Genomic DNA, 241,582 nt, shown 5'->3' with positions numbered 1-241,582 from the left:
GTTTGATTCTTAGCACCCACCAAGCAGCTAGCAACTGTAACTTCAGTTCCAGGGGCTCTAATGCTCTCTTCTGGTATTTCAGGCACTGCATGCACTTGGAGCACAGACTTACATGCAGGCAAACACCAGTACACAAAAATAATCTTAAAAAAATAATCAAACCCCCCCAAAGACATGTCCTACTAGTGCTGGGCCCGGTACCGCAACACGGAGGCTTTCCCTGTTTGTGACCACTGCAATCAATGCCTCCCCACAGCAAACCCTAGCATATATTTAACTCTCCTACAAACACCTCCTGAGCAGAAGGCTCAGAGCAAACTACTCATACTGAAACGGGCCTTTGACCCTAGTCACACAAGGACAGCTGCCAGAGTCGTTCTCAATAGCTTCCAGGTTACTTCTACGCTCGTGTGCAGAAGTCTCTATGTTATTACTAAATGATTTGGGGTACCAAGGATCAAATATGCAATCTTTAACACACTAACCAGGCTCCTGACCACGGATCTACACCTCCAGGGCTATACCTAATGACTATTCTGGACAATCTGTCCTGAAGCCTAAACTTAATACTTTTATTTGTTTTCTTTTGGTACTTTGAGAAAGGGCCTCATTTAGCCCAAATTGGCTGTCAAACGTGCTTGTAGCCAATGCTGACCTTGGACTCCTAATCCAATGTGTTTGCATAAACTTCTGGCTAAACTTAAATGACTTTCTAGCTAGATGTGCTGGCACAGGCCTCAAGGCAGAGAGAGGGAAATTTCTGAGTTCAAGGCTAGCCTGGTCTACCGAGGGAGTTCTAGGGCAGCCAGGGCCACACAGAAAAATCCTGTACCAGAAATAATTACAACAATCTGAGCACATAACATAGCATACTTTATTTGTTTTTGAGACAGGGTCTCACTACGCATCCCTCGACAGACCAGCCTGGCCTTGAACCTTCAGCCTCTGGAGTGCTGGATTAAAGGTGGCTCCCCACACCCAGCACATTATTTCACTTGGAAACAAATCAGCATTGGAGTCGTTTGTCACACGTCTTTGAAGAAATCATCCTCAATTCAGCCATTCTTTCTTCTTCTTTTCCACGTGGGGTCTTGCGATGTAACCCAGGCTAGCCTCGGCCTCAGCCTTGAAGTGTTGGGTATGCTCCCCAGCCAGGTTCACTATGCACTCTGCATACTATCCTCAGCCGGGAGTTTCAGCGTCAATGTTCAGGGAATCTGGCGGGAGGGCACTCCAATGCCACGGCTCTGCTTCTACTATAACGCTCCTCTCTAAAATACACACAGCCGTGCATAAAATATTCTGTTTTTCGAGGATAGGGTTTCTGTTTAACCCTGGCTATCCTGGAACTTGCTCTGTAGACCAGGCAGGCCCCACACTCAAGAGTTCCACATGGCTCTGCCTCCCAAGTGCTGGGATTAAATGCGTTTGCCACAACCGCACCACCGCCTGGCTTTTCTTTTTTTCTTTTTCTTTTTTTTAACAGATCATCTGTTCCACATCCAAAGCATTCTCATGGTCACGTGGTGTGTTTGGAATTCTGGTCACTCAAATTCCTTAAATTCTGCTCAAATACTGGGGACTTGTCTTTCTTCACTAGATTAGTGAGGTTGGGCTATTTTACCTGGAACACTGAAATCTAATTTCTGAATTAGAATCCTGTCAGTACATCTGAATTACTACACAGTGGATTATTCGATTATTCTCTTTCCTGTTATACTAAACTATGTACATCTTATCTTTTTTTTTTTTTTTTTTTTTTTGAGACAGGGTTTCTCTGTAGCCCTGGCCTGGCTGTCCTGGAACTCGCTCTGTAGACCAGGATGGTAGACCAGGATGGCTCGAACTCACAGATATTCACCTGCCTCTGCTTCCTGAGTGCTGGGACTAAAGGCGTGCACCACCACCACCACCCAGCATGTCTTGCTTTTGAATGAGGCTTTTCCTATGTAGTCCAGGCTAGCCTTCAGCTTGCAGTTCTATTGCCTCGGCCTCCCTAGAGCTAAGGGCACAGGCACATGTCACCATGCCTGGCTCCATAAGCCTCAGCTGCTGCCATTCTGACTCAGGAGCACTTCTGTAGAAAGGACAAAGGGACAGTATTTCTGTCTTTGTTCTTTTTGTTGTTGTGTTTGTTTTTTATTTTGTTTTGTTTTTCAAGACAGGGTTTCCTCTGTAGTTTTGGAGCCTGTCCTGGAACTCACAATACAGACCAGGCTGGCCTCGAACTCACAGAGATCCGCCTGCCTCTCCCTCCCGAGTGCTGGGATTAAAGGCGTGTGCCACCACTGCGCGGCCCTATCCTTGTTCTTTTAAAATGAACTCTTTAAGCCGGGCAGTGGTGGAGCACACCTTTAATCCCAGCACTTGGGAGGCAGAGGCAAGCGGACCTCTGTGAGTTTGAGGCCAGCCTGGTCTACAAGAGCCAGGACAGGCTCCATAGCTACAGAGAAACCCTGTCTCAAACAAACAAACAAACAAACAGGTGGACTCTTTATTACCCAGGCTGCTTAATTCTTGGGCAAAAACAGTCTTCCTACCTTTCAAGTAACTGTAGCTACAGGGGCTTATGACTTCTCAATGCCGTGTGTGTGTGTGTGTGTGTGTGTGTGTGTGTGTGTGTGTGTGTGCGCGCGCGCGTGCGTATCTTTCATTGTTTAGATGCAAGAGTTGGATCCCAGGGCCTTGTGCATAGTAGACAATCACTAACCACTGTACTACATCAACAAAACAAGCTTTTAAAAATCAAGTTCTATCCAACGGTTATGGTGGCAAAGGCTCTAATCCTGGCAAGTGTGAAGTAGAGGCAGGAGGATTCGTACAAGTCTGGGGTCAGCTTGTTCTACATAGCATGTCCCAGGCCAGTGTGTGTGTGAGAGAGAGATGCTGTTTCAATAATAATAATAATAAAAAAATTAGACAAAATATATTATCAAGTAACTCTGCTGAAGAACAAAAGGGCTCGGAGCACTGGCTAGGCCAGACCTAAGAAGCAATAAGGGATGGAGGTGGGGAAGGAACAGGACACTGTAGGCTATAGACAGCCTGGTCATAAACCACCAACAAGGGGCAGCATTAGTGCGCACAGCTAATGCCAGCACTGGGGAGGCAGAGGCAGAGGCAGGCGGATCTCTGTGAGTCTAGGCCAGCCGGGACTACAGAGCGAGTTCCACAGCTAGGGCTACATGGAGAAACTTTGTCTTGAAAAAAGAAGGAAAAAATTCAAAAACGGTCCCAGGGAAGAATACTGGGAGGAATGCTGTAGGGGCGTGGGGGGCAAGGGAACAAGTCATGGCTTATGTGCCCGCCTGGGTGTCTGAGAAAGAATGACCCACAAGGAAGGTCCCAGGCTCCTAGGAGAACTGGCTCCTCCAAGCCGATGCAGCAGGAGCAGAGACAGCGGCAGTCAACTGATGAAGCTAGACGCTGCCTATAAACTCAAGAGAACAAAAGCTTCTTGAGTTTGTAAACTTGCACTTGTAAATACAGTCCTCGGAACAGAGCTCAGGGCGCCCTTCCGTGAGTCCTTCAGCGACACGCGATAGTCTTCCCCTGGAACCAGTGCCGTTAAACAGGAGTGTACCACATGCCATTCTCCACAGCAGGGCACTGCGACAGCGGGCTTCTGAGGACATGAGGGGGTGCTGCAGCAGCCGTGCACCTCAGGGGCGGAGAAGGAGCTTACTGAGGATTGTGTCATAGTAAGGACAGAACACCATCTTGTTATAGTTGACCAGGCGCACAAATTTCACTGCAATTTCTTCCAGCTCTTTCTGAATGGGACCCAAGCCCCCTGGCACCGTAGGCAGTAGCTTCTGATGACTAGAGGCAAGGTATGTCTCCAAGAAGGTCAAAATTCGGGACTCTGTGGTGGAAAGAAGAGTCATCAGGGGTGTCTCCTTCAGGGTGACATTAGACAAGTCTGACTAGGTTTCAGTTAATTGAATTATCACCTCCTAGGGGAGGTCTTTCCAGTCACCCCTAGAGCAGATCTGCAGAACTTTGTATTTCAGTGGAAAGAACACATAGGCACACAGGGAGTCTGCAGCATGGCAGGCTCTGCTCTTAAGAGAAGCAGGCCACTAAGGCCAACAACTGGCCATGGCCACAGGGCACACACACAGAAAGAAAAGTAAAGCAGGAACAAGTTCAAATCTGGGGCTGGAGAGATAGCTCAGCCCTAAGAGCACTGGCCTTTGAACACACACACACACATGCACACACACGCACACACGTGTGCACACACACACACACACACACACACAAATCTAAGCTAGGCATGGCAGCACAACCTTTAAACCCAGCAGAGGTAGACGGATCTCTGCGAGTTAAAGACCAGCTAGGCCTACAGAGACCTTGCTTCAATAAACAAACAAAATCTTAATATGCAGCCCAATGGTAGAGTGCATGACCCTGGGTTCAATTTCCATAGCCGAGAAGGTCAGAAGGAAAGAGGAAGAGGAGAGAGGAGGATGAGTCCTGCCCCACTAACTCCCGCTGTCTTACGCTTGCTCAGCACTGCTTCCTTCTGTGAGACTCACAGTGGAAGACCACACAAGTGATCTAGCCGATACTTTTTAGCCATTCTAGACATCAACAGATTTCTCAAAATGCCTGTCTTCTGAACTGGGCTATGCTCTCAGCAGGAACCCACACCAACACTGGCAGCTGGGTATGACTCCTATCTACTCCTAAAGGGATCTAGGTGTCCGAGGCTCCAGAGCTGGAAAGCCCATCTGGAAGTGGAGGTCTGCTGTGGAGTAGTAATTACTTCAGCTAGGCAAAGAGAAGATGTGTTTCTCTTGTTTATGCTGCATTTGTTTTGCCTGCCTAAGGCACCTGATTGGTTTACTAAAGAGCTGAATGGCAGTAGAGGGATAGGTGGGGCTGGGGGGGCAGAGAGTATGAGGAGGAATCTAGGATGGAGAGAATGGGAAGAAAATGAAGGCGAATGAGAGGGAGACTCTGGGGGCCAGTCAGGCAGCCACCAGACAGACACACAGAGGAAAGAAAGGTAAAAAGCCCCAAGGCAAAAGGTAAATAAAAACAAAACAGGTTAAATTTAGCTATAAGGGCTAGTGGGACAAGCACAAGATAAGGCCGAGCATTTCACAGCTGATAACAAGTCTCCGTGTCATGATTTAGGAGCTGGTTGGTGGCCCAAAATAAGCCTGCTGCAGAGGCAGGTGTCATTGCTGCCAGGACCGTGTCTGTAGCTGGTGCTGCTGTCAGGAAACATGGAAGACGGGAGACAAGGGCAGCATGGCGGCTTCAGGTTGGGCCTTCCCTGCCTGAGTACAAAGCTCCATGATTTGCAGAAGTCTTCTCCTCAGCAACCCACAGATTAAACTTAATGAAAACTGCCTTCATTTTTAAAAAATTCACATTATTTATTTTGTATGAAATATTACTTAGTAACAAGGATCTAAGTCAAGGCCTGTGACATTAAAGTCAGAATCATGTGATTCTGGCTCTTGCCTGTCCTTCTAGATAGACTATCACACTGGAGATGAACCCGACCTCTCCTAAGTCAGCAGCACTCAATAGCATAATCCACCAAACCCTCTCCAAGGTTGTTGCTGTAGCTGTTATTTGGTTGGTTTTGTTTTTTTTTTTATTTGTTTTGTTTTTTGTTTTTTTTGTGTGTGTGTGTGTGTTTTTGAGACAGGGATCCTGACTGTCCTGGAACTCGCTCTGTAGACCAGGCTGGTCTCGAACTCACAGAGATCCACCTGCTTCTGCCTCCCTAGTGCTGGAATGAAAGGCATGTGCTACCACCGCCCGTCCCTTGTTGGCTGTTTTGAGGCAGGGTCTCATTATGGGGTTGGCCTACAACTTACTGTGTAGAGCAGGCTGGCCTTGAACTCCTGAGCCTGCACCACATAGCTAGCCCTCTCAGTTTTCTTCTGAGGGCCTGTCTTCCAGCTCATCTCCTGATGTTTTTGTTATTGTCATCTTTTTTAAAAATTTTATTTTGTTTTTAATTGAGCTATACATTTCCTCCCACTCCCCTTCTTTCCTCCCTTCTCCCCTTCCACCCTCCCCCATGGCGGGGGTCAACATAAGCTAAGATCTTCTTGGAAGAGGAACCTGAACTGAGAAAATGCCTCTATCAGATTGCCTGCAGGCAGGTCTGTGCGGCATTTGTTTCTCTGTGTGTGTGTGTGTGTGTGTGTGTGTGTCTGTCTCTCTGTCTCTTTGTCTCTCTCTGTTTCCTCGAGACAGGGTTTCTCAGTGCAGTCCTGGCTGTCCTGGGGCTCTCTGTATGAAGCTAGCCTCAAACTCAGAGACCACATGCCTCTGCTCCCCAGTGCTAGGATTAAAGGTGCACCATCAACCCTGGCCATTTCTCGGTTAATGATTAACGTGGGATACCCCAGCAAACTGTGATTGGTGCCTCCCTGAGAGGTAGTCTTTGGCTGGTAAGAAAGCAGGCTGAGCAAGCCATGCAGTGCAAGCCAGTGAACAGCATTCCTCCATGGCTCTTGCTTTAGTTCCTGCTTCAAAGTCCCTGCCCCAAGTTTCTGTCCTGACTTCCCTCAGAAATGGACTGGGACCTGACAATTCTAAGATGAACTAAATCCTCTTCTTCCCTAAGAGGCTTTTGGTCATGGTATTCATCACATCAATAGAAAGGAACTAAGACACCCTCTGAGTGACTGTCCCCCAAACGTACCCACAATCCTGCGAATGGGGTCGTCAGGACTGGCCAGGGCCTGAACCTGGCCCTTGAGCACAGTCTCCTTGTTGGAGGAGAATGGCGAGGATCCACATAGGCAGCTTCTCACCTCCAGGCACACTTTCTCCCCAATGGATGTCAGAGCATCCTCCAGATGGAAAGAACTAGAACAGAGAAGGGAAAGGGAGCCAGGAAAACAAAGGCCTCATGATACAAAGTGCTTGTCACTTGCCCTGTCCTGGCAAGACGGACAGCACTGAGTTTTGTGGGGTCTTGTGGCTTTCTTCCCTGCTCCTTCACCTCCTAGACTGCATCCGTCTAATCATACCACAGTGGGTTTTGTTTGTCCGTCTGTTGACAGGGTTTCATGTAGCTCAGTTCGTCTACAACTTACTATATAGCTGAGGATAACCTTGAACTTTGGATGCTCCTGCCTCTACTTCCCAAGTGCTGGGATTACACCTGTGAGCTACCACACCAGGGTTTATAGCACTGGGGAATGAGGGCTACGCGCATGTTACACACACGTTAGACATGCACTCACCAACAGAGCTACATCCCCAGGCCTCAGAGCATAAGGTCTTGCTCATGCCAATGTGACAAAGTAAGCTTGGGACTGACTTATCTTCCAACACCTCAGAGGAACACACAGAAACCAGAAATTCGGTAGCTACGGAACAAGAGTAGGGACAAAACCCTTTCATTGAGTCCTCCTTTGCATCTTGGTTTCTTTTTCCCATGTGGAGATCAAGCCCAAAACCTCATTCATGGTAAGCACTTTGTCAACTGTATATCTCCAACCCTCTGCACCTGCTTTGTTTTGGTTTTTGAGACAGGTAGCCAAGGCTAGCCATGAATTCCTGGTCCTCTTGTTTTACCTTTTAGGTGCCAGGATCACAGGTATTAGCCACCATGACCAGCTTATATTAGCTATTTTTAGAAGAAACAATCCAGAAGAGAAAAACAAATATCCTTGCTTCCTTGGGAAGAGCTGTGAGACAGGACAGGTGCCTGCTGGTGCCCTTGTGGGTGCTCTCTTCCCAGCTGCGGACTCTCAGCTGTCCGCAGCTGAGTTGCAAGGCAGCAGCCTCTGGGTCAAGTCCTGCAGGACTTCTGGAAGCAGAGGGCAAGGCCCAGGACTCGCTGCTGCTGCTCCGTACAGCCCGAGCAGCCAGTGCTCCCAAGGAAGTCTGCTCTGGCAGGAAACGGAGGGGACGGCACCAGCTTAGGCCTCAGGTCAGCAGTGTCCTTGGCTGAGTCAACCGCCTGTTACAGTGTCTGAATATGGCCCACGTGGCACTGACCACACCTACACACTGTACAAACTCAGTAGTACAATCTGTTCCTTTTGTAAGGATGAGCCAGTGGTGGCTCATAACTTGAATCCAGCAGCACTCAGGAGGCAGAGCAGGTGGATCTCAGTGAGTGTGAGGCCAGCCTCGTCTACAAAGTGAGTTCCAGGATAGCCAGAGCAACATACAAAAAAACAAAACAAAAAACCAAAAGAACCCTGTCTCAAAAAACAAAAACAGCCGGGTGGTGGTGTTGCACGCCTTTAATCCCAGCACTCAGAAGGTAGAGGCAGGCGGATCTCTGTGAGTTCGAGGCCAACATGGGTTACAAGAGCTAGTTCCAGGACAGGCTCCAAAGCTACAGAGAAACTCTGCCTCAAAAACCAAAACCAACCAACCAAAAACAAAACAAAACAAAAAAGAACAAAAACAAAACCAGTAAACTCCCTCTCTTCCTGCTGCCTGTGGATGTAAAACTCCTGGCTCTTTCTCCAGCACCACGTCTGCTTGCATGCTACCCTGCTCCCCCACACCTCCCACGATGACAGGGGACAGAACCTCTGAACTGTAAGCCAGCCCCAATTAAATGTTTTTCTTTGTAAGAGTCGTGTCTCTTCATAGCAGTAGAACCCTGACTCAGAGAGCCAAGGAGGTCAGGGTTGGGGTGCCTCTTAGAATCTCTTCATGAGGCCTTGTCAAACCCAGGGCTTTCTGGAACTATTCAAAGCTACCCTCTGTGCTGTGAATCATGGGAGTCACGTTTGGCTGTGTTCAGGGAGCACCTGCTAGAGACTTTACAATGTGAAGTTTGAGACATGATCAAATGACACATTCTCGTGGTAGGCACAAGACTCCTAGGAGGCGTGCAAAGGGCAGGGAGGTCAGGTTATGGGTGTGCCCTGGAGGGTAAAGTTTGTTTCTTCTGTGATCTTTCTCTCCCAAGAGCCACACTGGACCAACTGGCTGTCCTGGGGCCGAGGCATAGGTTACGCCGGTTTTGTAAGGCTGTGGTTTTCACTGCAAGTTGGTAGTAAAAGCAATTCAGTGGGTGGAAGTCGGTGGGGTGTTTTGTTTATTGGTTGGCAAATAAGACTAGGTTAGAAAGAAAGAGGTTAAAACAGGGTAAGCTCCACCTTGGGAGACAGCTACTCAATTCCGTGTGTGAGAGTGTACGGGATTCGGAAACTGAATTGCTCATTGTGGGTCCTGAGCACAGACATCTGGAACCACAATCCTAAGAGTCTTGTTAAATCTACCACTCCCTGAAACTTGGGGCATGACAGCCATGACTGAACTGCAGGTAGGCAGAATCTTTTCTAAGCTCCTCAAGGCCTTGCACTGGGAAACTCCCATGGCGCACTACAATTCCATCCACTGCAGGGCCCCAGCCACTTACGGCAGATGCATGTCCATTAGCAGAATCTTCACCGTCATCTTGAGTTTCTCAGCAAAGCCAGCCTGGCCAGAGATTCCAGGTGCAGCGGTGCTGAATGTGACGAGCAGCACGGCTCCCAGGACCGCCAGCTGCTCCAGCTGCAGTTGGAGCTCTTGGAAACGAGCCTGGTCCATCAAAAGGGTCTGCAATGAGCACAGGCATCACTGCCGAGCAGAGACTCACGCTGGCCAGCCGACGGCAGTGGCGCCACACCTCAGTCTGCTCTGTGGTGCCCTTTCACCCCGCATTCCTTTCGGGGATGGCAGAGCTCTAAGCATCAGCTGAGGCAGGCCTGGATATAAATCCTGACTATGCCTTCACAGCAGTGTGACCTCAGGCAAGCTTCCTTTACTCTCTGAGGCCATGCAAAAATGGGATTCTCTTTGTACAGCTCCTTGGAAGAAGAAACCTGACCAGCAGGGGCGTGGCTGAGAGCCAGAATTTCAGTAGAAGGTACAGTGGTAGGAAGGGTAAGATGGAGCTACAGTGGCCAATGCCATCCCACGTGTCCAGGACCGATGGTCCCAGATTTGAAAGGGAAACATCCAGATCCTGTGACCCTATCTTTGTCTCCACAAACCAGGAAGTCCCCTGTGCCGATGAAGGGGAGGAGTTCCTCGAAGCAGAGCCTAGGATTATTCATCTTAGTACACACAGCACAAAGGAGACTCGCACTGGGCAAACTGGGCACGGTGGCTCCGCCTCTGAACTCCACCCTCTGCCCCCTGTCCACAAACACACTCAGAAGGCTGACCCTGGACGCACAGAGAGAGATCCACCTGCCTCTACCTCCAAAGCGCTGAGATTAAAAATGTGCACCACCCACACCTGCCTTAGATCTGAGTTTTACAGGCTAAGCAAAGAAGCTTTAGAAACCTGCTTTGCTGTAAGAAGCTAATCCAAAATATTAGCAATTTAGGGTCAAAACAGATGGAGTGGGCTATGCTTGTAACCCTGGCATTGGGAAGGCTGAGTCAGGAGGACCAGCTAACTAGAGTCTGGGGCTAGCTTAGGCTGCAGTGTTGAAAACAAAACCAAAACAAATGGAGTCAGAGCCCAAACTTCTTAGAAGATAAACTGTCTCTGAAGACTGCAGGCCTCCGTCACAAACGGCTTTGCTATATAACAGACTTTCCAGCGGCCTCTTTCTGTCTTGCTGCTAATGTGATGGTGACTGTGATAACACTTGACTTTGGCAGGACCTGACTTAAGGATGCAAAAGCTCTCCATGACCAAATGCCAAGAACAGAAGCGCAGTCCCAGGGAAAACCACCTGAAGCTTTCTTGCCGCTCCCCAGAGCCATCCTTTCCAACAAGCAAGCAGCACCTTGAGGGCCTCTCACGTAGCGCAGGGCAACCCAAGGCAAGAGAAAAGCTTACAGCTCCTGAAAGGAAAAGACAAGGAACACGAGACAGATTTATAGAAGCTGCAGAGCTAAAGCTAGAAATAGGAACAGGGCCTCAAAGAAGACCGAGGAAGCCACACACCAGATTAGTTATGCCAGAAAAACGGGGACCCTCACCACTCATCCCCTGGAATGACTACTGCAGCTACAAGTACTCAGAAAAGCCCTGGGTCCGGCCCAGAGAGCCGAAGCACAGTGTGCGCAAGATGCAGTGCGGAAAGAAGCAGAATGCACAACAGCCAGAGTGGCGACAGTCACAGCGTTTGGCTAAGAAGGAAACACAGTGTGCGCACAGCGGGATACTGACATGACGGCGTGGATGAGCCTTGAAGGAAGACATCATAAAGGCAAAGTCAGACACAAAAAGGTAAATGTGGCATGATTCTATGTAAAGCAATTGGACAGGCTGGACCTGTTATCATAGCACTTGGAAGGCTGAGATTGGGAGTTCAAGGGCAATGTGGGCTACATGAGCCCCTGTCAGAAAAAGTCAAAACAAATAAGAAAAAAATAAAGTCTCAGAGTGATGAAATGCACAGATTTGCAGTAAAATGGTAGTTGTCAGAGACATGAGGGATTAGGAATTTCTGTTTGCATTACTGTTTATTGCCATGAAGAGGCACCGTGGCCAAGGCACTCATATAAGCAAGCATTCAATGGTGGCTTACTTATAATTTCAGAGGGTTAGTTCATTATCATCATGGTGGGAAGCAGGCAGGCATGGTGCTGAAGCAGGAGCTGAAGACACTGGGCCCGGCATGGGCTTCTGAAATCAAGCTCGATGGCTCGGTTGTTATGGAATAATCTTTTTGCACACTGTGAAGATGTCACTCTAACTGGTTTAATAAAATGCCGACCGGTCAATAGCTAGGCAGAATTTCCAGGCACAGGAGACACTGGGAAGAAGGGCAGAGATGCCAGGAGATGCAGAGCACGTAGGACAGGGAATGTAGAGACGAGGTAATAAAGCCATGAGGCAGAAAGTAAATTAATAGAAGTGGATTAATTTAAGTTATAAGAGCTAGTTAAAAACAAGCCCAAGCTATCAGTCAAACTTTCTTTCTTCCTTCCTTCCTCCCTTCCTTCCTTTCTTTCTTTCTTTCTTTCTTTCTTTCTTTCTTTCTTCCTTCCTTCCTTCCTTTCTGGGGGGGGGGTTGTTTTGTTTTGTGAGACAGGGTTTCTCTGCAGCTTTGGAGCCTGTCCTGGAACTAGCTCTTGTAGACCAGGCTGGCCTCAAACTCACAGAGATCCGCCTGCTTCTGCCTCCCGAGTGCAAGGGTTAAAGCTGTGTACCATCATCCAGCTCAGTCAAACTTTCTTACTTAATAAGTTTCCATGTCATGCAACTACAAATGGTGTCCAACGTGGGAGCTTAAATATCCAAACATAGGGCCTGAAGGAGTAAAAAAGAGTTTGGGACGAAGAGTTAGATGTAGTTTCCTAGTCCTATAGTCTCTCAGGTGGACTGGTGCTCAGTGGCATACATAGGTGAGGCTACTGGCTGCTGCCTGAAGGTTGGAGCCATCTGCCAGGACTATACGCCAGCACCATTCACTAAGTTTAACTGTGCAGTGGCAGACAGAGTACTCTGCAGACGCTCAGTAAAGACAGATGCAGATGGAAACAAACCTCTAAACAGGTTACAGTGTGTTTTTAAAAATGTGCATAGGCTTAAAAAAGAAAAGACAATGGATATAGACAGCCATAGGAAAAAAAAAAGTAGTTTATAAATAATACGATAAAGTCTTTAAAGAACACAATAATATAAAAAGGATAAGCCACATAGTGGAAAACACACAGGAAGTCTGGATACGTGTGGTGTTATATTGACTTTACATTTTTTGACTGCTAATGAGCAAACAATAGCTGCTGAGAGACACTGGATTATAAAAAATACTAAATAAAACCAACCAATATATTTTGAGAGACATTGGATTATAAAAATACTAAATAAAGCCGGGCGGTGGTGGCGCACGCCTTTAATCCTAGCACTCGGGAGGCAGAGGCAGGCGGATCTCTGTGAGTTTGAGACCAGCCTGGTCTACAAGAGCTAGTTCCAGGACAGGCTCCAAAACCACAGAGAAACCCTGTCTCGAAAAATCAAAAAAAAAAAATACTAAATAAAACCAACCAATATATATTTTTAAAGATTTATTTATTGTATATACAGTGTTCTGTCTGCATGTGCACCTGCAGGCCAGAAGAAGGTGCCAGACCTTTCTATAGATGATTGTGAGCCACCATGCGGTTGCTGGGAATTGAACTCAGGACCTCTGGAAGAGCAGTCAGTGCTCTTAACCGCTGAGCAATCTCTCCAGCCCCAACCAACATATTTTAAAAATGTCTTCAAAATGGAAGTCAAAAAATGTTATGTTGGGGAAGCGGTTACGCTTTTGTTTCTACAGAAGATGAAAAGCGGTGGATCCACTTAAGGTTGAAGAAGATCAGATTTGATCAGGGCCAACCCTCTGAAAATCCTGGCTATAGACATAAAGAAATAAACCTATAAAAATCTACAAGACAGGTGATGTATATTTTATCTGCTCAAACATAAAACAAAAAATCATCTTTGGCTGGCTTGTGTACACGCGCAGTCCATACTCGTGTTAATGCAGCTGTGTGCTACCTGTGAAGATTTGTGTGTTTTCAGAACAAAGGGTGAGACACCAGTGAAAATGCTGGCCCAGCTGATCCAGCCTCTCAGATGCCTCAGTTGCAGTTTCCTCAGAGTTCTGCATCCAGAACAGTATCCAGGCTGCTGGCTGAGACGGTCCAGCCTCACAGACTGTTCTAGCCAGGACTTGACCATTACCCTGTAGGGTCTGAGAATTGAGGGCCCATTCCTACACTGTCTGGTGGTCAAAACATTCTGAGCGACCTACAAGATGCAATTGCACCTTCCACACAGGAGATGGTTGCCTGGCTCTTTGATAGTAAAACAAGCTGATGCCATCCTAACAGGTGGTCAGAATATGCTAATGTCATTCTGCTCCTTCTGTTGTCAACTAGGAGGTCGCCTGGGAAAGACATGTTTTCAGTCTACATGACAATAGGCATAGTCATGACAAAATAGGTACAGACGTGACCTAAGTCATTCCCCTGCTACCTAGAAAACAATGCTAATAAAGTTTGTGTTACCTGCCCCCCTCAGTTTACCTTGATATAAAAGCTGCTTGGAAAATAAATGCGGGTGATTTCAAAATTTAAATGATCACTAAAACTCCCTCCCGATACTGTTGTGTAAATTGTGTCTTCATTTATTTCCACACCTCTACTCTGGTATGAGAGATAATTTATGTCTGGGCTGGTCCCTGACATAATGGCGCCCAACATGGGGCTGATAGGTGACCAATGAAAAACATGGAAGAGTGACCAGACGTACGGAGGAGAACGCGAGGAAACTGCAAGAAAACTATACCCCAGGTGGATCGGTGACTAATGAGTGTTCAAAAATACGTAGTAAATTTAAAAAGAGAGAGAAGAAATAAAAATCTGGAGTAAAATTTTGTAAATAATAAATATAACTATGGGGCAAGGAAGAAGAATCAAATGGTTATACAACTGATTGGAAATATATTAAAGGACAGGGGAGCCCGAGTACAGCAGCATCAGATACAAAAATTATTGAAATTTACAGAGCAGCTATGCCTCAGTTTTCCGAGCACAGGACTTTAGATGCTGCGACATGGAAAGAAGTGGGGATCAAGATTCAACAATGTTATTACAATTATGAATCAGAAAGCGTCTCTGCAGATATGCTTCGTTTCTGGATGCTAATACAGAAAAGGTTGGACTTAAATCCAAACAGCAGGAGATACTTCCCCCTGAGCCAGATAGAAGGGAGACAATACCCTCCACGCCACTGGAGGAGTTGCTAGATGAATTTATGAAACTGAGTGGTTACAATCAATCAGAGCCTAATGACTGAGAGAACTGTAAAGAGGAGTCTTCACCTCCCTTGTTAATAAGCAGCAATGCTGAGAGACAGGGACGTGGTGATAAAATCCAAAAGGAGCTTAAAGGCTTAAAAGAGGTGGTAACCTCAGTCGTGGAGACTAGAAACTCTGTGGATCCACAACTCTTACCAGAAGAGTAATTCTCTTCCTATCATCATAGCTGGTTTAGATCCGCCTATGGTACAAAGAGCTCCAAAGCTGAGGCAGGTGCCCAGCATTAGAAAAGAAGTCTCCTTTACAAGCTCGTATCAGAGAAGCTGCTAATGGGGGGAGAAATGCAAGGATTTCAATTATTTCCTGTAATAGAGCAAAGAGAAGCACAAAAAAAATCTGCTTAGGATACATACTCCCATATCATTTAAGTTACTCAAAAAATTAAAAACTGCTTGTGCTCAGTGCAGTCCAATGGCTCCATTTACTAAGATGCTATTTTAAAAATATAGCAATAAAAGCTCTGCCCCCAGGGGATTAAAAGCAGAGAGCCAAAGCTTGCCTGTCAGAAAAACCCTATCTATTGTAAAAAACCAAATTTGCAAAACAATGTCAGGCCACAGCTGAGAGAAACAGGGCTCAACAAGTTTCTATTTCATATGAGGTGAGGGACCTCATACATGGGCAAATCAACATATATCCAAATTAATACAACTGCTAAAAAGGCCTAAAATAGGCTTCCATCCTCTAAAATCCAGGCTGAGAAATTGTCTAATATAAGACAAGGAGCAAATATATTATTTCAAAACTTTGTCTCCAGACTAACAGAGACACCTAATAGGTTAATTGGAGACACAAAAGCAGGACAGTTACTAGTTAAACAGCTAGCCTTTAAAAACACTAAGGCTGTATATAAAGCAGCTCTAAGATCTTTTAAAAAGCAGGGTAACAGTGTAGATTATATTCAAATGTGCATGGGTATCGGCCAATTGTATATACTCAGAGTCCCCCAAAGATTCCAGAACCTCTAGACAGTAGGCAGCAGTCTAAAAACTATGATGCCCACATTCCCAAGAGATGGGTTGGGGTTTTTGGCCATTCCGTTGGTTATAGATGTTCATCATCATTTAAAGTTGTTATTTGGTACAAGTTGTTATTGGTCATGATCAGGAAAAAACTGAAGAAAAGAGATTAGATTCAGGGATTTCATTCTGAAAAGAAAAAGGGGAAATACAGAACTGACAGGATAAAAGGGTGGATTATTGAATCTACTTTTAAACTACAAAAGTAACTACTAGTCTTAAATATTTTACTGTAGTATGAAATTTTGTACATTAATACAAATCTAAGGTTATTTTTGTTATATGTTTTGTATTTATGTTTCTACTCTTGTTTAAGATATTTTGGTATACTGATACAAATTTAAGGTCATTTTTGTTAGAACATACTGAACAAACATTTCTACCCCTTTTCTTTGGTTTGTTTGTTTGTTTGTCTTTCAAGACAGGATTTCTCTATGGCTTTGGAGCCTGTCCTGGTATAGCTCCTGTAGACTGGGCTGGCCTTAAACTCACAGAGATCCGCCTGCCTCTGTCTCCTGAGTGCTGGGATTAAAAGCATGTGATACCACCACCCAGCTACATTTCTACTCTTGTCTAAGGTATTATACCTAAGGAGCTCATTTAACAATGTAATGTAAATTCCTAGACACTGAAAGTTATTACTACAAATTATTTAACAATTTCTGAAAGCTGTTCTTTGACCACACACCCCACACACCTCCCACGACAGCATAAACAAATGTAAAAACACGTAATTCTTCATACAATGAAAAATAAAATGATTAAGTACTGGTCCTTGCCATCAAGTGTCCTCATTATGTTCCCCAGAGAAGCCAGACACAAAAGGCCCAAGATGAACACTGCATTTATAGGAACTATCAGAGCAGTCAAGTACAGAGACCAAAGCAGAACTGGAAGGAGGGGAAGTATGCTGACTGCCGACGCCTGTGAAGGTAGCACTGCCTGCGTCTGAAATACACCAGAGGCGCTGAGCTCCACAAGCTAAGGATCAGATCCACGGTCGCTGCGGCGTCACTCACAACCCCACCAGCAGCGGGGGGAGGAAGAAATGTGTTTCATATACATAAGGACATTTCATTCAGCCATAAAGAAGAATAAAATCAGCCTGGCATGTGACTCATACCTGTAATCTCAGCATTCAGAAAGCATTGGCAGGTGAATCCCTGTGAGTCCAAAGCCACTGGACTATGCAGTGAATTCCAGGTGTGTGGAGAGAGACTCAGAAGTAACCACACTTCTCTCTCACAGGCACAATCTACACTGAGGTGTGTGTGTTTTGAAGGAAGAAGGGGCTTAAAAGGAGAGAGAAAGCGGGGCGTGGTACGTACATCTTTGATCTCAGCAGTAGGAGGCAGAGAGGCGGATCTCTGAGAGTTGGAGGCTAGCCTGGTTTACAGAGCAAGTTCCAGGACAGCTAAGGGTACACAGAGAGAAGTGGGGGGTAGTGAGGGGAACAAGAGAGAATAAAGGGGGAAGGGAAAGAGACCATACTGCAAGTTTTCTCCTGTGCAGAATGGACACAGACACAAATACAGCAGGGGGTACAGGGAAAGAAAGGGACGAGCAGGAGAGAGAGAAAGAAGGATGGTAACAGAGATGAATATGAGCAAAGTGCAGTAATATATAGGAAAACGTCACAATGAAATCCATTATCTCGTACACGGAAACATTCATAAGGACGTAATTACAATTCCAAATGAAAAGAAGACATTTTGGTCTGTGGTTTATATCAGAATACCGTAAGTCTTTCAGAAAAGCTGCGCTGTGTGAGACAAAGTCTGAACGGTTAAGTGCCAGCAGCACCTACCTCGGGGAAAGGTCTCCGGAAGTGGTCCCATTTCAGAAGCTTCAGGTAGGCATAATTCTGGACAGAAAGAGGGGTCAGCACTGGAGCATCCCCTGAGCCAGCAGCCCCTCCCCCAGCCGGCAGGGCATGTTTGTACTTCTGAGTCAAAAGGTCATTTGAGGCCTCCTCCAGCCACTGGGTGACAAAGTCCAGGGAGTCTGTGGAAAACAGGGCTGTGTTCATCACTCTGACACTTGCAAGGGCACTTCTTGGAATTCCCTTAAGGAAGAGCAGTCCGACAGTGAAATTCAGGATGGAGAATGAACTTTGGAATCCACAGAACTCAATCCAGATCACAGCATTGCTCAGCGCTAGCTTCATGACCTCAGACAAGTCTATCTTTAACCCCAGCACTCAGGAGGCAGCGGCAGGCAGGCAGGCAGGCAGATCTCTGTGACTATGAGGCCAGCCTGGTCTATAAAGCAAGTTCCAGGGTAGCACAGCCAGGACTGTTACACAGAGAAACAACACGACAAGCATGACACCAGCTTCACAGGCTGGTGGAGCTCAAGAGCCAGTCGGCCCCTTCCTCCTTCCTGTCTTCTCAGTTCTGACGGCAGCATCAGATGACTGCAGCGCTGAGGGATGGTCCCCAGACAAACAGGACAAGACACCAGCTGGAGCCCCTGTGTACCCTTGCACTGAGGGCTTGTATCAGTCAGGACTGCTCACAGCCTGGTGGTGTCTGCTGTGTAACTCACTGCATGGGGAGGGAGCACTGCCAGTGGGGTCCTCAGTGGTCCCCGGGGCTTTCTTTAGCCGAGTGACACAGCAGGTCCCCCATAAGAACAGTCTGGAGTAAAAAGGTGCCTCTTGGGAGAGCTGCACTGGTGGAGGCCTCCTTCAGAGCACACAGGCAGCTGGGGCTACAGAGGCTGTGAGTTCTTCCCAGGTACACGATGCTCTGCACAAAGGACTCGCTTTGGTCCTGACTGCTGAGCCACGGAGCCTCACCCTGCCTTCTAGAGACAGCCTTTCTCTGTGGCTCCAGGCTTTGGAAACCTTGGTGGACAAGTACCAGACTCTGATGACCAGGAGTGTCTACGCAGGCTCCTGTTCAGCAGTTCACTGCAGCTGAGCTCCTGGGGCAGGACTCCAGCATGCTCCAGCCTATGAGGCCGCGTCCCCAGGTGCCTCCAGAGAGACGGAATGGTGTGTCAGTCAATCTCCTTCTACTTCTAGTCTCTCTTTCCACCCCTGGCCCCAAGCATCCACACGAGGATGCAGGAACTAACTTTTGGGGCCACTGAATTAAGAAACCTGGTCAGGCAAGAAGTTCTATTCAGAGACAGCCATTTCCATCTCATCAGCAAAGCTGTGCTACGTGACATTCAAGCACCTGAGAACACAGCCGGGCTAGACTCCTCAGTCAGGTGTTCGCCTGCAGTCATCCTGGACTTCACGGAGAGCACCAGGCTGGCCTGGACTGCAGAGCAGGACAAAACAAAACAGAAACAAAGCCGGGTGTAGTGGTGCGGCCTTTAAACCCTGCACTAGAAAAGCAGCAAAGCAGCGCTGCAGGCTGCCAGGGCCACATCTGGAGAACCCTGTCTCAAAAACAAACAAACCGAAACAAATAACAACAAAGTAAAGACTGACATTTCCTGGTTGTGAGAAACGAAGTTCCCTGCTGCTGCCATGAGTAGGGGAAAAGTTAACTGAAAGAGATTTGTCAAGATTTCAAGATCAAGACCCAAAATACAAGAAGAGCAAGAGAAACTGGAATTTTCCTTGGGGAAACATTTAATCTAGTAATCTCCATTCTTTTCATTTTTACTCTTATGTTCTACCCACATAGCTCTTGTCAGTTGAATTTATTATTATTTTGTTTTCGAGGCTTTAGCAGCATTCCATGCTTTTCCTTCAAGTTACACCACCCTCATATATTCTAGACTTGAATGAGAAACGGTTGGTGGATTTTGTTTTTTTAAATTTTGGTTTGTTTTCTGCTTTTTTTTTTTTCCAAGACAGAGTTTCTCTGTGTAGCGCTGGCTGTCCTGGAACTCACTCTGTACATAAGGCTGACATCGAACTCTGAGATTGAAGGCTGTTTGCAAAGAAGCGTCACCCCAGCTCCTGGCATCCTTTTTTTTTTTTTTTGGTTTTCCCTGTAGTTTCTAGAGCCTGTCCTGGAACTAGCTCTTGTAGACCAGGCTGGCCTCGATCCGCCTGCCTCTGCCTCCCGAGTGCTGGGATTAAAGGCGTGCGCCACCACTGCCCGGCCCCTGGCATCCTTAAATCCCAAGACTCTGGAATGTTTGGGTGGAAGCTCCATCCCAAGTCCACACCCCTGAGAAAGCCCGCCAAACGATGACCCCTTCCCAGCGGTGCTCAAGACCACTCCCACAGGGTATTTAAACTGCCCCCTCTAGTCTTCCTTTTCAGCCTCCTCTCTGGGGACTGGAAAGCTTTTCTAGCGATTCAACCTGGGTTTTTTTCTAAATTTGGTTTGATTTGGTCTGATTTGGATTACTGCGTAGGCAGAGAGGCTTATGGGGTCAGAAACTTTCAAAGGCATATGTAAGCCACTGCCCAGCTCAGTCATGAGAAGCCACAGCAGCTAAAGCGCGACACAAAGCCAACAATGGAAGGCACCACCAGCATTACACTTACTTGGCTGCTTCTCCAAGACCTCCTGAAACTTCTTCCGCTCATACTCCACAGACTGCTGCATGAGGTGCGGCCTAATGCTAGTGATAGCAAAGTTGGCCATGTCTACTTTCATTAGGTCCAACACTGAAAAGATTGCCCTGAAAACAAAGTTAGAAGATTTAGAAGCAGGCAGTAGTGACATAAGCACAGTTTAAAGGAAAAGAGATGCATGTTTCATCTCAGAAAGGGCAGCAAAAGAACCATGTGATACTCTAATCCAAGCACTTGAGAGGCAGAGGCAGGCGGATCTCTGTGAGTTGGAGGCCAGCCTCGTCTACAAAGCGAGTTCCAGGACAGTCAGGACTGTTACACAGAGGAACCACTGTCTTGAAAAAACAAAACAAAACAAAATTAAGCAAATGAATTTGGGGGATTGGGAGATGGTTTGGGGGTTAAGAGCACTTCCTGCTCTTCCAGAGGACCTGTGCTGACTAATTTTATGTCAACTTGACACAAGCTAGAGTCATCAGAGAAGAGGGAGCCTTGGTAGAAAAAATGCCTTCATTAAGATGTGTAGACAAATTTCTCTTTGAGCTGCCAGCTCACAAAAAATTGACACAGAGATTACTATTAATTATGAAATCTCAGCCTTAGCTTATGCTGTTTCTAATTAGCTCTTATGACTTAAATTAGCCCGTATTTTTAAATCTATGTTCTGCCACGTGCTTGCTACCTCATCTCCATTTTGCTCATCCTGTATCTTCTTCCCAGAGCTCTCTGTCCAGAAGTCCTGCCTCTACCTCCTGCCTAGCTATTGACTCTTTAGTAAACCAATTGCAGTGACACATCTTCACACAGTGTAAAGGAATATTCCACAACAAAGATGGAGCTTTAGGGAAGCCTGTAGGGCATTTTCTTAATTAGTGTTTGGGAGGGCTCTGCCTGTGTGGGTGGGGCCAGCCCTGGGACGGTAGTCCTGGGTCTATAAGAAGGCAGGCTAAACAAGCCAGGGGAAGCAAGCAGCATTCCTCTGTGGCCTCCAGGGTCCTGCCCTGCTTGAGTTTCTGTCTTCATTGTTTTTGGTGGGATGGTGAGTGAAATAAACCCTTTCCTCCCCAAGCTGCTTTTGGTCATGGTGTTACATCACAGCAATAGTAGCCCTAAGACAAACTGTTGCCAGCATCAAGGGGTACTGCTGTAACAGGCCTGACCATGTTGTTTTTGGGGGGTTGTGGAAGAACTTTGGAACTGTGGGTACAAAGGTCCTGGAGTGCTCAGAGCCCAGTGGCCTTTCCTCTAGGGCCCGGAATGAGCGCGCTGAGAGCAGCTCAGAAGACGGGCCTGGCTCGGCAGCTCCAGAGGGAAGTCCGGGAGCCACTTAAAAGACGCCATCAGGGCTGGTGGCTATTCTGAGTTTACAATCTGTGGTTCTGGTTAGCTGGGGCAGACGAATCAGCGGTGACTCACAAGAGACCAGAACCACTGACGGGAAACCTTTGCTTCGCTGGGACAACTTATGCTGGACAATTTGTGGTGATTAAGAAGAGACCAGCATCACTGAGGTGAAGTCCTCTGGGAAGTGATTTCTCAGTCAGTACACAGAAGCTGTGGTCCAGAGTGGCCAAAGGGGGTCCCTTCACTGGCAGCTAAACTTGGTAGCATAAGAGTCACCCAGGTGGTACTGGTTTTGAAGGCAGGAAGGAGTCAGGGAGAGCAGGAGAAGCTTAGCACCGTGAAAGGCCAGGAGAAGCCACTGGCGAAGATGGAGTCAGAACTGCAGTGGAAGCCCCAGGAGTAAAGCAGTCATGCGGAGAAGCTGAGGCTTTGCACCTTGAAGAGAGTCCAGGAAAGGCTACTGATGGCAAGGGCAGCCCAGCTGCAGCAGAAGACCCCAGCGTTTTGGAGATGCCTATACCATGGGGCAACTGCCAAGAACAGCAGTGTCATGGTGGAGTGCAGCCAGCCTGAGCCTAGAAGACAAGCTGTGAGTGCAGCAGGGGGCAGAGCTGGGAATGTCCCAGGCCCTCTGCGGGAGCCCAAGACATCAAGGAGTGAGTCCCAGATACTGGGCACTGAATGATTAACACAGTGGGAGTTTGGTTTTACTTCCATCTGTTGGTGACTGTGTTTTTGGCTCTTCCCTCTTGAAGTGAAAGCATTTAACTTTATCTGACTTTTATAAGAGTGCACAGTTGACAGACTTTGAGTTTTTGAAAGATTTTGGATTTTTAGAGGCTGGATTTTTTATTTTTTATTTTTTTATTTTTTTTTTATCAAGCAGCCAACAGTGGGAGCTAATTGCTGTCAGCAACCCTGGGAGTGACCCCAGAGACTCATTCTCCCTCCTTGATCCTTGGTAGACCTCAGCTTCAGGAGACTAACGTTTGCCAGAGACACGCCTCAAGATGCCTGGCTCACAGAAACGAAGAAATGGCTATCCATGTAAATGGCTAGGAGGCTGGATATTTTAAAGAGACTGAACTTTTTTTGTTTGCTTGCTTTGTTTTTATGAAACAGGGTTTCTCTGGGTAGCCCTGGCTGTCCTAGAACTCACTCTGTAGACCAGGCTGGCCTTGAACTCACAGAGATCCACGTGGCTCTGCCTCCCGAGTGCTGGGATCAAAGGTGAGCGTCACCCGTCACTCTTAGCTGAGGAAACTGAACTCTGAAAGTGTTTGAATTTGTAAAGACCATGGGACTTCTAAAGTTATTTACATTTTACATTGTAATGTTAATATTATTATGCCATATTGAGGATAAATAAGAAAGAAAGTTTTAAATTGGAAAATAATGTTTGTGTGTCAAGCTGACCACGGATCAGCTGTGCTGGCTAGTTTTATATCAACTTGACACAAGCTAGAGTCACTAGAGAGGGACCTTAGCTCATACTCCAGCACGTATGTTGGGGAGCTCTCTGGACTCCTCAGCTATCTGCACTCACGTACATATTCCCTCGGAGAGGCACACGTATAATTTTAAAAAGATAACAATCGCCGGGCGGTGGTGGAGCACGCCTTTAATCCCAGCACTTGGGAGGCAGAGGCAGGCTCTAAAGCTGCAGAGAAACCCTGTCTCGAAAAACCAAAAAAAAAAAAAAAAAAAAAAAAAAAGATAACAATCTTTTCTAAAAAGTAAAACAAATTTTGAAAACACACATAACTAATCACTTGAAAGAGTGTAAAATTTGCCTGGCAGTGGTGGCACCCACCTTTAATCCCAGCGCTCCAGAGGGAGAGGCAAACGATCTCTGTGAGTTCGAGCCAGCCTGCTCTACACAGCAAGTTCCAGGACAGCTAGGAATACAGAGAGAAATCCTATCTCAAAAACAAAAACAAAAGTTGCAAAAATTTAAGGTGCTTTTAACTCCCTTTCCCTCCCCCTCTGCTCCTCACATTTGACGTTGCCTTTCCAGTCCAGAGCAAGTTCCTTAGCTCTGGGCCAGCTCCTGGAGGCCTGAGGAAAGACAGGGATCTTAACCTGAGCAACCACATGGTGGCTCACCATCATCTATATTGAGATCTGATGTATGTATGTATAATAAGTAAATCTTTAAAAAAAAAAAGCCAGGTGGTGGTGGTACACATCTTTAATCCCAGCACTCAGAAGGCAGAGGCAGACAGAGCTCTGTGAGTTCAAGACCAACCTGGTCTACACAGCTAGTTTCAGATGGCCAGAGCTACACAGAGAAAGCCTTTCTTGAAAAAAATAAAATAAAATAAACAGCCAGGCGGTGGTGGTGCACACCTTTAATCCTAGCACTCAGGATGCAGAGGCAGGTGGATCTCTGTGAGGCCAGCCTGCTCTACAAGAGCTAGTTCCAGGAAAGGCACCAAAGCTACACAGAGAAACCCTGTCTCAAACAAAACAACCAACCAACCAAACAGATCTCCCGACTTTAGTCCCTTCGTACTAGAAAAGCAGAGGCTGTGAGTGGCAGGATTTCTACATTTCTGGGTTTTAGATGTTTGTTTTAGAAACATTTTTGAAATGACCAAGTCCCTAGACTTCAAGTGTAAATCTGCAAATAGGTTTTCAACAAGGTGTGCTGTGATGGACATTTCCGTACCTGAAAAGAGGCACTATTTCCTTAATGTCCTTTAGTTTCTTAACTTCCTCATCTCGAGCAGGTGCACACAATGTCCCCATCATGCCAATAATAAATTCTGCCAGCTTGGAAATGTCTAGGGCCCCATTCTCTGCTTCCTGTTTTATCAGTTCCAGATCCAAGACCTCGGTTATCTGGTTTCTTAGTCTAGTGTGACCAGGCAGCAGGAAAGACAGCAGAGTCTACAAGAGAGCACAGCTAAGCTCAGACAGCGTTTCTTAGGCATCAGCTTTCTTATGCACAAAAGGATTTATAATTGTTCAAAAGTAAAGGATCACCAACTGCTATTATGATGCTACACATATTTTTAGCCTCTTACTTAACAAATCTATAGACAAACATGCACATGAATCATTTAGAATAGCTATTTAAGCCTTGTTTATATTCTAGCAATCGCCTGGATACAAGAAAAAGCTGGAAGTTAGTTGGTTGGTTTGTGCTTGTTCTTTGAGGAAGGTCTTGCTGTGAGTGCAGTACAATCTGGCTACAAGCTGGAGACCGTCTGCCTAAGCGAGCCAAGTGCTAGGATCATGGGTATGTATGGCGTGTGTGGCCAAGAATGACTAGTGAGAAGCAAAGAAAAGTGTGGTTGCTAAGGAAGCCTGTGGGCCAACTACTGACTCCCATTTTTCCAGATAACAGTTCTTCAGTGTGAATGGCAACGCCACTGCAGAAAAAGCAATTACTTTTTGGTCCACATAAACTGAATGTGTTCATATTTAGAAAAATTTATAAATACTCTATATTTCATAATGTAAGTTTTGTTGTCTCTAAGCAATATGAACATTTCCTTTGTTCAAAAGTAGTGTCTTCGGGTTATCACAGTTTGGCTGAAAATATTTTTAAAGGGGCAGCGGTGCTAAGTCAAATGTACTCAATCCAAATTCCTTCAAATGACTTTGTGACCCCAATCTCTTTAGTCTTCTGGAATAGCAGCACAGGCTAGATGAACACCCCCTAGACACGATTCCCTCTTTGCCTCACCTCTTTGATCTCTCCTACAAGTTTGATGGCATGGTCATATGTTGGGGGGTCTTCACTTAGCTGCACACTCAGGCAATCCCAGAAAGCTTTATGTACAATCTCTTTTACTCTCTTCTCCAAGCTGAAGACAAGGAAAAATAAAAAGAGAAATGCAAAAAAAAAAAAAAGAGAAATGCAATATATATATATATATATATGTGTGTGTGTGTGTGTGTGTGTGTGTGTGTGTGTGTGTATGTATATATATGAATCTAAATCACTTTCAAAGTCATACATTCTATGGCTATAGAGTAACAAACCTTCAAAACCATAGGAATCAAGGAAAGACGTCCCAGACATAAGCTGACGACACTCTAGCTACTTTGCCTCTAAGAGTGGATTTCATATCTCTTAGTAGGGCAACATGAATCCAGTGAATAGCGTATAACAGTGCCATAAGGGGAGACGATCAGAGGCTGGAGAGACGGCTCAGCAGCCAAGGGCATTTGTGTTCTTGCAGGCAGAGGATGCGGATTTACTTCTCAGCGCCCCCTCCACCATGATGGCTCATAACCATCTATACATAACTCCAGTTCCAGGATCCAACACTCTTCTGACCCAGTGGGTACCAGGCATGCACGTGGTGCACATATACACATGTAGGGAAAATCACAAAATTTAAAAATTTAAAATTTCTTAAAAACTGGAAATTTTAGAGTTGCTAATTTTATTTTCTCTGACCTTGGCAAGTTCCTGCGATACATACATGTGAATACAGTTGCCCACAGAGAGCAGTACGTATACTTAACTACTGAGCCTTCTCTCCAGCCTTTTTATTATTACTATTATTATCTTGTTTGGTTTTTGCTTTTTGAGATAGGGACTCATATAGCCCTGGCTGGCTTCTGAATTGCTACATAGTTGAGGATGACCTGTAACTGATCCTCCTGCCTCCACTTCCCAGCTCTGGGATTACAGGTGTGTGCCACCTCCCCTGGCTTCCTCGTCTTCACACAGTTAATCTGTCAAGGGATGCGAGTTAGAGCTGCAATGAGCAACATAGCCACAAGGAAACGGATGAGACACCGGGCGCTGCCAACAAAGGAATGGCTGAGCCCTTGCGTGCGCGGGGGTGGGCTGGGAGGACGGGGGGGGGGGGGGGGGGGGGGGGAAAGACGACACGGGACGGACAGGCACAAGAGGCTTCCACAGACTCCAGACCCTTTTCTTGTATCCTGAAGCATCTGTGACGGTGAGCCCCATGTTCACAAGTCATTCCTAACCTAGGAATGTTTTTAGCACTGCTGTACAAAGGAAGAATGTCTTGAACACACTGGCACCTAATGGGAACTGGGAATACGCTAGTGAACAAGCCCATGCACGCACCTGCCTTCTGCTAGTTCAACAGTGTTAATCCGGAAGTCTCCGTTTACCACTATTTCATGGGCTAGAGCCATGTTGGTGACTCCTTTCGCTGTTTCTAGAAGTTCCTCTACCGTGACAAGCCGAGGAGGACTAGCTGTAACAGAAACCCAGTTTAAGAAGTTTGTTAGGCTGAGGCCTGCGGCAGCAGCTACAATACCTGGACCCCAACATTTCATACCATAGGTTTAGCTTTTTCTTTTTATGTAGAATGCTAAAAGTAACGAGTACTAATATAATACACAAAACATATGTATGTATGTTCCCACTAAGACTGCTCAATAAAAAATAGCACAATAAACTGGGGTTGAAAACTTAGATTCCAGGTTTTCACTGTCTCAGTAAACTAAAGGTTTATGTTCTGCCTCTGTGAATTCCTGCCTTTCAAAAAGAAAAAAATACACAGATTTACAATCTTTTCTGGTGTTAGTGAGATGACTCAATGGGTAAAGGGGTCTGCTGCCTGTAGTGGGATATTATATGTATTTTGATAATCTTGCCTGAAGACCAGAAGCAAAGCTAAAGCCACTAGAGGTCAGGCAATGGTGACACACACCTTTAATCCCAGGATTTGGAAGACAGGTGGATCTCTGTGAGTTCAAGGCCACCCTGGGCTACACAAGATCAACACAGAAACAGATCCAGGTGGCAATGGCTCACACTTTTAATCCCAGTCCAAGGAAGTCATACGTCTTTAATCCCTGCACTAGAGTGAATATAAAATGGGAGGAGAGAGGCTTGGCTGCTTAGTTTGTGGTCGCCCAAACTTGGTAGAGGAAAGACTTCTCTAGTGAGTTTGCTGCTTTGTTTTTCTGGTTTTCAGGTTAACTCCAATTTCTGTCTCTGGGTTTTTATTATTTGTGCTACAGATGCCAAATCTGTTGATTTGAGTTCCATCCCTGAAACCAACTTGGTAGACAGAACTGAATCCTGCATGCTGTCCCTCTGACCTCCACGCGTGTAATGTGGCATGTGTAGCCATAAACACTCACATGCAAACACAAATAAACATATTTTAAAAAGATTTCTTTCTGCTTCCATAAACATTTTGCTGATATTTCTCAAAATGACGATTGCATTAAGTCTTAAACAAGCTTAAAATCCACACCCTGGGATTCATGAGATGATTCAGCAAGTAAACGTCCCGGATCACAAACCTGACAACCTGAGTGAAATCCCTGGGACCCACATGATGAGAGCCAAACCCACAGCTGTCTTCTAACCCACACACAGACACTATACACATACACACAGACACTATACACATACACACAGACACTACACACATACACACAGACACTATACACACACACAGACACTATACACATACACACAGACGCTACACACATACATACAAAGATACTACACACAGACACAGATACACACACATACTACATGTTAAAATTTTTAAAAAGAAAAAGTTAACCAGGACATGGTGGTGCACATCCTGCAATTCCAGAACTTAAGTAGAGGCAGGAGAATCAGGAGTTCAAGGCCAGCCTCAGCTATGTAACAAGTTCAAGCCAGTCTGAGTTACACAGGATAATGTCTCAATATCAAAACCTAGTACAGGATAGACAGACTATAAGATCTCTATTGCTTGCCAACGAAGAGGTCAGAGGTAGGGGATATTAGAATTCTATAGTACACAGACCTGCTAAATCAAAACCTGAAGAAGTCACCAGGATTTCCCCCTCCCCCACGGCTCTCTCACGCAAGTCCTGTAGCTTTTGTTCCTGTGAGGACTGCAAAGCCTCGGAACTGCTCTCAGTTCTCTCAATACAGCCTGGGAGTTATCTTCCACATCCACAGTTCTGGGAAGACCCTCCCCTAGTGTTCTAAACCAAGGGATAAGGGGTAAGTTTACTCCTGGGGAGCCGGAGGCCATGCTTCTCCAGATTTAAACTACAGCAAGTGAGGGAGGCTGGCTGCTGGCTTTAGTGTCTGGCAGGACAAGAATTTTTCTTGCACAGGATCTCAAGCTGATGCTGGCAGTTGGGAACTCTGAGCTAGAGACTCCGTAGTCTCCTGAGATGGGGATAAGATAATGACAAGCAATGACGCTGGTTTGCCCAGGGTTCAACAGATAAAACCTCTTAGGTTAGAGAAAAATACATTTTCTTCCAACTTTATTCTTTCCTTTTGCTCTCCATTGCCTCCTGAAAAATGAAGCAAATCTAAGAGCTGGCCATAGCCTATTTGGTTAAAAAAACAACAAATCTTTATTAAATTGCACATGGGGAAGTTGTGGAACTATTGAGAATTCTTCCCTCTCAAAATGCTTAGCATTTTCAGAAAATATTAATAAAAATATAAAATAAAAGTAAAACTAATGTCATGCATATTAGTAAAATATAAAAATGTCCCAAATAAAGCCTAGATAATATTTTTCAATTCTTGATATTATGAAGATGTTAATTTTCTCTAAGTAAATCTATTGACTAAATATATTCTAACCAAAACCCCAGCAAGCCTTTTTGAAATTTCACAATTGATTTTTAGATTTATATGAAAATGCAAAAGATCCAGAGTACCAAGACTATTCTGGAAAGAAGTCTAGAAGATGATGGAAGATTCTCATTGGCTAATAAACAAACTGCCTTGGCTTTTTGATAGGGCAAGATTTAGATAGGTGGAGTAGACAGAACAGGAAAAAGGAAGTGAGGTAGATGGCTCAGTCAGATGCCACACCTCTCCTAAGTTAGGCAGACTGCCATGCCTCTCCTCAGGGATCCAGACACCATGAAGCTCCAGCCCAAGATGGACGTAAGCTAGAAACTTCCCGATAAGGCACCACTTCGTGATGCTACACAGATTATACAAAAGAATGACAGCCAGGCAATGATGGTGCATGCCTTTACCCAGCACTCAAGAGGCAAAAGCAGACAGATCTCCGAGTTAAAGGAAGGCCAGCCTAGTCTATAGAATGAGTTTCAGGACAGCCAGGAATACATAGAAAAACCTTGTCTTCAAAAACAAAAAAAAAAAAAAAAAAAAAAAAAGAAAAGAAAAGAAAAGAAAAACAAACCAACACTTTGCTAGGTGCTGTGGTACAAATCTTCAATCCCGGGAGTAGGGAGACAGAGGCTGGCAAATAAATGTAGGTTCAAAGCTAGCCTGGTGTACTCAGTGAGTTCCAGGACAGCCTGGGTTGTACAGAGAACCTTTCTCAAAACAAAAACAAGAACAACAATGATATAATTAAAAAAAAGACCCAATTCTTTCTTCCATGACAAAGAACTAATTCAATGTGAGTTAAAAACATAGATGGAACAGCTAACATGGTAAGACTTTTATAAGATGACAGAAAATCTTTGTGATTTTATATTAAGCGATTTTTTTATGATACAAAAAAACTCAAACTATAAGAGGAAAGGATAAATTAGACTTCTTTCTAAAACTTGAACTCTGTGAAAGATGCTATTAGGAACATGGAAAGTGCACCAGGCATGGTATCTGATGCCTTTAATCTTAGCACTAAGGAGTAAGAGGCAGATGGATCATTATGAATCCATGGCCACCCTGGTCTACAAAGCAAGTTCCAGGACTGCGGTGGAACAATCTTTGTACACTGTAAATATGTATTACTCTCACTGGTTAATAAAGAGCTGACTGGCCAATAGCTGGACAGGTAGAAGTTAGGCAGGACTTGCAGACAAAAAGAGAATACAAAGAAGAAGGGAGGAGTTTCAGGAGTATTGAGGTGCAGAGAGAAGCACTGTCAGAAGTTAGGTAAATATGGGTTAGTTAAAGTTGTAAGAGCTAGTTAGTAATAAGCCTAAGCTATCGGTCAAGCATTTATAATTAATATTAAATGTCTGTGTGGTTATTTGGGAGTTGGCCAGCAGTGCTTACAAATGGCATTCTCATGTGGGATACCTACATCCACAAAAGATCTGAGAAAGCTTTAAAAAGGTTCTAAACAAACAATAATTGAGCCAAATCTAGCTTCCTAGTCTCATGTCTCTCATGCTGACCACAGTACAGAGACTTGTCTCCTGGCAGCTGCCTGCAGGATGGAGCCAGCTGCCAACCACCATGTGCTAGCACCACAAACTAAACTGAACAGAGCCAGCAACTAACACAGCAATTTAAGATTTGTCTCATGCAATCAAAAAACAATACAGGCCGGGCGGTGGTGGCGCACGCCTTTAATCCCAGCACTCGGGAGGCAGAGGCAGGCGGATCTCTGTGAGTTCGAGACCAGCCTGGTCTACAAGAGCTAGTTCCAGGACAGGCTCTAAAGCTGCAGAGAAACCCTGTCTCGAAAAACCAAAAAAAAAAAAAAAAAAAAAAAAAAAAAAAAAAAAAAAAAAAAAAAAAAAAAAAAAACAACAATACAGATCCTCAGAGAAGACAGATCCAGATGGAAAAGGAGGAACTGTTGTGGGACAGTCTTTGTACACTTAAATATGTATCACTCTCATGGGTTACATAGGCCAGAGCTAACTGGCCTGTAGCTAGGCAGGAAGAGACTGGGTGGGAGAGCCAGACTAGGAGAAGGGTGGGAAGAAGAAGTGCAAAGTCTGAGGTCCCAAGCAAGATGCAGAGGAAGGAGGAGATAAACATGCCATACTGAGATTAGGTACTAAGCCACATGGTAGAACATATATAAAAATATGGATTAATTAAAGTTGTAAGAGCTAGTTAGTAATAAGCCTAAGCTATTAGCTGAGCATTGATAATTAATATTATGTCTCTGTATGGTTATTTGGGAGCTGGCTGGTGGTGCTGACAAAAATTCCACCTACACAGGACAGCAAGGAATCTTACACAGAGAACCCATCTAGAAAAAAACAAACAACAACAACAAAATAACATGGAAGGTGTATCACAAGAGAAAACACAGGTAAAGCACTCGACAGAGCACATAGTCAGCTCTGTAAGATCCCACAACTCAGTAATAAACAATTAACAACAATAAGAGTGGGCAAAAGAGTCAAACACACTTCTTCAAAGAAGACGTACAAATGCCTACAAAGTACATGGAAACATGCTCATTGCCATTGGAGGAATGCAATGAACCCAGTGTGAGCTATAATTACACATCTATTAGCTCTGGCCAGAAGCAGGAAGACTGACCATACAAAATATGCTGAACACTGGCACAAAGGTAGAGTGTCTGGACTTATATATGTAGAGTGTGATATAAAGCAACAGCCAATGTGGTTTCTCTCTCTCTCTCTCTCTCTCTCTCTCTCTCTCTCTCTCTCTCTCTCTCTCTCTCTGTGTGTGTGTGTGTGTGTGTGTGTGTGACTTGGGGCCAGCGGTCAATCCTGGATGTCATTTCCCAGCGGCCATCCATCTTGTTTTTTGAGCAAGGTTCTGGAACTTGAAAATTACCAAGCATAACAGGTGGCCAGCAAACTCTGCAGCTCTGGCTGTCTCTAGTGGAATTATAGACATGTGCCACCATACCTAGCTATTTTATGTGGCTTATGGGATTCAAGCTCAGGTCCTTGACCTTGGGCAAACACTACCAATTATCTATCTCCTCAGGCCTCCTTGTAGTTTCTTATAAAGCAAAACATACGATTACTATGTCCCAGTAACCCCACTCCTAATCCACTACCCAAGAAAACAGACAGTAGCATCATGTAAAGACTTGTACTCATATATAAATAACTTATTCATAAAACCTTGATAAATCCCAATTGTTATTCTTTTGGCCCATTAAAGTGCAAGCCAGGCCCACTCCCAGCGAACCCCCTGCCCCGCCATCTTGAATCTCTCTCTTCCTGCCCTTTCTTGGTGCGTGCGCCTATCTCTCTCTGTGTCCCTCTCTCTCTCCTTTCTCTTCCCTCCCTCCCTCCCTTCCTCCCCCCCCCGCCCCCTTCTCCCTTTCCCCTCCATAACCCCCTGAATAAATAGTCAACATGTTGTGTCTGTCCATGTCTCTGTCTCCTGTCCGCCTGCCCCCACCACAAGCCACTCTGGGATTCGGCACGGGGGACCCGCTAGCGGCTCCAGACCCGCGGGCTCCCACTGCTCTGTGAGCTTATGAGCTCGCCACCTGCTCACATGGCCCGTGGGGATCTTGCAGGGACCCACAGTTGTCTCTGCCTTGGGACTGGCTGCTCCCAGAGTCCACTGCCTGCCTACAGCTGCCACCTGGGACTTTATAGCATTTTTTTTAAAAAAGAACAACACCAATGTCTCTCAATTACAGAAAAATAAAGAAGTTGTATAGCACCACAAATGGGATGCTGCTTGGCAATAAAAAGGAACTACTGTTAAATGCAAAACCACAAATTTCAGAACTCTCTCTATTGACAACGTCGGGTATAAGTAACCATAGTCACTAGAATTCCATTTTTAAAAATATTTTAAAATTAATACAAGTGCATTGTATGTGTTTACATGTGTATGCCACCACACATGTGTGGAGGCTAGAGGACAAGTTGTGGAAATGGTTCTCTTTTTATGTGAAACCCGAAGACTGAACTTAAGTCATGAGGCTTGGCAGGGAGCAATCTTTCCCCACTGTCCCACCGCATCAGCCCTAAACTCCATCCATATAAAGTTATACAAACAGCAAGATTATACAGAAAGCAGATCAATAATTACCAAGGGCTATGATGGACAGAGAGTTTTGCTACCGAGTGTACCAGAAGATTATGGGAGTGATGACAATATCCTAGCAGCCCAAGGTTGTGAGCACTTATAAAGGCTTCCAACCATGCTCTGAGTGTTGCACACTCCATTGTAAAGTTCTAAGGCACTCAAAGATTTGAGCTACATTTGTGTGTTTGTGTGTGTGTGTAAATATATACACACATCTTTTTTGCTTGTTTGTTTTTATAGACAAGGTTTCTCTGTGTAACAGCTCTGGCTGTTCTTGAACTCGCTTTGTAGACTACGATGGCCTCACACTCAGAGGTCCTCCTGACCCTGCCTCCTGAATACTAGGATTAAAGGTGTGAGCCATCACCACCCCACTAATTTTTTAAATCTTAAGAAAAACACACACACACACACACAATAATACTTTGGTAGACATATAATTTTATCAATTTATTAAACAGCAATGAAAATTTGCATACTAATAGATATGCTTATAAAATATTTTATATAATTAGTTAAATCTTGGCTGAATAGTTGATACTGAAGTATAGCATCTTTAATGCTTTTCAAAGTTAATCAACATCCTGACTTTGTAATTATTTATACTAAAAACATTGCTTTATATATGTGTTAAAAATGGCAGAACCACATTTAGTTAGGGTCCTTTAAGAAATTGTTAGAAATTTTGTCCTAACCCAAATTTTAATTATTTTTTAATGAGCATAATTTTTAACATCAATTTTGTTTGTTTGTTTTATTGTTTTGGTTTTTCAAGACAGGGTTTCTCTGTATACTCCTGGCTGTCCTGGAACACATTCTATAGATCAGTCTGGCCTTGAACTGAGAGATCTGCCTGCCTTTGACTCCCAAGTGCTTGGATTAAAGTATGTGGCACCACTGCCCCACACAAACATAGATTTTAAAAATGATTTTTAAAAGAACTGCATGTATCTATATGAATGTGAGTGCTGGTACCCAAAGAAGGGTTAAAAAAAAAATTGGATTCCCTGGAGCTGGAGTTACAAGCAGCTGTGAATCATCCAACCTGGGTCTTTTTTTTTTTTTTTTTAACAGCTTCTGGCTCCCTAAATACTCTTGCCTTAGACATAACCACCTGTATTTTCAAATAATGTAGCCTAATACTAACTTCACATTAATTTAGAGCCATACTATCATTGACAGAATGCTAAGAAGCAAGTCTGTCCTTCACAGAATAACTGGAAAAATAAACCAAAAACTTTTCTTTATTAGAAACCACAGCTAATAAAACCATGTGTGCAGTTTATGTCTCGTTAGTCAATTTTTTGCTGCTGTAGGGAGTACTGGATAAACCAACTCATTAAGAGCGAGCTGTTGAGTGTGGTAGCTTATACTTGCAATCCCAGCACTCAGAGGCTGAGGCAGTTAGGCCACATGAGTCTGAGGCCAACTCCAAAGTGAGTTCCAGGGAAGCCTAGTCAGCAGAGTGAGACCTTAATTCACATACATACATACATACGTACGTGCATACATACATACATACGTACGTGCATGCATGCATACATACATCACACATAAAAGCTGAGAGCCGAGCACAGTAGTACAAGTCTGTAACCCAGCACTTTGGAAATGGAGACAGGAGGATCAAGGTTATCCTTAGCTACAGAGAGAATCTGAGTCCAGCCTGGGCTACGTGAGTCTGGATCTCAAACATTTGGGTTGGGGGTTGGCGTGCAGTTTGGTAGTTCCAGCCCCGATCTAGTAGATCCATCCTTTTGTGCCTGCGGTGATCTGCACTTGAAGCCAGCAAAAGGAGAATGAAGAAGTGGTTGGGTCCTAAAAGTCCCTCGCAGGGCAGATCCCAGAGGCCCTCCCTCCTAAAGTTTCTCCTCACAGTGTCACAGCTGGACCCCAGCTGTTAACACAGGGGCTATGGAGGACATTTCAGACTCACTACATAGCATCCACACTACGGTACTCAGCCCCGCCATTAGAAATGCAGATGACAGCCGGGCGGTGGTGGTGCACGCCTTTAATCCCAGCACTCAGGAGGCAGAGGCAGGCGGATCTCTGAGTTCGAGGCCAGCCTGGTCTACAAGAGCTAGCTCCAGGACAGGCTCTAGAAACTACAGGGAAACCCTGTCTCGAAGAAAAAAAAAAAAAAACAAAACAGAAATGCAGATGACATAATACTGGTAGGAGTGACAACCACCGATGCTTATTGAGCATTTATTGCTTCTTAGCACTATCTGTAATGCTTTACATGAACTCGGCTAATGTTCACAAGTACCCTAGGAGACAGAGTGCCTCAAGATGAACATGGAACCACCTTCCTGCCTTCCTAAGAACACGCATTACTGACAGTAACTCATGCACGCACACCAATTCGGGCTACTTTCATCAGACTATGTGACCATAAACTAAGAAAACAGGCCCACTTGTAGGTATAAGAACACTGTGTTGCCTGGCGGTGGTGGCGCACGCCTTTAATCCCTGCAGAGGCAGGCGGATCTCTGAGTTCGAGGCCAGCCTGGTCTACAAGAGCTAGTTCCAGGACAGGCTCTAGAAACTACAGGGAAACCCTGTCTCGAAAAACAAACAAACAAACAAAAAAAGAACACTGTGTTGACTGATAAATTATTCAGGAATGGCTTTAATTATTTTGGAAATATACCTCAAAACCCCCAAATCTGTGTCCTTCCTCCCAGTCTGCAGAACAACTGTTGGTTTACACTTGGATAACATCAGCACCGACATTCTTAGACTATGACACTCCTTCTTAAAATCTGCATTTCTGGATTTGCTTCAAAAGGTTTACCGGTTCTAAAGAAAAGACCTGAGCCGGGCAAATACTGGCTACTCCTTTCAACTAGGAGGCTGACTCCCTGCTGGGTCCTAAAAAAAAACCACAGTCCTTCACTCAGCAAACTGCACCCTCCCCCCCCTCCCCCCCTCCCCCCCCCCACCCCCATGGCGACCAAGCCCTGGGGAATGAATTTAGGGTGTAGCCAAGCACTAGTTTCTCTCTTTCAAGCACAGTTCTGGCTAGGAGGAGCCTCAGACTTTGCATTCCTTTAACTATAGCTGCAGCTTCTCTCTATCCCCGTTTTTTCAGACTACAGTCAGAGAAAGCAGAATGCCACTGAGGCTGGAGAGAGACAGGAACATTCTGCTACTATTCTAAAGCTTTAACTTCTCATGCAATTGCAAACCCACAAGGAGCTAGGCTGCTACTGACGATAGCTAATTATTGGCAGTCTTGTCACACTAGGAGAACTTAGTTCGGAGCCACAGGCACAAGGAAGCCATTTGAAAACAGCACACAGAGCTTTCGGTCCAAGTCAAGTCTGCTTACAGTGAGGTCTTCCCACTCTCTGGGGACTAGGTGCGTCCGACTTTACTTCTTTCTGCAAGGCTTCATCAGAACGTTCCAGAGTACCTCCCAGGCCTTGCTCAGAGTCACTCGGCTTCGACTCTCCTGCTTTGTTTCTGTGGGACTTGTCGAGGTTTTCAGACATCCTCAGTGAGGTTTATTCGCTGCCCTAGGAAAGAAAGACAATGAGCCAAATGGGTTCAGACCGTGTCACTAGCCGACTGAGCAAACCCTTTCATTTATACTCTACCTCGGTGATAAAGACACTTAACCAACGACACCTGCAAGGCTTCGAGAAGAGCTGGAATATTTGTACCCCACTCCTGAATACCATGTCACAAGGAGGAAGGGGCTTACACCGACAGAAGACTTACACTGCCTGCTTCGGGTCCATCAAAGGGAGTGGTGATTCCATCTTAAGTCTGTATTTAGAGACAGTGTTTCCCTACATAGTCTCTACTGACCTTTAGTTCTCTACCTCACCCAGTCTGGCCTTGAACTCATGACCTTCCTGCCTTCAATTCACAGATGCTGGAACTACAGACTGTACCACCACACCCACCTGAAACTAACACTCTCTACCTTCATGGCTGGGAGCTAACAAGAAAAGCTCTTGGAAAGCTGGGCCTGGTTATACACTCTTGTAATCCCAGCACTTGGGAGGTGGAGGACAGAGCAACTTCAGGACCAGGGTCACTTAAGTAAAAACAAACAGCACCAATATCAACTCATTGGAAACAACGCTTCTGGCCAGCTTTCAGTACTGTGCTAAGGAGATGGATGGCTTCTAGTCTGATTGTGTGGAAAAAAAGACCTAGGAATGGGGGTGGGGGAGATGGCTCAGTAGGTAAGGTGCTCCTTATAAAAGCTTGAGGACCTGAATTCAGATCCTTAGAACCCATTGAAGCCAGGCACACAATCACACCTGTAAGATACTCAGAGTTGATCTCTCTGGCTTCCATGCACAGGAGAGTACTCACACACAACCGCTCCCCTAGATTCTGAAAGAATAACTGGGAGAGACAGGCAGATCTCTGAGTTTGAGATCGGTCTCATCTTTATAGTGAGAGTTCTAGAACAACCCAAGCTACATAATGAGACCCTGTCTCAAAAAACAAACAAATCAAATAATAAATAAATAAAAGGGAGTGACAAGTAGTACTTTCTAGACTCTATAAAGTATAAGAGAAATGCGTGGGACGCATATATGCATATATATATATACACACATACATATATATGGGGTGTGTGTGTGTGTGTGTGTGTGTATTTCCAGAGAGGGTTTCTCTGTGTAACAGTTCTGATTGTCCTGGAACTAACTCTGTAGATCAGGCTGACCTCAAACTCAGAGATCTGTCTGGCTCTGCCTCCCAAGTGCTGGGATTAAAGCCGTGCGCCACCACTGCCTGGCATGTATTTTTAAACAGTTGCTAATCAACAGGAAGAGCATATGAGTAGAGCAGGAAAGAGCAGCAATCACAGCGAATGTGACTGGGTTTCCATTGAATCAGCTGCTGAGAAGAACAGGAATATCACCTGACACTCCAGTCTGGACCAGTCAATAAAAGCATTCTTCAAAGGAGTTATTTTATGTGTGAGTGGTTTTGCCTGCATGTGTGCCTGTGCATTGCATGTGTAGCTGATGTCTGAGTTGGTCAGAAGGTAACAGACCCCTAAAACTAGAGTTACAGATGGTTGTAAGACAACAGGTGGGGGTCGGGTGGTGGTGGCACACACCTTTGATCCCAGCACTTGGGAGCCAGATGCAGGCGGATCTCTGTGAGTTCGAGACCAGCCTGGTCTACAAGAGCTAGTTCCAGGACAGCTAGAACTGTTACACTGAGAAACTCTGCCTTGAAAAACCAAAACAAAAACAACAACAACAACAAAAAAAAAAACCCCAACTAACCAACCAATCAAACCAAACCAAAAAAAAAAAAAAAAATAGACAACAGGTGGGTGCTGAGAATCAAACCTTCAACATGTGGAAGAGCAGTCAGGGCTCATAACTGCTGGGCCAGTTCTCCAGCCCAAGATTTGTTTATTTTTGTTTTATGTGTATGAGGGTTTGCCTGCACATATGTGGACTATGTGTGTGTAGCGCTCACAGGAACCAGAAGAGGGCACTCCCTTGGAATAGGAGTTAACGTGGTTGTGAGCTACCTAATATGTGTGTTGGGAACTGATCGTGCGTCATCTGTGAAAGCAGCCAGTGTTCTTGACAGCTGAACCATCTCTCCAGCTCCATAAAGGAACCTTTTAATTACATTAAATTTTCTTAAGTCCTCCCTACCCTTCTCTATTCTTAGGACATTTCTAGTTAAGAAAGACAATGCTTCTACATTTACAACACTGAAAATAATTATATCCAGAAAATGACAAACTATTGTCATAAAAACTAATTCAGTCAAATAACACAATTGGAAGGTAATCGAGAATCTAAAGAAATGTCGGCTGTTTTAAGGAGATTTTGGCCTATTTTTCTTCTGCAATTAGAGAAGAATCACTTGGTTTAATTATCTAAAATCTCAAGAGATTTCTATTACATAGAATAAAGTTATTGGAATTGAAATTTTCGGGCCTGTTGTGATGGCCAGTCTCAATTGTCAACATGGTGATGTGTAGCTTCTTCACCTTGGAAAGGACTGTGGTGGTATTTTGTTTATGATCTAACAAATAAAGCTTGCCTGAAGATCAGAGTGCAAAGCTAGCCACACTAGCTAGCCACAGAGGCCAAGCAGTAGTGGCATACACCTTAAATCCCAGGACTCAAGAGACAGAAGCAGATGGATCTCTGTTAGTTCAAGTCCATCCTGGGCTACAAGAAATTGATCCAGTCTAAAAAGAAACAGAGCTCACACAAGGGTGATCCCAGCACTTGGGATTCCACACTTTTTTTTTAAAGATTTATTTATTATGTATATAGTATTCTGCCTACATATATCCTCTAGGCCAGTAGAGGGCACCAGATCTCATTACAGATGGTTGTGAGCCACCATGTGGTTGCTGGGAATTGAACTCAGGACCTCTGGAAGAACAGTCAGTGCTCTTAACCTCTGAGTCACCTCTCTAGCCCCCTGGATTTCACACTTTTTAATTCCAGCATTAAGGAGGTGGAGACAGGAGTGATATGGCTGGGTGGAGAGAGGACTATAAGGTGGGAGAGACAGGAGCTCAGTGCAGTCAGTCTGAATCAGTCTGAGGAAGCAGTCAATTTGAGGTTGCAGTCTGAGGAGATAGTTTGAGAACAGGACTGCCCCTTGGGTCTGAGCATTGGTAGTGGTAAAAACTCTCCAGTGACTGGCTGCTCTGCTTCTCTGATCCTTCAGTTTTCACCCCGATAGCTGACTCTGAGTTTTTATTATTAACACCAGAGAGAATTCCTGCTACAAAGGACGCTGTTGGGAATGATGTTTTACTTTTTGTTTTTGTGTTTTTTCGAGGCAGGGTTTCTCTATGGCTTTGTAGCCTCTCCTGGAACTAGCTCTTGTAGACCAGACTGGCCTCGAACTCACAGAGACAGAGATCCACCTGTCTCTGCCTCCCGAGTGCTTGGATTAAAGGTGTGCTCCTCCACTGCCTGGCTAATGTTTTACTCTTTTGGCTTTTTAGGGGGCCCGCCACCTGGTTCCAAATAAAACACACATGGAGGTTTATTCTTAGGAATGCCCAGCCTCAGTTTAACTTGTTTCTGGCCAGCTTGTTTTAGATTATCACACTACCTTTTGCCTCTTTCTCTATCTCTGTATTCCTTACTTTACTTCTTTCTCTGTGGCTTGCTGTGTAGCTGGGTGGCTGACCCCTGGTGTCCTCTCCTTGGCCTCCCATAGCTCCTATTTATACTCTCTGCCTGCTAACCCTGACTATCCTTGCTCCTGCCTCACTATTGGCCATTCAGCTCTTTATTAGGACCAGCAGGTGTTTTAGAAAGGCAAAGAATCACAGCTTCACAGAGTTAAACAAATGCAGTATAAACAAAAGACGCACACTTTAAATAATTTTCCCAACAGGACCCTCTGTGAGAACTGTCTAGATCAGGCTGGCTCACAGGAATGCTGTGAGAGATCAATTATGCTAACTGAGATGGGGAGATCTCTGCGTGATTTTCTTTGGAGCTTGCCAGCTGTGGGGTATCGGGTGGGACAGAAACCCCAAAAAGCCAGCCCTCAGTGTTACAACAGAGAATGTAATGTGACTCACACTTCAGCTGCAAGGACTTCCGCTAAATGGCAGACGATAGCCCTGGGCTGTGAGCCAAAAGTGCCGAAGTAGCTTTTGTTATCTTTTTGTTGATTCATTTATGGATTTTTGGAGGCAGGGTCTCACAAGCCTGGCTGGCCTGCAACTCTATAGAGAGAACAGGCTGTCACCTCACAGAGATCTGCCTGCCTTTGCCTCTCAATGGCTGGGATTAAGGGCTGCCACCATGTCTAGTGGCATTTCACCTTCTAATCCATGGCCCCCTCACCTTTGGAGAAAGGGTCTTAGCCACATAGAAAGTTACTAAGTTAACTAGGTTGGTCCTGAACTCAGATAGCTCCACCTGCCCTTATTCCTAAATTCTGGGATAAAGGCGTGTGCCACCACATCTGGCCTTACTCCTGAGTTCTGGGATAAAGGCGTGTGCCACCACATCTGGCCTTACTCCTGAGTTCTGGGATAAAGGCATGTGCCACCACATCTGGCCTTACTCCTGAGTTCTGGGACAAAGGCATGTACCACCACATCTGCCTGATCTTTCCTTCCAAAACTCATCTCTTCACGGTCCTAAATCCTACTAGAGTTTGGAAGTGCAACAGACCCAATGTACAACATCACCTACAGATTTCATAAGAAACAAAAACACACCTAACTTACCCTCTTCACATGCGGAGGAGCTGCCCAGACGATGAAGAGTGGGTGCAGAAAGGAGAAAAGCAAGACTCGTTTGAACTCAGCAGGCTACCCCCCAAGACCGCGCAGGTTCTGTCTCCTCCCAAGGCACGCCCTTCAGCCCTGTGTTTACACTTTTCTCCCACGTCCCGCAGGGCTGATGGCTAGACCGCTGGCATCCATCCCTGCCTTAAATTCAAGCCAAAATACGGTTATTTAAAGAGGAATAGAAAGATGAAAACAATCTAGCCAGAGAGAGACAGACATGTTTGCAGGGAGCTACAAGAAAACACAGTAGCATGACTTTGCTATTCTGAATAGCAGGAGGGAGCTGAGAAAGCCTTCCCAGAAAAGATGACACGTGACCTGTCTTTGAAAGGAGTAGAATTTCACCCCGTTATAAAGTTGGGGGGTGGGGGGGATAGAAAGTGGGGTATTTCATTCCTCTGGCAGAAGCCATGGCAACTGAAATGGAAACGGGACAGGTAGGGAAGATGGAAAAGAGAGGTTGGGAGTCAGATGGGGAAAGTGCTAATTGGTACTTAAAAAACAAAACGAAACCCTTCGCCTAGATCAAGAGCCAAGACCAACCATATTCTCCACAAAGACTGTTCCTATATCTGCACCACCCCCAACCCCGGCAGATACCCATCTGTTGATAGACACAAATCCCCGTGTCATTGTTGTGATGTCGCTGTATTTGGGAGAGGTTGCCCAAGGTGTTTAGGGTAACACTGGACCTGTGGTTTGCAACTTACAATATCTTTAGTAAAAGTGATCAATTTTTCATAAAATATCCTATTCTCCGTCACTTCTGAGATCCGATTCTGGCTCTTTAGAGTGCGACTTCAGCTTTCTACGGAGTTGCGTACCTCCTCATTTAACGCTAAAACTACATACACAGCGACCACAGGCTGGCACACAACCACCCTTTCAGGACAGGCAACTCTAGCTAAAGAGCTGTAGCATCCCGGGGCTACTTAACTGCTCCCATTCATTCGCTCAACCATCGTAAAATCCTCCCGGTACCTAACCAGGAAACTGAGGAGAGGAGGATCCTGGCACGGGGACACGCATCTGTCGGAGGTGCACGCGGGCCCAAGCTGAACACAAAAGAATCCTTCAGAAAGGATCTCTCAGGGAAAGAAAGATCTCTGGCCACAGGCGCGGAAACCGCGTCCACATTCCGTTGTAAACAGCTGTTTAGGCGGGCGAGGGAGCAGCAGAGGCGCGGCGGGAGGACGGCCCGGAGGGTGGGCCTCCACCCGCCCCTGTCTCCTCCTCGTCTCCATCCGGCATCCCCGGGACCCGACCGGCCGGGAGAGGCCAAGAAACGCCGGTGCTTCCGCCCCGCGCCACCCGGGCTGGCCCGCTGGCCCCCGTGGCCGCCTCGCTCACCTGCCGCGGCGTCGGCGATCTCCCTGCGGTCGCTCCCGCTGCGAATCCCGCGGGCCGGCGCCGCGAAGGGGCGGGAGCGACGCGCGGCGGGCTGGGCGCCTGGGCCGCGACCCCTCCGGTCCGGACTGCCTGGCTCGTCGGGGCTGCCGGCCGTCCTCTCAGCCCCGCTGTGGGGGGCAGCCGCCGCGGTGACCGGTCCTCAGAGCCGGGCTGAGCACGGGAGGCGGGTGTGAGCCGGGATGCGCCTGCCCAGCGTAGGGCGCCGCCATGTTCCTGTACGGCAGCTCTGCCTCTGTCACGAAGGGACTCTCGGCGGCTCGGAGCTGAGCCGCACCGTGTTTTTGTGTGGTAATGAACCAGCGCGGGGTGTGAAGCGGGGCCTGGCGCGGGCTGAGGGTCGCGAGGACGGGCGGCTCGAAGTCGCTCACGCTGCACAGGGAGGCGCCATGTTGCCGTACTGAAAAGCTGAGGCACGCCGCCTGAGGAGCGGGTGAAAAGTGGAGCGGGGGGCGCGCAGTTAGTCGAGGGAAGCGAAAGGTAAAGGCGCCAGAGAAGCCACCTTCCTTGCCAGGACTTTGAAAGTTGAGTTTTTTTTATCATCTACTCCAACTTCACTCATTGCCCTCTTGTTGGCATCACCACCCTCGCCCGCATACTTAATTGCGTGTCAATGACACAGACGCAGTTTGGATTCCGAGCCGAGTGGACCCTTCCGTGTGTGTAGGTGACCGAGGCTTCAGCTAAAGCGATGAAAGTGGGGGTGGGATGAGGAGGTAGGCACCGCGGTTCCCTAGCTCCGCTGGGTCTGTTCATAAACTAGATGAGCGCTCAGAGAGCAGTTGTGTTCCTAAAAGGAAGATCATTTCCTCTAAACAGCACGTCAGGACAAGCCCGCTTGGAGTTCATCTCCTTAGGTCTATGAAGTGGGGGCCCCGTCCTGATCATTGCTGCACCAAGAAAACTACCTCCCACACACCTTCAACCCTGCGGCGCTAAAATACCAGACTAACTACACTAACAAATACTTTATTATCGGCCTCGATCTTAAATAATAAAAGACATGTGACTTAACTGTTTTTAATGCTTTATAACAGCTCATACATTATGCATTTCTTAAAGCAGAGCTGTAAGTCCTCTACCTGTAGCCTATAAAATGTGGGTTTATTTAAATAAAACTAGGACAAATGGGATTAATGCTTTCAAACTCCATTAAAGCCCATGTAATTATTACTAAAATATTTAAGCCTGGTATAGTGCAGTATAGCGCTCTCAAACTGTTTACCAGGAGGCACATTGTTTTTCTGTTATAACAGATGGGCTCGCTGCTCTTCCAGAGGGCCAGAGCTCGGTGTACATGATGTGTGGCTCACAGCTGCATGTAATGTAACTCCAGCTCCAGGAGATCCCATGCGTTTTCATCTCAGCGTAGGAGCATGCATGCGCTTGCGCACACACAAAAGCACACATAAATAAAAATCTTTAAAAACAGCGCTGGTGAGATGGCTCAGTGGGTAAAGTGGCCTGACACCAAGCCTGTTGCTTTTTTTTTCCATCATGATTTCTGGGACCCACATGGAAGGACACAGCAGAGGTCTGGACGTTGTCCCCTGAAATCCATTTATGGGCTTCGACCCTTGAGAATGGGCTCACACGCACACTAACTATAAATACATAAATAAGCAGTCCTGCGATGCTGAGGGAGAGATGGCTCAGCAAGCATTTGACAAGCAAGCCTGGCGGTCAGAGTTGACTCCCAGAACCCACATCAAGGTGGAAAGAGAATTGACTCCACAGCGTTGTCACCTGACCTCCACGTGAGCCGGGCTGGTGTGCTCACACACAGTGTGCCCACACCGATTAAAAATACCATAGTTCTGTCTCCTGACCTCCATGTGAGCCATAGCTGGTGTGCTCACACACAGTGTGCCCATACCTATTAAAAATACCACAGTTCTCAGATGATTCGCTTTAGGAGAATACAGCTAAAGAAAGATAGTTAACTAATTGAACATTCAGTTCTTGTAATAGGTCTTTCTTGATAGGACTTTCTTTTGGGACCTCCAGCCCTCCCCACATAAGGACATGGAGACTTGTTAATTATGAAAACTTAGCCTTTAACTTAGGCTTGTTTCCAACTAGCTCTTGTAACTTAACCTGTTTCTATTAATCAACATTCTGCCATGTGACTTTTTACCTTTCCTCTGTTCTGTATGTCTGACTCCCTTCTTGTCTCGCTGGCATCTCTCTCGAGCACCTAGAATAATCCCGAGTTCCTCTCTCTGTTTGGAAGACCTGCCTAACCTCTCCTGTCTAGCTATTGGCCATTCATCTCTTTATTAAACCAATCAGGTGCCTTAGGTAGGCAAGGTAAAACAGCGACACATCTTTACAGTTTGCTCAAACATCCTGCAACAAGCTCTCCTATCTGAATTTAGACTAATGTGCCCATACCTAGTTGATGAGATTTGTTTTTTTAAATGTATTTTTTTAATTTAATTTTACATTCCAACCAAAGTTCTCTCTCCTACCCCACCTCCCGCCCCTTACCCATCCCATCCCCTAGCAACTCCTCCTGACAGGTAAGGGCTCCTATGGGGAGTCAACATTAAGATGGAATAGGACCATGCCCCTCCCCTCTGCATCAAGTCTGAGCATGGCATCCCCTCATAGGGAATGGGTTCTAACAAGCTAGCTCTTGCGTTTCCATGAGCTTGGTTCAGCTGTCTCTGGAGATCGTGATCCTGATCTCCCTCGTTCATGTATTCCCTCCTCCCTCTCTTTGACAGGATTTCTAGAGCTTGGCCTGGTGCTTGGTTGTGGATCTCTGCATCTGCTCCATCAGTTACTGGAAGAAGGCTCTAGCTTCTCTGGAGCTGTGGATTATAGTCTGGTTGTCCGTTGCTTTATATCTACTATCCACGTATGACTGAGTATATACTGTGTCTTTCTGGGTCTGGGTTACCTCACTCAGGATGGTTTTTAGTTCCATCCAAATTCCATCCAGCCTGAAAATTTCATGATGTCATTGCTTTTGTTTGTTTGTTTGTTTGTTTGTTTGTTTTTGAGAGACTCGCTATGTAGCTGTTGGCTGGCCTGGGACCCCCTATGTAGACCAGGCTAGTCTTAAATTCACAGAGATCCACTTGCCTCTGCCTCCCAAGAGCTGAGATTAAAAGCATGTCGACCAACAGGAGCAGAAATTCTAAAACTGTGTCATCTGAAAACCATACGGGTGATACCAGCAAGAAGAATGAAACATTTCCCAGGTGATTCCACCGTGCAGCCAGGGGAACGCAGACATACCCTGAGAGACATCTGCCTTCCTTTTTTCTCTTTTTATTTATTTTTATTTTTTATGGTTTATTTAACTTTATTTTTATGTGCATTGGTGTGAAGGTGTCAGATCCCCTGCAACTGGATCTTCAGACTGTTGTGAGCTGCCATGTGGGTGCTGGGAATTGAACCCGGGTCCTCTGGAAGAGCAGTCAGTGCTCTTAACCACTGAGCCATCTCTCCAGCCCGAGACATCTGCCTTCCTTGAAGAAAGTTTCTCCAACAAAGTGTCCCTTGGAAAGGATAAGACAATACCCAAACCATTCCATTCTAATTTGGGATGATTCATCTGTTAACCTCTTAATACTGAAAAATGTTCCTTTAAGTATTATAAATATTCACACATGTGCCAGTCTGATCTTTGGCAGTAAGAACTGGAAACTCAAACTAACCTTGAGATAAAGGGAGTTCCATGCCAGGCTGCGGTCTGGAAGGAGAAAGGGACCAGCTGTCCTGCGGGTTAGTTGCTGCAGTGAGCTCCCTGCAACATACAGGATCTCTCTACCTACTCCTTGTTTCTGGCTTGGTGCTGCTCCCTGTGACTTAGATTAGCCTGGGTAGAATTTGGCCAGTCAGGATGACTTTTGCATAAAGCCTGTCTCCTGTCTCTACAGGAGGCTGCCTTTGGATGAGGCACTTGGCCTCGGTCTCTGCCAGGTAGAGGCCAAGCTCACAGTCACCTAAGCATTGAGCACACACATGGGGATAGGCCCTGTAGAAGGCTTCATGGCTGAATGAATTGAGAGATCACTGAGCTGACAGTAAGGATGGTCAAAGCCAGCAAAGTTCCCCAAGAGTAGCACTGGACCTAGGGCTTAAAGTTTATGATGTCTTTAGAAAATGATGATTTACTGATGCTTTTCTGTAGGTTTAGTGGCTGCACATGAATCTACTGATATTTTAATTATCATCTGTGGCCCCTTGAGCCCGCAGTCAACACCCTGCCAGCCACCCAGGCCACGGCCTGCAGGGCCTTTCAGTCCTGCCGTCCGGCTCTTCCTCAGTCTTGATGTGTAGGTTAAAACCAAGTCGCTGTCGTTCAATTACCAACAAAGACTTGGAAATCAAGTGTGGGGGTGAAAACCTGCTAGATCAGAGAGACTTGACTTTATTTAATTAACACAAACACAAACTCGGGGTTCAGTGTGACTATCCCTTAAAATATCCTTTCCTTATTAAAGATTTATTTTATGTATATTAGTGCTACATCTGCATGTACGACTTTATGCCAGAATTTGGCGCCAGATCCCACTTGAGATGGTTGTGAACCACCAGCTGGTTGCTGGGAATTGAACTCAAGACCTCTGGAAGCACAGTCGGTGCTCTTAACTACTAAGACATCTCACCAGCCCCCAAATAGCCTATTCTTGGACCAGCTGGTTCAACGGTAAAGGTGAAATGCTGCAGAATCTGATCCCAGGCTCACATGGTGGAAGAAAACTCCTCTTCCAAGTTGTACTGATCTTGACATGAACACTTGAGTGCATGCACACACACACATGCATAAGGAAATGCAATATTTTTTAAATTCTTATTAAGTTTGAGGTACGTGGCCTTACTGCAGCCAGGGTCTATGTTGATGTCCGTGGCTCCTGTTGCCATGAAGGCTATATGGCTTCCTGGGGTCTGGGCTGCCACCTGGGGCCATGTTGGTGCCATGCTGATCTGGGTGGCCTGCACTACCACCTGGTGACATCCAGACTCAGGCTTCAGCCAGGTGATGGAGGAGAGTTATCTGTCTATGTTTCTTTCATTGGTTAATTAATAAAGAAAACTGCCTTGGCCCTTTAAGAGACAGAAAATTAGGTAGGTGGAGTAGACAGAACAGAATTGTGGAAACAAGGAAGTAGAGTTGGGGAGACGCTTCAGGCAGTCACCATAGTGAGTCTCCATGCTTCTCCTCTCCAAGATGGACGCAGGTTAAGATCTCTCCTGGTAAGCGATCCACCTCGTGGTGCTACCCAGATTACTAAATATGGGTTAAAGGAAGATGTGAGAATTAACCAATAAGAGGCTGAAACTATGGGCCCGGCAGTATTTTAAAAGAATACAGTTTCCGTGTAATTATTTCGGGTGTAAAGTTAGCCGGCGGCCGGGTGGCGGGACGCAGCCCGCCACTTCGCACTACAGATTGGCGCTCCAACGTGGTGACTAAATCCACTTAAAAACCTGAGAGGGCTTTAAATAAAGGAGAGAGAGAGTTTAACACAGCTTTTTGCTGTTTGCCTGGATGTGCCGTAGAGAGATTTCCTGTTTTGGCAATAGCGGCAGAGAAAAAGCTGAGTCATTTTAAAACGCGGCTTCCTGGTGCTCTGCCGCCATGACTGAGGCAGTAGCAGCTCTGGCTCTGCTCCGCCATGCTAAACTGTGCTGACCTCAGACAGGTCTATCGTAATTACCATAATAACAGCGCAGTTAAGGTTTAGACTTGGCTGTAAACAGGCAGTACCGTATTACCTCTACCTGGCGCAACTTAAGTTTTAAGAAGTGCTTAACCTTTTAAGAAGTGCTCCTGGATAGTAAAAAAAATTACAGATTCACAATAGGAAAGATTCAGACATAGAAGGCCTTTAAATGGGTCACAATGTTGGATAAATGTACGAAGGCTTGAGAGCAAAGAGAAGAAAAAATATAGAAAATAAAGTTAATGCCTTAAAAAAAAAAGTAAAGCCTTTAAAGAGACAGAATAAAGTAAGTGATAGAGTAAAAATAAGCCACGTAAAAATGGAAAATTCACAGAGAGTCTGGATGATGTATTTTATTGTGTTTTCTTTGAAATTTTTGACTGTAAAGGAGCTAAATACAGAGAGACATTTCATTATATGGGCTGCCAGTCTAGACCAGAATGGACATCTTAACGGTATGACTTCAGGATTTGGATCTAAGAACATGATGCTTTGGAAAAGAGTTTCTTCTTTTGTTTTCACAGAGGACGAGACTCTGTGGATTGCTTCTATCCCAATATGGTATGATAGACCACGCCCTCCTGAAAGGTTGCTATGAACATCTTCAAAAAATTACTTCACTCATCTGCCAACTGAGAGGAACCTAGCAGACAGGTCACACCATGAAAGACCTAAATAACAGCGCCCCCATTCAGCAGGAAGCAGTTTGGAGAGAAAACACTGCGCCCATTTTCCCAAATATTGCTTATAAATGTTCTTTTACATTTAAAGGGGGAGATGATATAGATATGAATTTGCATTGGTATAGATTTTAAGGTCAATTTTGTTATATGTATATGTATTTCTGATCTTGATTAAGCTATTGTGATTGTAGTTCATTTTAAAAACTGTAATGTATAATTAGGAAATATAGGTTGTTAATGGATAATCATTGATAATAGTTAAGCTTGTAGTCATGTTATTAGATTTTCTAGATATGTAGAGATATATTTCAGTTAGATAGACATTCTTCATATCTTTCAAAGACTGCAGAATATGGCATTTAATGTTTTAATAACTTAGGGTTTTTCATGACAATGAGACACGTCTGCTCCTGGCAGCACCAATCTACTTCGAGAGGAAGATGGGCATCGAAGAGGCTACTTATGGAGTTTGTTAGCCATTTGGGCAAGAAACTGCTCTTGGCTGGACTGTTGCATAAACTGGACACAAGGAACCCACAGAAAGAGGACTGCTGAACTTGCCTAAAGGTAAGATGGTCTTTTGGGGTTCCTGATTCATTAAAGAGTCTGCGAGACGTTCTGCAGGACACAGCAGAAAGTGACTGAACTGTCTTTGGAATTTCCTGCTTCATAGAATGTCTCTGGATACTATGGGCCTGTAGGCTGAAGATGGATACCCCACCGGTACAGAGGAACTTTGGGTGACTGTCCAGGCAGCGAGTTGTCTCTGTCATTTCTAGAGTTTGAAAGTTACTTACTTCTTGTTTACTTAGGTAGTCTTATATCCTTCTGGAGTCTTTGATGGAGTTGAAGAATGGTTTTCCTTAGTTATGATAAAAGATAAAATAGATCTAAATATTGTAACTGTAATTCTTGCTTGATAACTGTTTTGTTACATGTAATTTTGCTATGTTAAAGTTGAAGCCTTTCTTTTTTGTTTAAACAGAAAAAGGGGAAATGATGGAGGAGAGTTATCTGTCTATGTTTCTTTCATTGGTTAATTAATAAAGAAAACTGCCTTGGCCCTTTAAGAGACAGAAAATTAGGTAGGTGGAGTAGACAGAACAGAATTGTGGAAACAAGGAAGTAGAGTTGGGGAGACGCTTCAGGCAGTCACCATAGTGAGTCTCCATGCTTCTCCTCTCCAAGATGGACGCAGGTTAAGATCTCTCCTGGTAAGCGATCCACCTCGTGGTGCTACCCAGATTACTAAATATGGGTTAAAGGAAGATGTGAGAATTAACCAATAAGAGGCTGAAACTATGGGCCCGGCAGTGTTTTAAAAGAATACAGTTTCCGTGTAATTATTTCGGGTGTAAAGTTAGCCGGCGGCCGGGTGGCGGGACGCAGCCTGCCACTTCGCACTACAGCCAGGGTGTGCTGACATACATGGCTCCGGTTGCCACAAGTGCCATGCAGATTCCTAGGTCTGGGTCACCACCTGGGACCAGGTTGGAGTCCAGGGGCCACACTGCCATCCAGTCTAGATGGCCTATGCTGTCACCTGGGGCCATGGTGATATCCAGACCTGGGCTGTCGAGGACCATGTCTGGGTTCATGGTTCTACCACAGTCAGGGTCTGTGTTGAAGTCCAAGGCTCATGTTGCCACTAAAGGTTACATGGAAGTCCGGGGTCAGGGCTGCAATCGGTGGCCTTGTTGGTATCTAGGGGCTGTGCTGCCACTCAAGAGTCAGAATGTCATTGGAGCCTAAGCTGCTGCCTAGGACCAAGTCTGGATCTGTGGCTCTCCATCAGCTGGGGTCTGTGTTGATGTCTGTGACCCTTCTCACCTCAGGGGAACACAGGAACCATGCGAGATGAAATCAGAGGGCCATGCTGAGCCAACCTGCCCTTCACTGGTCCTGGGATAGCTGCCCCTGTCCCTCACCATAGGTGAGGGAGAACTGACCCTATGGCATGGGTGTAGGGGAGCTAGTTGGCTCTGCCCCTTGCTGAGGGGGTGTTCCAGTGGCCTGGACTAACCAGCCTGACTATCACACAGGCCCACAGCCAGGCTTGGGGTTGGCCTACTCTGACATCTACCCCATCTAGGACCTGCTGGAGCTCATGAAGGGACTGCTCCTTTGGAAAGATCTCCATGCAGGATCTCCATGACTTGGGATATCCGAGAGGAGTTTCAGTGAGGATCCAGTGATGATGGTGAACCAGAAACGAGGGGCCTTGAACCAGACTTAATTGCAATAAACTTTCACAAGTAAAGCTGACTGGACAAAAGTGTGCTACACCGAGGCTCCCAGTGCCTCCAGGATGTGAAGAGGTGTTGGAGGGGCAGAAAGATGCAGGAGTGAAGTAGTTTTGCTTTTTGCTTGCTTGTTTTGTCTTTGTTCTGTATTTTCTTTTCAGGGGCACTGAAGGGATAAGGGGAGAATATAGAAGGCCTGGGAGGTGAGCAGAATTAGGGGACACATGATGTGAAATTCCCAAAGATTCAATAAAGAAATTGTGTAGAAGAAGAAGAAAAGAAGAAGAAGAAGAAGAAGAAGAAGAAGAGGAAGAGGAAGAGGAAGAAGAAGTAGTAGTAGTAGTAGTAGTAGTAGTAGTAGTAGTAGTAGTAGTACTTTGTGGCAAGCTGCCTCATCCCCACCCCAGACAAGATCGTGCAGTGTAGTTCGGGCTAACCTGCAACTCAATCTTCCTGCTTTAGCCTCTGATGTATTGGGATTACAGTGGCCATCACAGCTGTCTTTAAGCTGTGATTTTATTTGAATGTTTTCCATGAAATTAACATTCTGTTAGAATGTTGATTCTACCAGGTGCTGGAGCCATGGATCAGCAGTTAAGAGCACTGGTTGTTCTTCTAGAAGACATGGGTTCGATGTCTAGCTACCACATGGAAGTTCACAACTGCATATAACTGCAGTTCCGGGGAATCTGAGTCCCTCTTATGACCTTGGTAGGTACCACACACACATTATACATAGATATACACACAGAATAAGCAAGCAAACAAACAAAAAACCAGAAGAACAAGCCAGACATGGTGGTGAAAGTCTTTAATACCAGCACTTGGGAGGCAGAAGCAGATGGGATCTCTGAGTTCGAGGCCAGCCTGGTCTACAGAGTGAGTTCCCGGATAGCCAGGGCTATATACCCTATCTTAAAAGAACAACAACAAAAGGCATGAGCAATGGTAGCAGTTAGAAACTGAATGTTCCTGTCTTCTCCTGAACGGTTAGTTCTGGTAGCCAGGGTCGTGCTTTAGTTATGTGCAGAACAAAGATTGCAGCTCAGGTTACAGCTGCTCTGATGACTATGTGGACCTCACCAGGTAGGCTCCTTCCGCAAACCTCCTCTCCCACTTAAGCCATGACCTCTTTTCTTTCACCTCTTTTAAAGCTGCCTTTTTATTAAATGTGCCAAAGACTTGGCTTTCCTAAGATAACTGGTACCATATATATTATAGCTCTCAGCCCTCTGAAGAGTAGCTATTATGTCAAAAAATAAGAAACCACTCATGGTATGCCAGAGGATTGGGGCACTCTTAAAGTCTTCCCTACCACTTTAAAAAAAGTTCCTATTACACTGACTTTGTATGTGTGGGTATGTGTTATGTGTGTGGGCACCTGTGCCACAGCACATATGTGGTCAGAGGGAAATTTATGGAAATTGATTCTCTCCTTCTACCATGTGTGTCCCAAGGATCAAACTCTGTTGGGAATATTATTTTCTGGTGTGTGACTATTGTTTATGCTGCATTTGTTTAACTCTGTGAAGCTGTGTTCCTGTGCCTGTCTAAAACACCTGATGGTCCTAATAAAGAGTTGAGTGGCCAATAGTGGGGCAGGAGCAAGGATAGGCAGAATTATCAGGCAAGGGTATAAATAGGAGCTTCAGGAGACCAAGGAGAGGAGGACACCAGGGGCCTGCCACACAGCAAATCATGAAAAAGAAGTACAGAAAGGTATACCGAAATAGAGAAAGATAAAAGCCCAGAGGCAAAAGGTAGTCGGGTTAATTATTTAAGAAAAGCTGTCTAGAAACAAGTCAAACAAAGACCAGGTATAACTAAGAATAAGCCTCTGTGTGTGATTTATTTGGGAGCTGGGTGGTGGGCCCCTCAAAAAGCCAAAAGAATAAAACATCATACAATAGAACTCAGTTCCTTAGGCTTGGTGGCAGGTGTCTTTACCCACTGAGCCACAGCAACTCTTATAAAGAACACATTTAATTGGGATGGCTCGCTGACAGTTCAGAGGTTCAGCCCATATCATCATGGTGGGACATGGTGTGCAGGGAGACGTGCTGGAGAGTCCTACAACTTGCAGGCAACAGGAAGTGGACCGAGTATCACACGGAACAAAGCTTGAGCATATATGAGACGTCCAAGCCCGCCTCCACAGTGACACACCTCCTCCAACAAGGGCACACCTTCTTCATAAAGCCACACTTCTGAATAGTGCCACTCCCTCTGGGGGCCAATTTCTACCACCATATTCTGTCTCAAAAAAATGAAAACAAAGCTAACAAAAACCAAAAACATATCCTTACTAAATATGTAGACTTCCTGTTAAGTACTGTTATTAGGTGTATTTATTTTATATGAATGAGTATATACATGTGTACGTTGAGTACACTGCCCACAGAGTTCAGAAGAGGGCATTGGGTCCCCTGAGACTGGAGTTACATATGGTTGTGAGCCATGATGTAGTTGCAGGGACCTAACCCAGGTCTGCAAGAGCAGCAAGTGCTCCTAACTGCTGAGTCATTTCTCCAGTCCCAGTACTTTCTTACATAAATATATTACTCCTATATCCTCTAAATTCCTTTGATTTTTCTATATAAATTGTACATAATTATAAATCAACTCCCCTAGTCCTTAGCATTAATACACCAGCTGAGCAATGGTTTTTGACATAATTGGGTATAAAACTTTTATTAAGTACAACTTCATATATAGACATCCAAACTTTTTGCTCTTAAAATAAACAGTGAACATATATACAGACATTAGAAACTCAGTCTCCAAAATACTCAATGAAGATATCTGGATGACACTTGCGGAACTGGCCTAGCAGCTTCTTTCTCTCTTTGGCAGAGAGCTGTGAGTCCTCATTAATAGTCTTTAGTAAGTTCAGCAGTTCGTCTTTGGTTTTCTTCTGCGTACTGCTAGCATAGTCACTTTCATCAATTCTCTGGCAATAAATATAGCCTTAAGGTTTAAAAGCAAAAGGTTCCAGTTAATGACTCTATTCCCCACATTTAACTAGGAAAAAAAAAATCATGCAGTAGTTTTTTTCTCCCCACTTTGACATTCTATAAAATGCAGTATGAAGATGATAAGGACACCCCTGATCAAGTTTTTTGTTGTTGTTATTTTGTTTTTGTTTTTTTTTCTCATTTTTTTATTCAAGATTTCCATCTCCTCCCCTTCTCCTCCCCCTTCCCTCCCCTCCCTTCCACCCATACCCCCACTCCACCCCTCTCCAAAGACAAAGAGCCATCAGGGTTCCCTTCACTATGTTTAGTCCAAGGTCCTCCCAGCTCCCCCTAAGTCCAGGAAGGTGAGCAACCAAACTGACAAGGCTCACAGTGAGCCCTTGTTTTTGTTTTTAAGACAGGGTTTGTAGCCCTGGCTGTCCTGGAACTATCTCTTGTAGACCGGGTTGGCTTTGAACTCACTGAGATCCACCTGCGGCTACCTCCCAAGTGCTGGGATTAAAGGTGGCACCACCACTGGCTGTCAGTCAAGACTTTTTTTTGTTTGTTTTTTTATTTAAAAATTTCCATCTCCTCCCCTCCTCCCCTCCCCTCCCCTCCCCTCCCCTCCACCCATACCCCCCTCCCTCCCTTTCAAGACGTTTTAACCTAGCCTCTGAGACACTCACGGGAAAGGCACTTCCCTCTGAGCCTGAGTTCAATCCTTGTTTGTGATCCTTCTGCTGGAAGCAGAGAATCAACTCCTGAAAGTTGTCCCCTGACCTACACACACACACACACACACACACACACACACACACACAGAGACAGAGAGAAAGAGAGAGACAGACAGACAGAGGCAGAGACAGAGACAGGGAGATTAAACAAATGTGACTTTTAAAAGTTTTAAACACACAAGAAGAGAGAATCTGAAGTTGTTTTAACCCAGGAAGAACTCTGCTAAGCCTAAAAAAACTGAGGGGAATGTTTCAAATTATTTAGTTCAAACTAATCATAGCAAAAATACTTTCAAACCAGCACTATGGACATGTCTTTCAAAGATATGAAACATTAAGCTAGGAGTGGCCTCAAACACCTGTGATCCCAGTACTTGGAAGGTGGAGACAAGAGGACCAGGATGTCAAGGTCATCTTTGATTACACAGCCAGGGACAGCCTAGAATACAATGAGTTTGTGCCTTTAAAAAAAAAAGACCATACAGCTAATTCTCTTAAATTACCTGTGTCTTTATTAGGATCGCTTCCTTTTTGTATGGCCAGAAGTTTAACACTAACAATTTTATGTAGAGTCCCGGGAATCTTAGAAAGAAGGAACACAGGACATTATTCAAAGTGCATTTAAATCTGTTACAAATAAACAAGACTGATTATTGTTAGAGTCTTACCTTGAAAACATCTTTTTGGTGATCCATTAAGAAGAGTACAAGAAGATCGGTTTTACCTTTGGATAAGTTTTTATTGTTGACGACAGCTTTTGAGAATACCCTTTTCACAACCATCCGGTTGTCACTCTGCAAGAATAAAACATGCCCCATGGTACATATTTAAAAGGCTACGGTCAGTGCTAAGCAGTTATCAGATATGAACAGCTGCCATCCACCACAGCACTGGATGCTGCAGACACTGAGTATGATTAACACTTAGCAACAGACTTACTTCTTCCTGTAATTTAAATTCAGAAGGATGTGCCGCAACAGCCATGAAGTAAAGCAGTCTTCTAAATTCTTCTCTATTTTGGGAATCCAGAAGCTTCAGAAACAGCTGAGTAGCTTCTAATGCTATTTCTGTCTTCCCATTTACTTTAGCCAAAAGAAAAAAAATGCTTAATTGACCAAATAAAACTATATTAAAATGAACAAAACTTGTTAACACTTTATGCTAAGTAGTACACCTCTTCAAAGTTATTTCCAAAAGCAAAAACAAAGCAGGAATAAAAACAGGAGAGGACTAACTTCAGCAAGTTGTCCTCTAACCTCCACATATGTGCGATAGCAATAGCATGCATGCACACTCACAAATAAATAAAAATAAAATGGATGACCAACATCATAAAGACAGCCTGCTCTCCAATCAGCAACTGATATTGTAGGCCCTTGCCATATACTGTCTTGGGGTGTTAAAACTCTGGGCTTCATAAAGTCTTACTGTTCCCCACTAACACACTATGAAAGTGTACTGTGTATATAATGCCGATAACTGTACCTGAGAGAAAGAGAAGAGGTTCTCTGAATTTATTTTCAAAATCCACGTGAAACGGTGTGATCACGTAGATCAGGGGAGCAGAGTGCTGCCCTTCTGAGGGGCTGCAGGGTCACGCTGCCTGGCGACTGCTCTAAAGCAGGGAACCGCTGCTCCTGCCTAAGCCTGCAACACTGGCAGCAATGCTCCTACTTAACTCCAGAGCTGCTTAGGTCTCAAGGGACCCACAGACGTGCTAAAATAAATATACTTCCTACTGACTTGACCAGATCCCCTCCCAGCTTTACAGAGCGTTATTATGGTTCACTTTGAGGACAATTAATTTTTTTCCCTCCAAAGATGAACTCTGTCTGGTACCAGTGTGGAAGAGCTCACTTACCTAGGAGTTCCGCTATTCCATTGTGAACATCACCCAGGTGGTTTAACAGGGGCTCCCTGGTACTATAAAATTTGCTGAGAGCGTTGAACAAAAGTTCCTTCACCAAGTCTGTTCTGTCTGGTTGCTCAGGAAAATTTCTGCTTATGTCCACAACCATCTGGTCGGGAAGATACTCCAAGCAGTCGATGGCTGCAGAGACCCACTCGTCTGCCCTAGAGCAAGGGAGAAGGGCTATGTGAAAACACAAAACATCTAGTTCCCAAGTCATTTCATGCCACCAGGATAAGATTTTCACCCTAAATACAGTAAAATCATTATTATATATCTAAATTGTGTATGACAGGTCAAAGAAATTAGTTAAATTGCATTTTCCTTGTGTGTAAAAATATCATCTACTGCCATATGTGAAGGTCATCAAAATTAAAGCTTGACCTGGAACTCCCAACTGTTGTGGGATATTTGTTTACACTGCATGAAGACATGTCTGTATTTTACCTTGCCCGCCTAAGGCACCTGATTGGTTTAACATAGAGCTGAATGGACAAAAATTAGGCAGGAGAGAAAAGGCGGGACTTCCAGGCAGAGAGAGAGACTCAGAATATAGCATGGTAGAAAACACCAGCGAGATACGGAGGGAGGCGGACACACAGAATGGAGGAGAGGTACAAGGCCACGTGGCAGAATGCTGATTAATAGAAGCAGGCTAAAGTTGGGAGAAAGCCTAAGCTAAAGGTCAAGCTTTCATAATTAATAAATCTGTGTCATTATTGGGGACTGACCGTCCCCAAAGAAAATCTGACAGTACCCAATCCTGATTCTCCCTAGTGCTCAGATTACAGATGCGTGATGTCACCCACATCTGTTTTCAGACCGACTCTTAAAACAGTAGGTAATTCTAGTGGGGCAGTGGTGGTGCACGCCTTTAATCTCAGCACTTGGGAGGCGGAGGCAGAGGCCAGCCTGGTCTACAAAGCGAGTTCCAGGACAGCTAGGACTGTTACATAGAGAAACTCAGTTTCAAAAAAATAAAATAAATAAATAAATAAACAAATAAAGAAAGCTGTAATTCTACCAGACAATGTTGCTAATTTCAGGTAACCTGTATGATATGTTATTTCTAGCTTTAGCTAGGACAAAATACAGTAAGATAAACGATGACATTTCAAAATACTGAGTCACTGAGTAAACTGTTCTTGTTGAGATTAGGTCTCTGTGGCCCAGACTGGTCTTCAGTTCCCTGTGCAGGGGAGGATGACTGTGAACTTTCAATCCTGATACCTGGACTACAGGGCCATTTGTGATGTTAGAGATTAAACCCAGGGCTTCATATATGGGAGGCAAACACTCTACCAAGTGATCTACATCAGAAAATGTGTTTCAATAAATTTGTTATATATCTTCTACTGCCACAGACTTGAGACAGCTAGGGTTCATAAAACGGTGAATCAAGGGCTGGAGAGATGGCTCAGAGGTTAAGAGCACTGACTACTCTTCCAGAGGTCCTGAGTTCAATTCCCAGCAACCACATGGTGGCTCACAACCATCTGTAATGAGAGCTGGTGCCCTCTTCTGACATGCAAGCATACAGGGAAGGAATGTTGTATACATAATAAATAAATAAATCTTTAAAAAAAAGGTGAATCTAGATTATCATTAAGGTTATTTCTTGCAGAAATTCTGACTATTTAGGTAATTACAAAAATATTTCTTGGGTGGCGGTGGTGCATGCCTTTAATCCCAGCACTTGGGAGGCAGAGGAGGTGAATCTCTCCAAGTTTGATGCCAGCCTGGGCTACAGAGCTACTTCCAGGACAGACAGGGCTACACACAGAAACCCTGTCTCAAAAAAACAAAACCAACCAAACAACAACAAAAAAAAAAACCAACCAACCAAACAAACAAACAAACAAAAAATCCACCAAGCGGTGGTGGTGCATTCCTTTAATTCCAACACTCAGGAGGCACACAGGCAGATCTCTGAGATCAAGGCCAGTCTAGTCAACAAGCTAGTTCTAGGACAGCCAAGGCTACACAAAGAAATCCTGTCTTGAAAAACAAGACAATAAAGTTATACATATTTTTCCACATTGCGATTATAGAAATGTAAACTTGCAGAATTTAACAGTTAAGATCAACACTTTCATATAAGGCTTTAAGCCTTAAATTTTAATTTCTTGTTTTTTTAGACAGGGTCTCTCTATGTAGCCCTGGTTGTCATGGAACTCACTCTGCGGCTGGTTTTAGACACAGAAATCTGGCTGCCTCTGCCTCCTGAGTGCTGGGATTGGCCACCACACCCGGCTCTTTAATACCCCTTAACTGGATTGGACACTATCTGCTGAGGCAAAATAATTAAACATTAAATCAACTAAAATCACAGAAGCTATTTTAACCTTTTTAAATTTTACTTATTTTAAGCTATGAGGAACATGGAACTCGTAAACTGAAACCGTCTGCTCTTCACACCAACACTTCAGATCTAGATCTTAAAATTTATACACACCTTTCTTTTTTTTTTTTTTTGGTTCTTTGAGACAGGGTTTCTCTGTAGCTTTGGAGCCTGTCCTGGAACTCGCTCTGTAGACCAGGCTGGTCTCGAACTCACAGAGATTCACCTGCCTCTGCCTCCCAAGTGCTGGGATTAAAAGTGTGCACCACCACCTCCCAGTTTACACACACTGTTTCTTTGAGACATAGTCTCAGTATGTATGAGGCCCTGACTGGCTGGCCTCAAACTGACAGAGCTGCTTGGTGTTGGGAGGTATCGTGCAACCCAAGCTGATCTCAAACTAGTTATGTAGCTGAAGGTAACCTTAAAGTGCTGATCCTTCTCCCTCTACCGCCTAAGCGTTAGGATAACAGGTGTTCACTACTACACCTAATTGTAATCAGTGTTAGGCTGGAACCCAGCCTGAGCTCTGTGCACACTGGGCAAACACTACCCACAGCATATCGAAATAATTACGTTATTTACACATACTGAGAGTCACCATAGGCCCTGAGAATCCCTCGGTCCAGATAGTTACTGGTGTTGACCATGTCAGGTTGTCTCTTAGGCTGAGGGACTTTAGGTACATCCTCTTGCTGCTTGAGTAAGGAGTCCAGAAAGGGAAGGTCGACAAGTTGTAGAAGACGTCCAATTGTCTCCTCTTTCCATACCTCGTTAATAACTACACGGAGAACAAAGTGGGAAGAAACGATCGAGTTACTCCGTGCTCACCGCGGTATGTGGCAGAAGGGGGGACCAGGCCATCCTTATCATAGAGTGCTTTCTTAGATCAATACAATCCAAGATTTGTTTAAAGTGTAGGAGAACAGGCTGTGGACAACAGGAATTCTTGTCATTCTTTGTACTATATAAAGCAATATGTCAGAGATAAGAGATCAAGCCATAAAACAATGTTAATAAGGGCTTTAGAAGAAAGAATGGTTCATTCAATCTCAAGACTCATTTAAATCTCCTGGCTGCAGAATATTCATTCCACTTGGGTTTTCCACACAACCAGGATGGGGGAGAAGGGGTGGAAATCAAAATCATCAGGCTGCATTCCATGGCCACAAGGAAGAACATAAGAATTCTGTTGATACTTTAAATAATGATTTTTAATTTTTCGTGTAACCTAATAAAATCATAGGAAAAGCACCATCTGAGAGAATATATTAAGAATCTGCATGCAAAACATTTCAGCGCTGAACCTCTGCCAGCTGACGGACAAAAGTCAGTGTTCAAGAGCTGGAACACTGATGCGTTGTTCAAGATAATAGACTTCTGTTGACGCCGCGCACAACCAGCTTTAGCACAGCGTACGCCTTCTCTGCTCCAATATTAAAATTCAAATAAAGGCTGGGGGAAAACACAGTCAACAACTGTGTCTCTCTCTGCATCATTGGTTTACCTTGAGGAGACAGCCTGGTAGAGGTATTTATACGAGGGGAGTTGGCAGGCTTTAAACTCAGATTTTCCCACAGGTCCTCCAAACTGTCCGACTTGATATCAGGTGACTTAAACAATGTATCTGAGTACCTAAAATAAGGTTAGTATGTCACAAAATGATTAGAGAGCTGCAGGTGTCTAGAGAGCTCACGTTTCAAAACCAGAACAGGACAAGTGCAAATTCTTCTCAAGGTCTTACTCAACCCAAACCTACTCACACTCAGTCTCTCTGCTTGTTTGGGGTCAGGGTCTCTTGCAGTCCAAGTGATATCAAACTCACCATGAGCTGGAGCTGGCCCTAAACTCCTGTCCTCTGGCGTCCACACCCCAGATTCAGGGAATACAGGCAGGTACCACTACACTCTGCTCTACTGCAAATATTCTAAATAGACTCTCCTGTGAACCTTCTTTAGATGTAACTCAGTGACCGCAATATTATCACCAATTTTAAAACCTAATAAAAATGAGCCAGACCCAATGGTAAAACTTTCAATTCTAGCCCTCCAGAGGCATAAGCAAGAGAATTTTGAGTTTATTGTGAGCCTGGCTTGCTGGCTATAGAAAGCTATGTGTCAGCTTGGGCTCCACAGGGAGACCCTGTCTCAACAAACACCAAAGAAAAACAAAACCAAAAACAAAAATCCTGAAATTGTTTCATCGTTGGTATGAATATTCCTTTGTCACAGAAACATTAATATGCTTCATTACCAGTGCTGAAGACTGTGGCAGTGCTGTACGATATTTATGCACTAAATGTTCTTTCTGAAATCGCCATAGTTGCAAATTACTAGACATTTTGGGTCTCGGCGGTTTCAAACGAAGCATGGAGATGCACTTGAGAGTGTGGACCAAATTCTACTCTGCCCTCTTATTTCCTCTGCTTGTGTCTATGGATGTAAATTCTGTTGAGAGTCAATACCCTAAGACCCTGACCCAGGTCAGAGCTGAACCAGAGCACCGGATGACTGTCTCCTCTACAGTTTAGCTCCACAAACTCATTAGGCGCTCCTCACCTATGCTCATTTCCGGCACTGGTCTCGCTGGCCCCGCTCTCCCCTCCCCCACGGTTCCTTAGCCCTGTCTTCCCTAGCCTTCAACACTGCTTACCTAGTTCTCACCAGCTACCCAGCACCATTTCGGCACCTACTGACCTTTCTAAAACACAGTCCGATCCTGCTGAACGTCTTTTGTGCCTTCCCAACACCTATATGACCAAGTCCCAAGTTCCTTACCATTCCAGGTCAGTGGCACACACCTGTAGGGTAGACGGATGGCTTGAGCCCAGGAATCCATTAATGCCTGAGACATTTAGGGAGACCCTGTCTCAAGAATTAAAAACAAACCCCGCCAGACCAAAATCACACAAATCCTGTAATATGTCACACCAGGCTGTGGGTATTGTGGCTCTCGTTCAGCATTCACATGCCATACCAGCCACTTTCGGATCCCGGGGATGCCCTAAGAGCTGGGTGTCTCTCTGCCTACCTTTCCTTTCTCTCTGTTCTAGCCCCACTTTGTAGGTGAATTTCCATTTTTTACACTGTTATTATAACTTAAGACAGGAAAACAAAGTCTGTTGTCTGTTTCTGCAAAATACAGGTATGAACAAATGAAGTCTAGGATGCGCCTGCTTCATCAACATTTTGCTATATTTTATTAAATTTACCAGGATTTAGATTTTAGCCAAAATTATCACTTATGATCTTTAAAAAAAAAAGTAGGAAAAACTCCACTAATATGCCCATGCTAACCTAACCCCGGGGCTCACCTGGAAGGAGAGTATACGTTGTTCTCGTTGCTCTGGTTAGGGACTGTTGTGAATCTGTAAAGGCTGCAACTGCTGTCTTCAAAGGCAGGCTTTCTGTCCTTTCCGAAGACCCTGGCTGGAACTGCTTCGAATACTTTGTAGTCCATAAGAGCCTGGCACAGTCTCACCACTTTGCCGCGAGGAATATCAACGTCACCGAAGAACTTAGTTTGAGTTAAGTGAGAGTAAATGACGTCCACAGCTTCTGAGCCGACGAAGCAGTCATTGTGCCGTTTTAAGTGGTGCCGCCGCTTCTTCACTTCCACCTGGGTTTGCAGGGTATTTATAATGCTACTCCACACATACGTGGCTCCAAATGGCTTTTGGGCCACACTGAAACCTAAAAGGAGAAATAATCCGAGAAGCGGTGCATTAGCACTTGTTTATTTATGATGAGGTCTAAGCAGCTCCTAGGAAGAAGGCAGCAATTTCCAAAAGCCATAATAAGGTGAATTAGAAGGGCAGGTTATTGAAATGTTGTCACCAGTGGCAATTTATTTAAAATTGAGTGTCTGCTATATACTGAATGCTGTCCTATGCGGTAGACACGATAGTTAGAAAAGTAAAGTCTGTCCTCATATTTAAAGACACTATGGGCGGATCCAAACATTCTGTATGTGCTCAATCAGTGTTGGGCAAGGCAGCTTACCTGTGACACCGACACTCAGGAAGCCGTAGCAGAAGGATCAAAAGCTTGGGACCAACCTGGGCTCTATAGTGAGACCAGGCCAAGAAAGAAAGAGACAGACACACACAGATGTGGGTGCAGAGCAGTAATAGCCGAGTAAGAGAATGCTATTTTGTTACATGTATTTATTGTGTGTGCGCACACACGTGTTTGTGGGGGGCTGCAAGTGGGCACATGTGTGCCACGGCATTCATGAGGTCAGAGGACAATGTACAGGATCACGTTCTTTCCTTCTACCATGTGGGCCCTGGAGATCGAACTCATGCCATCTGACTTGGCAGCAGTGCCTCTACATGCTGAGCTGGCGTAATGGCCTGAGGCTACTATTTCTGTTTTATTTTGTGCATGAGTGCTCTGCTAGTGTCTGAGTAGGCTAGATGAGGGTGCTGATCCTCTGGAACTGGAGTTACAGGTGACTGGCAGCTGCATGTGGTTGCTGGGACTGAATCTGAGTCCTCTGGAAAAGTCCTTAACCACTGAGCCATTTCTTTCCCTGAGAATCTTTTGTTTATCAAGATGGTCTCACTGTACAGTGCTGGCTGTCCTGGAACTCGCTCTGTAGGCCAGGGTGACCATGCATGCAGAGATCAGCCTGCCTCAGCCTCCCAAGTCTAGGAATAAAGGTATTTAATTTTAATTTTCACCACCAGCTAGCTGAAAACACTATTTTAAATAGAGTGTCAGGAAGACTCTTCTAGGGTTGGGGATTTAGCTCAGTAGTAGAGTTTGCCTAGCATGTGAAAGACCCTGGGTTCAGTTCCCAACTCTGGAGACACAAAAATCACAAAGACCAAGACTGAAGAACCAGGGGTCACTTTTCCAACTGTTATGTCTAATAGGGACTGGAGGAAAACCAGGAAGTGAGCTGTACAGACACCAGGGGAAAGAACAGAGAACAGAAAATCCAAGGCCCAGGGGCATACACTCTGCTAGTAGGAAGTGAGATCAAAGAGGGTAGAGCTACCACCAGCACATGCAAGATGATCCAATTATCCAGTCTTCAACAGCAAACCTATTAAGCAGATAGCATCTCGAATTTGGGATGCAAAATTTATTCACAGGTTATGTTCCACTTCTAAGCATACTGAATCATTCTGAAATTGACTCATGGTCATGTGCACGCGCGCACACACACACTCACACTACAGGCTGCAAGAACAAACTAATATTTCTAAAGCTTCCTGTTTAGCAGGCTTCTAACTTAAATACTTAGTAAGCAGAATAAAGTAACAATAGGAGCTTATTAACTACTGCAAAAGGGGGAGGGGGAGGAACTGGGAAGAGGGAAGAGGGGAACTTTGGTTAGGATGTAAAAACAAAAAAAAAATACGCGGGAGAAAAAAAAGATAAGGGTGAACACAGAAACAAAGCAAGATTTTTGCCCGACACAAAATGGAAAACTTAGCTTTGAAAGTTTCCTGTTGGGCTGGTGAGACGACTGAGAGGGGGAAGGCAGTGGCTGCTGAAGCAGCAGCCAGGGCTGAAACCTGGAACCAGCTCGGTGGAACAAGAAAGCTGACCCTGGAAGGCTGTCCTCTGCTCTCCACACGCACAAACTTATGTTTTTAAAGTTTTGTTTTTATTATAAAAGAAAAAAATTTCCAAGCCAGCAAGATGACTCAGCAGGTAAAGGTTGTTTCCCCAAGCCCGAGTACTGAGTCCCCAGAACCCACACGGTAGAAGAACAGAATGCCACAAACCGTCCTCTGACCACACACATACACACACACACACACACACACACACCCACACACCCACAGTAAACTAAATTTTGAGAAAGTTTCCCATGATATTTTTCCTTAAATAAAACAATATTTGGCAGAGGCACACAGAAAAGGAAAATTGAAGGGAAAGAAATGGCCTTGGGTTTTAGTAAGCTGACAGACCTGATCCTAGTCACTCGGTTATCAGCACTGTCCCGCCCCTGACGCCCTTCTCTACAAAGTCAGTGTGTGCTCTCTTAGAGGATTCCACAGTCCTAATTAAAAATACTGCTTCGTTTATGTCAGGTTCTCTTGGCAGAGAAGCAGCAGAGTTACTGCTACTTCCTTTCAGAATTTAAAAGGAATGAGAAGACTGACCATTAAAGGAACCACTGCCTGGAGAGGAAGGAAACTGTGTGTGTGTGTGTGTGTGTGTGTGTGTGTGTGTGTGTGCGTGCATGCATGCAGAGGCACAGAGGCAGGTACAGGATGCCCAGCTTGCCGTGTGCCTGCTGGGATCCAAAGTACAGTCCTCCCGACTGGGCAGTCATTGCTCCAGCCCCTCTTCCTACGTTTTTAACACGGATGAAAAGAGAGGGCAAGCTCCTGAAGAACGTTAAAGCTCGGTAAAAGCTTTGTTTTGTTTTGTTTTAAACATTTTGTGTGTGGGTATGTGCATGCCAAGGCTTGTATATGGAGGGAGGAAGACAACTTCAAAACTCTTGGTTCTCTTCCCAAAGTGTGGTTCCTGGGCTAGAACTCAGGCCATCGGCTTGGCGGCATAGTAGGATCATAGGATTCAAGTTTTACCTTCATGGAGGATTTTACTCTTGTACTTTGAGGAACCTCAATCTTGATTTTTCAATGGTTGTATTAACACTAATTTTTTTTTTCGATTTTTCGAGACAGGGTTTCTCTGTAGCTTTAGAACTAGCTCTTGTAGACCAGGCTGGCCTCAAACTCAGAGACCCGCCTGCCTCTGCCTCTGGGATTAAAGGCGTGCGCCGCCGCCGCCCTTTTAAGTAATTCGTGGAGGGCGCTGGAGCTTTGTTGTTTTTCTATCAGTTTAGGGACTGCACCTGAATCCACTGGTATTTTTAACTACCGTCTCTGTCAAAAAGTCAGCCTTGGCCTTGAACGTCAGCACCCCGGGCTCAGACCTTGGCCGGTGGGAGTGGCTAGGCTGCAGCTAGCAAAGGTAGGTCTTAACTAAGACTCTACCATTCTATTTACCAACACAGACTCAGGACTCATTTAGACTGGCGTTGGCAGTGCACTCCTTTAATCAAAGTCTTATTGTAGCCCAGGCTGGCCTGGCTCTAGTAATAGAGTTGATGGCCTTGAACTGACCGTCCTCCTGCCTCTGCCTCTCAAGGTCTGAGACTGCAGGCGGGTTTCAATCTTCACTGAATCATTATCAATAATGACAAACTGTCTTCTCTAATTTAACCCAGACCCACGTCTCCGTGAAAGCTACTAATCATCCTATTATCAGAAAACTCAGGTTTGGTGTACTAAACTCATCCCAGCTTTTCCTAATACTTATTACTTACTCTAAGTTTTAGGTTGTAGGACCACGGCTCAGTGGGCGGGGTGCTGGCTGCCCAGCAGCCTGTTGGTGCAGACCTACGCCCAGAGCCCCTCAGTTCTAGTGCTTCTCACCTTCCTAGCCTCACGTTGTCCTGACTCCAGTTATTTTTGCTGCTGCATTACAAGTGTAATTTTGCTCCAGTTATGAATTGTAATGTGAATTTTTTGGAGGCAGGTTTGCCAAAGGGGCTGAAACTTACAGGTTGAGAACGGCTGTTGCAAAGGGAAGGAAGCTCCTTAAAACTGAGGAAGTAGCTGGGCAGTGCAGCTATAATCCTAGCACTGATTACAGTAATCTCTGAGTCTGAAGCCAGTCTGGTCTTCAGAACGAGTTCCAGGACAGCCAAGGCTACACAGAGAAACCCTGTCTCAAAAAGCAAAACAAACAAACAAAAAAAAAAGGACTGAGGAAGTGCGTAACTCAGGAGCTTCGGGAAGTCCCGGATGGCCAGACCCACCAGGTTCTTCTTCCGTCCCTGCAGTTATATAAGCACTAAGGACTTCTGAGGAGGCAGAGACCATCAAAGCTGGGTCAAGTATACCGTGAGCTCCAGACTTCAGCTTTTGTGAGCTGCGGCGGACTTCTGGGAGCTGCAGCTGCTTCCATCCTAGCTCCTTTACGTGATCCACCCACACCCCTGGAAGTAACCCTAATGAATTGGTGTCACACAGCGGCCTGCCAGTCCACAGGACGGTAAAGGCAAGAGGATCAAAACAAAGGTCAACCTTGGATGTGCAGAGAGTTTATAACAACCTGGGCTCTTGACCATGTCAAGAGAAACCAGTTACTAGACAGGAATAGAATTCATCTTTCGCTGGGCAGTGGTGGTGTACGACTTTAATCTGCAGAGGCAGAGGCAAGCAGATCTCTGAGTTCAAGGCCAGCCTGGTCCACAAAAACTAGTTCCAGGACAGGCTCCAAAGCAACACAGAAAAACCCTGTCTTAAAAAAACAAACCAAACCAAACCAAAAAAAAAAAAAAATCTTTCTTTGGAGATTCCAAATAAAGAAAACAATGAGAGAACCAAGAGATTGGAAGAAACAAATCCAATGGTTTTAAGAAGTATTTACAAACACTTGGTAACCAGTACTCCTAAAATAAAGAGTATAGTGAATTCTATAATATATACTATACACAGGTGTAAGACAGGAAAGCAAGTTAAGCAAACCTAGAGAGATCAGATTGTCTTTCGTGTTAAGTGAAACAGACTTTAAGGCCAGTAATTTTCTTTTCTTTTTTAAAGACAAACTCTCAATATATTTCCCAGGTTGGTCCAGTACTCCAGTGTTCAAGAGATCCCTGTGACCTAAGTAATTGGTGTAGAAGTACTGTTCTCTCACCCAGCTGGGCTAGTGATAACGTTCAGAACACAAAAGTTAAAACATTTGAGCCACAAAGTAGGCTAGTACCCAAATCCTAAAAAGTAAGTTGGAGGCACTGATTTTAAATTAATAAAAAACAACTGAAGGATGTCGACAGAGAGGGTATGCAGCCAGACAGCATGGAGAGAGCTAATGCTTGCCCAGGAGTTAAGTAAGAAGCAAGGAATAAGCTTCCCCATATTAGCCTGCTACTAACGTGTGGGAAATCAGGAAGTTTTACAGGTTGGATAAGACTGTAAGGAAAGATTAAAGAACAGGTTAGATCAGGGCAGTTGGCACCTGTGTGCCACATAATGTTTCCAGAGTCCTCCAAGCATGATGAGAGTAGTCCTCTCAAGTCCCTCTGTTCTCACTGACCATTAATTCCCAAACGCCGTGTTCCGGGATATTTCCCCTCAAGCATCGCCACCCACAGACCCCAGGCTCGAGTTCACATAGATAAAGCAATACATAATGTACCTTGGACTTGACAAGCCAATGTGCCACAACTTATACCAGGATGACCAGTTTGCTTAAGTGGTGACTTCCCCCGTGGACTACAGATCCCCCAGTGCCAGGTAGGAAAGGGCTTATCGCCCACCCAAACCTGACATGAATGTCGGCAGAGTAACACTGACTCGCTGTAATGTCTAGCAGAATCAAGAGATGGAAACGCACACAGTGATTGCTTTGTAAGTTGAACAGTTTTAATGAAGCTTCAATCTGTCCTCAAGCCTTGCTACCATAGGAATTGGGCAACTCAAAAAATTCTACACACTTTTTTGAGACAGGATTTCTCTATGTAGCCCTGGCTATCCTGGAACTCTTCTTTGTAGACCACACGAGGCTGGCCTCAAACTCACAGAGCTCCACCTGCCTCTGCCTCCCAATGTTTTTGTTTGGTTTTTCAAGACACGAAAATTTTACATCTTGAATTAGGTAGGCACTGTGAACACTTTTGATCCTAGTTCTCAGTAGGCTGAGGCAGGCCGATCTCTAAGCTCCAGGACAGCCAGAGCTACAGTGAGACCCTGTCTCAAACAAAATGAAAATAAATAAAATTCTACTTTTATTGAAGCTTTCTTCAGTAAAAATCTTGAAGCTTTCTAATATTTGGCCAGTTGTGTTCTAAAACATCATGACTGGGGCTGGAGAGATGGCTCAGTGGTTAAATGCACTGGTTGCTCCTTCAGAGGACCTGGGTTCAAGGGGCAGCACCTCCAAGGCAGCTCACAACCATCTACAACTCCAGTTCCAGGGGACCTGACATCCTTTATGGACTCATACACACATGACACAGACTTACATGCAGGTAAAAGACCCATACATACAAAATAAAAATTAATTTAAAAATTTTAAAACATCATGACCAAAAGAATCTAAGAATCTAAAAATAGGTTTCAGTAGCTCTGGTCAAGAGATTTAAGCTCTGTAGGTGAGACCCTTCACCAAATAACTCAATAGCTGAATAATGCATTTAAGCTTGGTTTCAGGTCTACACTGCTAATTATAAGAATTTAAAGACAGCAGGGAGACGGTGGTGCACACCTTTAATCCCAGCACTTGGGAGACAGAGGCAGGTGGATCTCTGTGAGTTCAAGGCCAGCCTGGTCTACGAAGCAAATTCCAGGACAGGTTCCAAAGCCACACAGAGAAACGCTGTCTCAAAAAAACAAAAACAAACAAAACAAAAAAAGAAAAAATGAATTTAAAAGATAGAAGTTGCATTTCCTGGGCTGGAGAGATGGCTCAGAGGTTAAGAGCATTGCCTGCTCTTCCAAAGGTCCCGAGTTCAATTCCCAGCAACCACATGGTGGCTCACAACCATCTGTAATGGGGTCTGGTGCCCTCTTCTGGCCTGCAGACATACACACAGACAGAATATTGTATACATAATAAATAAATAAATATATAAAAAGAAGTTGCATTTCCTTAATTTAGATTCAAACGCTGAATATCAACAGAATGGCAGGTCCATAGGAATAAAACATGGGAACACACTGAACCGTGGGTACAAACCTCAGATGTGGCCCAACCAGAGGCTCAGAAACCACTTTAAACTATGTCCCCAGCATTTTAGTCTCCTTTTCTTGTTTTGTTGAGATGCTGGTTTATGAAACCCAGGTTGGCCTCAACCTTTCTATATAGCTGGGACAAGCTCGAATTCCTGACCTTCCTGGTTCCCCCTCCAGAGTGAAGTGCAGGCATGAACTACCACGCCCGGGTTGCAATCGTAAGTGCTAGATTAAATCTAGGCAAGTGCACATTTTTTTATTTGCTGAAAAACAAGAATAGCTCTTTGCAAGACTTGTCTTTCATGTTTATGTGAACTCTTGTCTTGCCTCAAAAGTTTACTAACAATGAGTTACATTATCAAGGTAATTCTGACCTTTATTTGAAATACTGATTATCACCATTTTTAGTAATACATAGTAATTAATACAGTTATTAGTCAATAATTCCTTTAAAGCCAACTCATACATCAGCGATGGTGGGACAGAACATCTACTCAAAGGTTACAAGGGACACTCAGGACCAACCATGAAAACATCAGGTCACCTTACTGGGAAAGCTTGGTTAAGGGAAAGCAACTCCAATCATGCAGACACCTACAGCAGATCAACACACACATTCTTATACAGACTGTGACCGAAAGGTAACGTGCACACAGAACTGCGGAAAACATGCTGTTTGTTTAGTTTGCTGCTGAGATGGTCTCACTGTGCAGCTCTGCTGCCCTGGAACTCGCAGAAATCGCCTGCCTTGGCCTCCTACGTGCTGGGATGATGTTGGGTGGGGTCTCTGTCACCACCGTGCCAGTGTCACCATCATGCCGGTGTCACCATCGTGCCCTTCGAAAATGAATTACTTCTAAATACATGTGCGACTACATTTTCATTTCAAAGCTTTGGACTCAATTTTTAAAGTCGTTGAAATGACTCTTTTTTTTCCTCTTAAGCTTTAAGAAATAGAGCTAGTGCATATGTTTCAAGTTTCCTTATGGAGGTTAAATTACTTTGCAGTTTTTTTTTTTGGGCTGTCTCACTCAATATTGCTTCCACACTGGTTGATGAACATTTGTTAGTAGTTGATGATTGCTAACTACTAAAAGCCATTTGTAAAGGTTAACCCAATGGGTTCTCTCCGTGGATTATTTTACACCCTCATCGGACCTGTTCTTTTTTTTTTTTTTTTTTTTGTTTTGTTTTGTTTTTTGTTTTTTCGAGACAGGGTTTCCCTGTAGTTTCTAGAGCCTGTCCTGGAACTAGCTCTTGTAGACCAGGCTGGCCTCGAACTCAGAGATCCGCCTGCCTCTGCCTCCCGAGTGCTGGGATTAAAGGCGTGCGCCACCGGCCGGCTCTCTCATCGGACCTGTTAGGAGGCATTTTTAATTTATCACAATGGGATGGAAGGTGCTACTGACATCTAGAAATGTTGCTAAAAGTCCTACAATCCACAGGATGTCTCCCACAAAACAGATGAGGTCAGTAGAGCCTGGGCTGATGACACACTGTTCAGGTGTGGGAACTTGTGTTAGGGCATGGCACAGTCACATGCTACAGATGCAGAGTAAGGCAGCGTGGATTGGGGAGTCCCAGTGACCTGTGTGTCACTCTGTGGTCCACCCTTTACTAAAATATGACCCTGGGCAAACTACCTAACTCTTCTGTTGCAATCATATATGTTAATGTGGCTGTGTACAACAATAACCAGATGGGCAGTTCAAGCCAGGGATGTTGGCAGACACTGGGAAACTATCAGTGTCTAGAGGAGCCCAAGGAGACATAACAACTTAATGCAAAATGATAATAATATCCTGCATAGGCTCATTGAAGAAAAAAGGGACAAAGAACACACTAAAGAAATCTGGGTAAATTAGGAGCTTTTTAGTTACCAATCATCTTCTATTATTTATTTGCTTGTTCAGAAGGACCATACTCATGGAAGATATTCCACGTGGAGAGTGATGTCAAAGACCATTCAAAAGATGACACAACCAGGGCTGAGATTAAACATACGCACCATCATAACATTATTTAGGAGTTAAGGGAATTTTATTTAAGAAATACCATCCACCATACGTGGCGGCACACGCCTGTAATCTCCGCAAGCTCGGAAGGCTGGGGGAAGAGGAAGTCCAGCTGGAGGCAAGTTAGAGCTACAACAGAAAACCCTGTCTCCATAAAGAAAGAAAAAGCTGGAAGACTGGAGAGATGGATCAGACGTTTCGGGACCTGAATCCAGCTGCCAATGCCCACAGCTGGCAGCTCACAACCACCTATAAATTCAGATCCAGAAGATCTGAGGCCCTCCTCCGGTCTCTGTGCTCATCAGTGCTCATGTGGCACACATGAACTTAGACACACACATAAATAGTTCTTTCAACAACAACAAAACCATTGAAAATTTGGGTGCCATTCAGTAACATTTGTCTAGCATGGATAAAGGCCTGAGTTTGATCCCCAGCACAGAAAAATTATTTCCCATAGTAGTTTTCTGTTTTCAATTTTGTTTCATTATTTTATGTGCATAACTATTTGCCTTAATATATATCTGAGCACCACATGCATGCCTGGTGCCAGCAGAGGTCAGAAGAGGAGGTCGGAGTCTGTGGAGCTGGAGCTCCAGACAGCTGTAAGGCTTTATGAGGGCGCTGAGTCAAGCTAAGTCCTGTGGAAGTCAGTGCTCTTCACGGCTGAGTCACCTCTCCAACCCCTTGATAGCAGTTCTAAAAACATTACTCAGGCTAGAGAGATGCCCGGTGGTTAAGGACACTTGCTGCTCTTGCAGAGAACCCAGTTTCAGTTCCTGGCACCCACATGGTGGCTACAACCATCTGTAACTCCAGTTCCTGAGGATCCTGGGCACCAGGCACACATATAGAATACATACATACAGGCAGGCAAAACACGTATGTACTTAAAAAGTGAAATAAATTAATCCAAAAAAATTACTCAGGGCTGGAAAGATGGCTCAGGGGTTAAGAGCACTGAATGCTCTCCCAGAGGATCCTGGTTCAATTCCTAGCACCCACATGGCAGCTCACAGCTGTCTGTAACACCTGTTCCAGGTGATCCAATGCCCTCTTTCGATCTCCGAAGGCACCAGTCACATCTGTGGTACACAAACATACATGCAAGAGAAACACGGATAACACATAAAATAAATATATCTAAAAAGTATGTTTAAAATTACTCAGAGAAATGCTTAGTGGACAATAACTGAAACTTCATGAAAATAAAGAGTATAGAGGTTTCTAGTACACCCGGGGAGCTGAGGCCAACCAAGTGGGAAACTTTCCTATACTGCAGAAACGGATACTGCAACACCTTTACTGGCTTTTGCCTTTGACAGTCCCCAGTCTGTTCACATCAGAGAGAGGCTGACTCTGAGCTGCCTTGGGAAAGGCTGGCTGCTGGTACAAAGCAAGTCTGCTGACAAGAATGCTTTTAACATGGACTAAGACAAGCATCAACAAAAGCAGGGACCGGCCCCTACTAATTCAGAGATTAATGAGAAAGCATATGGGGAATGTTCTGAGCTCCCTGGAAAAGTGACACCAGGCAAACTCGAAGACTTGGGTTACAGTATAAAGGGATAACAAGATAGCATACCGCTTTCTTCTGGGTCTGTATTAAGACAGGTGTCTTAAATTCTGGCCAAAGATTAGCATAAAACTCTTTTTTCTTCCTCATCAGTCAGGTTCCTGCTTGCTTATAGCCCGTTGAAGGTATGAAAGAGTTACTAAGCCCTGGAGAGGAAAAAGTACAAAGCTGCCTGCCAGAGCACACAGCACGGGAATGGCAAGGAACCAAAACCCTGGGCTCCCATTACCTTGCTCATGAGGACTGCGACAAAGCAACCCAAGGTGAAGAGGAATAAACATTAACAAATAGGAGTTGCGGCTGAAAGGCCAATGAGAGCAGGCCGCAGACCCTCAGCCCACTGTACCTTGTGCAGAGGACAAGAAGCAGCCTTTTCCTTTAATAAAATGTGCTGGCCCACAGGTCAACTCTCCCCTCTGAGAGTCTTCTCCACAGTTTTAACTTTTATTCCCTCTCACCATCTGAAAAGGTGTTCACAAGTGTCCAAAGTCCAGAACTGACACAGCCGCTAAGAGAAAAGACTGTCGCGTTTAAGGAGGTAAATTTGGAAATGTCATTTACCAGAGGACCTACAGATATCATTTCAAGTGACAGGATGACGGTCTAAGCCTACAGATATCATTTCAAGTGACAGGATGATCGAAGCCTTTTCGAGGAAAGCAGAATATGGTCAGTTTTTCGTTTGCTTTGATTTTTGAGACAGTCTCATCTTGTAACTTGCTGTGTAGACCAGGCTGACTTGGAATTCTGAGAACTGCCTGCCTCTGCCTCTGCAGTGCTGGGACTAAGGGCTTGCACCAGCCACTACAGCTGGCGTACATGGACCGTTTTATAATCTGTACTGAGAAAGCACCAAAGACAAGTAGTTCTCTAGCAAAATTGCCATTAGCATTTTGGTCCAAATGTTAATGTTACTAATTAATGGAGCATTAATCAGTAAGTCAAACACAATAGTGGGGCCACTGAGATACACTCATCCGACCGAGAGGAAGGAATCACTGTTTCACAAACGGGCATTTTACAAATGAAAAGCTTTGGTAGAGAGCCAATTTCTCCAGCTTCAGAAAGGGGGAAAGTGGCACCTCATCCAGACGAAGCCAAATATCCCAAGTCACCAGACTCACCCCATTTGCAGAATGAGATTTGATAGGGTTGGAATTTTAGAACAGATTAGCTGATTCGGTTCAAAGACCTTAAACCCGCCCTCAGTGATTCAATAAAATCTCTCTCCCTAAGTCATGTAACTATCAAAGAAAGAAAGGAAAAGGGATAAAACCGATTCACTGAAACACTGCTTGTACAGAAAGTGTCAAATTCACACAACACACACATATATATTTCATCTTCCGAATCTGGGGAGCCACCGACCTCTGGTCCTACCATGCAGAGTTCGTGCTCCAGACGCTGGACAGGAAGCTATCTAAAACTCCGCGCTTGACACAAGTCAGGCTGTGGCGCCTCACCCGGGACCTCACTACCAACTAAGTTCGGGAAAGTTCCTAAAAGGCCGGGATCTGGCTGCGGCGGGGTCGGTGGCTCGCTGCCCACCCGTGGGAGAAAGCGGATTCTCGCGGTCGCCCAGCCCGCGGTGCGCGCCGCCCGCCCACAGCCCGCGCCCGCCCCCGCCCCGCGCTGCCCTCCGACCCACCCGGAGGCCTCTGCGCGGGGCTGTGCAGAGCCGACAAGTCCAACGCCGCCGCCTTCTCCCGAACCGTGGCCATGACCGCGGCGGGAGAAACACCGCCGCCCGCTCCGCCGCCGCTGCTCCGCAAACTGCGCGCCCACGCTCGAGCCTCGGGTTAACTGGCCGGGCCGGGGGCGGGGCTCCGGGGGCCCCGCCCCCGAAGGGTCACGTGTCTTGCTGGTCCGCTCCAAGGCTGAGGTCAAGGCGCTCCAAAACGCCTCAGGCCACCCGAGGTGAGTAGTGCCCAGGTAAAAAGCTCTTCTCCAGGCGCGGCCTTTCGAGGGCTCCTAGGCACTAGCCCGAGGCTAGACCCCTGGGGGTCTACCCTCGCTCCAGCCCCAGCTCCACTGCTCCAGGTCTCAGTGCCCTCACCTGCGAGTTCTAGGACCAGGTTGGCTGGGCCTTTTAATGAGGATTACCTGAACCAACGTTCAGCGTTTACTATTTGTGCCATAAATGTTTCCAAGTGTGTCACGATAATAAATGCTTCGAGTTTTTTTTTTCCATAGATCCCGTCCCTCCAAGGAGCAAACAGCCTTATCTGGCCCAGGAGAGCAATGTCCAGAGGTCAGAGGACTGCTACAATGAAAGATCACAGGGCTGCCTGCCAAGGAAATCTGTGATGATTCTAAATTAACCCCGGGTCTGGTGAGCATGGGGCATGCTGCGGGAAGGGGAGAGTGGGAGAGCAAGCTGGAGGAAGAGGAGAAGGGAGAGGGCTGTTGGAAGCATCTCGGTTTCTTGGGTAGTTGAGGCAGGGAAACCAGAGGCCCAATGCTGGAGTAAGTCCCCAAGGCTGAATGGTGTAGATCATTAACCCAACTGACGGATGCATGCCCATTTAATTTTTTTCTTTCCTTTCTTCTTTTGAAGACAGGGTCTATATACCCTAACTGACTGAATTTGCTCTGTAGACCAAACTGGCCACGAATTTGAGGATTTCTGGCTGCCTCCGTCTCCCGAGATGGGCCCGTATTGCTCGCCCTTTCCTTAGCTCCGTCCCTCTTTAGGGGCCTGGAGAGATGACTCAGTAAGAAGAGCTCCTGCTGCACTAACGTAGGATTAGAGTTCCGTTCCCAGTACCCATATACCGGCCCACAACCACTGTCAGTAATCCCAGCTCCAGGGTTTCTGATGCCCTCATCTGACCTCTCAAATCTTCATGGTCATGGTCGTGCAGTGAGTTCTAACCACTGAGGTACCCTGGTTTTTTTTTTTTTTTTTTTCAAGACAGGGTTTCTCTGTGGCTTTGGAGCCTGCCCTGGAACTATCTCTTGTAGACCAGGCTGGTCTCGAACTCACAGAGATCCGCCTGTCTCTGCCTCCCGAGTGCTGGGATTAAAGGTGTGCGCCACCACCACCCGGCACTGAGGTACCCTGGAAAAACAAATCTTGACAAATATTAATATTGGATCTTTTGAAAAAGGCAGGCTAGCCTAATGATGATTTTGTCATTCAGAGGCATTTTGTCCCCACAAGCTTATGTTGTCTTGTCGCTCCTAATTAGAATACTGGCGGGTTTTGTTTTTTTTAAATTTACATTGAATGTACTTAGGGAGACCCACCCCTCTTCCCACCTTCTTCACTGCACAGATTTCCCCCCTCCATTTGTAGTGCTTATTAAACGCATACTTATTCAGCCTCCACTTGTAGATTTTGTTCTGAGGTAGGGTTTTGCTCTGTAACCCACAGTGGCTGGGCACTCACCATGTGTGGAGCTTGAGCTAGCTTCAAACCTATGACAGTTCTGCTGCAACCTCCCAAGTGCCGGGATTAAAGGTACAATCCACCCAGCGCTGGCTCATGAACAGTGTTTGTATTCTTTGTACAGAATACTTTAAAATCACTTTCATCATTAGCTCTTTCTCAAGCCAATCAGTATTGTCTAGCCCATGGGAAGAACTTCACTTGCTATAAACTGGTCTAAGAACAAACTTGCCTGAACCAGTCAGGAGGTAGAAAACAGAACAGAAACTTTATGATTCATAATCTATTCTGTTCTGGCACAAATATAAAAAAAGAAATCTTGAAGGGGAGGGGCCGGAAGGAGAGAGAACTGCATTTGGAATGTAATAAAAATAAATTACCCCCCCCCCAAAAAAAAGGAAAAAAAAAGAAGAGAGGGAGAACACTCTTCTGTTATCTCCAGCAATGTAAAACGGTGATGATGATGGGGGGGGAGGGGGCTCTTTTGTAGTTTTTGCAAAGCTAGGGCTGCAGCCCTGGAACTCACATGCTGACGGTTATATACCACTGAGCCACACCTCTAGCCTCAGGCAGGTTTTATTATATTATCATTTCTTTTTTGTTGTTAAAAATTCTATTTATTATGTATACAATGTTCTGTCTGCACATATGCCTGCATGCCAGAAGAGGCCACCAGATCTCATAGATGTGAGCCACCATGTGGTTTCTGGGAATTGAACTCAGGACCTCTGGAAGAGCAGCCAGTGATCTTAACCTCTGGGCCATCTCTCCAGCCCCTTATCATTTCTTTCTTTCTTTCTTTTTTTTTTTCGAGACAGGGTTTCTCTGTAGCTTTGGAGTCTGTCCTGGAACTAGCTCTTTTAGATCAGGCTGGTCTCGAACTCACAGAGATCTGTCTGCCTCTGCCTCCCGAGTGCTGGGATTAACACCACTATCTCCCAGCTACTTTATTTGCTTTATTGACTGGGTCTCATAATGTAGCTCTGGATGGCTTAGAAATTTTATGTAGACCAGGTTAGCCCCCAACTCACAGAGATCTGCCTGCCTTTGTCTCCTGAGTGCTGGGATAAAGGGGCAGGTGTAAATTGGCCTTGGATTCCTGTTTTTTTTTTTAAATATTAATTTATTTTTTATTATGTATACAGTATTCTTCCTGCAGGCCTCATTACAGATGGTTGTGAGCCACCATGTGGTTGCTGGGAATTGAACTCAGGACCTTTGGAAGAGCAGGCAATGCTCTTAACTGCTGAGCCATCTCTCCATCCCCAGATTCCTGGGTTTAAGCAATCCTCCTGCCTCAATCTCCTGACTAGCTGGGACTACAGGTGCTTGCCACCTTGAACACTCTTCCAGTCTCTTGAGCATTCCGTAGCCTCTGCATTAGCTCCTGTCTCATGGCTCCTGCCTTGATTTCTCTTGGGTGATGGGCTTTAGGATGAAATAAACTCTTTCCTCCTCAAGTTGCTTTTGTTCACAGGGCCTCATCACAGCAATAGAAACCCTAAGACAAGAACCTTTTTTCTTTTAAGACAGAATAATACTCCACCTTATCACATGTTCTATTCATTCCTATGCTCCATCTCAGATCCACCTCCATCTCCCCACCCACCCAACTTTGTATGCTTTAATTTATGCTCTCTGTCTCTTAAATCTATCAAGCTCAGTTTGTGTTGGGATAGGGTCTGCTCTAGAGTGTGGTTCATATACCAGGGGTATACCTTTAAGAAAGCTCTCTTCCAGCAGCTCTCAAAAACCAATAGCATCTCAGCTAGAGGTGGGACTGTGCCCATGTTCCCTCCTCCATGCTGGGATTTTTGTTGGCTTGAGCTTGGGTAGGTTTTATGTGTGGCATAGTCACTGTAACTTTGTATGCGCATCTGCCTGCTGTGTCTGAAAAATGCTTATTTGGGGGGTTGGGGTTTCACTGTTTCTTCTTTGTCATCCATGTGTCACATATTCTTTATCCATTCATCTACCAGTGGGCATTCCAACTGTTTCCCCATCTTTTTTGTTTGTTTGTTTGTTTGTTGAGACAGTGTTTCTTTGTGTAGCCCTGGCCTGCCTCTGCCTCCCGAGTGTCAGGATTAAAGGCATGTACCACCACCATCTGGCTATTTCCCCTTCTTGATGCTTGTGTATAATGGTCCCCTGAACATGCGTGTGTAAATATCTCTTGAAGATTCCATTTTTGGAGCTGGAGAAAGAGCTCCATGACAGAACACTTGCTTGGTGTGTATGAGGCCGAGTCCCATCCCCTCAAATACACACATTCAGAGAGCCTTTCTTCAGATCACTGGCTGTGTACCCAGAAGCAAGACATCCTAGCACATTGTAATCTTGTTTAGTTTTGTTTTTTAAGAACTTCTTTTTTTCAGTAATGGTCACATCATTTTACATCTCCACAAGCAATGTACCGAGTTCAAACTTTTCTACACAATTGATATTTTAAAATTTCCCTGTCTTTAATGATTTAGTGGTTCTGAGAATCTTTCATTTCCTCCCGGTGCTAGAGCTGGAGCTTCTTAGAGCCTTCTACAAGCTGAGCAAGCATTTTGCCACCGAGTTACATCTCCGGTCTTGTTTTGGTTTTGTTTTGAGGTAGGATCTTGCCACATAGCACAACTGGCTTCAAACGTGGGATCTTCTTGCTGAAACTTCTTGCATGCTGGGATTGCAGACATGATGTTGAGAATTAGTTCGTATGCTTACTGGCCATTTCTGTGTCTTTTATGAGAAACATTTGTGGTAACTTTTGCTCATTTTTGAATTTGCTCACTTTTGAAAATTTTTAATTGAATTTTTTTTTTTGTGTGTGGATATATTGCCTTCATGTATGTCTGTGAACCAGAGGTCAGAAGGTGTTGGATCCCCTGGAACTGAAGTTACAGATGGTTGTGAGCTACCATGTAGGTTCTGGACATTGAACCCTGGTTCTCTGGAAGAGCAACCAGTGCTCTTAACAATTAAGCCATTTTTTCCATTCTGGGTCTATAGTCAGACATTTTTTCAGGACCATCGGCTCCAATGACATAGAGAATTATTACTAATTATCAAGGCTCAGCAAATAGCTTAGGCTTGTTTCTAACTAGCTCTTATAACTTTTTGCCTTGTAGCTTTATCATCTCATCCCATAGTGCCCATCCTGTTTGCTCTGTGTCTGGCTGATGACTTGGCCTTCTCAGCATTTCTCTCTACCCCCAAATACTGCCTATGTTTCTATTAAACCAATCAGAGTGACACATCTTCTCAGTGTACAAAAAGACTATCTCACAACATGGGTTCCTGTTTTGCTTTTTGTTATTAAGTTATATTTCTTTTTAATACTAACCCTTTATTAGATTTGTGATCTGCAATTATTTTCACCACTTGTTTATTTATTTATTTGTAGACAGAGTTTCACATAGCCCAGGCTAGCCTAGAACTCACTGTATTCTCAGGGATGACTTTGAATTTCTGATCGTTCAGCTTCCTACTGAATGCTAGGGATTAAACCACAGTAATTGATTGAGCTAATATCTGTTTCTCCCTATTTCACATCTGTATTTCATAGCTTATACCTCTCCCCACAGGGTTGGCTTTGCTGTTGTTTCCTCTGATGTTCCTCTTGTCTGCTGTTTGCTTTTGTTTGCGTTTGACACTATCTCATGCAGCCCAGACTGGCCTCCAATGCTCTGTGTAACTGAGGAAACTTCCCTATGCTTTTGTTTCTTTGTTTGAGGTAGGGCCCCACCTCACAGCTCTGGCTGTCTATGAGGACCTACCTCTATGTAAATCTAAACTCTCTATGTAGATCAGTGTGGTGGTTTGAAAGAAAATGGCCCCCAAAGGGAGTGGCACAATTAGAAGGTGTGGCCTTGTTGGAGGAAGTGTGTCACTGTAGAACCAGGCTTTGAAGTCTCATATATGCTCAAGATAATGCTTAGTGTCTCAGACCACTTTCTGTTGCCTGTGAGTCAAGATGTAAGAAATCTCAGCTACTTCTCCAGCCTGCAAGATATAGGACACTCAACTACCTTTCCAGTAGCATGTCTGCCTGTAAAAGGAGATTGTGCATTGGTTTCCTGGCTGCCCAGACCCAAGTAATCACACAGAAACTATATTAATTACAATACTGTTTGGCCAATGGCTCATGCATATTTCTAGCTAGCTTTAACATCTTAAATTAACTCATTTCTATTAATCTGTGTATCACCATGAGGCTCTGGCCTACCAGTAAGGTTCTGGTGTCACTCTCCCTTGGCAGCTACATGACGCCTCCTAGACTCCACCTCCTCTCTCTATATATCTCTGTTTGGATTTGCTGACTGGCTTTATTTTGCCCTGCCATAGGCCAAAGAAACTTCTTTACTAACCAATGGTAATAAGTACCATGTGCTGCACCACTGGAGCTCCAACCAATGGTAATACAATATATTCATAACATACAGAGAGGAATCCCACACCATCTGCCTACCATGATAGTGTACTAAACCTCTGAACTGTAAGCAAATCACTACAATTAACTGCTTTCCTTTATAAGAATTACCGTGGTCGTGGTGTCTCTTCACAGCAATAGAAACTCTAACTAAGACAATCAGGCTGGCCTTAAACTCACAGAGATTTGCCTATCTCCATCTACCAAGTGCTGGGATTAAAGATGTATGTCATGTTGCTTGGCTCCCATGAGTTGTTTGTTTGTTTGGTTTGTTGAGACAGGGTTTCTCTGTAGCTTTGTAGCCTGTCCTAGAACTAGCTCTTATAGACCAGGCTGGCCTTGAACTCACAGAGATCCACCTGCATCTGCTGGGATTAAAGGCATGCACCACCACTGCCCGGCTGTTTTTTTTTTTGTTTGTTAGTTTTGGGGGGGTTGTTTTGTTTTAAGACAGGGTTTTTCTGTGTAACTCTGGCTGCCCTGGAACTAGCTCTGTAGACCAGGCTAGCCTTGAACGCACAGAGATCCACCTGTAGTGGAGCTTTGGCATTCCTGTCCCAAATCATTAATCAAGGGTTTATTTCTGGGCTATTTGGATCCATTAGTCTGTTCCTAATATTTTGATTACTATAGCATTGTATTATGTTTGGAAGAGATGATAACATTTTTCTTTTCTTTCTTTCTGTTTTTTGTTTTGAGACAGGATCTCACTCTGTAGACCAGGCTGGTTTCAAACTCACAGAGATCCATTGAGACAGCAGTTTTGAAAAACTCCTTATTTCTGTTATTCAATAGATGATTTAAGAGAAATCATTCAGATGTAGGTATTGCAGTGACATATAGGCTAAATCCCCAAGATTAAGAAAAATGAACCAATTTAAAATATATATTTATGTGGGTGTGGTGGTGCATCTTTAATCTGAGCATTTAAGAGTCAGAGGCAGATGAATCTCTGAGTTTGAGGCCAACCTGGTTTGCCCGGTGAGTGTTAGGCCCACTGGGGCTAAATAATTAGACTTTATCTCAAAAGAAAAGAAAATAAAGGAAGGAAGGAAAAAAAACCCTATAAATATATTTACTTTTTTTTTAAGAAAAAAAAAAGCAATACTTGTTTCTAAGAATGTGGAGAAAATTGAGCCCCTAAAACATTGCTGGTGGAAATATGAAGTACTGAAGTCATGCTCCTTTAATTTTTCTCTTTGTTTTCACATGCATGCCTGGTATGTGTGTATATATGTGCACATGTGCATGTCTTTTCAAATGGGTGTGGACACACACATACTTGGGACCTGGGATTGATCCTGGGACTCTTCCTTTGTTATCTCCCACCTTTTTTACTGAAGTAGTATGACAGTCACATCTAGAGCCTTGGCCAGGTCAAATCTGCTCAGTCACCTTGTTCAGGGGATCACACATCTCTGCCTTTTGAGGGTGGAATTACAGGCAAGCAACCATAACCTCCTGGCATCTCCACAAGTTCCTGGGGCACAAACTCTGGTCAGGTCCTTCTGCATGTGCAGTAAACACTTTAACCATTGAGCTGTTTCCCTAATTCCCTTGTCTTGTTTTGTCTTCTTTTGTTTTGTGAGACAGGGTCATGCTATGTAGCTCTGACTCCATTAAAAATGTGCCTGTCTCAGCCTCCTAAGTACTGGCTGGGGTTACGGGTGTAAAGGAACACAGAGAATTGCTATGCCTCTGCAGCAGCAGCTGCACATCCTGGAGATGTGGACATCAGAATCTCCGTGCTATGGGAGCGAAGATGGATAATTCACCATAGTAAGCCAGCCAGAATAGTGAGCAAACCAGTCATAAGCCTCAGGAAAGGGTGAGGACTGTCAGCATCAGTAAGTAAATGAATGTATTGAAAATAAAGTCACAGAAAAATGTATCATGCAGACAGCAACAAAAAGCTTTGGGCATACAGTTATAAGAAACTTTCAGAGGCAGGTGAAGGGACTTACCTGGTGATCTCAGCACACAGGAGGCTCGGGTGGAGCTAATGCCAAATTTGAGGCTAATCTGGTCTACATAAGATCCAGGACAATGTAGGCTACCTGTTCACAAAAATAAATTAAAAAGGGGAAGACATTTTCTTTTTTTTATTTTTATTTTTTAGGGGAAGACATTTTCATTTAAATAAACATCCTTCAAGAAGCTATCACCTGGGTGCTAGAAATGTCTCGGTGGTTAAGAGCATGCATTTTTAAAAAATATTTATTTATTTATTATGTATACAATATTTTGTGTATGTCTGCAGGCCATAAGAGGGCACCAGACCTCATTACAGATGGTTGTGAGCCAGCATGTGGTTGCTGGGAATTGAACTCAGGACCTTTGGAAGAGCAGGCTCTTAACCACTGAGCCATCTCTCCAGCCAGCAAGTATTGTTCTTGCAGAGGACCCAAGTTCAGTTCCCAGCACCCATATCATGCATATCACTCCTGCCTATACCCAGCTCCCTCATATGACATTTGCCCCCTCATATGCAGACATACACATACACATGAAAAAAAAAGCAGCCGTCCCTCATACTGGAGTGGGGCTTTTCAGTGATGTATGTACCTGTAAGCGAGCCAGGTCAACTCTGGTTCACCAAGCTGCACTTGCATGGAAGCACACCTTTGGTCTATTGTTGGTGCTCTATCTGGGGTGAACAGCACATGTTTACATCTCCTGAAGAAAAATGACCACGACATCACTAAAGGCTGAAGCACAAGGTTAGAGAGTTGTCTGGTTCCTTCCTCCTGAGCCTCTCCTCAGCTTGCAAGTTTTTTCCTCACCAGGTGTGATTACACACCTTTAATTCCAGCAGAGGCATGTTACTCTGAGTTTAAGACTGGTCTGGTACATAGTGAGACCGTTTAAAAGAAAACTGCTACCATTACTATGGAATTTGGTATCAACCCTTACTTAATTTTAATTACCTTTTGTTCTGTTTTTTGTTTGTTTTGTTGTTGTTTTGTTTTTCGGGACAGGGTTTCTCTGTGTAGCTTTGGACTATTCTGGAACTAGCGCTGTAGACCAGACTGGCCTCGAACTCACAGAGATCTGCCTGCCTCTGCCTGGAGTCCTCTCCTCCTCTTCTTGCTCTTTAATCCTTTTTTTCTCTCCCCTATTTCACACCTCCTATTTATTCTGTGTCTGCCAGGCCTGCCTATTGGCCATTCAGCTCTTTATTAGACCAATCAGGTGTTTTAGAAAGTGCCAATGCTTCACAGAATTAAACAAATGCAACATAAAAGAATGCAACATATCTTTGCACCATTAAACCAATGTTCCACAGCATAAGCACATTTAAAAAATATTTCACAACAGTATGCTACTTTAAAAATTTATTAAGAGGTGAGAGGGGGCTAGAAAGGTGGCTCAGTGATTAGAATCATATGCTGCCTGGTTTTAGTTCCCAGCACCTATGTACATGGCAGCTTATAACTCCAGTTCAAGGGGACCCAGAGCTCTTCTGGCCTCCTTGGGCATCTTGCACAAAATACACATACATACGTGCAAACAAAACCCTCATACACATCTGGAAAAAAAAAAGGAGGTGGTGGTCAAAAGCAATAAAGTGTTGTAAAAGGGCAGAGGGAAGTTAACTGAGTTTCGTTGTTTCCATGTCCTAAATATGTCTAGAAGCCAAACTAATCTCCATAGCATCACAGCTATGTGTAAAATAAATAACAAGGTAAATTCTTGACTCCTGAGTAACCTCAGGAAATAGATAAGGTTTAACAGACCAATAGGTAAGTGTACCTTCTTTCATTTGAAACCACTGAGCATAGATGAAGATCCATACACAACTAAAAATTATCACTAACCTCGCTCAGCCTTACCTTTGGAGTATACTTCTCATTTTGATTAACATGCTTCTTTTTGAAAATGATTTACTTAAAGCTGAACAATAGAAGAGAGGAATCCATAATGCCAAGCCTTGTGACTTCTCCCATACCGGGACTTAAAGGCTTATTTTAGGCCTTTATCAACTTTATAGAGGAAAAGATTATATACTCTTTTCCACACCAACTTTTTCTTTCATTAACAACAAAGACGACTTTTTTTCCTATTAAAATACTTCTAACCAAGCGGTGGTGGCGCACGCCTTTAATCTCAGCACTTGGGAGGCAGAGGCAGGCAGATCTCTGAGAGAGGCCAGCCTGGTCTACAAGAGCTAGTTCCAGGACAGGCTCCAAAAACTACAGAGAAACCCTGTCTTGGAAATATATACATTTCTATTTGGAAGATAAAGAATGTAGAAGTATTATTTTTAATTAAATCTTGTGTATGATGGTGACGATGCAAGCATGCCAACGAGCACATGTGAAGAGCAGACAATTCTGTAGAGCCAGCTCTCCTTACAGTTTTACATGGGTTCCAGGGCTCAAACTCAGGTCATCAGCTTGCAAGGAGTATGTTTTACCTGCTCAGCTACTTCCCTGGCCCAGAAAAATTATCTCAAGGACAGGGTCAAATAACTGACCCCAGATAACTTCCCTGAGATGCTGAGGTGGTTTGAAAAAAAAAAAAATAGCCCCCAAAGGGAGTGGCACTAATGTAAGGTGTGGCCTTGTTAAGTTTGTCACTGTGGAGGCAGGCTTTGAGGTCTATGCTGAAGATAGTGCCCAGTGTCTCAGACCAATTTCTGCGGCATACAACCATGCTTCCCATCATAAAAATGGAATGAACCTCTGAACTGTGAGCCATCCCAATTAAATGTTTTCCTTCATTAAGAGTTGCTGTGGTAATGGTGTCTCTTCACAGCAACAGAAACCCCTAATTCAGATGTGAAATACATTTTACCAAGAAGGTAGAACAAGAGAATAATGAAGCAACATAGCGTAAGAGCTACCCTTTAGCTTTGCAATACAGATCATTTGAGTAACTTTCTCTTTCAGGATTCTGTGTAGCTGTCTGTCCTGGAACATGCTTTGTAAACTAGGCTGGCCTGAAACTCAGAGATCCACCTGCCTCTGACTTTCCCAAGTGCTGGTATTAAATGCATGTACATAACTTTTCTTTTTTAGTGTATTGCCTGCATGTATGTGTGTGCAGCATATGTGTGCCTGGTGCTGTTGGCCAAAAGAGGATGTTAGATCATCTGGAGCTGGAGTTATGGGTGGTTGTGAGTTGCCTGACGGAGACAGGGAAGAGTACCTGGGTTCTCTAGAGATCAAGTGCTCTTAAGCAATTAGCTCTCTTGCCAGCCCATGAATGATCATTTCTAAAGTAGTGTGTGGAAAACACTAGAATGAATAGCAATTTCAGAGCTAGTAGAGCAGAGCAGGGTATTTTACAGGGTCTCAGGGTTAGGGTCAGTACTTTGGCAGATAACTGATTACTTTTTAAATATTATTTGTATGTTCATCTGTGTGTATACGTACACCTTGCATGCCTGGTACCTGTGTTAGTCATAAGAGGATGTCAGACCCCCTGGAACTGGAGTTATGAATATCTATGAGCTGCCAGGTGGGTGCTGGGGATCAAACCTAGGTCTCCTGCAAGAACAGGTACTCTTAATGGCCGAGCCATTTCTATAGCACCCATTTAAGGTTTCTTTTGCTGTGAAGAGACACTATGACTACAGCAACTCTTACAAAGGCAAACATTTAATTGGGGTTGGCTCACAGCATGGGAGGAAGCATTTTTGTATGCAGACAGACATGGTGCTTGAAGAGGTATCTGAGAGTTCTACACTTGGATCCCAGGCAGTAGAAGGAGACACAGAGCCACTGGGCCTGGTTCAAGCTTGGAAACCTCCAACAAGACAACATGTCAGTGCTACTCCCTATGGCACTAATTTTAATTCAAACCACCACATTCCAATAAGGCCTGTTCTGTGTAAAATAAAGGGATTAAAAGCAAGTGGTTTTAGTAGCCTAAAACTAGTTACAAAGGACTAAATGCTGACTTGAATTTGTCTTGAAATGCTTAGGCTGCCAGGGGTGGTAGGTTTACTTTGAGATGTGGTATTACAATGTGTATCCTTGGCTGGTCTCAAACTTAAGACATGTCCTTGCCTCTGCCTTCCAATTGCTGGTACTCCACAACCAACACGAGTAATACTCTATGTATTCTCCGAGAAATAGGAATATGATGATACTGGTAGTTATACAATACTTGCTGCTTTAATTCTTAAAACCAAAAAGGCCAGATAGTGGTGGCACACGGCTTAAATCCCAGCACTCAGGATCTCTTTAAGTTTGAGGCCAGCCTGGTCTGTTGAGTGAGTTCTAGGATAGGCTACAAAGCTACAACCCTGTCTCAAAAAACAAAAGCAAGCAAGCAAGCAAAACAAAAACCCACATTCTGATTTTGTTTCAAAAATTTTCATTTTAATGATCTGAGTTAGTAACAAATATACAAAATTGTCTTTCACATTTCCATACATGGTATATGAACCAGTTGAAAATTCTGGACTACAAAGGCAGGTTTTTTTGTATCCTTAGGCTTAGTTGTTTTATAAATAGAGGTTATTTTGAAAACGCGCATTTGTGAACACAGATGTCAAAAGTTGTGCATCTGAGTCAATGCACAAACAAGAGTTGCACACTGTTCATTTGTGTGGTTGTGTCAAGTACACCTGACACAGGAGCAGCTAGCCTGGGCTATCAAGTACACCTGACAGAGGAGCAGCTAGCCTGGGCTACTTCACTGTATTTGAAAAGCATTTTTGTGAAACAAAACATTTAAAACAAAAAATTACATTCTGCAAATACATTAAGATTTGTAACCTACATATCTGAAACAAAGCTGCACCAATAACCCGAGCTGACCTCATCAGGGAATCAAGTGCAGAGAGACTGGACCACAAGGAAAGTGAAGAGACTCTGGAACCACTCATGTGAACCAGCAAAGGACACCAACACACAAACCAAAACAACTTATGGGTAAATCCTTACAGCTATAGGTTGAATTTATCTGCTTTAAGAAAAATAAATAATAAACAGAAAAATTAGTTTTAAAATGTGAAGCTCTGAAAATAGCCCTAAAGTGTAAACACATCTATAAATTTTCATGTTTTAGAAATTTAGATGAATTTAGAACATTCAAAATTATATGAAAATGTATTAAACATTTAAAAATAGGATTATTTCATATCTTACCAATACTTTCAATTTGGCAAAATCATAGGGTAATGGATAGCATCTAGTTAAACTTAATGTGATAAATCGCCATGAATTCAAACATATTAGGGATTGAGTAGTAACTAAGTTATGTCAAAATGGTAAGGAGGCCCCTTTGGCAACCACTTTTCTGGACTAATAACACATATCAACACAGAATACCTTTGACATGAAATCACTCTGGATCTCTACATGCATGAGGGATAGGGGACTGGGAGGAAACCTAGAGCCTCGGACATGCTAGTCATGTGCTCTGCACTGAGCTACTTCCCAACACTCCAGATTGCTATGGGTAGGAGAGTTCAAGCTTTCTTAACATCTTCCTATCTTATGGCAACATGTGCTTCATCTTTTTCTACAGCCTGCTTTCCTATACCATACATTTCAAATTCCCTGGCAAACACTAACCAACTAAGTATTTATTTAGCTTCCTATAGAGAAATGGGTATAATATAGTTCTACTTTTCGCTAAGGCCTGAGGTTGATATTTCCTATGCTATATAGAATATGTGAGGTGAGAATGCATCTAAAGCACAGGGTCTCTGAGGGAGGATCAGAAGACTTGGCCTTCTACATTGTGAATTGATTTTACTAAGGGGAATACAACTGTAAACTGATGGAGGGCAACTGCAGTTCAAAAGGAAATGGAAAGCCAGGCATGGTGGCACATGCCTATAATCCCAGCATTCTGGAGACTGAGGCAGGGCGATTGCAATGAACTTGGAGCCAACTTGGACTACATAGTGAGTTCTAGAACAGCCTGGGCTAAAGTGTGAGACCCCGCTTTAAACAACAAAAAACAAAAATAGAAACGTGTATTTTTGTGGTAAGATTAACCTTAGATTCATTCGTGAAAATGAAGTTCAAACATACTTCATACTTTACAATTCAAGATGAAGGTAAAGGTATATAGGCATGCCAATGCTATGTTGGAAACATACCTACTGTGCACAGGGTTAATATCAGAATGGAATATGGCTGCTTCCTGCTCTCCTCTGCTTGTAAAACAAATCTCATGATTTTCCTGCCACGGGCATCTCCCATATGAGCTACATAAAATAAGTCTGATAGGTTGTTTTTGTTGCCAAATAAACATCTTAAAACTTTCAGAAGTGGTACATTTGACCCTGGAGTAACTTCCATTACTTGGTATTACTGAGTCTAATAGCAGTACAAATGTTAAGGATATTGCTTTTAATAGGATAATCACCAGAAGTAAATACGTTAGCGTAACTCAGATGCTCATTTTCACCCAATGTAACAGTGTTTTATTCTTAAATGAAGTGGCATGTTTACTTCAATTTTTGTCAGTTTACTGCCTGCTCAAAACCAAGACAGCAGGTTTATCCATGTAAGTGTGTCTTATTTGGGCACTGAACAGTAACACTGCTTTTTAGATAGGGAGTAAGGCACTAAATGGTGGTGAAATAAACAGGTATGATGAGTTACTTGTTTAGAATCCTAAAAACAGCGATCGTTTAGAATAACACTATTAAATTTTCTTCACAAACAAGGCATCCTGTTGGCAACAAAAAGAAACAAAAGGTCATGATGAACCTAATACATTCACTGTCTCAGCCAAACCACTTGAAATGCCATCAAACTTAAGAAAGCTACACTAGGGTGTGGAAGGGTTAAAGGCACCAAAGGAGAATTCCATCCACTTCCAGTTCTGAGAGCTAGGAAAGCTGTGTGTAACACTGCATACCATCTTATTAATTAGTTTGCGTATGTATGTGCGTGCATGGGGACAGGACTTGCAGAAGTTGGTTCTCTTCTTCCACAGTATGGATCTTGGGAATCAAACTATTTGTTAGGCTTGGCAGCAAATGCCTTTACCCAATGGGGCATCAAAATTATCAGTAGTTAAGTTTTAGTTTGTTTTTTTGTTTGTGTTTTTTCAGAACAAGGTCTTAGTTTGTAGCTCTGGCCTTCTAGGAGCATACAATGTAGAACAGGCTGGCCTCAAACTCAACCAGGTTGGCCTCGAGCTCACAGAGAGCCACCTGCCTTGCTTCTGCCTCCCAAGTGCTGGTATGAAAGACGTGTGCTACTACACCCGGCAGTAGTTGATTTTTACTTTGACAAATCAGTATAAATCAAGTGCTATTTTGGTAAGAAATTTATTTTATGAAATATGAAATTAGTGCAGTGTTTCACACAGTCCCATTTATAAAGCTAAACTAATTCTAGCACCGAATGAATATTCCAAGTAACACTAAGGCAAAACAAAAATGGCTACCTCAAGACAGAATCTACAATGCAAATGACATGTACCCACACAGGGTATACTGAAAACAATGAAGTATGGATAGAAAAAATTAAAACCACATTTTCTCTGTGAAAAATACAACTATTAGTAAAATAAAATGTACAATTGAAAATTTTCCAAAGGAAAAAAACACACTATAAACAAAAATACTTTTCTTTAAAACAGGGAAAATAGTACGTCACTTTTTTTTTCCATCATCACAATTGAACTTGACACAAAAAGCAGTCACAGGATTGCACAGTTCCACACCCAGTTTCCCGGACATGTTAAAGGACTCGATAGAGCAGAGCACAGCTTCTGAGCTTCATGTTTTAAACTCAAGACATTCTCATATAGGATGTCACACCATACCAGATCCGTTTACAAAATGTACAATACTTTCCACACTGTGGCCAGTCACGAATGATATCTGCCACCTCTTTCGTCCTGACACCAGTCATGGGGAGTCAGGTCACTTCAATGTCATTTCTCTAGCAATAAAAGTATACTTAGTGCATGCTTTATTATTTTGTCAAAAGACGTTTGTGAAAACGAAAACTCAGTCACCCCACAGTTGAAAATATAGAAAAATCATTTAAGATAAAATGACTGGCTTCCGTGGCAGCACCACTGTCCTCAGCAAGGTTCCCCATGGTATTGGGTATGTCTGCAAGACACCACTGCTGGAGATGTGATTATCTGTGACACTATGACATTTCATTAGTGCTATAAAAAGGGGGGATGTTGTGGAAATGTTAGGAACATTTCTGTTGCACATGATTTAGAAGTTCTCCAAATTTCTCAAATAGGTCCTCCACCCACTTTACATTTTTCATACAAAGTTGAACAATCTCTTCCTGTCCTAAATCTTCATTTTTTTTCTGAACAGACGATATCTAAAATAAAGAAATAATTTGTTGCATTAGTTTACACAAGATCACTTTTCTTAATACCTTTCTTTCTTTCTTTCTTTCTTTCTTTCTTTCTTTCTTTCTTTCTTTCCTTCCTTCCTTCCTCCCTCCCTCCCTCCCTCCCTCCCTCCCTTCCTTCCTTCCTTAGAAAGAAAGGGTTTCTCAGAGTAACATCTGTGGCTGTCCCGGAACCTGCTTTGTAGACCAGGCTAGCCTCTAACTCACAGGGATCCTCCTGCCTCTGCCTCTCGACACCATTCAGCAACTTAAATATTTTCTAAGGCTTTACTAATGCACCAGAAGCTACTCACTTTTTAAATTTATTTATTTATGTATTTATCTGTTTATTTGGTTTTTTAAAACAGGGTTTCTCTGTAGCTTTGGAGCCTGTTCTAGAACTCGCTTTGTATACCAGGCTTGTCTTGAACTCACAGAGATCTACCTATCTCTGCTTCCCAACTGCTGGGATTAAAGGTGTGTGCCACCAGCCTAAATTTATTTATTTTTATTTTCTGTACATTGGTATTCTGCCTGCATGCAAGTTTATGTGAAGGAATAAAATTCCTTAGACCAGGAGTCTGTAGACAGGTATGAGCTGGGACTCAAACCTGGGTCCTCTGGAAAAGCAGCCAGTGCTCTTAACCGTTGAGCCATCTCTCTAGTCCCAGTCCTTGTTATTATTATTTTTAAAGTGACACAGCCTTACCATGTAGTCTTGGCTGACCCAGATGATAAATACTGTTTTATATAAACTTATATTTTGCCTGCGTGCCTGATACCTACAAGAGGCCATATGAGGGTGTCAGATTTGGAGCCACCATATGGGTGCTAAGAATTGAACCCAGGTCCTCTGGTAGATCAGCCAGTGCTCTAAATTTCTGAGCTGTCTCTAGCCACCCCCACCCCCAAAGGACAAATACGTCAACTCCATCTAGATGACTATAAAAACAGTCAATACAGCTCGTATCACCATCTTTGTTTTCTCCTTTAGACTTAGGACCATCTGTCTATATGAGGCTATTGCCCAACACATCAGGGACAGCTCTGTGCTAATTAAACCTGGTAATTATAAAACTCAGTACTATGAGGCTGGAGAGGGCTCAACATTTAGGAGCAGTTGATGTTTTTGAAGACTTGGGTTTGGTTCACAAACATCCAAATGGCGGCTCACAACTGTCTGAACTCTAGTTCAAGAGAATCCTCTTTTGATATCTGAAGACACATCACAAACATGGTGCAAAAACATACATACATACAGGCAAAATAAAATTAAGTCTTAAAAAAATGAAAAAAAAAAAACTAGTACTGGTTAAGATAGTGTGACTGAGATAGGCAGTGGTGTCACACACCTTTAATCTCAGCAATCAGGAGGCAGAGGATCTCTTTGAGTTTGAGGTCAGCCTGGTCTATATAGAGTGAGTTCCAGGACAGCTGGAGGAAAAAAATAAAAATCTGCTGATGTCACATCTCAACTTTTCCATCTCAAATTTATAACACTAAAAAAGTTATAGTTCTAATCTTTCTTTTTTTTGGGGGGGGGCTGATCATCCTGGGTGCTGGAACTAAAGGACCACGCTATCATGTCCGGTTCAAAACACCATGTATTATGAAATTATAATCAAATGCTACCAGCTTACAAAAATTGCCAGTTTTTATCTTCTTTTTTTTCCTTTTCCGGGAGACAGGGTTTCTCTGTGTAACAGCCCAGGCTGTCTTGGAACTAGCTCTTGAAGGCCAGGCTGGCCTTGAACTCACAGAGATCCGCCTGCCTCTGCCTCCTGAGTGCTGGGATTAAAGGTGTGTGCCAGCACCACCCAGCGCCAGTTTTATCTTAACAAGTGAGGAGGGTTTGATATATCTGGGCATTATTTACAAAAGAATCTAGGCAAGTAAGTGCACATACATTTTGTACTTCTTTTTAAAGCATCCACAGACACTGTAGTTAGAGTCTCTTTCCTTTTCCTCCTCCCTTTCTTTCTTTCTTTTTGTTTTTTTTTTTTTTGTTTTTTTTTTTTTGTTTTTTGAGACAGGGTTTCTCTGTAGCTCTGGAGCCTTTCCTGGAACTAGCGCCTGTAAACCAGGCTGGACTTGAACTCACGGAGATCTGCCTGCCTCTTCCTCCCAAGTGCTGGGATTAAAGGCGTGCACCGTCACTGCCTGGCTTAGAGTCTCTTAAGAAAATTCAGATGCTAGGCAGTGGTGACACATGCCTTTAATCCTAGCACTCAGGAAGCACAGGCAGGCAGATCTTTGTGAGCGAGGCCAGCACGGTCTATAGAGTGAGTTTCAGAACAGCCAGGGAGAAACTCTGTCTTGAAAAAACAAAAACAAAAACACACCCTAAAAACAAACAGAAAATCCAGGAAAACATGTTATTTCATTTTAAATAAATAAAACGCAATTACCTCATTCTTACATATTAGATAAACATGGTATTTATAATGATGGAGTGAATGATATAATGAATATAACTGTATTTTCTCTGGATCAACAGCAAACTCCTAAAAAAGAAAGAAGTTTACAGGTACTTTTCATGTTGAATGACAACCTGGAAATTGTCTTATATGGTTAGGTATGAGACTGTATGAATATACATGAGAAGCTTAAATATAAATTATATTTTAATTCATCCTCTATCACATTATGAGTATATGTTATTTGAAAAACTAGTACTATAGAAAAATCCAAAGAGAAACATGTAAGATAACAAAAGCCTTTTTTTTTTTGAGGTAGGATCTCACTCTGTAGCTCTGGCTAACCTGAGACTCAGATACACCTGCCTCTGCCTCCCTAGCAGTGGGATATTCTTAAAACTGGGCCCATGAGGCTGAAGCAGGTCTTGAACCCCTGATCCTCCTGCCACCTGCCTCCCAAGTATAGCATGTAATTGTTACCAGGATTACCAGTCTAAATGCAGAGTAAAAGATTTCTATTATGGCTTCAGAGATAAATGTGTCTGGTGGCATGTTTCATAGTCTTTCAGGCTCTTCCTCTAGGCTAGGTTTAAATATTCAAGTAACATTAATTTTCTGACAATAATGGAATCAACAAACACAAACTGACCCACACACCGAGTGCCCAGCAGTTCCCGCATTTTTATCAACCCATAACTTAGAACTTTGGGTTATTGTAGGTATACCATTCCATGCTCATCCCCTAAATAAAAATTATATGAAAGCATGGATTTTTGACTAGCTTTTGACTATGATGCCCCTAGTTCTTTAGATCTACTTTATTATTTTTGATTATGTATATAGTTGTGACTGAGCCACCTCTCCAGTCCCCTAGAAGTTAGAACTGTATTTGTCACAGTACAAATATACAAGTGCTTGCTGTAGTTGTCTGACAGACAATCAATGGGTCTATCTCTTCTTTGCATAAAGTAAATATTTTATTTTATTTTTTTTAAAGATTTATTTATTATGTATACAACATTCTGTCTTGATGTATGCCTGCACACCAGAGGAGGGCGTCAGATCTCAGTACAGATGGTTATGAGCCACTATGTGGTTGCTGGGAATTGAACTCAGGACCTCTGGAAGAGCAGCCAGTGCTCTTAACCTCTGAGCCATCTCTCCAGCCCCCTAAAGTAAATATTTTAAACTAAGCACCATGCTATGATTGTATTCCTAGTGCTCCAGAAGTAGGTGGCCTTGTGAGTCTGAAGCAAAGCCTAGTTTATACAGCAAGTTCCAGGATGGCACAGTAAGACCTTATCTCAAAACAAAACAAACAAAAAAGAAAAGAAAGAAAAGAAAAAACAGAGAAGTACTAAATATCAGTTTTGTTTCTGAGACAGGGAGGGTATCTCCACATCACCTTGGCTGTCTAAGAACTTACAGAGATCCCACTGCCTCTCTCTGGGATTAAAGGTGTATGACACCACATCCAGTCTTATAAACTATTTTGCAATAAGTACATACTTTTTGCGTTTGTGAATGAATTTCTACAAGAAAAACCTTCGTTTTTTGGAGACAGGGTCTCAAATAACCCAGGCTACCCTGGAAAGTGCAGCGTAGCTGAGGCTGTCCTCAAACTCCTGGTCCTTCTGCTTCCACTTACCAAAGTGCTGGGATTCAGGTATGCACTACCAGCCCTAAATGTAGTTTTTGATGTGAAATGGTTATACTGCTAAATTATTTTCTAAAAAGTTTGTAATTACTTATACAGTAGAGATAAACATGTCATTTTAGTGACTGTACAGACATATTAATATTCAATCTTATAGGGCTGGAGAGATGGCTCAGAGGTTAAGAGCACTGCCTGCTCTTCCAGAGGTCATGAGTTCAAGTCCCAGCAGCCACATTTATGAGAAACCATTTATGAGAAAACTGTATACATAATAAATAAAATCTTTTAAAAAAATTCAATCTTATGAAGTGTTTACACACACCAAAACATGTGTTTCCAAACTATATATAAGTAACTTTGAACAGGTAAAAAATGATAAGTTTTCTTGTTTATCACTCCACAATGCATACATACTTTAAATATATTACACATAAATATTTTTAATAAATTAAAAATAGTTTTAAAACTATATGCAAACATATAAACTTAAACATCGAATGAGTTCCCTTATTAGTCTATTTTATAAATTCTGTGAACACTCACTATTGCCAGGTACAGTTCAAGACACACAAAGGAGAAGTAAGAGTGTCCCTTCCTCAGAACATAGCTGCTTATCCCACCCCAAAGACGATACTTCATGATAGCACATCTGCTTGTTTCCATGGTGTCATGGGAACTGTATTAAACTGGAAAAGGTTATTCTTTAAGCAATATGTACTTACCTGTGCAGACTTAGTGGTTGCTTTAGAAGTCCTTAGAGTTTTCTTATTATAAGTTTTGCCATTCATTTTTATTTTAGAAATAGCAGATCCTCCACTTTTTGCTTTAGAGTCTCGAGTAATAATTGTTAGTTCAGGAAAACTTTCCAATGCATTCTTTAAAATAATGAAGGATAATAACTCACATCAGAAGAAAACTAATTGGAATTTCTAGTCATTCAAAATTTATATACACATACATGGATTCTTTGAACCTTCTCCCAAAGAATAAGGATTCTGTCTCCCCACTCTTTGAACCTGGGCTAATTGTATGGCCTGATTTTTTGAGCAACAGCACACCATGCTGAAGGAACTCCTGAGTTATTACTAGCAGTGCCTTTTTGATTGTGAAATAGGGAAAATAGGAATATATGCATTTCTTACAATACCGCTTCCATCCTGACTAAAAACCTGAACCAGAGCCAAACCAGGTACCAGGAAGCCATCAGATTCTAAATGAGGATAAGGACAAAAGACAGTAAGAAGACTGCTGTGTTTCATCCTGCACTCCTCTGGCTTTCTTTGACTGGACAGAAAGCACTTGTGAGAAAAGATCCTAAAGCAGAGTGTGATGGTGTTCTGACCACAGACAGGGTGCTGCCAATGATGGTGGCCACATGGCAGAACCATTCCTATTCTAGTCTTTAAAACCCACTGAGTTTTATGTTCTTACCTGCTTGGTAAGTAATTGTGACCTGAAAAGCTAAACGCAATAACAAAATGATCCCTGTTTACAAATGTGGTGACTTTGATCATAGTTTTCCTAACATTAGATTTAGCTAGCTAGCAGCAGCTTGAATTATTCATTACTATATAACCCTTATTATGCAGTAAGGGTTAAAAGTGCTGCTGTTAGATTTATGGGTCAGAATGTAATTTAACTTTCACTGTTCTCTTCCAGACCTCCAGTTTCCACAAACAGGTATTGTGAACCTGAAAAGAGTACATCTTCCCTTTATTTGTGGGCTGTATAGATACTGAACCTGGGACCTCATGTGTTCTAGGTAAGCATTCTATAACTCACTGAAATATATATTTCCCTACTTCTCTAGCTCTGTATTAAGTATTTTTGTTTAGATTATTTTTTTTTCGTTTTTGTTTTTGAGACAGAATGTTATTATGCAGGCCAACCTGACATGGAACTCAAGGTCATCTTCTTGCCTCAACCTTAAGAGTGCTGAACTTATAAATATATACAATTACTATCAATGGAAAACAACAACAGACTTTGCCCATGTTGACATAATCAAATAGTTCTAGATGTTACACATTAAAAAAAAAGGAAGTCTGGCAAGTTTTCTGGACTGAATAGCTTTTATGATAAATTTTCTGAATTCAGAGTATCTTTCAATTCTATATTTCACGTAACAAAAATACCAACTTATGTCATTAAGATACATTAACAGTAAAAACTAGAATTCCTCATTTTCCTGCTTCTGCTTTCCAAGTGTTGGGATTATAGGTATATTATCACACACCAAGTTAATCTTTAATTATAGATAAAATGTGTAAGTTTAAAACTATTTTAAAATTATTTTTAAGGTTTATTTTATTATTTTATGGTGGTGTTTTTCCTGAATGTATATATGTGAATAGTGTGTGTGGCAGAAGAGGGTACTGGAGTTACAGGTGGTTGTGAGTCTCCATGCGGGGCTTTGTAAAAGCAGCACATGATCTTATGTGCAGAGCAACCTCTCCAGCCCACAATGAGAAAGCTTTTACAAGTTATAAGACTGCATGCACATTTTGGAGGAAGATCATGCAAGCAAAACACCCATCCATAAACAAAATAAAAATATATCTTTTTAAAAAAAGGGAAAAAGTTATAAAAGGAATATAAGACTTGAATATGGGAGTTGAAGAGAATTGCTTTTGGGAATCATGAAAAAATTTTACAGGAGGAACATCACATATAAATGATGAAAAAAATCAATTTAAACATAAAACACCAAAAAGTTAACAACATGCTAAACAAGCTCATAACCAATAAACAACTCTTGTTACATTTAGAAAGAAAATTACAGTGGTTCTGGGAGGGAGTATAGAGCAGTGGCAAAGCACTTGCCTAGCATGCATGAAGTCCTAGGTTCAATTGTCAGCTCTAGAAAAAAACAAAAACAAAGCAAAACAAAAACAGCGCTCAAAAACTAAAATTACAGATTGACTTTACTGCACTTTACTTTCTACTTGCTTGGGACTGACTACTGCAGGTTTGCTAGTGCACACCTTGACCGGCTGGTCCAAGTGAAGATTCACCAGAAGTCTTCTGCGATTATCATTCAGCATGCCATCTATTTTTTTCATATGTGGTAAAAGTAGCTCATCTGAAATAACAATTTATTTCAATAGGATAAACTATCAACAAATATTTCCTAATACCCATTTTTCCCCTTAGACCATTGGTAAGTTAGAAGACATTAAATTCATTGGCTTATGTAAAATACAGCTTTTAAGAAATAGGCATTTGCCGGGCACTGGTGGCGCACACCTTTAATCCCAGCACTCGGAAGGCAGAGGCAAGAGGATCTCTGTGCGTTTAAGGCCGGCCTGGTCTACAGAGCTAATTCCAGCCAGCCAGGGCTACAGAGAGGTCAGCCTGCACAGCGGATTGCATCACAGCAATGATGTGGTGGTATGGAATGTGCTATGCAGACCACGTTACCTTCATCTACCTACTTCAGCCTCTCAGGTGCTGGGATTAAATGTGTCCATCATCACGCCTGGCACCTTGGCTCAAGTAAAACAAAAGGATGCCCACTAGAAAGATAGTCAATTTCTCTAAACCTCATTTATTATCTAGCAATAATACTACAAAATACAAACATTTAAAAATTCTATAAAACACTGAATATGAACAAGATTGTTTTTCTGCCTAGTACTAACTAGACATGGGGCCAAGGCCTTGCACACACTAGTTAGGGAAGTGCCTTACCATTAATTACAACCCTGTTCAGAGATATCCTTAGTTTATTCGTCAAACTATAACTCTAGCTGGTCTGAACTTATTAACTAGACAAGGCCTAGAACTCACAGAGATCCACCTGCCTCTGACTCCTGAGTGCTGTGATTAAAGATGTACACTACCACACCTAGCTGAGATATTCTTAATTCACTGTAATTTGGGGCCAAGATGAAGTAGGGGAAGAAAAATTAGTGTAACCTATTGTCAGAAGTAAGTCAAAAAATGGGTATGCTAGAAAAGGTGACAGGCTCACACCTTTAACCCTGTCTCATCCTCCCCTCAGAAAAACAAAAGGGGGGAGGGAGTAAAAACACAATGGTAATAAATTAACCGTTTTTATTGTATTAAATACCTGAGGTTATTAGACTGTTAATTTCCCAGTATAGTATTGCCATATATTATATAAGCCATAACTTAATAGTATACAAATAAGTAACAGGCAAGCATTAGGGTAAGAAATGTCAAGTGTGGTAGCATACACAGTACTTATTAGCACTTGGGAGACAGAGGCAGTTGGACAAACCCAGGAATAAATAACAAAATAAAATAGACACCAGTGAGAAAATTCATCTAAACAAAAACAATTTGAGTGTGCTCTTTAGTAGGCGTACCATTGCTCTTCTCTAGTGCTTGCATTGTGTCTGGATCCAGAGCAATGCTAACAAGCAACTCCATGTAACTCTTGAAAGTTTCCTTCATTGCTCTTGTGTTTAGAAAACGAGTGGCAAAGGGAGCTGGAGGATCAAATTCTAGGACAAATAAGAAAGAGATAAGACACTAAATTTTTCCTTCCTGACAATTTAAATATTATTTTTCTTTCTAACAGTAGCCTATAAACAAGACTGAAGACACAATTTCTTCCCATTTAAATCTTCCTAACTCTTTGTTTAGAGACAGCCAGGCAGAGCTGGGGAGATGCCTCAGTCAGTGAAGTGCTAGCATGAAGATCTGAATTCAGATCCTCAGCTGTCCACACCAAAAAACCAAGTGGGAGCCGGGCAATGGGTATGCCTTTAATCCTAGCACTTGGGAGGCAGATGTAGGCATATCTCTGAGTTCAAGGCCAGTCTGATCTACAAAGCAAGTTGCAAGACCCTGTCTCGAAAAAAAAAAAAAAAAAAAAAAAAAAAAAAGAAAGAAAGAAAGAAAGGGAGAAAAGAAACAAGCAAACAAACAAAAGTTAAGTTTTAAAGCACACACCTTTTTCCCCTTCGAGACAGCCTATCCTGGAACTCGCTCTTACAGAATAGGCTGGCCTCAAACTCAGAAATCTGTCTGCCTCCTGAGTGCTGGGATTAAAGGTGTGTTCCACCACTGCCCAGCAGATGGCACACACTTTTAATCCCAGTGCTGGGAATGTGTAGACAGGAGGATCTTTAGAGGTTGTTGGTCAGCCAGTCTTTCCCAATCACCACACTCCAGATTCAATGCAAGATCCAGTCTCAAAACGTAAGGTGCCAAGGAACAGAAGAAGGCAGCAGCCACCAATCTCTGGCCTACACATGCACATATGTAAAGACACATTAGCACAGAAACAGAAATATCCCAGATGAATAGTTGTGGCAGTACCTGCACTTAGGTGAGGCAGAATGAACAAGAGGAGTTTAAGGTCTAGCAACTTACCAAGTTTAAGGCTGGCCTGGTTCCCACATAAGAGCAAATCACTGTAGAGCTTGTTTTGTTCTGTTGATGCAGGGTTTTGCATTCAGCAGTCTCCAAAAGCATTAACCTCACAAGTGCCGATCTTATAGGTGTGTGTCACCAGGCCAGCACTGCAGAGCTTGTAATACAGAACAAAGCCTAGACTGGTAGCTTTCTCAAGCAGAACCTTTGCTGGTAGTAAAGAATGGTATTAAAGCTTACACATATACAAAGCTTCCCAGGTGATCGTGGAGCCTGGCATCTAACACACAGGCCAGTTGAGAGCCAGTTTCTCTTCTGACATCCCACAGACACCTAGACACCTGCTGCTACCTCTTAGAGCTGCAGTCTCAATGATTTCTCTATGTCTAGTAAAGTAGGCAAGAGTTGGCATAGTGAAGAGAGGCAGAGACAGGAGGAGCTCTATAAATTCGAGGTCTGTACAAGTTCCAGGCTAGCTAAGGATACAGACTAAAATTCTTGATAAGAAACCAAACAGCTGGACAGTGCTGGCACATGCCTTTAATCCCAGCACGCTGGGCTGGGAGAGGGAGAGAAGACAGGTAGGCAGATCTCTGTGAATTCAGAGCCTGGTTTACAGAGCTAGTTTAAGAACAGCAAGGGCTACACAGTGAAACATTGTCCTGAAAAACCAAAACCAAACAAAATGAAACACTGTAGTGAAAAGGAACAGCGGGCCTGCTTTTCGTCCTGTCCAGCTCCCACATGGCTAGCTTAGCCCTGGAAATAATAACACACAAACTGTATTCATTTAAACACTGCCTGGCCCATTAGTTTCAGCCTCTTATTAGCTAATTCTCACATCTTGCTTTAACCCATATTTAGTAATGTGTGTAGCACCACAGGTGGTGGCTTACCGGGAAAGATTCAGCATGTCTGACCTGGCCGCTGGCTCCATGGTGTCTGTCTCAGAGAGGCAAGGCGACTGTCTCACTTCCCTCTTCCTCCCATCATTCTGTTCTGTCTACTCCACCCACCTATGTTCTGACCTATCAGGCCAAGCAGTTTCTTTATTAATTAACTAATGAAACAACGGATAGATAGAAACACTCCTACATCAAAACACTATTAAGACACCCAAGAACAAACATATTCCTTCTTTTTTTTCTATATGTAAAATTACTACAGAATTCTAGTGGCATGTATTTAAATTTTTTTTAATACTGTGGGAGCTCCTTCAGCCAATAGCTTTAAGATACCAGCCCACTGGGCATGGTCTCTTATCCTATAAAATGCCGCTGTAAGGCTTGCAGTTGCTCTCGCTTCTGGCTGCTGGACTCTGTTCCTGTTCCCCATTCATGCAGAGGACTGTGATCTAGGACAGTGACCTGTGAGTCTCCCCTAAATAAATAACCCTTTATTATACTTAATTCTGAACTAGTGTAAGATTATTTTGTAATGTCCATCATCATCTGGTACCTGAACGTAGGGACCAGTCCACATGTTTTGGGATCAGTTCGCCAGCTGCATGGCACATTGGGCACTGACTCTCATGCCCGTGGCTCAAGCTGGACCTCAGACACGGCAGGCTGCTGCTCAGCGCTCCCTGGATGACAACCTGCCACCTGCGATTCCTGTGGTGCATGCAGTTTGCAAGATGCACTGATGGAAAGGTTTTCTCTTTTACCTGGGCCCCAATTATCAGAATCGTTTGATCACCTACATCACCGCTCTTAATTTGTTAAACAAAGCATATTTTTCAGTACCTAAGTAAGCAACACGTGGTGTTCACTGCTGCTAGCATCTCTGGGCCACAGGGCTGCAACTGCGACACCTGCTGGCCGGTAGCGATTATTATATCTACACCAATTTACAGTAGGTAAGATCTGAAAAAACTACAAAAAATGACGACAATATCCAGGGGCTCAATAATTATTTTGCTTATAGTATGGGAAGGTATTCTGCAAGGCTTACACGATTTTCCTTCTACATCCTTTTATAGGAATTAGCTTTCTTTTCAATATTATCTCATTAAAAATGGCTCAATACTACAGAGAGGGATAGTATGAATTTGACAAATTATCTGAAAGAATTTGTGCAATTGGGGCTGGAGAGATGGCTCAGCAGTTAAGACTGCTCTTCTGGAGGTCCTGAGTTCAATTCCCAGCAACCAAATGGTGGCACACAACCACCAATAATGAGATCTGGTGCCTTCTTCTGGCCTACAGGCAGGATACTGTACATGTAAATAAATAAATAAATCTTAAAAAAACGAAAGGAAGAGGGAAGACATTTAAAAAAAGAATTTGTGCTATTGAATCTAACTATCAAAATCTGTCGAAAAGTTATGATATGTCCAAGGATGAGATTATCTTTATTGGACAAGTTTTGTACTTTGGAATGCTCAGTGATGACATTAGAATAGAACACTGGACAGGAGATTCAGATGTTAAAAAAGGCAGTAGTAAAAAGATTTGAAAAGACTGAGGAATTTATTGAAATTGATGAGCAGGGTCAGAAGGTACAAGGACAGGATGTAGCCTCATTATTGCATGCCAGACTCTAGGATGACTTACACAGTTTCAACTGCATATCTGGTAATTTCTTCAGAAAGACCATCTGGCACAAAGTACCCTAAGGGTAGTCAAAGAATATGCATGGGAACCAATACTTATGAGCAATCTAAAAGAAATAAAGAAAACAATAGTTTGTTACAGGCTACATTCTCCATTTGTCAGGGAAATGGTGAAAACATGGGCTTCAAGCATTAAGGAAACCCCACATAATTGGCTTCAATTAATCTCAGCGGTCCTAGAAAATGGAGCTCAATTGGTTTGAAAGTGTTATTGGAGAGAAGAAGCAGAAATTTTAGAGCAACAGGGGAAAGCAAAAGGATTTGAGACTTCCTAAGATCAAATTCTTGGCAAGGGTCATTACTCTGATCCTTAGGAATAGGCTAACTACGATGAATGTACTTTGTCCCTATGTAGCACAGCAGCTTTAAATGCTTGGGACAGGATTCAGAAACTAGGAAAGAGGATTGACTTGGATATTAGGGTTAAACAGGGCCAGAGAGAATCCTTTACTGACTTATTACAATGATTAGCTAATTAGAAGTGAAAGATCCTGATGATAGACATGTACTAATTGATATTTGGCTTTGAAAAATGCCAACTTAGAATGTAAGAAGATCCTTGGGTCTTTAAAAGTCAGATCAGCACCCACAGATGAATGGATCTTGCATACAATGAATGTTGAAACATTTGACTTCAGTACTAAAGTTTGGGTAGGAAAAGCGATTTTCAATGGTATGAAGAGACACCAAAATGCCAAATGTTTTAATTGTGGAAGAATAGGACACCTAAGAAGGGACCGTAGACAAGGAATTCCTAGGAATAATGAATGTCTCCTCTAGGAATGGCAAGAATAGAAGGACTCAGCCTTCTGGTATATGTAGGAGGCTTTGCAAAGGCCGACATAGGACTAATGAATGTAGGTCGTCAAGAGACAGACAAGGAAACCTGATACCACTAAGAAACTCCTTGAGGGGTTCTTGCAAACCCCAATGTCAAACAAGGTCCAGTCATTTCCAGTCACTGTGGAGCACATAAAACAATCCAGTGCCTACTGTAAAAAACCATACTGTTCTGGATGATGGAAAAGACCTGAAGTCAAAAACTCCAGTAGAAAATAGGAAACATATATTTTGGCAGACTTCTATAAATTATCAAAGACCAAAGCTAAGAATGCGTATAAATGACATTGTAATTGAGGGATTACTAGACAGAGGTGAGGACATGACAATCATTACTCCAGAATCTTGGCATCCAGATTGGCCTCTTCAAGAGGCAGATAGGGTTCCAAACCTACCTCAAGTAAAACAAAGCATGAGGTAGCTTGAATGCATAGGGACAGAAGGACAGAAAGGAAGGCTGAGGCCACATGTAGCTAATATTGCAGTGAATTTATGGGGCCCTGACCTATTGCAGCAATGGAATACACAGGTTAACATTCCTGCAGTTCCAAAAACTCATGTTTCTGGGAAGGATATTATAAGATATTATAAATGAAGGTCACCAGCCATTCAGGCTGTCCAAGAACACAAAGCAACTAGCAAACCTTCAGAGGTACTAACAGCCTTGCCCTTAAAATGGTTAACTGAGAAACCCATATGGGTTAAATGATGGCCTTTAATGGAAGACAAACTGCAGGATTTAGAATAGCTGGTACAGGAGCAATTAGATGCTCACCATATTGAAGAATGAACCAGTCCTTGGAATTCTCCTATATTTGTTGTTAAAAGGAAATCTGGAAAATGGAGAATGGTGACAGATTTAAGAGCTGTCAGCAAGGTTATCCAACCTATGGGTCCTCTACAGTCTAGAATTCCTCTGCCTTCTCTATTACCAAAAGGATTGCCTTACTGTTATTGGTTTAAAGGATTGTTTCTTTACTATACCCTTACAAGAAAAGGATAGAAAAAGATTTGCTTTCACAGTGTCTACTTATAAAAATTCTCAGCCTAGTAGGAGATGCCAATGGACTGTCCTCCCACAAGGAATGCTCAATGGCCCCACTTTGTAAAGCAGCCATTGGAAATAATACACAAGCAATCTTCTAAGTCTATAATTTACCATTATTTACCATTACATGGACGATATTTAATCTGACTCAAATGCAGATACTATAAAAAGGATGTTTGAAGAAGTAAAGAAACGGGGGCTGGAGAGATGGCCCAGTGGTTAAGAGCATTGCCTGCTTTTCCAAAGGTCCTGAGTTCAATTCCCAGTCAACCACATAGTGGCTCACAACCATCTGTAATGAGGCCTGGTGCCCTCTTCTGGCCTGCAGGCATACATGTAGACAGAATATTGTATACATAATAAATAAATAAATAAATAAATAAATAAATATTAAAAAAAAAAGAAGTAAAGAAAGTTTTGCCAAGATGGGAATTATAAATTGCTCCTGAAAAAATACAAACAGGAGAGTCTGTCAATTATCTAGGTTATAAAATAGGTTTACAGAAAATTAGAATACAAAGGGCACAAATGAGGACAGACCGATTGTGGACTCTTAATGACTTTCAAAGATTATTAGGAGACATAGCCAGTCTACAACCAGCTGTTGGGTTAACACCTGATCTAATAGTTCATTTAAACAAAACTTTAGATGGTGACAAAGACTTAAATAGTCCCAGGGGATTGATAGCTGAAGTGGAAAAAGAATTGATGGTCACTGAAGAGAAATTACAGAAGGCACATGTAGATAGAGTGAATCCAAATCTTAGTTGTATCCTAGTCATAATGCCACCCGGAATTTCCCCTACGGGAATTTTAATGCAGAGGGAAGATATTATCTTAGAATGGATCTTATTAGCAAAGAAACCAAGAAAAATAATTTAAAACTTAGGTGGAAAAAGTCTCTGAATTAATTATAAAAGAAATATTGAGACGTCATCAACTAGCAGATATAGACCCAGCAGGGATTATAGTTCCTTTTACTGCTGATGAAATTAAAAAATTATGGGAAGATAATAAACCTTGGCAAAGAGCTTGTGCTAATTTTTTGGGGAGAAATTAATAACGATTATTCCAAAAGTGATAGAATTAACCTTATAAAGAGAACTACTTGCATTCTTCCCCAAATTGCATGTGATGCACCAATAACAGGAGTCCGTGCATTTTATACAGATGTAAATAAATCAGGAAAGGCAGGTTACAAATCAGAAAATATAAGTAAGGTACAACAAAACCCTTATAATTCTGTCCAAAAGGCAGAATTATATGCTATTCTCATGGTGCTAAGGGATTTTAAAGAACCTCTTAATATAGTTACTGATTCACAATATGCAGAAAGAGTTTTCTTGCTTATTGAAACCACTGAATTTATACCATTTGATACAGAATTTACTTCATTATTCATACAGGTTCAAAATATAATCAGGAATAGCCTTTGTCCCATATATATAACACACATCTGATCCAATACAGGTCTGCCAGGTCCTCTAGTACAAGGTAATGCAGAAATTGATCGATTATTGATTGGAAGTGTGCTGAAGACCTCAGAATTTCCTAAGAAACATCATGTCAATAGCAAAGAATTAAAGAAGGAGTTTTTTTATTACATGGCAACAAGCTAAGGAGATTATAAAGAGATGTCCTACTTGCTCTTTCTATAACCAAACACCATTACCAGCAGGGAGTAACCCAAAGGTTACTCAAAGGAATGAGATCTGGCAGATGGATGTGTTCCACTTTATAGAATTTGGAAAATTAAAATATGTACACCATACCATTGGCACTTATTCAGGTTTTCAATGGGCAACTGCCTTGAGCTCAGAAATTCAGTAATCATGCATTTATTAGAAGTTATGGCCATCAAGGGTATACTTGCACAAATAAAGACAGACAATGGTCCAGGATATGTGTCTAAGAAAACGAAAACAGGTTTTTTGGTAATTATAATATAAAGCATATTACAGGTATACCAAACAATCCTACAGGTCAGGCAGTTATAGGAAGATCAAATCAAACTATAAATGATATGCTGAACAAATGGAAAGGGGTGGAAAATACCCCCAGAAATAGATTACATAATGCTCAACAGAGCTCAAATTTTAAGGGATCCAACATTCTCTTCTGACCTCTGTGGGCATAAGGTCCTACTGTGGGGGCAGAAGCAGGCAGATCTCTGTGAGTTTGAGGCTAGCCTGGACTACATATTAGTAGTTCCAGGACAGCAAGGACTACATATATAGTGAGACCTTATCTCAAAAACCAAGACCAAAACCAAAAGAAAATCCTAAAAACTCACAGTATTAGTCAATGATAAAATTAAATTCATTACAAGTAAAATTTAGAATTCTAGAAAACTTGTACCCACTATTGTAAGCTGAACAGCTTCACAATATTTAAAGGCCTTACTGATATCAGTAGTGAAATTACTGATTTATTTTTCTACAGATTATTGAACACAATACCTCATGAATGCCACGCAAATGCTCTACTAACAAGCCATACCTTCAACTCTGAATGTTATTTTGTAAATATTCTAAAATATAAGACCTAAAACCTCAGAACTCTAAGAAAACATAAGAGGTTTTAGACCCCGATTTCCTTGAATTTAGCAAGGAATTTTAACCGAAGCAAAAGCACAAGAAACAGAAGCAGTAATTTGGGCTCCCTGAAAATTTAATGGTATTTAAAAAGATACCCTACAAAATGGGAAGGTAATTTCAAATCATACAGGTAATAAAAGCTTAAAGCCAAGTATATAGCCAGATGAAGTGAAGCACACAGCAATTACAGTACTGAGACAGAGGGATCAGAAATTCAAGGCAATCATGAGCTATACAGGGAATTGGAAGCCAGCTTGGGTTACGGAGACCCTGTTTCAAAAACATATTCAATCCAGAGACAAATATCAAAAAATTCTAAAGTTAATGACAAAAGGACAAGGAACCATTCAAATAAACAAGCAATGGAGCCAGGTGGTGGTGGCGTAAGCCTTTAATCCCAGGGCTCAGGAAGGAAAGGCAAGTAGATATCGGAATCTGAGGCCCGCATGGTCTATAGAGTGAGTTCTAGGACAGCCATAAGCCAGCAATTCGAATAAGGGAAAATGGAAAGTCACTGTTTATATAGTAAACATTTGGGATGACAAGAGTTATGGGAATAAGTAGTCCTGACAGTACTACAATGATGTAATTAATGCTACTGAATAGCACACACTTAATAATAGCAAATATTAAGCACAACTTTTTAAACATAAAAAATGAAGTGTATGAATTTTTATAAGATCTTTATCACAGAAATAATCAGTATTTGCATGAGCAGAGTTCAGCAGAGAAAGAACTATTGTCAGGGCTGGAGATGACTAAGTGGTTAAGAGCACTTGCTCTTGTGGAGGACCTGGGTTTGGTTCTTAGTGCCCAAAGGGACATTCACAACCATCTGTAACTCTAGTTCGAGGGGATCTTATGCATCTTCATGACCAGGCACACACATGGTGTATATACATTCATGCAGGCAAAACACTCATAAACATAAGTAAAGAAATTATTAAAAAAGCAAATGGATGGAGCTAGAATAGAAAACATCAAATTGAGTGAGGTAACCCAGACCCAGAAAGACAAATATCATATGTACTCACTCATATGTAGTTTTTAGATATAAAACAAAGAAAAATCAGCCTATAATTCACAACCCCAGAGAACCTAGTACCAGAGAGGACCCTGAGAGAGACATACATGGATCTAATCTACATGGGAAGTAGAAAAACACAAGATCTCCTGAGTAAATTGGGAGCATGGGGATCATGGGAAGAGGGCAGAAGGGGAGGGGGAGAAGAGAAAAACATATAGCTCAATAAAAATAAAAAAATTTTAAAAGGAAAAGTCTACTGCCAAGTTTAAGTATCTGAAAGGACCATTCAAATTCTTATCTTCATAACAACACACTTTCTGTTACCAAGCTTTCTTTAGACATTAGGCAAACTGACATACAACAAACTAAATGTACAGCAGACATGAAAAAACCACACTGTGTTAATAAACAATCAATCATTTAAAAAATATTTTAACATTTTTAAAATTTAATTGTTACTTAGTAAATCTAAGTGGATTGAGCCTGTTTGTTAACCATAATGCACTACAAAATTATAAAAATATTCTGAAAGAATTTAAAATTACCATCATGTAAGCCAGGCGTGCTGGTGTACACTATAATCCAAGCACTAAGGAGGCAGAGACAGGTGGATCTCTGTGAGCTTGAGGCCAGCCTGGTCTACACGGTAAGTTCCAGGACAGACTATACAGAGATCTTTGTCTCAAAACTACAAACAAAATAAAATAATAACAGCAACAAAACTATAAGCTTGTGAGACAGTTCAATGTGTAAAGACAGTAGCTGCCAAGCCTGATGACTGGACTGATTCCTGGACCCATATCCAGCATGGCAGGAGGGAACTGATTCCCCAAGAGTTCTCCCTGGACCTCCACGTGTGTGCTGTAGCATATACACACCCACACAGACATGCACACATGCAATGTGAAAACACAACCAGCATATAAATCCATATTATCTGACTTAAGAGTCAAAACGTGCTGCTTAACTAGTGACATCTAGTGGTCTGCCATGTTACTTATGCAAGAAAAACTTTTCTTGTTACTTGAGGAATCTGTATACTTAAATTCAGAACCCAAGTCTTCTTATTCTAAGGAATGAGTACTGTTAACTGCAAAAAGCACAAATGATGACTTAAATATATATCTTCCTTATAAATAGGCACATACACGTGTGCCCATATGCACACATGCAGGCACATGTATACATACTGGTGTGAGAGAATTGTCTTAAATAAACACTGATTGGCCAGTCAGGAAGTATAGGCAAGTCAACCAGACAGGAAGTAAAGGTGGGGTGATGAGAACAGGAATATTCTGGGAAAAAGGAAGCTCTTTCAAGAGTCCCGCCCAGACCCCCAAAGAAGCAAGATGTGACCTGTCCCGCTGAAAAAGGTACTGAGCCATATGGCTAACATAGATAAGGTTAATGGGTTAATATAAGTTATAAGAGCTAATATGAAGCCTGAGTTAATGGGCCAATCAGTTTACAATTAATGCAGACTCTCTGTGTGATTTTCTTTGGGGCTTACCGGCTGTGGGAACTGGGCAGGGCAGAAACCTCAACTAGCAGGCCTTCATGTTACAACACACTTCTACAATATTTAATTTACACTTACTTATCTTGTATGCGTGCACAGAATGCATGTTTGTCACAGCACATATAGAGATCAGAGAACAATTAACTACAACAAAAACCATACATGGCCTTAATCTCAGCACTCAGGAGGCAAAGGTAGGAGGATCTCTGTGAGTTCTAAGATACTCCATGACAGCCAAGACTACAAGGAGCCCTGTCTCAAAAAAAAAAAAAAAAAATTAAAGTAGATTTCAATACTGAGGACTTTATATATTATGGCTCTAATTCTATCAAATAGCTTCTATGAACAGCTTTCAGGCAATAACACCTATCAATCTCAATTATATCCTTAACAACCAACTAATTCCTCATGTAAGTACAGATGACATCCTCTATAGTGATATTTTATTTGTGTTGTAATAAATAAAGCTTGCCTGAAGATCAGAGTGGAAGGCTAGCCACAGCAGTCAGCCATATAGGTCAGGCAGTGGTGACACACACTAGTTAGCCATAGAAGCCGGGTGGTGGTGGTGCATGTCTTTAATCGCCCATTTCAGTCTGAGGTACAGGTAAGAGCCAGTAGTTGGCTGCTCTGCTTTTCTGATCTTCAACTTGAACCCCAATATCTGTATCTAGGTTTTATTATTTGTGCTACAATCTTCAATTTCTGTTATTTGTCTCCTCCATTCCTGTTGCCATTACTTGGGTTCTGATACCATTTTTGCCTGAAACTAGGTTTAACAGTTAAATTTCATCATGTTGTTTCCTACTTAAGTTCCTCTAAAAACTTTGCTTTGTTTATAAAGAATCCAAGTTTTACAGCTTTGGTGTGGCTTGAAAATCCTTCCCTTTGCCTTTACCATTATATTTTAGTATTGTTTGTGTTTTTGTTTGCTTTTTTTTTTTTTTTTTTTTTGAGACAAGGTTTCTCTGTGTGCCCTGGCTGTTCTGGAACTTGTTCTGTAGACCAGGTTGGCCTAGAACTCACAGAGATCCACCTGCCTCCCAAGTGTTGGGATTAAAGGCTTATGCCACCATCAACTCACCATTATGTTTTAGAAGAATAATGGTCAGTAAAATTTCCTGTAAAGAGTCATATGGTGTCATATAGCGAGCCAGGCAATGGTGGGCACCTGTCTTGAAAAAACAACAACAAAACAAACAAAAACCCACAACAGTTATATGGTGAATATTTTAGGTTGTTCTGGTCACATGGTCTCTGTACTAACAACTGAAAACTGCCACTGTGGAAGGAAAACAACTATATGAAATCATATGTTTCCAAATAAAAGTTGGGTAGCAATCAAGTTAATGTGAAAACTCTCTGAACTCTGCTGAACTGCTTAAAATTTCTTGCATTATACTCCATGTTTCCATAGCTAATGGAATATATGCTGTGTATTCTTGCATTGTACATGTTTTAATTTCTACTATAGCAAATATTGGTAGATGTACTTCATATTGTACTAATTAATTATTGATTGAATTCTTTTGGGCTGGATTTGTTTCCTTTTTCCTTCTGGCATAAACTACAGGATTTGTTTTTTGTTTTTGTTTTTCTGAGACAGGGCCTTATTACAAAGCTCCAGTTATCCTGGAATTCAGTATGTAGGCCAGGCTGGCCTTGAATTCAGAGATTCATTAACCTGTCTCTATAGGCATGAACCATGCCTGGCTCATTTTTTTTTCTTTAAGATTTATTTTTGTTTATGTGCACACGTACATGCCTCTATGAGTTTATGTGCATGAAGTGTGTGTGTGCGCGCAGGAACTGGAGTTACAGGTAGTTGTGAGTTGCCTGATGTGGGTGCTGGGAATTAGCAAGATCCTCTCGACCACTGAGTCATCTCACCGGCCTGATGACTATATGATTTTTAGTAATCCCCACAATTAGTAGGCAATTGGCATTCCTCGGGCTAGAAGACATCAAATTTACAGAGGCCAAATGTACTCCATTGGGTGTGATTAGTACAAAGCTTAAGAACCTTCTGGTGATATCTTGTTTGTACAAATAAAGCTTGCCTGAAGATCAGAGGGCAGAGCTAGCCACTAGCTAAACATAGGTCTGTACAGACAGATAGGAAATGAAATGGCTGGGTAAAGAGAGGAAGTAATAAGGCAGGAGGAGACAGGAGCTCAGTTTCTTTTCTGCCAGAAAGTTAAGTAGGTAAGGTGTCTGTGGTTTTGCTCATTCATCTCTCTGATCTCTCAGTATGTTCCCCAATATCTGGCTTTGGGCTTTTATTAGTAAAATCTGTTAGAACTTATGCTACATATTGAAGCCCACTAAACTGAAAAACACCTCCTAAAGATCGGCTTTGGACTGCAAACTGCTCAGGATGATTTTGAGGTGGCTAGCTAAGATGATCCAGCCTTACACACTACTCTAGCCAGGACTTAAGACAAGCCCCGCATTTTCCCATTACGCAGAGACTGAACAACAAATGATATTTCTACCTCTCCAAGGACTTGGCAAATAAGCCAAATCTTTCTCTTCACAATCCTCTAAAGACACCACTGCACCATGACAGCAGGAAGTAAATTCAAGAATACAACAAGAATTCCCAAGAGGTGAGGTGGATGGTTTTTGGTCATTCAATCAGTTATGGATATTTGTCAGTTTGGGGGGTGGTTATAAGTTGTTATTGGTTATGGTCAGGAAGAAAGTTGAACAAAAGAGATTAGACTCTGAGTTCTTGTTTTGAAAAAAAAGGGGAGGATACATATGATAGCATAAAAGGGTAGATTATTAAATCTACTTTTAAACCAAAAAAGCAACTACTAGACTTAAATATTTTACATTGGCTTGGATTTTTTCATATATTGATACAAAGTTGAGATTATTATTTTTTAATATTTATTTATTTATTATGTATACAATATTCTGTCTGTGTATATGCCTGCAGGGCAGAAGAAGGCACCAGACCTCATTACAGATGGTTGTGAGCCACCATGTGGTTGCTGGGAATTGAACTCAGGACCTTTGGAAGAGGAGACAATCTCTCCAGTCCTTGAGATTATTTTTGTTAGACCATACTGTACATACATTTCTAATCTTATTCAACGTATGGTACCCATGCAACTCCTTTAACAATGTAATGCAAATTTCTAGCCCTTGAAAGTTATTAGAACCAAATATTTAGAATAATAAGGAAATGCAGGTTAGTAATTAGTCACCTATTACAAATGAGTTTATAGTCACATTAGGGATGTTTTCAAGGTCAAATATATATTTTAGATAGACAGGTCATCTTCAAACACTTCAGAGATCTACAGAATATGGAATTGAGGCTGTTTTAATAATATAGGCTCTTTTCTTTTTTTTTATGACAGTGAGACATGTTTGCTCATGGCATCAACAATCTACTTCAGAGAAAATGATGGGCATCTTCTTATTAACTTGTGCTACACGAACTTGGACAATAGTACAATTATCCAGTCATCTAATCCAGTCTGAACTGTTATCATCACTATGCTGCTCCATTCCTACACACTGAAAGTGTCAAAATACTAATTTCTTGGGGAACTCACCCTCATTCTCACTACTGCTAGAACGGACCTCAGGAGATGATTCAGATTGTGATGATGAAAATTCTTCTTTCCATTTCTTCCGTTTCTTTGGTGGTGGCTCAGCCTTCACTTTGAGTTGTTTAACTTTGGGTTTTGTAGAAGGGGCTTTTGTAGTTGGAGTTTTTGATACTGGTGGGTCAGAAGTTTTGCTGCTACTACTTGGCTTAGATGGAACATTTCTGCAATTTTAAAACAAGTTTCATTAACATCATTAAATCTCTTAAGACTGAAAAGAAATAATCTGATGATTAATAAGAGAAGATTAAACAAACTCAGGACAACAGTTCCAAAATAGTTCACATGCTATACAACTCAACAGTGACTACCATAGCATTTTCTTGATATAGATTGCATGATACTGGCACATTATACTGTTATTAAGGTGCTATTAACTCAATTTTAGCATATCAGATCCCTTATGGTTCATTTTCCAGAGAAGATGAGGTGTACAAAGCCAAATCTAGCCTTGATACTCTAGTAGAACTAGGTTTTGATGAAGAAATACATGTATATGCATCTGTCTGAGAAGCCCTGAAGTCCTATGCTGAATCTAGAAATCTGTGTGGTTAAATTCTATCAGGACATCGGGTAGTAGTGGTGTACACCTTTAATCCCAGTACTCAGAAGGCAGAGGCAGGCAGATTTCTGTGAGTTAGAGGCCAGCCTGGTCTACAGAGCTAGCTCCAGGCCAGCCAAAAAGTTATACAGTGAAATCCTGTCTCAAAAAAACAAAAAACAAACAAACAAAAAAAAACCCAAAACAAAACAAAACAAAACAAAACAAAAAAACCACCATCATGACCATTGGGTCAGTAGCTGAAAATAGGTGATGATCTTAATTACCCATCAGTGTCATACCAACTACCTTCTAAATTTATGCTGCAGACAACCCAGGCACATTGATCCATGAGAGGAGTTCTACTGTGTCTGTGTGTGTCCCCATCGCCCAATTACCTTATAAACTTGACATTCACTTATTACTTTCATTTTATGGATAGAAAAAAGAGCTTCAGAAAGGTTCCTTCATAAAGAGGTAGATTCAAAACATTTGCATCTTCTGTCACACCAAAGAGACCCAAGCAAAGAAGAAGGTACCTACTTTACTGTACCCAACTCATTCTTTGTAAAGGAGTCACTTACTGCAAAGGAGACCGCATCATCCTCATGTGATCCTTCATACAATAACAATGCTCAGATAAGCACATAAATATATGACATAAAAAACAAATACCTGATAGCTTGTGAAGGCTTGTTTCTTGGCTTTCTGGAACACACTCTAACATACTCCTTTTTGTTTGCATTTTCAATGACCTTCACATATATCCTTTTGTATTTAGTTTTTGCATCTCCAAAATATCCAAGATACTAAGGAAGGAAGTATTAGAATTATACAATTACATAATTCATACACATAAATAGTGCTTTATTGACCTCACTGCCGGCTACCCTTTACATTTTCCAAAATACATCCCTACCCAGACTAGTTTTATCCTGATTTTGAGACGGGCAGGGGTGGGGAGACAGTATCTGTTTGAGAGTGAATGTGTGAGTGAGAAAAGGAACATGCACAAGTGCGTGCAGATACCCGAAGAGGAGATGGAGGTGCAGGAAGTTATCAATTTTCTAACAAGAACTCAGGTCCTCCTCAAGAACAGTATGTGTTATAAACTGCAGAGCCATCTTTCCAGCTCTGTTATTTCACTTATTTATTTTAAAATTTGGGTATGTGTATCTGTGTACACGTGCACATATGAGTGCAAATGTTCTCAGATACCAGAAGAAGGTACAGGATCCCTTACAGCTGCAATCCAGGTCCTCTGCAAGAGCAGAAACAATGTCAGTGCATCTAAGCCTACTCACTGCACCCAGGAGAGTCAGTTTGGAGAAGCTGAGTCAAACATTTTACTTACACTATTTGTAGCTGCAAATTCTCTTTGCCCATCTCGAATTTCAGGAACAAATTTCTGTAACAAAGCTTTCTGTACTTTCCAAATAGCTGGGGGCTCTTTTCCTATATTTAAAGCTTCCTATAATAAGCAGAATTAATTATATTTAGGAAAATATCAACATGGTTATATTAATAGAATGTTACTGTGAGGAGGAATCTTAACACAATTTTTAATTCTATTTTCTTTTTTTAAAGATTTTATTTATTATGTATACAGTGTTCTGTCTGCATGTATCCCTGCAGGCCAGAAGAGGGCGCAAGATCTCATTTCAGATGGTTGTGAGCCACCATGTGGTTGCTGGGAACTGAACTTAGGATCTCTGGAAGAGCAGCCAGTGTTTGTAACCTCTGAGCCATCTTTCCAGCCTTCATTCATTTTTCTTGGGTGTTTGTGTGTGTGGTAGGGGAGAGGTGAAGAAGGGTTTTATGTAGGCCTGACTGTCCTGAAATTTATATGTACCAAGATGACTTTAAACCTATATAGACTACCTGCTGCTGAGTGCTGATATTAAGGGTGTGTACCACCATGCCTAGCACAACATTTCATTTCTTAACTTTGGCTGAGTTTCTACAATAATGAACACCCATCCACACATACCCTTGTAGTAGTAGTATCAAACTCAAGGCCTAAATTAAATATGCAAAAAAGGTGTGTATGGGGGGGTCATTAAGTGATTATGGTGAGAAAATTGCTTTCAGCAATAGTGATTTAAGAAACACTATTTCCTGAAAATCACGCTCAAATTAACTTGGAGGAAAGATGTTACTGGATTCACCCCTCCACACCCACCAAGACTTTCTATTAGGTAGTGAGAAGTGATAGGCGGATCTCTGTGAGTAGAAGCCTGGTCTACAGAGCAGGTTCCAGGACAGCCAAGGTACAGAGAAACACTGTCTTAAAAAACAAAACATAATTAAAACACAATCCAATTTCATGTTTGTGTTAGTTCTGCTATTTTCTTAAAATTATACAAACATTTTCTTATACTTACTTGGAAGTCTTGAAAAAACATTAACAAAACTGATGTAATTTTGGACTTTAGCTGTATCTTAGTTGGTAAAGTGATTGCCTAGCATACACAAAGCCCTGATTCAGTCCGAAGGACTGCATAAAACTGGGTAAGATGGTACATGCCTATGATCCTGTTCAAGGCTATCCTGCACAATATAAGACCCCCATTCCAAAAAGCCAGCACCAGCTGGGCATGACAGTCCTGTCACAGTGCCAAACTGGGCTACAGAGTAAGAGGTTAAATAAATAATTAAATTAAAAATCTGACATCCAGTCCATTGTTATAAAACACAGTAACAGGATACTGATTAAATTTTTAGTGTTTTGTAAAGCATAACAAGTATGCCACTGAAATCATAAAAATACAAGCATTCCAGGTCCTTTAAGCTGGGAGCATTCACTGACCTTAAATGTCTCTATATCTTCTATCTTTACCACAAACTCATCACGTTCTCTGTATTGGCCTTCTCCTCCGCTTTCTATATCTTCCTCATCTGTAAAACCTTCTATTGCAACTGTGTCCTGTCCTTTTGCAAACTGGTCTGAAGGAAGACTATCGAGTTCGATGGCTTTCGGGGGTTCTGTGGAGTTTGCATTTTCCAGGGTTTTTGCAGCGGATGAAGTCACATGAAGGTCTTGTTTTGCACCAGCAGTGGAGGACGTGGGAGCAGCACCAGCGGTCTCAGCAGATACACCAGGAGCTGTCACAGGTAGAGCTTCTGAAACTACACAATGCAGACAGAACCAATGACAAATATTTAAACAATCATATGTTTGGAGAAAAGTCCAAAAACTTAGCATAAGTTATTTTTGTAATCAATTGCTTGGAAACAATTCCATGGGAAGAAATTAAGAAACAGATGTTAATCCAAGAATCAAAGATGTGCAAATTGAATCTGAACAGGAAGACTACAGAGGAAACCTGCAGTTATGACCTACCTATCTATCAGTTCCTCAAACTACATTAAACACAACAAAGATAATTTCAAAAGGAAGAGACACACAAAAGTGATAGAAAATAGGAAAAAATCAGATAACCAAAGCTTTAAGAACTCCTAGAAGAAAAGACAACTGGATATTGACGGGCCCAGTGGTTAAGAGCACTGGGCTACTTTTCAGAGGATCCTGCTTAGATTTCTAGCACTAAACAGCACCTCACAACTATCTCTGATTCAGTTTCAGGAGATCTGACGTTCTCTCTAGCCTCTATGGGAACTGGGTATACACATGGAGCACAGACTTACAAGCAGTCAAACACTACCTCCCACAACAACAACAAAAACCAAGCAAATACTTCAAAACAGCATTATACACTAACAGGTTAAATATATGAGATGAAATAGACAAACTTCTAGGAAGATATAAACTATTAAGAAGAACTAAGGAAGAATGAAAAATAGAAATAAACTAATCAGCCAAATAATCAAAATTTAAAAACTACCCTATAAAGAAAATGCACAGGCCCCATAGACTGTTAAATTCTATGAAGATTGAAATAATATTAATACTCAACGCTAATGGATATTTACAGAATACCCACAGCTAATATTCACTATATCTAAAGAGGAAAACTGAGTGTTTCCCCCTAAGAACTAACAAAATTATCTGTGGATGATATGACCTTGTATACATAGAAAACCCTAAGGAATTTACTGAAAAAACTATTAGAACCAATAAACAAGATCAGAAGAACTGCAGGACATATTAAGGCCAATATATAATCAAATCTGTTTCTATATATTTGTAATGAACATTTATTGAAGCAAATAAAATATTTAGGATCAAATTTATAGAATTTATACTGTGAATACTATCAAATATTGTTCAAAGACATTAAAAAGCAACAATAATCAAGAAAATATGGACAGATAGGTACTACACACACACACACACACACACACACACAGAGAATTTGTTTTCAAGGCAGTGTTTCTCTGTGTTCTGGCTGTCCTAGAACTTACTCTGTAGACTCAGCTGGCTTCAAAGCCAGAGATCCATCTGCTTCTACCTCCAGATTGCTAGGATTAAAGTCATGTGTAATCGCTCCCGAGCAAATAGCACTGTATTCATGACCAAATGACATTCACAAAAATGACAAAGCATTAAATGGCAAAAGATGAATCTTTTCAACAAATGGTATCAGGACAACTAACAGCCCCGATAAAAAAGTGATGTTGAGCCTTTACCTTGTGTCGTACACAAAATCAAATACAAACAGATCACTTACCTAAACGCAAAAGCTAAAATCATACAATTATTTGAAGACAAACTGGTATAATTAATTCCTTACGACCTAAGTTAGGTTATGATTTTAGCATACTACCAAGTGCCTATGGGACCAAAGAAAAACAACGGTGGCCTCATTAAATATGTAAAACTTATGTTATAACTGCTGTCACTAGTCTATTAGATGAGAATGACGTGTTTAAAATTAGGTGTTTACCAGAGATGTGTATCCAGAATATATGTAGAACACTTACAATTGTATCATAAAAGAGAAATCAATTTTAAAAATGGGCAAAGGGAGCTAGAGGGACAGTTTAGTCTTTATGGGCATTTATTTACTGCTCTATCAGAGAAAAAATTCTGACACCTCCCATTGGGTGACGCACAAACCTTCTAACTCTCTAGTTCCAAAGGCTTTAACAAGCTTCTGACCTCTATGGGCAACCACACACACACACACACACACACACACACACACACACACACACACTACACACGCACAGACATGTAAAATAATCTTTTAAAAAATGGCCCATGGATATAAACATATTTGAGAAAAATATAAAAAATTATCAATAAACGAACATGGTGACACACAGCTTTAATATATGAGTTCAAGGCTATCTTAGCCTATATACTAAATTTCAGCCAGTCAGGACTATATATTGAGACCCTATCTCAAAACATGAGTAAATAGGCTAGACATAATGTATGCCTTTGATCCCAGCACTCAGAAGGCAGAGGCAGGTAAATTTCTGTGACTTCAAGGTCGGCTTGATCTACACAGTGAGTTCTAGAACTTTATCTCAAACAAATAAATACCAACAAACACAAAAATTCATTTAATAGAGATGAAAAATGTATTCAGAAGGCAGATGTAGGAAGATCAGAAGTTCAAGGTCATCTTTTGCCATAAAGAGTTCCAAGCCAGCCTAGGATACATGAGGTCCTGTCCCAAAACAAAGGATGTAAATAAATACATTGAAAACCAAACAAGTATCCAAATGAACCAAAAGTTTAGCCTTGAACCTCTCCCTCAAGTGCTGAGACTACTAAAGGTACCTGCCACACCTGCCTGGCTCCCAAAAATAATTCTTAAAAGATTACATTTTAAATTCTTAAAAGACTTATTATGAGAACTTTCCTCCTTGGCTCCACCTTTTAGCCATGCACGTTCTAGCCACCTCCCTGTTTCCAAAGCGCCCTGTCTGTTCCAAGTCAGCGTCCGTTCAGCTGTTGTCTCTGTTTTGAGCAGAGAGCTATTTAGGAACGCGAGTACTTCCTTTCTTCCTTTCTTTGCCAAACGCTAATTCTGCTAATTCTGCTCAGGAAATATGGATAGCTTGTACAGTACCTATATTTTCAAATTTATGAAAAATTTACCTACTATTTTGCTTTGCATGTTTGAATATTTCCATGTGATTTATAGTGCTTACGAAAAAAATATTGTTCGAAAAGAAAACAGAAATAGAAAAAATACATTTTAAAACACTAACAATAACAAAATTGGGATGCCAATGTTAGAAACTGAAATCATTAAATGGGAAAAAAAGGATATATTTTTTTCATGGAAAAAGAAAATCTAACTAGAAAAATCTTATACACCTGACCTGGGTATGGTGACACACACCTTTAATTCCAATAAATATATATTTATTGAAATAGAACTCATTGTGTAGATCAAGCCGACCTTGAAGTCACAGAAATTTACCTGCCTCTGCCTTCTGAGTGCTGGGATTAAAGGCATACATTATGTCTAGCCTATTTACTCATGTTTTGAGATAGGGTCTCAATATATAGTCCTGACTGGCTGAAATTTAGTATATAGGCTAAGATAGCCTTGAACTCATATATTAAAGTTGTGTGTCACCATGTTCGTTTATTGATAATTTTTTATATTTTTTATATCTGACCGGGAGGCAGAGGGAGGCAGTGTGAATCTGAGGCTTCACAGTTTGCCTCATAACAATGTAACAAATAAGCTAAAACGGAGAAAAGATACAATCTCAAAAAAAAAAAAAAGCAAAGCATGCACCTAATCACAAAAATTCAAAGCATAACAAGTAAATTACCGCTGAGAACCCTAGATTAGTGGTAGATTACTTGCCTAGCATGTAAATAAATAGAAAGAGAATATGCCATCTTTTACTTTATTTTATTTTTAAGTATATAACCCAACCTTAAAAATCATATTTTGATATGCCTGTTTCAGCCATCCATCACTTTCATAATTCCTAAAGCATCTATATTTTTTCACTTTTGTTTATTGTATCTGCTCTGTGTGTGTGCATGTGTGCTACAAAGCTTGTTTGGAGGAGTTAGTTCTTTCTCCACCTTTACATTGTGTCCAGGATCAAACCCAAACTGTCAGACTTCCTGATAACTGCCTTCACCCACTGATCACCTTGTCTGCACCTCTCTTCACAAGAAATTCTAGGTAGAATGTTTTCCTTGAAGAAAGAATATACATTTCTTTCTTTTGAAATTTTATATTAGTTATTTACTTTTATTTTTTCAAAGGTGTGTGTGCGTCTCACTATATAGTTCTGGCTTTCCTGGAACTCATTTTGTAGATTAGGCTGACCTCAAATTCACCGAGTTTCACCTCCCTTTGCCTCCCGAGTTCTGGGATTGAAGGTGTGTGCCACTATACCTGGCTTCTTCAGAAATTTTTTTAGAAGATATATTTGAGTAATAATACCAAGTAATATTTGCTTTTTCTTTGTATTCATGGATTATTTACCAAGTCACTTACAAAATTCATAAAATTCTGAAGGATGTGGTATGCATCTTTGATCCCAGCACTCAGAAGATACAGACAAGTGGATACCTGTATGAGGCCAGTCTTGTCTTCATAGTGAGACCTTGTCTCAAAAAGGAAATTTTCCCCCCATTTTTGTGTCCTGAGACACGGTTTCTCTATATAGCCCTAGCTGTCTTGGATCTTGTTCCGTAGACCAGGCTTGTCTCAAACTCTCAGAGATCCACATGCCTGTCTTCCGAGTACTGGAATTTAGGGCATGTGCCACCACCCCAGGCAAGTTTGTTTTTTGAGACAGGGTCTCACACTAAGCAGCACTGGCTAGCTTGAACTCATAGACTTCCTTCGGCCTCTGCCTCCTGAGTGCTGAGATTAAAGGGTCGCATCACTGTACAAAGTTTACTTTGTTTAAGAAAGTCTCTCGAAACTCCAAGTAAGAATCCTTTAGACATATTTAGTATCAGACATTTACGTTAACTGTCTAGGATACCAGTTGTTTCAAATCACCTTAGTGAAGACAGCCTCAAATTCAGATAAGAAGTATATTGCAAAAGAGTTTGTCTTACAACTCCTATTTATACAAGAGCTTAGCAACATTACAGGCTCTAAAATCAGTGAAACCTAGGTTCACATGCTGGCCTTGTCGCTAGTCACGTGGGAGTAGCTCACTCACCCTCAGTTATATCACACGTGCATCTCTGTTTACTTATTTAATGATGTGCATGTCTACAACTAGGTACAAGAGTGCAGGTGCCCAAAGAAGCCGGAAGCATCAGACGGCCCCCTAGAGCTGAAGTTACAGGTGGCTGTGATACGCCCAACATGGGTGCTAAAGAAATCAAATTTAGCTCCCCTGAGAAAGCACTATGTGTTCTCAACTGTGGAGCCATCTCTACAGCCCCTTCCTGTGTGCACATCTCCTAACCCTTTTTCGTGGCACAGAGATATTGGCTATATAAATTGCTGTAGTATTTTTCCTTAATCTGTTCCTTAAAATAGTAAACTGTGGCTGAACTGGTGGCGTATGCCTTTAATCTCAGCTCTGAGTTCAAGGTCAGCTTGGTTTATACCATGAGATCCCCTTTAAAAAGAGAGAGAGGGAAAGAATGCACTTACCTGTTAACTATTTATTCAAGATACTGCTTCTCAAAACCTTTCTTATGTTAACTGAAGGAAAAAGTGAGGTATCTATCCCAAGATATGGGCATATAGTGAGAAGCCAGCCCAGAATCCTGAAGTTCTCTCTTGACTAGATTAATATGCATTTTGTACAAAACCACACCTAATATTAAAATGCTAACTTTTGGGTAAAACTGGACTATTAAGAAAATATGGGGGCTGGAGAGATGGCTCAGTGGTTAAGAGCTTTGCCTGCTCTTCCAAAGGTCCTGAGTTCAATTCCCAGCAACCACATGTGCTCACAACCATCTGTAATGAGATCTGGTGCCCTCTTCTGGCCTGCAAGGGATACATGCAGGCAGAACACTGAATACATAATAAATAAATAAATCTTAAAAAAAAAAAAAGAAAATATACCAGACTTATACAGGAGGACCTATCATACACTTCCTATTCCAAAAATGCCTTAAGATATCTATACAGTTGAAGAAGTGCAGACAGCAGACTGTGTTAGGTGATATTTGTGGTATAACCAAAATCCTACACATAAGGAAATATCAAAAAGCAAAGCCCCAAGACTATTCTTGTCCCTAACACATATTTGCAAGGTGCTTAACACTAGAGAGGTTTTTAAACGCATGCCATAGCTAAAAGACTAATGGCAGGATATCACAGCTGTGAATCTGTCTAACACTTTACCTGTTTTCTTTGTTTTGTCAGAAGTAGTATCCAACGCAGATAAGGGAGCGGGAGCGGAGATTTTCTTATAGATATCATGGCCACACAGGCTAGGATCTTCCTCATCAGAAGAAAAGGAAGATAAGTGTTCTAAATTTTTAAGCTCATTGTCAACTTTCTCTGATGGACTGACCCCTCCAGTCTCAAACGCTAATGGCACAGGTGCTGCAGGTGACATCTTTGCAAGTGGTGGGGCACAGAAAGGATGAGTGACTTGGGTTCCTGATCGTCTGGTCCTACTAGGCATTCGAACAGCAAGGGTAGAAAACTGTTGCTTGGGCCCACACTTCAGGAAGTCTAAGAAAGAAGCAATAAATCCTGTTTTGACTTCTGGCTGCTTTTCCTCTACTTCTTTGATCTTCTGCCTCATTTTTTCTTGATGCTGGTAACCTTCATCACAGCTTTCTGAGGAAGAGGGAGTGTACGGTAAATACATGTCTGCACCCCTGGGGTTCTGGCGCTTGCCTTGAGCAGACTTTTTCGGGGGTTTCTGACTACTGTCCTCTTCCTCTTTACCTTGTCCTTTTCCTTTAGCTTTTTTCTTTGGAAGGTTAAAGTATGCTACATCTTGCTTTTCATCTTCAGTCTTGCCACTAGCTGCATCCCCAGGCTGGGCCATGGCAAGCAGTGCAAGTGTGTTCCTTCGATGGTTCACCAACATACTGCTGTCGTCACCTACTAGGGTAAAATCGCTCTCTGATGCTACACTCTCTCCACTTATGCTCTGGCTAGCAGGAACAAACTCTTGATTTCTGTTATTACTCAATGCACTTTCAACAGCAATTTCACTATCTTCTTTTGATTCATGATTCATAGCCAACTGTTTCTTAAACGGGTCAGCACTTTGCTCCTGCGCTTCATGACCTGGTCCAACCATGGCTGAAGATGTTTTTGTGGGTATATTTTGACCAGGTGTTTCCATGTGCTGTTGATCAAGTACTGTTTTTGACTGAAGGGTGGGTACTGATGAAAGGTTTACAGTAACCTGATTTCCACTTAGGGAAATGTCATTAATATTCTGTGGCTTTCCTACTGTAGCTGTTATGGAGTTAAAATCTGAATTCACATGCCTGACATCTAATGACTGCTGAAAATGAGATTTAGAATCACCACCTTCAACAGCCTGCATGGTTTCATTTGAAGTAGACTTGGAAAAGTCAGAAGGTGTAACCCCACAAGCTGCTGCTGTAGCTGCCAAGATGTCATCTACATTTGATAAAATATTTCTTTCATCACTGAGAAGCATTGCCTCTGGGAAGCACATTGATCCAAGAGAAACAAACTGATTCTTTGAATCATGTTGATTGGCTTCACTGAAAGGGCCCTTCGTTGTTAGCTGCTGCAAAGGTTTTGAAGGTTCAGAGAGGTCTAGTTTCATAATCTCAGAATTTTGAGGATGGAGCTGCTGTTGTGGATGCTCACCATTGCTCTGAATGATGTGACCATCCATCTGAAGAAAAGAGTGGACTACCTGTTGGGGGCTCTGAACACGCTGTACTTGTAAAGATGCCTTTGCTTGTCCTAAGCTTGCCTGTAGAATCCCAGCCTGCTGAAGAATCTGTAAGTCACAGGCAGAATCTAAAAGGACTGGTGTATTAGGAAGAGTCTGATGACTATGCCCCAAAGCATGATTTGAAATCTGTATCTGAGATGAGGCACTAATTATCTGGTCATGCTGTTCCTGAACCTTGGTTTCATGCATCTTATGTATGAGAGAATGCTGCTGGTTGAGGTCTTTTGTATTCAACCTTATCTGTGGCGCTGGCATTAAATTCGTTGCCTTCTTAAGATCAGTGTTTACCGCATTACTGGGCTGGCCACTTTGCTGGTTAAGTTGTGTCACTGAACCAACCATGTTTTCTTCTTGTTTTGAACCCTGGAGAGCAACTCCAACAACTTGGTCTTCAAGGTGGGAGTTGTTTCTGGTTACACTCTGAGAATATCGGTCATCTGATTTTGATGTCTTATAAACTGACTCCTGAGGATTCACTTCTCCATCAGGCAGCCTTTGGCTTGATGGCTCAAGAGATGCCTGTGACTGCAATGCCTGTAACTTTTGCAACGGAAAATCATCATTTTGCTCTGAAGATGTATACGCATTTGAGTCACGTTTTCTCTCAGCATAAGTCTTTGGATCAGGGGAAGGTATGCTATTCTGCATTGCCTGACCACGAGTAGAGGATGCAAAAGATGACTGCACAGCAGGCAAAAACTTTTGGGGCTGAGGTGGTGAAGATCCTTGGGTATGAGTGTTTGGGGATGAATGCATAGAAATATAATTTGGTGTTGGGCTAGAATCTGGCAAGCTCTGACCCCGGGAGGCAGAAGAATAAGAAAGAGAAGGGGCTGTTAATGTCAGAGACTGTACCGACGCATAACTTTCTGAAGGGCTGATAACTGATAAAACTTGTGACTGAGATGAATAACTGACCTGTGTTTGGCTAACTGGTGATAAACCCTGAGAGTGACCAGATGAATAATTTTGAGGCTGACTGACTGATGCCAGGTCTCTTGTATGAGCAGGGTAATTCTCATTTGTAACTAAAGATAATACTTCTTGCTGATTGGATGAATAACTAAGTGTCTGATTTTCAGAGGTTACAGTCTGAGAAGACCCAGAAAAGGCCAATGTTTTGTATAAGGATGGCAATTTCTCAACCCTGCTGGACCTATAAACCTGTGAATGAACAATAGATGGCACATTATGTGGCTGTACTAAACCATAATTTTGGGACTGACTGACTGATAAAAGGCTAGGTAGTTGTGCTGTAGAATAAATTTGTGCTTGACCTGATATTACAGAACTCTGGTTATGTAAAGGTTTAGAATAGTTTAGTGTTTGTACAGGAGGAATCACACTTGATGTTAGTGGTTGTTTTGTAGAACAGGCATCTACTTTTGTAGCAGAAGGAAGATACCCTGATGATGGAATTACAGATGAATAAGACTGAGCATGTTCTGCTGAGACCTGAGGGGTCTTCTGTTGCAATGCTCCATTGCTCACCTGAGTAGAATCTCGAATTGAGCTACAGGATAAAGATGACTGCCTGGATGTTTCCTGAAAATTACCAATACTTGCACTTGATAGATAACTATGTAAGGGAAGCTGTGAACCAGTCATTTGTGCCTGAATAGACTGGGCATCTGAAGGCCGCTGGTGGTGCTTAATAACACTACATTCTCGAAGAAGGGCTCTTTCAATGGAAGCAGCAGAACTAGTAAAAAGAGTTGAACTGTAGCCTTGAGGGGTTTGCTGGGCTCCCCCAAGTGTTGAAGGCAACAAACTGAATTGAGGTTGTAAGAGATGTGGCGCCGACTCTTGAGCTGAGCGGTATGTTGAAGACTGAGGTGGTATGCTATTACTTAATGCAGAACTGCCCAGGCGCTCAAATGCCAAAGCGGTTGGAACAGTTCCCTGGGAAGTCTTAATTTGTAGCAAAGGATCATGAGGGTTTAAAATTCCATTTGATGTAGTGTTAAAAGATGAATCCTGAAGCACCAAAGGTGAGGTGGTCGCAAAGTTTCTATTGCTAAAAGTCGCAGGATGCTGGTAAGCGGAGAGCACAGGTGGTGGAAGGGTTCCAGAGGTCGGCAGGGGTCCTGTAACAAACAGCTCAGTTGCTGTTGAGGAATGCATACCTATGAAAAAAACATACAAAAATCTCTAGGTAATTATAGCACAGGTATTTAAATAAATATTGACATAGTGAAAGACAACTTTTATCCCATCAAGATGTCTATGGGTTAATAAAAAGCCTTAAAAATTGGATCTGGTGAGAGGTCCCTGGTTGGAAACTAGGCGGAAACAAGGGTTTTTCTTCCAAAGGTCCTGAGTTCAATTCCCAGCAACCACATGGTGGCTCACAACCATCTGTAATGGGGTCTGGTGCCCTCTTCTGGCCTGCAGGCATACACACAGACAGAATATTGTATACATAATAAATAAATTTAAAAAAATTGGATCTGTATGTTAACCTTTAAAATTACATTTATGGGAGCATGAGGACCTTGGAGGGAGGATTGAAAGGGAGAGAGGAAAGGCAGGGAGGGGAGCAGAAAAAAATATAGAGCTCAATAAATATCAATTAAAAAATAAAATAAAATTACATTTAAAATTAGTTTGCTTTTTTTTTTTAATTTTTTGTTTGTTTTGCTTTTTTTTTCAAGACAGGGCTTCTCTGTGTAGCCCTATCTGTTCTGGAACTCACTCTGCAGACCAGGCTGGCCTCTAACTCAAAGAGAACTGCTTCCTGAGTACAGGGGTTGAAGGCAAGCACTATCACAGCCTGACGTTTAGCCTGCTTGCTTAAAGCAAAATCAAATTCCTAAAATAAACAGCAATTCATATCTATAACAATTAAAAAAGTAAGTTTACACATGGGAAACTGGATAAATGCCATGTGAAAATAAAAGCTAGTAAAAGTGTATATAACCCTCTGGCAGTTAATTTACTCCAAATTCCTCACACAAAATAATAAAGTAAAATGTACAAAACTTTAAAATTAAAACCCTAAATTGACTACACCTAAAGAATAAATAAAAAGTAACAGAGATGTTAGTAACACTGTAAAGTTTTCATTTTCTTTTTTTTGTTAAACCAAATTATATTCACTGAAGAACTCTCTTGTACTTTAAGTACTGACTTCTCTTGAACTGCCCAACAACAAAAGACACATAATTGTTATGAAAAATCGACCAATAATAGGAAATGTCAAGCAAGAGACTCACATTTCAAGACAGCATTCTTTCTTCTTTACAATTCCTATAGTGCTCTCTCTCTCTCTCTCTCTGTGTGTGTGTGTGTGTGTGTGTGTGTGTGTGTGTCTGTTTGAGACAGCACTTCACTATGTGGCTTTAGCTGAACTGGAACTCATATAGACCAGACTGGCCTTGAACTCACAGAGATCCACCTGCCTCTGCCTCCCAAGTACTGGGATTCAAGGTATGCGCCACTATGTGTGACTCTGGTTAGGTATATATTAAACCGCCAAAGGTGCTAGAAAGAAAAATGTCTCCATTTATTATCATTAAAGCCAAACATTATCTCATTTTCATTTTATAACATTTCCATGGAAGAGATGTCTTATATATTATGTTTATAGACCAAAATGTGAGAGCTGATTTTTCTTATCCACTCAGTATAACCAGAGTCATGAACTTAACAAGAGAACTATTACCAGTTGCTTGAGGCGTGGGAGCATAACCAGGAAGCTGATGAGAGGCTGCAAATGTCTGTCTTTGAAGGAGCTCTGATTCAGACTGTGAGGGATGTCCATCTTCATAGCTTAAATGAGAGAGGACAGTATTAAAATATATAATACAACACATATACTCTATATTATAAAATGTAGTAAGTATGTAATACAAAGTACAATATATAAAATAATTTTAAACACACACACACACACAAATGAGATAATCAAAATATTTACAGGAGAGCAACTACCAGTTGCAAAAGTTGTGTTACCCAAAGAACACACGAAACTAGCAAAAATCAAAGCATAAAACAGAAATAAACTTCATAGGTAGGGATGGGAATGCATGCATAAGTTTATTTTAGTTTATATACTGGAATGGGTAATTTTAAGGACCAGGTTCACTAAATTCTATAAGCACAATGCAAATTAATCATTATATAGACAATGCCAAAACAACTTTTTGAGTTAGCATAGTGGTTAGAAGAATGCTTTGCATTTCATATTTCACCAGATTCACATCTTCCATCCCTGTCTCCATCCTAGTTTACCTTCCTCTTTGAAAACAGTCCCCAAGGAGGCAGTGGCACATGCTTTTAATCCCAGAACTTGGGAGGCAGAGGCAAGCAGATCTCTGAGAGTTCCAGGACAGCAAGCACTACACAAACCCTGTCTCAGTAAAAATAAAGGAAAGAAAAAGAAAGTTCTATATTGTGTCTTATACTTTTACGAATATATTGAATTTAAGTAGGTGAAAATACTATATAAAACAATGTTTTCACAATGACATTTTTGTACATGTATAGCATTTACTTATACCACATTTTTCTTATCCAGTCATGCACTGATGGACACTTAAGCCAGTATCACAACCTGGCTAACATGAATACTGATAGTCTAAACAAGATACCCATTACTGCAGGTATCTCTGCCCAATGCTAACTTTGATGCCTTAAAGTATACCACCCAGGCGTAGTATAGCAGGGTGATATGTAGTATTAGTTTTAGTTCTTTGAGGACTCTCAATAATGATTTCCACAGCATGTGGACTAATTCATATTCACACAGGTAGTATATAAAGGTTTTCGCTCTTCTCTCAACCGCTACATCTTTTATTTTCTTGATGATAACTTGGAGTAAAATGCAATCTCAGTGTGGTTTTGATATACTCTTTCTTACGGCTAAGAATATTAAAATGTTTAATTCACTAGTCTGTTTATTGGTTGGGTTACTACCTTAGTGTGTAGTTTTAAATTTGTTACTTTTATGTGTACCTGTCTATGCCTGCATGAATGCATGTGTATGATGTACACATAAGGAGCACTAGGAAGCCAGAAGAGTGTGTGGAACCCCCTAGAACTAGAGTTACAGACTGTTGTGAGCCATCATGTCAGTGCTGAGAACCACCCTGTCCTCTGCAAAAACAGGAAGTGCTCTTAACCTATGAGCTATTTCTTCAGCCTCTAGTGTGTAGTATTTAATTTTTTGACTTTTTATATAACCTGGCTATCGGCACAAATAAGGACTTTCTGAATGGTCTCCAGTAGTTCAGGAAATAAGAATTAAATAAATGTGATTCCATAAAACTAAGATTCCTTCCAATATACCAAAGGAACCGTCACCAGAGCAAAGAGCCGGCCTTTAGAGCAGGAGATCCTCATCTGCAGAGAACAAATATACAGAGAATACAAGAAACAAAGTTTTAGCCAAGTCTTTTGCCCAGGCCAGGCATGGGAGGTAGAAGAAGGATCTTTGTAAGGTCTAGGCCAGCAAGGGTTAAAGTGAGATCCTGTCTTAACAAACCAAAACACAAATCTTTTCCCCAGCTTTATTCTGATTGTTTTGCAGTTTCATATTTTACTTATTCATAGTCAATTTTAGGAGGAAAATTCTAAGTGTAAACTTCAGAAATAAGCTGCATTTAAAAATTATTAGAATATATAAGTATACAAAACAATGGGCTTTGAGATGATTTTCTAGTGTATAATGTATCTTTCTTCCTTCCATCCTTTGAGACAGCGTCTTGCTATAGTACTAACTGGCCTGGAATTCTCTATGTAGACCAGGCTACCCTCAAAGTCACAGAAATTCACCTGCCTTTGTTGCAGAATATTTGTTTACACTACAAAGATGTGTTTTTGCCAAGGTATCTTCTGATTGGTTTAATAAAGAGCTAAATGGCCAATAGCTAGGCAAGAAGATGTTAGGCAGGACTTCTTGGGACAGAGAGAATCTGGGAAGGAGAAAGGTGGAGATGCCAGGAGACAGAGAGAGTAAACAAGAGGTGCAAGATGGAAGAGAGGAAATGCCATGTGACAGAACATAGATTAATATAAATGGGTTATTTAAGTTATAAAACTATTTAGGAACAAGCATAAGCTATAGGTTGAACTTTTATAGTTAATAATAAATCTCCATGCCATTTTCTGTGAGCTGTCAGCCCAAAGAAAAATCTGACTACATGCCTCTTCTTCCAAGTACTGAGATTAAAGGTGTGTACCACTATGCTCAATTATATCCATACCCACCTTACCCTCTTTTGTTGGTCCTTGTTTTCTCTTCTCCAGTAGCCCTTTTAGGGTCTCACTGTTCAAGACTCTGGCTGGTCTTGAACTCACAGAGATCCCCTTGTCTCTGCCCGAGTGCTGGGATTAAGGGCATGAATCATCTAGTCCAGCTTCTTACACTTAACATGTAACTTCACCTCCATCTCTTTTATTCAAATGACACACCTTTATTGGCCAGATTATTATTATGACTAGATAACACTCCCTTGTATAAGCATATACTTGAGAAAGCAAAACTAAGGGAGAACACTATTGAGTTACCAATTTGCTGATTAAGACTTCAGAGAGAAAGCTCTTGCCTAGCATGCACATACATACTTCTTTGGCAATTCTAGTTGATTTCCAGTGGTATCTCATTACATTTAATAAATAACAATGCTGAACATCTTTCCTCATCTTTCATGAAGAAATCTCTAGCCGAGTTTTACTCAAAATTTTTTGCCCAATTTTATTTGGGCTGTTTTCTTATTAATTTTATGAACTGTATACATGTTCTAGAATAAACTACTGCCGGGTGGTGGTGGCACACAGAGGCAGGTATCTGGATCTCTGTGTTCAAGGCCAGCCTGGTCTACAGAGTGAGTTCCAGGACAGCCAGGGTTAGAGTAAAACCCTGCCTCAAAAAACAAAACAAACAACAACAAAAATCAATTCCTTGGCCAGATACAAGTATTTTCTCCCAACCCATAGCTTTCATTTTTCTAAAAATATCTTCAAAATATTAGTGTTAATTTAATTTAAATACATTTTGACATTTGGCTGAATTTTTTTTTTTTTTCTGAGACAGGGTTTCTCTGTAGCTTCGGAGCCTGTCCTGGAATTTGCTCTTGTAGACCTGGCTGGCCTTGAACTCACAGAGGCCCATCTGTCTCTTCCTCCCGTGTGCAGCACCACCATCCGCTAAAATAAAAATCTTTATCTAACCCAGTGTCTCAAAGTATTTTTTCTCCCTTTAGTTTTCTTCTGGAAATTTTAAGAGTACAACTTGGATAGCTCCTCAGTCTCTAACAACAGGAACTGAGGGTGTAGATGGTAGTGTATTTAACATCCATTCAAACTCCCAGCAGGAAGAAAAAGTGGAAAGATACTCTTAATTTCTTTCATTGCTATGACAAAATACCCTGCAACTTAGAAGAGAAAGGGTCTATTTTAGTTCACAAGTCCATCATTTCAGAAAAGTCATGGTAGCAGGAACTTGGAGCAGTTAGTCCCATCCACAGCCAAGAGCAGAGTATATACTCACTGTCCAGCTAACTATGTCCTCTACAGGACCCAGACCCAGGGTGTGGTGATGCCTACTTACAGGCTGGGTCTTCCAACATCAACTAACCTAACAAAGACCCTCCTGCCTTCTCACACACAGGTGCCAAACTGTTCTACACAATCCCTCTTGGAGACTTTCCCCAGGTGATTCTAGATTGTAAAATTAAGAAAATACTTCAGAGTGTCTTTGATTCTGAAATATCTGCAGTTTTTTAGAAACTGGAAATATATAATCCAAAATTCAAATGCTCTAACATCAGCAAATGTGTGAAGACTATGCAATGTTCAAAACATCTGGACTTCAGATTCCACTTGGAGCTAATTTTTTGAACATGACATAAAGTAATAGCTGGGATTCTCCTTCCTCACACACACAGACAAACATTAGACTGAATCCAGGGGATGTACACACCAGGCACACACATAACACTAAGCTACATTCCTAGGCCTTGACTTTTGTAAGTAGATCTCCTATACAGTCCAAATTAACCTCAAACTCATGATTCTCCCAACTCAGGCTCCAAGTGGCTGGGGCAAGGGGCATATTACCATTTCTCCATTCTTTCTTCTCATTCCCCAACCCTCTTTTATTTTTCTCCACAAGACTACTAATATTCATTATACTATACCTTTCCTGGTTTGCTTATTAGATAATTAACAGACACGTCAACTCCACAAGAACAAGGTCTTTGCTTTGTTCACTGCTTCCTCACTAGCACAAAGATTTGTATTTGATACACTGTATTTAATTACAAGTAATTAAAATTTTATGTTCAGTAACACTGACTAAGCATTTACTCAGTTAACAGGCTTTTTTTTTTGTTTGTTTTTGTTTTTTGTTTTTTGTTTTTCGAGACAGAGTTTCTCTGTGGCTTTGGAGCCTGTCCTGGAACTAGCTCTTGTAGACCAGGCTGGCCTCGAACTCACAGAGATCCGTCTGCCTCTGCCTCCCGAGTGCTGGGATTAAAGGCGTGCGCCACCACCGCCCGGCGACAGGCATCTTGCTAAATGATGGGGACCTAAAATTCAAACATGAAGCCACGGGGTCAGCTCATATACATAAATTAATAACCTGGCACTTTTGCACTAGCATACATGTGGTACATACACACATACACAGACGCAATAAACTCAAAATAAAATTAAGTTACAAAAAGCAATAAAACAAATAACAAATACTATTGAAAAAGACCTTCCAAATTTTTATTAATAGGGTATTAGGCAGTTTTTTGTTGTGTGTGTGTGTTTAAACAAATTATTTCAAGTTACATTATTTTTCTTTCTTGGAGGAGATAAGAATTAGAAAGAGATCTCTACATGTAGTCCTGGAACTCTCTTTATTTATTTAGTATGTATACAATATTCTGTCTGCATGTATTCCTGCAGGCCAGAAGAAGGCACCAGACCTAATTACAGAGAGTTGTGAGCCATCATGTGGTTGCCGGGTATTGAACTCAGGACCTTTGGAAGAGCAGGCAATGCTCTTAACCGCTGAGCCATCTCTCCAGCCCCTGGCGCTCTCTTTGTAGACCAGAATGGCCTCAAACTCAGAGATCTGGCTGCCTGTGCCTCCCAAAAGCGAGGATTAAAGGTGTGGGCCTCCATGCCCAGCTGTGTGTGTGTGTGTGTGTGTGTGTGTGTGTGTGTTGGTGGTGGTGGTTTCAAGACAGGTTTCTGTGTAGCCCTGACTGTCCTGGAACTATGTAGACAAGGCTGACCTCAAACTCACAGAGATCCAGCTGTCTCTTGACTCCAGAGTAAGACAGGGTCTTACTATATAGCTCTTAAAGGCAGAGATCTACCAATCTCTGCTCCCTAAATCTTGGGATTAAAGATGTGCACCAGGATACCTGGACTGCAGTTTTGTTTTTGGTAACTATTTGAATGAACAAAGATTATATATGGTATAAAGTTAGTTTTTAATTAACAACAGTTCACAGAATTAAGATCAGTTAAACCCCATGCTTCTTTCACTCTATGGTTCAGCAATTCTACTCTCAAGAGACATGAAAGATTCACACAAAACCACATGAATGTTGGTTGCATATTCCTAAAAAAAACAAACTTTAAGCCCACCAACTAATAAATGAATAAACAAAATGTGAGACAGACATAAAATGGTACCCCGTTCAAACACAAAAAGGATGAACATGGAAAACACTAAGTAGAAACCAAACACAAAAGAGATGAGGTCATACAAAATTCCATTTGTATGAAATTTCCCAAGTAAGCAAATCCATGGAGAAACAAAATCACTGCTTGTCAGGGACTGGGGCTAGGACAGAACAGGAAGCAGCAGCTAATAGGAATGTGATTCCTTATGGAATAAGAAAAATACTTTAGAATTGGACAATACTGACAGCTGTACAACCTGTGACCATCCAGTGATCACTGCAGTTTCTTTTTGTGCAACATTATCAGTAAGAAGATAGTCTATGGTAGATCTGCCTTGCTGCACACACGTCAGTCTCCTGTGGCTGGCCCATCTCTATACACTGCATAATCATTTTTAAAACATGTATACACAAAATTGGGGATACAAAATAGCTCAGTGGCAGAATACTTGCTCAATATACACCATTCCTTGTTTGGAATACCAGCACTGGGAAAACAACAAAAAACACTTGGATTGGGGGCTTTGCCTAGTATGTGTGCAAGGCTATGCCTGTTTTTTTGTCAACTTGACACAAGCTAGAGTTATTTGGGAAGAAAAACCTCAGTTGAGAAAACACCTATATCAGATTGTCCATGGGCAAACCTTTAGGGAATTTTCCTTAATAACAATTATTGTGGGCAGGCACAGTTCACTGTGGGTAGTGTCTCCCTTGGGCACTGTATAAGAACTGTGTAAGAAAAGAGGCTGAACTATCCATGTAGAGCAAGCCAGTAAGCAGAGTTCTTCTATAGTTTCTGCTTCAGTTTCTGACTCCAGGTTCCTGCCCTGACAGACAAACTGAAATAAAACCTTTGCTCATCAATTTGTTTTTGGTCATGGTATTTTATCACAAAAATAAACCCTAAGACAAATCCCTATCACAAAAATTAATTACTCTGTATATATTTGTACAGTTTTAAAATAAATCTCAGAAGGCTAAACATTATAATGAGCTACCAGTCTATAGTCCTTGAAGCTGACTTTGTTGAGACAGCATGATACTATTGTAGCCCAGGCTGGTATTGAACTTGGGGCCTCTCTTGCCTCAGCCTCTCCATTGACAGAACTACAGGAGCGAACTACACTTCGTTGGTTGTGTACTACTCCTAGTAATTTTTTCCCTTCAAAGTATGATTGTTACTTGTAAGATACTTTATTTTGACTGGACTCTATAGCATGAATAATAAAAACCCAGAGACACATACTGGGATTCAAGATGAAGATCAGAAATGCAAAGCAGCCAGGCCACTAGAGATTAAATGTGTGCCACCACTGCCGGTCCCCTATGTCTAACTAGTGGTTTAGCTCTAAAATATCATTACAGGACTCAGACTTAGAAGCAGAACCTCTCAGAGAGGACGGTCTACATCTCTCGGCAATCTGTTTCTGGTGTTTTTCTTTGGTTGCCTTCATTATCTTGGCCAAAAGCTTAGCACGTTCTGAAGCCTCCTTGGTTTTCTTACTACATTGTTTCTTTAGAGCTATACATCACATTTTTATTGCAGGACATGTGGAATACGAAGACAATGAATCTTGGTGCTTTGGTCCTGGGTTTCTTATTGTCTTTATTTAAGGGCTTTCTGAAAACTATTGGAGGACATAATTTAGAAAGATTAAAAGACTTTCTAATTCTACTAGCTCTTTTAGGTCCCAACCAAGGAGGCCTAAAGTATCTGTCAGTCCAGGAAACCGCCCCCGCCCCACTTTTAAACTTTTTTGAGACAGGGTTTCTGTGTAGCGCTGGCTGTCCTGGAACTCTGTAAACCAGGCTGGCTTAGAACTCAAAGATTTGCTTGCTTCTGCTTCCCAAGTATTGGGATTAAAGGCATGTGCCACCACCACCCGGTTGCTTCTTCTTTTTTTTTTTTTTTTTTAAATAATAACCAAGTTGAGACACTCAGATTGGCATCCACAATGCATCCTCAAACAGATTTGCGCTTCCTCTCTCCAGTTCTCCTTAGTCTTATAACAAGAATGCCCCTTATTCAACAGCAGGTACACTGTTATTCTTTTGGTCCCGGCCCCTTTCCACGCCCACTCCCAGTGATCTCTGACCACTCCTCGCCATCTGGAAACTCTCTCTTCTTCCTGTCCCCTCTGGCGTGTGCACACGTGTCCCCCCCTCTCTCTTTTAATAAATGTTTGGTTTTATGTCTATTTTATGTGTCTATGTGTCTTTTACCCGCCGCCTGTTTACACCCTCCCGCCTGCTTTTGGGAACCCGCTGCTGCTTGGCTCTGCCGCTGCTTGGCTCTCCCAGCCGCATGGCACGGAATAACCGCCAGGGGAATAGGAACACGGGAATTTTAAAAGAACAACATACACTGTGCCGTAGATCAAAACCCCTTGCTTCATGGGAAACCTTGTTTGTCATTCCCACACTGATCCAGATGACACAACCTTCCACTCTTCACCCAGAGCCATGTACTCACTTCTCACAGAACGTAAGAAGCTTTCGTTCATCGTCCATTTCAGTGAGTTTCTGACAGCCAATGGCTGAGGAGACACCACAAAAAAATTACCACTCCTAGTAGTTTTAAACAATGGCCAATTTGTTTTTTCTTAACTATGGAGTGAAAAAAAATTCTTCAGAACACATAAACTGTTTCTAATTCATGTATTTGGATCAGCTTAGGAAAAGATGAACGTGTATTTAAAGTTCCATATAGCCTTTCCTAAGACCTTTATTACCCCCACCTCCACTGTGAACATGACCTGAGGCCTAGAAAAGAGAATGTACAAAGAGATGTGTCCCAGTCCTCCACCTCCACTCCACACTGCTGTGGAATGGTCCTCTTGTACACTGTAAAAATTTGTCACTCAAATTGGTTTAGCAGTTGATTGACTGACAGCTAGGATTTTCCAGGCAGAGAGAATTCTGGAAGGAAGAAGGGCCTGGTCAGGAGGCAGCAGCCAGATGAAGAGGAAGCAAGACATATAGAAAATGAGGTAATAAGCCATAAGCCATGTGGCAGAGGGTAGATAAGAAATATGGGTGAGGGGGCTGGAGAGATGGCTCAGAGGTTAAGAGCACTGGCTGCTCTTCCAGAGGTCCTGAGTTCAATTCCCAGCAACCACATGGTGGTTCACAACCATCTGTACTGAGATCTGGCGCCCTCCTCTGGCGTGCGGGCATACATCGAGGCAGAATGTTGTATACATAATAAATAAATCTTAAAAAAAAAGAAATATGGGTGAATTTAAGTAAAAAGTTAGCTTATAACAAGCCTGAGCTATCAACCAAGCATTTTCAATTAAGTCTCTGTGTTATTTGGGCTTGTGGGAAAGAAAAATCCACCTACACCACACAATAATGAGTGGGAGGGACCCAAAACCTTGAATGAGAAACTACCGTCTTTCTTTAGTTGCTGTCATTTAAACTTAAAATTTTCTCCTCAAAACCAAAACCATTATTTAATTGCCACTCTTTACCCTGTTTTAAGCATAATCTTTCCCTAAAGTTTTAATCCAATTAGCGCTAACTGAAAACACTAAGTTCCATTAATGGATGACTATTGTGATGTGGGGGATGCACATGCAACAGTACTTACGTGGAGGTCAAAGGCCAATATCTGTGAAGTTTGCTCTCTACAACTTCCCTATGCCTTTAAATGGGCTCTGGAATTGAATTCAGGATTGTACAGCAAGCATCTTCATCTGCTAAGCCATCCCTTGGTAGCCTAACCCTATGTTTATAATGCTTAAGGAATAATGCACATTCCAAGTTTAAAAATCAATTAATCAAAAGTCCTGTGAAATGTGTTTAATCCTAGATAACAAGCTAGAACTCGCATACAAGTGTTAAGTTTCTTAAGCAATCAACGAATGATTTTGTTCTAAGAAATTATATCACTTTGTTCTCTTTGTATTAAAGAATTTAGCCACTGGAAACTAGAATACAAAGAACAACATTTTCTTTAAAGTTCATTTCTCTTAAGCCGTGGCAATATTATCTTTCTGTGGCTGAGGAAAATAAAAACCCGGGACTGCAGTCAGGAGCCCAAGTCTCAGTCCTGATTCCACAGCTGCCACTGCAACTCTGAGCAGAGTCCATGCCTGCTAGAGCACTAGTCCTCTGCTCTGAGGCCCAAAGCTCCTCACAGTTATACTATTTTCAGTTAGGATAAACATTCTAGCTATAGTACTTTCCAGTATAAAATTTGGGACTGAAGAGACAGTTAAGCAGTTAACACTTGCTATTCTTGCAGAGAACCAGGGTTCTGTTCCCAGCATGCACACAGATGCTCACAATTTGTAATTCCAGGTAACCAGGGTTTCTGACGCCTTCCATGGGACCAGGCACACACAAGGTAAACATACATACATAGAAGCAAAACACATAAAATATTTTCTCAATTAAAAAAGTCTTGGGATGGAGATGGCTCAGCTGTTAAGAGGGAGTACTGTTCTTACACAGGACCTGAATTTGGATCCAGCACCCCAAGCTCACAACAGAGGATCTGATGCTGACTTCCTCTTCTGAACTCTTGTACCTCAATTATACAAGCACATACCACCACACAACACACATACACAAATAAATCTTTCAAATCTGCACAGAAATAAACACTAAACCTACTGAATTAAGCTTGTGTTTGTACCCTAAAATGTGCAGTACTTACAAGTCAAACATTCTACAAAACTTGTCTTAGCTAATCATGGTCTGAGACTTAAAAACAAAGCCCTATAGCTTAAGAATGATTATTTATTACAAATATGAAAAATAATTAAGAATCTGTGCAACAAGTGTTTTATTGGGTTTTGTTTTTGAATGTACAGGTTCTGCAACTAGACTGCAGGTCTTTTAAAATTACATTTTACATTCCAACCACAGTTCTCCCTCCCAACCCTCCTTGTGCCTTCCCCTCACCCCCTGCCCAGCTCACCTCCCAATCAGTGGGTAAGGGGAGTCAACGAAGGCTGACACATTAAGTTGGGGCAGGATCAAGTTCCTCCCTGTAGCACGAATTCTAATTATTCTAATAATAAAACCCGGAATTAGGGGTGAAAGCTGAAGAATCAGAAGCAGTGCAGCCAGCCACTAGAGAGACCTTTACCTCTACCAGTGCTCAGACTCTGAAGGGACGATCCTGTCCCCAGACTGCATGCACTGAGCTCCTGTCTCCTTCCACCTTATATTCCTCTCTCCACTCAGCCATATCACTCCACCTCCTTACTGCTGGGATTAAAGGCATATGATCCCAAGTGTGAGCTGTATATCTTTCAGACAGATTCAATCTCATGTAGCCCAGGGTGGCCTTAAACTCAGAGAGATCTGTCTGCCTGACTCCTCTGAGTCCTGGGATTTAAGGTATGTGCCACCACTGCCTGGTCTCTAGCGGCTTAGCTCTGTACTCTTCAGGCAAGCTTTATTAAAACATACACCTCCCTCCTGCATTAAGGCTGAGCATGGCATCTCAACACAGGGAATGAGCTCCAATAAACTAGCTCATGCACTAGGGCTATATCCTGGTCCCACTGCTAGGGGCCCCTCAGATAGTCCAAGCTTTACCACTGTCTCCCACATACGAAGGACCTAGTTCAGCTAGGAGCCACAGCTGCCAGTCTAGAGTTCATGAGTTTCCACAAACATGGCTCAGCTGTCTCTAGATTTCTCCATCATGATCTTGACCTCCTTTGTGTAGGGCCCATGTGTCTACCCCTGCTTCTGGGGTTCATCCTGAGGACAGTTTCTGGTCAGCCAGTGTTTACAGTTGAACCTGTGCTCCCTCTGCCTTGCCTGGTGATTAGCTGTAGGGCATTGTTGACTCCACCTTGGGCATGGTAATTTCCCACCTGCCTGGGGGGTACTCCACTGTACAGAAGCTAGGTATTTAAGGATTTCCCCAAAGTTGAATAAACGGGATTCGGCTGATCTCCTTTCAAATGACCCAGGTCTCTTGTGTGTTCTTTCAATCTCTAGGCCTTTGCCCGGCTCGCGTATGGTACAGCAGTGCGCGAACTGTATCAACAGGGTAACACAGATGCAGATGTTACACCTTTGTTCATGTATTTCATCCTCCCTCTCTTTAACGGGATTCCTGGAGCTCAGTCTGGTACCTGGTTGTGGATCTCTGCATCTGGTTCCATCAACTACTGGATCAACTGCTTGTTCCACTCTGTGCAGTCACTGTCTGTGTCTCAGGGAGCAGCCTAGACAAATTCTGTGACTTGAGGCTAACCACACAAGCTTTTGTTTCTTCAACTATAAAATATATCCTGGCACTGCCAGGATGTTGTGAGAGTAAATGTTGTGGGATATTTGATCACTCTGTAAACCCTGAGTTTGAGTTTGCGTTAAATAAATAAAATTAAGCTCGGGTCAGAAAGCCGAGCTAGCACTTAGTTGACAGAAAGTATTCATAGTGTCAAAGATTATCTGTAAGTCAGTAGAGAGATGCACAGGAAGAAGTAGGGAGACACTTAGTGTAGCGTGGGTTCTTTTGTCTTGGTGGAGCACAAGGACGCTCTCTTTTGAAGATGCTGGCAAAGAGAGAAGTTCAGCTAGTTGCTACTCAACCTCTCTGAGCTAGCAGGTTTTCACCCCAGCCTTTGACTCCCAAGTCTTATTGATAAAGAGAATGACAGATTTAATTAAAAGCTATATTTAGCAGCAGCAATATAGCCACTGCCTGCAGGAACAAAGTTCTCAGTAGGCTGCAGCCTGAACAGCCTGACCACTGCCAGAAGAGCGGGCCAGTAACTGTGGAGCTGTATTTGCTGGCTAAAACCAGGAGATTAAAGCGCAGCCTCTGTGTGCTGATGGAAAAACAAATAAACTGATTAAACACATAAGCATTTTGTACAGTACTTTGGCACATCATAAATGCTCAACCAATGCCATCATTATTGCACCTAATACAATAGGTTGCATCTATACAACTAGTTATGCAGTTGTATAGGTTGCATCTATACAACTGACATTTACTGATTACCAAATGTTTGACTAGAGACTAAAAATAAATTAAAAGCTAAGGAAAAATATAATACTATGTGGGAAGCCTTTCCCTAGAAGATTGCAGCTGAGTATTGAAAGAAGAGAGAAAGTTATCTAAGGAAAGAAGTATCCTAAGAAGATGAAACAGTATATGTATGAAGGCCTCAAAGCAAAAATCTAGGTCCTTTCTGAACAAACTGAAACAGGGAACTCTGAGGACAAAACAGCTACACTCCTTCAGAGTACAACTGAGAGCTGTTGGCCAAAGCAACTTACTCAAAATATCAAAACATGCAAGTTGGATCATTACCATTTAGGTGCTTACTGAAGACATGTTATGTACATGAAAATGACCAAGCATGGTACATGACAAGCAGACTGAGCAGAGGTTGTGAGATAAACTTACTTGTAAGATACAACTATGTTCAACCATAATAATTTCCACACTCAAATATGTTTTCTGAGTTCAAACTAAAGTCTCACCTTTTCTTATTTCTACTTAAGGTATCATTAAAGTGCAAAGCATTGGTGGCACACAGCTTTAATCCCCACACTCAGGAGGCAGAGACAGGTTGATTTCTGTAGGCTTTGGAGCCTCTCCTGGAACTTGTAGACAAGACTGGTTTCGAACTCATAGAGATCCTCCTGCCTCTGCCGCCTGGCTCAGTTTCTGTAAGTTCTAAACCATCTGGTCTACATAGAGAGACAGTATGGAAAAATTAGCAGGACCATGTTTATTCTATTTAAAGAAGACAAGCCACCATTCACACGTTTTTTTGTTTGTTGGAGTGGGGGTTGAGACAGGGTTTCTCTTGTAACAGCTCTGGCCATCCTGGACCTTGCTCTATAGACATGATGGCCTCGAACTCCCAAGGATCCGCCTGCCTCTGCCTCCCGAGAGCTGGGATTAAAGGCGTGCGCCACCACCGCCAGACCACAGTTTGCACTTTTACAATCACAGATTGTACTTTTACAATCACAAAAAAATACAGATTTAGGAACAGATAAAAAAAAAATGAACCCACAAAGAGAATGAGAAAGCAGAACTAAACTGGGAATTATTGTCTCCAAAAATTATAAATTCTACACTGAGCTCAGACACAGAAACTGGGGAGTAATCATAACCAAAATATGTACATGTTAATCATGTAATTATATTATATAGCTCCTCTCCACCCTCCTGTGAATCAGAGGCTAGGACAAAGCAAAGTCAACTAGAGCAAGAAACAAAATAATGGTAGAAAGGACATAGGAAAAGTTGAGAGTAAGCAGGAAAAAACGTGTAACATGACAATTTATGGTCTATATCTAATTGCCTTTTTTTGGTTTTAGGTTCTATCTAGTTTTTTGTTTGTTTGTTTGTTTTCAAGACAGGGTTTCTCTGTAGCTTTGGAACCTGTCCTAAAACTAGCTCTTGTAGACCAGGATGGCCTCAAACTCAGAGATCCGCCTATCTCTGCCTCCCGAGTGCTGGGATTTAAGTTGTACGCCACCACCGCCCGGCCTCTATTTAGTTTTGATCTTAAGTTTCTTTGTTTAAAAACTCTTATGAGGGGCTGGAGAGATGGCTCAGTGGTTAAGAGCATTGCCTGTTCTTCCAAAGGTCATGAGTTCAATTCCCGGCAACCACATGGTGGCTCACAACCATCTGTAATGAGGTCTGGTGCTCTCTTCTGGCCTGCAGACACAGAATATTGTATACATAATAAATAAATATTAAAAAAAAAACTCTTATGAGGTACCAGGCGGTGGTGTACACACCTTTAATCCCAGCACTCGGAAGTAGAGGCAGGCAGATCTCTGTGAGTTCAAGACCAGCCTGGTCTACACAGTGAGTACCAGGACAGGCTCCAAAGCTACAGAGAACCCCTGTCTTGAGGAAAACAACAATTACAACAACAAAAACCCAACCTCTTATAAGGCCAGCAAGACAACTCAGTGAGTAAAGGCACCTACTGCCAGTTTGATCTCTGAGACTTACAGGGTAGAAGGAAAAGAACTACCACAAAAGACAGACAGATACACGCACAAAAAGGGAGAAGGAGAGATGGCTCAGCAGTTGTAGTGGACTTGGGTTCAATGCCTATCAAATTACATCAGGTGACATGTGGTGCACATATACAAGGAGGTTCGTGTTCTCTCTCTTTCTAAGTAAAAATCTGAAAATTGAAGAGATGAGTCAGTGGTCAAAAGTGTATACTGCTGGGGCTGGAGAGAGAGTTCAGTGGTTAAGAGAGCTGGTTGCTCTTCCAGAGGGCATGGGCACAATTTCCAGCACCCACAACTGTCTGCAACCCCAATTGCAAAACCTTCACACCAGTGGGGGCGGGGAGAAGAATGAAGAGTGTATACTGCTCTTTCAGAGACCTTGACAAAGGTGGCTTATAACTCCAGTTCCAGGGAACACCCTCCTTCTGTCTTCTGAGGGTACAAATGTGTACACACACACACAAATAAATAAACCTTAAAAAGGGAAAAAATGCTTACACACACACACACACACACACACACACACCTACCTCCTAGACTGGAAGTGCAGCTATAAAATATTTATGTACTCATTTAGTTATACTCAAAATTTTTTCTAAGGGAAAATTTTAACTCAAGAACCTATGTATTCAATATACACATGTAAAACATACAAGAATAAGGTACACACAAGATTTCTGCTATAAAATATTAGACTAGACAACATACAACTGTTTAGTCTACAAAATATAATAAAACAAGTACATAGTAGAGAAGCATATATTTTTTCTTTAATCAACAAATATATGTAATTACAAGGTACTAAAGCTACAAAAGAAAAAGATAATCAGGGCCAGAGAGATGGCTCAGCAAGTAAGAAACATTTCTTCCAAGTCGTTCTCTGATCACACAAGTACTGTGGCACACATATCCATACACAAGTACACATATCCATACACATACATATATAAAGTGTAAAAATATTAAGCTGGGCGTGGTGGTTGAGTGCTTGAACCCCAGCACTTGGGAAGCAGAGGCAGGATGATCTCTTGTGAGTTCAAGGCCACCCAGGGCTATATAGTGAGACACCCATCTCACCATTTGATCTTAAAAAAAAAAATTACAGAGCTGGGCAGTGGTGGCACACACCTTTAATCCTAGAGCTTGGGAGGCAGAGGCAGGTGGATCTCTGTGAGTTCAAGGCCAGCCTGTTCTACAAAGCAAGTTCCAGGACAGCCAGGGCTATTATAGAGAAACCCTTTCAAAAACAAAAACAAAACAAAATAAAAAATATCAGATGTTATATTTTATGTATAGACATACGGTTACAGTTTCTATTGCTGTGAGGAGACACTACAACATTTAATTGAGGTGGCGGCTTACCATTTCAGGTTTAGTCCATTATCATCATGGTGGGAGCATGGTGATGGGCAGGCAATCATTGTGGTGGCTGTAACAAGTCCTTTTCTGTCCCACCAGTCAGTTCCCAAATGATACAGAGACTTCTTACTAATTATAAAAGCTCGGCCTATAGTTTAGGTTTGTTCCTAACTAGCTCTTATAATTTAAATTAACCCATTTATATTAATCTATGTTCTAACACATGGCATTACCTCTCTTCCATCTTGCACCTCCTGTTTCTTCTCCGTGTCTCCAGGCATCTTCTGTGCACCTTGATTATCTCCTCTTACTTCTTCTTTCTGCCCAGAGTACTGCCCACATCTCCTGCCTAGCTATTGGCTGTTGAGCTTTTTACTAAACCATTCACAATAATATATCTTTACACAGTATACAAATATTTCACCACAGCTGGCTTCACCTTGATATACAGGCAACTGGCCAGTATCTTGAGCATAGGAAACATCAAAGCCTGCCCCAACAGTGACACACTTTCTGCAACGAGGCCATAATTGCTCCAACAAAGTCACACCTCCTAATACTGCCACTCCCTATGAGCCTATGTAGGCCATTTGCATTCAAACCATCACAATGTATATGAGTATTTTACTTGCATGGGTCTATCTACACATTTGCGTGCCTGGGGAGGTCAGAAGAGGGCCTGGGACTAGAATTATAGGATGGTTGTGAGCAGAATGTGGGTGTTGGGAACCAAACCTGGGTCCTATGCAAGAGCAACAGTGCCTTTTAACTGCAAAGCCTTCTCTCAGACCCTGATATTGTCAAGGGAGAGGAGCCTTAAATAAATTATATGTCACTGGGGATGTCCCCTTTGAAGGGCATAATGGAACTTGACTCCCCCTTCAAGTTTTACTTTCTAGCAAGAAGTGAGTGGTTTGGAATCTACCACATTTCCTGCCATGAAGTTTTGTGGCATCACAGGCCCAAGGTAAAAGTTTAAGCTATCATGAACTGAAATCATGAACCAGAACAAACTTTTTCTTATAAATTAATATGCTGTCATATTAGGTATTCTGTCACAGTAATGGAAAGCTAGTACACTCCTTCAAAACTTATAGTTTAGTTGCAGGATCCGCTTTTTTCCTGACTGGATTTTGATCTTGCTTTGATCCCACAATTCTTACTGTGCCCTGTTCTTCCTTATTGGAATGAGAATGTTTATCGTCAGTAGAGTGTAACTTTTTCAGTTTATAGGCACTCACAGTTAAGAGTACCTTGAATCTCAGATAAGATCTGGACTTTGGACTTTTAAACAATGTTGGAACTGTTAAATACCATGGCACTTTTGAAGTTGGACTGAATTCATTTTTCAATGAGATGGCGATGGGCCTATAGGTATATAGAGTGGAAAGTCATAACTTAAAAGTGATGTTCAAAAGTTGTCAAGTTGACAAGGGATAGAATTCTAATGGTCTACTTCATTGTCAATTTGATGAGATTTTTGAATCAAATCAAATTTAACACAAATTTCTGAGTATGTCTGAGGGATTATCTAGATCAATTAAGATAGGAAGATGGCGCCTTTAATCCCAGCACTCGGGAGGCAGAGGCAGGCGGATCTTTGTGAGTTCGAGACTAGCCTGGTCTACAAGAGCTAGTTCCAGGACAGGCTCCAAAGCCACAGAGAAACCCTGTCTCGAAAAAAAAAAAAAAAAAAAAAAAAAGATAGGAAGATGGAGCATGAATTCTAATTGGTCTTATTAATAAAAAGTTGGAGTCAGCTATCAGGGGGTGAAAGCTGAAGGATCAGAGAAGCAGAGCAGCCAGTCACTAGATTTCTTACCTCTGCCAGTGCTCAGACTAAAGAGGTGAACTTGTCTCTACAAATCCTCAAACTGAATGTCTCTCTACCAAACCTCAGACTGCATCCTCAGACTAGATCTGCAGACTGCATCTGAGTTTGGTCTCCTTCAGCCTTACATTCCTCTCTCCGCCCAGCCATATCCCTGCCTGTCTCCACCTTCCTAGTGTTGGGATGAAAGGCAAGAGCCACCATCACTTGGCTGTTTCTCTTTTAGAGTGGCTCAATTTCCTAAATGCCAGGGTGGCCTAGAACTAACAGAGATCCATCTGTCTATTTCCTGAGTCCTGGGATTAAAGGTGTGTGCCACCACTCCCTGACCTCTGGTGGCTTAGCTCTGCACTCTGATCTTCAGGCAAGCTTTATTTGTTAAAACACAAAGTATCACCACAGGGAACATCCACCCTATATATGAGTAGTACCTTTCTGTGGGGTGGGGTCTAAGAATGAATACATTCCTGACTGTGGATGCAATGTATCTGGCCTCTACCTGCTTCTGCCCCCAGATCTTCCCTGATAGTCTTGACCATAACCCAAAACAAATGCTTCCTTAAAATGTCTTTTAAAGTATTTTATCATAGCAACAAGTAATTAATACACATTGTGAAAAACCTGTGTATCCAGTTAAAAATGAGAAGATAAGGCAGAATCTGTGAAGGTTCCATAGTAAACTGAGAAAAAATTAATAGAAAATTGTATACTGAAAGGTACTTAAAATGACATACTTTAGTATTTCTGTATTTACCACATATTATGGCAAATTGTTCAATTTGGTAGAAACCGATGGTCTTAGTCTAAAAACTGTTACCAAAAGTATGCTCTAGGAAAAGTAATCCCAGTTCTTTTAAACAAACGGGAGCACAGCCTGCCTCTCAACGCAGATGCTACGCCCCAAAGCCCCTTCTTTAAAGTCTTCCATCCCTACCATTCGTTTTTACTTTTTACTTTATTTAACAGTTCTGCTTTATCCTGTATCCTCCACCCCACAAAAGGAATTTCCCCGGAAAACTAAAACACCTTGTGATTAACAACATATTCTCCCACACCCAAAGTTCAAATACTGCTTCTGCCACTTAACATTATGGTCTTAAGAAAGCTAACTTCTCTATGCTTCAGTTTCATTGGGTTAACAATATTATCTATTGCACAGTGAGAGGAGCTGAGATTATACACACAAAAATTATTAGAGTAGTGCACAACACCTGGAACCTAATACCTGTTATCGGCTCTCAGCTAAAGCTGAGAATGTCAAAGTAAATAAGGGTTCTATTTAAATGGGGGGAGGGGTGGCTGGAGAGATGATTCAGATTTTGCTGCTCTTGCTGCTCTCCCAGAGGACCCGTTGGTTCCAAGCACTCAAATCAGGAGGATTACAACTTTTTGTGCTCTAGCTATTATGTTTTTTGACACCTCTTATAGCATATGCAATCACATAGCCACAGGAAGATACCTACATATAATTAAAAATAGATTTGGTGGTCAAGAAAGTTCTGTGAAGAGATAGCTCTAACTTAACCAAGCTGCCAAGAGAGATAAGAACCACATCAGTGTTCTCAGTGTGGTGCTTAAATAGAATGACCTAGGAATTTAGGAATTATAGGGCTGAATCCACATGTACTGATTCAGAAATTCTGAGCCAGCAGCTGGTATTTTCAGCAAGTCCTGCAGGAACACTACTAAGGTTGTACCAGGGAAGGTAACTGTCAAACTCCTTGCCTTAGGCCATTGCACATGCTGTTTCCTTTGCTATTTCCTCAAAGAGAAAACGTTCTCACTTAACTGCCCCTCTGACTTCCTAGCAGCTAGGGAATTAAATTAAGCTCAACAAGTTCTTTTGCCAGATACGTGGTAGCACACTCATGAATGATCCCAACACTTGGGAAGTGGAAGGAGGATCAAGAGGTTCAAGGTCATTCTCAGCTACATAGCCAGAGTGAATCCAGCCTAAGCTAAATAACTCTCCATCTCAAATTAAACACACAAAAAAAACCCCACAAAACTTTGTGTTCCCTAAGACAAGGTTTCCCTACATAGCTCTGGAACTTAAGCTCCTCCTAAGCATGCTCCAATTATAACTATGACTAGCTAGGAACAAAGACTTTTTTGTGTATATTAATTGCCACCAAATCTTTAATGCCTACAAGAGTTGTATAGCATTTACAGACAAAAGTCAATCAGCATATGTTTACAAAATGTATACATAGTTCAAAACAGGTGTGGGCTAGGGAGATGGCTCAGTTGGTAAAGTACTTGGTATTCAAACATGAGAAGCTGAATTTGGATTCCCAGCATACATTAAAAAAAGTCAAGCATGGTGGTATGCATTTGTTACATCAGCATTGTAGGAAGCAGACCCCAAGACTCACTAGCCAGTCAGAGTTGAACTATGAGCTCCAGGTTCAGAGATGACAGCAGAGAGTGACAGGAAGCCACCAGTTAACCTAGCCTCCATGTTCGCACAGGTAAGCATGCACACATGAGTGCACAATGACATGAATACAAACATTTTTATAACACACACAAAACTAACATTAAATACTGACAAACCTGTGAGCAATTTCTGTCACTTAAAAAAATGGTGGATGGGCAGTGGTGGTGCACACTTTAATCCCAGCACTTGTGAGGAAGAGGTAGGCAGATCTCTGTGGGCTGGAGGCCAGTCTGGAAAGGAGTTCCAAGACAGCCAGAGTTGTTACACAGAGAAACCCTGCCTCGAGGGAAAAACAAAAACAAAAACCAATGGTGGTGAGGCTGGAAAGATGGTTCAGTATTAAAACATAGGCTGCTCTTCCAGATGACCCAGGCTCAGTTCCCAGTAACTCCACTTCTGGGTATGCTCTCTTCAGCCTCCACAAGCAGTACATACATACGCTACAGACGTACATGCAGGCAAAACACCCACACACATTAAAAATACATATACCTTTGGAAAAATAAAAGGGGCCCCTGCTTTTAATTTCAGCAATTGGAAGGCAGAGGTAAGCAGATCTCTGTGAGTATGTAACCAAGGTCAGTTGGTTTATATCGAGAATTCAAGGCTAACTAGTCTATATAGTAAAATAGGGTTGGAGAATGCTGTGGGACAATGGTCTGTATCCTGTCAATATTTTAAATAAACGCTGATTGGCCAGTAGCCAGGCAGGAAGTATAGGTGGGACAACTAGGCAGGAAGTAGAGGCGGGATGATGAGAACAGGAGAATTCTGGGAAGAAGAAAGCTTGGTCCACAGTTGTGACCCTGCCACAGAAGAAGTAAAATGTGACTGCCTCGCTGAATAAGGTACCGAGCCACGTGGGTAGCATAGACAAGAATAATGGGCTAATGCAGGTTATAAGAGTTAATAAGAAGCCTGAGCTAATAGGCCAATCAGTTTAATAACTAATGTAGACCTCTATGTGATTCCTTTGGGACTCAAGGATTGTGGGAACTGGGCAGGACAGAAACCCCAACAGAAAGTGCATGACTATGATCAAAATATAGCATGAGATTCTCAAATTAATAAAAACATTAAGTGTAGTAAAATTTCTTTGTTCACTGCACCATTTTTTCTAGTTACCCAGCTTTAAAATGTACCCTTCTTTATCCTTTAATATGTATGCTGCCAGCCATCCCAGGTGATTTTATCTTTTTGTCTCTTTATTCACTGACTCTTTCTTTTTTTCTTCTAATTTTTATTGTAGAAGAGGCAAACTTTGGAGAGTGAACTCTGGTCACCAAGCTTACAAGAGAGCACATTTACAGATGGAGTTGGCTCACTGACCCATTATGCATCATTATAAATCTCTATCACCTCCCTTGTCTTGTCTGATGTGGTACACTGCCTCTCATCTCAAAACCTGTTTCCTACTTCTGCTAATTCTAAACAATTCTGCAATTAACTGTCAATTTAATCCTATTAAATCAACTCATGGGAGTTAGAGAAATGACTCGGTGGTTGAGAACACTGGCTGTTCTTCCAGAGGATCCATGTTCAATTCCCGGTACCCACATGGCAGTTCACAATCATCTGTAACTAAAACTCCAGGGGATCCAACACCCTTTTCAGGTCTCTGAGGGTAGCAGGTATGCAAGCAAACACACATACTAAAATTATTAGGCCAGTGCATTGACATCTGTCACTTAGTAAATACTATAGTTTTCAGTTAAGGGCTGAGAATAAACACTTCACTCACTATAATCTTTTATCTCCGAAATTTCTTTACTGACTCTAAAACAAACTACTGAATTCACGCTTCTCTGGTCTTGCCATCTAAGAACAAATACTTCAAAGTAAATGAAAGTGCTGGAAAGAAAGATAGAAAGGAAGGGAGGAAGGGACAGTGAGAGAGAGAGAAAGAGAGAGAGAGAGAGAGAGAGAGAGAGAGAGAGAGAGAGAGAGAGAGAGAGAGAGAGAGAGAGAGAGAGAGAGACTGACTCAGCAGGATTTATTTAAATTTGGTGGGAGTGGGGGGTTGAGGCTGGAAAGACAGCTCAAACTCAAGAGCACTTGCTGCTCTTGCAGAGGACTAGAGTTCACGGTCCAGCACTCACACAAGTGGCATACATTTGCAGAGATATATACACATAAATAAAAAAAAAACTTTTAAAAGCCAACTCATTCACACTACCATCCTTCTCTAAAATGTCCTAATATTTACAGAGAATAAATTCTAAAGCCCCTAAAATATAGTGCTCACTCCATGGTAGTCTAACTCTGGTGAGCCCCCACAATGAGACACACCTTTGTAGAGTCTCCCTCCCACAAGGACACACTTAACCAGAGACTTCACAAACTGACAGACTGACTAGAGTGATGCAATGCCAGTTCAAAGATGAGCCCTGAATTAGCAGAACAGAGTCCAAGTCCTTCCTCTTGGGGACTTGTACTTGGAAGCTCCTCCTTTGTGTAAATCCCTTTCTATTAGGCAACAGTAATAATACAAGTCAGTTTGTATGCAATTTAATTAACAAATGTTTCATGATCATCTTAAATAGGAACAATTTTTACTCTAAGTACTCCCAGACATATTTGTACCTGTAAGAGACTGCATGCACCTTGTGCTCAGACGTACATGCAGGCAAAACACTCACACACACACACACACACACACACACACACACACACAACAAATAATTAGAACAAATTTAGAGGGCCTAAAGTAGAAGCAAAGAAAGCAACAGGAAAAAACTACAACAGTTTCTGTGGAGATTACAGTAAATAGTAGCAGCATTTACTAAGATGGAAAAGATAATCATCTTTAGAATTACTATGTTCGAAACACCTATTCAATATCCACATGAAGATGTCAGGCACAAGGTACAGAAATAAAGATATAATTTTGAATGTCACCTCATTCATATCAAGTTGAACTTGAGTGAGTGGAGAGAGAAGAAGGATGGACATCTAAGGCCCGGCTCAAACCAGGATTTAGAAGCGAAGCAGAGAAGTAACAAGTATATGAAGTACCCTGTCATCCTTGTAAATCACAAGTTACTTAAGAGGCAGGACAGTCTTTCCTATTTCTGCAGTACCCTGTAGAACTTGGTCTAATATTCTGAACTCAGATTCATTCATTTAATGAATGAATAAATGCATGCCATTTATTTAGCTCAAAATTTCTTGAGCTTTCACTAAAGAAATATATTTAACAATAAAGACTATATTACCTCACATCTATCAGGTACTCAGATACCAAACATGTATGGCAGATGTACTTTAGTACTCACTCCAGAGAACACAGCAAGGAAATATGAAGGCAAGCAGTGGCCCATATCCTTATACTTAAATAACTACAAACATCCAAACCCTTCACCTTGGTCCCTGCTACTGGGTGAAAGGGGACTGAGATGCACCTATACTGTTCACTGCAACTCCCACCTTATTCCACACAAAGCCACCATTCGCAGTTTTTATGTGGTACTGGGGACTGAACCCAAGGCCTACAGCAGGCTAGGCAAGCGAGCTACTCACTGAACTACATGGCCAGCCTCTGAGTGAGTCTTAAGGTTTCTCTGTTTAGTCCTGGTTGTTCTGGAACGTGATCTGTAGACCAGGCTAGCCTTGAACTTGAGATCCACCTGCCTCTGTCTCTTGACTGCTGGGATTAAAGTCTTAAAGCTAGAGGGTCCTTCAAGTTTTCAAAAGCTCTTACAAGAGCACAATTTATAAGAAAAGACAATCCCAAATTAACAAAAGGTTATTTCAATCAAACTTCTGCTATTAGAGTTCAAAAACTATTAGCTCATGAAAGCAGTATTATTGCTATTGATGCCATTTATTTCATGAGCAATTAATTTGTACTAGCCACTGTTCTAAGCCACACATAATTGTTTTACACAAAAATCCTTTGCAACAGGTTTTTCTAAAATACAGTTTTATGTGTATGAGTGTTTTACCTGCATGTATATATGTGCATCACAGGGATGTACGGTGCCCCCAGAGAAGAGCATCAAAATCTCCTGGAACTGGAACTACAAATCTGTGAGCAGCCATGTGGGTGGTGGTGGGAACTGAATCAAACCTGGGTCCTCTGCAAGAGTAGCAAATGCCCTTCGCTGCTGAGCCATCTGTCCAGCCTAGAGTATGTATTCTTTCCACTTTCCTCTTATGGATGAAGAAACTAAGGCACATCTGCAGTCACAAAGCTTTTAGGTGATGAGGCTGAGATTTAACCTTGGGCACTGAGTTTTGACCGTCTGTGTTTAGCCGCTATACTGCGATGCTGCATGGTAAGTCTAACGGCACCACTCACTCACATGACAGCTAAATTAGCTTTCATGATTTGATCTAGCAAACACCAATATCCTATGTCACTGTCCTTTTGCTATGGACTGAACATTCTTCTTTCAATTGCACTGCACTTTCCTGGTTCTCCTTCATCATCTCTGGCCCAGAGCTTTTCCTTGTTCTTGACTAGTTTTTAATTCCTCTTCTAACTAATCCCTCTTGTTTACTCAGCCTGGGGCTGATGTGTTTTTAAATGCCATCTCAAAGGAGATGACCTTATTTGTTTTCATTCAAACCTCCTGTGAGAACCTAGTCACATATTCCACTATCTCTCTGACCTTTTACTTGAGTATGTAAAGGTCATTTTATGATGAGCTCATGTTTTTACACCCATCTCACCTCTATTTCTTCTTACAGACTCATCCTTGTCCACACCTCCAGCCATCTAGTTACTCAGTCCGGAAACCCAGGAGTTGTGTGAGTTGTCACCAAACCTTATTGCCTCTTGTGGGGCTGAGACACTGTACACCAGGCTGGCCTTGAACTCAGAGCAAACCCCTTTCTACTAGGATTATAGGTTTCCATGCCTATCTAGCCTTCCTACTCTTAAATATACCTTCGCTCCTCGTCTCCATTTTGAGTTGATACAAACTCCTATCTTTCACTTACATGGTTTATAAAGCTCCTTAATTTAAAGGCAGATTAGACTTTTTCTTACTCCCTTCAACTTATTCTCTCTTAAAGCATCCATACTGACCATTGAAAACACAGAAGCAAACAACCCCCAAAAGGTCGTGACGATAGGCAAAGGGTATGCTCATTTGGTTTCTAAAACTGAGGGGCACAAACAACCCGAAATGTGTAAGACCTACTGCCAGACTACACAAGTAGTTATCAAGTGTTACTTTAGAAACATTTAGGGTTCAAAATCTCTCCATAAATTTTTTAAACAAAAACAAAAAACCTGGAGTTTCAGCAGTGGTGGTGCACACCTTTAATCCTAGTACTCAGGAGGCAGAAGCAGGAGGATCTTTGTGAGTTTGAGACCAGCCTGGTCTACACAGTGAGTTACAGGACAGCTTTGTCTCAAAAAGTCAAGAACAGTAGCCAAAAAACAAAAACAAACACACACACACAAAACCAAAAACAACAATTAAAAAAAAATCCAATGGAGCTGCTGTATCAAAGAAAATATTGTTTCAAACTCATGATTTCCCAGTCACCTTCCTACTGAGCGATGAAAATGCATTTTTAGGAGGAAGCTAAGACATAAAGTAGGATGTTAAATCCCATGTCAGTAACAAGTGAATGCCATTACCATCTGTCAGTTTCTGAATAAGTTGCAGGAAATAAGGTGGCAGACAAGCTAATTCTCTCTGGATAAATATCCATGTTACATCATCACAGTTAGTGTTCATTTGCACCTTCAGAAGAAACTGCCACAAAAGGGAAACAAAAACATTCAAGTGATACATGAATTATCAAACACTTTTTAAAAACACTGTAAAAATGATTAATATTCCTGATATTTAAGGACTCTGAAGGCACATTACAAATTCAGTACTTATGTAACTGAAATCAAAGAGGACATTTGCCTGATTTGAAGAAAAGTAATTTGAAGTGTGAGCAGCCCTGTACAGATGGCCTGATCCTAACACAACATGTTAACAAAGCAGGTTTGGTGGGGGAGGGGGGAAGCCTGCATTTTGTAGGCTATAATTTAACTGACCACAACCCTCCAAAAATGTTTTAAAGCAATAGGAGGGGGTTTGCATTTAAGTACTACTAACATCTAAAAAATAATAACAAAAGTCATTTAAACTTGCTTTCTAACAGGCTTGGGGAGTCGTTCTGGGTTACTCTTGATAACATTTGGAAAATATGACCAGCCAGTTTTTGTATCTTGCCTAGGAGGTATTCTGCTCAAAGAAATAACAGACAATAAGTAGACAGCATTTCAGTGTTAATAGAACAGTTTTTTACTTGAGCTAAGAAATGCCGCACATTGCACATCATTGCTGTTCACTGAAGAGAAGGTTAATTTGTAAACTGTTATAGACAATGAAAATGCTCTATGTAAAATGATAAAAAAAAAAAACCTAGCACCAAAAATAATCAAGGTTCAAATATCCGTACTAAAATCCTTCAAAATGGCTTAGTTACATAGAACACAAAACTATGAGTTATTTCTAAAAGACCTCAGCATATCACCAGTTAGCTCAGAACTGGAAAACCACTTTCTTGTTTAAAATCCTGGCTTTTTCAAACAAAAGGGCTAAGATTTTCTGAGGTTTATTATCCTTTTGTTGAAGCACGGTTTTTTTCATTCTTTCAGAATAATTCCAAGGTACAATCTAAGACAAAGACCAGCTACTCTTTACACATCTATTCTAAATCATGAAAGCAGCATTTTCATAAAATAAAAAGATAACTAGACTACTGTGTAGAGCGAAACAAAAACTTCACTCGTGTCGTCAGAATGATTTAGAAACCCGGTGAGCTCATAGAGGCTTCGAATCTCCCTGTTGGTAGCTGAGGATGAAGTCGTTAATTAGCAAGCCAGGATTCCCCCGTTCTTGGATTAGAAGCGGCACCTACCAGATTCAAGATTCAGTATTGTTCAAGGGAGGCGGCTTTAAAAATACCCGGCACCCAAAACCTCCAAACCAGACCACGCCTTCCACTTATCATTCGAACGGGACCGTTTCAAAGTGTGGTACGACTACACATTTCCCGCGAGCTTAAATACCGAACAGGAGCCCACATTTTGGGGTCCTTTGGCCATGCTGGAGCAAAGACTCTTGAACGTCCGCGCTATAAAATGAAGCCGAGATGGAGAAACGTATTTTGGGTCTTCGACCTTTAGAGCCTTCTCTGACCACCAGCCCTCAATGCTTTCCTCCTAACAGCCAGTCACCCTCCCGCACAAGACAGCAAAGAGGGATTCTTGACTTCCTGCCGTTGTTACAAGGAGAGGAAACCCAAGAGCAACTTTGAACGCGTGGAACAGAGCCACCACTGCAAACATATGTCACCCAGCCCCTGCTCAGCGTTCGCGTCCCGCCCTAGGGGTTCCCTTGCAGACCAGCCATCCCCGGTCCCCCAGTGTCAGCAACACGGTCCCGCGCCTCGTCGCCCCCACCTTTACAACGCCAAGGCCCCCGACACATCATCGGCCACCCAGGTTCCAATACAATGGAATGTCACTTCCCGGGGCTCTGCGATGCCCCGCTAGGCCTCCCCCCACTGAGTCAGTCCCGGTTCCCCAGAAACCGAGTTCACCTAAACTTCACCAAGTGGGAGTCCAGCACCGAGGGGTGACTGAGCCCCTCCTCTCCCACCCCACCTTCCCTTCAGCCTCCCGCCCCGACCCGCCCCAGGCGCGAATCCTGCCACTTGCGCCCCCACCCAGCCCGGACCACCCGCCAGGAGTCGTCCACCGGCTCTCCTGAGAGAGATGGAAGGCTCCCCGAAGGTCCCCACCCGGCCCGGGCCCCGAGAGGGGTGGTACAGGCCCCGGCGCCTCCGCGGCCTTTCCTGGCCCAGTGAGACCCCGAGCCCACCCTCTCTACCTGGCCTTGAGGCTGGGGCTGCTGCCGCTGCAGCCGGGGCTCGAGGCGGCGGTCGGGACCCGGGCTTCGTAGGCCCAGGCGGGGGCGGCGGCGGGCTGCTGCGTGGCGGCGCTGGCGGGGGGCGCGGGAGGCTCGGCGAAGCCCGCCGGCGCGTAGTGCGCGTCCATGGCGGGGTCTGAGGCGGCGGGGACGGGCGGGAGGCGCGGGGAGAAGAGGGGGCGGCGGGAGCGGCCCCTCACATGGCGCGGCCGGCCGGGAGGGGGGCGGGGAGGCTGGCCGGAGGAACCGGGCTGCTGCTGGCGGGGCCTCGGCTCGGACGTCAGGCGAACGGCGGCGCCTGCGGCCGAGACTCGCGGCGGCCACAGCGCCCGCAGCCCAGGCGCCCCATGTTGTTGGATTTCCCAGGATGCACCTCCCGCGCCCTCCGCCCGCTCATCGCCCCGCCCCCTCGGCGCCCCGCGCTCTGGGCAGTGGACTCGGGGGCCGGCCGGACGGGGGCTGCTCCGTGGATGCCCTGGCGGTGGAGACGAGGCCTACGCCCTGGAGCACCCGCGTGAGTGCGGAGCGGGAAAGGCTTGCCAATGCTACGCCTGGAGTTCGTTACACTACCCTCCGGGGTTCTTTGAAGGAGCACAAACACTCAATTCCCGTGATTGCTTTCTCTGCGCCCCAAACCGCAGACGACTGGCTGCTGCTTTGCAGTACTCGCTTCCTGCCCAAAGTTTGCTGGGCTTAGAGGATCTGGTTCCCTGTTCCTGCTTCCTGGGGGAGATTTCTATTCAAATTGATTCAAATTCAAACGAATTTTCCAGCCCTCGCTGAATGGGCCTTTCCCAGGGGTGCTTATTAACTGTCTCCACCCCCACCTTGGGGATTTTCTCACCCTGGAGTTCAGAATCTCGTATCCCAAGATAAATACTGCCGCATCATTGATTAATCCAACTACCATCTGGATGACTTTAATTACAATACATTTGAACTCACTATGCACTCTGTGTTGGGGTTTTCTGCTCTAGATTTGTAATCTCTGCAGGGCTCTACCCAAACATTGCCTTATCTGACTTCCAAGCTGTGTGGTGTGGGTAATTTAATGACTTAGAGGGTGTGCCTATTAAAGCTGTTTCTCCTTGTGAGTAATGAAATTCAGGGATCATAAGAAATTGTTTGGCTGGGTCTGAGAGCTGCTTGGCCTGCAAGAAATTGTTTGGCTGGAGAGCCAAAAATTGAAAGTTAAAAGTAACCGTGAAGCTTGGGTTTAATGTCTACCTCTCTTTAAAAATCCATATTGGCTTAACTCCTATCATGTGCTTAGCAAAGAGATCTATCCCTCAAGATAAAGACTAACACCAAAGTTTGAGCAAATCGGACAGGCGTAGGGGAAGACCTGATAAAGTTAACACACGATCTCGGTGACTTCAGTAGTAGATGGTTTTAGATCTGCTCTTCCTTCCCAGACTGTTTGCCCTCTGGCGCCTACATCCTTTGTTTCTCTGCAGTCTTTAGTGTAAGCCCTTCTGCACCTGTGACGCCAGGAGCCTGGCTTCGCGGGTAGGGAGGCAGAGAAAGTAGTGGTTATTTACAAGTGAATTCGAAGGTGTGGACACACGTGATCTTTCCAGTTTTATGTTAATCTAGTAAGCACTTACCTAGGATACCTTTGAAAAGTGGGGTTCCTTGGGGGAAGGAATTTGCCAAATCTCAGATCCTGCTGAGAAGTACCTTTACAACCTTTTCTTCCAGCAGCCCTGAGAGCTGGAGTCTAAATGAAACAAGTTTTCACGTCTAGCTGTTATATTTAAAAGTTGTGAGCGCTAAATTTTTGTCTCTGTGGAAAATATAGGAAATGGAGTGGCATGCTGTAAATGTTTTACGGAACTCAGTTTGAGATACCTACAACAGGTACTCAGGGTGAATTCACCGGCAAAACCTAAACAAGCGCCAATAAAATCTTAATAGTTTCTTGCAACATTATGTAGTTTGTTAATGCCACATAAATCTGAGAAGAGATGCCAAGGAAAATTTTAGTATTTTAAAATAATACTGCATCTATCATCGTATGTTCCTTTGCCTGTGATTAACATTTTTTCTAACCTAAAATCAAGTCAAGTTTATTCTCAACTGTTAGATGTGTATGAATATCATCACTGAATATTTTAATATGATATAATTATATACATGTATAAGGTACAATGTGATATTCTGATACAGGTAAGCAAATCTTTTAAAATTATAAAGCAATGTACAATTGAATTTTTTGAGATTGAATGTGAATTTTTATTTAAAGGGGGTGTACAGGGAAGGAAGACAGAGAGAAAGCGAGAAAGAGAAGGCAAAGAGCTGTACAACTGAATTTTAAACGCATTCTGGATGAATCGATCTTTAGAAGGATGTCTTTAACAAAGATGGAGTCTCAGCACTGCAAATTTTTCTCGTCTGCTTCAAATCGTGCCTAACCAAACCTGTTCCAAGAAGGATCAAAAGTTTAGAATAACAATTGTTGTTCATGTTTTAAATAAGATAAGCAGGTGTGTGTGTGTGTGTGTGTGTGTGTGGTATAGTTCACAGATAGAATCTCCTCTAGTATGAGCCCTGGGTTTGAATCCCCAGCACTGCAACACAAAAATAAATATGGCAAAGTAGAGTTTTTATTTGCTTTTTTAAAAACAAGGTGTTTTATTATCTTATGTGTATGGGTGTTCTGCCTGCATGTATATCTGTGCACTATGTGCATGCCAGGTGCCAGCAGAGGCCAGAAGAGGGTGTCGGATCACCTGGAACTGGAGTTACAGCCAGTTGTGAACTGCCATGTAGGGACTGGGAATCGAGCCAGGTCCTCCAGAAGAGTAGCCAGTACTTTTAACCTCCCCAGTCTTGAAAAGCAGATTAAAAAAAAAATTCCCACCCCTCCCACTTTTTTACCTATGAAACACCTGCTCATTAACTCATTAAAAACTCATCTGAGGGCTGGAGAGATGGCTTAGAGGTTAAGAGCATTGCCTGCTCTTCCAAAGGTTCTGAGTTCAATTCCCAGCAACCACATGGTGGCTCACAACCATCTGTGATGAGATCTGGCGCCCTCTTCTGGCCTTCAGGCACACACACAGACAGAATACTGTATACGTAATAAATAAATAAATAAATAAATAAATAAATAAATAAATAACTCATCTGAGGGCTGGAGAGATGGCTCAGAGGTTAAGAGCACTGGCTCTCTTCCAGAGATACTGAATTTAATTCCCAGCAACCACACAGTGGCTTCCAACCAACAATGAGATCTGGTGCCCTCTTCTGGCCTGTAGGCATACATGCAGGCAGAATACTGTATATGTAATAAATTAATAAATCATTTAAAAAACTCCCTTGAGATGATAAACCTTCTGTTATGGTTTCCCAACTCTTCCAGGCAAAATCAGTTGCTTAGATTCAGTTGTCCTATAGTGCTTTGTTTTAATGTCTACTGTGTGCTCTGTTGATTGATTGGCTGGTTGTTTTGTTGACATAAGGTTTTGTTGTGCACCTCAGGCTTGTCTGGAACTCACTATACGTTATAGGCCTGAATAAAAAATGAAATAAAAGGAGAAGGACATGACTACTCCTAAAATATGGGGTAGATTTTTATTCTAGCTATAAGGGAGAAAGCAGGCAGAGGGAAGAGTCCAGGCTGCACATGGCTGGCAGACTAAACCAGACCATGAGAAGAGAGAGTGGGGAGGGAGAGTAAGAGAGGAGCCACCAACTAAGAGAAGCTCCCAGGGCCAAGAGCCGTCAAGGCCACAGTAGCCAAAATGACTTGGGGGTGGGGAGCAGAGGAGGAGCACAGAAGCCCAGTCCCTGGGAGGAAGACATTTAGGGTAGGGGGCAGGGTGAGAAGTTCTGGGAGGAGCCTCAGGCACCGAGTGATGCTGGGAGAGCTGGGAGGAGCCACAGATACTGAGTGATGCCTGGAGAGCAGACTAGTGTCCACTCTGATGGATTAATAGGCACCTCGGCCATTTTTAGGGGTTTCTGTGTGTAATGATTATTCTGTCCCTTTAAGAGACAAGCTACGCCCACTCCCTTCCTGCTTGCAGGCTCAGAGACCCCTACTCTCTCTCTTCCTGTCCCCGAGGCAGCCTCTCTCCCTCCCTCTCTCTCTCTCTCTCTCCCTCTCTTCTCCTCTTTTCCCTTCCCCTCCATAACCCATCTAATAAATATCTAACTTAACTTTACATGGTGTGCCTATCTGTCTCTCTCGCCCACCTCAGTCACATGGAGCCTGCCACGTGGTCTTGTGCTGCTCCGTCCCTGCTTGGGATCCTGGCAGCTTACAATAAATCCAAGTGCATGGTGTGCCTATCTGTCTGTCCCTTGCCCACCTGCCACCCCACATGGCTAGCCTTTGGGGTCACCCAGGGGACCAGCCACCTTGGTTTGTGGACCTGCCGCTGGTCTCGACCCCACAGCAAGCTGCTGGGGACTCGCAGCAAACCCATAACACTGTGACCTAAGGAGCCCCTTTCAATTTCCCTGCCTCTGTCTCTCATGTGTTAGAGTTACAGGTGTAAGCCACCACATAGCTCTGATTTCTATTATAGTAAACATTAGTACTGCATTGCTATTGCTTGTATAACTGCCCACCATTTCCCTGTCACAGATCAGGATTCCTTCAACTCAAGGGTTATATGGTAATTTGAATAGGAATGCCCCCCTCAGGCTGATATATTTTGAATGTTTTGTGGCACTACCTGGTAAGGGCTGGGAGGTAAGGCCTTGTTGGAGTAGGTGTGGCCATGTTAGCTGAAGCATGTAATTGGGAGCAGGCTTTAAGTTCTCAGAATCCCAAGCCTGGCCCACTGGCTTTCTGTGCCTGCTCATCCAGATTTAGTTAGAACTCTAAGCTACCTCTGAGCACCAGGTCTGACTGCATGCCACCATGCTTCATGCCATGACAATAATGGGCTAAACCTCTGAACTGGAAGTCGGCCCCAATTTAAAGTTTTCCTTTATAAGAGTTGCTGTGGGGGCTGGAGAGATGGCTCAGTGGTTAAGAGCATTGCCTGCTCTTCCAAAGGTCCTGAGTTCAATTCCCAGCAACCACATGGCTCACGACCAACTGTAATGGGGTCTGGCGCCCTCTTCTGGCCTTCAGGCACATACACAGACAAAAAATATTATATACATAATAAATAAATATTTTTTTAAAAAAGAGTTGCTGTGGTCATGGTGTCTCTTCACAGCAGTAGAACTCTGACTAAGACAGGTTGCTTTTAATTCACTCACTGGCTGTCTTAGCACTAACTTTCTCCAGCCCTTCCTATCAACTGGCACCTGGAAATTTTGGGAGCCCTTCCTGGATTGTCATATGTATCTTGGGAAACTGGGGTCCCCTCACAAAGGTCTTACTCATAATTAACGAATTTATGGAGCAGATTTAGAAGGAAGCTTGGAAACGACCTCATTAAAGTTTAAAACAAACCCTTAGGCAGTGAGCTGTAAATCTCAGCAGCTGCCTGGAGGAGGAAAAGGAAGAGAAAACCACATAGTTTGTAAGTAGGCACAAGGTGGAAGTGGGGACAGGGAACAACTTCAGAGAAAAAGAGTGAGAAAATTCCGAGTATTTGGGAAAGAATTTCCAGGCATAACCAGCATGGCGCAGGAAGGGGAGAGAGAGAAGAAAGAGAGGGAAGGGGGAGGAAATGTTAACACTTTTCAGAGTTAGGACACAGAAAAGTGGGCAGACCCTATCAGAGCCACAGAGCTAGAGAGAGGGTAAGGGATTCATAGTATAATATCCATGTGCTAGAGACAGGGTAAGGGATTCATAGTATAATATCCATGTAAAGGGGTAATTATTCCTCCTGTCACTTTAACACTGCAGAGAGTGGATCAGGCATTATCTCTTCACCAGGTGATTGACAGATCTAGCTGGAACTTTTATGGGTTTGGTAGCCTGGAATGTTAAATCATATAATTGAATGCTTGGTCAGCAGTTGGTGCAACTGTTTAGAAAGGATTAGAAGGCATGGCCTTGTTGGAGGAGGTGTGTCACTGGGAGTGAGTTTTAAGATGTCAAAAGTCCCTGCCTAGCTCTCTCTAGGCCTTGAGGAGTTTTTGTCTCAACACTTAAGCTCTCAGCTACTGATCCACCAGCATGCCTTGCGCTCATATTCTAGGCCATGAGGGCCATGGACTGACCCACCCTCTTAAACTGTAAGCAAGCCACCCAGTGAACTCTTTTCTTTATAAGTTTCCTTAGTCATGGTGTCTCTTCACAGCTTGAAAAGTAACTAAGACACTTGGGAAGAATTAAAAATCTCCACACTTCCATATTTTCTTTTTATTTGGATTTTCAAGACAGGGTTTCTTTGTATAACCCCGGCTGTCCTAGAACTCGCTCTGTAAACCAGGCTGGCCTCAAACTCAGAGAGATCCACCTGCCTCTGCCTCACAAGTGCTGGTTTTAAAGCTCTACCTCCCCTCCCCCACTGTCTGGCCATATTTTCTATGTGTAAAGGGAAAGAGGAGCTGCACACGGACAGAATCTGACATTTTAAGAGCAAATGTTGCCCTCATGTAGTTGATTTTTTAATGATATCTCTCCTTACTGTTAAGTTGGGAGCATAGACCCCAGCCCCTTGCATCTATTCCAGCCTCCAGGCCAGAGAGTTTGTATTGGTCTGGACTCCAGATCCCAGCAGGCCAGGTCCTGACCCCTAGGTGGGGTGGGGGGAACGATCAGGACCACTCCCAAGAGTATTTAAATGAGTATTTCCAAAAGAGGAAAGCGTGGTCTCTTTTCCTTTCTCCTGGTGGTCTCGTTTGCAGCCCCTCGGGGCCACCCGAGAGTGTAGAACTCCCATTAAACCTGGGTATTTTTTAATTTGGCTTGTTTTGATTTGGCTTGATTGGGATTTTGTGTAAGCAGAGAGCTTGCATTAGGAAAATATTCCTAACATCTTGGATGTCCCACCAAGATAGAGCAGGCCCTTTTCATGCTGCAGGCAGTGTGTTGAAAGCCTCCTAGTATACAATCTGAGTTCTCCATGCCACGCCACGCTAAGCCACGCTAAGAACTGCTCCTGGGCAACAGAGGCTGAGCCTTAGTGAGTCCTTTTTCTTGTCTATGCTATAGGGTTTTGGGGGGACCCATTCGTTCTTATTTTTGTTGTTTTTTGGATTTCTGTTGAAGTCGCAGCCTGCGCCAGGGGTTCAATTCCCAGCAGCGGTCAGACCGGCAGGGCCGGCCTTGGCTGAGGAGGAGAGCTGTTTATTTTGGGACACCAGGCATTCAATCTCTGTGGCCCCATTTGGATTTAAGAGCCATTTTGGCAGACACGCTGGATTGGACTTAGGTCACGTGGTTGGGTATAGACTTTAAAATGAGCACTTGCAGTTCAGAGCCAGATCTGCTGTTGCCCCTGTAATGCCTCCTACAAAACTCTTTTTAAATTGAGCCTGTCTGATACAATCTGTCCCAAACGGCTAATTTCCCTATGTACTAAGTCTTGAGCTTACCACACTCTGGAACGTAAAAAAAAAAAAAAAAAAAAAAAAAAAAAAAAATTGTCAGGGTTGGAGAGATGGCTCAGCAGTTAAGAACTTTGCCTGTTCTTCCAAAGGTCCTGAGTTCAATTCCCAGCAACAACATGGTGGCTCACAACCATCTGTAATGAGGTCTGGTGCCCTCTTCTGGCCTGCAGGCATATAAACAGATAGAATACTGTATACATAATAACTAACTAACTAACTAACTAACTAAATAAATAAATAAATAATTAAAAAATTTGCCGCCGTAAGGACAAATGGACAGAGCTTAATATGTCCATGACTTTTGGGTTCTGTGCTCTCACACCCCTCCCTCTTAGTAGCCAGTGTCTCACAGCACCATGCTGCCAGAAGCACTGCCCCCCCCTCCCTTGAGCCCACACTACCCTACCCCTTCCCTTGGTTCAAGGTCAACTTCCACCTTCCCTCACCTTCCCTTTCCCCTCCCTACCTCAACTCCCTACCCTTGGACCTCTTCTGCGCACTGGGCTAGCCCCTTCCAATCCTTTCCACGTTCCTTTTTTTCTTCCAAATCTCTCTCAGATAGAAAAGTGGCTAGGTTCCTTTTCTACTAATCCTTCTGCTTACCCATTTTATCTCTTTTTTTTTTTATTATGTATACAATAGTCTGTGTGTATGTCTGCAGGCTAGAAGAGGGTACCAGACCTCATTACAGATGGTTGTGAGCCACCATGTAGTTGCTGGGAATTGAGCTCAGGACCTTTGAAAGAGTAGGCAATGCTCTTAACCACTGAGCCATCTCTCCAACCCCCATTTTATCTCTTAGTCAGTACCAAATATTAGGAAAGAGTTAAGAAAGGTTGAGGATGGTTCCCAAACTCCTATATGGGAATTGGTGAAAATGGCCTTTAAAGTTTTAATACCCTCAAAGCTGAGTCTTCCCAATAGACAAAGCTACAACAATCTACAGGCCCAGGCATTAGCTGGGCATTAGCTGACCTAAGGTCACAGGAATGGGGACAAGGGACGCCAACCACAGGGCTCTACCCTGATAGAGCCCAGCCTAAGTCAACCTCACAGACAAACTGTTTCAAGTGTGGCCTAAATGGTCATGTGGCACAATATTGCACTATGCCTCCTCCAAGGTTATGCCCTATCTGCCAGCAACCTGGACACTGGAAATCACAATGCCCCCATGCGGGCTTGTCCTCTATGCCAAGCCACAGAGGTCTGGCCTCATCACCATCAGCAAGTGAAACTGTGCCAGCCAGCCCTCGAACTTCTCAGCCTTGCAAAGGATTGATGCTGCCCAGGCTTGGTTTATCCCATAACCCTATCCAAGCCTAAGATGAAGCTGCAGGTAGCGGGTAAGTCCATTACTTTTATTCTCACTCGGGCCTTAAGTTTCCCTCACCAATTTCAGCTATGGGGGTAGACGGGACCCTTTCCTCCCAACTTAATGTTCTTGCAGGACATTTTTTTTCTCTCATTCTTTCTTAGCAATACTGGCTTGCCCAACACCTTTACTGGGTAGAGATATCCTTAGTCACTTCCCCAAACTGGCCATGCCCTGTAGTCAGTAGAGCATGAGACTCTTAATCTCAGGGTCCTGGGTTCGAGCCCCACGTTGGGCGCCATTCTGCGGGCAGGTCTGCTTTTCATCCCGCTCAGCTCCCGCACAGCTAGCTTTACACACAAAATAACAACACACAAATTGTATTCTTTTAAACCATTAGCTCTAGCCTCTTGATTAACCCATATGTAGTAATCTGTGTAACACCATGAGTGGTGTCTTACTGGGAAAGATTCAGCATGTCTGACCTGGCAGCTGGCTCCATCGCGTCTGTCTCAGAGAGGAGAGGCAGGGCATCTGCCTGAGCCATCTGCCTCACTTCCTTCTTTCCCGCATTCTGTTCTGTCTACTCTACCCACCTAAGGGCTGGCCTATCAAATGGGCCAAGGCAGTTTCTTTATTAACCAATTAAATCAACTCAAACAGAAGAGCCTCCCACATCAGATGACTATCTTAAATGTCACCACAGAACTTTCATCCAGCAACTCTTGGAAGCAGAGGCAGAGAGCCACAGCAGAGCACTGGGCTGAGCTCCCAAAGACTAGTTGAAGAGTGGGAGAAGTGAGATTATAGGCAAAGAGGTCAAGATCATGATGGGGTTACCCACTGAAACAGCTTACCTGAGCTGGTGGGAGCTCAACAACTCTGAATGGGCAGAAAAGGAACCAGCATAGGTCCAAACTAGACCCTTGGAATGTGGATGGCTGGGCAAACTGCAGGGCCACTGGCAGTGGCACCAGGACTTATTCTGACTGCTTGTACTGGTGTTTTGGAACCCATTCTCTTTGAATGGATACCATGTTCAGCCTAAATATAGTAGGGAGGACCTTGGTCCTTCCTCAAAGCAATGTGTCTTACTCTTTCTGAGGATAGATAGGGGGTATGGAGGGAGGAGAAGGTGGAGAGAATGGGAGGAGGAGAGGGAGTGTGAGTTGGGATTGGTATCTAAAATGAAAAAGATAGTTTTTTGTTTTTCTTTTAAATAAAATGAAAATAGAAAAAAAACCCACCTAATATAACACTTGTTTTTGTACCTCTGAAAGTTACACTGTTTTTGTCTTCCTGTTTTCTTCAGGGATTTTTCTTATCTTTGATTTGGTGTTGCTGGAAAGGATATTCTGTTGTTTCCTGAGGGCTTATGCATCCCAGTTGACTGATGTCCCCAAGAGCACCTCCTCTGTTTTTGTCCATTTTGCATCAAAGTTGAGTCTTGGGCACTTTGTGATGCTCCAGCAATTCACCCTGGCAACAATGTTACAAGATGGAGGGAGAGAGTCTGCTAGTGGCCTGGGACCCCTGACTCAGCCCCACCATCAGATGACTGGCTAGCCAATAGTCTCTTCAGAGGCCGTTCTAGGGCTTGCAGATTCTTTGTCTCATTCCTATATTGATCTGGATTGGGTTTCAGAACTCCTGCAGAGTAACTTGAGCTATTTTGGGGAGGTTTGTTTTGAGATTTATAAAAGTCACATCTGAGGTGAGGTGGTCTTATCCCAGGGTTTGATGCCATGGAAACCCAGCAATCTCCAAATGTGACTGCTATGGGTACCTGGACAATCCCTTTCTGGTGTGATATCTGAAAAGTTCCCAGATTTGACTATCATGAAGATCTTGAAAGTCTGCTAAGCCTTGACACCATGTATTATTGAATGCCATTCAGTCCCTTAATGACCAATGAATGAAAAACACGTAAAACCTTTTCACCTCAGTTAATTTATAGCTACAAAATATCACTTATAGCATGAGACAGCTGCCTACATAATTCATGTATATCCAGGGGAGATGGTTAATGGCTTTTCTTTTTCTTTTCATTTTGTTTTGTTTGCATATGTTCCTTTTGGTATTTTCTTAGTTTCCTGAGTTTGTAGTTGTTGCCTGGCATTAATTTTAGAAAATTCTCAATGTTTAAAATAAAATTTTCTGGTCCCCTCTGTCTTCTTTATATGCCACATTTTGGGCATATGTCTTGTATCCTCCCGTAATTCATTCTGCTTTCCTAAACTTTCTTTTTATTTATTCTTTGTACCTTTCTCATCATGCATCTTGAGTTCATTCATTTCCTGCCCCTTCATATCTGCCCTCTGCCCTTGCACTGTCCCTCACAAAATAAAAGAAAATTTAAGAGAAAAAAAAAGGAAAATCAATCTCATTGTGGAAGCTGTAGCAAGAGAAAGTGAGTGACGCAGTAGACACTTTTTCCCCCGTACATCCTTACGTGCAAGTGTTTGTTGCAAAGAGTTGTTGGTCTGGTTAAGGCCTCTGGCTTCTGTTACACTGTCGATGCTGGGTCCTCACTGGGACTCCTCTGGGATATCCTGATATTGCTGTGTTGTGGAGATCATGCAGCTTTGGGCCTACAGGACTGGCCACTTCATGTACTCCAGCAGATTAGAGACTGGGTGGATGCTGGGGTAGGCCAACTCATAACCCTCGCTTCTGGGCCTGGGTAGTTGGAGGGTTTGGTCAGCCTGCCAGCTCTTCCCTGTCCTCAGCACCATGTGACAGATGAGGGGTGGGCAGATCTCCCATGCACATGTTCATCTGCACCCCTGAAAATAGGGTCAGCTCTACGGTGCTGCCCAGGGGAGGTGCAGTATCTGCTTTCCCAAACGCTACAGCTGGTAACGGGGACAATCAGCTCCCTTGCCCATCACAGGTGATAAGGGCAAGGCAGGGAGGCCATCTTTCATAGTTTTGAATATTTTTATTGATGTACTCCACAATTGCAATTTTTTTTTCAGTTGTATCCAGTCTACTAAGAAGCCAGTCGAGGTTATTTTCATTTTCTGGTACATTTTCTAGCTCTGCTGGAGGGAGTTCTTAGAAGTGCCAGCTCTTTGTCTGTGTGCATGAGTGTCTGTTCTGTTTTATCCCTTGGAATTAATATATTGACCCTGTTGTCTTGAATTATTGCCTGGCATGCTGGAAGCCATGACATAAATACAGCAGATAGCAGTTAATATTCAAGTTGTCAGCCCACTAGGAAGAAACTTTCTGCTGGGAACCCTCAGAGGCTACAGACTCCAGAATATCGTTTGCTTTCATCTGTAACTTCACATGTGCGTCTGCGATTTTCCCCTGGTGGCTGTGGGGAATCCCCCATTGCCTTATCATAGTGTTTATCTCATAATTACATCCTGATCTACTGGACATTTTTATCTCTGGATTGTCTAGAAGGGGACTCCTGCTTAAGCTGTGTTGTCTAATTGATATCAATAATATTAGTTTGTACAGAGTTTTGATAAATAAAAATAAATAGAATGAAATGCTATACAAGTCAGGGATTATAAGTTCCCCCTTGGACCCATTGTAGACCACAACTCAGTTTGACATAGGGAAAAAGTTGAATTTCCCCAGCTGCCAAGATAGCTGTACAATATTATTAGCTGATATAAAGCTTCAAAGTAGCTTTAGATTAGACCATGTGCCTTGTTGAGCAACCCAATCTCAATTCCAGTGATTAACTCTCTACACAAACTCCTAACCTCATTTTATGATATAGGTACGGAACCTGGATACTCAAAGTTCAGTCAATTAACTGTTATTTATTATTTATTTATTTATTTATTTATTATGTACACAATATTGTGTCTGTCTGTATGCCTGAAGGCCAGAAGAGGGCACCTCATTACAGATGGTTGTGAGCCACCATGTGGTTGCTGGGAATTGAACTCAGGACCTTTGGAAGAGCAGGCAATGCTCTTAACTGCTGAGCCATCTCTCCAGTCCCTATGTTTTTTTTTTTTTTTTTTTTTTGGCAGTTCTCCAACTTTATTTGAGATTCAGTAGGTTAGTTCTCAAACACATTGACTGTCTGTAGATTTTTGAATGTGGTAACAGGCACGTAAGTTACCAATGTGTAGAGTTTGTTTGGTGAGTCCTCATCCTCATTACGTTTTCTGGACAAACGTACCCAGATATGGTATGGAACATTCCTTATTCCTTTGGCCCAGACGGCTTTATTGAGCCTGGTATCAATCCGCACATCTGGAGTCCCCATCTCCTTCATGGCAAATTTCCGGATTTCTTTGAGTGCCCTAGGAGCACGCTTCTTGAAGCCCATGCCATGGATGCGCTTGTGAATGTTGATGGTGTATTCTCGGGCGCGATATGTTGTTTCTTTTTTTTTTTTTTTTTTTGAAAGTTCACAGGTGATAGGGAGCAATTAACCACAGTCCAGAAGCAAAAATAGCTTTTGTTCAGATACAACACAGGGAAAGATTTTTCTAATTGGCCAGAGTGACAAAAAATAATCTGACTTCATAACCCTGAGAAAGAGTTACAAGTTTCTGCTTGTCTGTCTGTTTTCATAGTCAACAGTTACACACAGGGCAGAAAGCACATCTTGAGGTTTAAAGCACCGTCTCGGGAAGTGCTGAATAAACCGATACTGAGAAATTTTCAGCACCCTGAGCTCAAGCTAAAGAACTTATGACACACCAAACAGGATGTTCTGAGTTCAAATAAGCCCGACTTTTATGATTGCTAACCACAAAGTGTTAGTTCAAAATGTTTTCACACTCAGAAGTATAGGAGATAGTACACAGTTTCCTTATTTTTCTTAGTAGTTTTGTTTTATAGCTCCTTTGAAATTCTTTATCAGACTTCCTCTCTAGATAGATAATAAAATGACCATTCTTTCTTTGCAGCTCCAAGTTACAGCCCACCAATTAAGGAGTTGATTGAGGAAAACATGTTCCTTCTTTGCTCTGTGACAAGTTATTTAGATTTATTTCATGTGTGTTGTCAAGATGACTCTGTTTTTATCATTTACTTAAGAAATGGAATGTGACTTTCAAATGTAACGCCTGAAAAATTTTGTGGGTATTTAAAGCTGTGAAGAGAAAGGAGGACTGGAATTCAACAGGAGTGAATAAAGAGAAACTATCCGAATAGGAGTGAGTGTCCTTCTTTCCCAAGCTCCTCAGATAGAAAAATCTTAGTGCTCCAACTCCTGCGCGGGAGGTCTAGGTGCTGGCTCTTCTTGACTGTGGCACTGGCAGATCTGGGGCTATGTGTTTATTCGTTGTTTTCTGTTTTTTTTGCATGTTAGTATGTCTTAATTTTTTTTTCTTAACAGTAGGACGAGTTAAAAGGAACTAGTCCAAACAGGCGTGGGATGGTGTGGTGGAAGGTGTGAGGGGAGGAGTGTGTGTGCATATATGTGTGAATGTGTTCCCTTGTCGATGCATTGTGTTGTATTTATGGTAATAGGGATGTGTGGTATAGGGGTATGTATGTACATGTGTGTGTGTGTGTTTGTAGTATCTGTGATGTAGGAATGTGAGGGGAATATGAGTATGTATGATGTAGGTGTGTGTGTGTGTGTGCATATGTGTGTGAATGCGTTCCTTTGTCAATGCATATATGTGTGTATTTGTGGTAATAGGAATGCGTGACATAGGGGTATGTATGTGCATGTGTATGTCCATAGTATCTGATGTAGGAATATGGGGGGAATATTAGAATGTATGGTATAGGTGTGTGTGTTTGTGTGTGTGTGTGGTATAGAAGTTTGTATAGTGTAAGAGTGTGTGTAAGTGTGTAATGTAGGGATAGGTGTATATGTGTGTGTAGTATAGGGTGTATGTGGTATAAAGGTGTCTGTGGTATAGGACTACATTGACGTAAGGGTATGTGTGTGTAATAAAAATGTGTGTAATGTAGGTGTGTGTGTTATGGAAGTGAGTATGTGTGCATGCACACATAGTATAGACATTTGTACATGTGTATATTCAGGTGTGTTCACTTTTATGAGTGCATACTGAAACCAGAGTTTGACATTGGGATGTCTTTCCTTAATCTCTTCCCCATTTTAATTTTGAGGCAGTGTCCATCGCTGATCCAGAAGCTCATCGATTTTGCTGCGCTGTTTGGCCAGTGTGAGCCCCAGGACTGGTGTTGTATGTTATCACATGGATTTTTACATGAGTTGTGGGGCTGGGTTAGCAAGGATTTTAGTCGTTGAGCCCTCTCCCCAATGTTTATAACTCTTTATAGAAAGTATAAAAAAATAACTCATGCCTTCATCTGCCATGTTCAACTGGAATGTCAGTTCTTTGCACTTTCAAACTTTGTTTCCTGTGCAAATTCTCCAACTACAGTCGCTTGTAGCTTGCTATGCAAAGACTGGCCCAATACCTTCTTTGACTTTGACACCATTGATCAAGTTTTTCTAGAATTGCATTGCCTTTATCAACTTGATTGGTATTCATTTCAAATCAGCAAAAAACCAAAACATCTTGACATGCCATGTGACAAATTCCTCTTAATTAACTGGCTTCTAAACAATGTTCCAGCCTAACTCATTGTCGTTCTTAAACTCTTGTCATAGGATGACTACAATACCTTATTGTAGAGTGAGATTGCAAGCCACACAATAACCATTCCACAAGAATTGAATAAAAGATGCTTCTAAACCACCTGTTGCTTAGATCACAAACATGCCCCGGCAACTCCATTCCAACTGACACAGAAAACATGAAGAGGGGGGTTTCCAATAGAAAATCTTTTTTTTTTTTTTTTTTTGGTTTTTCGAGACAGGGTTTCACTGTAGTTTTAGAGCCTGTCCTGGAACTAGCTCTTGTAGACCAGGCTGGCCTCGAACTCGCAGAGATCCGCCTGCCTCTGCCTCCCAAGTGCTGGGATTAAAGGCGTGCGCCACCACCGCCCGGCTCCAATAGAAAATCTTAACCAACGGAGAGTAAATTAGTTTTAAAATTCCATCAAAATTTTTGAGTGTGCACACATGTTTGGTTCCTTCTTGGGATCTGGGAAGTTCTTCTGCAGAGGGACCTTGACTAGCTCCATGGCAACGCTCCCTCTGTTTTTCCAACTCCAGAAACAATTCTCACCTTCCTGCTCGCTGCCACCGTGGCGTGCTCCGGATATGTTCTTGGGAACAGACAGAAGAACACGTACCACAGTTAATCAGCCAGGGATTTGGTTCTCCATGTGGTAAGAAGGGAATGGGGATGAAGACAATGAATGTACCGGAATAAAGAGCAGCGTGTGGAGGCGTGGCTGTGTTCAGGGCCAATGGCACTGCAGCCAGGACAGGATTCCCGGCTACAGCTATGGCTCAACCTTTTCTATGCCTTGGTTTCATCTTCAGTAAATGAAGACAGTACTGTCAGGTAATCCTGACAGGTCGTAAGAATTAACGTTAGAGAATTTTAATATGTTGACAGCATTTCTTTTTCAAATTAAAAACCTTACCTTCTTCCTCAGAATTTGAAGGTAATAAAAACAAAATACAATTCCAAAAGTTAAAATACAACTGATACATGAAATAAAATGATGTCTCAACTAATGACCAAAAAATAAGTAAAGATTGAAGCAGTGGATTTTTGAAAAAAAATGTCATCTGGCAGTGGACTTGTTTTACAGAAGTGGGGCGTGAGCATACCTTCAGAACGGCAAATCCTAAGACTGTCTCCAGTCTGACTGCTGTTTGACAAAGACACGGGCTGAAAGCATTGGTGCTTACATCTCAAACACATCTGCATCACTCCTGTTCACTTCAGACCTGCTGTCAGACCTCACCTAGTCGGGCTTCCTTCACAGGGTGCTGCTTGCTCAGCTTCTGGTGACCGACTGGCCAAGGTTTATCAGACAAACCCTGACAGTGGCAGAGCTGGGGGCGGGGGTTGCTATTGCTCCAGGCCTCCTCTTGAAAAAGCCCGGTGGGACGCATAGGGGAAGGGAACATTTAACTCTCACGTCTGAGGTCTCCCTGGCACATGCGCAGCCCATTAATTAGGATCAGTTTTAAACTTTATTGGATGAAACCCAACATATCTCACTGTGCTAATCCAAAGAATCGTCAAAAGCTGTGGCATGCTTTCTCTCAGAATCCTGTTTATAATCCGAAAAATTAAAAAATGAGGCATTCCTTATTATTTCCAATCTTCTTTTTTTTTAAAGAATTTATTGTTTTAGTATTTATTTATTTATTATGTATACAATATTCTGTCTGTGTGTATGCCTGCAGGCCAGAAGAGGGCACCAGACCCCATTACAGATGGTTGTGAGCCACCATGTGGTTGCTGGGAACTGAACTATTTCCAATCTTCTTAAAAGTAAATCACTGGGGTTGGAGTGATGGCTCAGAGGTTAAGAGCATTGCCTGCTCTTCCAAAGGTCCTGAGTTCAATTCCCAGCAACCACATGGTGGCTCACAACCATCTGTAATATGGTCTGGTGCCCTCTTCTGGCCTGCAGGCATACACACAGGCAGAATGTTGTATACATAATAAATAAATAAATAAGTATTAAAAATAAAAAATAAATTTAAAAAAGTAAATCACTAACATGTCTGCAAATGCCATCGCCTCCTCTGAGACAGATCACACGAAGCACCGTTTCAAACTTGGTGCTGTCCATCAGACCTATGAACCCCTGCTACGTGGGTGGTGATTCTGTCAATCTTTTCTGTTATGCTATGTCATTCTAGAGCACATAATTTTACTAAGTATTTAAGCAACAAGGAATATGAGCCTTTCTTCTAGGAAGTGCTCACTCAAAACTGTCCCACCAGGTATAGGTGTGCCCCCACAGCGTGCTCCTGTGGGTGGGACCCAGGGCCTTGTGCATCCAAGCGAAACTCTACCAGCAGCTTCTGACCCTGGCACTCACACATCAGGGGATTAATTATATTGTTCACGTGCTTTAGGAAAAACAGCATTCCAACTGTAGATTTGTGAGTTGTTATGTTGAGAAAATGACTTTTAAAAGAAGTTGCTTTTTTTTAACTGTGTGTGTGAGGTATGGAAGTATACATATTATGTGCCTGCAAGTAAGTGTGTGCATGTCTTGTGTGTGTGCTTGCACATGTACAGAGGCCAGAAGAGGGCATCATGTACCCTCTATCATTCTCTGTTTATTCCTTTCAGGCAGGGTCTCTCCTTGAACTTGGAACTTGAGGTTTTGGCTGGCAGTTGGCAAGGCCCAATGATGCTAATGTATCCTCCAACTCACATATTGCTGGGGTTCCAGGCACATGACAGACCATTCCTGAAACATAGGCGCTGGGATCTGAACTCAGGTCCACTGGGAAAATGATTTTTTTTAAGATTCTGGGGATGATTTTCATGTTTCAACACTACAAAAAGCTATCTAGAGAACACATTAGATTTCTTTGGAAAAAATAATGACTGGAATCATTTAGGTTCTTAACATTTGAAAAATGAAGTATGTCTTTAACACAACTTTTGTTTATTATGAAACATTTAATTGTTGTACATGATACATGCATATATATATGCAGCTTTAATATGTGCAGTTCAGTGACATATACACTTCTGATGATCAATTATTACAATTAGTTACTTTTTTTTGTGCTTGGGAAAAGAAAGCCTTATACAATTAATTAATAATCTTTCCTACCTTTCCTGTCTACTCCACCTCTGGACATCTCTACTTTCAGTCTCTATTAATTTCTGCATCTGGAAATTCTATCAGGGCATTCACACAATATTTGTCCTTTTGGATCTGGCTTGTTCCACTTAGAATAATATTTCCATAATATTTCTGATAATATTTTCATAATATTTCCCATAATATTTCCATCATATCCACCATAATATTTCCATAATATCCCATCCATTGGACACTGCAAGCTACAAATTCCACTCCACCCCAAACCCTCCTATCCCCCTGCAACCTCAGTGGAACTCTGAAACACAGCCTGCTACTACACAGAAAGAACCAAGACATGAGTGACCACCACCTGGCAGGACAACCTACTCTCTAGGCTCTCTAGGGGAACTGGGGAAAACCCTGGGCTCCTCTCTCACCTGCCTTGGCTTCTCTAGTCAGCCAGAAGGCGAGTTTCCTGCAGGTAGGCTGCTCCAATCCCTCATCTCATCCATCGAACTCTGAAAGCTACAAGTCCCACTCCACCCCCAAACCCTCCTATCCCATCCCACCCCCTGCAACCTCAGAGGAACGCTGAAACACAAGCTGCAACTACACCGAGAGGACCATGAGAGAGAGGCCAAAAGAGGAACTCTGAAGCACAAGCTGTGACTGCACAGAGTGGACCAAGAGAGTGGACCAAGAGAGACCTCAGTGGCTCCCTGAGACACAGACACTGACATGACAGAGCCGACCAAGGATACTTCCCAAAGACACAGTCAGCCACTGCAAGGATTAGACCAAGAGGCAAAGACACTGTGGCACCAACTGAAGGAAGAGATGGGTAGGTGTCAATGCAAGAATTCATCCAACAACCTAAAAAAGCAACAAGGTAACACCAGAACACAGTCATATGACAGGAAGACTTGATCATCCTAACACAGAAGAAGCAGAAGAAAACAATTTTAAATATAAATTTATGAGGATGATGGACATCTTTAAAGAGGAAATTAAAAAATCCCTTAAGGAAATGGAGGAAAGGACAAACAAATTAGTGGAAGAAATGAATAAATCACTCAAAGAAACCCAAGAAAACCAAGAAAAAAAAGTCAAACAGGTGAAACAAACAGTTCAAGACTTGAAGACTGAAATAGAAGTAATAAAGAAAACACGACACAAGGGAATTCTGGATTTGGAAAATCTGGGTAAACGAAAGGAAACTGCAGAGGCAAGGATAGCCAACAGAATGCAAGAGATGGAAGAGAGAATCTCAGGTACTGAAGATACTATAGAGGAAAGAGATTCGTTGGTCAAAGAAAACATTAAATCCAATATTCTCTACACAGAACATCCCGGAAGTCTGGGAAACCATGAGAAGACCAAACCTAAGAATAATAGGGGCAGAAGGAGAACTCCAGCTCAAAGGGACAAAAAATATATTCAACAAAATCATAGAAGAAAACTTTCCCAAACTAAAGAAATATTCCTATGAAAGGAGAAGAAGCTTAGAAAACACCAAATAGACCCTCACCATATAATAATTAAAATGCAAGAAATATAAAACACTGTTTGGCCAATGGCTCTGGTATATTCCTATCTAGCCCTTATATCTCAAATTACCCCATTTCTTTCTCCTTTTGATTTTTTCAAAACAGGGTTTCTCTGTAGCTTTGGAGTCTGTCCTAGAACTAGCTCTTGTAGATCAGGCTGCCCTTGAACTCACAAAGATCCACCTGCTTCTGCCTCTCCAGTGTTGGGTTTAAGGCACATGCTACCACTGCTTAGCTAAATTAACCCGTTTCTTTTAAATTGTGTATCACTACAAGGCTATGAATTACCAGTAAGGTTCTGACATCTTTCTCCTTTGGCAGCTACATGGTGTTTGCCTGACTCTGCTTTCTTTCTCCCTACATTCAGTTTAGTTATCCCATCTACCTGTATTCTGCCCTAACATAGGCCAGAGCAGCTTCTTTATTACCCAACGGTAATAAAGCATTCATAACACACAGAGGGGAGCCCCTCATCACAATCTTTTCATCTAATTTGTTTTGTCACTCTGCAGTGACAAAAACTGAAGAGTTCAAACCACAATGTAAGCAAGGAGAAAGTTTAGTGTTTTGTTGTGTTTGTTTCTCCCTCGCAGTGGATTTTAGTCCAAGAACAAGGTGGGGTTGAATTCCTCACCCTCATCTGCCGGTGAGCTCATTTTTTTTTTTTTTTTTGCCTTACCTCCTTGATGTGGGAAGTCCTTCTGTACATGTGTTGCTTTTATTGGTTAATGAATAAAGAATCTGCCTTGGCCTGTGATAGTGTATAGTAGAGCAAGGTGGGGAAAACCAAACTGAATGCTGGGAGTAGGTAGGCAGGGCCAGGGAGAAGCCATGTAGCCCGCCAGAGCCAGACACTAGACAGAACCTTGCACAGCCTTGTGGTGATTCACAGATTAATAGAAATGGGTTAAATTCAGATGTAGGAGCTAGCCAATAAGAAACTAGAGCTAATAGGCCAAGCAGTGATTTAATTAATACAGTTTCTGTGTGGTTATTTCAAGTCTGGGCAGCCGGGAACAAACAAGCAGCCTCCTAACACACCCCTTGTTTCTGGAATTCTGTTAAGTTTACCCAGAGCTCACGACATTGTAGTAATTTGAAAACAGTGGATTGAAGAATGCTGGATACATGGTGAGATAACTGTGTGCCTGACCAAAACTCTAGGAATACAAAATAATCCAATTAAAAAATGGTGTGCAGATCTAAACAGAGAGTTCTCTATAGAAGAATCACGAATGGGTGAAAGACACTTAAGGAAATGCTCAAAATCCTTAGACATTAGGGAAATGCAAAGCAAAATGACTCTGAGATACCATTCTACACCAGTTAGAATGGCTAAGGTCAAAACAAAAACACCAATGATAGTTTATGCTGGAGAGGATGTGGAGTAAGGGGAGCATTCCTCCATTGCTGGTCAGAGTGCAAAACTTGTACATCTTCTATGGTAATCAGTATGGAGTTTTCTTAGAAAACTGGGAATTTATCTACCTCAAGCCCCATCATTACAACTCTTGGGCATATACACAAAGGATGCTCAATCATACTACAAGGACATTTGCTCATCTATGTTCATAGAAGCATGATTTGTAATAGTAAGAACCTGGAAACAACTTAGATGCCCCTCAACTAAAACATGGATAAAGAAAATGTGGTACATTTACACATTAGATTACTACTCAAAGGAAAAAAAAAGACATCTTGAAATTTTCATGCAAATGGCTGGAACTAGAAAAAACCAACCCATTCTGAGTGAAGTAAACCAGACCCAGAAATACAAACATTGTATGTGCTCTCTCATAAGTGAATATTAGGCACATAGCAAAGGATAACTAGCCTATATTCCACAACCCCAATGAAGCTAGGTAACAGGGAGAACCCTAACAGAAACATACATGGATCTCCCAGAAAGGGGAAATAGCCAAGATCCTGAGAAAACTGGGAGCATGAAGAGTCTAGAAAGAAGGGTGAAGAAAAGGAGGAGGAGAGAAAGAGAGGGAGTAGGAGAACATGAGGGAACAGGATTGTTGAGATGAGGGAAAGAGGGAGAGCAAGGAAAAAGATATCTTGATTGAGGGAGCTGTTATGGGGCTAGCAAGAAACCTGGCTCTAGGGAAATTCCCAGGAACACATAAGAATGACCTTAAGCAAAAGTGGGGACGGTGCCTGAACTGACCTTCCCTTGCAATCAGCTTGATGACCACCTTAATCGTCATCATAGAACCTTCATTCGGCAACTGATGGAAGCAGATGCAGAGATCCAGAGGGAAGCACTGGACCGATCTCCCAAAGTCTAGTCGAAGAGAGGGAGGAGTGATAATATGAGCAAAGGGGTCAATACCATCATGGGGATATCCACAGCTAATGGGACTCCATTAGCTGACTCCAGGCTGACAATGGGGGAACCAACACAGGGCTAAACTAAGCCCTCTGAATGTGGGTGACAGTTGTATGGTTGGGACAATCTGTGGGCCACTGACAGTGGGATCAGGATTTATCCCTACTGCTTGAACTGGCTTTTTGGAGGCCATTCTCTTTGGAGGGATACCTTGCACAGCCTCGATATAGTGGGGAAGGCCTTGGTCCTGCCTCAAAGCGATATGCTAGATTTTGTTGACTCCACATGGGAAGGATGTGGGGTAGAGTGCAGGGGAAGGTAGAGGGAGTAGGAATAGAAAATGGAGTGGGAACTGGGATTGATATATAAATTTTCAATTATATAATAACTATAATAAGTGTATAAAAGTGAAATGATAGGATAAAAGGTTAGATTGCTAAATCTACTTTCTAACTAAAGAAGTAACTCTTAGTCTCAAACATTTTACATTGGTATGGACATTTGTATATTGATACAAATTTAATGTTATTATGGCATATATGCTTCTATACTTGCTTAAGCTTTGTACCTTTGCAGTTCATTAAACTATGTAATGTAAATTTCTAGCCCTTGAAAGCTGTTATTATAAAGTACTTAAGGTAATTAGGAATGCAGGTTAGTAGTTAGTCTTCTATAACACCAAACTTATAGTCATGTTAGGTATGTTTTCAAGGTCAAACATTTTAGATAGATAGATGGTTTCAAAACACTTCAGAGATCTACAGAATATAGCATTTAAGATGTTTTACTAATATAAGGCTTTTCATGACAGTGAGACAAGTCTGCTCCTGGCAATATCAATTTACTTCAAAACAGGATGATGAAGTATCAAAGAGCCTCCATTTAGAGTTAACTTTCAATGTGGCAAAGGTAGTCACTGAGCAAGAAACTTGCTTTGCTCCAACTGCTGACAGTATGCTGTCCAAACTGGACAAGCAGAAAGCAAAAGAAAGTAACTGCTGCACTTTGCCAAGACAAGGTAGGAAATCCTTCAAAATTCCTGCTTTACAGAAAAGCCTGTAAGATACTCCAGGCCTGAAGACTGAAGATGGATGCCCCACCATTGCAGAGGAACCTTAGCTGACTGTCCAGGAAGCCAGCTGTCTGTCATTTCTATTGTTTTGGAAGTTGTTTGCTCTGCACTTCCTGTTTACTAAGGTAATATTATATCCTTCTCTGTTCTTTGATGGGGTTGAAACCTAGATAATTATCAGCTTTCCTTGTTACCAAATTCAGAAGAAAAACTACATAAGAGATGTAAGTTTATAAGTTTGAAACATAAAAGCTTAAGTTGTATATCTAAAATTAATGTCTTAAGGTCTAAAAAGATGTATTCAGGATGGTAATACAAGTTATGGTAGAACATTGTTTTGGTTCTTTTTAAAAAATATTTATTTATTTATTTATTATGTACACAATATTCTGTCTGCGTGTATTCCTGCAGGCCAGAAGAGGGCACCAGACCTCATTTACAGATGGTTGTGAGCCATCATGTGGTTGCCGGGAATTGAACTCAGGACCTTTGGAAGAACAGGCAATGCTCTTAACCGCTGAGCCATCTCTCCAGCCCCCCCCCCCCCATTGTTTAGGTTCTAAATAAAACTTTGGACTCACCAAGATGAAATGGATAATACAGTACTTTCTCCAAATGTTGCAAATATAAACAGACAGAACATTGTGAATGTAATCCTTACCTGAGAATTGTTCTTGCATATAGTTTTACTACGATAGAGTTAACACTTTTCCTTTTTATTTAGATAAAGAGGGGACATGTCGGATATGTGTACTCCCTGTGCGAATGTCTCGCTGTGACCGAGGTAATAAAGGTCTGAAGGGCCAATGGCTAGTCAGGGGAGGATAGGCAGGATTCCTGAGAGAGAGTCAGGAAGTGAGAGGCATGCATCTGGGCACTCGGGAGATGCCAAAGGGAAGCAGAAATCAGACATGGGAGACGGAGGAAAGGTAACCAAGCCATGTGATCAAATGTACATTAATAGAAACAGGTTAATTAAATTATAGGAGCTAGTGGACAAAAGCCTAAGCTATGGCCAAGATTTCAATTTTTTTTTAATTGAGACAGGGTTTCTCTGTAGTTTTGGTGCCTGTCCTGGAACTAGCTCTTGTAGACCAGGCTGGCCTCGAACTCACAGAGATCCACCTGCCTCTGCCTCCCACGTGTTGGGATTAAAGGCGTGCACCACCACCACCCGGCTGAGCTTTCATAATTAATAAGTCTGTGTTGTTATTTGAGGATTGACAGTCCCAATGAGAAAGCTTACTGCACCAAATTGCACCAGCAATTGGCTCATATTGGGCCAGCTGACAGGGTCCATTCAAGGTATGCCCAACTTCCTCGTAATTACACGAGCTAAAACCCCCTGTTTTTACAAGCATAGCACAGAAAATTAACCCTCTAAGCATTGCGCTCCACGTCACAGAGCAGTTCGGTCATTAGGTCACTCAGTGATGTGAGGATCAGCGTGGGGACCTGAACTTTTACCTCTGCTGTGAACAAATCCCTCTGAGGTGTCGTTAGAACGCAGAGAAAGAAGCTTGACAAGAATGATATGACACCTGGGGTAATATCATAAGACATCCACACCTTTCACAGAGAAAAGTACCTTTTCCTTCCAGTAAAACACTGGTGTGAATATCCTTGCACAGTTTGTTACGTGGTCACATTTCAGTGTGAGCAACATACAATATGTGACTTGACTGTTTGCCCACCCATTTCTAAAAAGTCTCTGTACCTTTGAAAGTGGATGAAAGAGAGGCTCAAGAAGCCAGCGATAACCAGTAGTAAAAGTGCTTGTTGTCCAAACACGGTGACTGCCATTCAGATCCGTGCACCCACCAAAACCCCACACATCTGTAACTCCAGCTCTGGTGGAATTCTTCCTAGGATCTTCTAGGGATGCCATCAGGGCTTCTGGTATTGCTAGGACTGTCACCAAGTCAGCGAGTCTCTTTTTCTCAGTGAATCCTATTGACAATGCTGAGGTTTTATTTACACTCTCATGGTAACATACTGATTCCTGGTGAGTTGGGACCTGTTGTTCAACAGTTTCCTCAAAGATTGAAATATTCCTGTCTGAAGGGAAGCCCCTTAAGTGGGAAGGCAAAGAACTCAAGAGAGCTCAAAAGTCCCTGAAACCAACCAGATTCACTAGGCCCCTCCCTGCCTTAGTAAGTAATAAAAGCTGAGAGATCCTCTCAAATGAAAGGGCGCTGAGCAGCAACGAAGACTCAGAAGAGCCAACCTCAGACCAGCTGCATGGAAGGAGCAGAATCCAGGCAGCTGCTTTGAAGAGGTATAGTCCCACAGAGTCACGTGGAAAGGACACTCTGCAGCCTGTTGAGCTGTCTGCAAGGTGTGCAGTGTTTCCAGGGCCCCAGGTTCTGTGAGCTGTCACCCATGTAGAGGGTGGGCTTTGATGGTGTACCTGTCTATGCTTCATTTCTGCTCCTGTAAGAAACCCCTCACCCATATTCTTGTAAGTAACCCCAATAAAACTCTTTGGTTCACCGAGCTGAACTTTAGTGTTATCTGTACTTTGGTCCGTCCTGGGCTCCCTATGTGGGGAGAGGAGACCTATACTTCATTTCACTATGAGAAGTTTTGTAACACAACAGTACATACTGGGTTTTATAAATGTGAAATTCTGCTTATTCTTTGTAATTAATAAGCATATTGTGAGGAGGCATTTTGAAGGGCAATTATGTTTTGTTTTCTGTTATTGACCCTGATGTAAAATGTTCTGAGAGATAAAAACTGTAATCAGGATGAACTCGGTTAAGCTGAGAGGATCTGGATAACCTTGTGCTCTGCAGAAGGAACTGAGACGCGTGTGATTAGTTCACAGCCCTCCAACCCTGTCTTCCAACTCCTCAACCCAGTTGGGGGTGAGAAGGACCACCACCCTCCAAAGAACATTGAGTTGTGCTATCTCTTGTCACATCACAATCAGATGTGGATTGTTGAAGGTTGTATCTAGGGCAACCTCGGACTCAGGTATCACTTGTGAGGCTAGCCTCGGATGTGTTCTCCTGGCGGGTAAGGCCTGGTGTCTTACACTGACTAGGACAGTCTGTCTGATTTTGACGACCTGGTTCCTTAGCTGGTTACTTTACTCTAGAGGGACTCTTCTAAGGAAGCAGTCCTAGAATTCCACGGGGTTTCCCACAGTGGACCCTGGTGAACTGCCAACACTTGATTGATTCACCAATCGGTTCCTGACGTTGCCCACTCAATGGGCTTCATACTCTGACTGACCCTGAAACCCCAGATCAACTGTGTTTATGAAGAAAAGCTCTTCATCCAGTGACCGGATAGATTTCTGACCTGACACCAACTTGTGACTCTTCCATTTCCTGGAATAAGTGGTTCTCCGTACATCAGGGTCCAGCACCCAACACAGGCAATCCACACAGTGATACCATGTGGCACCCGGGACAGTGTGGGATGGAGATGAAGCCTGAAACTTCCAGACAATGTCGGAAAAGGAAGCACCAGGATGAAGGAGGCACGGAGACAGAGTCTGAGGCTTTGAGACATGGTCAAAAATTGAAACGCCAGGATGAGGGTAGAATGGATTGGGAGTTTGAAGAGTCCAGCAAGGCTCAGAAGAGGCTAGCTCAGGAATAACAAGATGGAAGGTTTCAAACTGAACAGCCAGTCAAGGAGCAGCCACGGAAACCCCTGGAAGAGAGGCCAAAACAACTAAAGATCCTAGACTTGGCCAAAGGTCCACAGGAGCAGGCTGTAACTGGAAGAAAATCTCTTGATGGTGGCCAGGGTCGTAAGCGGCCCTATTGGGTCATGGAGGCATTTTCCCTAGACCACCATAGGGTAAGGTACCAAAAGTTACAGCAGCACCTCCAACACAATGTTGACACGATCTCTGACCCACCCAGGGCTCACAGGGCATTTATGTCGAGTTTAAAGGTTAAAGGTTGTGTGGAAGAACACAGTCACGGATCCAGAACAACTAAGTGTGATCCTAAACAATCTACTCTTGCTGTCACAAGAGAATGTCTGTCACCAGACAAAATAGTAAAGATGTCTCCAGAAGAATCTTCTGATACACAGAAGAAAGCTGGAGTAAACTCTGAAGAAAGAAGGAGACACCACTCGGAGTCTGACTTGCAAGGAGTATAGGCTCAAATCCTGCATAGTGGCAGCAGCAGCTTACTCCCCAACAAGACGCCCATATTTACAACAAAGGAAAAGCCTGTTGAAGACCAAGGGAAGTGCAGAGGAATGGATGAAGTCCGTGATATTACCGAGGACATGGAAAAAGAAATCAAGAAGGCACTAGGTCCAGGGCCCCAAGAGGAAATCTTAAGTAGTGCATTCAAATTGCGCTTTACTCGTGGCGATATCCAGACCCTAGAGCCTGGTGAACGGCTCAATGACGAGGTAATTAGTTTTCACATGAATCTTCTGGTTAAGAGAAGTGAAGAGGAAGGCTGCCCTGCTCTTCATGTGCTTAGCACCTTTTTCTACCCTAAGCTGAAACACGGCGCCTGCAGTGCTGGGAAGAGATGGACTTGAGCAATGGGTCTCTTTGAAAGGGAAATTATTTTAGTGCCTATCCACCAGAACGCACACTGGAGCCTAATAGAAATCGACCTACGAAAACAGGGTATTATATATTATGACTCCATGGGACACACAGGGCAGAGCATTTGTGAGACCATCTTTCAATATTTACAAAATGAGAGCAAGACTCGAAGGAACATTGAGCTGGACCCTTTGGAGTGGAAGCAATACAGCATGACATCAGAGGAGATTCCTCAACAGCTGAACGGGAGCGACTGTGGCGTGTTTACCTGCAAATATGCAGATTACATTTCTAGAGACCAACCTGCCCCCTTTTCTCAGCAGCACATGCCCATCTTTAGGAAGAGGATGGTATGGGAGATCCTGCACAGTCGCTTACTGTAACAGCATCCTCCCGGTTGCTATGGTACCCCTGCACTTTTCCATTGATGCTTCTCTATACCTCAAGCAAGATGGCTTGAAAATATTTCACATACTGAGCTATCCAACATGCATAAATCCCACTCTCTTCAATGTAGTCCTAACTTGGGCAGTCCTACCCAGTGCTGCCTATAGGATACATGTAACTATTGCAAGCTTAGGAACTGCTGTTCAACCTACATAAGAACACATGTTCAAAAATGCTGTTTTAATGCTGGATTTAGTTTATGAATTTTTTTCTTGCCCTCCCCCCATGATTGATTGTTTCATTAAGTCATTTGGAAACCTTGGCAGTTGTCATTTTCTAATATTCTGTAACTATCAACTCTATTCCTTGTTTGAACTGTTTATCCCTGACCCTGAAAGGCATGCCCCATTACAGTGTTATCCCTTACTGAAGTTCAGGAGGGACATCGACAAGAGGAGGCAGGCAGTGTTGGCTAGCATCTCTAATGCTGGTGATGGATCTGCTAAATTGAAGTTGGGGGGTGTGTTTTTATGTATTTTTTTAACATTTGAAAATCGTACAAGTAAGGTAAATGAATTGTACCAACTCTTTCTTTTCTGACCCATCAAACTCTATTGGAATTGCCTACGTTGTAGACATATATAACCATAGGATGTGGCCAATCTGCTGTCTGTCTGTCCAAGATTCATGTAGACCTGTGGGCCATAGGTTGTAGCCAAGCTGCTGCCTGCCTATAGGACTTAAGTAGACCTGTGTGGTCCATACGGTGTGACTAAGCTGCTGCCTGTCTGTCCAAGATTTATGTACACTTGTGTGGCCATCGGACATGGCCAAACTGCTGTCTGCTTGTCCAGGACTGTAAAGACAAGCATTATGGTCATCCAAAGACACAGTCTTTCCCAGAATTAAGGGGACCTGCCTTAGTTTTGAAAGCTGATTAAAAATAACTGTAATAGTAAATATCTATTTTAATCTCATGTCTCATTGAATCCAAACCTCAGCTAGGACTATACTGAATTATTTAAAAAGGTTTTTTTTTTCAATTTAATAGTTATGTTTTTTACTTAATTTGTTAGATTAATGTTCTATATCCTATTCCCACTGTGGAAGTGGGGATTTTGTGTTTAGTATGTATTTAACTTCTCTGTTCATTAGGTTACAGTTGTGTTAATGCAATTTTTATGTAATAAAGTTTAAAGTTGTTAAAAATAAATATAAAAGTATAGTATAATTTGCTATTCCTCATGTTTTTCTTTCATCCAGAAGAATTTCCCTCAAATTTAAACTAAGAAATAAGGGTATATAAGTTAGTATATATTAAAGATTCTGTCGCCTTCACAGAATAAACGAGGTATAACCTTGTTAGAAAAAGCATGTCACTGGTGGGTGAGGGTTTTGTGTGTGCATTGCCTCCCCACTTTCCTGTTATCTCTGATTCCTGGGACTGAAGGAGAATGTCATCAGCTGGTTTCCTGCTCCTGCTCTCAGCCTTCCCCTGTCTGTGGCCATGCCTCCCTGTCATGCTCTATGCTGTCCCTCTAGACCATAACTCAAAAATGTTTTCATTGTTTTTTTTAAATATTTATTTATTTATTATGGATACAATATTCTGTCTGTGTGTATGCCTGCAGGCCAGAAGAGGGCACCAGACCTCATTGCAGATGGTTGTGAGCCACCATGTGGTTGCTGGGAATTGAACTCAGGACCTTTGGAAGAGCAGGCAGTGCTCTTAACCACTGAGCCATCTCTCCAGCCCCCTTCATTGTTTTTATAATGTTATTCCAGCACAGCAAGAGAAGTGACTGATATACACATGTTCTTAGTCTTCTAGTAAGTGTTCATTTGCCCTGTCTTGTTCAAGCAGTCTTATGGCCTTGTCCTTCTGTATCACATATCTCCATTGTAGCCATTGCAGTAGTGATACCATTCGACCCTACAACCTAGTTTATATAGCTATGGACATTTGGCATAAGGTATGGATGGCCATATGCCGTATGAGTTACTGATAATCTGTTCCTGTCTAAATGATTCAGTTGTAGTCCTTTCCTGAGTCAGAAAGTTAACATAGAAATATAGACATTATTTTAGATATTTGACAGAAATACTGCCAATGAGAAAATTAAATGCTGTGACTTTCATTTTCACCCAGACTGAGTATCAGGCACCAGACTGTGGCAGGTTGCCTGAGAATGGCTCCATAGTCTCATGTATTTGAATACTTGCTCTCCAGTTTGTGGAATTATTTGGGAAGGATTAGGAGGTGTGGCCTTGTTGGAGGAGGTATGTCACTGAGGATGACCATGGCATTCCTAGTTAGCACTTTGTGCTCTCAGGAAACACAGCTGCAACAAACATCTCCATCCTTTCTGTCAACGCAATCTGAAAACCTACTGGGTAACACCTTCCCCGTCTAAATATCAGGAGGACTAAGAGAAAGCACATGCTCAGGCATGACCCTAACTGTGCCCTGGGACTCTGTTCCTATCAGGTGGGCCTGTAAATTCATGTCTTGCCCTTGGTTAATGTGGGGAGAATTAAGTTTTTTCTCACCTCAGCACAGTACAGTCAATCTGAGAAGTAGATTCTCATTTCTTCAAGATTTGACTTGAAAATGTTATTTATTTTTGGGTCACATGAACTTTGTTAGCTGATTATAATATAATCTAAGCCATTCCAATTTAAAAATTTTATTTCTGCCCTTTTAGTTGGCATATAAAAATGGATTTACTAATACATACATACATACATATTATTTATTTTGTACCTCTACAAACTTTACCTGTCTTTCTTCTCCTCTACTGCCTTCTATCTCACTATTTCCCATCTCTATAGATTCACCATATAACAGAATAAAAAGCAGCCCTGTCGTGGATGACACCATGGCCCCAGTGGCAGTGTAGGTCACTTTGATTGGCAAAGACCCAACAGCAGTCCTTGAGCCCCCACGTGACCCCAGGTGTGGACCCAGCTCCTGGGCATTCCGCACTGCCTTCGAAGGTGACAGAAGCCTAGGACATCAATTCAAGCCCTGTCTGTGGCAGGGCCACTGATGCAGAAATGGCTCCAGCTGCAGCTCAGGATTATATGATGCCCTTGACCTGGATGGCAGTACATGCTACTCAGTCCTGTGTGCGCCCTGTGATTCTCTTCGTGGATCTCTGTGTGGGTTAGGTGTCAGAGTGACTGTGGCCTCATAAACATGGATTTGGCAATGTTCCTTCTGTTCCTCTTTTGTGGAATAATTTGAGGAGTATTGGTGTTGACTATTGAAAGTCTGGTAGAATTCTGTGCTGAAATCATCTGGCCCTGGGTTTTTTTGGTTGAGAGATTTTAATGACTGCTTCTTTTCCATTAGGGGTTATATGTCTATTTAAATTGTTTATCTGATCTCAATTTAACTTTGGTAGGTAGTATCTATTGAGAAAAATTTCAATTTTTGTGGAGTATAGGTCTTTAAAAATGTTCTTATGATTCTTTGGATTTCCTCTGTGTCTGTCTGTTGTTATGACTCCTTTGTGTTTCTGATTTTGTTAATTTGGATTTTCTCTCTCCATCTTTTAGTTAGTTTGGATAAGGGTTTGTCTATCTTGTTGCTTTTCTCAAAGAACCAACTGTCTGTCTCACTGATCTTTGTATTGTTCTCCTTGTTTCTATTTTGTTGATTTCAGCCCTCCAGTTTATTTTTTTTAAATAATTATTTATTTATTATGTATACGATATTCTGTCTGTGTGTATGCCTGCAGGCCAGAAGAGGGCACCAGACCCCAGTACAGATAGTTGTGAGCCACCATGTAGTTGCTGGGATTGAACTCAGGACCTTTGGAAGAGCAGGCAATGCTCTTAACCTCTGAGCCATCTCTCCAGCCCCGGCCCTCAGGTTTATTATTAACTGATATCTCCTCTTCTTTCATGAACTTACTTCTTTTTGTTGTAGAGCTTTCAGGGGTGCTCTTAAATTGTTAGTATGAGATTTCTCCACTTTTTTAATGTAAGCACTTAACCTATGAACTTTGCCCTTAGCGCCACTTTCCTTAAGTCCCATAAATGTGGATGTGCTGTGTATTCATTTTCATGTAGGAAGTCTTTAATTTCTTTCTGTCTTCACCCATTTTTTTTTTCATTCAGCAGAGAGGTGTTCAGTTTCCACGAGTCTGTAAGCTTTCTGTTGTTTCTTTTATTAAAATCCAGCTTCAGCTGGCGTCATCCTTGTGGGTTCCTGGGAATTTCCCCAGCACTAGGTTTCTCCCTAACCCTGTAATGGTTTCCTCTATCAAGCTATCTCTTCATTGCTCCCCTTCTGTCCCTCCCCCGACTCGACCATCCTGATCCCTCATGTACTCATCCTGGTCCCTCATGTACTCATCCTTCATCCCCTCTCCTGTACTGCTTCCCGCCCCCAGTTTACCCAACAGATTTCTTCTGTTTCCCTTTCCCAGGGCGACCCATGCTTCCCTCTTAGGCTCCTCCTTACTATGCAGCTTCTCTGGGGTTGTGGGTTGTAGCCTGGTAATCCTTTGCTTTAAATCCAGTATCCACTTCTGAGTGAGTACATACTGAGAGACTCCTAGCAGTAGTGGAGAGGGTGCCTGAGCTGGCCTTCTGCTGTAATCACATTGGTGACCACCACCCTAATTGTCATCACAGAGCCTTCATCCAGTAACTGATGGAAGCAAATGTGAGATCCATAGTCAAACACCAGGCCAAGCTCCGAAACTACAGTTGAAGAGAGGTAGGAGGGACTATATGAGCAAGGCAGGGTGTGTGTGGGGGGGTGGGGGTCAAGATCATAACAGGGAAAGTCACAGAGACAGCTGACCTGAGCTCATGGGAGCTCACGGAATCTAGACCGACAGCTGGGGAGTCTGCAGGGGCCCTCTGCATGTAGGCCACAACTGTGTATCCTGGTCTGTTTGTCGGACCCCAGTCAGTGGGACAAGGATCTACCCTGGTTCATGAGCTGGCTTCTTGGAGCCTATTCCCTACAGTGGGATGGCTTGTTCAGCCTTGATGCAGGGGGGAGGGGCTTGGTCCTGTCTCAGTTTGACTGTCAGGCTTTGTGGATTCCCAATGGGAGGCCTTACTCTTTCTGAGGAGTGGATGAGGTGTGGGCTGGGGGAAAGTGGAAGGCTGAGTGGGAGAAGGGGAGGCGGGGAAACTGTGGTTGGTATGTAAAATGAATATTTTTTAAAGGTTATGCAATTACACAGAAAAAAAATCCATCTTTAATCTCTGGTAGTCTGACAGAATGCAGGGGATTATTTCAAGTTTCTTGTATTTGTTGAGACTTGTTTTGTGACCGCGTATGTGGTCAATTCTGGAGAATCTTCCATGAGGTGCTTAGAAGAAGAAAAAACGTTCCTTTCTGTTTGCGTCAAATGTTCTGTAGATATTTGTTTGTTTCCTTTGGTTCCTGTGAGTGCTAGTATTTCTCTATTTAGTTTTTGTCTGGATGACCATCTGTCTGTCTGTGGTGAGAGTGTGATATTGAATCACTCTATCATTGTGTGAGGGTCAACATGTGATTTAAATAGTAATGTCTTTAAAAAAACAAATATGGATATCATTCATTGTGTTTGGGGCTAGATGTTAAGAACTGAGAGATCATCTTGGTGGATTTTTCCTTTGATGAGTATGAAGTGTCCTTCCCCATCTCTTTTGATTAGTTTTGGTTTGAAGTCTATTATGTTAGATATTAGAATGGCTCCACCAGCTTGCTTCTTAGGTCCATTTGCTTGGAAAAACCTTTTCAATCCTTTTCTCTAACGTAATAACAATCTTTGATGTTGAGGTGTGTTTCTTGTATGATGCAGCAGAAGAATGAATCCCATTTCTTGTCCATTCTATCAGTCTTTGTCTTTTTATTAGGGAATTGAAAACCATTGATATTGAGAGATATCAATGATCATTGATTGTTAATTCCTGTGTTATTTGTTGTTGTTTGTAGTTGTTGTTGTTGTTGTTGTTGTTGGTGGTGGTGGTGGTGGTGGTGGTGGTGGTAGTGTGTGCGTGTGTGCTTCCCTTCCTTTGGGGTTGCTGGTGTGAGATGAGATTATTGCTTGTGTTTTCATGGGTGTGCTTATCCTCCTTCGGTTGGAATTTTCCTTTTAGCACCTTCTATAGGGTTGGATTTGACTTTATCATGGAATATCTTGTTTTTTTTCATCTCTGGTGGTTGAAAGTTTTCTTGGGTACAGCAGTCTGGGCTGGCATCTGTGGTCTCTTAGAGTCTTCAGCACATGTCTCCAGGCCCTTTTGGCTTTTAGAGTCTCCATTGAGGACTTGAGTGTAATTCTAATAGGTCTGCCTTTATATGTTACTTGGTCTTTTTGCCTTACAGCTTTTAATTTTTTTAATCTTTCTTTGTTTTGTATGCTTAGAGTTTTGATTATTATGTTGTAAGGGACTTTATTTTCTGGTCCAATCTGTTTGATGTTCTGTATGTTCTGCATGTATGTGTGGTGTTCTGTATGCCTCTTGTGGGTTCTCTTGGGTAGGAATATTTTCTTCTATGAGTTTGTTGAAGCTATTTTCTGGGCCTTTCAGCTGGGATTTGTCTCATTTTTCTAATCCTATTATTTTTAGGTTTGGTCTTTTCATATCATCACAGATTTTTGAGATGTTCTATGTCAGGAATTTTTTTATTTAGTATTTTCTTTATTTCCATTTTCTTTGTATACATTTTCAATGTATCTATATAATGATATTTTATTTGTGTTTTAATAAATAAAGCTTGCCTGAAGATCAGAGTGCAAAACTAGCCAAACTAGTCAGCCATACAGACTAGGCAGTGGTGGCACACAATTTTAATCCCAGTAGCCATAGTAGTTAGCCATAGAGGCTAGGCAGTGATGGTGCACACCTTTAATCCCAGCACTGGAGAGGAATATAAGGTGGGATGAGACAGGAATTTACTCTCTTTTTAGTCTGAAGATTTCGTAGAGATAATTGCTCTCCAGTGGTTTGGTTGCTTTGCTTTTCTGATCTTCAGTTTGAACCCCAATATCTGTCTCTGGATTTTTATTATCTGTGCTACATCTAACAAATAAAGCAGAGATAAGAGCTCACTAGTGGCTTGGCTGCTTTGCTTTTCTGATCTTCACCTTGAACCTCAATATCTGTCTTTGGGTTTTTGTTGTTCATGCTCTATTTGGCACCCAACTTTTGGGTACAAATTCATAAAAAAGCTATTTGTCTGTGTCTTTACAGCCTCCAGCAGAGGCCAGAGCTACATGTGACCGGAGTCACCACCCTATTGGCTAAGTTTTTCTTTCTTTTCTCCTTGTGGGCTTTCACTGAATCCCATTGTCAGCTACCTGCCAAGTGAGGTAGCTGCCTTGAAAATCCAGTAAGGTGTTTACTGTTCTATGCAGCAGCAATAAGCCTTACATCTTTATCAACATGGCAGATTTGATTAGAAAATTGGGAATCTTAAAGGGAGGAATTAGTTAAAAGGGAGAGTTCTTTTCCCATGTTAAAAAAAGTTAAAGATACAATTATGATAGAGAAAGGTAGGTCTCTGTATGATTTTGTAATGCATGATTTAAAAATAAAACAATTAAATGAACAGATAATCAACTTAACCATGATTGACATACTATTAATTATCATTTTGATAATCCTTATTGTCATTTTAATAATTTTGGTTTATCTCTTAAAAAGTTATTTGGTTTGACTGCCAAGATACAGGGCTTCAAAAAATGAAACAGATCATAGAGATATCCATATTCAGACAGAGGACTTTAATGGAGAACCAATTTCAGCATTGCATTATAAGGTTAGAGAGGAACAGCCTAAGGTTTTCAAACAACCAACCTCAATATATCCAGTAACCTTATAGGAACAACTGCCAAATGATTGATATCCCCATGGAAACGTTAAATTTAAGGAGATTCAAGGAAGTAATAGTCTCTTATGGCATGTTTTCATCTTTTGTTAAGCAAAGGCTAAACCTGTGGTCAGTTTATAATAGAATTATCCCTAAAGACTATATAGACTTTTTAAAAACTGTTTTAGAGCCAGGTCCACAATTACAATTGTGTACCTGCTTTAGAGAAGAGGCTAAGACTATTGTACAACTGTAAAACTAGAGGCAGGGAAATCTCCCAAGATCAGCTATTGTGAGAGAAGATTATGCTACTACAGAAAGGCAAGCTGTATGTGATGACCACATCCTAACTTTATACAATGCAGCAGCTTTGAATGCTTGGGAAAGAATTGGAGAAATAGGAAAGAAAATTGAGTCATTTACTAAAGTTATATATGTCCCAAAGGAAGTCTTTATAGGTTTCTATAATTGACTCTAGCAATAAATAGAATGACACCAAATTCAGAAGCTAAACAAATAATAATTGAGTCTCTTGCTTTTGAAAATGCTAATGCTCAATGCAAAAGGATAATTAGGACATTGAAGGTAAGGTCAAGACCTTTGGAGGAATGGATCTGAAATATAATCAATATTGGATCTCGTGGCCATGATGAATCTTGAATAGGAGAGGTGTTTTCCAGAGGTTTGAGGAAGAATTGAAACTGTGGCAAACAAGGTCACTTTAAAAGGGATTGTAAACAGGGCGTTTCTAAAAGCAATCATTTTCTAAGCATAATTCATTCAGAATGTCCCTCCCTTCTGGGTTATGCAGAAGATGTGACAAAGGCAGGCATTGGACTAATGAAGGTAGATCAACAAGAGATATTCAGTGTAACCCTTTGTCATGGGGAAACTCCCTGAGGGACCTCTCACAGGCTCCTATACCAAATACAGCTTGTGTTTTCCTGCCATCATAGAGGAAACTCCTTACCAGAGCAATTAAAGAACCTAATCCTTTTTGTAAGAAAACATATTGCTCTTGATCATAGAAGCTATAGAAAAGAAAACAAAAATTGCAGGAGAAACCATAAAGTGAGTATTTTGGCAAACTTCTACAAATGAACAAAGACCAAAATTAAAAATATGAATAAATGAAATCATTGAAGGTCTGGTAGACACAGGTGCAGGTATAACAATAATTCCACCAGAATCTTAGCATCAAAATTGGCCTCTTCAGGAGGTAAATATTCAGCTGTTAGTTTATGAAACTTTATCTCAGGTAAAACAGAGAGTGAGATGGGTTGAATGTTTAGGGACAGAAGGGCAGAAAGAAAAATTAAAATCATATGTTGCTAACATAGCAAGGAATTTGTGAAGATGTGATTTGTTACAGCAACGGAATGCTCAGATTAATATTCCCCCAATCTTAGAAACAAACCATAAATTAACCTATGTTCCTGTGAAAAATATTAGAAGGTATTATAAAGAACAGTCACTGACCATTCAGGTTGTACAAGAACAGGACACAACAGCTGCTGGTCTTCCAAAGGCACCAACAGCCCTACCTCTAAAATGGTTGACAGAAAAACCTGTATGAATTGTGCAATGGCCTTTAACAACAACAAAAACTTCAGGCTTTAGAACAGCTAGTACAAGAACAACTAAGTGCTCAGCATATTGAAGAATCCACCAGCCCTTGGCATTCTCCTGTATCTGAAGCCTGGAAAGTGGAGAATGGTAACAGATTTAACAGCTGTTAATAAGGTGATTCAGCCAGTGTTGCTCTCTACAATCTGGCATTCCTTTGCTTTCTCTATTGCTTAAAGTATGACCTCTTATAGTTATTGATTTAAAAGATTGTTTCTTCACTATACCTTTACAAGAAAAAGACAGAAAAAATTACCTTCGTGGTGCTTACTTATAATAATTCTTAGCCTGATAAGAGAGATCAATGGAAGGTTCTCCCATAGGGAATGTTAAATAGCCTCACCCTGTGCCAATATTTTGTACAGCAACTGCTGGAAAGAATATGTAAGCAATTTCCTGAATCTATAGTTTACCATTTTAAGGATGACATTTTATTATTTGATTTAAACATAGATACTTTATAAAGAATGTTAGAAGAAATATAGAAGATTTTTTGCCTTGTTGGGGATTACAAATTACTTCTGAAAAAAATATAAAAAGACAATTCTATTAATTATTTAGGCTATAAAATAGCTTTACAGACAATTAGACTCCAAAAGGTGCAAATTGGGAGAGATTGATTGCAAACTCTTAATGACTTCCAAAGAAAGCAATCTATTCTATGGCCCACTATTGGGATCAAACTTGATGAACTGAGACACCTCTTGATTAGAAGAGATGGTAGCTCACCACGCAGCATGGCCACTTAATCTAAACTAATCTATAAAACTAACAAATGTTTTTCATTTGACTAGAAATAACTTTCCAACAGAGAACTTCCTCCAAATTAGGATTGGAAAAGGGTTTTGTTTTTTACTGTTTAGGAGAAAAAAATGTGTTCAGCTGAGGTATATGAAGAGCACTGGACAAATGAGACATCTGCAGAAAAAGTATAAATCATCCAGAAAAAAAAGACCTAAGAGAAAGAGTAAACTGGCCTATTGATATATCCCAGCTCCAACAGGATAAAATTTCAAAATATGACCACATGTTTGTTTCTGCTGTTCTCTACAGACATATAATGCAAAAGATCTTTTTGTAGTCACAGTACAGTTAAAGATTAAAGCTAGCTTTGGAATTGAAGTGGGACTCTGTCCTTCTCTAAACCCAAGTGTGCTTATTAAAGTATCAACAATCTCTGTCTCATGTCAGGAGAGTCACCTCATATGGAACAGAAGTAAAACAAATATTTAAGGACTATTATTGTCACTAATCTTTTGGTTTTATGTTGACTCTTCCACAGCTTTTGTTTTCCTTGAATTAATTTTCATAGACCAATCCCAGTTCTCCCTCCCTCCTCTCCTCCCCACACTCCCCCCAGCCCTCCTCCCATCTTCTCCTCAGAGAGGTTAAGGCCTCCCCTGGGAAGTCAACTATGACTGTCCCATCACCTCATTGAGGCAGGACCAAGGTCCCCCAATGCCTAGGCTGATCAAGGTACCTCTACATAGAGAATGGGCTCTACAAAGTCAGTTCATGCATTAGAGTTAGATCTTTGTACCACTGCCAGTAGCCCTATACATTACTCAAGCTACACCATTTTCACCTGTATTAGGAGGCCTAATTTGGTCCTACGCAGATTCTCCAGTTGTCAGTCAGTAGTCAGTGAGCTCCCACTAGTTTGGGTCAGCTGATTCTGTGGGTTTCTTCATCATGGTCTTGACCCCTTTGTTCATATAATCACTTGTCCTTCTCTTTGCCTGTAGCTTGGCCCAGTGATAGGTGTGGATCTCTGCATCTGCTTCATCTGTTTCTGGAAGAGGGTTCTAGCTTCTCTGGGGTTGTGAACTGCAGGCTGGTTATCCTTTGGTTTATGTCTAATATCGACTTATGAGTGAGTACATGCTATACTTGTCCTTCGGAGTCTGGGTTACATCACTCAGGATTTATTTATTTTTTATAGCTTTGTCCATTTGCTTGCAAATGTAAAGATTTTTTTTTTTTACTGCTGAATAGTACTCCATTGTGTAAATGTACCACATTTTCTTTACTCTTCAGTTGAAGGACATCTAGATGTTTCCAGGTTCTGGCTATTACAAATAGTGCTTCTATGTACATAGTTGATCAAATATCCTTGTGGTGTGATCGTGCCTCTTTTGGGTATATCCCCAAAGTGGTATTTCTGTGTCCTAAGGTAGATTGATTACTAATTTTCTAAGAAGCCACCATACTGATTTCCACAGCAGATATACAAGATTGTACTCCCACCAGCAATGGAGGGGTGATCCCCTTAGTTCCCCTTACTGCACATCCTCTCCAGCATAAGTTGTCATCAGTGTTTTTGATCTTGGCCATTCTTACAGGTCTAAGATGGAATCTCAGAGTTGTTTTGATTTGCATTTCTCTGATGATTAAGGTTGTTGAGCATTTCCTTAAGTGTCTTTCAGCCACTTTAGATTCCTCTGTTGAGGTTTCTCTGTTTAGGACTGTATTCCATTTTTTTATTGGATTATTTGTTCTTTTGATGATTAATTTCTTGAGTTCTTTGTATATTTTGGAGATCAGACCTTTGTCAGATGTGGGGTTGGTGAAGACCTTTTCCCATTCTGTAGGCAGCTGTTTTGACTTGTTTACTATGTCCTTTATCTTACAGAAGCTCCTCAGTTTCAGGAGGTCCCGTTTATTATTTCCCTCAGTGTCTGTGCTACTGGGGTTATATTTAGGAAGTGGTCTAATGTACCAATATGTTCGAGGGTACTTCCCACTTTCCCTTCCATGAGGTTCTGTGTGGTTGGTTTTATGTTGAGGTCTTTGATCAACTTGGACTTGAGTTTTGTGCATGGTGATTGATATGGATCTATTTCATTCTTCTACATGTTGACTTCCAGTTATGACAGCATCATTTGTTGAGATGCTTTCTTCTCTTTTTATATTTTAGCTTCTTTTCCAAAAATCAGGTGTTCATAGGTATGTGGTTAATATCAGTTTCTTCAATCAATTCCTTTGGTTCCCCTGTCTGTTTTTATGCCAACACCAGTCTTTTTTCATTTCTGTAGCTCTGTAATAGAGCTTGAAGTCAGGGCATGATGCCTCCTACTCATTTTGGCTATCCTTAGTTTTTTGTTTCTCCATACAAAAATTTAGTATTTTTCTTTTGAGGTCTGTGATCAATTGTGTTGGTATTTTGATGAATATTGAATTCAATCTGTAGACTGATTTTGGTAAGACTGCCATTTTTACTTTGTTAATCCTATGTATCCATGAGCATAGATCTATCCATTTTCTGATATATTCTTCAATTTTGTTCTTCAAATATTTAAAAATTCTTGTCATACAGATCTTTCACTTGTTTGTTTAGACTTACCCCAAGATATTTTATGTTGTTTGTGGTTATTGTGAAGGATGATGTTTCTCTAATTTCTTTCTCAGCCTGTTTATCATCTATATCTTGCCACATTACTGAAGGTGTTTGTCAACTGTTGGAGTTCCCTGGTAGAATTTCTGTGGGTCATTTATGTATACTATCATATCATCAGCAAATAGTGAAAGATTGACTTCCTTTCCAGTTTGTATCCCCTTGAACTTCTTTGGTTGTTTTATTGTTCTATCTAGGACTTTGAGTACAATATTTATTGAATGGATATGGAGAGAGTGGACAGCCTTGTCTTCTTCCTAATTTTAGTGGAATTGCTTCGAGTTTCTGTCCATATAGTTTGATGTTGGCTGTTGGCTTGCTGTGTATATTGCCTTTATACAATTATTTTATGATTAGGAATATTTCTTGTATCCTTGTTCTCTCCAAGACCTTTATCATAAAGGGGTGCTAGAATTTGTCAAAGACTTTTTCAGCATCTAATGAGATGATCATGTGTTTTTTTCTTTCAATTTGTTTATATGGTAGGTTACATTGATGGATTTTTGTATGTTGAACTGTTGTTGCATCTCTGGGATGAAGCCGACTTGGTCATGGTGGATGATGTTTCTGATGAGTTCTTGGATTGGGTTTGCCAGTATTTTATTGAATATTTTTGTATCAGTGCTTATGAGGGATATTGGTCTGTATTTCTCTTTCTTAGTTGTGTCTTTGTATAGTTTGAGGATCAGGTACCTGTAGCCTTGTAAAAAGAGTTTGGCAGTATTACTTTTGCTTCTGTTGTGTGGAACAGTTTGATGAGTATTAGTATTAGCTCTTCAAATTCTGATAAAATTCTGTGCTGAAAGCATCTGGTCCTGGGCTTTTTTTTTTGGTTGGGAGGCTTTTGATGACGACTTCTGTTTCCTTATGAGTTAATAGATCTATTTTTTATCTGGTCTTGATTTAATTTTGGTATGTTGTATTTATCCTTTCAATTTTCCAATGTTGTGGAGTACAGGTTTTGAAGTATAACCTGATGATTGGTTCTCTGAATTTCCTTAGTGTCTGTTGTTGTGTTTCCCCTTTTCATTCCTTATTTTGTTAATTTGAATCTTCTCCCTCTCTGTCTTTTTGTTAGTTTGGGTAAAGATTTGTCAATCTTGTCGATTTTCTGGAAGAACAAACTCTTTGTTTCATTGATTTTTGTAGTGTTTTCTGCAGGGAAATGTAAGCATTACAGCTTTGGAGTTGCAAAGATATCCTGACTTATCAGGAAGCAAAGCTATAATTAGAGCCACAACAGGACAGCTCTGGAGGCTGGAGTCCCAAAAGGACAGCTTAGCCCTGGAGGGAAGGTGTCCTGACCTATTGGGAAGCCCCGGCTACCTGAAGCTGGGGTACAGTGCTGGGGGAGGAGGGGATGGTCTCCCAGCATGATATGGCAATCTTACTTTTCTCCTGGAGAGCTGCTACAACTGAGCTCTGCTCTGTTCCCCTAAGGGAACGTCCTAACAGAGCCATCAGCTTCTTCTCCAGCCCAAGGTGTTACTTCTTTGGCTAACATGCTCCTAAAGGGGACGCGGAAGCTCCTGCAGAAATGTAGCAATCTCCTCCAGCTCCAGTGAAAAGTTGTTACTTTTTCTGCTCAGCCTTGCTCAGCCCCCATCTTAGGGAGCATCTGAGCAAGGTTCTTCTGTTCTGCTCAGCCTTGCTCAGCATCTCAGCAAGGATTTTCAGCTCAGTCCCCTAAGGGATGTCCTAGGCAGGCTCTTCTATTCTGTACTGGCAAATGAAGATCATCACCCAAGACTCCTTTGAGAAAGCGATGTATTTGGGAGGGAGTCTGGAAAGTGGCTGTCTCTGCCAGTGTGATGTAAGACAGCCTCCAACTGAACAGGCGGTTAGGCTTACATAGGACTTCTTAGGCAGAGTTTTCCCAGGGAAAAGAGGGATTGGTTGTTTTCCCTGCTCAGGGATTGGTTAGTTTAGTTAGTCAGGGGCAAAGATGGCTCTGATCTTAGGGCCAAACTGTTTCTTTCACTGGTCCCTTTTAGCCTTTGACTCTAATCTTAGGACCAGGGCATATTCCTTTCACAGGCTCTGATTCTAGGGACAAAATGTGTTTCTTTGGCACTGGTTTCAGAGTCAAGGCATGTTTCTCTGGTCGTGGGTTCAGGGATAAAGATGTTTCTTTCCCTGGCTCAGGTCTCAAATACAGGCTGTATTTCTTTTACTGGCTCTGGGTTCAGAGTCAGGATGCTCAGTGATTGGTTGGTTTCCTGCTCAGGGATTGGTTGATTCAGTTGGTCAGTTGGTCAGTTGATCGGGGCAGAGATGGTTTCTTGCTCCAGTTGGCCTTTTTACCCTACATTTTCTTTGTTTCTATTTTATTAATTTCGGTCCTCAATTTGATTATTTCTTGCCATCTACTCCTTCTGGGTGAGTTTGCTTATTTTTGTTCTAGATTTTTCAGGTGTGCTGTTAAGTCGCTCGTGTGGGGTTTTTCTAGCTTCTTTATGTAGGTGTTTAGTGCTATGAACTTTCCTCTTAGGACTGCTTTCATTGTGTCACATAAGTTTGGGTATGATGTGTGGCCATTTTCATTGAATTTTAGAAAGTCTTTAATTTCTTTATTTCTTTCTTGACCTATTATTGGTGATTCAGCTGAGCTTTTTTTTTTTTTGGTTTTTTGAGACAGGGTTTCCCTGTAGTTTCTAGAGCCTGTCCTGGAGCTAGCTCTTGTGGACCAGGCTGGCCTCGAACTCAGAGATCTGCCTGCCTCTGCCTCCCAAGTGCTGGGATTAAAGGCGTGCACCACCACCGCCTGGCTCAGCTGAGCTTTGTTCAGTGTCCATGTGTTTGTGGGCTTTCTGAAATTAGTGTTGCTGTTGAATTCTAATTTTAAGCCATGGTGATGCAATAAGATACATGGAGTTATCATAAACACTTTCAGTAATGTAGCAGGATACAAGATTAATGCAAAAAATCAGTAGCCCTCCTGTACACAGATGATAAATGGACTGAGAAAGAAATCAGAGAAACATCACCCTTCACAATAGCCACAAATAGCATAAAATATCTTGGAGTAACTCTAACCAAACAAGTGGAAGACCTGTATGACAAAAACTTTAAATCTTTGAAGAAAGAAATTGAAGAAGACACCAGAAAGTAGAAAGATCTCCCGTGCTCTTGGGTAGGTAGACTTAACATAGTAAAAATGGCAATCTTACCAAAAGCAATCTACAGAGTCAATGCAATGCCCATCAACATCCCAGCAAAATTTTCCACAGACCTCGAAAGAACAGTACTCAACTTCATATGGAAAAGCAAAAAACCCAGGATAGCCAAAACAATCCTGTACAATAAAAGAACTTCTGGAGACATCACAATCCCTGACTTCAAACTCTACTACAGAGTACTGAAAACAGCCTGGTATTGGCATAAAAACAGACAGGAGGACTAATGGAACCGAATCAAAGACCTGGATATTAACCTATACACCTTTGAACACCTGATTTTTGACAAAGAAGCAAAAAATACCAAATGGTAAAAAGAAAGCGTATTTAACAAATGGTGCTAGTATAACTGGATATCAATATGTAGAAGAATGAAAATAGATCCATATCTATCATCATGCACAAAACTCAAGTCCAAATGGATCAAAGAACTCAACATATAGCCAGCCACACTTAACCTCATAGAAGAGAAAGTGGGAAGTACACTTGAATGCATTGGCACAGGAGACCACTTCCTAAATATAACCCCAGAAGCACAAATACTGAAAGAAACAATTAATAAATGGGACCTTCTGAAACTGAAAAGCTTCTGTAAAGCAAAGGATATGGTTAATGAGACAAAACGACAGCCTACAGAATGGGAAAAGATCTTCACCAACTTCACATCAGACAAGTGGTCTGATGTCCAAAATATAGAAAGAACTCAAGAAATTGGTCATCAAAAGAACAAATAATCTAATATAAAATGGAGTACAGACCTAAACAGAGAACTTTCAACAGAGGAATCTGAAATGGCCAAAAGACACTTAAGGAAATGCTCAACATTCTTAGTCATCAGAGAAATGCAAATCAAAACATCTCTGAGATTCCATCTTACACCTATAAGAATGGCCAAGATCAAAAACACTGTTGACAACTTATGCTGTAGAGGTTATGAGGTAAAGGGAACACTCCTGCATTGCTGATGGGAATGCAAGCTGGTACAGCCCCTTTGGATATCAGTGCAGCAATTTTTCAGAAAATTAGGAAACAACCTTCCTCAAGACTCAGTAATACCACATATATCCAAAGGGTGTTCAACCATGCCACAAGGACATGTGCTCAACTATGTTCACAGCAGCATTGTTTGTCATAGCTGGAACCTGGACACAACCTGAATGCCCCTTGACTGAACAATGGATAAGGAAAATGTGGTACATTTACACAATGGAGTAGTGCACAGCAGAAAAAAAATGACATCTTGAAATTTGCAGGCAAATGGATGGAGCTGGAAAACATCATATTGAGTGAGGTAACCTAGAAAGACAGTTATCATATGTACTCATAAGTGGTTTTAAACATAAAGCAAAGAAAACCAGCCTACAAATAACAATCCCATAGAACCTAGACAACAATGAGGGCCCTAAGAGATACATACATGGATCTAATCTCCATGGGAAGTAGAAAAAGACAAGATCTCCTGAGTAAACTGAGAGCATGGGGACCTTGGGAGTGGGTTGAAGGGGAGGTGAGAAACAGGGAAGGGAGCAGAGAAAAAAGTAGAGCTCAATAAAAATCAATAAAAAATAAAAAAGATACATGGAGTTATTCCATTTTTTGTATATGTTGAGGTTTGCTTTGTTAGAAATTATAAGGTCAATTTTTGAGAAGGTTCCATGAGGTGCTAAGAAGAAAGTATATTCTTTTGTGTTTGGATGGAATGTTCTTTAGATGTCTGTTAAGTCCATTTGAGTCATAGCATCTGTTAGGTCCCTTATTTCTCTGTTAATTTTTTGTCTGGCAGACCTGTCCAGTGGTAAGAAAGGGGTGTTGAGTCTTCCACTATTAGTGTGTGGGGTTTATATATGATTTAAGCTTCAGAAGTGTTTCTTGTAGGAGGAGGGCCTGCTTGTTTGTCTAAGCCGCCCATAATCAAAAAAATCACACAGAAATTGTATTAATTAAATCACTGCTTGGCCCATTAGCTCTAACTTCTTATTGGCTAACTCTTACATCTTAGTTTAACCCATTTCTATTAATCTGTATATCACCACATGGCAGTGGCTTAGTGGGTAAAATTCCCAGCATCTGTCTCTGGCAGCTCCATGGCTTCTCTCTGACCCCGCCCCTCTTCCTCCCAGAATTCAGTTCCATCTTCCCTGCCTACCTAAGTTCTGCCCTCGCAACAGGCCAAGGCAGTTTATTTATTCATTTATGAAAGCAACACATAGACAGAAGGACTTCCTACACCAGTTTTTTACATATGAGGGTGCCCTTGTATTTGGGGCATAGATGTTCAGTATTGAGATCTCCTCCTGATGGATTTTTCCTATAACTAATTTAAAATGTCCTTGTCTCTTTTGATTGATTTTAGTTTGAAGTCTATTTTGTTAGATATTAGGATAGCTACACCAGCTTGTTTCTTAGGTCCATTTGATTGGAAAATCTTTTTCCAGCCCTTTACTCTGAGGCGATGTCTGTTGAGGCGCATTTCTTATATATAGCAGAAGAATGGATTCTGTTTTGGTATCCAATCTGTTAGCTTGTGTCTTTTTATAGGTAAGTTGTGTCCATTTATGTTAAGGGTTATTAATTACCAATGATTGCTAGTTTCTGTTATTTTAGTTTTCATTGTTGGTTATGATATTGTGTGTGTTTTCTCCTCCTTTGGGATTTGCTGCTGTGAGACCATCAATTGTCTGTGTTTTTGTGGCTGTAGCTAACTAACTTCCTTGTGTTGGAGTTTTCCTTCTAGTACTTTGTGTAGGGCTAGGTTTGTGGTTATGTATTGGTTAGATCTGGTTCTGCCATCTTGTTTTGTCCTTCTATGGTGATTGAAAGTTTTGCTGGTATAGTAGTCTGGGCTAGCATCCGTGGTCTCTTCGTGTCTGCATAACGCTTGACTAGGACCTTCTGGCTTTCATTGTTTCCATTGAGAAGTCAGGTGTAATTCTAATATGTTTGCCTTTATATGTTACATGGTTTTTTCCTTTGCAGCTCTTAATATTCTTTCTTTATTCTGTAGTTATTATGTAGTTCTGTATGTTTAGGGTTTTGATTATTATGTGGCAAGGGGAATTTTTTTTTGATCCAGTCTATTTGATGTTCTGTAAATTTCTTGTATCCTCATATGCATATCTTTCTTTAGGTTGGGAAAGTTTTCTTCTATGATTTTGTTTAATATATTTTCTATGTTTTTGAGTTGGACTTCTTCCCCTTCTTCTATCCCTATTATTATTAGGTTTGGTCTTTTTTTTCTTTTTTCTTTTTTAAAAATATTTATTTATTTTATTATTATGTATACAACATTCTGTCTGTATGTCTGCAGGCCAGAAGAGGGCACCAGACCTCATTACAGATGGTTGTGAGACACCATGTGGTTGGTGGGAATTGAACTCAGGACCTTTGGAAGAGCAGGCAATGCTTTTAACCACTGAGCCATCTCTCCAGCCCCTAGGTTTGGTCTTTTTAAAAATATTTATTTATTCATTCATTAAGTATATAGTGTTCTTCCTGCATGTGTGCCTGCAAACCAGAAGAAGACACCAGATCTCATTATAGATGGTTGTGAACCACCATGTGTTTGCTGGGAATTGAACGCAGGACCTCTGGAAGAGCAGCCAGTGCTCTTAACCTCTGAGCCATCTCTCCAGCCCTAGGTTTGGTCTTTTCATGGTATCTCATATTTCCTGGGTATTTTGTGTTAAATTTTTGTTAGATTTAATGTTTTCTTTGATTGATGAGTCTATTTTGTCTACTGTATCTTCACCTCTTGAGATTCTCTCTTCCATCTCTTGTATTCTTCTGTTTGTGCTTGCATTTGTGGTTCCTGATCGTTTTCCCATATCTTCTGTTTCCAGAATTCCCTCAGTTTGTGTTTTCTTTATTGTCTCTATTTTGGTTTTCAAGTCTTGAATCATTTCTTTCATCTGTTTGATTGCTTTTTCTTGGTTTTCTTTAAGGGATTTGTTGATTTCTTCCATTTTTTTGTTTGTCTTTTTCTTCATTTCCTTGAGAGAATTTTTCATTTCCTCTTTAAGGGCCTCAAACATTCTTCTAAAGTTATTTAAGGTCATTTTCTTCTGCTTCATCTATATTGGGGTTCTCAGGTCTTGCTGTTGTAGAGCCATTAGTTTTTGTTGGTGTTGTGTTGCTCTTTGTTTATATTGTGTTCTTACCTTGTCTACCCATCTTTTCCTCTGATTGGTGTAGTTGGGGCTGTGTCTCTGGTGATCAACCTTCCAGGTGCCATTGGATCCATGGTTGCTCCTTGTGATGTAGCCAGGGCCAGGATTTCAGTCACCCTGGGGGTCACTGGGCATTCTGGAGGTTGTTTGGCATTCCTGGGGGGTTGTTCTGCTCCCAGTGAGGTCGCTGGCTTGGGCCTGTTCCCACTGAGGTTATAGCTCAGGCCTGCTCCCAGGGAGGTCCCTGGCTCAGGCCTGCTCCCAGGGAGGTTGCTGTCTTGGGCCTGTTCCCCCTGAGGTTCTTGGTTCAAGCCTAGTCCTGCAGAGGTCTCTGGTTCAGGCCTGCTCCCTTGGTGGTCACTCTCTTGTACCTGCTCCTGTAGAGGTCACTGTCTCAGACCTTCTCTGGCAGAGGTCCATAAAATATTATTTATGCTCAAAAGAAATAAATTGGGCTGGAGAGACGGCTCAGAGGTTAAGAGCACTGACTGTTCTTCCAGAGGTACTGAGTTCAATTCCCAGCCACCACAAACCATGGTTTGTGCAAGCAAACATGCAAGCAGAACACTGTATACATAATAAATAAATAAATCTTAAAAAAAAAAACTGGTCAGTGATGGCTCATGTCTTTAATCCCAGCATGCTGGATGCAGAAGTAGGCAGATCTCTGTGAGTTCAAGGCCAGCTTGGTCTATAGAGTGAGTGCCATGGCAGGCTTCAAAGCTACAGAGAAACCCCACCTCAAAAGACCAAAAAGAAAAAAAGAAAAAGAAAGAAATGAGCTATCAAGTCCTGAGAAGACATGGAAGAACCTTAAGTACATATCATTAGCCACAATGGGATATCCCTATGTAGCCATCAGAACACAAAAATGATAAAATAGTAGATGGTGACTGGATTGTTAGATCTTGGGTACATTCATGCCCACACAAAACCTATCAATGACTGATTGCAGTATCTTATTTAAAATTGATAAACCGGGCAGCAAATGCGATGTGCTTGAGAGGGTAAATGGAAAAACTGTGGTCCATCCAGATAAGGGCATGTTATTTAGTGCAGGAAAGAGCTGAAGATGAAGCCTTAGCGAGAAGAAGCAGTGTTTTCTTGGTTCGGTGCTGAGTTAAGTGTCAAACGCAGGCCAAGGGAGGGAGTGGGGGTGTGGGTGGAGGGGAGGGGAGGGAAGTGGGAGGAGGGGAAGAGATGGAAATTTTTAATTAAAAAAAATAAAAAAAAATATTTAAAAAAGAGTCAAATGCAGGAGTTATGACGTGCTAGGCCACATCGCCACACACATACATTTAGTGTTAAGGAGTAATATATTTGCCTCAAATGGTATATTAAATATTAAAACTTTATTAAACAATAACACCCATACAACTGTAGCTAAATTGTTTAAATAGGATGCTGGTCCAGCCATATCAGAGATATATATGCTATAAACATTATTTTGAAAATATGCAATTAGTTGGTCAGGCTTAACCTGTGTAATATCACATGAAAGTCATTATAGAATAAGCAATAAATATTACTTAGTATAAAGTTTATTCACATGTATAAAAAGTAAATGTAACAAGAAGTTCATTAGAATAAAACACAGCTATTTTTTTAGGAAGGCTATGCATTCAAAAATGGGTTGCTTTTTCCAGATAACACAAATACTGATACAGTTGTACTGGTTAACTCCAAACTGTTAAGGACATGTTTGTAAAGCAAAACATGGCAGAAACACAGTTCATCAGGCTGAAGGCATCAACATGTATTATACATGTTCCAGCTGACCAAAGACAACATCTACAGAAGGTAATTACTTTTATTTTTATCTCACTTTAGTTAAAAATAATTTTAATTGCATTTATTTACTTATTGGAGGGTGGCGAATGTATGCATGCCACTGCACACATGTGGAAGCCATCAGAGATCAGTTTGCAGGAGTATGTGAGACCTGGGGATTGAACTCAGGTAGTCGGTCTTAGCAGTAAGTGTCTTTCCCCTCTGAGCCTTCTCTTCAACCCAGTATTGAAATTTGTTCACTTGGTGCTGGGGATCAAACCCAGGTGCCCGGTGTAAGCAAAGTGTATATTCTACCACTGTTCCCTCAACCTAATATAGTATTTTGTTTGTTTGGCTCTGGTTTTCTTTTCTGTTTCTTTGTTTCTTTCCTTCTTTCATCCTTTTGTTTGAGACAGAGTTTCATTCTGTAGTCAAGGTTGGCCTGGAAGCTGCATCAGACTTTTCCCCTGAGCTTCCTAACTACTGGTATTTCTGGTATATGTCCCCATGCTGTCTCCAAAAATCTAATCTTTAAAAAAATTACAGAAATACTTGACATTCCTCTAATAGCATAAATGTCATCCATAACATTTCAGATCAAACAACGAGTAAAATTTAATTCACATTCAATTAAAACAAAAAGATTATGAATAATATGAATTTTTGTTAAGCACAAGTAAATCTTTTAGCATTAAAACTCTCCTGTACATTTAGGAGGAGTATACATACAAATGAATTATATGAGAAATAGAAAAAAAATCTGATGAGAAATGGAGATCAATGTAAGGGGGCGTTAGTACAAATCACTGCTAGAGTGTCTGTCTGGCATGTGCAAGGCCTTGGGTTTGATTCCCAACGCCAACGTCACCGCCAGAAAAAAACACGTCTGGAGGTAAGTGGGAAAGCAAGGCGCCGAGGACCGTGATCCTCTACAGCTGTGGCTCGTTCTGAGCGTCCCTCCCCCCTCCTCACTCAGGAGCACATTACTAACAGATGTGCCGCTCCCACAGCCGGAGCCTGTGCAAGATCTTTTCCTGTCCTACAAAATGGAGTTTTATAGCTGCGTCTTTGTCACTTTCAAATCTGATTATAGCCATAGTCTATCCATTTCCTAATTGTAACGAAGGAAAAACTGGCCTATCAATAATAAAACCTATGCAAAAACAGACCTAATGTTTCACATCTGTCCACTCCCGGGAGAAGAAGCCTAAACAACAGACGGAAGCGCCCCGCATTAACCACACTGAACAGTCGGCACCAGAGGCACCGCGGGAAGGGAGCCGGCAGTGCGGCAGGAGTCTCTGGTGGCTTTACACTGAGAGTTCCCTTTTGGTTTCCCGCTGCTTGCTAACGGTGGTTCTGTTACAGTTCTGTTTGCAGTCCAAGTATCCTGACACCTAGACGCTCTAGAAATACCAGAGATTTCACAGTTTTCGTGGTGAATTTGAGATCCCTTCAAGTTAGGGTGGACCGCAAATGTAATGCCGCAGATGGGAGGCGTGAGGCTGTCACAGGTCCTGAAGCGAACTTTGGGGTTAGACTTGTGGGGGCAATAGACAATTTCAAATTCGGATTCAGTAAAAGAACAGGCTATGGTGTATGTGGGCCAGGGGTTAAACTCTTTCCTACCGTGAGCAACGCCCTGGATTCTGATCCCCAGCACTGTAAATTTAAAAGAAAATTACACACACACACACACACACACACACACACACACACGCATGCATGCCAGGAATGGTGGCACACACCTTTAATCCCAGCACTTGGGAGGCAGAGGCAAGTGGATCTCTGAGTTCCAGGCTAGCCTGATCCACAGATGGAGTTCCAGGACATGCGTGCATGTCTGTGTGAATGTATGCCACATAAGTGCAGGTACCTGAAAAGACCAGAAGGCGGCACTGGATACCCCCCCACCCCAGAGATGGCATTATAGGTGGTGAACAGCCCAATATGGGTGCTTGGATACAAACTTGGGTCCCCTGGAAGAGCAGCGAATGCTCTTAAGCACTTGAACAATCTCTCCCACTCGTGCATATCTTCTTATCTGTTCTTGTCCTATGTACTTAGGACTGCCCTCTCCTGTAGAGTGTGAGATAGGACTAGATGAAGTGGGTTACTCACCACAAACCCAGCTTTACCAACCTAGCAGATTTCAGGCAAGTCATGCCTTAACTCTGCTGGTTACAAAGTGAGCAAGGTCAGTCCTAGGAACCTTTTCAGAAGAGAACTAAAGTCGGCGTCAAGCACATAGTTATACAAGGAAAGGTGTTATGGAGAGAAGATACGAAGAACAGAACGTTAGAGGTAATATGGGTGACTTAAAAAATACTTCTAATTACATGAAAGTGTTGACAGATGATTTATTTGTGACATGCAGCCTATAAGTCTGAAAATGTAAAAGCATAAAGGTTTCCAGTCTCTAAGGACTGATGTCCTCCTTTTATCTGCCCTAATGAAGATCATGCTGTCTTGTGTTTGCTTTATCTGAGACAAGAGCTCGCTAATTACTCCATGTGACCTTTGACCTAAGGATGTAGCCCAGGCTGTGCTCAAACTTGTGATCCTAAGTGGTGAGACTGCTGGAGTGTTACACCAGGTCCAACCAAGCACAATGCTATAAAAGAAACGCACACACACTTACATTCACACACACTGCAAAATGATACGGTTTTTCTAAATACTTAATTTGGGTGGAGCTATCAAATGCAAGCAGGTTGCAATCTCAACTCTATAACATCATAAAACAAGCTTACAATATCTTAAGGAATAGGGAGATGTCTGACAGAAACAGACAACAAAGAAAAGCACCAGTGTTTTTCTAGTGAGTTTTCGAGACTGTTTCCTCGATTCCAGAGAACCCAGTTCTCTGCCACGTAACAAGCAAATGAGCTCCAGTAGACAAGCATGTAAGTTAGCATGTGCTCCACGCTTAGGAGTCATGCTCTGCTATGTTTTGTTTTGTTCTGGTGCTGGAGATCTAATCCAGGGTCCTGCACACATGTCAAGCACAGGCTTTTCCACTGAACTCCTCTTCTATACCCTTATGACTACAATAGAGAAGCATCTGCTGAAACTCTGGCGTGTTTTTCCATGTTAGGCTGTACTAGGAGAAATGAGGGAGACCGAGAGTTTAGCTTAATGATACAGCATGTGCTTAGCATATGTGATGCTCTGGTTCAATATTCAGCATGTGTGTGTGTGTGTGTGTGTGTGTGTGTGCGCGCACACACACACACACACACACACACACAGAGGCCTTCTGATGACTTCAGTTGATATTGCTGGGGAATCTAAACCAGGGCCCCAGGCATATGAAACCAGTGCTCAACCTCTTGCCTCTACCATTCCCTCACTAAATTTCTAGCTCGATATTGTGCATGTGTGTATGCATATGCATGCCAACACATGTATGTAGAGGCCAGAGGGTAATATTGGTATCTTCAGTTGGTCTCCACCTTAATTAATTTTTTATTTTATTTTATGTTTTTTGAGACAGGGTTTTACTGTATAGCCCTAGCTGTACTGGAATTAACTCTGTGGACCAGGCTAGACTCCCAAGTGCTGGATTAAAGGCTTGTGCCACCACTACTAGGTTCCTTCCTTCCTTCCTTCCTTCCTTCCTTCCTTCCTTCCTTCCTTCCTTCCTCCTTCCTTCTTTCCCTCCCCTCCCCCCCCCCTCTTTCTCTCTCTTTCTTTCTTTCTGATTTCTCTGTGTAACAGTCCTGGCTGTATTGGAACTCACTTTGTAGATCAGGCTGGCTTTGAACTCACTGAGATCCACCTGTCTCTGCCTCCCAAGTGTTAGAATTAAAAGTATGCACCACCACCGCCTGCTTGTTCTTGGTGTTTTTTTTTGTTTGTTTTTTTTTTTGTTTTTTTTTTTTTTTGAGGCAGGCTTTCTAGCTGTTCTAGAATTCACAATGCAGAACAAGCTGGTCTTAAGCTCACAGAGATCTCTGCCTCTCAAGTGCTGGGTTTAAAGGAGTGCACTACCTCACTGGCTTCATCTTAACTTTTGAGACCAAGTCTCTCACTGAACTTGGAGGTTCCTGATTCAGCTACAGTGGCTAGCCACTAACCCCAGGGGTCCTCCTATGTCCTTCTCCCCAGTGCTAGGATTATAGGTATGCATCCAAGTACTCACGCTGTTGTTGTTGTTTTGTGTTTTTGTTTGTTTCAGACATGGATACTGAGGATCGACCTCAGATCCTTATGTTTGTATGATAAGCACTTTTCCAAACTAGATGTCCCTTAAGCCTAAGAATAGTAACTTTTAGAAACAACAACAAAACTCTCTTGGCTCCTCTTATCCCATGGAAACATGATTGATAGCAAGTGAAAAAACTAAGACCTGCAAATTTGGTGAAGGCTCTGCACCAATTAAATTAGAAAACCAGGTGATTATATCAAGGCCCCAGATTTAAATCAAAATGTCAAATTCTGTGAAGTATTCTCAGCCAAGAAGAAATCCTAATGAAGAGATCCAGTATCATGACTTGAAATAAACTAATGATTGACAGTTCCTAGTTGCACCTTCTATTAACAAACTTTGTCTTGTTTTGAGACAGGGTCTGGATAGGGCTAAGACTGTCCTTGAACTCTCATCCCTCCCAACTCAGTGTCCTAGGTGTGGGGATTATAGGCATGCATTGCATTACCCAGCTATAGCAAAGATTCCTGAACCAGTACAACATACATTTATAGGCACACATCACACTACCCAGCTATAACAAAGATTTATGAACCAGTACAACGTACATTGCAAAACGGCACTTTCTTCTTCACTTCAAGGAAATGGAGCTGAAGTCTCTTACCAAGATGATAGAGATCCAGTTCCAGTCTGAGCCGGAAGCAGAACTGTGGTGAGTTCTGTTCAGTATGTTTTGCTTCTTTATTCCTTGCAGTTTGTCATAGAAAGCTGAACAGGTAAATCGTTTTTTGTTTCGGGGAGAACAAATCATTCAAACCACATGAATGTCTTACAGAAAGGCGGCAAGAAAGGCGGCAAGGTGGGCTTAGTGAGACGGGAGTGACATAGACTTCTTAAATACCCTAAATCCTTTCGCTGGCCCAGGATATGGAGGCGGTGGTGAGACGCTGTGTTTTCTGGTCAGTGCTACTGCCTGTTCATAGGAAGGTAGCCCTATGTCCTCTGAAGGTGGCGATGAAGGCAAGACAACCTCCTCAGGGCTTCTGAAAATGATGGAGGGTATGTGTCTGGTCCTTCTTGTGTAGACAGCTGAGGAACTAAACAGAGAGATGACATTTAGGTTTAAGAGAGGCAAATTTCTGGGTTAAGGTAATGACATTAAACATTCTAGAAGCCAGGCAGTGGTGGAACAGTCCTTTAATCCCAGCACTCTGGAGGGAGGCAGACAGATCTCTGGGAGTCTGAGGCTAGCCTAGTCTACACAGTAAGTTCCAGGAGAGCCAGGGCTACACAGAGAAACTGTGCCTAGAAAAATTAAATGAAGAAAGAAATAAGGAAAGACAGACAGACAGACAGACAGACTAAGAGCATTGAAGTCACACGTGGGTCAGAAACTGTACTCTGTCATTCTGTGATCAGAGTCAAGCTCCCTGACTCAGTTTCCTCCTCTCTAAACTGGGTAATAAAGCTATCTCAGCAGAGTTGTTGGTGTGGATGGAGGAGGACGTTTGATGCAATAGTTCCAGCAGAGTGACTCTCTTTCCCTCCTGCTCTGGAAACCAAACCCAGGCTTTGCTGTGAGGGGGCACAATGCCAAGCCACAGACGTAGTCTCCACAGTCTTGCTGTCTGGTTGACCCTTGACCCTTCCCAAGCAGTATTTCTGTCATGTGATCTAGACATGGCCTGCCTCCATGTTTATGTACCTCCTGAACCCTCTTTTCCAAGCCTCCCTTACTGTGGCCTCACTGTGTTTTTCATAGCTTTCTTCTCTGTCAAGTAGACAGAATTTTCAGGCCCCATCTGTCTCTCTGCCCTTTTTTCCACCCCCCAAGACAGGGTCTCATGTAGCTCAGTCTGGCCTCAAACTCACTATGTAGTTGAGGATGACTTTGAACTTCTGCCTCTACCTCCCCAGCATTGAGATTATAGGCATGAAGTGCTGGAGATTGAATCATTGATTCTATAAATGCTAGGCAAGGGATCTACAGCTGAGCTACCCTCCAGCCTTCTTCTCTGTGCCTTGACTGGTATTGTTACACTCTAGTCAAGCTGTCTCTTTCTTTTCTCCAGCTTTAGTGACCTAAGTCCATTTATGCTTGGCCAAGCACATAGTAACGCAGTAGCCTAGAGTGTGTAAAGACCTGGCTCCACCCTCAGCACCGAAACACAAAGTGTAACCTCCTCTTCTCTCCTCCTGCCTTCTCTTCGTTTTGGGATTGAGCCCAGAGTATGGGCATGCTGGAAGGCAAGTACTGTACCATTGAGCTACCATCTCTAGCCATTCTGAAATGTTGGGAAAGGGTCTTTTCAGGTTGCTGAGCTGGCCTTGAACTCATTATTGTAACTGGCCTTGAACTGGCAAACCTCCTGAGTTCTAGAACTGCAGATTTGTACCACCACACCTAAAAAAATCCTAACAGTTTCACGAAACTTCATCAGCCAGTGAAAAATAAATGCCACGTGGGTCTGATGTTTTCAGCCTATGGCTTTCCATTCTCTTCTGTGAACTGCAAACTACATTAAAAAATTTTAAATCACATGTATACATAAGCATGCACACACATATACACACACATGCCACAGTGTGCTTGTGGAAGTCCAAGAACAACTTTCTCAGCTGGTTCTCTCTATCATGGAGCTCTCCCTCTTTTTTTGGGGGTGGGGTGGGGTTCGAGACAGGGTTTCTCTGTAGCTTTTGAGCCTATGCTGGAACTCGCTCTGTAGACCAGACTGGCCTCAAACTCACAGAGATCTGCCTTTCTCTGCCTCCACAGTGCTGGGATTAAAGGCATGTGCCACCAATGCCAGGCTCATGGAGATCTCAAGGACTGAATTTGGGTCATCAGGATTGGTGGCAAGTACCTTTACCCACTGAACCATCTCGCCAGTCCAGAAACTACAATGTAAATGTTAGTAAATTGAGCTGTTTAGACTGTGAAGTTGACTGACTATAAAGTACCAATGCATTAGCTAACCTCCTATTGATAAGGGTAATATGATAATTAAGATTCAGACAATTTTGACAAGCCTCCAATTCATGTCTATAGAGTTTTTACCACTAAGGGACAGTTCCCATAGGTCTAGGGAGTTGTCATGCAAACATATAATCTGGGTTCGGGTTTCCAGAAGCTATGTAAAAGCCAGACACAGTAGCGAATGCATGTGCAATCCCAGCATGCTCATCGTCATTTTAAGTGTTTGTTGAACATTTGTCTGTCTGCTTTGGAGAAAAGTCAGTTCAAGTCCTTTATCTTTTTATAGGTTGTCTTTTATTGTTTTGCCCTTCCTTCACCTATCTTTTTTTTTTAAACAAAACAAAACACTGTTTTGGTTTATAAATAGTAGCCAGTGCTCTTAACTGCTGAGCCATCTCTTCAGGCCCTCTTGGTCTATCTTTAAAAATCTTAGAAATAAAATATTATTTTAGTCTGTCAAATCCCAGTTTCATTTTCCCGTCATCCTTCAGCCAGAAGTCAGGACTCAGCTCACACTCCCCTGCATGTCCTCAGCTTTCTTGTAGCCGTCAAGTCTCACAGCTTCCCTTCCCTCAGACCCCCCCCCCCCCGGAGTCCCACGCTGGCATCCCAGTGGGCGCTCCTCTACTTCACAGATTCTCCCTGCTCAATGAGTCTGCTTTTGCCATCACTATGTTCCCAGGAGGGAAGAGATTACTGCTTTCTTAAAAACCTTTTCCCCAAAAGAAACCTTCCGTTTCTCTTGTTCCATGGGGATCACCTGTGACCATCTTCCCTAAACTTAAATGACCTAATCCTATCATAATTTGGGCTTTCTCTCTCCCTTTTTCTCCTTCCCATTCTCTAGCAGAATGATAACCACTCTGTCATCTTTGAACAACTCTCCTTCACAAGCCACAGAATCCCCTGACTAGGAGGTATACAGCAGCAATGGCAGCCGTAGCTAGACACCAGCTGTGCAGAAGTTATACCGGGACTGGGGCAGATTCACTGTCATCTGCTGAGTTAAAAAAAAAAAAAACTTAATTATGACATGTCTCAACTTAAATTTCATATGAGCATATGAATGCTGCGTAAATCTACAAACAGTACAAGCTCTGAACAGGTTTTGTACTTTGCTATTTTAGGATGGAATCATATCTTAGAGGAATATGCCAGAAAATATAAATCAAGCAGTGAATACAAGTGGACAAGATGCTCAGTGTTTTTAAAATACTGTACCAGATTAACCAGTCAGACGAAGACTGTGTGGTTCCACTTATGTGAATCAGAGTAGTAAGATTCACAGAGGTGGAAGGTAGGTTGGTGGTGAGCTTGAACTGGGGGCTGGGGACTTGAGCAGAAGATGGGGAGTGGCTGGGCTCACAGGCATGGAGCTGGAGATGATTGTAAAGTCATGTGAATGAGATGAATTCTGAACTGGAACTACTTACTTACAAATAACGAAGAAGATAGATTTTATATTATGTAAACTACTATTCTCAAAATGCATTAAATCTACAATAGTGTTTTCTTTGTGTATGTGTATGGTATGTGTGTGTATGTGTGTGTGTATGTGTGTGTATCTGTGCTCATGGGTGTATGTGTGTGTTCATGTGCAGAGGACAACTTTGGTTGTTGTTCCTCAGGAGCTATTTTGGGGTGTTCCATTTGTTTGTTTGTTTGTTTGAGACAGGGTGTCTCATGTAGCCCTAGCTGCACTGGAATTCTGAATGTAGATCAGGCTGGTCTTGAACTCACAGAGATTCATCTTTTTTTTTTTTTTTTTTTTTTTTTTTTTTTTTTGAGACAGGTCTCTCACCAAATTAGGCTGTCCTGGCTATCCAGAGAGCTCTAAGCATTCACCTGTCTGTCTGCCCAGTACTAGTACCGCAAACACACGCCAACATGTGTTGCCGATGTTGGGAGCAGTGAGACCCCAGATCCTGAATTTCTTATAATCCCCTGATCTGAGTGCCTACAGCTGTTCTGAGCACGAGACCTTCAGGAGTTCCTGATGGCAGAGTGGTTTCTGGTGGGTTTGGCTGAGGCGTGGCTATCTCTATATAATCTGCCCCTGAACACAATAAAGGGGACATTCTTGGGGAATTCAAGGATGACCCGTGTCGTTGTCTCTCTGTCTCTGTGTGTTTGTGTATTTTAAACTCCTGCCCCTTGCCCGAAGCTCGGTAACTGGGTAAAAGCACACCGAAGGCAGACACAGGGGCGCGGTGCACGGCAATTGGAGGTCTCCACCGAGATATCGGGAACTAGGGAACGCTGAGAGGTCACCCTCAGAAGGTGAGGGTAGATTGGGGTATATGTGTTAATCCTGATGTCCTTCGAGATTCGGGCAAGGGGCTGTTTACTTTGTTAACATTTTAAAATTTATGTATGTGCGTGTGCGTGCATGCGTGTGTGCACACGTGTGTGTCTCGTGTGTGTGTGCGTGCGTGCATGTAGGTCTGTGCAATTGAGTGCAGGTGCAGGTGGAGTCCTGTCTCCTGGAGCAAGAGTTTCAGGCGGCTGTGGGCTTCCTAATGTGGGCGCTGGGTATCAAAGTTGGGCCATTTGGAAGAGCAGCATATACTCCTGATGGCTGAGCTATCTCTCAGGACCCTAAAAACATTGCTTCCGTGGCAAAAAATAGGATGAAAATATTTGAAGACCTTAATCTTTGTTATCAATACCTTTTGAGACATTCATATAGCAATAAAATAACTTAAGTGATTCTCTCAGATGAGCTAAAGTAATCTCCTTTAAGCCTTCAGGAGGGAATACTGTGCTGGCCTTGGACTGGCTATATTGCTGAGGATGCTCTTGCATTCCTGGTCCCCCAGCTCTTCCTCCCAAGTGCTAGGATGGCAGTCACGGTCCACTCCTGGCTTATGTGGTGCCACAAATCAAACTCAGGGCTTTGCATGCTAAGCAAGAACTTTACTAAGAGAGCTACACCCCTAGTCCTTGAGGAAAAATCCTCTACTAAATGTTGTGGAGAAATGTGTCCTTTGTATTTACTGATCCCATATAAAGGATTTTTATTTTTAAATAAGTAACCTTTAAAATGATAATTCTGATGAACTAACAGCCAAAGTCATAAAACTGGCAAAAGAAAGAAAATGATACTATGAAATTTTTAGAGGAAGGTTTTTTGTTTTTGTTTTTCCTATTCATTTCAAAGATGAGGAAAGCTTAAGGAGGACAGGAGAGATGGCTCAGCCATGAAGATAGTACACTGCCCTTCCAGAGAACTCTGGTCCCCAGCACCCACATCAGTTGGCTCACAACTGCCTGTAACTCCAGCTCCAGGGGATTCAATGCCCTCTGGCATTCTCAGGCACTTGCACACTATGTGGTGCACATAAATTCATACAAGTAAGCACATACGCAAAAATATTTTTTTAAATTAAGAATTTAATGGGGCTTAGTGGTATGCCTGTAATTTCAGAATTTGGAATTTATTAATTCAAGGCCCAGCTGGGATATAGAGTTTGAGGCCAGCATAAGTTACCTAGTGAGATAATGTCTCAAATGACAGAGAGCGAGGGGAGAATTTGCTTTCAGATCCATTATTAGATCCGTTATTAAAAAGTAGCAGAATTAGCATGAGAACCTTTGCCTTCTAATTACTAGTTGAGTGTTCTTCCTCTACAAATTATTTCATCATTTATTTATATCTGAGATGAAATAATTAAGAACAGTCTTATCCCATTAGTTTAAAGAGTGTAATTAAATTTTTCTGGTTTCATATTGGTCTACATTTAGACTTAAATGGTTGTATAATCATCTTTTAAAATGAACAAAATGCTGGGCAGTGGTGGTGCATGCCTTAAATCCCAGAACGCAGGAGGCAGAGGCAGGTAGATAGATCTCTGTGAGTTTGTGGCCAGCCTAGTCTACAGAGTGAGTTCCAGGACAGCCAGGGGTACAGAGTGAAACCCTCTTTTGAAAACAACCCGCTCAAATTAAAATGGGGGCTGGAGAGATGACTCAGTGGTTAAGAGCACTGGTTACTCTTCCAGAGGACCTGGGTTCAATTCCCAGCACCCACATGGCAGTTAACAAATGTCTGTAACTTCAGTTCCATGGATCTGGCATTCTCATTATCATTCTCATTTGCAAACAAAACACAGATGTACATGAAATAAGAATAAATCGTTGAATAAAAAGATTAAAATGAACAAACATTTGTAACCAGTCCAGGGTGGGGCTATCGCTTAGTGGTAGAACATTTGCCCCACCTGTGTGATAGACACTTGGTTCCCCTGTGTGAGGCCTGGGCTCAGTTCCTAGCAGTGGGAAAAGGATATGGAGCCTCTTCGTTGACTTTGAAAGTGTGAGGCGGAATATGCAAGAATCAATACTAGCAGCCTGCTTAGCACCTGGTGTTCCTTTCAGAAATGTCTCCACACTGAATCACCAAGATGCTTGGCAACTGCATTAGTTTTTGTCAGCTTGACACGAGATGCAGTTATCTAGTTGGGCAGTGGTGGCCTTTAATCCCAGCACTCAGGAGGAAGAGTCAGGCAAATCTCTATGAGTTCGAGGTCAGTCTGGTCTACAGAGCAAGTTCCAGGACAGCCAGGACTGTTACAGAAAGAAATCCTGTCTTCAAAAAACAAAACAAAACAAAAAAAAAAGAAAAGAAAAAAAAACAATAAAGAAAATAAGGAAGGTGGGCAGGCTGAACAAGACAGGGGAACAAAGCAGGAAGCAGAGTTTTTCCACAGCTTCTACTTCAGTTCTTGCCTCCAGGTTCCGGCCTTGGCTTTCCTCAGTAGACTGTGACCCAGGATTTGTAAGCCAAATAAACCCTTTCTTCTTCAAGTTGCTTTTTATCACAGCAGTAGAAACCCTAACCAAGACAGTTTTGCACATTATTATGGTCCCTATGAATTCTTATCAATTTCTGTTAATGTACTATTTAATTCTTAATTGGTAATAATTTTATTAATTTCAAGGTATCAAACAAAGTGTCATATGTCCCAGACTGGCTTCCACTTTGTTATGTAGCTGAGGGTGATCTTGAACTTCTGACCCTCAGGCGGCCCAGCCTCCACCTTCGTAGTGTTAGTCTTTGTAGGCGTGTGCCACCACACCAGGGTTATGTGGTACTGGGGATTGAAGCCAGGGCATCTTGAACACTAGGCAAGCACTCTACAAACTGAGTTATACCCTCAGTCCTTAAATTCTACACAGATCTATAAGTTTATGACCCACTAAACTACTGAATGTCCTGTTCGTGAAACTAACAAGGAGTGGTGTGCGCATTCGAGGCAGGCGCTCCGCTGCTGAGTGGTGTCTCTGTATGTAGCCAAGACTGGTATTGATCTTGAGTCCTGTTTCCCTACCTCCCGACTGCTGGGACTGTAGATCTGAGCAGCTACACCTAGATTGGTATAGGAGGTTCTTTTTTCTATGTGTTGCTTTCATTGGTCAAATAAAGAAGCTGCCTTGGCCTTTTGATAGGGTAGCCCTTAGGTGGGTGGAGTAGACAGAACAGAATGCTGGGAGGAAGAAGGGCAGTGTAGTGTGGCAGACGCCATGGCTCTCCTCTCCGAGATGGATGCTGGTTAGACTCATGCCGGTAAGCCACAGTCAAGTGGCGATACACATTAATGGAGATGGGTTAATCAAGATGTGAGAGTTAGTCAATAAGAGGCTAAAAATAAGCCGGGCGATGGTGGCGCACGCCTTTAATCCCAGCACTCGGGAGGCAGAGGCAGGCGGATCTCTGTGAGCTCGAGACCAGCCTGGTCTACAAGAGCTAGTTCCAGGACAGGCTCCAAAGCCACAGAGAAACCCTGTCTCGAAAAACCAAAAAAAAAAAAAAAAAAGAGGCTAAAAATAATGGGCCAGGCAGTAATTTAATTAATACAGTTTCGCTGTGGTTATTGTGGGGGCTAAGCTAAGCTAGCTGGGCGGTGGGACACAGCCCGCCGCTCTCACACTACACTAGATCTTGTATTCTTTTGAAGAAATAGCAACTTTGGCACACGCTTGCCATGACACACGGGTGCCCATACACACATACACTAAATAGATAAATACATTTAAGAGATTTTAGAAATAGCACCATTAGATTGTTAGGTGGATGTTAAAACATCAAACATCTGTCAGCCTCGATTCTGGGGAGACAGCATTAGATGTAGTTTGGGGCCTTAACAGGCCCTGGAGTAGGGAGAGAACACTAACAGAGAAACTGGCAAAATATAAGTGTACAGTTTAGTTAACGAAGATAATACAGTGTGTGCATGTGTGTGTGTGTATGCGTGCACAGGCGTGTGTGCATGTGTATGTGTGTCAGAGGTCAACATCAGTGTTTTTCTCAATTCCATTCCACCTTGATTTTTGAGACAGGGTCTCCCCCTGAGCAGAAATTTGCTGATTAAGCTGGGCTGGCTGGCCATCAAGCCCTAGGAAGCCTGTGTCCCCACCTCCCGGAAGTTGGATTACAGGCTCATGCTGACCCACCAAGCTTTTCTAACCACTGGTGATCTGAACTCAGGACTTATGCTTGTGCAGAAAGCAGTTGACTACTGAGCCACATCTCTGGTCATATTTCCTTAGTTTTGACAGATCTAAAATGGTAACATAATTGGAAATCATGGGAGAAACTGAGCAAAGGGTGAACAAAGATTCTCTGAACTGTCTTTACAATCTTTTTGATTATCTAGTATTGTTCTAAAGTAAAAGCCTCAAAATAAACAGCTATCAATCTGACCCACAAAAAAAATAACTAAACAGAATGTACATGTATGAAGTCACTGTTTGACTTACCCCAGATATGACTGCCTATTACACTTGGTGATGCACAGATAGTAACCAAATAGGCCAAAAATAACCAAGAATACTCCAGCAGCAATTAGTCCAGTCAGAAGGCCCATAACATCTATCTTCTCTTTGTTAGCATCTTAAAAGAAAGCAGTAAAATAAGTTAATAGCATGACTGAAAAGCATCGCCTATAATTTCAATAAATTTCACACATTATTAAGGAGAATTTCATAATTGATAACTGATTTATTCATTGCTTTTTTGAGACAGGGCTTCTCTGTGTAGCCTTTGCTGCCTCTGTAGACCAGGCTGGCCTCAAACACACAGAGATCCTCCTGCTTCTGATTCCTGAGTGCTGGGATTAAAGGTGTGCACAACAATACTGCCAGGCAACATCTATTTATCTTAAAGTCTTTGTGTTAGAGACTCTACCTGAAAAAAATAATATGCATTATTTAAATTTATTTTTCTTTTTTTTAAAAAAATTTATTGTGTGTAGGTGTGTTGTTATGACACACATGTGTATGTCAGAGGACATGTGAGGTTGTGTTGTCATGACACACATGTGTATGTCAGAGGACAATTTTTGAGAGTTTGTTTTTGCCTACTGCCATGTAAGTCCTGAGAGTTGAACGTGGGTTTGGTGGCAAGCATCTCTACCTACTGAGCCATTTTGCCAGCTCTTAAATGATATTTCTTAGACACCTAATTATGTTTATTATTTTATTTATTTAAATAAGTCACATTCTATGAATAATATCCAACAGTAAGTGCGATCAACATGTCCTTGGCTCGGCTAGACATAGGCGGGCACATTTATTAGGCAGCCTTGGAACAGGCCCTACAGGAGGTGCCTATCTAAGATGAATGAAAGAATCAGAGGCAGGATTAATTAAATAAATGACCAAAATGCAGCTAGGAGAAACAGGTGGAAGACATTAAAAAAAAAACTGGTTATCAGGAACAGAATGACGATCAAATAGGACCAGTCAGTTTTCCCGTTCTGTAGCAACCTGGAATAACTATTGTTGATAATCTATTGGATATGTCAAAAACCTTAATGAACGACAAATGTTTGATGTGACAGATATGCTAATTGTCCTGATTTGATTACCACACACTGTATATAAGTGTTTAAACACCACACTGTATTCCATAAACAGGTTCAATTATTGTGTATCAAACTAGAAAAAGGAAAAGCAAGCAGCTTGAGATGACCACTACAGGTAAGACGGAGGCTTTCCCTTTTCCAGAAGCTACGACTTCTAATACTATCCTCCGGGTGTTTTTCTTTTTCTTCTCTTGGTGTTGCAGACTGAACCCGGGCTAAGATGTGTTCTACAACTAAGATACATCTTCAGTCTTTCTCTTCTTCCTGCTCCTGGGGGGTGGGGTGGGGGTGGGGGTGGGGTGCTGCGGTCTCCTAGGCTTCATGCAATCACTTCACTGCCTCACTGTGGGCACGCCCGCACCGAGTGCATGTGCACCGAGTGCATGTGCGTGCGTGCGTGCGTGCGTGTGTGTGTGTGTGTGTGTGTGCGCGCGTGCGTGCGAGTGTGTGTGTGTGCGCGCGCGAGTGTGTGTGTGTGTGCGCGTGTGTGTGTGCGCGTGTGTGTGTGTGTGTGTGTGTGTGTGTGTGTGTGTGTGTGTGTGTGTGTGTGTGTGTGTTCCTTGCTGGAGATCAAGTCCAGGTGCATGAATTTGCTAGCTAAGCACTAGCCGCAGCCCCAGCCCGACCTTCAGCCTGACCCAGCAATCTCATTTACCTGTCATAGGTATTTTGTTCACTTGTAATGCTAACAAAAGATAAAGTTGTACTAGTTTATAAACTGAAACTCACAGAGTCCTACTTTTGTGCAAGTTTTAACTTAGCCCAGCAGCTTAAACAACCTTTAAGCCCATTATCTCATTTCCCTAATATCTCACCAAACTTGATTTTCAGTATGTAAACAGAAGAAGGTAGCCTCTGTCTCTCACAGCTCAGCATATAATTGAGAAACCGTCCTTGGTATGCACGTTGAGCAATAGCCAAACTCAAACATGAAAACGAAATGTGTTACAATGGTGAGAGGAGAGGACGGCGCGCACCGTCAGTAGTTCACCCTACCTGATCGCGTGGTCGGTCCTTTCATCGAATAATCCCGCCAAAATGTAATCTGCGGGAAAGGAGACATTTCACATTTCTGTACCTTAGGATCATTTCATTTGTTCCCGGTGTCCTAGATCGGAGGGTAAGCTCTTGGCATGTGACACAGGCAGGAGCCCAGCTCAGTCCAGCTGAAGGCACTGGCTCATTCTGCTGTGTCTGCTGTCTGGTTAGTTGTGAAAGGATCGCTGCAAGTCCCAGGCCTCCCCTGCTATGCCCTGCCAGTCTCCCTTACTCAGCTGCCCGTCTGTGAGAGGCTGGCTCTCTGCACTGGGGTGTGGGGCTCCGTTTATAGGAGAGCTGAGATTACTGACTTGCAAACTTATCTCTGAGGCTGTCCAAGTTCTCTGTGCTTTGAAAGAATAGAAGAGTTTGAAGGAACTATGATTAAATTAGAACTTTTTTTTTTTTTGTTTATCAAGACAGGGTTTTGCTATGTAGACCTGGCTGTCCCGGAGCTCACTCTGTAGACCAGGCTATCTTCAAATTCAGAGATCCACCTGCCTCTGCCTCCCGAGAACTGGGATTAAAGGTGTAAGACACCACTACCAGCTTAAAATAATGTTTTAAATTATGAAAAACATAATTAAATCCCAACAGGACAGCTACAAAATACATTCTTTGTTTTCCCACTTCCTACATGTAGTAAACATTTGCAGGAAATGAGTGACTGGGGAAGGTTATGAAAAAAATGAATAACTAGGTTCCCTCAGTATGAATTTGGAGGATCCCTGGGGAGCTTCTTATTCAACCAAGAGCAAAGGAGGATGGATGCTTGAGAAAGGAGCGTAGGACCTCGCAATATTTACATATGGAGGAAGTGAAGCACTTAGCATTTCTCCAGAAATTTCCAAATGACAGTATGTTATCTGTCTGTTTTCTGTATATCTAGATTAACAGGCAGGATTTAATGGAGACTTAAAAAAAAAACAAAACAAAACACTGGGGGCTCAGTGGATTAGGAGCACTTGTTGCTCTTGCCAGAGGACCCAGGACTGGTTCCCTGTGACCCTGTGGCTCACAATCATCCATAACTCCAGTTCCAGGGGACTGGGAAACCTTCATCTGACCTTCTCCAGCACGAGCCAGTATGTGATGCACAGACATACGTGCAGAAAAAAAACACTCATATGCATAAAAAATCGGGAATTAATTTTTAAAAAAAAGTCTTTTTTTTGCCGGGCGGTGGTGGTGCACGCCTTTAATCCCAGTACTCGGGAGGCAGAGGCAGGCGGATTTCTGTGAGTTCGAGACCAGCCTGGTCTACAAGAGCTAGTTCCAGGACAGGCTCCAAAGCCACAGAGAAACCCTGTCTCGAAAAACCAAAAAAAAAAAAAAAAAAAAAAAAAGTCTTTTTCCCCACTTAGGCCAGGTACAGTGGCACATGCTTTTAATCTCAGCATTCAGGAGACAGAGTCAGGAGGTTCTCCACTTACCAAGACTCCCAACTCAAAAAGCAAAAAATAAAACCAACAAAACAACAACTAAAACACTTTCCCTTAAACCTACATGGACAGATCAATAAAATCCTAAACACGAGAGGCCACTTTACACCCTCAGTGCCAGAGTGCCTCAGTGGGCGAGAGAACCGCTGTGCCATCATAAGAACCAGAGTTCAGACCCCAGCACTCACATGACAAGCAGCATATACATACACATACATAAAGAAAATACACTCACATGACCAGCAGCACATACATACACATACGTAAAGAAAATACACTCACATGACAAGCAGCACATACATACACATACATAAAGAAAATACACTCACATGACAAGCAGCACATACATACACACATATAAAGAAAATACACTCACATGACAAGCAGCACATACATACACATACGTAAAGAAAATACACTCACATGACCAGCAGCACATACATACACATACGTAAAGAAAATACACTCACATGACAAGCAGCACATACATACACATACATAAAGAAAATACACTCACATGACAAGCAGCACATATATACACATACATAAAGAAAATAAATCTTTTTGCTTTGTTTTTTGAGACAGGGTTTCTCTGTGTAATAGACCTGGCAGTCCTGGAGCTAACTTTGTAGACCCAACTGGCCTTGAATTCACTGAGATCCGCCTGCCTTTGCCTCCTGAGTGCTGCAATTAAAGGCTTGTCCCCATCTCTCACCCTAACCCCCTCACCCTTAGTCCTAGCTATTAAATAAAATAAATCTTAAAAAGAAAAGAAAAAACAAACACATTTCATTCTCAGTGCCTGGCACATAGGAGACTGTCAATAAATAGTTGAACTATAGATATGGAAAATCAAAAAGGTAAAATTACTAAGAAGAAAAATTGTGCTTAGTTTTAAATGATTGAATTTCAAGTCAAAGTACTAACTAATGATATCTTAGTTGCTAGGAATTGAACCCAGGGCCTTGTGCTATCTAGTGCTGTGGCCTCTGAGTCATTGTGAGCTGAAATCCACTGTTGCCTGGGACGATTTTGGGATATAATAAACATTGAACACGAAGCACACACCATTAATTCCAGCACTTGAGAGGCCAAGGCAGAAGGATTTCTGTGAGTTTGAGCCCAGCCTGGTCTACATAGCAAGTTCTAGGATATCCATGGCTACACAAAGAAACCATTTCTCAAATAAACAAACAAACAAATAAAGAATTTAAAAAAATTAAACAAAATCATCACATAGCTTGTAATTTGCTAATTACTATAAATGAAAGCTAATTAAGCACAAAGGCAACTTGAAAGAGGCTTACTTGGCACTTTAAGAAGTGGAAAGAGGTAGCAGACATACAATTTTGATTTTTTTAAAGCACACAGGTCTATGACATATTTGCCGCCACTTTCTCAAAGTTCACTGAGATAACCCTCCAGGTGACTGACATCCCTAGGCAAATTACCGTTTTCTCGTCATCCCTGAAAATCTCTTTGGCTTCTTCATAACTGCAGAACTCCTCATAGCATTCTCTCTCTAGGTCCCCGGGAGTGAAGAGCTCTAAATCAAACCTGTTGTACAGGAGGCGGCGGTGCATGAAGACGTTTGCTGCTTCTTTCGATGCAAAGACTAAAAGAGAAATACAAAAGGACCTCAAACACAATTAAGCTAAGGCAGAAGCTTCCTGTTTTAACTGGAGGAGAAAACCATTCTCTTGATAGGGGTAAACTATACGAGCCTTTCCCGGGTAGCTTTTAGTTTAGCCCCCCCAAATAGCTTTGGTGAAATGGCTTCTGGGAAATCTTGGCAATTCCAGACAATACTTGAGTTGTTTATGCCCCAAATTATTAACATAATAAAACTTATTCAAGTTTCAGTTACCCTTCCCAGTGATTATTTTCTCCTGAAAATAACAGATGAGACTACTTCCCCAAAGGTTGTTTCCTTATGATTTTTTTCCTGTTTTTCTTTATAGTGCTAGAATCCAACCTAGGGCCTTAATGATAAGTTAGTATTTCTCTCTCTCTCTCTCTCTCTCTCTCTCTCTCTCTCTCTCTCTCTCTCTCTCTCTCTCTCTCTCTCTCTCTCTCTCTCTCTGTGTTCATGTGTTGGTGCGCCTACCCGTTCGGAGGCCAGAAGAGGATGTTAGGTGCCCTGTTCTATTACTTTCCATTTTACTCCTTGGATGCAGGGTCTCTCACGGAACCTGAAGCTTGGAACTTTGGGTATGCTGGCTGGCCAGCAAGCTCCCAGAATTCACCTGTCTCTACTTGCCTGGCCCGGGGTTACAGGTGCACGAGTGGCCATTCTTGGTGTTTACATGGGTTGATGGAGATCAGAACTGAAGCTGTCAGGCTTGCATAGCAGGAACTCGGTCACTAAAGTCAGTTCCCCAGTTCCAAATTTACATTTTTTTATATTGAAAGTTTTATATAAGCTGATACTAAAAGATAGAATTCTAAACTGTGTATAAAATTATAGGCTAATTAGAAGATTAGCTTAGAGCCATCCAGTCCATCCCAAAGGAATGGCTCCTTTCACGGGTGCATCTCACCCTCCAGACAGGTATTTACAGCACCTTGTGGGATTTCTTCCACACTCGCTGAGAGATCAATGGAAAACACGATCAGGTGAAGCATATGACAGGAGGAGGCAGGGCAAGCGTGAACTGAAAGTCAGCCTTGGCTACACAGTGAAGTGAGAAAAAAACGTGTGTGTGTGCTGTGCGTCCGTGCGTGTGTGCGCGTGTAGAGCAGGTTCCCAATATAGCTCTGGAAAATTCTAGATAGCCCAGGACCAAGTTCTATGATCCCTAGGTACAGGGATTGCATGTGTGAACTTCCCTATTCAGTGATCAGAAGCATAGAGAATATCTACTATTAATAGGAAGACAAAATAAGTTTTCTGCCAAGTAATTTTTAAAACAGGACTTTTAAAGCCCCTCACAATCAAAGTTTAATATATTTGTTTAAATATATTGAAATGAAGGTTTCTTGAAGGAAATGGTGTTACCTGAACAATTTTAGTTCCTAGCCCTTTACTATAAATAGGCAAAATTATCTCTAACAGGTTGCATTGTCTCTAGACTGTATGGTTTGTCTTGTTGGGTTGGGTTTGTGTGATTGTGTGTGTGTGTGTGTGTGTGTGTGTGTGTGTGTGCATTCCTTCCGCTTTCCTTGTAGCCATATAAATCTTTGGAGCAAACATACCTTTACTTACTTAGAGAATTGAGAATAGTGAGATGTATTTGTAAAGTTTCTAGTAATCTCCTTATATGTTATTTTGCCAACCTCTCTATATAGAAGTAGTATATTTTGACTAGGAGGAGAATATGATTTGTTGAGTTTTATAATCTCAGACTAGCCATTATTCTTAGTATCATGAGAATACTCATATTTTACCCAAGATATTTTTCTATACATTAACTATCTAAGTAGGTTAGAATCTTCTAGATCTGTCTTGGCCAGTGTATGAGTTCCTGGCCATATATGTCGACTAAGCACTAAAAAAGTGACTATTCTAACTGATAAATAAAAACAGAATTTTAGACTTCATATTAAAAAATATTTGAGAGAGCACAGGCAAGTTATATATTGTATATTCTTTGAAAGGGCATTGTGGATATTAGATATCATAAACATTATTAAAAATCTATTTCACCTATTTCCTTTTGCTTTGTAGAGGCCCAGAAATGTGAACCTATTTCCACCTGGTCCGAATGTCAGAGAGTTTGGAGGTGGCTCAATATTTAACAACAACCAGGACTACACATCCTGACTCAGGATGTGTTACTTGGTTCTTTTGACATTAAGATGGCACATACAGGTAGATCCACTCCATCCTGACAGATGGTCAGGATGTACAAGCAGACTTCTGCTCCTTCTTTTGTAATTGGAAGTCTAACCTGGGGAATGGCAGCTTTCAGGATACTTGGTCTAGGGTGGCTTCACTGCCTAAACAACAGAATGCTAATGACCCGATCTCTCAAAGTATTGAAACAATCAACCGTTCGAGTTGTCCGTTGTATCATGTTAAACAAGTCTTTTGTTGCCTTCTTCCCCCTTTTGTATTGGGTATAAAAGTGCGTGGAAAATTAACTGCAGTCGATTTTAGTATTCACTGGAACTCCCTCCCTATACTATCCTGTTTTCTGTTTTATTATTTTATTTGCGTCTTTGTCTTCTTTATTATTTTTCTGATCTCCACACCCCTACTCTGGCAAGTGGTATTTTTGTCCAGGCTGCCACAACATTGCTTATTATTTTATTTTTGCCTTAATTAAGTAATTAATTAATTAATTGAGGCAGGATCTCCCTATGCAGTTCTGGTTGGCCTGGAACTCATATAGGTCAGCTGGTCTTGAACTTTTACAGAAATCCACAAGGACTGCTAGGATCAAAGGCACACACTACCATGCCTGGCTTCTTTTTGCTTTTTATGTCTATTAGAAAAAAGTTAAATTATTTATGTGATTCATATAATATTTCTTTTATTATCATTATTTCAGAGTGTCAATTTCTTACTTTTTTTCTGACAGTGCTGGTGATCAAAGCCTAATATAGAAATAGGATAAAAGGGTAGATTATTGAATCCACTTTTATCCAAAAAATGACTGTTAATCTCAAAGTATTTTACATTGGTATGGATTTTAGTTTATTGATAAAATTTAAGATTAATTTTTATACTGTATATATATTTCTTCTCTTGTTTAAGATATTGTGTTTATGCAGCTCAACTGAAAATGTACACATAATTAAGAAATACAGATTTATAAAAATATACTTAGTCATCTACAATAGCCAAACTTATAGTCATATTAATTATGTTTTCTAGATATACAAAGATATATTTTGGATAGATGGGTATTCTTCAGACATTTCAAAGACCTATAGAATATGGTCTCTTAGAATATTTAAAATGTTTTAATTACTTAAACTTTTCTTGACAGTGAGAAATGTCTGCTCCTAGCAGCACCAATATAGTCAAGAAAAGATAATGGGCATCAAAGTAACTCTGTGTGGAATTTATTTTCTTTCCTTTTTGTTTTATTGTTTTTTGCTTTTTTTGAGACGGGGGTTCTCTGTAGCCTTGAAGCCTGTTCTGAGACTCACTTGGTAGACCAGGCTGGCATTGAGCTCACAGAGATCCACCTGTGTCTGCTCCTGTGTACTGGGATTAAAGGCATGTACCACCACCATTCAACAGTTTATTTTCTTTATGGCAAAAGCTAGCCATATGAGCAAAGAAACTGCCCTTGCCTCATCTACTGACAATTATTGTCCAAACTGGGCCAGCAGAACACAAGAAAGGTGGCTGCTGAACCTTGCCAAGAGAAGATAGGATAGTCCTTCAAAACTGCCTGCTTCACAGGAAAGCCTGTCAGATATGGTCAAAGACAGATGCCCCAATGTTGCAGAGGAACACTGGGTGACTGTCCAGGCAGCCAACTGTTTCTGCCTTTTCTCACGTTTTCTGGAAGTCACTTGCCTGCACTTCCTGTTTACTCAGGTAGCATTATTTCCTTCTCCAATCTTTGATGGAGTTGAAGAATAACTAGTTATAATAAAAAGGTAAATTAGATAGGAAACTTTAAAATCACCAAGAAAGGATAGATAATTAAATATTTTCTTTAATTTTGTCAAATACAAATAGACTAGATATTGTAACTATAATTCTTACTTGATAACTGTTTTGTTGTATGTAATTTTACTATGTTAAAGTTAAAACCTTCCTTTTTGATTAGACAGAAAGGGGAAAATGCTGTGGTATAATCTTTATGTACACTGTGAATATGTATTCCTCTCATTGGTTAATAATAAAAGCTGTTTGACCACAAGCCAGGCAGGATAAGGTTAGGTGGAACAATCAAACTGAGGACTTGGGTGAAGAGGGGTAGGGGGCAGGGAGATGCCAGCCAGCCACCAAACAAGCAGGGCATGTTGAAAATGAGGTAAAAAGCCTTGAGCCACGTGGCAAAACATAGATAGAAATATGGGTTAATTTAAATGTAAGAGTTAGCTAGTAATAAGCCTGAGCTTATTAACATAATCAAGCATTAATAATTAATATGAGGCTCTGAGTGATTAGTTGAAAGCGGCTCCAGGACAGGGCGGGACAGAGAAACCAGAGCGTTGTGCATGCTGGGCTAGTGTTCTATCATGGAACCACACAGCCCCAGTGCTGGTGTCAGTTTCTCTGTTATAGCAGCATACAGGCTGGTGGAGCCAAGGAGAAATGAGAGTGAACAGCAGAGAGGCCAGGATGCTTGAGCATTTCTATTCTTTCTCCACTGTCCTCTTGGAGAGACCCTGAGTTGAAGTCTTCATTGCCCATGTCTAGCACCCCTGCAGTGGCTTGTAAGTGGTCTCCTTGTTCCTTTACAACGTGATGTTAACACAATAGCCAGAGAGAGTCTTTAAAGAAATGTTTTAAGAGGAGTGGTGGTGCACGCCTTTAATGGCAGCACTCAGGAGGGAGAGAAAGGCAGACCTCTGAGAGTTAGAGGCCAGATGGATCTATAATGAATTCCAGGACAGACAATGAAATGTGGAGACCTTATTTTTTTTAAAAAAAGTTTTAAAATATGTGTGTGTGTATGCATGTGTGTTTGTGCATACATATGTGCATATGCAGGCATGCTCATGGCATGCTTGTGGATGTGAGAGGACAATACACAGGAGCTGGTCCTCTCCTTCCAGCAAGGATTCAATGCCGCTTGTCGGGCTTAGCATAAGCAAGTGCCTTAACCTACTGAGCCAACTTGGCAGACAAAAAAAACTTGCTTTATAGATCAGGTTGACCTCAAACTCACAGATCCTCCTGCCTCTGTCTTCTGAAAAGTTGTTTTGTTTTGTTTTTTATTTTTTTTTAAGTATTGGTGCCTTGCCTGTATGCCCGTGTGTATGAGGGTGTGGGCGCTGGGAATTGAACCCACATCCTCTTCCATGTGGTCCCCGCCTTTCCGGGCAGGTTCCTTCCACTCTCCTGTCTTCTGCTGCAGCTTGCTGTGACTCCCACCACACTGTGTCCTCCCCACCTGTGTGCTTGCTGATTTTCCCAAGTGGAACTTCCTTATTTTAGCCTGCTCTTTTACCTTCTCTGGGATTTAGTTCAATGTCACTCTGACCCCCATCCTATTCAGTCAGATTATTTTGTCGTGTTCTGCTTTTCCTGACAGCCCTGAGCCCCAAGCTGCTTTTAACATTCCTCACTTACTATCTGTTACCATGAAGTTCTCTTGAAAATTTTTAAAATTAATTTATGCGTATGCCTATGTGCCTAGGTGAGCTTATGTGTACAGTATATGTGCATGTGCCTACAGAGGTCGGGAGTGAGGGGGAGGGAGGGAAGGAGAGAAATAGAGAGAGAGAAAGAAAGCAGAAAGCAAACACGAATGCACAGAGGTCAGAGGGGGCATCTGGTGCCCTTTCTATCACTCCTAGCCCATTCCCTTGAAGCAGGATTTTGCCCTGAACCTCCCTGGTAGGCCTAAAGACAGCAGGCTTCAGCTGTCCTCCTGTCTGTCCATCTCAGAGTTTTATTTACAGGCATGTATAGGGTTTTTGGCTTGTTATGCGGGCGTTAGTATCCGAGCTCAGGTCCCCAGATTGTACAGCAAGCGACCTTAACTGTCCCTCCAGCCCTTAACATGGACCTCAGCTCTATGGATCAAGTCAATTCATAGAAAAAAGCTGGTGTAACTCAATTTGGCAGAGGATTAAAGAGGAAACCTGTGGGGAGACAGCTTAGAGCCTGCCCAGCTCAGCCTCACGAGCCTGCTGGGTACTGCTACCTCTCAGGTGAGCTCACATCTTTACATTTTACTGGCAAAGAGACAGTACCAATCAGTCATCAGTCCTGGCACTTGGAAGATTAAGCAGGGATCGATTACCATGCGCATAGGATAGCCTGGGTTATAGGGTGAGATTATATCTTTGAAAGGAAAAACAAAGTAAAAAGAACTATAGTGATATTTTACTTATATTTATATATAAATATATTTATAAATATATAAATATTTATATTTATAAATAAATAAAGCTTGCCTGAAGATCAGAGTGCAAAGTTAAGCCTCTTGAGGCACACACCTTTAATCCCAGGACTCGGGAGCCAGAGGCAGACAGATATCTGTGACTTCAAACTATGCTGGGTTACACAAGATTGATCCATAAACAGATCCAGGTGGTGGTGGCTCACATCTTTAATCCCAGTGTTTGGAAGTTAAACATCTTTAATACTAGCACAAGGGAGGTGAAGACAGAAGCGATATGACTGGGTGGAGAGAGGAATATAAAGGGGAAGAGACAGGAAGTCACTGGAGCATGGAGTCTGAGCATTGGTAGAGGTGAAAGGTCTCTCTAGTGGCTTCTGTTTCTCTGATCTTCGTCTTTAACCCCTATATCTATCTCTGGGTTTTTATTATTCATGCTACAAAGAACCATTGACAACTTTCTCATGGACAATCATACCCATCCAGCTTACCCTAAGACCTAGTAAAGCTACTTTTCTTTTTGAATAAGGTGTTTCTATGTATCTCAAACTGGCCTAGAACTTACTTAATATATAGTCCAGGCTGGCTTTGAACCCACAAAGATTCTCCTGAGTGCTGGGATTATAGGCATGTGCTTCCACACCGGGCTATTAAAAATACTTTTAATTAGAAGACAAAAGACAAAGAGCTATAAATATTTTTACTTTTCCTGAAATTATATTCCTGATAATGTCATAAATATAACCTATGATTACCCATGACATTGTAATTGAACTTCACCTAAACATGCCTTCTTGGGCTGTGTGGTGGTTGCGCACACCTTTAATCCCAGTACTCTGCAGGTGGATCTCCATGAGTTCAAGGCCAGCCAGGGCTGTAACACAGAGAAACCCTGTCTCAAAACAAACAAACAAACAACCCCCCCCCCCCCCCAGAAAAAACCAAAACCAAAAAGCGTGCCTTTATGGATCTATAGTTTGCCTCTCCTCTGAGTGTGAGTGTTAGTTCTGTCAGGGGCTAACTTTACACATGACCATAAGGGCCAGTTCACACTTTCCCTGCTTTACTCCTGATCTCAGGAGTAACACTGTCAAATTTACCCGTTTGGAATGCAGTGCTCCCAGGGAAGGCTGCTTCCTTCTCCCCCTTGTGTGTATTTGTGGAAGTGTGAGTGTGTGTGTGTGTGTGTGTGTGTGTAGAGGTGGTGGGTGCTGGCCTTTGAGCCTGTGTGTATATGTGTGTGTGAGTGTGTGTGTGTGTGTAGAGGTGGTGGGTGCTAGCCTTTGAGCCTGGGGAGGGGCTGGTGTAGAGGGGGTGGGTGACCTTTGAGCCTGGGGGGGTCTGGTGTAGAGGGGGTGGATGCTGGCCTTTGAGACTGTGTGTGTATGTGTGTGGGTGTGTGTGTAGAGATGGAGAGGTGGTGGGTGCTGGCCTTTGAGCCTAAAGGAGGGTGCTGGTGTAGAGGGGGTGGGTGCTGGCCTTTGAGCCTAAAGGGGGGTGCTGGTGTAGAGGGGGTGGGTGCTGGCCTTTGAGGCTGTTTTTCTTATCATGAATTAAGAGGCTGACTGTCTATGCAGTCCATTGTTACAAATCCAATATTCAAATATTCCATTCTTTTCTTCTCTTTTCCCTATGCTTTCTAAATAAGACCCTTCTAGTTCAACAGTGTCTTAAGATTTTTTTTTTTAAACAGAGCTGTTCTGGGGGTTCCTTTCCTGACCCTCAGTTTCAGGGGTACTTCCGTATCCATAATCTTACTTTTTATGGTTTCAATTACCCCAGGTCAACTAATGTCTAAAAATACGGAATGGAAAAATTGTATGTCATTCTGAGTGACGTGACAAAACCTCCTACTCCTTTCACTTCATTCTGTCTGAACTATGACTTGTTCCTTTGCTCACGGTGTCCACAGTACGGGCACTACCTGCTCAGTAGCCATCTGGTGGCCATTCTGAACAGACCGCGCCTGGAAGTAGGCTGTGTCTGCCCATAGGGTTCAGTACTGTCTGAGGTTTCAGAGATCTGCTGGGGGTTTGGGATGTACCCGCTGAAGATAAGGGGAGAGTACTATGCTTTTAGCATTTTCGTTCATTCTGTCTCATTTGCACTGGAAACTGTGTTTCATACTGCTCTTCCAGCACGAGCAGCTGCCACTACTCTTCCATTTTCAGGGTCCTCCCTTCCTCCCTCTGTCACTGTGGTTAGGGAGAGCATCCGTTTACCCCACCTGGCCCTGCAGAACACACTTTCCTCAAAGACAAGATAGCTCTCTCTACAACCCCAGCAGCCAGCAGAGGGCATGACACAAGTGTGTGCTTATCTGTGGCTCCCGGCTCATTGTCACATCCCACGAACATCTGTAAGGCTTCTCTGCATTTGGGTCTGACTTCTTGACTACTTCACGCTGTTTGTGATGATAATGCCAGTCAATGCCTGTCACAAACGCACTCACGATCAACCTAGACCACTGTCTGCGTCCTACTGCGCATGGAGGTTTGGGAAGCCCAAGAAGGGTCCCCTCATTCTGAAAACTTGTCTGTTTCAAATCCATCTACCCAATTGCCTAGGCTAAATATTACTCCATCGTAACACACACACACACACACACACACACACACACACAGCAGGGGGTACACTTCACACTTTGTTAATCATTAATAAACCTGTCAGGAGTATTAGTAACAGAGCCTACTCAAGTGAAAAATGAACTGCGAACTGTTGTGGACTATTAGCTGAAGATGTGTTACATTCTTTTATGCCGTGGGACATTTGTTTAATGATGCAAATTGGGTTGCATTCTTTAACATCGTATTTGTTTAACTCTGTGAAGCTGTGTTACTTTGCCTGTCTAAAACACCTGGTCGGTTTAATAAAGAGCTGAACGGCCAATAGCGAGGCAGAAGAGGAATAAGCAGGGCTAGCAGGCAGAGAGAATAAAGAGAAGGAGAAGAATGGGGAAGAAATGAAAAAAGGTGATGGAGAGGAGGACATCAAGGGCCAGCCACCTAGCCACCCAGATATGCAGCAAGCCATGGAGTAAGATGTCGAGAAAGGTCTATCTATAGAAAGGTAAAAGCCCAGAGGCAAAAGGTAGATGGGATGATTTAAACTAAGCTGACTAGAAACAAGCCAAGCTAAGGCTGAGTATTCTTAAATAAGAATAAATCTCTGTGTATTTATTTGGGAGCTGGGTGGTGGGCCCCTCAAAGAGTAAAAAAACAAACAACAAAAACGCCATCAACAGAACTGGGTCTGATCAAAAGGGATAAGGGACAGGAATGTGTGCGTAAATTCAAAGTGCGGTGACTAAGTAGGGGAAAGGGTGCAGAGAGCCTAGGGCACTCTTTTTTCCCCTCCTGGTCTTGCTAGGTTAGGCTTTTAAAATAGAAGTAGGAACCAATCCGTTTGTGACCAGTAACCGAAAATTCTGGGCTAGCAAGCCACACACTTATCTCTCAATCACCTGCCTTTATATGGACAACATAACATTTGGAAAGAAAGAAAAAGCCCAGCGGGGTCATTCTGCCTCCCTGTGCCATCGTTCTACGGAGGAAGTTGGTCAAGACTAAGGGGGTAGAGTTTTTTGCTCAGGTCTCAGGTCCAGACTGGCGGACAGCGGTGAAGCGCTTCTCTATGCGGGGACTTCCAACAGCGCACAAACAAGTCCTGACAAGAGTCTTGCCTCCCTCTCAGGCTTTCCAAGAAGCAGCCTGTTCTTTACACACAGCTTCATCTCGGAAAAGGTAACTCAAAGATTTTCGGACTTTGAAATAGGCCTTCAATTCAGTTAACCACAAACCAGGTGTTAAAACATCTGTTTGCCAATGGAAACTCAGAGATAAATTTGTACGTATTGTAAAGAACATAAAGACCCACAACCCTACACACACACACACACACACACACACAAATTAAAACAAAAGATGCATTGTTGCTCTGTGGTTCACGAGGGCGGGAACCCTACCACACTTCGGCTTCGGCTTGAGATCTATATAGTAGACCACTCCTGGTTTCCAGAGGGTTTCCTCCCAATAGGTGGCCAAACTTACTTACCTTCTTCTCGGACATGTTCGGAATCCTTTAGGCTTTTTGTCCAATGAGGAACCGCGAGGGTAAGTCTGGTCAGCTGGCTGAGTACGATCAGAAGTGGAAACATAGTCTAGCAACTGTCACGCAAACTAAAGTAATAAAACAAAAGTAATAAAGACACATAAAAAAAAAGGGAGACAACAGCAACAACAAAAAAACCCTGTGCCCCTGTCTCAGTGGGTTGGGTTTGAGTGGGGACAGAGTCAGGGACCTGTTGTATCCAAAGCCGCGGTGCCACTGCGCCCCACGCGCGGTATTTAATCTATCAGGTTCGAGGCGCTCCGGGCAGGTGAAACCCCACGGAGTGCCGGGGAGCAAAAGCTGCTCCCCCGAATCTGTAATCTGCGGAGGAGAGGTTGGACACTGGCCAAGGCAGACACGACTCTGGTCGGCGCAGACCCGCAACTAGATATCTGAACGCCACCGCATAGGCATCCCCTCCCGGTGACTCCCCACTTCGCCAACCCGTGCCGCACCTGCGTCCCCGAAAACATGTTCCACCAGGCCTTGGGCGGGAACCGAGTTGTCTCCTAGTCGCCGGGACGGCCTGGCCCTGCGTCGCTGACGCTGTTTGGATCCCGGCGACAGTTGGAGCCTGGCCCTTCACGGCGTCTGGGCGACACCAGCGCGCAGAGGAGGCGTCTAGGATCCGCGTAGGGGCGCTCGGGGTACGTGCGCGGCGCAGAGCCCAGGCGGTGTCCCCGGGCCGCCGTCACCGCAGCGGGACAGGGAGGAGAGACGGATCTTTGGAGGCCACCTGGCCGAGCTCCTCCTCCTGGACTCAGTACTCCGCCCTATGCGACCGGTAGCAACGCTCTCAGCAGCTGGCAGCAAAAGCAGACGGCCCGGGGCGCAAGGGGAGTTTTCCCAATTTAGATGCAAAACTTGGGCTCCCGAGGTTACCTTTGGCCAGCTGTTCTCACGGGGTTGGGGTGGGGAGTGTCCAGGGGCGAAAACACAATATTCATCCGAGAAAAATACACTTTGTTCGTGATTTGAATTGATACGTGACCAAAAATTAATTACTTTAGTTCTTTGATGGGTTCATCAGTTCTGGGATGTCTGTAGAATCCTTTCAAGATGTCTGCTATGTCAAATTTTTTTCCATGATAAGACGATAACAAGGCATGCTTTCCACCTCTTTCACTTTCGTATTCCTCCCTCCCTCCTTCCTCCCACCCCTCTTCCTCCCTCCCTCCCCTCCCTCCCTCCCTCCCTCCCCTCCCCCCTCCCTCCCTCTCCCCGTCCTCTCCCTCTCTCTCTCTCTCTCTTCCTTCCTCCCTTCCTCCCTCCCTCTCTCTTTCCCTCCCTCCCTTCCTCCTCCCTCCCTCCCTCTCTCTGTCCCTCTGTCCCTCCCTCTCATTTACAGTGGAAATTTCCAGAAGCGACTTGACATGCAATGATATCATCACTCTGCTAACGAATACAACACCAGTGAATGAATGCTTGTGATTTTAGTAACTCTCATTCTACCAGGTTCGTGTCCCCATGCAAATTTAAACAGACTTTAACAAACTGTGCCTATCCTCAGTATGTTTCTGCTTTTATTAGGTATTTTTGGTGATAGCTACTGGGACAACCAATAACTTCATCCTTCTTGGACCAGTAATCTTAGATCTTGAACTTTTCGTTGAGTTTTTCCAGAAACAAAAGGAACAATAAGCTCACTTCGTTGTCATGAGATGAAGTAAAAATTTGGAAATGTCTCTTTTAAAACGTTATGTGAGAAATATCATTACAAATAAATAATTCCAGATGCCCTGAGCTCAGTTTGAGAATGAAGATAGGAACAGTACACATTCTTCACGGTCAAATCACATGCTCTGTCACTCTTGGGAACAATATTTTACATTCTGTTCTCTCGCCAAAGTGGCCTGGAATTTGGTCAAGGTGAAACAAGATGAAATACCATTTCGAATCCTTTCTATTTTTCAATTAATTCACTTTTTGCCCAAATTCTTTGTTTCCTCCCCACAATGCTATTATCTATTTTATTTTGATTAATGGAGCCAAGTATTTTCCCTAATTATCCATCAAACACTTTTTGTTCCTTCTAATCTGTGTCTGTGCCACGCCTTTCCCCTCTCATTTCGGTCCTGGGCTTTAACCCCTCTGCATAATGAGTCTTCTTTCCCCCTTGTTTAAGCAATTGAGATCAGACTGGAGAAGTCAGAAATTTCTTTTTGTTGAACACAAGAACTGGAAAAACCTTCCTGAGAATTAGCCATTCTTCTGCTTACTTGGTCAATCCACCACTGGAAGCCCTGACCTTGGAGAGATAAACTCTGTTTTCCTTCGGGGGAACTGGATCTCTCTGAGATCTGTATCTAAGAATGCGGGCCTGTCAAGTTCTCCTAGACAAGAGCAGATTTCTTTACTTCCTTCACAGTACTCGGAAAAGGGCCCTCCTCATTTTTATATTCAGCACACTCTTTCTTCTTTCTTTCTTTCTTTCTTTCTTTCTTTCTTTCTTTCTTTCTTTCCTTATTTCTTTCGGGGGGGGGGGGGGTTCGAGACAGGGTTTCTCTGGGTAGCCCTGGATGTCCTGGAACTCATTCCCTACACTAGGCTGGCCTTGAACTCAGAGATCTGCCTGCCTTTGCTTCCTGAGTGCTGGGACTAAAGGCATGTGCTACCACTGAGATTTCATACAATGTACTTACTCATATTCACCTCTCCTACCCCACTCCTCCCATATCCACCCTCACCTCTCTACCCACCCAACTCTGAGCCCCCCAATCTAATCCAGTTTACATTGTCCAACTACTCTTGGGAGAAGGGTTTTTCCTGCCCTATCAGGAGTCACACATCATTAAGGAAAACTGAAAAATGCCAATAGCTCCTCAGCTGATGCTGGGCTCTTGCCTGGCTTGAGCTTTGGAAAGAGGGTCTTGGGCTTGTTGTCAGCTTCACACTCTGTTAGGAGAGGCGCATTGTGGGAAGCTCCCTGCTGTGAGGTCAGCAGATGGGAATCTGACAGTATTCTTTGATAGAATGAGTCTACCCACATCTCTGGAAATTTGGGCTCAGACAATTGAGGCTTTGTGCTGGCAACAGATAACAGCCTTTATTCTGGCTGAGAGGGGAGTCAGAAAGACAAGGCTGTTTCTCAGTGGTGAATTTCAGCCTGCATGTTTCCTAAGAAGGGCACAATTGGCGCTCAACCCCTATGGAACTCAGATATTCTGAGGTAGCTGGGGGAGTGGGGGAACTAGTAGCAGACTCTTGATTTCATCTGTTGTTTACTTTCTGCATTTGAATTTTTATGTTACTTTTTTTTTTTAATAATCACAATATTCTTACACTTTTTTTCCTAAAGTGTTTTAGGTTCTCTCCTAGACTCTGGCCATCTGTGGAGTTGGGCCAGATGCTCTTGACGCTCATCTCACACAGAGGGACAGCGAAGCGTGCAGAAGTGAATGTGAGGAGCCGGGGTCTTGACTCTTTCCAGTGCTTGCTTTGAATTATTAAACAATGAGGGCTATGGGCAAAGAATTATTTAATTTCAAAGAAAATAAGAGAAAACAAAAACAGAGGCAGGCCATTAATGGACTTGGTTGCTGTGTTGATGCAGCTCTGGGTTTGAGCACATCACGCCCACCCACTCACCTCTGTGAATTCAGGAATGAAATGGAAACTGGCTCCTGTGTGGGTACGAGGATGGACCCAAGGCTGTGACGGGAAACGCTCAGGTCATGGTCACATCCACGTCCTAGGAGACACACGGCTGACTGTAGCAATGGACTGTTTGGAATAGGAATTGAACGTATGTTCTGTGACATTTAGCCTTGACATTTCAACAGCAATTGACTGCGGTTTTAATTTATCCAAGTAAAATCAGCAAGCAGAAAAGA

General features: G+C 42.4%; 4 protein-coding genes, 2 long non-coding RNA genes and 1 pseudogene across 11 annotated transcripts; 3 read left to right on the top strand and 4 right to left on the bottom strand.

The window, feature by feature from the left end:
• Positions 1–3,270: 3,270 nt before the first annotated feature.
• On the bottom strand, positions 3,271–43,087 carry Tcp11l1 (t-complex 11 like 1). 5 transcript variants are annotated; one of them, XM_038331897.1, is made up of 11 exons: positions 42,896–43,087; positions 41,483–41,686; positions 36,608–36,794; positions 26,674–26,806; positions 25,309–25,429; positions 24,286–24,506; positions 20,241–20,377; positions 17,589–17,785; positions 9,368–9,549; positions 6,677–6,843; positions 3,271–3,865 (listed from the first exon to the last, which is right to left on the bottom strand). In XM_038331897.1, the coding sequence occupies exons 3-11, from the start codon at positions 36,768–36,770 to the stop codon at positions 3,663–3,665; spliced, it is 1,524 nt and encodes a 507-aa protein (XP_038187825.1). In that variant the 5' UTR covers positions 36,771–36,794; positions 41,483–41,686; positions 42,896–43,087; the 3' UTR covers positions 3,271–3,662. The 5 variants fall into 5 exon arrangements, with proteins under 5 accessions (XP_038187825.1, XP_038187828.1, XP_038187827.1 ...); XM_038331900.1 differs by having other exon boundaries at positions 9,368–9,531; XM_038331899.1 differs by having other exon boundaries at positions 41,483–41,502.
• An 11,147-nt stretch (positions 43,088–54,234) lies between these two features.
• Positions 54,235–75,604, bottom strand: Depdc7 (DEP domain containing 7). The gene is made up of 9 exons (XM_038331930.2): positions 75,451–75,604; positions 62,814–63,192; positions 61,008–61,135; positions 60,092–60,281; positions 57,112–57,323; positions 56,190–56,332; positions 55,919–56,044; positions 55,754–55,832; positions 54,235–54,526 (listed from the first exon to the last, which is right to left on the bottom strand). The coding sequence occupies exons 1-9, from the start codon at positions 75,521–75,523 to the stop codon at positions 54,333–54,335; spliced, it is 1,524 nt and encodes a 507-aa protein (XP_038187858.1). The 5' UTR covers positions 75,524–75,604; the 3' UTR covers positions 54,235–54,332.
• Positions 75,600–115,244, top strand: LOC119815674. The gene is made up of 5 exons (XR_005285552.1): positions 75,600–75,719; positions 75,996–76,134; positions 97,621–97,723; positions 113,418–113,558; positions 114,321–115,244. It is a non-coding gene; the product is annotated as an uncharacterized LOC119815674 (long non-coding RNA).
• Qser1 (glutamine and serine rich 1) lies at positions 90,839–158,064 on the bottom strand. Of its 2 annotated transcripts, none has more exons than XM_038331928.2 (12): positions 157,945–158,064; positions 129,539–129,645; positions 124,323–128,000; positions 117,923–118,242; positions 116,468–116,584; positions 115,789–115,922; positions 114,519–114,736; positions 100,293–100,430; positions 98,946–99,043; positions 96,684–96,836; positions 94,296–94,391; positions 90,839–91,875 (listed from the first exon to the last, which is right to left on the bottom strand). In XM_038331928.2, exons 3-12 carry the CDS (start codon positions 127,996–127,998, stop codon positions 91,735–91,737), a joined length of 5,091 nt encoding a protein of 1,696 aa, XP_038187856.1. In that variant the 5' UTR covers positions 127,999–128,000; positions 129,539–129,645; positions 157,945–158,064; the 3' UTR covers positions 90,839–91,734. The 2 variants fall into 2 exon arrangements, with proteins under 2 accessions (XP_038187856.1, XP_038187857.1); XM_038331929.2 differs by lacking the exon at positions 157,945–158,064 and adding an exon at positions 152,387–152,443.
• On the top strand, positions 116,793–126,149 carry LOC119815675. Its single transcript, XR_005285553.1, has 2 exons — positions 116,793–118,227; positions 124,344–126,149. It is a non-coding gene; the product is annotated as an uncharacterized LOC119815675 (long non-coding RNA).
• A 26,657-nt stretch (positions 158,065–184,721) lies between the features above and the next one.
• LOC119815785 lies at positions 184,722–186,230 on the top strand (annotated as a pseudogene).
• A 25,833-nt stretch (positions 186,231–212,063) lies between these two features.
• On the bottom strand, positions 212,064–238,460 carry Prrg4 (proline rich and Gla domain 4). Its single transcript, XM_038330119.1, has 6 exons — positions 238,205–238,460; positions 237,693–237,817; positions 227,115–227,278; positions 224,180–224,228; positions 222,078–222,210; positions 212,064–213,438 (listed from the first exon to the last, which is right to left on the bottom strand). Exons 2-6 carry the CDS (start codon positions 237,793–237,795, stop codon positions 213,207–213,209), a joined length of 681 nt encoding a protein of 226 aa, XP_038186047.1. The 5' UTR covers positions 237,796–237,817; positions 238,205–238,460; the 3' UTR covers positions 212,064–213,206.
• Positions 238,461–241,582: the final 3,122 nt, after the last annotated feature.

The sequence above is a fragment of the Arvicola amphibius genome, chromosome 5 (genome assembly GCF_903992535.2).
Source record: "Arvicola amphibius chromosome 5, mArvAmp1.2, whole genome shotgun sequence".
Lineage (NCBI taxonomy): Eukaryota > Metazoa > Chordata > Mammalia > Rodentia > Cricetidae > Arvicola > Arvicola amphibius.
This window is presented reverse-complemented; position numbering and strand designations above follow the sequence as displayed.

What these genes read in the sequence shown, in the direction of transcription:
- Tcp11l1 (XM_038331897.1), bottom strand. Translation starts at nt 36,770, where the DNA reads ATGTCTGAAAACCTCGACAAGTCCCACAGAAACAAAGCAGGAGAGTCG. An exon ending in GTTGAACTAGCAGAAGGCAG is followed by an intron (nt 25,430 to 26,673) that starts GTGCGTGCATGG and finishes CCTTGTCTTCAG; the next exon opens with CTTGGAGAAGAGAGTAAAAG. An exon ending in GAAATAGTGCCTCTTTTCAG is followed by an intron (nt 20,378 to 24,285) that starts GTACGGAAATGT and finishes CTTTGTTTTCAG; the next exon opens with GGCAATCTTTTCAGTGTTGG.
- Depdc7 (XM_038331930.2), bottom strand. Translation starts at nt 75,523, where the DNA reads ATGGCCACGGTTCGGGAGAAGGCGGCGGCGTTGGACTTGTCGGCTCTG. An exon ending in AACGTATACTCTCCTTCCAG is followed by an intron (nt 61,136 to 62,813) that starts GTGAGCCCCGGG and finishes ACCTTATTTTAG; the next exon opens with GTACTCAGATACATTGTTTA. An exon ending in TACCAGGCTGTCTCCTCAAG is followed by an intron (nt 60,282 to 61,007) that starts GTAAACCAATGA and finishes TTCTCCGTGTAG; the next exon opens with TTATTAACGAGGTATGGAAA.
- Qser1 (XM_038331928.2), bottom strand. Translation starts at nt 127,998, where the DNA reads ATGCATTCCTCAACAGCAACTGAGCTGTTTGTTACAGGACCCCTGCCG. An exon ending in TGACAAAACAAAGAAAACAG is followed by an intron (nt 118,243 to 124,322) that starts GTAAAGTGTTAG and finishes TGCATTGTGTAG; the next exon opens with TTTCAGAAGCTCTACCTGTG. An exon ending in CAACCACTAAGTCTGCACAG is followed by an intron (nt 94,392 to 96,683) that starts GTAAGTACATAT and finishes TTTCTTTTTTAG; the next exon opens with GAGTTTGCTGTTGATCCAGA.
- Prrg4 (XM_038330119.1), bottom strand. Translation starts at nt 237,795, where the DNA reads ATGTTTCCACTTCTGATCGTACTCAGCCAGCTGACCAGACTTACCCTC. An exon ending in TCAGGGATGACGAGAAAACG is followed by an intron (nt 224,229 to 227,114) that starts GTAATTTGCCTA and finishes CCTTTCCCGCAG; the next exon opens with ATTACATTTTGGCGGGATTA. An exon ending in AATAGGCAGTCATATCTGGG is followed by an intron (nt 213,439 to 222,077) that starts GTAAGTCAAACA and finishes CTCTCTGTTTAG; the next exon opens with TTCCTCAGCTGTCTACACAA.